The sequence below is a fragment of the Magallana gigas genome, chromosome 2 (assembly GCF_963853765.1).
Source record: "Magallana gigas chromosome 2, xbMagGiga1.1, whole genome shotgun sequence".
Classification (NCBI taxonomy): Eukaryota; Metazoa; Mollusca; class Bivalvia; order Ostreida; family Ostreidae; genus Magallana; species Magallana gigas.
In genome coordinates this window covers 50,172,046-50,398,476 of record NC_088854.1, presented here as the reverse complement: position 1 = coordinate 50,398,476, position 226,431 = coordinate 50,172,046, and the positions used below count along the sequence as shown (strand labels likewise).

The window sequence follows — 226,431 nt, the reverse complement described above, 5'->3', positions numbered from 1 at the left end:
AAGTGTATGTGATATGCTGTAAATAATTTGTAATGACTAAACTTTCAGTTCTGCTTTTGTTATAAAAATGTGTTGTGATTGAAAGCCTGTATATAAAACGTGTTTTGAAAAAGAAAGAAAGAAAATGTTTTAGGAAAACTATCTGTCGAACACAGTTTATGTAATCGTTTCAAACATTCTTTAAAAAATGAGATGTTTAATGGCGAGTTAAATTTTCAGAGGGTAGCAAGCATTGTTACATGTACTCATGAATCATGTGAGGAATTGTGTTTTTGGGAGTTGATTTTAATAAACTCTCCTAGGCAGTTACACTAGCATACCGAAACTGAAACTGTGTTTGCACCTAAGCACAAATCATCGCCGCTGACAAGACTTAGTTCTTGAAAATAATGAAGTATTTTTTTAAAGGAAACTTTTTTTATAAATACCTTGGAAATATAGTCAGATTTTAAATGGTAGGAACAATTTGAAGTTTTTTTAGTCCTGTGTATTCCTACGCCAGAGTTCAATATATAGTCTCGTTCAACCATCGGCTGTCTCCTTACATCTCCGGCAAGTCAGTCTATATTTAGAGGTCGCATCATCAAGCTATCATGTGACCTGGTATCTCTTACTTGTCGGAGATTAACGGAGACAGCCAAGCATCTGGTTGAACGAGACTAGAGTTCATTATTGGTTGGATCCATACAATTTTTGAAATATTTGGAATACCAAAACATAGTTTGATGAAATCAATTCTATTTTAAAGTATTACACAACATGATTCATTAGAGGTTTTTCAAAATTCTAGTCGGAACAGTCAGAGAATTCATATTATAAAAATGTGCATAATTCAAATGCAGATTATAAACTACTTGCCAAGCAAACTAGCATATCGTTGATTTTAAAATAATTAATATTCGATAAAATCAACTCTCGTCAGTACATCAGTACTTTGATTTAAAAACCGAACCCGCCTACAAAACACGTAACCTTTTCTCTAAGATAACTTCTTTATTTAAAAATATTTCTAAATTTTTGAAAACTATGTGCAAGTTTAGAATTGTTGCGTGATGACAAAATTTACTACTACACCAAAAAACGTGCGACTTACTTGCGAGGAACTTTTCGTGTAAACCGTTAAGCGTTTCGTGTGATTGTGAAGCGTTTCGTGTAAACCGTTTAGCGTTTCGGGCAAAGCGTGTAAATCGTTTTGGTCAAAGCGTGCGAGAACCGCGTGAAACATTTATCAGATTTCATTCGGAACTCACTGACACTTCAATTCACTTTCAATTGATGAAAGGGAATATATCCAAGATATCTTCATTGAACAATTTTCACTCATAAAATTTCACAGGAACGAAAACAATTTTTTTACGGAGATTTATAATGGGAAATGTTTACATCTTTTCTCCGTTCGGAAGTACTCGGGATACCTCGCGCAATATTTAAACGTTATCATCCGGGCTTATTAATGGCTGATGCAATGCAAAATCCCCGTAGACTTTCAATATTGGGATGTGTATTGAAACCTGAAGCGATAGAGGGGGCGTTTCAACACATATAATCTGGACATTTTTCATATAAGTGGACGAACGTAGTTTTAGCACAAAGGTATTTACTATTATTGAAATATCAAGCAAAAAGTGGTGGAAGAAAAAACTCGGGACATAGTATATCTTATAAATTTATGAAACTTTGAAGTGTTTTGAAATTCTTTAACCAGGGAACAACGATGTCTATATATAGATCAGTAATAGGATAAGGTAATGTCAAACATCGAAGACTGTACGAATATTTAAGAAACTGTTTTTATTACAAGTGTTACCGTTAATAATTAAATCAAAGTTTGCCGAATCTTCCTGGAATTAAACAAAGGTTGTAAATTTACTTTGTATAAAATCTTTCTTCATGGTTACTCAGTGTGAAACATTCTTTACCTTAGACGTTTTACTTTTCCACTAAGCATCCGCCTTCGTTGCCTTTCCTTTACACTACATCTAAATTCATCATGTTCATAAGTGATTACTCGTTCGCATTTTAAAATATTTAATGTCCGTATTCTCGGACTCCATGCTAGGAAATTTAGTTGAATATAAGCTACGTTATTCTTATCCATGTGCATGTTGTCGACGGCGCGCGGCCAAAGAAATTTTCACAATCGTTCTTTAAAAAGCTTTAAAGTTATACAATATAGGATACACATGTAATTTTTATATGCAGACCTTAATTAATTTGTTTGCAAGTTTATAACTAATGATTATTCCTTTATCAGCACCACTTATAATTTACTCAACTCTCTCTCTCTCTCTCTTTTCTTTCTCTCATCCAAGTCACGAGCGGCAATGTCTTAACTCCGCCCAGCTACGATCTGATTGGACAAAGGTCAGTGAAAACATTAGGTAGAAACTTTTCTGGAGTAAACCCCTATTAAACGCTTCAATGTACTTCGCTGTAACTTAAACGATCATGTTTTGATAAGCATATATTTTTTTTTATTTATTCACATCGATAACTCTTACTGAGACCATTCGACTTTGTACAAGCAGCACACATATAACCTCGGACATCGGGTGTCTCCTGCACCTGGCTGAACCTGTCAATCAACCTCTGTGTATTTGTTTTCATTGGATGGTCAAGCGTCTCTTTCTTTATCAATAGCCAATCGAAAATTAATGACTTCAAGGTAATCGGAATCAGTATTTGATGAAGCATACAATTCAAATGACAAAATTTTTATTAATTATCTGAAAATTATTTAAACCACTGTTAATGGAAAACAAAGAGTCTTAGAAGTAATTAACACACAGGGATTTGCCTACAATGTACAAAGTCATGCAATTACTAGTAATTATTATGGGAATCTTTACGCATGGTACTTAATTCGAACAGATTATAATAATCTATACACTGTACGCCGTTACACATGTACGAAGCGCCGGTAATATATACGAATATTGAGTCAAAAATTTAAATCATTTTTATTTCTTGTTCTTTTCAATACAATGTGAAATTACTTTCAGAAAAAAATTCCGAAATACTAATTACAACTTTCTTTTTTGTGTAATCATTTGAATTTTTTCTGGTTTCATGTATATATGTGTACAGAACATACTTATTTACGCGCGAATGACACGACTTAGGAAAAAAATAATCGGTTGTTCGTAGAACATTTTTATCTTACGAATGTGACTAATTTAATTTTAAATATTTTTCAACATTATCAATGTAAATAATATCAGGTGTATTTACTGTTTGTGTTTTTACATCGTAATCTCTGAAACCAATAAAAATACTAATGTTAGCAGAAAAATCAAATCCCGCCGAATACTGAAATACCGATTTCAGTTAGCAATCCACAGGCACTTGTTTCTGAGAAATATTTTTACCCTATAGTATAATAATAACACAAGGTATCTAACTCCGAATGAGGTAAACCACCCCCTCCCGTGTGTTGCAGTCGTTTTCGCTTTTATACGAAATGCAATGCAAAAGTGTTTAGTACCATTTTCTTCTACAATAAATTATCTAAACAACCATATATAGCATGCTTACTTTTGTTGTATTCTAATGTGCATAATCTGCGTCAAAACACGATAGACTTCAATTGAACCGTAGGCACTGACATGATAGTATTGCAGAGAATAGTGATTCGGATTCTGATTGGCTAGGAGTCTGTTTCTAAAATAACACAGGAAAACTGAACGAGTTATTTATAACCTCGAAGGAAAAACATGGGTGCCAAACATGCACTCAGATTTAAAAAAACCTCTTAGGTATTATACAGAAATATAAGCATTGTATGCTAAAGGTTTTTTTTTTTAGTAAAATCAGAACCAAGTGACTGATTTTTTAAATTGCAAAATACACACAGCCCATTGTAAACTATGTAACGTTAACTATATATTGAAAAAAAATGTTTTTGTATTTTTCTTTATATGTGTAAGCTGTCTATTATATAGTTATTCATTTAATTCATAGTTAATTGTTGTATTTAATTCATACCATGAACAAAATCCTTCTTTACGCTCCATTGCAAAATTCACTGTGTTTTCAAATTCTACCGCCTGAAATGTTTTCAAAATCCACAATCCGGTGATTATCTTCTTTTTTCTTTCAACGCAATGAAAATTCCCGAGGTATTCCGAAAACCTTGGAATTCACCAGTAGCTAAAAATAGCAGCTAGCCAGTAGCTGATCATCAATTCATATTTAATTAACGAAACGTTTATTTTGCAATATTTTATTTGATTTAAACATCATTAGTTTTTTGCAAATTTTAGACGCTGAAAATGTTTTTTAAATCACGTTATTTTATTATTTTTATTCTCTGCGATACCATCATGTCAGTGCCTACGGTTCAATTGAAGTCTGTCATGTTTTGACGCAGATTATGCACATTAGAATACAACAAAAGTAAGCATGCTATATATGGTTGTTTAGATAATTTATTGTAGAAGAAAATGGTACTAAACACTTTTGCATTGCATTTCGTATAAAAGCGAAAACGACTGCAACACACGGGAGGGGGTGGTTTACCTCATTCGGAGTTAGATACCTTGTGTTATTATTATACTATAGGGTAAAAATATTTCTCAGAAACAAGTGCCTGTGTAGCAATCATACGGATTTTATTTTTGGTATTGACTATTGAGTTACGGTAACTTTTTTTCTGGATGATTTTATTATTTATTATTTATGTAAAAGCACCATTCCAACAGTTACTCAATTATATAACAATTGAAGACCTGGGGCTATATATGTTCCGAGCTGTGTGCGCTGAAGCGACACAAGATTCTCGGTCGCATGTGGCGATTGAATTTACACAGACTGACCGAATAAACAAACGGGTGGGAATATGAAACAAAATGTTACACATGAGAAGAAGCCACCAAAAATGATTTTCGATAGATCTTGATATCGTTTTGACAATTAAAAAAGTCCAGCGCGAGCTCCTGTCAGCGGGGCGGGAGGGGGCAGCAATGAGTTCGCTTCTACAAAGAAACGAACGACCATGTAGAAAAACTACAGAGGTGATTAATATGTGACCGATAGAATCTAATCTAAAGTTGTTTAAAATTGATGTGAATTTTTTTTAAAAAAATCATCGAATGCCTCAATTCAGGACATTTTTTATCGTGCTAGCACCTACTGCAAACATGTTACATGGAACTTTGATTATAATTTGATTTTTAAACTACCTGTTTATCTTTTCATCTTAAACGAATATAATAGTTGAAAAAATAATAAAATATAGTTGTGTCCGTGCAAAATATGAAACATGAACGCGCGATAAGGTACATGTAGAAGAACACGAACCGACCCCGGATTACTTGGCGCCGGTTCTCCTCAGCCATGTGCGAGGGATGATCATCATTTAAAGGTTTACTATTTGTGTGTGTGTGGGGGGGGGGGGTTGATTCAAAACATTATTTGTGCAGTTTCTAAAATATTTTACATAAACAAACTAACCATTAATTTATGTCTTAAATGTACGATGTTTACGATTTGGAGTAATATCGCTCATTAATATTCATTTACACTCAATTGCTCAATTGAATAAATATAAGATGGACAAACTTTTATAGGATTAAATTAAAACAGTTCCTGTTTTTACGGCTATATTAACTCAAGCACATTCATATGCATGTAAGTGTGCGTCGCAGTGTGAGAATCTTGTGTATTAAAACCCGCTTAATAACAGCTAGGTAGTGCAGCCGTGGCTGATCTCATCGGCCGTTGGCGAAGGATATATTACGTAAAGGTATATGTACAACGCACAGACAGGCACAGTTCAGAACCCAGGAAGATTTGAAAAGTTTGCAGTATAATGAACATACTCTATCAAATAAAAGTTATTTATTTTAAACTTAAAACCCACAATTGATCTGTGTCTATTATTGCTTTAGATTGAGAGTGACATTGCTTTTATTAATTAACCGAACGATTTCTTAATTGACACCCAATCGTTTAATCCATAAAAAAATTATGTGTAATCAAAACGAAACCAATTATCGAGTTCGCGGCTAAATAAACTCATACATGTATATGAGAGACAACAGCTCTCGTGTATTAGATAACCGCTGACCGCTACAGCCGCGAGCATGGTGACCGATTTTCTCGGCCGCGGGCGAGGGAGAGCTTACGTAATGGTACACACACACACAGCTCTGATTCAAGGTAGATTTTAAATACATGGAGTTAATAAATAAAATGTAATGCATATAGTTTTTTAATTCCATATTTTGTGGTTAAATAGAAAAGAAAAAGAATGTTTTGTTTTCCAATTGCCGTTTTTAATGATTGTGCACTATAATAACTTAACAACAATGACTTAAACTCCTTAAAAAAGCATGTACTCCAACAAAAACAAATTTCTTATAAATTAATGCCTCCTGTGTAAACCAGCATACTTTCTGCGGCAACTTTATGCCAGTTGTACGCACAAAGACTTTCGTTAACTTGTCTAATGAAAACAGGTACATGTCAACATGTTAAGCTTTTTACACTCATACTACACAAATCACTTACAAAATAATATTGTTACGACCTTTATGAGATCCTAACAAACAACTTTTCCAGCGACATCTATATCAAAATCCTAACCGTTTTTGAGTTATTAAGCAAAAACTTTTAGGGGCTATTGGCCCTTAATTTAAGGGGCCAGCCCTTTTTTATTGGTGTCAAATGAAAGCCCTTGATATTCTGCACAACTTTTATTCTACATGTCTTAACAAAATATTTTTCGTTAAAAAGATATAAAGGAAAATATGTCTAAATTTTTGCACTTTTTGGAATCCTGTTTTTTGACCCCCTATCTTTTCCTAAATAAGGAACGTAATCCAAAAACAAAAACCGATGTATACAACTTCAATGTCTTTGTTATTCAAATTCGTTGGATTCCCATTCCCTGCTCTTATAGTTTCGGAGCCTTTGTCTGGAAACCAAAGGCCCTAAAAAAATTTAAAAGGGGAATAACTCGTTAACGGAAAGGGAATTCTAACTTCTATGAATTGAAGAAGATAGTGTTTTGTAAAGTCCATTAGCCCTGAAAATTTGAGCAAAAACCGTTCAGAAATGAGCACGATATGAAGCCTCAAAGTTCGCGTCTAGGAAGAAAAAAAAGAAGAAGAAAAACTAGAGCAGAGCTCGTGGCAAAGCCACGAGTAGGTCTTCCGTTGTTGCTGCGGGTTGAAAATATGTGTGATATGGTGTCAAACGATTATAATGACTAAACTTTCAGTTCTGCTTTTGTTATAAAAATGTGTTGTGATTGAAAGCCTGTATATAAGACGTGTTTTGAAAAAGAAAGGAAGAAAATGTTTTAGGAAAACTATTTGTCGAACACAGTTTGTGTAATCGTTTCAAAAGTTCTTTAAAAAATGAGATGTTTAATGGCGAGTTAAATTTTCAAAGGCTAGCAAGCATTGTTATAAACAGTATGTACTCATGATTCATATCAGGAATTGTATTTTTTTAAACCGAACCTGCCTACAAAACACGTAACCTTTTCTATTGGATAACTTCTTTATTTAAATCTTTCTAAATTTTTGAAGACTATGTGCAAGTTGTAGAATTATTACGTGCTGACAAAATTTAGTAATTAGTCAAGATTGATGGCTTCCCTGAACTTTTCTACAGGGAAATGTGTGTCGTCCGATATTATTTAATGATACGAGTAGACTTGGACATTCAAAATAATATATAATCAGCTAAAGAAAAAGATCAGCGGGAGAATTTATGCAAAAGCGAGCATCTAAATTTTACACCAGATGGTGCTGTTTCATAGAGACACCGCTATGTAACGTGAATTAAATAACCTTATTAACAGAAATGAATATTACTTTTCTCGACAATGTAATAATATGCAAAATCTTTATTTTTATGTCAGTGGGTTGACTAAATAAATTGAAAAAAAAACTTCAATTGCGCTTGCGTAAATTGGAATTCTGGGAAGGAATTAGACAGTCCGTGTAAGAGAAATTCGAAGAAGTTATGAAACTGGTCAGTTTCTAGATCAAACTGCGCATTGATGTATTAAAGGACTATCATGGGTATCGTCTGTACCCGCGGTCCGGAATCTGTATATGCAGTCATACATTGTATGTACATCGATACACCTTTACCTCCCCACCTTCAGCCATACAAATTAGGGTGCAACTTTCATATACACATGCATAGTATTATAGTTCTGGAAACTATTTATCTTGTATTTTAATATATTGGGTATTCATTGTTCAGCTAAAATTAGTATTCCACTGGCTGTAGCTAACCTTGTAAGTAAGTTAAGTTGCATTACAACCTCATAATACACAACTTCAATTAAAAGTTGTTTTTTTAAAATCAATTTTCATACAATTAGCAATAAATAAAATCCCCAATAACTCACATCTATCTCACTTAAGTGTAACTTTGAGAAGCGCATATATATCTGGGAGGCAGATATGTCGCTATATTATAGTCTGCAAGTCAAGTGAATTATCATGGTCTTTAAAAGAAATAAGAAATCTGTCGACACTTGCAGTACTTTGATGATTTCTATGGCGATCGACTGCATTGCATAATGTAGTCGTACTTCCCAAGAACAAAATTTCCTTTGACTTCAAACTTTTGATTATAATACATGATGAATTATTCTGTTCATAACTATAGAAGTTTAGCGTGTTTAACAGGTTAATTTATTAGCCACATTCTCAGGTTACGATTTTACATCTTCAATGTGAAGATGATTGACTTCGAATAATAGTCTTTTTGTTTATAAAAGCACCCTTCCAACTGTTACTCAATTACATATGTTCTGAGAATCTTCGGTCGCACGTGGGGATTGAATTAACACAGACTGACCGAATTAACAAACGGGTGGGAAAATGAAACACGTTGAGGAGAAAATGTTACACATAAGAAAAAGTCACCAAAAATGATTTTCGACAGTTCTGGGGATCTTTTCGGCAATTTAAAAAAAAATCCAGCGCGAGCACTTGTCAGCGGGGCGGGAGGAGGGGGGACGCAGCAATGAGTTCGCTTCCACACTGAAACGAGCAACCATGTAGAAAAGACTACAGAGCGATTAATATGTGACCGATAGAACCCAATCTTAAGTTGTTTAAAACTCATGTGAATATTCTTAAAATAATCATCAAATGCCTCAATTCTGGACAATTCAGGACATTATTTTATCGTGCTAGCACCTACCGCAAACATGTAACATGGAACTTTGATTATAATTTGATTTGATTTTTAAACTACCTTGTACGCTATCGTATAATTAAATCAATGCTTAATCAACTGTACAAGTAAAATAAATTTATCTTTTCATCTTAAACCTATATAATAGTTGAAAACACAATAAAATATAGTTCTGTCCGTACAAAATATGAAACATGAACGCGTGATAAGGTACGTATAGAAGAACACGAGCCGACCGCGGATCACTTGTGCACTCGCGCTGGATCTCCTCGGCCATGTGCGAGGGATGATCATCATTTAATATTTGTGGGGGGGGGGGGGGGGTTAAATTTTTTTAGATATACAAACCAACCATTAATTTATGTCTGACGATGTTTCCGATTTGGAGTAATATCGTTCATTAATATTCACTTACACTCAAATTTTTAATAAGATAAATACTGGATGGACAAACTTTTATAACATAAATTTAAAACAGTTATTGTATTTACGGCTATATAAACTCTAACACGTTCATATTCATCTAAGTGTGCGTCGCGGTGTGCGAAACTTGTGTATTAGATAACCGCTAACCGCTAGGTAGTGCAGCCGTGGCTGATCTCCTCGACCGTGGATGAAGGATAGTTTACGTAAAGTTACAACGCACAGACACGCACAGCTCAGAACCCAGGAAGATTTGAAAATTTGCAGTATAATGACCATATTCTATCAAATAGAAGTTCTTTATTCTAAACTTGAAACCCACAATTGATCTATGTCTGATATTGCTTTAGATTGAAAATGACATAGCTTTTATTAATTAACTGAACGATTTCTGAAATGACACCTAATCGTTTAGTCCATAAGCTTTTATGTGTAATCAAAACTAAAACAATTCTTGAGTTTGCGGCTAAATAAACTCATATTTGAGAGACGCAACTCTCGTGTATTAAATAACCGCTGACCGCTAGCTAGGTAGCCCAGCCGCGACCATGGTTACCGATTTTCTCGGCCGCGGGCGAGGGAGAGTTTCGTTAACTTGGCCAAATTGCCGCGGGTACTGGTCAACACGTATTACTTTTTACCCTCATATTATGCAATATCCGAACACAAAAACAGTTTTATGAGATCAATAAAGTCACAAACAACATTTTTTGCAGCGACGCCCATATCGAAAAATTTACCGTTTTAGAGTTATGAGGCAAATACTTTTAAGGGATCTAGACCCCTCATTTTAGGGGCTAGCCCCTTTTTTATGGTATCAAATGAAAGCTCTTAATATTCTGCACAACTTTTGTTCTATATGTGACTAGAAAAAAATTACAATTAAAAAGTTATTGAGCAAAGATATAAGCAAAATTTAACATTTTTTGAAACATAAATTTCGATCTAATTTTTTAAGAAGTAAACGTGGGTTAATCAAACATGTAAAACTAGGAGGACAACGTTCAAGATGTCTACATTAAAGATTTGTAAATTAAAACTACTTGCTACGGATCAACTCGGAGCCTTTGCAGGTACACGAGGCCCACTAAAAAAATATTCAAAGGGGAATAACTCAAAACCGGAAGTAGCGATTTCACAATCTTTTGTGCTATAGTAAGCTATTGTCATTTCCAATAAACCCTGAAAATTTGAATAAAATCTAACGACAAACAAGCGAGATATTACAGTTTAAAGAAACGTCTAGAAGAAAAAGAAGAAGAAAAACTAGATACGATCTCGTTACGAGTAACGAGTAGGTCTTCCTTGCGATTTCTGTTTTTAATCATACCATGAATAATCGATATAATTTTAGAATTACCCCCCCCCCCCCCGCACACACACACACACACTTTCAGATAATGTATACAAATCCCTAATTACGTAATAAATGGGTGTTGCAATGAGTTTTCCAGATAGATATTGCTACAATTAACAACTTTGCTTTTATAATGCATTACGAAATCTTAATCGTTTTTATGTAATTTGTAATATACTTTACGAGTTTCTTGCCCCCCCCCCCAAAAAAGGGGGCCAGCCCCTTTTTCTTGATTTCTTTGAAAAGGTCTTAAGAATACTAACAATTTTTGTTCTTACACCCATCTAAAATTGTTGATCATTTTTGAGATACAAATGTATGAATATTTTAGGGGCCAGCCCTCTAGATCCTTAATGGGGACAGGAATTCGTGTTTTGATAAGTGGAATCGATTTATATCATAAATTTAAACATTTTCTCTTCTATCATGTCTAACAAAAAATGTCTACTTCTCTAGTTATATTGCGTCAAAGTTTAAGTACTTTGGCCCCTAAAAATCCCTTATTACGTAATAAATGGGCGTGGCAATAATTTTTTCTAATAGATATTGGTACGATCAACAACTTTGCTTCTATATTGCATTACAAAATCTTTATCGTTTTTAAGTTATTTGTAATAGAGTTTAAGAGTGCCTTGGCCCCTTAATAAAGGGGCCAGCCCCTTTTTATTGATTTTGTTGGAAAGAACTTTTGATTCTCTACCACTTTTGTTATATATGTCTAAACAAAATATCAACTGATAAAAAGATATAAATCAAAACGTGTGAAAAATTTGAATGAAAATTCGTGCCCAATTTTCGTGCCCAGGCGAGCTCCAAGAAATGGCGCAACAGGCATTAAACAACTACATGCTGCACAACTTCAAACTATAGTCTACCTATCCTGAAAATTTCATATTCAAATCTCTTATGGTTTCCGAGTTTATAGCTGCACAAAATGGGTCGTCAAAAATTACAAAATGGCCAACAATTCGGTACCGGAAGTGACTACGAAAAAATTAAGAAAAATGTATGAAGTTTAGATCACGCCCAACAATCTGTGAAAAAATGGTTGAGATCGGTCGAATAGATTTCGAGAAATCTCGTGCACAAAATTTGGAAAAAAAAAATAATAATAACTAGATACGATCTCGTTACGAGTAACGAGTAGGTCTTCCTTGCGATTTCTGTTTTAAATCATACCATGAATAATCGATACAATTTCAGAATTATCCCCCCCCCCCCACACTTTCAGATAATATATACAAATCCATTATTACGTAATAAATGGGTGTGGCAATGAGTTTTCCAGATAGATATTGCTACAATCAACAACTTTGCTTTTATAATGCATTACGAAATCTTAATCGTTTTTATGTAATTTGTAATAGACTTTACGAGTTTCTTGCCCCCCCCCCAAAAAAAAGGGGGCCAGCCCCTTTTTCTTGATTTCTTTGAAAAGGTCTTAAGAATACTAACAATTTTTGTTCTTACACCCATCTAAAATTGTTGATCATTTTTGAGATACAAATGTATGAATATTTTAGAGGCCTGCCCTCTAGATCCTTAATGGGGACAGAAATTCGTGTTTTGATATGTGGAATCGATTTAAATAATTAATTCAAACATTTTCTCTTCTATGATGTCTAACAAAATATGTATACTTCTCTAGTTATATTGCGTCAAAGTTTAAGTTCTTTGGCCCTTAAAAATCCCTAATTACGTAATAAATGGGCGTGGCAATTTTTTTTCTAATAGATATTGGTACGATTAACAACTTTGCTTCTATAATGCATTACAAAATCTTTATCGTTTTTAAGGTATTTGTAATAGAGTTTAAGAGTGCCCTGGCCCCTAATTTAAGGGGCCAGCCCCTTTTTCTTGATTTCTTTGAAAACGTCTTAAGAATACTGACAAGTTTTGTTCTTACACCTATTTAAAATTGTTGATCATTTTTGAGATACAAATGTTTGAATATTTTAGGGGCCAGCCCTCTAGATCCTTAATGGGGACAGAAATTCGTGTTTTGATAAATGGAATCGATTTAAATCATTAATTCAAACATTTTTTTTTTATGATGTCTAACAAAATATTTCTACTTCTCTAGTTATATTGCGTCAAAGTTTAAGTACTTTGGCCCCTAAAAATCCCTAATTACGTAATAAATGGGCATGGTAATAATTTTTTCTAATAGATATTTGTACGATCAACAACTTTGCTTCTATAAAGCATTACAAAATCTTTATCGTTTTGAAGTTATTTGTAATAGAGTTTAAGAGTTCCCTGGCCCCTGATTAAAGGGGCCAGCCCCTTTTTCTTGATTCCTTTGAAAACGTCTTAAGAATACTGACAAGTTTTGTTCTTACACCTATTTAAAATTGTTGATCATTTTTGAGATACAAATGTTTGAATATTTTAGGGGCCAGCCCTCTAGATCCTTAATGGGGACAGAAATTCGTGTTTTGATAAATGGAATCGATTTAAATCAATAATTCAAACATTTTTTCTTCTATAATGTCTGACAAAATATTTCTACTTCTCTAGTTATATTGCGTCAAAGTTTAAGTATTTTGGCCCCTAAAAATCCCTAATTACGTAATAAATGGGCGTGGCAATAATTTTTTTCTAATAGATATTGGTACGATCAACAACTTTGCTCATATAATACATTACAAAATCTTTATCGTTTTTAAGTTATTTGTAATAGAGTTTACGAGTGTTTTGGCCCCTAAATAAAGGGGCCAGCCCCTTTTTCTTGATTTTGTTGGAAAGAACTTTTGATTCTCTACCTCTTTTGTGATATATGTCTTAACAAAATATCAACTGATAAAAAGATATAAATCAAAACGTGTGAAAATTTTGAATTAAAATTCGTACCCAATTTTCGTGCCCAGGCGAGCTCCAAGAAATGGCGCAACAGGCATTAAACAACTACATGCTGCACAACTGCAAACTATCGTCTAACTTTTCATGAAAATTTGATATTCATATTTCTTATGGTTTCCGAGTTTATAGCTGCACAAAATGGGTCGTCAAAAATTACAAAATGGCCGACAATTCGGTACCGGAAGTGACTACGAAAAAATTAAGAAAAATGTATTAAGTTTAGATCACGCCCTAACATCTGTGAAAAAATGGTTGAGATCGGTCGAATAGATTCGGAGAAATCGCGTGCACAAAATTTGGAAAAAAATAATAATAATAATAAATAATAATAAGAAACAGTACGAAAACAATAAGGTCTTCCGTTGGAAACGGAAGACCTTAATAACTAGATACGATCTCGTTACGAGTAACGAGTAGGTCTTCCTTGCAATTTCTGTTTTTAATCATACCATGAATAATCGATATCATTTTAGAATTACCCCCCCCCCCCCCACACACACACACACACACACACACACACTTTCAGATAATGTATACAAATCCCTAATTACGTAATAAATGGGTGTTGCAATGAGTTTTCCAGATAGATATTGCTACAATTAACAACTTTGCTTTTATAATGCATTACGAAATCTTAATCGTTTTTATGTAATTTGTAATAGACTTTACGAGTTTCTTGCCCCCCCCCCCCCAAAAAAAGGGGGCAAGCCCCTTTTTCTTGATTTCTTTGAAAAGGTCTTAAAAATACTAACAATTTTTGTTCTTACACCCATCTAAAATTGTTGATCATTTTTGAGATACAAATGTATGAATATTTTAGGGGCCAGCCCTCTTGATCCTTAATGGGGACAGGAATTCGTGTTTTGATAAGTGGAATCGATTTAAATCATAAATTCAAACATTTTTTCTTCTATCATGTCTAACAAAAAATGTCTACTTCTCTAGTTATATTGCGTCAAAGTTTAAGTACTTTGGCCCCTAAAAATCCCTAATTACGTAATAAATGGGCGTGGCAATAATTTTTTCTAATAGATATTGGTACGATCAACAACTTTGCTTCTATATTGCATTACAAAATCTTTATCGTTTTTAAGTTATTTGTAATAGAGTTTAAGAGTGCCTTTGCCCCTAAATAAAGGGGCCAGCCCCTTTTTATTGATTTTGTTGGAAAGAACTTTTGATTCTCTACCACTTTTGTTATATATGTCTTAACAAAATATCAACTGATAAAAAGATATAAATCAAAACGTGTGAAAATTTTGACTGAAAATTCGTGCCCAATTTTCGTGCCCAGGCGAGCTCCAAGAAATGTCGCAACAGGCATTAAACAACTACATGCTGCACAACTTCAAACTATAGTCTACCTATCCTGAAAATTTCATATTCATATCTCTTATGGTTTCCGAGTTTATAGCTGCACAAAATGGGTCGTCAAAAATTACAAAATGGCCGACAATTCGGTACCGGAAGTGACTACGAAAAAATTAAGAAAAATGTATGAAGTTTAGATCACGCCCAACCATCTGTGAAAAAATGGTTGAGATCGGTCGAATAGATTTCGAGAAATCGCGTGCACAAAATTTGGAAAAAAAAAATAATAATAATAAGAAACAGTACGAAAACAATAAGGTCTTCCGCTGGAAACGGAAGACCTTAATAAGAAACAGTACGAAAACAATAAGGTCTTCCGCTGGAAACGGAAGACCTTAATAACTAGAGCAAAGCTCGTTGCAAAGCAACGAGTGGGTCTTCCGTTAATGTAGGAAGTAAAGCTGGAAGTTCCTGTAAGAAGCAGAGCTCTTAAACCAATAACAAGAGTAACGATAATAAAAAATGAAAAAATCAAATTATTCCTATTCCTATAACAAAATCCGAAAGATTTTAAGCACGAATTAACAAAATCCTTTCTGATTTCAAGAACGACTTAACAAAAAAATCCGAATGTGTTCAAGTACGACTTAACAATTATTTTTGGTACGAGTTAATTTTACTTTGAACATAACGCTATTTTCTTAACCAAAAACGTGGAATCAGAAATTCCGGAAAACTAAATTTTTAAATCCCAATATTATTGTAATGCATCGTCCGATTGTAAAACGGATTTCAGTTTAAAATTAAGCATAAAAAACTTCTTTGTTGCTTTATGATTAATATCAAATTATTGGTGAGAAAAGAGTTATTATAAAAAGACTTAATAGCCCTTCTGGCCCCTAATTTGAGGGGTCAGCCCCTTTTTCTTGATATCAAATAAAAGGTCTCGCTAATTTAAACATATTTTGTTCTACAAGTGTTCACAAACGGTAAAACGTTATCGAGATATCTAAACAACTGTGTTTTAGGGGCCGACCCTTTAACCCCTTATCGGGGCCACTAACAACAACATTTTTGGTATCATTTTGTTAAGAACATTATTTTGAACAACTTTTGTTCTACATTGCTTTTCAAAATATTTCTCCTTTTTCAGATATTAATGATCTAATTTTTCAACTTCTGGCCCCTTGAAACCCCTAATTACGTAACATATGACTTAGGTATGGTACTGTATAGATAAACAGCTCTAAAATGAACATTTTTGCTTCTATAAATAATAACAAAATATTTTTCAGTAAAGTGTTATTATAAAAATTTTTTAGAGCCCCCTTGGCCCCTGATATGAGGGACCAGCCCCTTTTTCTCGATATCAAATTAAAGGTCTTGCAAATATAAACATATTTTGTTCAACAAGTGTTTAGGAATTTTTAATCTTTCTCAAGATATCTGTATAAATGTGTTTTAGGGGCCGACCCTTAAACTCCTTACCGGGGCCAACAACAACAAAATTTTAGTTTTCGTATTGTTAAGAACATTATTATAAACAACTTTTGTTCTACAGTGCTATTCAAAATATTTCTCCTATTTCTGATATTAATGATCAAATTTTTCAACTTCTGGCCCCTTGAAACCCCTAATTACGTAACATATGACTAAGGTATTGTACTGAATAGATAAACAGCTGTACATTGAACATTTTTGCTTCTATAATTAATGACAAAATATTGTTCAGTAAAGAGTTATTGTAAGAAGACTTTAGAGCCATCTTGGCCCCTAATTTGAGGGACCAGCCCCTTTTTCTTGATATCAAATTAATGGTCTTGCAAAATTAAACAATTTTTGCGTTACATGTTTTAACAAAATATTTATACATCAAAAGATATTACAGAAAATGTGCGAAAATTTCGTGAAAAAATTTGGTGCTAATTTTCAGGTTCAGGCGAGCTTCGAGGCCTTGAGCAATTTTCATAATTGGAAGCATGGGGGTACATCTACAGGCATTCATCTACAATCCCTGAAAATTTCAGGCTTCTATCTTGATTAGTTTTGGAGGAGATGCGTGGACAAAATGACCCTTAAAAATTTACAAAATCGTCAATATCTGAAACCGGAAGTGACGTCATCATTTGAAAATTTAATAATATGTAGCACCGATCATGCTTTATCAGTCCTGAAAATTTTGTGCAATTCGGTTGAATAGTTTTTGAGAAATAGCGCTCTAAAAAAGTCAGAAAAAGAAAAAAAAGAATAATAAAGAAAAAGAAACCGTAGAATAACAAGAGGGTCTTCCGTTGGAAACGGAAGACCCTAATAATGAAGAATTTCCAACAGAATCAGTACAAGGTCTTCCGTTGGAAACGGAAGACCTTAATAAGAATAATCTTAACCCGCACAATAATAGAAAGGTCTTCCGTTGGAAACGGAAGACCTTAAATATGCGGCAAAATATCTTGGGACAGACTATAATATATATGATATTTTTGGCCATAAATGATCATTTCCTACATCTTTATATATAGAGCTCTTCGTCTGTAAAGGAGATTAAAATTGCCTAAAAATGGCTACATCATCCAGCCCTCTTAATCATGATATTTTATTTTTTGCAGAAATATATATTTCTGAAGGATTCCCGATCACCAATAAAAAAATCTCTAATCAACGGATGGTTTAATCTTAAATCGTGATGTTGGTGCACGAGGAAGTGAGGAAACTCCTGTTTCGGATCAAAATTTCATTTCAACAAAAATCACGGCCGCAATAAGACACACTTTTGATATGAGTAATGACAATAAATCGACTCATGACATTTTATCATATAAGTAAATTCACGTGATGTTCAGGCACCTTGACTTTCAGAGGCATCTTTTCATCTTTTGCATAAACTCAGAAATGTCTTTTCATTTCGTTAACTCAAGGAGATACAAGATCTGACAAAGTCTTATTTTATTGTAATTCAAGAAAGAGTGTTTATAAAGATACACGTATATTCTGTATTTGTAAAGACAAATCGGTATCTCAAGACCCGCGAATAAATATTAAAAAATGTTTTACTACTGAATAGTGAATAAACAGTAAAATGATTTCCCACTCAACAAACATGTCATGTTTTCAAATTAGCAATAGTCGATGTTTTCATTGTTAAAAAATTCAATAGTAAATTTAGTACCAGATATCATTGGTATCAATTATTCAAGAATGGTGTAGACCTATTACATAATCAGATAAAGATTCTGAACGGGAATAATACCTCCAGTACATGTATTAGTTATTAACTTAGAGATGTAGTATAATATTTTACTGATTTTCAAAATCGTTATTGGATTTTAAAGAGACAATTCATATAACCCTCAACCATAAGTGGATTTTTCTAATTTTGTATCGTTGAAATCGTGATCTAAAATGAAAACTCATGTCATCCCTAAATTATAACCTTAGACATGCATCGAAAACCAAATCCCAATCAAGACCATTCAACTATAGGTATTCACCTTTTTCACAATCATTGAATTGTTGTAAATATATTAATCTATGATGATTTACATCATACGTTTCTTCTTTACGTAAAATTGAGTGTCTTTTAACTGAAGCTATATGAACTGCAATCTTCGAACATCAAATTAGAATTCACCAGTGAAATGTCCAAAATAATGATGGTTCATAAAATGACGGTCATATTTTTGTGGGAAAAGAAATATAGAGGCTCTAAAGCACAATTACTACTGTATTAGAGGCTCTAAAGCACAATTACTACGGTATTAGTTTGCTACTGGTATACTAGTTAGTAAAAACCTTTCTTTTCACTATAATCTTAACCAATACATGTAGTAAATGTAATAGTTAAACACATAAAGAACTTTCATTATCATGAGCACGTTAAGGGAGTAAAATAAAATCTTGGTAAATTATAGCTCATATAATATATAAATTTATACTACACGCAAAATTCTTCTCAGTGCATTTTGTGTATATTTACAAAATTATCTGCCCTTTTGACCTCTCTCTCTCTCTCTCTCTCTCTCTCTCTCTCTCTCTCTCTCTCTCTCTCTCTCTCTCTCTCAAATGTTACGCTGTTACATATGCCATATTTCTTACTTATAAGCAAGAAGATGGACAGTGTCACACTAGTTTCAGGAGTTACTAGCGAATATATTTGAAGATAAATATCCTATAATAATTGTTTTATTCCGATAACAATTACTTTATGCGTATTTATTTAATTCCCAGTGTCCTCGCTTTAGGTAAGGTCAATAAAATTAAAAGATTAAACATATTTCGTATGTGTGTTTTGTTGTTTGAGGCCTTTAATTTACAGATAAGATATTAGTAATGAATTTGGAATCCAAATTGGATCAATAATAAAGATAAACTGCAACCACACAAAATCATATTGTGAACATTAACAATAGAAACAGCAAGAAAGGTCACATGATACCGACTGCCGTGTAACTATCTTACAGATAGTAAGATACTAGCTGATCCGAGTAATTGATCGTGTGTTCTATTCTTTCTTCCTTCTACAAATATCCTCGATTCAAATCACCCATGGCATGTATTCATTAAAAATCGGTGTCTTTTTGGGGAGATCGTTATTTCTCTGACAAGCATTTACACGGTCGTCTGCGTTTCCTCCAAGCTGTTTAAATCGATCTTCTGCTGCCGGACAGGGCAGAAGGAATGGGGGATCGACAACAGTCCACCGCGGAGGAGATCTTCAAGGAAGGGAGACTCTACCTGGATAAAAATCGGGAGAACTGGGAACTAGTGGAACAGAAGATACTGAGTTTGGATGCAGACACCTGCTACAGGGAACACGGGTGGGAGGACATTAAAACAAGATGCAACGGAAGTGAATTGGGGGACAGCCCTCGGGCGACAAGAACATCGAGCATTCAGTCTCTGACCGAAAAATCTAGGAATTCTCCCCGGACTTTCTTCCAGGCCAATGACACCTCGGACTTGCGTTTGTCCGTGGAAGGGAAACCCCTGTATGTGTCCCGTATCTTGTTGTCCATCGTCTCACCAGTTCTAAAGGACATGTTTGACAAACGTTCAAAGGAACAAGCCATTATAGAGATTCCGTTACCGGGCCAGACGTACTCGGATATTCTGGAGTTTTTAGAATGTATCTATCCTGACAGCTTAAAGCCAATATCAGGTACAAAAATAAATTCTATTTGCATAGTTGTCAAGATCGGCATACCGAATTGGTCTACATTTTTTTGCAGTTTACATTGTTCAGATTGGCATCAACTCCAATATTTTATTTTGCTTTTAATACAAAAAGTCCAGTATTGTACAGACTTCAGTTAACCTTAGGCACCGGTTCTCCCGATCAGACAATATCTCTTTGTAATTTTCTATTTGTAAATTTTAGTATTGACGTTCGGGTTTCTTTCCGCAGCCAATGAATGCATACATACAATGCAGAGAACTTGCGCCAATACAATTTTTATTTATTCGGCATTTTAATCTTTTAAGTATTTATCTAATACTCCATTAAAAGATCCATGTGGTAGAATTGTGTGACTCTTTAAAACAGCCTAAACAATCCCGTTCTGGATCTAATGGTCGTTAATTGACAAGGGCTTTTAAATAAGATGTTGTTTTGTCTAGCGATTAATGGATCGTATTGTTAGCGGCATGGGGAATCATCCTTGTTTTATAATATTGCATAAGCTAAATGTACTATCTATCAAATCTATCAAATGGTGTTAAGAGTTTAAATGGACAATTAACTGTTAAACTATAACTTTCTAAATAAAACATCTTCGTCGTATAACAGGTGGTATACAGTTGTACTAGTATAAGAACGTAGGGTGGGGGAGATGGAAGGGGTGGGATGGTCACAAATCCCCGGTATACAAGGATACATGCAGTTTGTAACTATAGAGTGGTCTTTTTTTTTTTTAGATGAAAACGTCCATGCAATGCTTCGTTTGGCGGATGAATTCAAAGTGAAGACCCTTCGTGAGCGGTGTGTTGCATTTTTGAAACTACAACTCGAAAACAATTGTTCTAGCGACAGAATCATTGAGATTCTCACAACGTCCATCAACTACGATTTGGAGGAACTTCAGCAGCTTTCTACAGACATGGCCTGTCGCGCCTCTTCCGAGGAACTGGAGAATGTGCCAGGATTCTCAGACTTATGCGATGACATTACTTCCGATATTTTCAAAAAGAGGCTAAAACTGTTTGAAGAGGCGGGCAGAAAAATCAGAAAGCGTTTAAAGGAGGCAGAGACTCACTGTAGTCTGTACCATAAGAACGAGAGGTGGGGTGACAATCTGTGTAACAAGTGTCTGGCGGGGGTGGGCAAGGTGTCGGCTTATGAGATAGAGAAGTTGTTTTAATAGTTTTGTGATATATTTTCATGTTTAATGTGAACAGCGAATAAACTAAGTATAGCAGAGAAATAGTATATTAAGGCTGAGAAAGGACTACCTTACATGTATTCAAGCTTCTTGTGCCAGTACTATCTCTTTGGTGAAGTTACAAGTACCATTATTTTTTAATTTACCACATGGCAATAAATACAGAAATACTGTCATTTTGTAATCATCGTATAACATGATATATATACGACTGATAACTTGTAAACGTACACGCAACTCACAAAAACATACGTAATGCACACAAACTCAATATTTTTACATACACGTGACGCAAATTCTCTGTGATTTCCACATACACGATACGCAAAAAAATCCGTTTCCTTTCACATGTAACGCACAAAAATCCATTTTCCTTTTACATCTGTTTCGAACAAAACTTTTTCATATCGTTCCTATGAATTACAAAAACCCCAAAAAGCTCTTGTTTTTCCTCAATTAGCAAGTAACACGTATAAATAACTGAAGTAATAAGTTTCTTTAAATCTTGTTATTAAAATGTTGATTTTACTTTGGCCTAGATGTAAATTCTTTGTTATAATCATAAATGATGAATGTGTTTGTGTTAAAGGTTTCTACAATTCAAGGCGTTTCTAAAGTAAGCAAATTCAAATGTCACTGGTGAAAAAGAATAAAAAGAGTTTGTTTTATTACGATTATCTTCCAACACATTGGTTACCATGACAACCACATCTAAAAGCTTGGTTACTGCAAGCAGCGGATCCAACGGGCTCACAAATACCTGAAAATAAATGACAAACGATTTGAGTTACTAAACTATAGTTTTATTGATATGAGTTTCAAGTAATATATACCGTACGTTGAATTTTCGTGGCCGCTAACAATAATTGTTATATAGGGACAACTTATCATTAATAAAATGTATAAGGTTTATCAAAGAAAACAAATCTACCAGCAACGCATAATTCTAACAATAAGTTGTGGCATATCTATCCTTGAATTATTGCGCGTAATAGATTATATAAAGATATCTTTAGCTTCATTAAAACATTATTTGGTTTTTGATTCTTTTACATAAAATTCCATTAATGAACTGATGCTTTCTATCAGCAATTGAATTGAATAATGATACCATCATATCTGTTTACTGAAAATGAATAGACAATAAATACGCATACAATGTATCTGTGCCAGAAATGGTATTCGATTATTTATATGTTTTAAAATAACAAATAATAATGCACTCAATTACCATCATGTGAGAATAATTTATCTGTTTTGAAATAATTTCGAAAGTTATGTGATAAAGACCGTTAAAAAGGTTTGGGCAAATTTATTTCTATTGGAGGAGAAACCCGACACGGTGATGGCATCACATACTGAACGTAATTCATGCTCTACATGCTTCACATACCCGGATGTCCGGAAGCGCTTCCTGCCGGCCTGTCCCCGACGTTCCAGATACAGGCGGGGTCACCTAGCTCCTCACCGTTGGTCTTTCCGTCGCCATCAGAGTCTGTCTTACAGAGGGTCTCAGTCCATATGTGGGCAGCCGCTGCGAAATCCTGCAATTGTATCAAGCATTGTGTTCACAATTCAATAACAGTCCCTATTGACATTTTGCTTGTACGTACATGTATATCTTTAACTCCTGTTAATCAACAAATATAACCTGGTTTAAAATTTTTTATCATTCTGCATTAATTTCATGAAAATAATAGTAATCAGGCAACCATTTTTTAAAATTTTTTTTTTTAGGTTTTCTATTTATTTAGTTACCTTTAACTTTCACCTTACATTTCTTTTCTTAAAAGCAACAATTCGTTCTTACTTTTCCAAATTGGTTTTTGGCTATCGTATGATGGTAGGGATCATAATGGCCCACTGCCTGCCAAGTATCGGCTCCACATGGGTTGGGGACTGAGTACCCATTGGGCATCAAGTCCCTGTAGCCTGGGTGAGCAACAGCGAGGGCCACAAGAGCGAGGACTAGCGGTACTATCATGGTGACGACCTATCAAAGACTAAGTCCAAATTAGTGGGCTGGTATTGGAGATATTTTATAAAGTGGTCACAACCTTCAGCTTTCATTGCGTCAAAGTGAGAACCCGTTTATCATCCCAGGAAGGATTAAGTTTGTGTGTGACGGCGCACCATGGCCCGGATTCGACACAGTATCGTGTAAGAAATTGGTACAGTACTTGTATACCTGTTTAAATTTCACGACTTTGTCGTCATGCCCAAGTCCTAGCTGTTACAGGCTGTTCCCACGAATTGAAAGACAGGCACAGGTACACTGTACAATATCGGAAAACCTCTTGTGATTAGCCAATCATTTTTGTAATGTTAATTCTATCCGTCTCATTTTGAAAAAAACCCCCATGATATTCATAATTGGATACATTTGTAGGGACTACAGATCTGCAGCTAGATAACTTTACTAATGTACGAAATCAATGAAAATAGATAAATAGCACGCACTGAGTTCATTACTTGAAAGAAAAAGGTAGTTTTGTCTCAACTACAGAAATATTAAAAGCAAAATTTGATTTATATTGCTTTCATATAGGCATCAGTTAAGCAACCGTTAAAAATAAAGACACTTTTTAAAAATCAGAACACAAAATATGGCATCCAAAACAGAGGTTAAAACTTGTCTTATTATCTCAGACTAACGATAGCCTATGAACGATTGACTTTTATTTTTTTAGATCAAATAATACTTCATTCCTTCCGCACGACGTTAACGCTTCCGAACACGATCTCATTCTCTTCCATTTTTTTTTTATCTCATTTGCTGAATGCATATGAATTGCAGTGTACATGTTTTTTAATCTTTCCATGCATTCACCAACAACCAATGAATGAAACATTATTAGAGTTTGGTCTCATTGAGCTCAATTGATAAAAAACATTCACGTTGACCATGATTCCTTGTTTGTTTATTTGTTTGTATATTATATAACTATGAAATAAAAAATAAACCAGTAATGACATGGCTTTGAGTCTGCAGATCATTATTCAGCAATCTAGAGATGTAAAGCAAATATGTGAAATTTTACATGTACTAGTAAATAGAAATTATGATTTTTATTTTGAAATTTCCGAAAATAAACCTTTGAAGTAAAATGACGTTTAGTGTTTGATGACAACGTAACGCATAATTATTACGTCGGCATACCAAACACTTACTGTATACTACTATAGGCCCTTGTCTCCAAAAATAAACACAGATTTGCCATTTTGGGTATTGTTCGACAAGATGTCCAAGAAAAAACATAGTCCAGCAAAATTGCAGTAAACAGGTGTCAAGTTTTATTCTGCCCGAGGAATTACTTGTATCAGAAGGCCCTTGCATAGAGTCGTTGTCAACTTATTTATTTTGTCTTTCAGTCTATATTGTGCTAAAAAGGACTTTCGAACGCGAAGTATCCTTTAGTTCTATATGAAAATTATTCAAAATATGTCGTTTAATTTAGACCAATGTGTGGGGATCATGATGAAATAAATAGTTTTAGAATCGATATAATAATACTAAAAAACATATACTAATAAATGATATAATAAAAACGTTTAACAAATTTACCGAAATATCAAAATTTATATTCCGCGTTCATTAACAACTATTAGTTTTTTTTTTGTAATTTAAAAAACTATTGGCAAAAGCAGTCTATGATTGTTGGCAAGGAAATAAACATTTTTACTTTTTTGTTGGTTTCTTTTAATTTTTCTAAAATGCATTGTTGGATTGTTTACATTATCACCGTTTTTATCTCGTGCTTTGGGCTTCTCTTTCCCTTGTCACGTGCTACACGTGAGCAAGCGTGCAGCCGACATAGAAGCCGACGCAATATCATTGTTTAACATAAAAATCGCCAGAAAATATCTACCACACAAAAACACCAGCTCTGAATTTGATAAAACGATTGACCTCCGTTTTGTATATGGCAACCCTCTAAATCTTTCGTACATAATCAGTGGTTATATACTATTTTTACGATCTGGCACGGAGGAGCGCACTGGATACTCTAGCCTTACTCAGTTGGCATCTGGTAGCGATTTATTTAAACCGTTAAAGCATCATTTCCGAAAACATTTGAGAGAGTGGGAGCTTTTGTGCTTTGTGTTGCGTGTAGTGGTTGCAGTTAAAAAGATTGACAACGGAGGCGCTTTTGAATATTATGCTGCGTCGGTCTGGCGTATACATCGTGAACGAGCCTCAACTTCCAGACGACACGGCTGAAGAAGAGGAGGATAGTAAGACAGGGGGGAAATCAAACGACGAGAAGAAGCTCACAATGGAGGAGGAAGGCAACGCTAAGAACGGAGAGGAGATGGCCGGGAACACGGACACACTGCCGATAGATACCTCCACCCCAATCCCCGAAACCAAACCCAAGAAACAAAAGCAGAGAGTTCCATCCGTGTACAGGTAAAAAAAAATTACCTTTGTGTATTTTTTTCCTATACTTAGAATAGTATTTATTTTATCATGCATGCATTTGATTAAACTTGAATTAGATGAAGTTCAAAGCGTTTTGGCATTAGCATGTAAGGATATTACAAAAATATAATTACTATCTGAGATTTTTGAAAAATGCATTTTAAAATTGGTAAGAATTTGTTTCATGCTATAAAATGTTATCTTCGGAATTCCTATAAGACATGTGTTGGTTAATCTATGCGTTGATCGACATCCGCCGACAAATTCACTCAATGAGTGAAGTTAGGATCTAGAAAACTTTTTGGATGAACGATCACTAAAATCGCACTGACCCGCATCCAGGCAGAAGCGAAGCTGCAAAAAGGTGATAACAAGAAACTAAATTTCTCCAGCGTTATCGGCAAAGATGACTCCTGAGCAGATGTAAATCAACGCTTAACCTTTAATTAACATTCATCAATTAGGGATACATGTCTTTAATATGTATCGTGGGGCGCCTTGCAATGAGATATTTATACTTAATGGCGAAAGAAACTGAAACTGTTTTATGGTAAACCGCGTATGATGATTCAATATTTGTTTAAATGAAACTCCTGAATCTAATTTATATACTCCTACGATAGGAGATCCGTGTAGCTGTCTGCACTTTCACAGATAATTCTCGATATTTCATGTGAAACCAATTTCACTATCCGTGATAACGTTGAACGTTTCCTCCCTAAATCGCATCTAACCTGGAAAACACTAAGTCATACATACAAATCAGAGCAATTACTTTTTTTGCTAAAAAACAGATGCTTACTGTATATCTAATCGTACATATAGATATAAAAACATGCTTATGTAAGCCTGGGATCCGACAACAGATATTCTGGTACAGGAGCTGAGTTGTGTTGTCGCTAACCTCTGACGACCATTTTGCATCATTTGGTAACATTATCGTTTTTGCTAATGATGCATACCAGCGCTCATCTTAACCCGTTCTCAATGTCATCAGCCGGATGATGCGGCGGAAAACCCAAACGTTGCGTTGCCGTTTAAAAAGCAGATCTACGCAAACCTCATCAAACAACTTTATTTGGAATCTTTAATTTTATATAAATGCTTTTTGTATAATTTTGATATATTATATACTTCGCTTTTGTATGCTTTTAAGATAATATCATACTTATTTAAAAAAAAATAATAATATTTTTCTCTCTCCTCATTTCAACAACAAAGTAAACGTAACCCCATAGCTTTATTACATAAAATCTTTTTAAAACAAATTTTAGCTGCCATGGTAACTGATTCATTTGCTCTTATAGCTATTGATGGCTGTAGGGCTAAATTCGTGGCTAATGACTGATAATCTATCAACGAACTACACTGAAGATAAGGAAATATTATCTCTGTAAGTTACGATTGAACATTTCGTGTGTACATCGTGATGGGTTCTACAGCGGTCGCTGTTTTGCCAGGCCTCGGCGCACAGCGAGACACTTCCTTTGAAGCTTAACAGATGATTAAAAAGTCAAAAATATCAAGCCCGGACCAAATATTTAATCAGTTTAAAAAAAAGATGCGAACTAGTGCGTGATTGTTCGTGTAGAGGGATACTGGGCCCTGTGTTTCTTGCACGTTGTTATCTTGGCTACTTCCGATCCCAGTGATAATGATAAATTTAGCTTCATTTAGAGGAATTATCAATCATACTTTGGCATTTTTAATGTTTAGTTTATTGCGTACTATTTTAATGTTCTGCTGACATAAAATTTAAGATAAGGTTTATGATTTACTTATGAAATTAATAAGAGTTTATGCGTAATATTCTTGTCGGGACCGAAAATATTATATATGTATTAATTATACATTTAGGTATAAACTATATTTATACATAAATGTGTGTACAAAAAGGCATATTTTATGTTTGCATGAGCTCCATGTACCAGAAAAGACTTATCTTGCATCTATATTCAAATAAAATATCAGCAAAACGTCGTCTGGATGCTAAGTGCATGACAAACATTTAGCAAGAACAGTTTGGGAGGGTCGGTAAAATGGTGTTCCTTTATATCAGGACACGCCAGAATTCTAATCGTAAACTCAGTGAGCATGGAACTCTAAACTTTGGCAAATGGTCGCCAAAAATAAATCTAATTAAAATATTGATTTTCTTCCCCCAAAATTAAAAGGTTTTGAATTTTCTATCTAGGTCTGCCCTTGTGAAGTTGGTCTGCGGTATTTACGCCCTGATCATTGTGGTGCTCGGCGTGGTGTTTGCGGTGGCGACCTCACTGACAGCGATAGAGAGGGTGCACAGATACTACCTCGAGGTAGGTCTCGGGGAACATTACAGCAAGTCAGAGAAAGATAAGGAAGCCTCGCATGAAAGGCAGCCTTCAGATACAATCGTAAACATCAGATTAACTGCAGCGAGTGATCAAACATAAAAATTCCTCTTTGTATTGAATAGTGTTTTAATTGCTTTGATATTTTCATTTTCATCTCTTTTTTTTTTTTGCGGATGTCAGTTTTTGAGGTTGATCAATCGAGATGTTGATTGCTAACAGTGCTTCTTTGTACCACAAAATTACAAGAAGCTGCTAATTCTGTAAAACATTTAATATATTCACACTTAGATGTAATAATTGGAAAGGAGTTATTTAGGCACGACCTAGTTATATTTTTGATGCAGTTTTGTCAAAGTGAAAAGATCATTTGATTCGATCCACCAACAGTATTTAATTTCCACACGATTCATATTCATTTTCTTTTACAATAGCAAAGGATCAAATCAGGTCATTACGAGGCTTATGAAATTAGATGCATGTAAATATTTGGAGCATCTCTCAAAGAAATTTTCAACATCCTATTTACAGGTGTTCTTGGTTTACCTGTACGCCACGTCACTTGCGATACTCCTCTACTTCTTACTATGCCTCCTCCACGGAATCAAAGTCAAAAATAATTTTTATGAAAACAACTTCCGGGTTTCTATCAGAAATGATGGAAGCGTCAACAAGTCTCCCACTGCCTCACCACTTCCGGTTAGAGCTACAGCTGATGACAAGACGCCTTTGGACCAGCAAAAGGAGTCGAATGCTGAGCAGATTTCTCTGACCGCCATCAGCTACCAGAGTAACCTAGAGCTCCCACCCCCAGGAGGCGTGGCCCATGTTGGGGAGGGGATCAACTTTTACCTTCGCCTTGGAGCTCTTGGTATCTAGACGTCCTTTAACTCTTTTATTAATTGCAGTCTTGAATGTTTAAAGCGTTGCATTATTTCAAAAACATATACGTTTGGTTTTATTTATAAATGAAATAATTCTTGTCTTTTTTCAGCTTTTGCATTCGGAAGCGTTACTCTAGACGGACTTCATATCGCTACCTACTTTGAGACTATTACGACAGAAACGTGTGAAAGCGAGATTTTCATTCTGGTCTACGTCATGCATCTTCTGTTCACATTTGTGCAGACTTTCTTCATTTTCAAGAACCACAAGGTAACACTTTGCTGATAATACAGACACAAATCTATAGATAACTTGTATTTTAGTTGTGCTTTGAAATAATACACGTCAAAGTTTCAGATCTAGAGAATTCAATCTTTGGTTTATATTTTACAGCTTGTTATAAATAAACAGAAACCTTTTGTGCGTTTCGGAATGATGCATCTGATGGCAACCAATATCTGTGTGCTCATTGTAACGGCAGTGATGGAAACCAATGAAGATTACCGACTGCAAAGTTATATTGTCAACAATGTGACTCTCGAAGGTGAAATAAAAAACCCAGATTATAGAAATATTCAAGCTTCGTGAAATTGGTTAAAATTGTTGTACATAGTAAAAAGAACTGTAAACACTTTTAAATCAAAAGCAAAGAACCTTATAACCTGTCATAATAAGATAATAATCCGAATTTGCAAATAGATCTTATTTTATTTTTCAAAGGAACTAAGAGCTGCTATGAGGAGGTCACTCTGGCGAGGTCGGCTTCGCCTTACTTATTCCCTTGCACCATCATCTACAGCATCATCGGGGCAGGCATCATTTATCGTCTGTATCAGTACATTGGGGTCCGCATCAAGCAGAGGTGGCCAAGCCACACTTCCTTCACAAGTTCGGCTCCCACGGGTGCTTCCGCTATCGACTGCGACAAAGCTAACAAAGGCCTCTTCCTTGGTCTGCTTGTCGCCGTCTTCACGCTTATTGCTATCGCCACATTTTTTGTCTTTGAGAGTCGGCTTCAGGACATGTTCACGGCTGTGAAGGTTCTGTTCACCACGGAAATCGTTCTCATGATCATCACCGGCCTCGGCATAGCCTGGGGGTACATCCGCCTGTCCAAACTCAAGTTCATAACGTCACAGTTCCTGTCCGTGGACTCGGTTCTGCTGCTCGTCGCACTTGCAGGTTCCTACATTTACCTGTGCTTCAAGCTTATTGCTGTCTCAACCTCTCTGCAAGGAAATGTTGCAGGGATCCTGTCACTCATCACCACCATCTTCTCCATTTGCCAAATTACCGAACAAACAGTGTTTATACTGGATGGCTTGTGCAGATGTGCCGAAAATGACAATCAAATGATGCAAAAGCCAGGAAGGGCTGTAGTCACGTTCCTTCTCGTCTGCAATCTCGCTCTCTGGGTCGTAAGCATGTTTGAAGTGAAGAAAACGAGGGTTGTTCGATTACACGAAGAATTTTACGGAATTCTTGCTTGGAATATTATTACACATCTTTGTGTTCCCCTAATTATTTTCTTCCGTTTTCATTCAGCAATCTGTCTGTCGAAAATGTGGTACAATGCATACCAGAAAGAGAAAACTACTTAAATGAAAAGCAGACCAATGGTTTTTACACAGGAGGGCAGCAATTGCAAACAATGCAAATTCCACAAATAGGGGTACAGGTTTAACAGTGGATACTGTACAATAAGACAAGATTAAACAAGCAGGGAAACTTTCATTTTAATGGTGAAAATGGAGTCGCTCTCGAATACACGCACTTAGATTCATTTGACAAGTTTGAAAAAAAAAAGCATTAAACTGTGAGAATGACAGAATGTCACGGAGTTCGATGTCATTGGAATTGACTCTTGGGAGGACACTACATGGACCATTATGAGAATCGTATATATAATTCATAGAGTACACGATGTGACCTTAATTAGACGATAGCCGTATATTTATCATAGTGTACATAGCTCTGCATGATGACATAGCATACCGTAGACAGATAATGTAAAGCACATTACACCAATTGTACAAATTACCCCAACTCGGCGCGCCGATTGTTGCCTGCAAATATAAACATACAAGCAGTTGGAATCCACAATATACTCGGTTTGAGATAATGGCGCATAATTACAGTCTCATCAAATGATGACGAACCCATTTTCTACTTTTTTGTACTTTATTTATACTGTATTGTATCATATACAGAATAAAATATCCATAAACCAGATTTTTAAAGATGTTTTTTCGTGGTAAAATTTTGCACCGATTAGCGATGTCTTCTGAAGAATGTTTGGAATCGGATTGGCAGACAAAAAGTCTGCGATAAACGTGTTTCTGGTCACTTCATGAACTGGCTTCTGCTTTTTCCTTAACCTTTTTTATGGCATTAAATTCTGACACTTAACATCTATAAAACATTATTCCTAACATTTTAAGATGGCTGATTCTTAGTTCCCAGAACTTTCTCCAATTTCTATGGGTTTTTTCCAAGAAAAAAGCAATGTTTTGGGCGTCGGCTTTTTCGACCCAAGTACAGGTCTTGGTTATCATAAGTGTACTTTAGAGGACACTTTTATAAAAATTTAATTTAACTTCAACTGACATTAGATTTCCTCACCCGACAAACGATTCAAGGAAACACATCACCAAGGATCTTACATTTTACCATTGAAGTTTCTATCCAAAGATTTTTTGATAACAAACTAGGTCTAAAAAGACGACCCCAACAGCTGCACGACTGTACTACGGAGTTTATCTACACACCGCCAGCTTATCAAAGTGGATATTATTTTTTTTATCCACCTTGTAATCTGTTGCATACATCCTCGCTGTTCCGTTACATCGTTAGCTCATTCTCGCTACCTTGGGAGATGTTCGTAGAAGAAGTAATGCCAGCATAAAACATGGTGCATTGTCAGTAATCCCCCCCCCCCAGATTCTGTTCATAAAGCCAGGCACTTAAGTGATTTTTTAACAATCATAATCTAAATAGAATATAATATGAATAAACATAAAAGGCCACCATTGGATGTCTGTTATTTAGAGGGTCTCAACTGTAACCACGTTGGTAATGTACATTAGTACAATTCATTTACTTGTCTACGGTTTTCATAAATAGCTTTCAAATATCTGCTCATATAATTGATTTTATAATCCATTGTCTTAAAAACAGCTTTCATCTTCATAATGCATTTAAATTGAGACTAGGATTTCATTTTGATCAGGGAAGGAAACAATACACAAGACATTAGAATTAACAAAAATATATTTAATATGAAAAACATGGAGCCCAAAATGCCCCAACCCCCCTCCCTGGAATTTTTTTTTGATCAAAGTTCAACCCTTGTTATCTGTGGCCCTTTCTTCCTTTCCTTTTTCTTCTTCTTTGTTTTGATTTCTTTTTTCTCCCCATGTCTCTGTTTTTGCTGTGAAGAAAAAAATATCAAGGCATATCACTGGAGGAGTCATAAAGCATTATATCATGCAATGGCATCGACTATTTTGTTTGCTACAGAAGTAATGAATACTCCATGCCTTCCTCATAAGCCTTCTACCTGTTTGAGTTGGCTCTCCAGTGTAAAGGGGTTGGTGTAGTTTTCTTCTCTCTCTATCAGTTTGACCTCTTGTGCCATCTGCAAAGAAGATATCAGAGTGTTGTTATCAAAACTAAGAATAACCTACTTTCATAGAATTCATTCAGCACTATCTAGCAGAATGTCTAATTAAAGGAAGTCTTATAATTACTAAATCAACATATGTTTCAGATCTTCGGAAGTTATTAGGAATGCTGCTGACACTAATTTTCACAAACAGCTCTAAGAGAATAGTTTGTGCAAATTGTGTGGGTACAGTGAGTTAGCATCAAAACACAAAACAATTCACGTAATTACCATACACAAGATGGAGTAATTTGGCTTTGCTTTTCTTCAAATAAATTCAAAGCTCTTCTATCAAAAATGGCATCTTTAAAACAAAATGTACAAAATTTGACAGTCAAACAGATAATAATAAAGCATACCAAATGGAGAAGCCTTCCATTTTTCTCATCAAACACTCCTGACTCTTTGCAGAACCAGTAGCACCATCCAAGGAGTAACTGCCAGTCTTTATTTTTATCGTATATAGAATGAACAATGTCTGGAAGGCGAAGAACCAAGTCTCCAAACATGGCCGTATTTTCAAACACTTTTGAGAGACCTAGACATAAAAGAATCAAAGGCTCAAAAGTTAGAACTTCAACTGTTTGTTTTTTGCAATATAAATATTTAGTGATATGTGACCTAGAACTTTGACCTCTTGGAAGCAATGTGCAACAAAACCAAGTCAGTTCACTGCAAACTGCAAAGTTTGAACGGATGAATGATTGTGCCTTCCATGATCATAAAACTGCCATGGGTCAATGATCTACGCTCAACCCTATTCTCTGACTACACATATGGATTCAGCATTTTACCCAGATGCATTTGTTACAAACAGAATATAAACACACAGACTAAATGATATATGGTGATGCCATACTTCTGCAGATGCTCAACCCCCGTGAAGGTGAACAAGTCGCATATGCGACTTGTACTACCGGTAGTTTTTTATTTACAGCTGCAATAAAGGTAATATGGATCTACTTTGTTTTTTGCAGCTTGGTCACCATCACATGTCAAAACTTCATGGGAAACAGCATGTTATTTAAGCCAACTTGCTCCTGTGGGTCTATATACACACATATAAAGCTTTAGAGTTTCTTTTCTATCATTGTGTTTATGTGATAAACTCCTACGTTCCAAAACACCACATTCCAGGCATAGTTCAAGGTGGCACAAGTAAACAACTTTCTACAAGTTTATATGAACAATGATCATTAGACTACTATTGTATTTATCATTATAATATACATCTTAAATCCAAAACTGTCTTCCCTCCGATTTAAGATTTAAGAAGCAAAATATTGCAGGCTTAAATATTTTAATTTTAAAATAACAGTTATGATTTCTACGGTATTGTTGATATAAGGTGCAGAACTGTGGCTACTACAGAATGTGGATGGACCCCCTTGGCTACTACATCCTGAGGCAAATATTATCCTATAAACATTAAGAATCATGCTGTGGCATGTCAAAACCCCAAAACATGACATGTACAGCAGCCCATAATGCATGTACATGTGTATCTATAAAAACAATTCAATACACAAGTAAAGTTTCGAGGGAAAAATTGATGTATGCCAAACAACTCCGAGTGTGGCCTTGGAAAACAGCTTTCTATTATAACTAGAAAATAAAAAAAATACTGGTACCCAAAATTCATCAAAGCCAATCAAAACAACAAAAATACTGACTAAACCTGGATAGATTAGCAGAAAAAACTGGGATTTTTTTATTAAAAGGGGTGAACTTCACTCTAGCACTACATATATTAATACAGAAGGATGCAATAATTGATTTGACATTTCCTTTAACCTCTTCCCTGCAAATCAGTATAGCTTAGTCAGGGCTTAGTTTGGAATAAACCACTAAGCTTTATAAGCTCTAGGTTGTAACTATAAGATTCAAAGGGCTTGCTAAGATCATAAAAAATGTACAAAATAGATTCATACTTATTATCAAGTTTAGAATGTTTTGTGATGGTCAGACCAGTTAAAATACTGGCGCCAGATAACTCAGTCGGTAGAGACATGACTAGAGATTCAGGGGGCCCCGGTTCGAATTCAGGTGTGGTCTGTCATTATTTCTCCCATCCCATTACTTTTGGTGTTGTGCCAACCCTAAAACTGACAAGTTAACTTCTGCCTGGGGAAGAACCAGGCATGATCTTTGAGGGCGAAGATCATTTACAGGGGGGGGGGGGGGGGGGGAGGAATGTGATGGTCAGACCAGTTCAAATACCGGCGCCAGATAGCTCAGTTGGTATAGCACCTAGCACCTGACCAGAGATTCAGGGGGCCCTGGTTCAAATCCCAGTCTGGTCCATGATTTATTCTCCCATTCCATTACAGTTTAATATTTTCTTATGTGTTAAATGCATTCTATATTCTAATATTTACACTCCTGTTTACTTTATCGTACATATTGTTATGCAACTTTTAGTATAGATGTGCATATTAAAGACTTCATTCTTTTAGTTTTAAAAGTTTCTTTATCTAACAAAATCACAAAACAATCAACTCTTAACTTTAAAAAACCAGAGAGGGAGAGAGAGAGAGAGAGAGAAGGAGAGAGAGAGAGAGAGAGAGAGAGGGATAATAAAACGTGTAATATAAGGACATCTTTTAACAGTTTTACCCACGTTGTCAGGACAGTGAAGTAATAGTGAGGACAAAAGGATGTCCTCACTATTACGGTGTGTTTTTTGGCTGCCTCTTTTTGTCAAATGCATAAGCGCAAAATTTTATTTTTTTGAGGACAAAAATTATGAGGACGTCCTTACATTTTCGTATCACACTCTCATCACCGTGTAAGTGAATCAGTTTTTGATTTGGGACGCCTTTGATTCATAGTTCGAATTTCCTCGAAATTCTATAATTTTTATGGGGTCGACGCAAAGTACAAACGCAACTAGCAACAACAGGATGAATTTTACAGTAAACATATTTGTTCATGATAAACGATGACTTTATTACTGTTTATAAATATATATTGATAAATGTATATTTAAAATATACACGATTTTTCAATGACCGTGCATAGCCACATATAGGTAGGCCTTTTACATGGGAAATCGTTAACAACTGATTAACGTACAGTAACATGTATTCAACATAATGGAATGTAACAATATTAATATGAAGAATTTAATTGCACCCAGTTACAATATCTATCTAAGTGTATATTAAAAGCTTCTTAAGACGCCAGTTCAAGTGTTGGATCAACAGTTCGAAATTCCTCGAAAGTAAGATATTAAATCACTTTCCTTTTCGTAAACTTTGGAAATAAGGGCGTTTTTGTTTTTAAATAAATGGATAATAACAGTTTATATGGTGAAATATGTATCGTTTCTCAAATAAACCAAATAAATACCGATGTTATAATTATTATGACTATATTTCCATTCATGATTCAATTAAGATATGGGTACAAGCAAATATTTTGAATATATCAGGTATAACACTGTTCTACTGTCAAGCAGTACGTCCTTTTGAAAACACTTTAATAAATCAATAAAATTTTATTTTGTATTTTTCTTATATTCTATATATCGTCTAAAAATAAATTATGTGGGTGCGTTCATTTTCTGCTGTTGGTAAACAAATGTTGCTGTTGGTAAAATTGACTACAATTGGCACGTTATTGGTACCAAGATAAGATATTAAGATAATTTTATTTCCAAATTCTGGGCATACAAAGGTACATGTAATAAAAAAAATACAACAAAGCCTACACACTAACAAAAAGAGAGAAGGTTTCTAAATGATAGTTTATATTTATGTCACAGGTGGTGAAAAGTCTCAACCGGGACTCGAAACCAGGGCCTCTGGCGTACCGTGCCAGCGCTCTTACCACTGAGCTATTGAGACCCGATATATTGACTGACAGCCACACACATGTGAACCCGGTGACATACTCCCCTTCTTGGTAGAAATTCGTCCTCGAATTTACGAGTAGAACTCTACGAGTTAAGGAAATGTTGTGAAACATGTTCCGAGAGAGTGACCGTGGGATTTTGTACGTTGGGCGCCAAATGTCGCAGGTGGTGAAAAGTCAAGTCTCAACCGGGACTCGAAACCAGGGCCTCTGGCGTACCGTGCCAGCGCTCTTACCACTGAGCTATTGAGACCCGATATATTGACTGACAGCCACACACATGTGAACCCGGTGACATACTCCCCTTCTTGGTAGAAATTCGTCCTCGAATTTACGAGTAGAACTCTACGAGTTAAGGAAGGAAATGTTGTGAAACATGTTCCGAGAGAGTGACCGTGGGATTTTGTACGTTGGGCGCCAAATGTCGCAGGTGGTGAAAAGTCAAGTCTCAACCGGGACTCGAAACCAGGGCCTCTGGCGTACCGTGCCAGCGCTCTTACCACTGAGCTATTGAGACCCGATATATTGACTGACAGCCACACACATGTGAACCCGGTGACATACTCCCCTTCTTGGTAGAAATTCGTCCTCGAATTTACGAGTAGAACTCTACGAGTTAAGGAAATGTCGTGAAACATGTTCCGAGAGAGTGACCGTGGGATTTTGTACGTTGGGCGCCAAATGTCGCAGGTGGTGAAAAGTCAAGTCTCAACCGGGACTCGAACCAAGGGTCTCGGGCGTACCGTGCCAGCGCTCTAACCACTGAGCTATTGAGATCCGATATATTGTCTGACAGTCACACACCTGTGAACCCGGTGACATTTACATAAAAGATGAGTCTATTACAGTCTCAATTGAACACGAGGCTTTTCTCAATTGAAAACAACTATAAATGTAGCTTGCAAAAATTTCAATAACATTATCACATTCATTAGACATTAGCCAGATAAACTTGTCTTTATTACATAGATTTTAAAATTTTCACATAAGCTATCCAAGGATTCTATAAAAGGTCTCCTTATTTTATTTGGTGCCAATGTTTTTGCCAATGGTATATTTTCTTGCAGACGATCAGAGATGAGTTCGACAAAGTGTCCGCTCTCGTTAGCACTCTTCAAAATTCCTTATACCCGCAACACAAATTTTGGCGAGCGGTCGCGAGCGCTCGCTTTGTTGAACTCACCTTAGAGTTTTACATTTTTTTTTATACAGAAGTAACTATCTAAATGCGAACCACGCCAGAATTAGTGTGGGAAGTATGGGTAAGTGGCGCCACAACTCATTATATTGACATGGCGGCTAATATCAAGACATATTAGGGCAGTAAAAAGATGTTTGTTGTTTGACCTGTTCACAAACACCCCTGCGAATGTTATTGTCATTTAAATTTAGAGCACGTGGTTTTATTTGAACCTTACAGTTTCGCAGTAAAAATCGTGCCTATAACCTGGAATCTAGGTACCTGTAGTCAAATATAAAATCTAAACGTTTATTGATTTTAAACTTTATGTTCATTGATTGGAGGATAAAATGAGTTTAGAAATAAATTTCATAATAGAAAATATACGGTTTTTCTGCTGTTGCAACATTAACATGCTTAGTAGCGATCCCTTCTAAGGATTTATTTTCGATCCGCGCCTGATCTAGCAATAGCATCAATAGTGAAACAGACTATACTATTTTATGCAGAATGTTCCTTGAAAATTACTCGATATACTAAGTTTTTATACAAAACAAACTCACATTAATTTTTAAAAAATCCATGGTATTAAACATAAAAAGCATCAAACAAGGCTATGATTTTTTTAAGCAACCTAATGTTTATAATTTAAACCACGTGCAGAGTGGTTGAACACGAACGATAACTCTGTTCTGAAAATCATCGTTTAGTTTAAATAACCGCTATAGATGATGAAATAAGACATATATCTTAAATATTTTCATTTTTAACATAAATTAAAATAGGATGTGATATGAAAAACGACCAGTATTTATGTATTTTGAGAATATTATCCAAACACTTATACTTCCGCTCGAAATTTCACAGGAACTGAACAAATCTCGGGGGTGTCTCGTGAACTTTCATTCGAGCACCTCTGGATTTATTACATACTTAGCAACGATAAATAAAACATTCCGAAAACATTCGCAGTTATCAATTTTACCAACGTTTCCATTGGACCCCATATATAACATCTGTAACATAGTAAAATATCTGTTTAAACTTTAAAAGTTATGTTTTTAATGGTATTTACTTCTAATATAAAAAATAGTGTGTGTTGATAAAAGTTTTACTTAGATTATTAATTACGAGAGTTTGTTAAGGGTATTTATCAAGTATTTTGTAATTTTATTGAATTAATATTTTCCCGCCAAATGTTTGGTGAGCGATTGGCCAATTTATCATGTGACATGACTGACCGGATAGACTGGTTTGACTCTGAGGGTGTTGGTAAAATCATATAGCATTCATATGCCAAAAGTGGTCATGGTTTATTAGTACAATTGGTATCATTGTTCAACTGCATCAATGGGTAGTTGGTACCACTGGTAGAACTATGAACGCACCTATATGTCTAAATCCATTGACCAATGAAAAGACGTCTAATACATTGACCAATGAATTGAGACTTTTTTGGCGGTAAGATCATGCACACAGCCGGACAGTGTAGGCCTAGATGCTAGCCAAAGGTAAGTACGCACAGTTTCTTGAATATTAATATATAACTATTTGTATTACCTGCTTGGTATTTCACAATGATTGATACATTTGAATGTGTTAAAAGGACAAAGAAGAGAACGAATGGTGGTCTGCGCCGATAAATTATTGGAACCCTTAAAGCTGAACACCGCGTGTGAATTGCCCCTGTCCGATGAAATTATAAAATTTTACGCACTTTTTTTCAAGTCAGAAGACATACTAACATCAAATGCATTATTTACAAAATTAAACAAAGTATGCACTTGGTGCATAAAATTTTACGACCACGAAAGGAATAGGCCTACTACAGTATCCTTGTGTGCCAAATTTATTTACAGGCCTCTGAATTTCTATCAATAAGCCGTTACAGCGAATTACAGAATACCAGTAGAGTTTTCAATAGCTTGTTGGATTGCTCAATAGCATCCCTGCAAATATGTTCGGAATATTTTCTTTATCGTTGCTTAGTATGGAATAAATCCAGAGGTGCTCGAATGAACAGCTGATGAAAGTTCACCAGACTTCCCTGAGATTTAATTATATCATATACCTAGTAGTGTATCAGCCCTGATACACGTGTTTTGGACTAGGTGAGACAGCAACCGGAAGCCAGGGCTGTATCGCCCTCGGGGCTGATATTTCTCTGTCTCAGCCCGTCGTTAAGGGGGTGTATTGCCCTCAAATTTAAAATCGCTAATTTCCAAATATCTCTTCTTTAAATTAAGACTAGTTTGTAAAATAACGATAGAATAACAAATAACTAATACAAAGCATCACCTTACACGTCTGAATATTTTTATTTATTGCAGAAAATTGAAAAATAATAATTCAAAAAGAGCGCCAAAGAGTGATATGTATCCAAGTAAGGGGAGGTAACCTACACAACGGTTGTGTATTTAGAACAATAGCAGGCTTTATTTAATATCAATCAACATTTTAAAAATTATGGAGGATATAGAGAAGGGTGGAACGAGACTTAATCTAAGAAAACCGGAGATTAGACTGTAAGAATTAAGTGGTTAAAGTAATGGACGCGCTTATGAAAGTTTTCAAACAACTTGCTATAACAGTATGGATTTTTAAGAATGGAATCTGACAGAAAACTTACGAAATTCCAGTGAAATAATATTTGACTCATTGCGAAGATGCGTAGGATGGAAGTTTCTCTCTCGATAATTTTGAATTCTAGAAGATAGTGCTTCATTTCAGACGACAGACACCCTTCTACTGTATTTCAAATGACGATTGTTTGTCAACAAAGTCCGACAACTCTTACAGTTCTTAACACATATAAAAAGGAACAAGTTTTGTAAATCCGAAAAAAATCTATAGCTTCTTCATGATGAATTATATTCCTTATTTGGAATTTGAATTTGAATAAAAGTCTTTGATTTTAGATATATGATATAAACAACATCACACTGTTGTTTTGATCTTGTCCCTCGTATCAGCCCTCGGATGGTATCGGCCAGCGCCCTTCGGGCTTGGGCCGATACCAACCGCTCGGGCTGATACCAGGGCCGAGATCAAAACAACAGTGTGATATTCTATATGTACAGTTCCTGTGAAATTTTGAGCGGAAGTATAAGTGTTCAGATAATATTCTCAAAATACGTAAGTTCTGGTCATTTTTCATATCATATTTTAGTCCAGTGATTGGGAAGGACCTGTGCCATGCACCATAGTTGTATTTAAGAAAAAAATGGCGCATTAAATCAATTACTCTAAGCGCCGAAGTGTGCATTCAAATTTCTCTCATTGGTAATAAAAGTTTTAGCGATGTCCGCTAGAAATTTACTATGTAAGACTTACCTAATCGTCTTTAAATACATTTGTTTTAAAACATCAAATTTCATTGGTCGTGTTTGGTAAAACAGAAATAAACAACCAACAAAACGTTTCCACTCATTTATGCATGGTCTTAATTAAAGCTGAACACCGCTCGTAAATAGGCACCGTCACACAGATACCTGGTATATAAACCCTTCGATTTCGTTACACCGGATTGCACACCTGAACCTCGTGGCCGACATGTAGTTTTCCTTTCGTGGTGTGTTCTTTAGATTTTATGCATTTTTTTCTTTTCTGTTCGTAAATAATGCATTGACCAATTTATTTGATGTTAGTATTCTCCTGGCTTCAAAAAGATAAGTAAAATTTGATAATTTCATCGCAACCGAGTAACATAGGGTCGGAGCATAAAAAGTAGGGTCGGTCGGGAAACCGGAAACACACATATTTTTTTTTTGGCCTTATAGAAGTCTTTTTGAATAGGTGATATCTGGTGAATTTAATATTCATAAAGTGACAGTGAAATGGGAAAATATGATAAATTGGTTTTTGATGCTAATTGTTCCCAAACAGAAAAAATAGCCTACGGGATCATATCAATGGCTTGTGTGTAAATCATGGTTTTGAGATGATTTCGGTATAGGAAAATTTCACATGCAAATGAGCAAATGGATCATGATTCTCGGGTGATCTGTAAAACTTAACAAATTGCAAGAAAACCATGGTCCTGGTATGATCTGTTGTAACTAACAACCCATATCAAAACCATGGTCCTGGTATGATCTGTTGTAACTTTTAAACAACTCGTATCAAAACCATGATCCTTATATGACCTGTTAAATGACAATTGAATAATAATTTCTTAAAGAAAAAAATGACCACTTAATTTATAATTTGCAACAGACAATTATATACTTTTAATATTTGAAATACATTGTCAATTACCAAATATAAAAGATAGTATACATATATGTCACATGAACTGTATCGTTAAGCCAATATAATCTGAATTAGAACACAGGATCAAAGTCTTCCATGATTTAGATGATAATTATACTGTTATTTCAAACTCTTCTAGCAATTATTACATGAATTGTACAAATTGAAATATTACGTATGCATTTCAAAACCTAGCTGCCCAGGTCTGTAGCTCCCGGTCTGAACTAATGTACATGTACATCCATGCATTAGTTGCTTGCTTCACTCAATAAATCACTTGATAGTGTATATTGTAAATTAGTAGTCTTTATAAAATTTTATTTACCTTAAGTGAATAAGAATATATTCCCCCAAAAAACTTCCATAAATTCACTTTATAAATATGCCAAGATAGAGCAAGATGCCCAACAATAACAAATTTTCCTGACATGTACATCACATTTAGGCTCCAAGATGAACATTCAAAATTTGCAACTCAACTTCCTGTTATGCAGAAATCTTAATTCTTAGTGGTCAGTTTATCTTGCAATTAACGAATCATTTCAAACGCATCCTCTGTTGCCTTCTAAGATAATAGGACATACCAGAATCACAAGAAAATCATAGCAGACTCAAAACCAAGAAACAAACCACGTCAGGATCATACTTTCTTATTTGTCACCTATGATTTGGGTATGATTTATTTAATGGATCATGTCTAAATCATAGAACAAAATCATGAATTTGTGAGTTTGATACGATTTTTAAGTGATTTTAATATGATTTCTCAAGAAAAGTTTTTGTTTGGGTTAATATCTTTTATCCTAAACATAAGTTTTACTTTGAACAAACTAAAGAAATAAAGATTATAAATTTGTATTTCCCAGTATTTCCCAGTTTAGTGGAAAACAGTAGTATTTACCGGGACGGGAAATACCGGTATTTACCACCGGTAATTCCCAGCACTGGTATTTCCCGGCCAACCCTGCACGTAGTTGAAAATATAAACATTGGGTTGCTTAATAAAATCATAGCTATTGATGCTTGTGGTGTGCAATTCCATGCTTTTGAAAAAAAAAGAATAGGTGTCTGCTTTGTATAAAAACTTAGTATATCGAGCCATTTTCAAGGAACATTCTGTATAAAATGGTATAGTCTATTTTACTATTGATGCTATTACTAAGTCAGGCGCGGATCGAAAATTTATCCTAAGGGGGATCGCTACTAAACATGTTAATTGTTGCAACAGCAGAAAAAACCTATTTGTTCTATTGTCACATTTATTTCTCGAACTCATTTTATCCATCAATTTATGAACATAAAGTTTAAAATCAATAAACGTCTGGATTTTGTATTTGAACACAAGTACCTATACATTCTATAAAATACACTATAAACACGAGGCACGATTTTAACTGCGAAACTGAAAGGGTCAAATAACACTACGTGGTCTAAAATTTAAATGACAATAACATTCGAAGGGGTGAATAGGGTATTCACTATTCAATTCGTCAGCAAAGTATCACATCAGGGCTGCGTTCAAGATCATAGCAGCTAGCCTAGCCGCTAGGTCGTAGATATGTAGGTCTATTGAAAGGACTGCAAAGTTAGCCACTAGGACTCAGATTTGAAGTTAGAAATAATAAACTAAAGACTATATACATCGTCATAATTCGTTAATTTCAAGTGGAAATGTACATGTTAAAATTCATTAAAGCTAAAAGGATGAACAAATGATCACTAAATAAATAGATTTCTTGTTTGTTTCAAAGTGGTAAATAAGGTGGCCATCTTGAATTTGATGCTTAGCCTAAAATAGTTAGGCTACGAATATCGTTCAACTACATAGCCCTACGTAGCAGCTACGATCTTGAACGCAGCTGTGGTCTGAAATTAGGTCTTGTGGTTATTCAGGTGTATATTGTAAATTTTTATTCAACCCATTCATATTGAACAAAGAAAGACTCTAGAACACTCTCTCCTATTGTTAGTTACTCTATTCATTTAAACAATGAAATGCTTTCTTTGGTGATTCATTCAGGATATGAAGGTAGCGAATTTAAGATGGGGCAAAATTGTTTGCAAGTGTTGAAGGGCGAAAAATACATGGGGCAAAAATAACACTGTATACAGTAATTGGTTTAGACGGAAACTTGAAATGATTTCTAACATTTATTGAAATACTAATTAAAGCACAATGCTTCTTTTTTTTTTAGAGTTCTTGAAATTATTTATCTGAAATTGGGAAAATATTAGGAAACTTTTGTTTTCAGAACTTCCAGAGGCAGTCCAATCTGTTGTTTACTGTGCTGTCCAGTGTATGGAGCCACAACGCCAGCCCCCACCTGGCTCAGCTCCTGTTACGTCTGGATTATAACTACTATTTCTCAGTGGCCGGGGGACAACTGGGCAGGTAAGGGCGATCCCAGACAGACAGAGAGAGAGAGAGAGAAAGGCAGAATTGAGTGTTTTTTTTATGGAGGCTGTGTGGTAAACAATTTACCCATCAGATCTAGTACCTTGCATTATTAGTCCCCTACCGGTTTTCACCGGAGGGGACTATAGCTTTCCTCTGCGTCTGCCTGTCCGTCCAACCGTCCATCTGTCTGTCCTACTACAGTTTTCCACACTTTTTCTATATGCGTTTGAGTAATAATATGAAATTTGCTGAACAGCTTCAAAATGTCAAACTACAGATCAAGTTTACACTTTTGTAGCATCTGGTTGACATTTTTTCAAGAAATTTTTCCAATTTTTTAATGTTCAGGTTCGATATTCTGCATAACAGAAATTTCCACAAACCGGTAGGGGACGTGTATTGCTTATGCAATACTCTCAGAATGCTTGTTTCATATAATTTGTTTAGCTCTAAACTTATAACATATATATATGATTGGGAGTGGGGCCGAATTTTGGCCCCAAATCAGGCCCCCAAAAAACACTGCTGGCATATGGTAACTATTTATTTGAAGGTTTTGATATGATATATATACTATCAGATACTTATAGTGTACATTGTACTGTTTTTATATTCATTAAATTATAGATCAAAATTTTGGTTGATAACTGGCAGTCAGTGGCAAAAAAATTGCATAAAAACTAAAAAATTATCCAGTGCCTGGGAAGGACAAACAACTGGTTGGGCCAATGGCCCCATGCTTCATAAAATGTTGAGGCCATTTTGAAATTTATGGGGCCCGAGAAAAAATACAATTGGGTGGGCCATTTTTTAAATTAACTGTCATGCATAACTGGAAATATTATCAGATTACGATAATACAGTCATCACATGCATCTTTGACATTAAAATTTATGTAATTAAATCCAAAATAAAAATGTGTTTGGATGTTTGTCACTGGACAGAGATAATATGCTTTTTTCAAAGAATTCCTCTTTTTTGGAAAAACATCACTATAATCCAGGTTTTCTTCTTTGTTTAACCGAACTCTAAGAAGCCAATCAGATATTTTGGGTACCAAAGAATTTCTCTGCTTGGTTAAGAACGCATTTTACTATATGATTGCGTGGCGCGCCGCTTTGCGCAGCACACCATGTGTGCATTGCGCCATTATTCGGCGGTATGCGCATATGGCACGTGGCGCGGCCCCTTCCCAGGCCCTGATTATCATTTCCATGCATAATTTTTTATCAAAAGGATAAGTTTTCATTCTTTTTAGCTCACCTGAGCTGAAAGCTCAAGTGAGCTATTCTGATCACATTTTGTCTGTCGTCCATCTGTCTGTAAACTTACATAGGAATATACAGAGTAAATCTTTAAAAATCTTCTTCTCATGAACCATTAAACCAGGAAAGCTGAAACTTGTCTGGAGGCATCCTCAGGTAGTGTAGATCCAAAGTTGTGAAAATCATGACCCCTGGGGGTAGGGTGGGGCCACAATGGGGGGTCGAAGTTTAACATATGAATATATAGAGTAAATCTTTAAAAATCTTCTTCTCAGAAACTAATCAGCCAGGAAAGCTGAAACTTGTGTGAAGGCATCCTCAGGTAGTGTAGATACAAAGTTGCGAAAATCATGATCCCCGGGGGTAGGGTGGGGCTACAATGGGGGGGGTCAAAATTTTACATAGGAATATACAGAGTAAATCTTTAAAAATCTTCTTCTCAGAAACTAATCAGCCAGGAAAGCTGAAACTTGTGTGGAAGCATCGTCAGGTAGTGTAGATACAAAGTTGTGAAAATCATGACCCCTGGGGGTAGGGTGGGGCCACAATGGGGGGTCGAAGTTTAACATATGAATATATAGAGTAAATCTTTAAAAATCTTCTTCTCAGAAACTAATCAGCCAGGAAAGCTGAAACTTGTATGAAAGCATCCTCAGGTAGTGTAGATTCAAAGTTGTGAAAATTATGATCCCCAGGGGTAGGGTGGGGCCACAATGGGGAGTCAAAGTTTAACAAAGGAATATATAGGGTAAATCTTTAAAAATCTTCTTTTAAGAAACTAATCAGCCAAATGATTCTTTTTAATTGTTAAGACTTTGGCCCCAGGACAATTCTTTGGCCTCACAAGAATGTTCAGAGTTTGATGTAGGTTTATATCCCATATATAAACTATTGTTAAGGATCTTTTTGAGAACTGCAATACTCAACATGTTGTATGACTATAAAATCATCCTGTTAGAAAAGGGACTAATGATTATAAACATAAGAAAATCCAGGGGAAAATGGATTTTATTTATACAGGATCTACATGTATTGTAAATTGTCCAGATAGTTTGTATTATGATTCCATTGAGCTGATTTTATCATACCTATTGTTCCTCAGGTGAGCGATGTGGCCCATGGGCCTCTTGTTTAGCTCACCTTAGCTGAATTTATGATCACTTTTCAGGGGTGTCACTCCCCTCAAATTTGAACCGTATATCAGACCCATTAGCAATGGCAAAATGCCACAGATTTTCCCAATTTTAGGATAAAAATTCCCAAATGCATTAATTATTTACAACTCGCAAGATTTGAGCTAGCTGTTTGCTACTTGGTCAGTACATTTGCCGTAATTGATTAAAGTTTGCTTAATTATATCTCCAATGATCACAAATGATCATGTAATGGGGAAGACACTGATGATTATTTTTATAAAAATAAAAGCTTCTCACAGTTGGACTTAACCCCTGTGATGAATAACAAGCCCAACTACTGCTAGCAGAGTTTTGGGTCAGTTATATAGCACGGCATTATGAGTGATGCATTTAAAAGTGCTCAGAAATTTATAAACAATGCCCGTGGTTATAAATTATTGTGATAATAGTAGCATTGGTTGATATCTTGTAATAAATAATAATAAGCCTTCCAAGTAAATGCTTAGATTATCATGAAATAATTTAAAACTTGTTAACAGCTGTAATTATGTCACAGGGTTTTACTAATACCCGTAAATATGCAAGATCTCAGTAACATGCACAGAATTTTGCTTATAAGATGTTCAAAAATTTAATATATGAAATAAAGTATAAAAATTTCACATGATATAGATTTGGTTTTCTTTTCCAAATTTGATTTTAACCTTTTTAGCTCACCTGAACCGAAGGTTCAAGTGAGCTTTTCTGATCACCTGTTGTCCGTCGTCTGTCTGTCCGTCCGTCTGTAAACTTTTCACATTTTTTACTTCATCTCTAGAACCACTGAGCCAAATTTAACCAAACTTGGTACAAAGCATCCTTATGGGAAGGGGATTCTAAATTGTTAAAATAAAGGGTACAACCCTATTTAAAAGGGAGATAATTGCGAAACTGCGAAAATTGGGTGGGTGTCTTAAAAAATCTTCTTCTTAAGAACCACTGCACCAGATATGCCAATATTTACACAAAAGCTTGTATATATGGTGAAGATTCTAAATTGTAAAAATTGCGATCCCCGTGTCAATACTGGGGTCACAAGAGGGGTTCAAAGTTGATTAAAAAAGAGAAATTTAACATAGAAATACATGGGGGGAAATGTTTTTAAAAATGTATTCTCAAGGACTGCAGTGCTAAAATTAGTGAGATTTCTATACAAGTACCCTAAGATAGTGTAGATTCTAAATTGTGAAAACCATGATCCCAGGACTAATACTACGTACGGCTCCAAAATATGTTCAAAGTTTAACATAGACTTATATAATGGGAAAATGTTTTTAAACTCTTCTTTTTAAGAATTACAATGATACAGTTTATGAGATTACTATGCAATCATTCTAAGATAGTGCAGATTCTAAATTGTTTAAATCATCTTTATTAAAAGAAGTATTCAAAAAAAAAGAAAAAAGAAATTTCCATGATAAGTTTATCATAGTTAAATTATCTGGAAATACATGTGTATGTTTATCGACTAGTTTTTGTTATTTTGGAATTTCGATCCCGACATCAATTACTCACATATTGGGATCCAAGTGATCGGGATCAAAGATCATAAATTCAAACAACTTCAAAAAGGTGTGGATCTTAGTTTTTACGAAGTTTTGATTCACAAACACACAGTTAGGAAAGATAAAGGAACAAAAGATAAAAAATGGTTATGGAAAAAAAAGTAGGAATCATTGATAGACTTTATCAACTATATATAGACTTTCCATGTTTTTTTAGTTTAGTCTATAAGACAGATGATCGATGAGAATGCAAAATCTAACATGCCTAATGTCCTCATCACACCTGCAATATTTTTATTTGATGAATCGATAAAGAAGCTTTTAATGATTGAAATACAAAACAGATGCCAATATCATATTTTAATTATTTGACGAAGATTTTTCAATTTTTTCAGTGAAATGGGATTTTCTTTTACAGCAAATGGGTATTTTAGAGCTTAAAATTCAGTCTCATTTGATGTGTAAAATAACTATGAATAAAAACATGCCAAAGATAAAATTGTTTCTTCTTTTTATGTATTGTTTAATATATGGCAAAATCTTGAAATATATGAGTTTTACAATATTTATTCAGAGTGCACTTCATAATAAACCCTTTCGAAATAAAATGATACAAGGACTATTGTTCAGGTGAGCAATTTGTGGCCCATGGGCCTCTTGTTTTATTTACTACAGGTAACTCTCGATAGCTCGAAGTCCATGGGACCGAGGAAAAACTTCGATGTTTCAAGAATTCGAGTTTTCAAGAGTTCGGAATTTTCCAGGTTGACCGACGGGTTTTAAAATTAGTCTTACCGGATGCTATGATTCAGCCATTTATTTAGTGCTAACCTTTCGCACGTGCTTAAACAACGTTTTCTTTTCAGTAAAATATACAGAAATGAATGTTTTTTCTTAAAACTGAATAAAACAACTATTAAATAAATTCATAATAATTATTTATTTTATGCATCATATTAAGACCAGATTGCTCAGTACTACTGTACTGCGAGACGATCGACATGTCATAAATGTGATAACTGAGTACCACCAATTGTTCCCACTGTACGGGTCCATCACCAGCTGTAAGAACTTGTTCAGCAATAATCATTATAATGACAATGATGCCGCTTAACATAATTTTTACAGTTTTATAATTTTAAAATTTGACTATGGCTCAATATCATCGTTTCGTCTCAATTAATTTCTCATTTTCATTGCGTCTTCAAATTATCGTAAAACGGTTGGTGTTGATTATAGATTAGGTATCGGTATGGGTAATCATCAAACAATTATCACATTGCAGGACAAGTGTCGCCTAAATAAACAACCCGTGACACGGGTCCCGCGTCTAACGCCTGGAGCAATTTAAATGACCAAGTAGGTGTTAATTATAGGTATAGCGCTTAGAGATACATGGTGACTTCGAGGTATCGAGAGTAAAAAACTATAGATTATGAATAACATTGAAAATTGTTTGTATTTTTCAAAAATCTTCTTCTCAAAAACCATTTGGCAAGAAAAGCTGAAACTTGTATGGAAGCATCCTCAGGTAGTGTAGATTCAAAGTGTTCAAATCATGATCCTTAAGGGTACGGTAGGGCCACAACGGGGCGAGGGTCAAATTTTTACATAGGAATATATAGAGAAAAATCTTCTACTCAAAAACTGATTTGCAAGAAAAGCTGTTATCCATGTGGAAGCATCCTCGGGTAGATTCAAGTTTGTTGAAATCATGATTCCTAGGGATACGTTGGAGCCACAATGGGGCGAGGGTCAAATTTTTACATAGGGATGTATTATTATATATATGTATATATGTTATCAATAAAGTTAGTTTTGTATTTAATAACATTTAACAGATAATTTAAATTTTGTTGCAGACAACATGACACGGAAAAGGAAGAACAAGGCATCTGGTATGTTTTGAACTTGGATAGAAAAGATTAACTTGAAATAAGCATTGTATATTTTAATAAAGACTGAAAGGCATGTATAGCAAATCTCGCTTGAAAGTATTCACTACGGCTGATATAGCATTGACGACACTTTCTAATGGGTGTGTATTACAATAGCGATTTGCAACAAAGCTAGATTCTGATTGGCGCATTTTTATAGACCTGCTCATTAGGCCCAAGTATCATGATACACTTATGCAATACACCATGTATCACAATACAGCTGCTAATAAATAAAAGTCACAGGGGCCAAGCCCGTTATAATATTAATTTCAATGTAACCATAAATAAAGGGGTCGAACTCTGACCCAGATAAAAAACTACCAGCTCGCTTCAAAAGCCTAATAAATCAATTAATTTTTAAAACACTCGCAATATGCATGTATTTTTCAGAAAAGTGTCTGATATACACTTATGCCGAATTTCAAGTTGATGGGTCTTAAAATAGCGGAGATATACATCATTATTCTCTCGAAGTCGTCAGTTTATTTTTACTCGGACCTTTACCGGTCCAGGGCTCACAATGGGATTTTGACTATGACAACAGCAGTGTTGCAAAAAGTCGAGAAACATTTGCACTAATCTTTTAAAATCTCACATCAAGCGTATGCTACTTATACCTTAAATTCCGATAAAATTCCTTAAATACTCTCCAAACTGAACTTTTATTCTGCAGCCACATCAACTTCTGACCAGACCGGCCATTGTGATATCTAATGTTAAACTCAGTTTCATTGGTTAATATTCCTGATGGTCCAATCAGAATCGGTCTTTCTTGAAGACGTCAAAATGGCTGGCCCTGTCAGAAGTCAATGTGGTTGCAGAATAAAAGTTCAGTATGGAGTGTATTTAAGGAATTTTATCGGAGTTTTTGTATGTAAGTAGCTTGCGTTTTTTTCTTAACACTTTTTGTGCACACGATATCTCAGAAATGGCTTGACCGATTTGCACGAAATTTTCATATTTTACTAACTATGTTCTGAACCTTATCGGAAATAATTTTGGTTGATGACATCATTTCCCTTCTGGAGATATTGGCATTTTTAGGATTTTAAGGGGTTGGTTTGTCCAAGAGTGTTCTCATAAACTACAAATAATATTGATTTCAAAATTTCAGGGATGATAGACAAAAGATCGTTTATCTGAACAAAAGCATTCCTGTTTGCCTAGCACAAGAAACGCCGGAGCTTGGTAGGGCTCGAAAATTGAGATTAAAAAAGCGTAATTTTGCTTGGTTTTCTTAGTTTATCTCTTTTCTCGCAAATATTTTGTTAAAACATGTAGAAGAAAAAAATAAGATTTTAATTTCCAAAATCTTATGTTTGAAATCAAGAGAAAGTGGCTTGCCCCTCAAATTAGGGACCTAGAACCCTTGAAAGTTTTCACTTTGTAACTCAAAAGTTGTTAAGATTTCGATATGGCTGTTGCTGCAAAAGTTGTTCATTATGATCTTATTAATGTTGTAACAGTAACATTTTGTTCGGATATTGCATCATATGAGTGTAAAAAGCTATACTTGTTACCATGTTATTGTGTTCTATTTGGCAAATAAGCGGGATATTTGTGCGTATAACTGACATAAAGGGTACCAGTTTACATACGGAAAGTGTCTAAACATTTTAGTTATTTTCTAGTGAGACACATTATGGATAAAAAAACTGCTTCTATGCAATGCATTTGAGTCGCATTTAAAATCTAGCTGGATTCGGAGCTGTGTATGTGAACAATTACATATCCGATCCCTTGTCCACAGCCAAGGAAATAGGTCGTGGCTGCACTAGTGAGCTATCTGCTGTTATCCAATACACAAGATTTGCATCTTGCTGTAGTGCACACATGGGTTTATTTATGTTGCTGCGAACACAAAAATTGCGATTTTAAGAATTTAAATAGTAAATAATACAAAAAAAAAAGATTATACCTTTACCTAATACATTAGACAGTGTACCAGCTTACATACGGAAAGTTTTTAAACAGTTTAATTCTTTTCTAGGAAAAAACATGGATAAAAGAACCGCTTCTATGCAATGCATTTGAGTCCCATTTAAAATATAGCTGTATTCCGAACTGTGTATGTAAACAATTATACGTATCCAATCCCTTGCCCGCGGCCAAGGAAATTGGTAGCAGCTTGACACGCAAGCGGTCTACCGTTATCCAATACACAAGATTTGACCATTTTTTGTAATGCACACATGGGCTTCTTTATGTAACTGCAAACAAAAATAATTCCAATTTTAATAACAATATTACAGAGTAAATGAAGAAAAATTATACCTTTACTTACAACGTAATGCTGTTTTGGTCTCGTAATTTAAAAAAAAAATAGATAATATGACTGTCATTGAAAAAAAGCGTTCTTTATGATCGAAAAAAAGCGTTCTTTGTGATCTTGTTTATGTCATAAAATAGTGTTATTGTTGGAAAATAGAATCAGTTATCAAACTTCAAGCATTTTAAACCCTCCACGTTGAAAGTACATTTACATAACATGGGCCGAGGATATGCCGCGCTAGTGGACAGCTGATTCACTATATATAGTCTGGGACACATGCTTCTTGTGTTTAGTTCAAACATGGAGTTTCCATCTGCATTTCTTGCTTTAAAGAAGTTAATTCGGTATGTATTATAATTATTTTTTTAGAAACTACCTTTTTTTTTCTAAATATAGTCAAAATATGTATGGTGATGATTGTGAAGGTGTAACAATGCACAGTTAAATCATATGCAGAAGTGGTCTATACATGTATGTTAAGTTGATAATCTACAAATCTACATGCGCAGGTCAAGATTTCCCTCTTGGAATTTGCAAAGTTATGAAATTCATAAAGGAAAGTCAGGGAAACTTAACCCTTAGGCTGCTACGCACGACTATTGTCGCGCCGAAATTTGAGGTCCGCCACTGCTACGCGCGACTATTGTTGTTTTTCCGAGAGCGAGTTATCTAAGGTTTCCCCAAGCCTCGCTTTGAACAAAAACACGATGGCTATTGTTAGGAATGAAATTTGATTGGTCAATTGATGTTTTCGGAAGGTTTCTAGAGTATTCCAGAGTTTAAAATAAAGGCTATAGAGCGGTAAACTTCCGAGAAATGTTTTGAATTTGTAGCCAAAATGGCGAACGTAGAATGAAGCGACGAGACAAAAGTTTTGAACTTTTTCCACCGTTATAGCAAAGACGTAAAACTTTTGATGGAATTAATCCTGCTGTACATAACTTAAAAGATGTTGAATTATTGATTTATGTGTCTTTGATGGACTTTGTGCCAAGAAATGACCAAGAATTTGATGCCGATCTCGAGGTAGGCTGGTCGCGTGTTGATCCACCGCCATGGAATATCCCATTCACCAGAGAGGAAAAATTAAACGCTAAAATGGAGGATTACGAACCTTTATCGTTTCTAAATTATTTTTTAATGATATGTTTATGGAAATTCTTGTTTAATTGATCAACTTCTTTACCGAGAGACGTGTGCAGTCCGAGAATGTGAATCAGACCAACATTAAAAAACATTGATAAAGTGTTTGATGTATTTCTTTATTTTTCAGTTATTTTGACCTATTAATTGTTTACCCGATGTTTTAAAAATGATATGAATAAACATGAATCTCAGAATGTATGTCTTATTGATATACTAAGGAACTTTTACAGTCATTTGGGCTCTAAATTATGACAATTGAAGAATGCAACAATAAAAGGCATTGATTTTAATTGATTTTCACATTTGAACGTACCTAGATTGATAAATACAAGTTAAATGAGCATTGCATTGAAATCTTCAACATTTTCTCTTGCATTTAAATATAACTTTGGTAACTGTAGCATAAATAGTTGCTGAGATATATTATTTTAAAACTCGATGGTCAATTACCATTAATTGTGATTAATTAATTCAGCAGTGGCGGCCATCTTGGCGAAAATTAATGCAGCAGCCTAAGGGTTAAGAGAGTTGGCATCCCCCTCTCCCTGATGATATCTAAAACTACCCAGTAAAACAAAACCGTACCACTATAAATAGAATCTTTCAACCGGATTCTAAAACTTCTGATTTGCACATGAACTATGCAATAAATGACAAGTAAATTACATCTGATGTTCTCAGAATGAAAATGTCTTGTGTGTCCTCACAAAAGTTTTTGAAATGCTAAAAGTGACAATTTTAAGTGAACTGTCCCCAGAATAGCAGTATCTCATGTCCTCAGAATGACAGTATCTGTTTGATTTGTAATGATCAGTGACAAGAAAAATGTATTACGTATGTCCCCAGAGTAACAGTATCTTGTGTCCTCACAATGTCCTCACAATGACAGTATCTTTCTAATTGCCAAGTAAACCATGTGACAGGAAGTATCTTTGAACACCATGTATAGCCTGTAGTCTGGGACACATGCTTCTTGTGTTTAGTTCAAACATGGAGTTTCCATCTGCATTTCTTGCTTTCTACGATGATTTTGATTTCTCCATGGCTTGTTCTTTTTGTTCAGACTTTGACCTCGATGTTCTTGAATTGTACATTAATGGAGTTAATTTTTTGGCTTTTTTTGAAATAGAAGAATTTACAGCATGCTGGTTTTTTTGCCAAATACAGGATATTGAAGTTAATAAGTATGTCTGCTTCTTTTAAAGAAGTTAATTCGGTATGTATTATAATTATTTTCTTAGATACAACAATTTTTTTAGCTCACCTGAGCTGAAAGCTCAAGTGAGCTATTCTGATCACATTTTGTTTGTTGTCCGTCTGTCTGTCCGTCTGTCCATCTGTCTGTAAACTTTTCACATTTTCAACATCTTCTCCAAAACCACTGGGCCAATTTCAACCAAACTTGGCACAAAGCATCCTTAGCTTAAGGGGATTTAAAGTTGTGAAAATTAACATCCATGCCCTTTTGCAAAGGGAGATAATTAGGAATTTATGAAAATTTTCGAGAAATTTTCAAAAATCTCCTTCTCAGGAAAGCTGAAACTTGTGTGAAAGCATCCTAATGGTAGTGTAGATTCAAAGTTGTGAAAATCATGACCCCTGGGGGTAGGGTGGGGCCACAATGGGGGGGGGGGGGACGAAGTTTTACATAAGAATATACAGAGTAAATCTTTTAAAATCTTCTTCTAAAAAATTATTCAGCCAGGAAAGCTGAAACTTGTGTGGAAGCATCCTCAGGTAGTGTAGATTTAAAGTTGTGCAAATCATGACCCCTGGGGGTAGGGTGGGGCCACAATGGGGGGGGGGGTCAAAGTTTAACATAGGAATATTTAGAATAAATATTTAAAAATCTTCTTCTCAGAAACTAATCAGCCAGGAAAGCTGAAACTTGTGTAGAAGCATCCTCCAGTTGTCTTAAGGTGGCTCTGTACACCCCCAGTTTATTCAAATTTTCAATAGAAGACCACAAAACATATACTTATCAAATATTAAAATGATGATATGAATACTATAGGTATTTTTAAAGAATTTTTTAATGTTTTTTTCGTGTTTTTGTAAAATAATTTTAAAAACTTAACTATAAACAAATTGAGAGAAAAATTTTTTTTGTCAGATGATGGATATTTCCTTCGGACACCTAAATGAAATATAAAACTTCTTAACATTAAAAAATGTTGTTATTGCAATTTTTTTTTAGTATTTCCCAAAAACAATATTTTTCACATTTTCTTAACTCTGTTGACAAATCATCTGAAAAAGCTGCTTGATGTTATAAGAAAATGTATTTTAATAAATATTACATAAATAAATTGAATGAAAATAATTGCAAATAAACACAAAAAATATTTTAAATTTAAGTTGGTGTGAAATTTCCTCAGGTAAGAGTTATCCTACTCAAGTCACAAGGCCCAAACACCTTGGGGCCTTTTCATTTCTGAGTTAAAGAAAGTGTCCTAAATATGATGTTGGAATAAATTATGCATACATATTTCATTATATGCCTATATAAGTGAATATATTCGCTTTAATGCAAAACTAAGTCAGATAATTAAAGGGGCCCAATTCACTAATAGGATTTATGTATCCCAACTAGAGAGCAATTCATAGCCACCCTCCTATCCCCTTAAGGTGGCAAGGAACGTCTGTCGATATCAATGTGGATTAAAGTATATTATAATTGAAATACTTTCACCGGTGTAGAATTTTCTTTCACAGTATTCAACAAAAAAATATGTTTAATAAAATTTTGGAAAGTTAAAAATGTTATTGACCTCAACGGGATTCGAACTCATGACCTCTAGATTTGTAGTGAACACACTACCCCACTGCGCTACGCTGTAAGTTGTCGGTGATGGAATAGAAACTACTATTTTAAAAATTATACTTGATTTTATTGTTTATTTCAATAAATAATACGACGCAACGTGAAGGTGTCACATACCATATTACTTGTTAAGTAATGAATTTTCCAATCAAATTAAATCTATTCAGATAACAAATTTTCAAAAGAGTCTAGAGAGGTCCCCATACAATTTGCCTCAGTTCAAATCAGCCAGTACCGGAATTGCATTCTTCCAGATTTCCTTTTTTGCGTACCACCTCATCAAAAAGTGGTGTTTAGAGCCACCTTAGTTCAAAGTTGTGAAAATTATGATCCCCAGGGGTAGGGTGGGGCCACAATGGGGGGGGGGTCAAAGTTTAACAAAGGAATATATAGAGTAAATCTTGAAAAATCTTAAAAATCTTCTTCTCAGAAACTAATCGGCCAGATGATTCTTTATAATTGTTAAGACTGGCCCCAAGACAATTCTTTTGCCTCACAAGAGTTTGATGTAGGTATATATCCCATATATAAACTATTGTTAAGGATCTTTTTGAGAACTGCAATACTCAACATATGATTTGACTATAACATCATCCTGTTAGAAAAGGGACTAATGATTATAAACATAAGAATATCCAGGGGGGAAAATGGATTTTATTTATACAGGATCTACATGTATTATTGTACATTGTCCAGATAAATTGTATTATGACTCCATTAAGCTAATTTTATCATACCTATTGTTCCTCAGGTGAGCGATGTGGCCCATGGGCCTCTTGTTTTTTAAATAAAGTCAAAATATGTATGGTGATGATTGTGAAGGTGTAACAATGCACAGTTAAATCATATGCAGAAGTGGTCTATACATGTATGTTAAGTTGATAATCTACAAATCTACATGCGCAGGTCAAGATTTCCCTCTTGGAATTTGCAAAGTTATGAAATTCATAAAGGAAAGTCAGGGAAACTTATGAGAGCTGGCATCCCCCTCTCCCTGATGATATCTAAAACTACCCAGTAAAACAAAACCGTACCACTATAAATAGAATCTTTCAACCGGATTCTAAAACTTCTGATTTGCACATGAACTATGCAATAAATGACAAGTAAATTACATCTGATGTTCTCAGAATAAAAATGTCTTGTGTGTCCTCACAAAAGTTTTTGAAATGCTAAAAGTGACAATTTTAAGTGAACTGTCCCCAGAATAGCAGTATCTCATGTCCTCAGAATGACAGTATCTGTTTGATTGTATTACATATGTCCCCAGAGTAACAGTATCTTGTGTCCTCACAATGTCCTCACAATGACAGTATCTTTCTAATTGCCAAGTAAACCATGTGACAGGAAGTATCTTTGAACACCATGAATGTAGTACCAGCAGGTTTTTTGATAATTCTTTTTGACTCTGAATTTAGTCGTTTATTTTCTTACTGCAGTTTAATGCAATACAATTTTGTATGGAGTATATTTGGAAATGTGTACATGATGATGTTTTTCGACTTTGAGCAGCTTGCTGATGCTTCATTATATTGCCAAAATAACCTGATTTTAAGTTTTTTATATGAAGTTGGGTTTATTATCTGAATTACATGTAGTTCATTCCTTTAATTGGTAAGTACATATTTTCACTTGGCCTTTGTACTGTATTTGTTAGCTCTTGTCTGCAAAAGGAGAAGTCTTAGTATGGTTATGGAAGTCTTGATATACATGTGTATGATACACATTAATTAAAAATGTTGTTTTAACAGCAAACCTTATTACAGTTATAGTTAAACAAAGAATTAAATACATACAGGCAACATTTTAACAAAAAGTGTCAATTCACACGATTATGTCCATGTTTAAGGCAGGTCTTTCATCATATTAGGTAAACATTGTATGATCATTCTAAGTATTTTTAACCGGGAAAAATCCAATTATTAAAATGGTGAAAAAGGCTGGTGGGCGGGAGGGCGGCTGCCAAAAAGGTACCTCTATTGTACAGATAATTCCTCCTACAGTTTTCAAGATAGGTACTTGTTCTTTTGCAGATCAATTGTACATATATAAGAGGTATGCATACTGATAGAATTATGATTTCTGATAATTAATGAAAAAAATACCAGCTGTTGAACTTAGTCATTTTCTCGCAGAATATTGCATATAGGGTACCCCTATTGTACGGACACCTCCTACAGTTTTCAAGATAGGAAATTGTTGTTTTGCAGATCAATTGCACATATATAAGAGGTGTGCATTAGGGCTGGGACGATACTGTACTGAGCCGATTCGGTACATATCACGATACATGAGATGCGATACGATACATATCACGATACATTGCAATTAAATGAAAACATGAATAAACGTTTAAAATTTATTCAACCTGCCGATGTATTACCGCATGTCCAAAGTTATTTTGTTATATTCATAATGAGCGTTGCACAATTTACAAATTACTTAAGTCTCGCGTACACTAGTTTTTCATAAACAAGTACTCCAAAAGTTTTCCACACTCCATATTTAGCTTCCTAACAGTTTTGACAACTTTACGAGGTTTTCCGCCATCTTTGTACTTTCATATTAGGCGCGCAGACTAAAAATAGCCGATATATGAAGCTCGGATATTTTTGAAAAATAAAAAAAGTTCGCTTAGGTATCGTTGTATTAATGGTAAATGTATCGATCCAAATATCGTCAAAATAAATACCGCGATGCACCGGTGCATCGGTGGATCGTCCCATCGCTAGTGTGCATATTGCAAGAATTTTGATTTTTGGTAATATATGAAAAAAATATCAGCTGTTGAACTTCATCTTCTTGCAGAATATTGCATATAGGGTTCCCCTATTGTACGGATAACTCCTCCTACAGTTTTCAAGATAGAAAGTTGTTGATTTGCAGATCAGTTGTACATATATCAGAGATGTGCATATTGCAAGAATTTTGATTTTTGATAATTTATGAAAAAATACCAGCTTTGGAACTTAGTCATATTCTTGCAGAATATTGCATATTGGGTACCCTCATTGTACGAATAACTCCTCCTACAGTTTTCAAGATAGGAAGTTGTTCTTTTGCAGATCAAATGTACATATGTTAGAGGTGTGCATATTGATAGGATTTTAATTTCTGATAATTTTTGAAAAAAAATACCAGCTGTTGAACTTAGTCATATTCTTGTAGAATATTACATATTGGGTACTCCAATTTTCTGGATGCTGTAGGTAGAGTTTATCAATTCAGGGTTGACATAGATATGGATACAGTTCACATTAAAGAAAACCCGGTTTGCTGTCACATATACAGCTTTTCACTTGTTGGGGAAAAATATACTGATAAGCAGTATAGAAGAAAATTTTTTCATAATGATGTACAGAACAATATTAAACCATTAAAATCTCGTTAAACGACCCAAATTCCATTTAGAAATTAAACAAATAGTTTTATTGATCAAAATATTCTTGCTCAGGTTCAAATGTAGAATGAGTTACGTTACTGAATGCACAGCGCCGTTGACGATTCAGTTGGTGTATGAGCTCATTAATCAATAGAAGAGGTTGATAATGGAATCGAAATTAAAGTTCCCAAACGCAATGTGCCATTTTTGAAAAGTTGTGAATTTTATTTTGACAATCTTTCACCTTAATATTACCAAACTTCATGCTCAAGCCAAAGTTAAAATCGGGACGGGTTATATACAGATGTTTTACAAATTGAATACGTGTTTCATTGGCTTCCAGTCTACTTGCAGTATGACTGCTGTTCGTCTCTAAAGGAATTTTGTACAAAGAAAATAAAAACAAGTCTCAATTTGCCTTCTCGTTCGTTGGCTCTTTAGTTGATTAAACTCAATTTCAATTTTAAACAATGCATTGTAAGCAAAATCTATAATAGATTATACATTTTGGAAGACTTATACATCATATAATATAAACAATCTTATTGATTGAAGAACCAAGTTAAATGTTAGTGTTCATGTTTTCCGGCCTAGTTGGAATCGGGCTTGGGGTGAATTACATTGTAAAATAATGCATTACATTACCATTACTTCATGAATTATAGCATTAAATTACCATTACCATTACTTGATTTTCTTGAAGTAATGCATTACCATTACATGAGTAAAGTAATGCATTACCATTACTTTGTGAAAAGTCAATAAGTTTTAAAAAAGTAATTTAAAAGCTAAATAAAGTGTTTTTGTAAATATTTCATAAATAAAACATGCTTAAAATATTTACAGGTTCATGTTCACAATCAGGTTCAAATTTAATGACTTATACAAGATTGCTGTTGCACTTGTAGTTCTCAAAGTAAGGTTTGTCCCGTAACATTTACACGCTAATGGGGGAGTTGACAATCTTTGTTATTTATGTCTCTGATTTTCGAAGTATGATTTTTAATGAAAGGAACGGTTGTAATTTGTGTAGGTAATGCACGAGTTTACACAAAAAAGTAGTAAGTGGCGAACGGATTTATTTTTACCTATTAATTTTGCATGAATCGCAAATGAAGAAAATCGTGTCGGATAAGTCAGTCTTAAAAATCAAAATGGCGACCATGACAAGTCTTTTTATTGTCAAAGTTCTTGGAATCTTATTGTAAAATAAATATTTCTAACGTCAGGTGCTGTGTTTGTTATTGGTATACAAATGTTTACTTTGTAAATTCAGCAGTTTTAGAGTTTTCTGGGTTTTCACAAAAATTTTATTACAGATACCGTCCGACTTATGGATTTTCTCTTGGATCACAAAATTAAATAAATCTAATGATTGAAATTATCTACTTTAAAATAATTGTTTGATTTTCCCGGTTAGTAGTAATTTTTAAAAATTTTCCTTCGGGTCTTATTATACATAATATATTACATTGTGTCATTTTTAAGGCGTCGAGTTAATGCTCGGCAGCCCTCTAGCGATTGTCTGGATTGGCAATCGTCCAAAAATTCATGCTCTGCACCGCCTTTTAATTCCGCACCAGAAATAAGTTCCTTAAAGAATTAAACGTATTACAAGATTATTATTCCATTTATTCAACTGCATTGTGTACAAAAAATCCAATTTTGCCTCCCTGGTTATTGACAACTCATTGCATAAGTATAAATTTGCCTAATCAAGAATGGCGGATTAATACAATAAGGTGTAAACATTCACTAAATTATCGCTTATAAATTAATTGGAGACCGTGCCCGATAGAAATAACATTTGATATGTAAATTTATTTGTTATCGGGCACGGCCTCCAAAATGAATGTAAGCGATAAACATATACAGTGATTTTGTAGCAATAAATAAACACGATAATCGGTTTTGTCGAGCATTTTAAATAGCACGTGTTGTGGATTTGTTTGTAAACAACCATACCATAGGTAATCTTTTTTCAAACGGGAATAAAAGTATGTTTTATTATTTTAATAAGGGACACACTGTAAATGTATTCAAATTATGAACCTTGAAAATTGTTCAAAGACTGTTTAAAGCAGAAAGAAAATATTATTTATTTTTGAACTTTGAAATTTCTTTGATTTTTGTAACCATGATGAGTTATTGTATTATAAATGCATCACAACCTATTTTATAAGGAAATATACTGATTTTTGTTTATAAAGCACACGAAACATTATTCATTTACTTTTTTTATTCTAATATGTATTATTTGATATACGACTATTAGTTCTAAAATTCAAATTATTGATATCATTTTATAAATCTATATAAAAGAAAATGTCAGCTCGACGCCTTTGTGGCCGTTCCGGCCTTTGATTCTACAATTATAAAGGCTGGGATTGAGTAAAATTTAGACAAAGTATCAGACAATTGCAAAAAAGCCGAATTAACATAGATTGTAACAACTAATTCAAACTAATAAATTTTGGAGGCTTATTTGAGGAAATCCAGGACAATTACAAATTCAAACTTTCAAGACTTTCAGTACTCTCAGTACTTTGATTCTCATTTGGGGTTGGCCAACCACTTTTCTGGAGGTTCAAAAGGTCGTGGGGTCTAACATTGAATCTAAGGGGAAAAATTAAAAACAATATATAGGGTTTATTAGATCTGACCCCTGGGGTCATCCCCACCCCCTAGGAATTGGAAATGACCATATATCTCAGAAACTGTTTGAATCCTTACCCCTATTAAAACCATATGTATTCTTGTGTCATGTGTTAAGAGGCATGAACAAGTATGTAGGTCATGGGCCCTGACCCCCCTCAAACAAAAAGTGCCCAAATATCTTAAAAACGGTGAAGAACCTCATCCCTAAACCATATATATTCTTGTTCCATGTGTTAAGGCGCCTCAAATAGTATGTAGGTCATGGGTCCCGGAGGTGGTCCTGACCCCCTCAACAGGAAGTGCCCGAATATCTTGAAAACCGTCGCCCCACCCCTTAACCATATATATTGATTTCTTGATCCTTGTGTTAAGGGGAATCACATGGTATGTAGGTCCTGGGCCCTGGGGGTGGTCCTGACCCCCCTCAAACAGAAGTGCACAAATAACTTGAAAACAGTTAAGATCACCACCCCTTAACCATATATATTCTTGTTCCCTGAGTCATGTTGGTTCACATGATGTGTAGTGAAGGACCCCTGGGGAACATCATGAAAATACAGAAACTCCCATTGATGGCTTTTTTTGTTTGGGAGACTTTATAATCGCCCCAATTATAATTACATCTTGTTTAAAATGTGACAATATTTAAGTCAACCAGATTCTTCAATCCAGTGATGAGTTGCAAAACATGATGGTCTACAATGTGTCTATGATTCAACACACGCAGTGGTTTTTGTATGTTCTATACACTGTCACATTATATTTAATTGCTTGCCAGAAAAGTTGTACAAAGTCTTATATTTTAGTTGATATCATTAATTACTAATCAGAAACCCTTACTACATTGGTAGTACATCAAAATCTATGCTGTGAATTATATGTGAAAAAAGACCATGCACGATGCTACCGCTTTTCAGTTCAAAATCTACGTATTTCTTGTCACTGGAGGTTAACATGTATGCATATGTAAATAGCCATGGTAATGAAAATGCACAAATATACAAATGCAGAAGCACAAGCTATGTAGCATATAGTATTTTGTATGATAAGCATTCTGATTAGTGTCCCTGAAAAAAATATCAATGCGCATTCTACCAATATTATTACAAACCTGGGATATCATGTGAAAAACGATACTCACTGCTTCTAATTCAATAGGACGTACCTCTCTTTTGAACATTGACAATGAGGTATTTAAAGAGGTTGATATAAGGCCTTGTATGCATTAGTTTTTAAATGTGAGCACAGAAATGAAAGATCAGACATAATTGTCCATAATTATTTCATAGACTTTGAAAAATCATTCAAAATGAATTTCCAAAGGACAATATATAAATAGTGCCTGTTTGGGAGGGTAACAGTTGAAATTGACACCCCGAGAAAACCATTGTCAACCGACGTGAAGCGGAGATTGACAATGGTTTTCGAGGGGTGTCAATTTTAACTGTTATCCTCCCAAACAGGCACTATATATTTTGTTATACTGAATGTCTTAATTTTTAAGAAAATTCTACTGCTTTTTTATAGGAATAACGTAAATTCTACAGCAAACCGTACGCGCATAATTTTCGCGCATGTAACAATTTTTAATGTTACCCATTGCTTAGTGCGTTGCTAATGCTGAGGGTAATAGAAAGGATTATGAACTGCGTCTTAACCAATCAGATTTCAGTATTTAACATGAAAGTATAACAATTCAAATTGGTATATATTTTCAATACCCTTTTTATACACTGAAACTTGCAGTAGCTTTGCAACTCATTTACCTGATTGGTTTGTTGATAAAAGTAAACAAATGGCTAATTAAGTATGCAAATTTAGGCCAACGTCACAATATCTAGTGGTCTTGACCTGTTTAACTGTTACATCAAATAGTGTCTTCACTCAACGCATCGCTATATCGGCCAAAGTGTTTACTTTTAAGAAAGATTTGTGTTAAGTAATAATTATATTTGTTCAAATATATAGGGAAATCCTTGAAGAAAGTGAAAAAGGTTGAATTTAAAGAACAGGTAAGACTACTTAATTTATGATAATAAATATTTTCATTTAAGATTTAGGGGGGGGGGGGATTAAAATAATAATATGGACTACCTTCAAAAACGTTTTTCACCTACATTTTACATCCTAAGATTTCGGAATGTTTATCAAATATTCAAAAACTAAGTTATCCACTAAAAAGTATAATCAATTCCTAATTGTTTCATATTAAAAAAAAAATTTATAGTCAAATAAATATTTTTAAACAGAGTTGTCGAAAACCATTGGCCCTGTTGGCAAGGCCGGTTAAAATTTGTCTGGACCGATAACTTTGGAAATCGTCGATCCAAATGACTGATTGAAAAAATTTGGACATGATGTCAATTTTATCAGTCGGGATCTGAATTTATTTACATAGCAAAAATTGTAAGCTCTGTAACTCGCTTATAACTCAACGAATGAAACACAAATTTTGTTTGCCTATTAAAAATGCCATACTGAAGCATAGTAAACAGCAAGTCGAAAAATGATTTTTGACCAAAATCGTGACCATGCTCCTTTAAAGAGGAATAAAGAACATTATAATTAAAATGCTTTCATCTGTTTAGAATTTTCAAATTTTACATTATTTACCCCAAAAAAGGTGTGAAACCTGTGACTAAAACACAGCTTGGGGGCAGGTAGTGTACACCGTTACACTTCATTGCATTAACTGTGTTTAGCATCACAACTACTCTGCATAATGGCAAGTCACTATTTAATTAATGGAAAAGAACACACATATTTTCTGTGTGATATTTTGTTTTTTCATTGATAGCGATAACGGGGGAATTAAATTTACACTAAGTAAAATTCCGTAACGAATACGGAAGAGACCAATTAGCTACAAAACACAGATATATTTTTAAAAATTGCTTAAAATATATATGTTAAGCAAACTTACTAACTTTTAACTTTCTACATGGATATTCTGAAAGTATATACTTATTATGATGACTTCCTCAATCAGCGGTCATACTTTCACTAAAGTAATCATCGATTGAAAATCAACTTATTCCCCAGATTGGCTAGTCTAAGGATTTTTCCTGAATTTTGTGTGAAAATGAGCAATTCAGCCTATGCCCCACATTGACATATGCCCAGAAAAATACAGTAAATGCAACAAAATGAAGAGACTAGATGTTGTTCAAGAAAAACATTTAGAATTATTTTAACAGGAGCTTTGACTTTGGGTAGTTGTGTCGAACGGCAATGTGATGGCCTTTCTATTTCATTGTTGGCCATCCAGCCATGGCTCTTTGAAATCAACAAGATTTGTTTGGCTTTTGAGCAAACGCTACCAATAGGTGTATATTTCACTTGAAACCATCGCCATTTTTAACTTGTTTTGACGCAAGAAAAAGATACTTGCGTCTTACTGAAAGTCCAGGGTTCTATAGGCAGGCTTTTTCTGATGTTCCACCCCCTTCTTTTTTCCTTCAGCTGTAGACAAAAATTCTCTGAATTCGCTTGTTTGATAATTTCTAATGTATTTCTTTGGAACATAAAAGCTACTGTAGTCAATTAAAAGAACAGTTGTGCACCTACCTGCCAATACCTGTCTTAGCTGTTAAAATACATGTATTGTTAACATTTCAACTTTGCCATGTTGGAGTAATTATTCAATTATTTTTTTCTTAAAAAGGAATATGCAGTCATGTATATCTTTTACTTTTCTTCAAGGATGTCGTTTGGGCTAGTATGAAACATCACCCAGTTTTGTGGCCATCTGTTGTCCAAAAAATCGATGGAAGTGAAGTGACTGTGTATACGAAGTCTCACGATGCATTGTAAGTAACAGAAATTATGTAAAAAATTATTGGCAATGTGTAATGTAAGACAATAAGTTGAAATAAATCTCCAAGTTTTGTTTGGGAGACTTAATAAAAATGATCTGTTAATTAATAAGAATCATAATAAATTTAAACATTTTCAGATTATTTAAAAGTTATCAAAAATTGCTGAGGATCAGACTGTTAAATAGTTCAAATAGTGGTATCCGGTTTCTTGCAAGTGAACAGTATGATTTTTAGGTCACCAAGACGAAGCTGGGGGAAGCTTATGCTATACCCTCAGCGGTGTTCAGACCTGGACAAAAGTTCTTAAAGCATCTCAGTATTTAAGTTATTACTTGTCCTATCTTCACAAAGGTGCAAGGGTTGTGCATCTGGGCGTACTTATAGACTTAACAGACTTGGATGCTTTAAGTTTCAAATGCTGTAGGAGGTTAAAGTTATCTGAGCAGGTGCCCTTTGATGACCATATCTAAATTATCACTGGTCTGTAACCTTTACCTAACTTGCATGGATACTTAAGCAATCAAGAGGATTTTATGCTAGGTCTGAGCTATTAGTTATGTTACATTTACACTTGACAGGCTTGAATGCTGAATCTGAGCCATAAGTTTCAGATGGTGGAGGAGAATAAGGTTTTTGGAGCAGATGAGCTTTGATGGCCATGTCTTGGTTATTCCTGGTCATAACTTCACCAAACTTGATGGATAAATGGTGCATGGTTTAATACATATGGTTACTTTTTGTTTTGTGCAGTACGTTGCAAACTAACTTAGACATGGGGTTCCAATTTGTTGAAACAACAAATTTACCACAGTGTTGTTGAGCAACCACTTTGTCATTCATACTACTTTTCCCTTTAAGAGTGCATTGGCCAGGTTGGGACCAATCTCCCAAATGGGATATAATAGCCCGTTTGGGATATAATAGCCCAAATGGGATATAAATTTAAAGTGCAAAAAATAATTGGTTCCAACCTGTTGGCAAGAATTTGTCCGGCACCAAAAGGCACCTGTACAGGGGGCATCGGAATTGGTACACAAACTGGCCGTTGATGGATCTGAATCTTAATCATCAAATTCATGGTATTGGGCTTAACAGACAAAATATCTGCAATTCAGAAGAAGATATTGCTCATCATAAGACCTAAACTTGTCAAAATGAGGTCTGTCTATCAGGGTGACATTTTGGAATTTTCACTGGTCCTCGTTACAAAGACAATGTGATTGTCTGGTATTATCATCTTACCAGAACATTTAGAACAGTCCTTTAACTCTTTTTCCATTTTTCCAACACGATAAACGCATCCAAAAATGCCAAATTTAAAATTTATTTGCACTCTGAGAAAAACCGCATGTCAAAAATGGTGTTAGGAGAAAACTGAAGAGTTTTAGTTAAAGGGAGATAACTGGAGGGAATACAGTGTTGACTCTAAAAATATATCAATGGATTATGGAGTACTAGAGGGAAATTGCAAATGGATTTTACTTCCAAAAATTCAAATCTGAGCCATAGATTTCTGATGCTGAAGGTGGTTAAAGTTTTTAGAGCAGGTGTCCTTAAATGGCCATTTCTAAGTTACTATAAGTTCTGTCTTTAATTTACTTGAAAAGATGATGCATCTTTTGAAACTATTGCACTCGACTAGCTTTATTGCTAAACCTGACTGAGCTATAGGTTTTGGATGCTTGAAGAGCTTACAGTTTTTGAAGCTTTTGAAATTTTAGAAGCAGGTGTCATTTGTTGGTCACATCTAAGTTAATATTTGTTTTATATTTACCAATTTGAAACTTAAATGGATGATTTATCTTGTGAAACTGATGCACTCCAAATTAGGCTTGGATGCTCCATCTGAGCCATAGATTCCAAATGCTGGAGGAGGTTAAGGTTTTTGAGCTCATCCACACATAAAGATACATGGTTATTCTTGCTTATTGCCATTGTTGATTTAAACTATGTAAATAAATCACAGAGCTAGCTTTAGAAAAGGAGATTGACTTTGATTATCCAGATGCTAATTAGGCAGGTTTAAGATTTTACAACAACTTAATTTGTGTAAGTGTTTAGAGCTGCATGGTTACAGATTAATGGTAATGCTAAGGAAATTAGCTTAATTTCTAGTGCTGAAACGAATACCATAAATCAGTATTCGAATATTCGTGAGTGCTATTCGATTCGTATTCAAATATTCGTAGACGTCAAAGACAATGTATTAAGCATATATGATAGTTTGTATTACTAAGTGGGTGTATGTGTAGACTGCTTAAACATGTCAGTTCGAAGTTGACACTTAATGCATGAGCTGATGAGTATCCATTGAATTGGGTGCGCATTTAGTTTTTAAGCAAATAATAATATACTGATTTTTAAAACATTTCCATCAACTACAATCAAAAGATTTATTACTTCTTTAATAATATACTGCAGTCCTGACTTCTGGATGAGACCGATACGTAACTTCGTAAGTCAGTCCAAATATTTCCGCCATGTTTGATATAGTATTAAACAGAAAACTGATAACGCTCATAACTCCGGAAATGTTCTGTTTATTTTAAAAAAAAAACCAAATTATATCGACTGAGGTATCTTTTAAAAAAAGCTTTCGATGTACCTTTCGATATTAACTCTCCGTAGCTCACACTCGTTCAAACAGTTAAGCATTTTTTTTTTCTTCAGCGTCTGACATGAATTGAAAAATCCAGAATGTTTGTCTCCGTTCGATGTAAACCCTGCTTTTACTTTCAAGGTAAACACGCATGGCGGAAGAGTCTATTACTGGGTTAAGTAATAGACTCTACCAAGCATGGCAGTCATAGATGGCTTTATATTTACTTTCTTTCCGAGTAAAATGAAATAACACGATGCTGCATAGTTTACAGTGCTTGATATGGGTGTTTAACATGTGATCGAATATTCGAATGCTAAATATACATTCGAATATTAGAAATGTACTATTCATTCGCGAATATTCAAACATTCGTTTCAGCACTATTAATTTCCATATGATAATCAAGGATGTGGACTTCCTTTTGTGTATTATGTTTATATTAAAGCTCCATATAGTGACATGCAGGGATATTCTCTAAAGCTGTAACACAGACAGTACTAGTTAAAGGGGAAAAATGATTTCTTTATTTAAAATTATCTTTGTAAATGATTTCAGCATTTCTGTAAATTCATTGAATGTGAAAGCTTTTCCTGACGATATTGATGCTTTGAGACAGATATCAACTGGTAAATTTTCAAATATTTTAGTGTTTATCATTAAACCCTGCCAGAATAAATGACCTTCTTTATTACAACATTTATTAAAAGAATGGTGTTTGTTCCATCTCCAATTAAAGCTTACCCCTATCCCACCCTCTACCAAAAAAGACAATCTTTTAAGAATCTATGGCAGGATGTGATGGTAACATAAACCTGTTTATTTTGTTATGATCAAGATATGATCCACTTACAAGTTACATTTTCTCAGATAGAGAAGTAAAATATTAAATATCAGTACCGTATTTTTCGAAAATTAGGTCGATACTTTTTTCCCTTGCACGTGGACCTTGCCCTTTTCATCGCTTTGCCCTATTTATGTGTGGTTTTTTTTTTTTAGCTCACCTGAGCTGAAAGCTCAAGTGAGCTTTTCTGATCAATATTTGTTCGTTGTCTGTCGTCGTTGGTGCAGGCGGTGTTGTCGTTGTTGTAAATTTAACTTTTCACATTTTCATCTTCTTCTCCAGAACCACTGGGCAGATTTCAACCAAACTTGGCACAAAGCATTACTGGGTGAAGGGGATTCAAGTTTGTTCAAATGAAGGGCCACACCCTCTTTAAAGGGGAGATAATTTAGAATTATTATTATTACACGCTGTCATGCATTTTGATCGTGTGCTTGCGATAAGCAGGAAATCGATTTCGCTTGGTAAAAGTAAAATGAGTACTGTACAAAGGGTATTTACGGGCCGGGGAAAATATCATCGGATAGAAATAAAAAATCGTTTTGTTTTTATAATAGAATACATGTGCAAGTTTTTTTTCTGTAGATTCAAAATAAAACTATCGATGAAATCTAAACCAGGTGTCTCTGAAATCAGTCTGGGTAGGGCCTACTTTGTTTAAACACAGTCAAACTCTCGGCACATGCTACTCATGCCCACAGGCTTCGATAAGATCAGAGGTTGACCCATGTGTATATACACAGTAAAATGTCACACAGAGGTGTTAACGATTATAATAATTATGTACACATTGTTTAAGTCATACGGTAGGATATATCCAAAAATCTTGAGCAATAATTACACTGATGATAGATGGACAGTAACATTAGCGGATGAAATGAAATATCTCTGATGAGCTAATTCATATGTTACTTTAGACTCAATCAACAACAAAGACACAAGGTTGCATGTGCTACCGTATTCATGCCTCCAGGCTAGGTTACTATCCCCTGGTTAACACCAGTTTGTACACATGGCAGGAAAGTGATAAACAAATGATCTTAAATTAATCCAGCCGTACTGAATAAATTGGTTTAAAAATGTTGATGCAATTTCAGACATTTTGTTAGGATGTATTTAAGAAATGCATTTTATTTCAGTTTTGTTTAAAATTGTAAAATAAGATTAATGGGTACTATATGATATTATAATACCTTTATGTTAAATACTAAAATCTCATTGGTTTAGACGCGGTTGATTATCGGTCTATTACCCTCAGCGTTAGCAACATAATTAGCAACAGGTAACACAACAAATTGTTACATGCGTGTAAACTATGCGCGTACAGTTCGCTAAATAATTCACGTCATTCATATATACAAGAAGTTAACTTTTCTTAAGAAATAAGACATTCAGTACAATAAAACAAATGGTGCCTGTTTAGGTGGGTAAAAGTTGAAATTGACACCGCTCGAAAACCATTGTCAACATTTGCTTCGCGTCGGTTGACAATAGTTTTCTCGGGGTGTCAATTTCAACTCTTGCCCTCCTAAACAAGCACCATTTATTTAATGTTATAGGTTTAAACCATTTATTCATTCAAACAAGCGGTAATTTTTCGACCAATTCTTCGAAGTCAACCTCTTTGTCCTTTTTTTTTTTTTGGCTAAAAACGGGCTCCTTCGCCCTGTAAACTGGATTGACCTAATTTTGGAAAAAAAACGGTAATTGTGTTGTTAGCTTTCTTCTTCTTCAGAACCACTGAACCAATTTCAACCAAACTTTGCACAAAACATCATTGGGTGAAGGGGATTCCTATTTGTAAAAAGAAAGCCTTATCCTCTTAAAAGGGAGATATTTTAAAAATTATTGAAAAGGACTATGTGCAGTATGGTCAAATATCTGCCACCAATTTCAACCAATTTTTAAATAGTATCGTATAAAAATAAAATCTTCACAAATCATTGTATGGAGGATGCCTATAACTTTAATCTTGATTTTAGTCATCATAGCTCATTCACTATTTATCTATGACGTCACCTAAATGACCTATTTCCCGCAAATTTGCAAACAAATGAAAATATTCTCATTTTTGCTCTATATTTTGCATTCGGAAGTATAGAGCGCAGGTCTGCTCAAGTGCGATTTTAACATATTTTCTTCTTCAGATAGTTATACACATTGTACTAAAAAATGGGGCTTGAGCAATCCTGCGCTCGATGTTTCCCAGTCGAAAAACCATCGGAAAACACCCATATTTTGCTACAAAACATCAATTTATCAAAATAATACAATCTTCATGACGTCATTTCTACATTATGACGTCACTGTGGTGATAACCTTTTACACCTTTATTTCCAATATGATTTTAACTATCTTTCACCTTATTTTTAAAGCTCTTTCTAAAACTTTGATTTTGGGGGGCAAAAAATGCATAAAACCGCACATAGTCCTTTCTTGGTATTTTTCAAAAATCTTCTTCTCAAAATCATTTGGTCAGAAAAGCTGTTACTTGTGTGGAAGCATCATCGGGTAATGTATAGATTCAAGCTTATTCAAATCAAGATCCCCAGCGGTAGGGTAGGGCCACAATGGTAGGGGAGGGTTAAATTTTTTTATTGGAATAAAAGAAAAAAAATCTTCAAATCTCATCTTTAAAAAAAATTTGCCTAGAAAAGCTTTTAATTAGCTTTTGTGAAAGCATCCAGTCAGATTGTGTAAATTATGAGTTTCAAGTTATTAAAATCATGATCTTCAGGTTGGGGTTAGGCCTTATGTGTGCTTGTGTTTGTTTGTTTTTTTTTTGTTTTTTTTGGGGGGGGGGGGGGTTGTGGTTGTTGGTTTATTGAAACATGAACAATTGTTATACCCCCACTCCGAAGGAGGGGGGTATACTGTTTTACCCTTGTGTGTCTGTCCGTCTGTCTGTCCGTCCGTAACAAAAATTTCTGTCGCATTTATCTCAGCAACTATTTATCGCAGATGCTTGAAATTTTTACACAGTGTTTGTTAAGGCATGCCATATGGTGGGATGTATTTTTGTACCAATCGAACGTCAACTTCCTGTTAAATGACGACTTTGCTTATTTTTTAACCAAAATTTTCAAACAAATTTTCGTCAAAGATTTCTCAGCAACTATTTATCACAGATGCTTGAAATTTTTACACAATATTTGTATAGGCATGCCATATAGTGGGATATATTTTTGTACCAATCAGACGTCAACTTCCTGTTAAATGACGACTTTCTTTATTTTTAGCAGAAATTTTCAAACTAATTTTTGTCAAAGAATTCTCAGCAACTGTTTATTGCAGATGCTTGAAATGTTTACACACTATTTGTTTAGGCATTCCATATTGTGGGATATATTTCTGTACCAATCGGATGCCAGCTTTCTGGTAAATGTCAACTTTGCTTATTTTGCATATTCACATCAGAGTGGGGGTATCACTAGTGAGCATTGGCTCACAGATATCTTGTTTATTATCTTCTTGAAAACTGCAATACTTAATTTGTGATATGACTATGAAATTACCCTGTTATAACAAAAGGGGCTCATTGTTCAGCATAAGAATATCTGGAGAAAAAACTCATTATCATTTTATACAGGATCTATTTTAATTGCTACTTTGTCTAGATATTTTGTATATGACTCCATAAATCTGGTTTCATTATGGCAATTGTTGCTCGGGTAAAATTAGTCATGTGACCCATAATTTGTGTCAATATAAAGATGTTTTCAGCTAATTATTACCTTGTACAACTTGTTGCAGAGGATCGAGGTATACTAAAAGGAGTACTATAAGGAGTAACATAGCTGAGGTTTATGAATCTATTTTTAAAAATCTTAAGTGATTTAAAAGCACCCTTCCAAAAAAATTTGTTATGATACTGTCAAAATAATTATTGTGAAAACAGCAGAAATGCTAAATACCAAGCAAATGTATGCTTATACTAAGAAAGCTTTTAATCTTTAATCAATCTCTTGAAAATGATGTACCTTCACTTTTATGATTAAAGGTTTGCTCACAAAGAGAAAACTGTTTAAACAGTTGAAGTGTTTTGAAGAAGATTTTAAATGGGCCTATGGTAAGGATACCGCTTATATTTTTGAGAAAATGGTTTCATATATGTAATATTTCAATCTAAATTTCTTCCAATTTTAAAAACTGTATACCCATTTTTGATTCATAATTGCAAAAAACTGAATGATAATATCATTGAAACATTGTTATATAGAAATAATTATAGTCACCTCATGGCATTTAAAATATCTGTAGTAAACATTATCAAATTTTTCAAGATATGTAGCTGTATTTTTACACTTTATAGTATTTTTCAATTATTTAGCTTCACATACAGCTATCTGAAGGTTGTTCATGAGTTAATTGTATCCAAATCTTGTGCAGTAACTTTCTTACTTTGCTTATTTTTAGGGAGAGGGGACACTGCTCTGGTCATTGATAAGCCAACATACCATGACAAGGATTTACAAAAGGTTAGATTGCAATTACTAGCTGTTATAGATCAGGATATCAGATTGGATGTTCAAGATATTACTCCTCTGTTCTTTCTAAATATCAGATATAAACAGTCCTATACAATTTTCTCAACACTTTATGCTTTTTAAGGTCTTCCGTTTTTATGGCGTCGAGCAAAGCTCGAAAGCCATCTAGGGATCGTACTTCCGGAAGTTACATTTTTAGGAGCCAAACAACTCAAATGAGTGCAAAGTTTTCTTATGTGTTTGAAGGAAAATAGATGACCTACTTCAATTTCGAGCAGAACTGTACGTCAACAAAACAAGTTTGCAGATTCGAAATGGTTGCCGTCTTTAAAAATGTTCACATTTTATTGAAAACAATATGTCTAGGTTTCAGCGGATGAGTACACTGGCACCGAGACACATGCGATAGCTGGGCTTACATACTCAATTTGGTTATGAAATGTACTAGCCTGCAAAATAGATTATTTTGTATCCATATCGAAAATTGACAATGCACAAGATCAAACAAAACTTCATAATCGAGCGATAAGTACATCTACAACCAAAAGTTATTTTAAACCAACTAGTGAACTACTTTCACTTTGTAAACAACGTGAATGGGTGCTTTCTTTTATCTACCCCTGATCTTTTCGGCCCGTGTCATTTGGACCCTTGTGAATTTTAGATGAAATTGATAATAAGAAACAGAGTGGTTATAAGCAGTATGCAATATATAGAATTAAACACAATAATAATTTTAATATTTATTTCCAAATAAATAGAGAAAAAAAATCTAAAAAAATTTTAACTCCTAAGATATTTCTATAAACTTAAATTTTCAATTGAAATTCAAAACTTTTTAAGAATTAAGTGAGCAAATTTGTAATGAATTGTAATTTCATTAGTTATGTGATAAATAACATTTTCTATTTTTTTTTTTTAAAGTTGACTAATGTATTTTTTTTTTAAATTTTTTTTTTATTTCGATAATTTATGAAAAAAATACCAGCTTTTGAATTTATCATTTTTTGGCAAAATATTGCATATAGCGTACCCTCATTGTACGGATAACTCCTCTTACAGTTTTCAAGATAAGAAGTTGTTCTTTTGCAGATCAATTATACATATATCAGAGGTGTGCATATTGCTAGGATTTTGATTACTGATAATTTGTGAAAAAAATACCAGCTTTTGAAGTTAGTCAATTTTTAGCAAAATATTGCATATAGGGTAACCTCATTATACAGATAACTATTCCTACAGTTTTATAGATAAAAAGTTGTTCTTTTGCAGATTAATTGTACATGTATCAGAGGTGTGCATATTTCTAGGATTTTTATTTCTGATTATTTATGAAAAAAATACCAGCTTTTGAACTAAGTCTTTTTTTATTGCAAAATATTGCATATGGGGTACTTTATTTCACTGGATATGGGTTGACATGGATTATGGATACAGTTCGCATATAAAAAGAAAACCCGGTTAGCTGTCACATTGACAGCTTTTCACTTGTTTAAAAAATTATTTAGGTTTTTACTCTTCAAATTAACTTTAACTCGACGCCATTGTGGCCCTTCAGGCCTTTGATTATTATTACTGTTCTAATAAAGTAAATAAAAACTGCCTCAATTATAAAATTGTCAAATGGATTTCATTTAGTTGGTGGAGGGGGAGGATATGAGCAACATCATTATTTTTATAACCTTAACTCTTAAAAGGATAGAGAGCGAGAAAAAGAAAAAAGATATATTGGATCTCCAAAAAACAGAGAAATGAAGATTATTGATGACAATATTATTCATGGATGGGAAGTGGAACAGGAGGAAAGGAATAGAGATGATGATGACAAGAGTCCAGCATCCCCCACAAGAGAGCCGGCATCAGCAGATGGGTTCCACCTGGCACCTCTCACAGGTCCCCATTCTCATACAGAAAGTGATGGTCCCCAAACTTTCAATGAACATGGGCAAGGTTCTCCAGAACGTAACGGAAATGCTGTAGCTAGTGGTAAGCATTGCATGAATGAAATACATGTATTTTAGCTGGGTTTTCCTGTGGTAATGTCTGGTAATGGAAATGGTGAGAAAAGCAAGTGGCTGCCTAAAAAATACCCTATTGTACCTTTAACAGCTCCTACAGTTTTGAAGACTGGAAGTTTTGTTTTTTAGGTTGATTGTGCATATATCAGAAATCTGTATATAACTTGGAATTTGGTTTTTAAGAATGAATGCAAAAAATACCAACTTGTGAAATTAGTCATTTTCTGCATAACATTGTATACAGGGTACCCCATTTTTCTGGTTAGGTAGTGTTTATCAAAAGAAGGTTGACAAATGGATTATGGACTGCTCATGCAAAAGAAAATTTGGTTTACTGTCAGTCACATTGACAACTTTTCTCTTATGTTAAAGATAACAGAGGGGAAGTGGAACTGGAGGAAGTGAGGAGAGATGAGGACAAGAGTCCAGCATCCCCCACAAGAGAGCCGGCATCAGCAGATGGGTTCCACCTGGCATCTCTCGCAGGTCCCCATTCTTTTACAGAAAGCGATGGTCCCCGGATTTCCAATGACTATTGGGAAGTTTTCCCACAGCTTGACGGAAATGCCTTCATCAGATGTAAGCATTGCATTAATGATAATCACTAATTTAAACCGGAAGAATTTTTTAATGGAAATGATGAAAGTATGAAGCAGCTGCTGAAAATTGTACAGATAACTCCTGGTAAAGTTTTCAAGATTGGAAGTTTTTGATTTACAGGTTGATAGCACATTGATCACAGATGTGCATAGTACTTGAATTTTGATTTGTAATTATTGATGCAGAAAATACCAACTGTTGAAGTTAGTCATTTTTTGGCATTATATTATGTATAGGGTACCACATTTTTCTGGTAAAGTAGTGTTTATCAATTCAGGGTTGACAAATAGGCTATGGATTGTTTATGCAAAAGAAAATTTGGTTTACTGTCAGTCACATTCACAACTGTTCTCTTATGTTAAAGATAACAGAGGGGAAGTGGAACTGGAGGAAGTGAGGAGAGATGAGGACAAGAGTCCAGCATCCCCCACAAGAGAGCCGGCATCAGCAGATGGGTTCCACCTGGCATCTCTCGCAGGTCCCCATTCTCATACAGAAAGTGATGGTCCCCAAACTTTAAATGAACATGGGAGAGCTTCTCCAGAACTTGACGGAAATGCTGTAGCTAGTGGTAAGCATTGCATGAATGAAATACATGTATTTTAGCTGGGTTTTCCTGTGGTAATGTCTGGTAATGGAAATGGTGAGAAAAGCAAGTGGCTGCCTAAAAAATACCCTATTGTACCTTTAACAGCTCCTACAGTTTTGAAGACTGGAAGTTTTGTTTTACAGGTTGATTGTGCATATATCAGAAATCTGTATATAACTTGGAATTTGGTTTTCAAGAATGAATGCAAAAAATACCAACTTGTGAAATTAGTCATTTTCTGCATAACATTGTATACAGGGTACCCCATTTTTCTGGTTAGGTAGTGTTTATCAAAAGAAGGTTGACAAATGGATTATGGACTGCTCATGCAAAAGAAAATTTGGTTTACTGTCAATCACATTGACAACTTTTCTCTTATGTTAAAGATAACAGAGGGGAAGTGGAACTGGAGGAAGTGAGGAGAGATGAGGACAAGAGTCCAGCATCCCCCACAAGAGAGCCGGCATCAGCAGATGGGTTCCACCTGGCATCTCTCGCAGGTCCCCATTCTTTTACAGAAAGCGATGGTCCCCGGATTTCCAATGACTATTGGGAAGTTTTCCCACAGCTTGACGGAAATGCCTTCATCAGATGTAAGCATTGCATTAATGATAATCACTAATTTAAACCGGAAGAATTTTTTAATGGAAATGATGAAAGTATGAAGCAGCTGCTGAAAATTGTACAGATAACTCCTGGTAAAGTTTTCAAGATTGGAAGTTTTTGATTTACAGGTTGATAGCACATTGATCACAGATGTGCATAGTACTTGAATTTTGATTTGTAATTATTGATGCAGAAAATACCAACTGTTGAAGTTAGTCATTTTTTGGCATTATATTATGTATAGGGTACCACATTTTTCTGGTAAAGTAGTGTTTATCAATTCAGGGTTGACAAATAGGCTATGGATTGTTTATGCAAAAGAAAATTTGGTTTACTGTCAGTCACATTCACAACTGTTCTCTTATGTTAAAGATAACAGAGGGGAAGTGGAACTGGAGGAAGTGAGGAGAGATGAGGACAAGAGTCCAGCATCCCCCACAAGAGAGCCGGCATCAGCAGATGGGTTCCACCTGGCATCTCTCGCAGGTCCCCATTCTCATACAGAAAGTGATGGTCCCCAAACTTTAAATGAACATGGGAGAGCTTCTCCAGAACTTGACGGAAATGCTGTAGCTAGTGGTAAGCATTGCATGAATGAAATACATGTATTTTAGCTGGGTTTTCCTGTGGTAATGTCTGGTAATGGAAATGGTGAGAAAAGCAAGTGGCTGCCTAAAAAATACCCTATTGTACCTTTAACAGCTCCTACAGTTTTGAAGACTGGAAGTTTTGTTTTACAGGTTGATTGTGCATATATCAGAAATCTGTATATAACTTGGAATTTGGTTTTCAAGAATGAATGCAAAAAATACCAACTTGTGAAATTAGTCATTTTCTGCATAATATTGCATACAGGGTAGCCCATTTTTCTGGTTAGGTAGTGTTTATCAAAAGAAGGTTGACAAATGGATTATGGACTGCTCATGCAAAATAAAATTTGGTTTACTGTCAGTCACATTCACAACTGTTCTCTCATGTTAAAGATAACAGAGGGGAAGTGGAACTGGAGGAAGTGAGGAGAGATGAGGACAAGAGTCCAGCATCCCCCACAAGAGAGCCGGCATCAGCAGATGGGTTCCACCTGGCATCTCTCGCAGGTCCCCATTCTTTTACAGAAAGCGATGGTCCCCGGATTTCCAATGACTATTGGGAAGCTTTCCCACAGCTTGACGGAAATGCCTTCATCAGATGTAAGCATTGCATTAATGATAATCACTAATTTAAACCGGAAGAATTTTTTAATGGAAATGATGAAAGTATGAAGTAGCTGCTGAAAAGATACCCCTATTGTACAGATAACTCCTGGTAAAGTTTTCAAGATTGGAAGTTTTTGATTTACAGGTTGATAGCACATTGATCACAGATGTGCATAGTACTTGAATTTTGATTTGTAATTATTGATGCAGAAAATACCAACTGTTGAAGTTAGTCATTTTTTGGCATTATATTATGTATAGGGTACCACATTTTTCTGGTAAAGTAGTGTTTATCAATTCGGGGTTGACAAATAGGCTATGGATTGTTAATGCAAAAGAAAATCTGGTTTACTGTCAGTCACATTGACAACTTTTCTCTCATGTTAAAGATAACAGAGGGGAAGTGGAACTGGAGGAAGTGAGGAGAGATGAGGACAAGAGTCCAGCATCCCCCACAAGAGAGCCGGCATCAGCAGATGGGTTCCACCTGGCATCTCTCGCAGGTCCCCATTCTCATACAGAAAGTGATGGTCCCCAAACTTTCAATGAACATGGGCAAGGTTCTCCAGAATTTGACGGAAATGCTGTAGCTAGTGGTAAGCATTGCATGAATGAAATACATGTATTTTAACTGGGTTTTCCTGTGGTAATGTCTGGTAATGGAATTGGTGAGAAAAGCAAGTGGCTGCCTAAAAAATACCCTATTGTACCTTTAACAGCTCCTACAGTTTTGAAGACTGGAAGTTTTGTTTTACAGGTTGATTGTGCATATATCAGAAATCTGTATATAACTTGGAATTTGGTTTTTAAGAATGAATGCAAAAAATACCAACTTGTGAAATTAGTCATTTTCTGCATAATATTGCATACAGGGTAGCCCATTTTACTGGTTAGGTAATGTTTATCAAAAGAAAGTTGACAAATGGATTATGGACTGCTCATGCAAAAGAAAATTTGGTTTACTGTCAATCACATTGACAACTTTTCTCTTATGTTAAAGATAACAGAGGGGAAGTGGAACTGGAGGAAGTGAGGAGAGATGAGGACAAGAGTCCAGCATCCCCCACAAGAGAGCCGGCATCAGCAGATGGGTTCCACCTGGCATCTCTCGCAGGTCCCCATTCTTTTACAGGAAGTGGTGGTCCCCAAACTTTTAATGACTATTGGGAAGCTTTCCCACAGCTTGACGGAAATGCCTTAGTCAGATGTAAGCATTGCATTAATAATAATCATGAATTTAAACCGGAAGAATTTTTTAATGGAAATGATGAAAGTATGAGGCAGCTGCTGAAAAGATACCCCTATTGTACAGATAACTCCTGGTAAAGTTTTCAAGATTGGAAGTTTTTGATTTACAGGTTGATAGCACATTGATCACAGATGTGCAGAGTACTTGAATTTTGATTTGTAATTATTGATGCCAGAAATACCAACTGTTGAAGTCAGTCATTTTTTGGCATTATATTATGTATAGGGTATCACATTTTTCTGGTAAAGTAGTGTTTATCAATTCAGGGTTGACAAATAGGCTATTGATTGTTTATGCAAAAGAAAATCTGGTTTACTGTCAGTCACATTGACAACTTTTCTCTCAAGTTAAAGATAACAGAGGGGAAGTGGAACTGGAGGAAGTGAGGAGAGATGAGGACAAGAGTCCAGCATCCCCCACAAGAGAGCCGGCATCACCAGATGGGTTCCACCTGGCACCTCTCGCAGGTCCCCATTCTCATACAGGAAGTGATGGTCCCCAAACTTTCAATGAACGTGGGCAAGGTTCTCCAGAATTTGACGGAAATGCCGTAGCTTGTGGTAAGCATTGCATGAATGAAATACATGTATTTTAACTGGGTTTTCCTGTGGTAATGTCTGGTAATGGAATTGGTGAGAAAAGCAAGTGGCTGCCTAAAAATACCCTATTGTACCTTTAACAGCTCCTACAGTTTTGAAGACTGGAAGTTTTGTTTTACAGGTTGATTGTGCATATATCAGAAATCTGTTTATAACTTGGAATTTGGTTTTTAAGAATGAATGCAAAAAATACCAACTTGTGAAATTAGTCATTTTCTGCATAATATTGCATACAGGGTAGCCCATTTTACTGGTTAGGTAGTGTTTATCAAAAGAAAGTTGACAAATGGATTATGGACTGCTCATGCAAAAGAAAATTTGGTTTACTGTCAGTCACATTGACAACTTTTCTCTTATGTTAAAGATAACAGAGGGGAAGTGGAACTGGAGGAAGTGAGGAGAGATGAGGACAAGAGTCCAGCATCCCCCACAAGAGAGCCGGCATCAGCAGATGGGTTCCACCTGGCATCTCTCGCAGGTCCCCATTCTCATACAGAAAGTGATGGTCCCCAAACTTTAAATGAACATGGGAGAGCTTCTCCAGAACTTGACGGAAATGCTGTAGCTAGTGGTAAGCATTGCATGAATGAAATACATGTATTTTAGCTGGGTTTTCCTGTGGTAATGTCTGGTAATGGAAATGGTGAGAAAAGCAAGTGGCTGCCTAAAAAATACCCTATTGTACCTTTAACAGCTCCTACAGTTTTGAAGACTGGAAGTTTTGTTTTACAGGTTGATTGTGCATATATCAGAAATCTGTATATAACTTGGAATTTGGTTTTCAAGAATGAATGCAAAAAATACCAACTTGTGAAATTAGTCATTTTCTGCATAATATTGCATACAGGGTAGCCCATTTTTCTGGTTAGGTAGTGTTTATCAAAAGAAGGTTGACAAATGGATTATGGACTGCTCATGCAAAATAAAATTTGGTTTACTGTCAGTCACATTCACAACTGTTCTCTCATGTTAAAGATAACAGAGGGGAAGTGGAACTGGAGGAAGTGAGGAGAGATGAGGACAAGAGTCCAGCATCCCCCACAAGAGAGCCGGCATCAGCAGATGGGTTCCACCTGGCATCTCTCGCAGGTCCCCATTCTTTTACAGAAAGCGATGGTCCCCGGATTTCCAATGACTATTGGGAAGTTTTCCCACAGCTTGACGGAAATGCCTTCATCAGATGTAAGCATTGCATTAATGATAATTACTAATTTAAACCGGAAGAATTTTTTAATGGAAATGATGAAAGTATGAAGTAGCTGCTGAAAAGATACCCCTATTGTACAGATAACTCCTGGTAAAGTTTTCAAGATTGGAAGTTTTTGATTTACAGGTTGATAGCACATTTACCACAGATATGCATATTACTTGAATTTTGATTTTTAATTATTGATGCAGAAAATACCAATTGTTGAAGTAAAGTCATTTTTTGGCATTATATTATGTATAGGGTACCACATTTTTCTGGTAAAGTAGTGTTTATCAATTCGGGGTTGACAAATAGGCTATGGATTGTTAATGCAAAAGAAAATCTGGTTTACTGTCAGTCACATTGACAACTTTTCTCTCATGTTAAAGATAACAGAGGGGAAGTGGAACTGGAGGAAGTGAGGAGAGATGAGGACAAGAGTCCAGCATCCCCCACAAGAGAGCCGGCATCAGCAGATGGGTTCCACCTGGCATCTCTCGCAGGTCCCCATTCTCATACAGAAAGTGATGGTCCCCAAACTTTCAATGAACATGGGCAAGGTTCTCCAGAATTTGACGGAAATGCTGTAGCTAGTGGTAAGCATTGCATGAATGAAATACATGTATTTTAACTGGGTTTTCCTGTGGTAATGTCTGGTAATGGAATTGGTGAGAAAAGCAAGTGGCTGCCTAAAAAATACCCTATTGTACCTTTAACAGCTCCTACAGTTTTGAAGACTGGAAGTTTTGTTTTACAGGTTGATTGTGCATATATCAGAAATCTGTATATAACTTGGAATTTGGTTTTTAAGAATGAATGCAAAAAATACCAACTTGTGAAATTAGTCATTTTCTGCATAATATTGCATACAGGGTAGCCCATTTTACTGGTTAGGTAATGTTTATCAAAAGAAAGTTGACAAATGGATTATGGACTGCTCATGCAAAAGAAAATTTGGTTTACTGTCAATCACATTGACAACTTTTCTCTTATGTTAAAGATAACAGAGGGGAAGTGGAACTGGAGGAAGTGAGGAGAGATGAGGACAAGAGTCCAGCATCCCCCACAAGAGAGCCGGCATCAGCAGATGGGTTCCACCTGGCATCTCTCGCAGGTCCCCATTCTTTTACAGGAAGTGGTGGTCCCCAAACTTTTAATGACTATTGGGAAGCTTTCCCACAGCTTGACGGAAATGCCTTAGTCAGATGTAAGCATTGCATTAATAATAATCATGAATTTAAACCGGAAGAATTTTTTAATGGAAATGATGAAAGTATGAGGCAGCTGCTGAAAAGATACCCCTATTGTACAGATAACTCCTGGTAAAGTTTTCAAGATTGGAAGTTTTTGATTTACAGGTTGATAGCACATTGATCACAGATGTGCAGAGTACTTGAATTTTGATTTGTAATTATTGATGCCAGAAATACCAACTGTTGAAGTCAGTCATTTTTTGGCATTATATTATGTATAGGGTATCACATTTTTCTGGTAAAGTAGTGTTTATCAATTCAGGGTTGACAAATAGGCTATTGATTGTTTATGCAAAAGAAAATCTGGTTTACTGTCAGTCACATTGACAACTTTTCTCTCATGTTAAAGATAACAGAGGGGAAGTGGAACTGGAGGAAGTGAGGAGAGATGAGGACAAGAGTCCAGCATCCCCCACAAGAGAGCCGGCATCACCAGATGGGTTCCACCTGGCACCTCTCGCAGGTCCCCATTCTCATACAGGAAGTGATGGTCCCCAAACTTTCAATGAACGTGGGCAAGGTTCTCCAGAATTTGACGGAAATGCCGTAGCTTGTGGTAAGCATTGCATGAATGAAATACATGTATTTTAACTGGGTTTTCCTGTGGTAATGTCTGGTAATGGAATTGGTGAGAAAAGCAAGTGGCTGCCTAAAAATACCCTATTGTACCTTTAACAGCTCCTACAGTTTTGAAGACTGGAAGTTTTGTTTTACAGGTTGATTGTGCATATATCAGAAATCTGTTTATAACTTGGAATTTGGTTTTTAAGAATGAATGCAAAAAATACCAACTTGTGAAATTAGTCATTTTCTGCATAATATTGCATACAGGGTAGCCCATTTTACTGGTTAGGTAGTGTTTATCAAAAGAAAGTTGACAAATGGATTATGGACTGCTCATGCAAAAGAAAATTTGGTTTACTGTCAGTCACATTGACAACTTTTCTCTTATGTTAAAGATAACAGAGGGGAAGTGGAACTGGAGGAAGTGAGGAGAGATGAGGACAAGAGTCCAGCATCCCCCACAAGAGAGCCGGCATCAGCAGATGGGTTCCACCTGGCATCTCTCGCAGGTCCCCATTCTTTTACAGAAAGCGATGGTCCCCGGATTTCCAATGACTATTGGGAAGTTTTCCCACAGCTTGACGGAAATGCCTTCATCAGATGTAAGCATTGCATTAATGATAATCACTAATTTAAACCAGAAGAATTTTTTAATGGAAATGATGAAAGTATGAAGTAGCTGCTGAAAAGATACCCCTATTGTACAGATAACTCCTGGTAAAGTTTTCAAGATTGGAAGTTTTTGATTTACAGGTTGATAGCACATTTACCACAGATATGCATATTACTTGAATTTTGATTTTTAATTATTGATGCAGAAAATACCAATTGTTGAAGTAAAGTCATTTTTTGGCATTATATTATGTATAGGGTACCACATTTTTCTGGTAAAGTAGTGTTTATCAATTCAGGGTTGACAAATAGGCTATTGATTGTTTATGCAAAAGAAAATCTGGTTTACTGTCAGTCACATTGACAACTTTTCTCTCATGTTAAAGATAACAGAGGGGAAGTGGAACTGGAGGAAGTGAGGAGAGATGAGGACAAGAGTCCAGCATCCCCCACAAGAGAGCCGGCATCACCAGATGGGTTCCACCTGGCACCTCTCACAGGTCCCCATTCTCATACAGAAAGTGATGGTCCCCAAACTTTAAATGAACATGGGAGAGCTTCTCCAGAACTTGACGAAAATGCTGTAGCTAGTGGTAAGCATTGTATGAAAGAAATACATGTATTTTAGCTGGGTTTTCCTGTGGTAATGTCTGGTAATGGAAATGGTGAGAAAAGCAAGTGGCTGCCTAAAAAATACCCTATTGTACCTTTAACAGCTCCTACAGTTTTGAAGACTGGAAGTTTTGTTTTACAGGTTGATTGTGCATATATCAGAAATCTGTTTATAACTTGGAATTTGGTTTTTAAGAATGAATGCAAAAAATACCAACTTGTGAAATTAGTCATTTTCTGCATAATATTGCATACAGGATAGCCCATTTTTCTGGTTAGGTAGTGTTTATCAAAAGAAGGTTGACAAATGGATTATGGACTGCTCATGCAAAAGAAAATTTGGTTTACTGTCAGTCACAACTTTTCTCTTATGTTAAAGATAACAGAGGGGAAGTGGAACTGGAGGAAGTGAGGAGAGATGAGGACAAGAGTCCAGCATCCCCCACAAGAGAGCCGGCATCAGCAGATGGGTTCCACCTGGCACCTCTCGCAGGTCCCCATTCTTTTACGGAAATTGATGGTCCCCGGATTTCCAATGACTATTGGGAAGCTTTCCCACAGCTTGACGGAAATGCCTTAGTCAGATGTAAGCATTGCATTAATGATAATCACTAATTTTAACCGGAAGAATTTTTTAATGGAAATGATGAAAGTATGAGGCAGCTGCTGAAAATTGTACAGATAACTCCTGGTAAAGTTTTCAAGATTGGAAGTTTTTGATTTACAGGTTGATAGCACATTGATCACAGATGTGCATAGTACTTGAATTTTGATTTGTAATTATTGATGCAGAAAATACCAACTATTGAAGTTAGTCATTTTTTGGCATTATATTATGTATAGGGTACCACATTTTTCTGGTAAAGTAGTGTTTATCAATTCGGGGTTGACAAATAGGCTATGGATTGTTAATGCAAAAGAAAATCTGGTTTACTGTCAGTCACATTGACAACTTTTCTCTCATGTTAAAGATAACAGAGGGGAAGTGGAACTGGAGGAAGTGAGGAGAGATGAGGACAAGAGTCCAGCATCCCCCACAAGAGAGCCGGCATCAGCAGATGGGTTCCACCTGGCATCTCTCGCAGGTCCCCATTCTCATACAGAAAGTGATGGTCCCCAAACTTTCAATGAACATGGGCAAGGTTCTCCAGAATTTGACGGAAATGCTGTAGCTAGTGGTAAGCATTGCATGAATGAAATACATGTATTTTAACTGGGTTTTCCTGTGGTAATGTCTGGTAATGGAATTGGTGAGAAAAGCAAGTGGCTGCCTAAAAAATACCCTATTGTACCTTTAACAGCTCCTACAGTTTTGAAGACTGGAAGTTTTGTTTTACAGGTTGATTGTGCATATATCAGAAATCTGTATATAACTTGGAATTTGGTTTTTAAGAATGAATGCAAAAAATACCAACTTGTGAAATTAGTCATTTTCTGCATAATATTGCATACAGGGTAGCCCATTTTACTGGTTAGGTAATGTTTATCAAAAGAAAGTTGACAAATGGATTATGGACTGCTCATGCAAAAGAAAATTTGGTTTACTGTCAATCACATTGACAACTTTTCTCTTATGTTAAAGATAACAGAGGGGAAGTGGAACTGGAGGAAGTGAGGAGAGATGAGGACAAGAGTCCAGCATCCCCCACAAGAGAGCCGGCATCAGCAGATGGGTTCCACCTGGCATCTCTCGCAGGTCCCCATTCTTTTACAGGAAGTGGTGGTCCCCAAACTTTTAATGACTATTGGGAAGCTTTCCCACAGCTTGACGGAAATGCCTTAGTCAGATGTAAGCATTGCATTAATAATAATCATGAATTTAAACCGGAAGAATTTTTTAATGGAAATGATGAAAGTATGAGGCAGCTGCTGAAAAGATACCCCTATTGTACAGATAACTCCTGGTAAAGTTTTCAAGATTGGAAGTTTTTGATTTACAGGTTGATAGCACATTGATCACAGATGTGCAGAGTACTTGAATTTTGATTTGTAATTATTGATGCCAGAAATACCAACTGTTGAAGTCAGTCATTTTTTGGCATTATATTATGTATAGGGTATCACATTTTTCTGGTAAAGTAGTGTTTATCAATTCAGGGTTGACAAATAGGCTATTGATTGTTTATGCAAAAGAAAATCTGGTTTACTGTCAGTCACATTGACAACTTTTCTCTCATGTTAAAGATAACAGAGGGGAAGTGGAACTGGAGGAAGTGAGGAGAGATGAGGACAAGAGTCCAGCATCCCCCACAAGAGAGCCGGCATCACCAGATGGGTTCCACCTGGCACCTCTCGCAGGTCCCCATTCTCATACAGGAAGTGATGGTCCCCAAACTTTCAATGAACGTGGGCAAGGTTCTCCAGAATTTGACGGAAATGCCGTAGCTTGTGGTAAGCATTGCATGAATGAAATACATGTATTTTAACTGGGTTTTCCTGTGGTAATGTCTGGTAATGGAATTGGTGAGAAAAGCAAGTGGCTGCCTAAAAATACCCTATTGTACCTTTAACAGCTCCTACAGTTTTGAAGACTGGAAGTTTTGTTTTACAGGTTGATTGTGCATATATCAGAAATCTGTTTATAACTTGGAATTTGGTTTTTAAGAATGAATGCAAAAAATACCAACTTGTGAAATTAGTCATTTTCTGCATAATATTGCATACAGGGTAGCCCATTTTACTGGTTAGGTAGTGTTTATCAAAAGAAAGTTGACAAATGGATTATGGACTGCTCATGCAAAAGAAAATTTGGTTTACTGTCAGTCACATTGACAACTTTTCTCTTATGTTAAAGATAACAGAGGGGAAGTGGAACTGGAGGAAGTGAGGAGAGATGAGGACAAGAGTCCAGCATCCCCCACAAGAGAGCCGGCATCAGCAGATGGGTTCCACCTGGCATCTCTCGCAGGTCCCCATTCTTTTACAGGAAGTGGTGGTCCCCAAACTTTGAATGACTATTGGGAAGCTTTCCCACAGCTTGACGGAAATGCCTTAGTCAGATGTAAGCATTGCATTAATAATAATCATGAATTTAAACCGGAAGAATTTTTTAATGGAAATGATGAAAGTATGAGGCAGCTGCTGAAAAGATACCCCTATTGTACAGATAACTCCTGGTAAAGTTTTCAAGATTGGAAGTTTTTGATTTACAGGTTGATAGCACATTGATCACAGATGTGCATATTACTTGAATTTTGATTTGTAGTTATTGATGCCAAAAATACTAACTGTTGAAGTTAGTCATTTTTAGCTCACCTGAGCTGAAAGCTCAAGTGAGCTATTCTGATCACATTTTGTCTGTCGTCCGTCTGTCTTTCCGTCCGTCTGTCTGTCTGTCTGTAAACTTTTCACATTTTCAACATCTTCTCAAGAACTACTGGGCCATTTTCAACCAAACTTGGCACAAATCATCCTTAGGCAACGGGGATTCAAAGTTGTAAAAATTAAGGGCCACACTCGTTTTCAAGGGGAGATAGTTAGAAATTAATGAAAAATTTCAAGAAATTTTCAAAAATCTTCTTCTCAAGAACCAGAAAGCCAGGAAAGCTGAAACTTGTGTTGAAGCATCCTCAGGTAGTGTAAATTCAAAGTTGTGAAATTCATGACCCCTGGATGTAGGATGGGGCCACAATGGGGGGTCGAAGTTTTACTTAGGAATATAGAGAGTAAATCTTTAAAAATCTTCTTCTCAGAAACTAATCGGCCAGGAAAGCTGAAACTTGTGTAGAAGCATCCTCAGGTAGTGTAGATTCAAAGTTGTGAAATTCATGACTCCTGGATGTAGGGTGGGGCGACAATGGGGGGTCTAAGTTTTACATAGGAATATATACAGTGAATCTTTAAAAATCTTCTTCTCAGAAATTAATCAGCCAGGAAAGCTGAAACTTGTGTGGAAGCATCATCAGGTAGTGTAGATTCAAAGTTGTGAAAATCATGGCCCCCGGGGGTAGGGTGGGGCCACAATGGGGGGGTCGAAGTTTTACATAGGAATATATACAGTAAATCTTTAAAAATCTTCTCAGAAATTAATCAGCCAGGAAAGCTGAAACTTGTGTGGAAGCATCCTCAGGTAGTGTAGATTCAAAGTTGTGAAATTCATGACCCCTGGATGTAGGGTGGGGCCACAATGGGGGGGGGGTCTAAGTTTAACATAGGAATATATAGAGTAAATCTTTTAAAATCTTGTTCTCAGAAACTAATCAGCCAGGAAAGCTGAAACCTGTTTGGAAGCATCCTCAGGTAGTGTAGATTCATAGTTGTGAATTTCATGACCCCCGGGGGTAGGTTGGGGCCACTATTGGGGGTCGAAGTTTTACATAGGAATATATAGAGTATCTTCTTCTCACTCGACAGAAAATAATCAGCCAGGAAAGCTGAAACTTGTGTGGAAGCATCCTCAGGTAGTGTAGATTCAAAGTTGTGAAATTCATGACCCCTGGATGTAGGATGGGGCCACAATGGGGGGGTCGAAGTTTTACATAGGAATATATAGAGTAAATCTTTAAAAATCTTCTTCTCAGAAACTAATCAGCCAGGAAAGCTGAAACTTGTGTGGAAGCATCGTAGTGTAGATTCAAAGTTGTGAAATTCATTACCTCTTGGCATACGTTGGGGCCACAATGGGGGGTCGAAGTTTTACATAGGATTATATAGAGTAAATCTTTAAAAATCTTCTTCTCAGAAACTAATCAGCCAAATGATTCTTTATAATTGTTAAGACTTTGGCTCCAGGACAATTCTTTGGCCTCACAAGAAGGTTCAGAGTTTGATCTAGCTTTATATTCCATGTATAAACATTTGTTAAGGAGCTTTTTGAGAACTACAATACTCAACATGCGATATGACTATAAAATCATCCTGTTAGAAAAGGGACTAATGATTATAAACATAAGAATATCCAGGGGAAAAATGGATTTTATTTATACAGGATCTACGTGTATTATTGTACATTGTCCAGATTGTTTGTATTATGAGTCCATTAAGCTGATTTTATCATACCTATTGTTCCTCAGGTGAGCGATGTGGCCCATGCGCCTCTTGTTTGGCATTATATTATGTATAGGGTACCACATTTTTTGGTTAAGTAGTGTTTATCAATTCAGGGTTACAAATAGGCTATTGATTGTTAATGCAAAAGAAAATCTGGTTTACTGTCAGTCACATTGACAACTTTTCTCTCATGTTAAAGATAACAGAGGGGAAGTGGAACTGGAGGAAGTGAGGAGAGATGAGGACAAGAGTCCAGCATCCCCCACAAGAGAGCCGGCATCACCAGATGGGTTCCACCTGGCACCTCTCGCAGGTCCCCATTCTCATACAGGAAGTGATGGTCCCCAAACTTTCAATGAACGTGGGCAAGGTTCTCCAGAATTTGACGGAAATGCTGTAGCTTGTGGTAAGCATTGCATGAATGAAATACATGTATTTTAACTGGGTTTTCCTGTGGTAATGTCTGGTAATGGAATTGGTGAGAAAAGCAAGTGGCTGCCTAAAAATACCCTATTGTACCTTTAACAGCTCCTACAGTTTTGAAGACTGGAAGTTTTGTTTTACAGGTTGATTGTGCATATATCAGAAATCTGTTTATAACTTGGAATTTGGTTTTTAAGAATGAATGCAAAAAATACCAACTTGTGAAATTAGTCATTTTCTGCATAATATTGCATACAGGGTAGCCCATTTTACTGGTTAGGTAGTGTTTATCAAAAGAAAGTTGACAAATGGATTATGGACTGCTCATGCAAAAGAAAATTTGGTTTACTGTCAGTCACATTGACAACTTTTCTCTTATGTTAAAGATAACAGAGGGGAAGTGGAACTGGAGGAAGTGAGGAGAGATGAGGACAAGAGTCCAGCATCCCCCACAAGAGAGCCAGCATCAGCAGATGGGTTCCACCTGGCATCTCTCGCAGGTCCCCATTCTTTTACAGGAAGTGGTGGTCCCCAAACTTTCAATGACTATTGGGAAGCTTTCCCAGAGCTTGACGGAAATGCTGTAGCCAGTGGTAAGGATTTCATTAATGATAATCATGAATTTAAACCAGGTTTTCCAGAGATAGAATCTTTTGAAGGAAATGATGAAAGTTGCAAGCAGTTACCAAAGATATTCCTGTTGTACAGATAACAACTCTACAGTTTTCAAGATGGAAAGTTTTCGTTTTATGCATTGATAGCACATTTATCACAGATGTGCTTATTACTTGGATTTTGATTTTAATCATTGATTCAAATAATACCAACTGTTGAATTTATTCTTTTTTTGGCATTTTATTACATATAAGGTACCACATTTTTTAGCTCAGCTGAGCTGAAAGCTCAGGTGAGCTATTCTGATCACAGTTAGTCTGTCGTCCGTCCGTCTGTCCGTAAACTTTTCACATATTCAACATCTTCTCAAGAACTACTGGGCCATTTTCAACCAAACTTGGCACAAATCATCCTTAGGCAAAGGGGATTCAAAGTTGTAAAATTTAAGGGCCACACTCGTTTTCAAAGGGAGATAGCTAGAAATTAATGAAAAATTTCAAGAAATTTTCAAAAATCTTCTTCTCAAGAACCAGAAAGCCAGGAAAGCTGAAACTTGTGTTGAAGCATCCTCAGGTAGTGTAAATTCAAAGTTGTGAAATTCATGAACCCCGGGGGGTAGGGTGGGGCCACAATGGGGGGTCGAAGTTTTACATAGGAATATAGAGAGTAAATCTTTAAAAATCTTCTTCTCAGAAACTAATCGGCCAGGAAAGCTGAAATTTGTGTGGAAGCATCCTCAGGTAGTGTAGATTCAAAGTTGTGAAGTTCATGATCCCTGGGGGTGGGGTGGGGCCACAATGGGGGATCGAATTTTTACATAGGAATATATAGAGTAAATCTTTAAAAATTCTTCTTCTCAGAAACTAAGCAGCCAGGAAAGCTGAAACTTGTGTGGAAGCATCATCAGGTAGTGTAGATTCAAAGTTGTGAAAATCATGGCCCCCGAGGGTAGGGTGGGGCCACAATGGGGGCGTCGAAGTTTTACATAGGAATATATAAGTAAATCTTTAAAAATCTTCTTCTCAGAAACTAATCAGCCAGGAAAACTGAAACTTGTGTGGAAGCATCCTCAGGTAGTGCAGATTCAAAGTTGTGAAAATCATGATCCCTGGGGGTAGGGTGGGGCACAATGGAGGGTCGAAGTTTTACATAGGAATATATAGAGTAAATCTTTAAAATTCTTCTTCTCAGAAACTAATCAGCCAGGAAAGCTGAAACTTGTGTGGAAGTATCCTCAGGTAGTGTTGATTCAAAGTTGTGAAAACATGATCCCTGGGGGTAGGGTGAGGCCACATTTGGGGGGGGGGGTCTTAAAGTTTTACATAGGAATATATAGAGTAAATCTTTTAAAATCTTCTTCTCAGAAACTAATCAGCCAGATGATTCTTTGTAATTGTTAAGACTTTGGCTCCAGGACAATTCTTCGGCCTCGCAAGAAGGTTCAGAGTTTGATCTAGCTTAATATCCCAGATATAAACAATTGTAAAGGATCTTTTTGAGGACTGCAATACTCAACATGTTGTATGACTATCAAATCATCCTGTTAGAAAAGGGACTAATGATTATAAACTTAAGAATATCCAGGGGTAAAAATGGATTTGATTTATACAGGATCTACATGTATAATTGTACATTGTCCAGATTGTTTGTATTATGACTCCATTAAGCTTATTTTATCATACCTATTGTTCCTCAGGTGAGCGATGTGGCCCATGGGTCTCTTGTTTGGTAAAGTAGTGTTTATCAATTCAGGGTTAAGAAATGGACTGTGGATACTGTTCATGCAAAAGATCTGGTTTACTGTCAATCACATTCACAACTTATTTTTTAAGATAAAAGATGGGAATTGGAACAGGAGGAAGTGAGGAGAGATGAGGACAAGAGTCCAGCATCCCCCACAAGAGAGCCGGCATCAGGAGATGAGTTTCACCTGACATCTCTCACAGGTCGCCATTCTCATACAGAAAGTGATGGTCCCCAAACTTTTAATGACTTTTGGGAAGCTTTCCCAGAGCTTGAAGGAAATGCTGTAGCCTGTGGTAAGGATTGCATAAATGATAATCGTGTATTTTTGCTGGGTTTTCCAGAGGAAGTGTCTAGTAATGAAAATGGTGAGAATATCAAGTGGTTGCCAAAGAAATACTTTATTGTACAGATAGCAGCTCAACAGTTATCAAGATTGGAAGTTTTTGTTTTACAGGGTGATAGCACATTGATCACAGATGTTCATATTTGTTAGATTTTGATTTTAATCGTCGATGAAAATGATAACAACTGTTGAAGATAGTTATTTTATGAATAATATTGCATCTAGGTTGCCCCATTTTTAGCTCACTGAGACGAAGTCAAGGGGAGCTTATGCTATACCCTCGGCGTCGGCGTCCGGACCTGGTTAAAGTTTTTTTTGCAGGTCCTGTATCTAAGTTATTACTTGTCCTATCTTTCTCAGACTTGCATGGATGTTGCATCTGGACCTTCTTATCGACTTGTAGGACTATGATGTTGAATATGGGTCCTAAATTTCAGGTGCTGGAGGAGGTTAAGGTTTTTGGAGCAGGTTAAAGTTTTTGTTGCAGGTGCCCTTTGATAGTAATATCTAAGTAACTGCTGCTCCTGACTTCCCCAAATTTGCATGGATGGTGTGTCTTATGATACTGATGCACCAGACAGGCTTGAATACTGAAATTGAGCTATGGGTTTCGGATGCATGAGGAGGTTAAGGTTTTTAGAGCTGGTTAATGTTTTTGTTGCAGGTGCCCTCTGATGATTATATCTTAGCCACTACTGGTCTTAATGGGACTTGGAGACGATTTGACCTAAATTTTCAAATTTTATTTTTCCATTTTCAATGTTTATCGTGATAAATATAAAGGTTTATAATGCAATGTCAAAATTTGAATGTCAAATATCAAGTTATAAGCAAGATACAGAGTTCTTAATTCTTTGATTTTTAAACAAAGCACGAATAATGTCATTTTTGGGAGTTGATTTTAATCAACTCTCCTATGCACTTTCTTTTGCAATCCGAAAGTGAAACAGTGTTTGGACCTAAGCACAAATCAATACTGCTGACAACTCTTAGTTCTTGAAAATAATCGATAAATTTGATGCAGTGTATTCTGAAGCATTGTTTTTTGAGAAAACTTATTTATTAATACCATGAAAATAGTAAAATTTTAAATGGTACAAATAGTTTCGATATTTTTCGAAGTTGTATGTATTCATACGCTAGACTTCAATGTACTAGTCTCATTCAACCAGATGCTCGGCTGTCTCCGTTAATATCCGACAGAACAGAGAGTCTCTCTTGCTTGTCGGAGATATACTGAGACAGTCGTGCATTTGGTTGAACAAAACTAGAGTTCAATCTTCCCTAAATCCATACAATTTCTCAGAAATATTTCGATTACTGATACTACTTGCCACGCAAAATCACATCTCGCTGATTTTAAAATAAATGATAATCGATAAAATCAACTCCCGTCAGTACTTCTGTACTTTGATTTACATCTGTGTTGTATTGGTGTAAGTTTCAATCAAATGTATCTCTCTTTTGTTGATAATAGTATTTATGAAGATATTGAATTAGTTTAAATTGTTTTTTACATGTAATTTTGTCTAAGAAATGGTAATTCTCTACATTATATTTTTTTGTAAACAACTATAAGACTCGTGCTTTGTTACATAACAATCAATTCTTACTTCTGTATCTTGCTTGTAACTTGACTTTAACATTCAGTATTTTGGTCAATTATTTAAAATGCACCAGTAAACCATTTTATTCATAAAAAATAAAAATAAATTTTTGATCTCAAATCGTGTCCAAGTCCATTTAACTTCACCAAACTTCTTATGATACTGATGCTCGAGTCAGGCTTGAATGCTGAATCTGAGCATTAGGTTTCAAATGCTGGAGGAGGTTAAGGTTTTTAAAGCTGGTTAAAGTTTTTGGAGTTTGTGCCCTCTGATGATTATATCTTGGTTACTACTTGTCCTAACTTCATCAATCTGGCACGGATGGTGCGTCTTATGATACTGATGCACCTGACAGGCTTGAATGCTGAATCTGAGCCATAGGTTTCAGATGCTGGTTGAGGTTAAGGTTTAAAGAGTTGGTTAAAGTTTTTGTAAACAGGTGCCCTCTGATGATGATATCTTAGTTATTACTTGTCCTAACTTCATCAAACTTGCATGGATGGTGCGTCTAATGATACTGATGCACCTGACAGACTTGCATTGAATTCTGAAATTTGGAACAGGTCACATGTTCTATAGATAATAGCTTGCATAGTTGATTTAACTATATTATAAAATTAATGAAATGCAGAGGTAGCTTCAGATGCAGAGCCTGATCTCCATTACCAAGGATGCTAAAAAAATCTCCTACCTCACTCAAACCAGCTTGATATATAGATGTGTTTATTGTTAAACGATATAACATGATTCTTATGATAAAGTATTGTATGATATGATATACTATTGTTTAATATGATACAGTATATTATGATACAATATTGTATAATATATTATATATTATTTTTTTTATTATATTATCACATGATATTGCAATATAGAATATTGTATCATATTATACAATATTTATATTTTATAATATTGTATCATACGATATTGTATAATATGATATTGGTTTCTATAGTATAGTATTATATCACATTAAATTGTATTATATGATATTGTTATATTATATAATGTTGTGTTTTACTAGACTATGGACTGTTCATGCAAAAGAAAACCTGTGATGATCCCCAAACTTTCAATGACTCTTGGCAGGCTTTTCCAGAGCTAAACGGACCTGCATTAGCTAGAGGTAAGCATTGCATATATGAAAAAGTGTTTTAACCAAGTTTTCCAGAGGAAAAATCTTTTAATGGAAATGATGAAAGTATGAACAGCTGCTAAAAAGATACCCCTATTCTACGAATTACTTCTGGTAAAGTTTTCAAGATTGGAAGTTTTTGATTTACAGGCTGATAGCTCATTTATCACAGATGTGCATATTACTTGAATTTGATTTGTAATTATTGATGCCAAAAACACCAACTGTTGAAGTTAGTCATTTTTTGGCATTATATTATGTATAGGGTACCACATTTTTCTGGTAAAGTAGTGTTTATCAATTCGGGGTTGACAAATAGGCTATGGATTGTTTATGCAAAAGAAAATCTGGTTTACTGTCAGTCACATTGACAACTTTTCTCTTATTTTAAAGATAACAGAGGGGAAGTGGAACTGGAGGAAGTGAGGAGAGATGAGGACAAGAGTCCAGCATCCCCCACAAGAGAGCCGGCATCACCAGATGGGTTCCACCTGGCACCTCTCACAGGTCCCCATTCTCATACAGAAAGTGATGGTCCCCAAACTTTCAATGAACATGGGCAAGCTTCTCCAGAACTTGACGGAAATGCTGTAGCTAGTGGTAAGCATTGCATGAAAGAAATACATGTATTTTAGCTGGGTTTTCCTGTGGTAATGTCTGGTAATGGAAATGGTGAGAAAAGCAAGTGGCTGCCTAAAAAATACCCTATTGTACCTTTAACAGCTCCTACAGTTTTGAAGACTGGAAGTTTTGTTTTACAGGTTGATTGTGCATATATCAGAAATCTGTTTATAACTTGGAATATGGTTTTCAAGAATGAATGCAAAAAATACCAACTTGTGAAATTAGTCATTTTCTGCATAATATTGCATACAGGGTAGCCCATTTTACTGGTTAGGTAGTGTTTATCAAAAGAAGGTTGACAAATGGATTATGGACTGCTCATGCAAAAGAAAATTTGGTTTACTGTCAATCACATTGATAACTTTTCTCTTATGTTAAAGATAACAGAGGGGAAGTGGAACTGGAGGAAGTGAAGAGAGATGAGGATAAGAGTCCAGCATCCCCCACAAGAGAGCCGGCCTCAGCAGATGGGTTCCACCTGGCATCTCTCGCAGGTCCCCATTCTTTTACAGAAAGCGATGGTCCCCGGATTTCCAATGACTATTGGGAAGCTTTCCCAAAGCTTGACGGAAATGCCTTCATCAGATGTAAGCATTGCATTAATAATAATCATGAATTTAAACCGGAAGAATTTTTTAATGAAAATGATGAAAGTATGAGGCAGCTGCTGAAAAGATACCCCTATTGTACAGATAACTCCTGGTAAAGTTTTCAAGATTGGAAGTTTTTGATTTACAGGTTGATAGCACATTGATCACAGATGTGCAAAGTACTTGAATTTTGATTTGTAATTATTGATGCCAAAAATACCAACTGTTGAAGTTAGTCATTTTTTGGTATTATATTATGTATAGGGTACCACATTTTTCTGGTAAAGTAGTGTTTATCAATTCAGGGTTGACAAATAGGCTATTGATTGTTAATGCAAAAGAAAATCTGGTTTACTGTCAGTCACATTGACAACTTTTCTCTCATGTTAAAGATAACAGAGGGGAAGTGGAACTGGAGGAAGTGAGGAGAGATGAGGACAAGAGTCCAGCATCCCCCACAAGAGAGCCGGCATCAGCAGATGGGTTCCACCTGGCATCTCTCGCAGGTCCCCATTCTCATACAGAAAGTGATGGTCCCCAAACTTTCAATGAACTTGGGCAAGCTTCTCCAGAACTTGACGGAAATGCTGTAGCTAGTGGTAAGCATTGCATGAAAGAAATACATGTATTTTAGCTGGGTTTTCCTGTGGTAATGTCTGGTAATGGAATTGGTGAGAAAAGCAAGTGGCTGCCTAAAAAATACCCTATTGTACCTTTAACAGCTCCTACAGTTTTGAAGACTGGAAGTTTTGTTTTACAGGTTGATTGTGCATATATCAGAAATCTGTTTATAACTTGGAATATGGTTTTCAAGAATGAATGCAAAAAATACCAACTTGTGAAATTAGTCATTTTCTGCATAATATTGCATACAGGGTAGCCCATTTTTCTGGTTAGGTAGTGTTTATCAAAAGAAGGTTGACAAATGGATTATGGACTGCTCATGCAAAAGAAAATTTGGTTTACTGTCAATGACATTGATAACTTTTCTCTTATGTTAAAGATAACAGAGGGGAAGTGGAATTGGAGGAAGTGAGGAGAGATGAGGACAAGAGTCCAGCATCCCCCACAAGAGAGCCGGCATCACCAGATGGGTTCCACCTGGCACCTCTCACAGGTCCCCATTCTCATACAGAAAGTGATGGTCCCCAAACTTTCAATGAACATGGGCAAGCTTCTCCAGAACTTGACGGAAATGCTGTAGCTACTGGTAAGCATTGCATAAATGATAATCGTGTATTTTTGCTGGGTTTTCCAGAGGAATGATGGAAATGGTGAAAATAAGGCGAACGTTTTTTTATTCGTTGGATTACGGATCCGCCGACCGAATTTTTTTGACTTTTAGAAAAAAAATAAAATGCACTTTTCCAAATTTTTTTTTACTGACCGACATAAAATAAAAGAAATACAAAAAATAAAATAAAATGACTGGTGAAAAATATCAATAAAAACCACATAAATTGGTTTCATTCACGACAAAAATACCGTAACTTTTACACTTTCAGTTACTTCTATATCACACACGTGCCATGTTGTCTAATGGTGGTCTGTGTTTTATCATTTAAATGGCATACTTTCACATATCTGTCATTTGCAAAAATTACATTAAACTGTCGTTTAAGACCTTGAAACAGTGTTGTCCCACACATACTGTAGGGCAAGTCAGGCCTCTCGATTCTCTTTAATTGGGGCCGATATTCGGCCCCATTCCCAACGTGAAAAAGGTATCTTTTTTCCCAAAATTGAGTGTGTTTTCTCAATTTGAGATTGCCTAAAATAAATAATGTACCTTAAAAGAAAACCATACTTATTCTTAATATTTATCATGTTTATTCAGCAGTCATAAAAACACTGTGAAGATGTGCAACACTACCGCGTTGTAAACTGTTTCTTGTGATCGGTAACTTAACCAGAATTTCCTCAGATAGAGACAGTGTAATTTTAATAAAAACGATGTTTATTACTTTAAATCATGATATTACAGTTAGTTGATAAGCTGTTAATAATTTATAATTCTGCAATAAATGCTAAAATTATTATAAAAAGGTTTGTCTAGGCAGATCCTCTACAAAACGGTAGTAAGTGGGTCAGAGGGTTGGACTAATACCCCAAATACACAGAAGAACAGAGACTGATTTTATAAATATTATCATTAAGCTTACACAATCAAAAAACATTTATTTGTAAAAGGTATAAAAAATAGATAAAATTTTACATTAAAACAATAAGATAATTATTTTTTAAATAAAAAAAAAAATCATTTTTTCTTTGCATTTGACATATAGTAATTACACAAAAACCTTTTTGGAAATTTTAAATCTTCATTAACAAATTTGTAATACACACTGTGAATAAACTTTTTTTTCTTCTCATTATCATACACACATGTTCCCAGTTTTAAAAATAATTAAAAAAAAAAATATTAATTTTTATAAAAATCCAATTAATTAGTTTTTTGTTCAGGAGACTGTACATAAAGCAAGGAAAAAAATTCCCAATTTCTATCAAAACGTCGCATTTTTCCCAATCCTTGTGGCCCCAGCCCCAGTACCAAAAAACGGGTGTGAGAGGCCTGTAAAGTGGTGTCAGAAGTTATTGAAAGTGAAAGAACCCACGTATCATGTTTGCCAGTTTTTTTTTCGTTTTTTTTTCGACCTACCGACCCAATTTTTTTAATAAAAAATCCGTAATCCAATTAAAAAAAAAATTTTCGCCTAACAGGCGGTGCGAAAAAATTACCTGTTATACAGATAACAACTCCCTCAGTTTTTATGCCCCCGTCAGAAAAAGAGAGGGGCATATAGTGTTACCCTGTTCCGTCATTCCGTCCCTCTGTCATTCACTTTCCGATCATTATCTCGACATATGTTGCACCATTCAACCAAATTCAAATTTAATATATGGATGTATCATATGAATTTACAGGTTGAGTTTGAATTTGGTTTGGGTACAATGATTTTTGACAGAGCTATGCCTCTTGATCTTTGAAAAAAATGGAAAATTCACTTTCCAATCATTATCTTTAAAACCGTTGCACACATTCAACTCAATTTTGATGTATGGATGTATAGTTATAAATTATAAATTTAATGTCCCCTGAAGTAGGGTTCTGGTTCTAGGGCGGGGCCAAAATAGTTATATAGTTTAAATGCATTTATTTGTTTAAAACAAATGGTATTTTTGGGAGTTGATTTTAATCAATTCTCCTATGCAGTTACTCAGGAAAACCGAAAGTGAAACAGTGTTTGGACCTAAGCGCAAATCAACACCGCTAACAACGTTTAGTTCTAATCAATAAATTCGATGTAATGAGTTCTTAAGCATTGTTTTTCAGGGAAATTAATTGATAGATACCTTGTAAATAGTCAGATTTTAAATGGTACGAACAGTTTAGATATTTTTTGAAGTCGTACATTTTATGAGAGGGGGAGGGTATATATACGTCTTATTTTATTCTGCTCAGGAATTCCAGTGTAAGAAATGAGTAAATTCATATATTTAGAAAAGATAAAGAATGGAGCTGTCTATCAGAGTTAAGATATCGTGTAAGCATTGCAAAGAGTTTTTGGAGAAGGGTTGTAACAGTTAATGGAGTTCTCTTCCTGTACTTGTTTATGTTTAGTAATTAGGGCTTAGTTCTGCAGGCGCCCTATAGTGATCAGTCTGTCCATCCATTTCCATCCATCTCTCTGTCCAAGATTGCTTGTCCAGAGCATATCTTCTCTTCCCTTGCCCCAATCTCGCTCATGCTTCACCCACTGAGTGCTTTTTGGTAAAGGTGTGCAGTGACCTTGAATCATTTCTAGGTCTAAGGTTAAGGTGAAGCAGAATTATAAATAAAATTCTTGTCTGGAGCATATCTTCTCTCCCCTTGATCCAGTCTAGCTCATACTTCACTGACAGAGTGTCTATTGTCAAAGGGTGTGCAGTGACTTTGAATGAAGTTTTTTTTTTTTTAAGACATGAGGTTATCCCTGTTTAATGCAGATACAAGGTTACTATTTAGAGTTTTTGGACATTCAGGAATTATCTTGAATTTTTAAAAATACAGTTGTTACTTATAATGTCATAGCGGGGCCCTTCCTGACTGGTCAGTTTTCTAGTTGAATTTATTTTAGGATGCAAACATATACATTTTCTCTCCATTCTTAAAATTTTTTTGTGAACAAAACTTGACTTATTGCTATCCGAAAGTCAGATAACTGTGAAAGTCTGTTACAGTCATTATATACATATTTTACTACCGATGACATCAGTTGATGTGTTATAAGTACTAAATATTAAGTTCCTGTGTTTTCATTTTAGTTAAACTATCAGTCAAAATGCCTGATAAACTGAAGCTATTGATCCCTATCAAGATTTGTTTTCCCTCGTACTGTAATGTCACATTTTCATTGGATTAAACATGGCACGTGATTGCCTCATATATCTCTATGTAGGTTCTTTGAGGATTAATATTTGGCAATATGACCGTCATTGGCCACCACCTCACCTACTCATCTCGATATTTCATATTATTTAACACAGAAATTGTGTTCAGTAAGTCATTAAAATATTTAGAGTAGTGGCCCTTTGGAATTATTTTTAAATTAGAGTAGTTGCCCTTTGAATGTTGTGTCTGGAGCAGAACAAAATGGCAGCGTCTAAATTTGCTCAAATCTCTGCAGAGGTTTAAAATTGAATAGCAACAAAACATTGTAAGTAATATGGGTGAAGCGAAGATTTTTAAAGCATATTTGAAAGGTGGTATTGATAGTTTTGAAGATTTTAAATGAATTTAATTGGACGAGATGTAAGGCATCTTGTACATGGCTTTGAGTAGATCGCTACTCTTTGTAAATGAATATGTCGCTTGATAGTCCTCGGGAAAACAAAGCACTTATGAGGTTAGTTACTGACTCACTACGGCAATGGGTTGATCATTTTCATAGACGGCTGGGCTTTGCCTCGCCATCTATGAGATTGATCAACCCAATATATTTCCGTAGTGAGTCAGTAACTAGCCTAATAAGTAATAATAGATTTTGTTTCAGCAGTTTCTTGGACTGCGATTATCTTTGTCTGAGATTCTTACCAATTTGACTTATACTGGCTGAGCCGCCTTGATGTCAAATTTGGAGAAAAATTGTTATTGATTTCTAAGGGGACATTTTATCAATTGAAGCAGTCAATTTGGCTGGTAGCTGGTTCATAGGGAAAAGACTATAACCTATTTTTTATTTCACAGATTCAAGACTATATATTTCTGGAAGTGACAGTGACTGTAGTGATATCTTTCCCATGTTGAATGTAGACAAAGTTACTGAAGAGGAGATAATTTCAAGTTCAGTGCAGGAAGTAGGATTCAATAGAAAAGGAAAACATGATTACCAGAAGTTGCATGCATGTTTATATTGTGGGAAAAGGGATTTGAAGATAAGTAGACACCTTCTAACACACCATCAAGATGAATCCGATGTTGCAAAACTTCCAGCAGTATCAAAGAATAGAAATTCTACCTCTCAAAGACGCAGGGAAAAAGAACTTGATTCCTTGAGAAACATGGGTGATTTTTTATATAATGTAGAACAGTTGCAGAAAAAGAAAGGTTTACCTCTGATAGTAGCAAGAAGACCAGTAGGTGGAAAACACACACAGTCAGATTACCTGCCATGCAAGTTTTGTTTACGGTTTTACTTAAAAGGAGAGCTCTGGAGGCACTGCAAAACCTGTCCTTTTATGGGAGAGCCACTGAGCAACTTCTACAAAGATATGGATGACATCAGAGGAGTAGAACAATTTAGAAAAGCTGGCCAACTTCTCCTAGAAGGTGCTGTTGGGCGAAAAAGCTTAAGTGAAAAGGAAAAGAGGGACTTCTATCATTTTATTGCAAATGCTCTCACAGATGATGAAGTTGGCAAAGAAGTCTTGAAGGATAACAGCCTTCTGGAGTTGGGAGCTACTTTGTTCGAAAAATTAGGCAAACAACGTGCCTCAGAAGTTAGGTACAGGTTGCGCCTTCTTGCAAGACTTAAAAGAAAACTAAGGGACCGGAATGCTTCGCATGGATTAGATATGAGCTCATACATTAAACCCGAGAACTACGATATGTTTTTAGAATCTACAAAGGACTTAGTTGGCGTTTGTGACGAAAGAAGTTTGAATGGAGTGAAAATGTTCAAGAAACCAGAAATGGGGAAAAAAATTGGACATTTAATAAGGCGTATGGCCAATTTCAAGATTGGTAAAGCAATCAGAGAGAGAGATACCATATCAAGACAGGAGGCTACAGATTTCCTCACATTACACGAGGTCGAATGGACAGAAAAAATTTCTAGTATTGCGCACCAAACTACCAAAGAAAAGCGTTTCAACAAAAAAGACATGCTTCCGGTAACCGAAGATTTGATAAGCCTCCAAAAATTCCTGGACACAAAGTTGAGGGAGTATACAGCACTTCTAAATACAGAGAAAACCATGTCAAATTGGCGAAATTTCGCGAAAATTTTACTGTGTAAAGTGCAGTCTTTCAATTTCCGAAGGGGAAATGAAGCGTCAAAGATGTTACTAGCAAAGTTCCTGGAAAGAGCCAACTGGAGGCAGTGTAATAGTGAGATAGTCAACACACTGCAGACACTTGAGCAAGAAATTGCTAAACGGTATATTAAGTATAATATTTTTGAAAATATATTTCAAATGCTCCATTTTATGAAACTATGATGAAGAAGAATCTGCTGATGTTAGCATTGACATTTTTATTTTTCAGCATGGATCTAGTAGAAGTTATTGGGAAGCGAAATAGAAAAGTCCCAATTCTCCTAACACCTGCCATAAGAAAAGGGATTGATCTATTGGTGGCGACTAGAGAGGAAGTTGGCATTTCTTTGAACAATCCTTATGTCTTTGCAAAGGTACTTAGATTTAAATAACTATTAGGTCACTTTTATTCTGGGGAACTGAAAAGCAATAGTGCAAGAGACATCTAAAATATGTTTTACAGTGTGACAGTTGACCTAAATTGTGAAATTTGTGGCCCCTGGGTTAGGGGTTCGGGCTCTAGGGTGGGGCCAATATGGCCATAAAGTAAAATGTATTAAATCTTAGAAAATCCTCTTGATGAGCAGAACAGTAAAAATCGACAACTAATGTGGCAGTAGTCGGAGATAAAAGGGAAATAATAGGTATTTATGAATTCATGTCAGCTTTAATCATTAAAATTAATGTAATTAAAAAGTTATGTGATTGAAAGAGTTGTACAAGTATTTTTATTATTCAAAAAAGAATAGCCAAAACAGTTTTTGAACTTTCTAAATATGCAATTATGCTTACATAATATATTCGTTGTCAACACAATCTGTTTGTGGTTTACAACTTTTAAAACAATATGTTAATATAAAGTTTACTAACTTTTTGTCAGTGGTACATGTATAATGTATGTACATGTAATCTAAAAACATAATCACATGTATATCATTGTTATATTTTAAACCAAAGTTGTCCGATCCAAGCTGTCTGCCTGATGCAATGTTAAACTTTTTCTATTTGATGCAATGTTAAACTTTTCCTATTTTGCTGCCTTGGCATCAGTTAGTCAACCTGTGTTCTTGGTTACCCTGTTCTAGAACGTTTTTTCTATCAAAACTTGAATTGAACATCCAAGAAAGGAATTGGCTTATTTTATTTATTTAACATTTGTCAAATATTATCAGTGTCATTCTATAAATAAGTTCCTGGTATATATATGGACTCTTACGTAATTATTCATTATCATTTCAATGCAAGTATATATTTTGATGCAAACTCCCACTGACTTAGATCCCCCGAAGCGTGTCTGTCCAATGCCTTACTCTCATTTTTGCTATTTTGAGATTGTTTATCGAAGATTAAATACTTAAAATGTTAGATTCAATTATAGCTTACGGACATCAACTCACGTGTTGTTTGCAAAATGTCTTAATTTATAAGTATAGATTTCTCCAACCACTGAGGTTTTTCTTGGATATATATATAATCACACAGTATTGATAATCACAAGGAAATGCACAGTTCCAAAGTGTGTGTGTGTGTGTGTGTCATCCATCTTGAGGTGAACATACATAAGATATTTATTTTTACCTAAAGATAGTTGTTGTAATCAAGAAAGTGCTAGTGAAATAGAAACTTTGTATCTGCATTTTCTTTTATATGTATATATATATATATATGTGTTCCATGTTGATTAAGGGGGAAGAAAGTTTCATACGAGGAGCTGATGCATTGAACTATGTCATAGATCAAGTAGAACTTAAACATCCAGAATACATCAAGTTTCCAAAAATGAGAAAATATTTGGCCACTGTTGTACAAGTAAGAAGTTTTTTTTATATTTTATCTTGAGTAAAACTTACCATTTAAAAAATATTCAAAAGTTATTCATTAGTTCTCTTCAATCTGTTGTTTTGACAGAAAAATCACTCAGGAATTGGGATGGGTGTGTAAATTAGGTTTTAACAAATTTTGAATTCTCTCTCGTACCGTATTTTTCGGGGCATAGGCCGGTATTTTTTTCTTCTGATGAGCGAGCCCCGGGATCGGCTTATCGTAGACTCAAAGTTGAAAAAATTAAACAGTAAAATATAAAATCCACTGTTTTTATCCATTGTACTGTTGTAGCAGTTTATTATGAGGGTTGGTTTTTTTTCATCCGTTTGAACTATTGTTCAATAGTTGTCCCGTTGATAATTTTTGTAATGACATCTTGAGTAATAAAATGTACAGTACTGTACGTGGTATTTCTTTACAACCCCAATCAAAAGAATTTTTTTCCCACGTTCATGTATGAACCCTGGAAACTATTATTGCATAGTAAAAAAGAAAACAAAACCGGGTAGAATGTAATATGATGGAATTTTTATGAATTTTTCATGTCTGCGTTCGTGGTCTTGGGTGTAGCTTTGTGTTTTTAGCTCACCTGAGCCAAAGGCTCAAGTGAGCTTTTCTGATCACAATTTGTTTGTTGTCTGTCGTTGTCGGCGTCGTCGTTAACTTTTCACATTTTCATCTTCTTCTCAAGAACCACTGGGCAGATTTCAACCAAATTTGGCACAAAGCACCACTAGGAGAAGGGGATTCAAGTTTGTTCAAATGAAGGGCCACGCCCTCTTTAAAGGGGAGATAATTGATAATTATTGAAAATTTGTTGGTATTTTTCAAAAATCTTCTCATAAACTATTAGGCCAGAAAAGCTCAAATTAAAATGGGAGCATCCACAGGTAATGTATATTCAAATTTGTTTAAATCATGGTCCCCAGGGGTAGGGTGGGGCCACAATTGGGGTATCAAGTTTTACATAGGAATATATAGTGAAAATCTTTTTCTCAAATACTATTGGGCCAGAAAAGCTCAAATTTGAATGGAGGCATCCTCAGGTAGTGTAGATTCAAAGTTGTTCAAATCATGGTCCCCGGGGGTAGGGTGGGGCCACAATTGGGGGATCAAGTTTTACATAGGAATATATAGAGAAAATCTATAAAAATCTTCTTCTCAAAAACTATTAGGTCAGAAAAGCTCATATTATAATGGAATCATCTTCAGGTAGTGTAGATTCAAGCTTATTCAAATCATAGTCCCTGGGGGTAGGGTGGGGCTTCAATGGGGGAATCAAGTTTTACATAGGAATATATAGAGAAAATCTTCTTCTCAAAAACTATTAGGCCAGGAAAGCTCAAATTTGAATGGAAGCATCCTCAGGTAGTGTAGATTCAAGTTTGTTCAAATCATGGTCCCTGGGGGTAGGATGGAGCCACAATTGGGGGATCAAGTTTTTTTACATAGGAATATATAGAGAAAATCTTTAAAAATCTTCTTCTCAAAAACTATTTAACCAAGAAAGCTCAAATTGGCGGGTAACCATCCTTAGATAATGTAGATTCAAGTTTGTTCAAATCATGGTCCCTGGGGGTAGGGCGGAGCCACAATGGGGGATACATTTTTATACATAGAGAAAATCTCTAAAAAATCTTCTTCTCAAAACTATTAGGCCAGGAAAGCCAAAATCTGAGTGGAAGGATTTCCAAATCGTATAGAATCAAGTTTGTTAAAATAATTGTCCAGTGGTATGGTGAGGCCACAGTGGGGGATGAATTTTTACAAAGGAATATATAGAGAAAATCTTTAAAAATCTTCTTTTTAAAGACCATTTGGCTAGAAAAGCTCTAACTTGTGTAGAGGCATCATTGGGTAGTGTAAAATCAAAATCACAGTCCCTAGTGGTAGGGCGGGGCCGTGATGGCGGTTTGAATTTTTACATAGGAATATAGAGAAAATCTTTAAAAATATTCTGGGAAAGGTTTTCGGTCCAAAACTCAGTACTTAGTGTGAAAGCACAGGTTATGCAGATATAAGTTTGATGAAACTATGATACCCTAGAGAAAAGTCGGGCAACAAAATGTGGGGGGGGGGGGGGGGGGGGGGGGTATATAGAAATAGAGAAAAATCATCTTACAGGTACAACAACAAAAGGGGCTTGGTATTTACCAAAAGAAAGAGGTGGATAAAAATTGGCAGATTTTCAATTTTTTTTGCAAGATCTACTGTACTTAGTTGTCAAGATATTTTGATACTGTAATGCTAATTTGATCAGAATTAAGGCAATTGATGCTCAGGTGAGCAATGTGGCCCCTGGGCCTCTTGTTACAATTAATTTTCTGTTGGATGAAATAATGGTATTCTGGTGTCGTGTGTATATGCAAGGGTGTGAAACCCGTGACTAAAACACAGCCTGGGGGCACGTACTGTACACCGTTGCACCTCATTGCATTAACTGTGTTTTTAACATTACAACTTCTCTGCATAACGGCAAGTCACTGTGTAATTAAATAATGGTAAGAACACAAATTAAATATTTTATGGTAGGTATTTCGTTTTCTCATTCATAGCGATTATGGGGGATAACTCTATTTGAATATGAAACCATGTGTTGAGCTAATGGACGCCATACCCCGTATTTACAAGTAGCTTTCATGTAAAATTACGATAGGTAATGATACACCGACGAATACGGAAGAGACCAAACAGCCACAAAACACTGATATATTTTTTTTAAATTGCTTGAAATATATATGTTCAGCAAATTTAATAACTTTAATTACCCTTTTGACTTTCTACATCGATATTCTGAAAGTATATTCTTAATTTGTTGACTTCCTTCATCAGCGGTCATGCTTTCACTATAGTAATCATCAATTGAAAATCGGCTTATCCCCCAATTCGGCTAGTCTAAGGATTTTTCTTGAATTTTGTCTAAAAATGAGCAATTCGGCCTATGCCTCACTTTGACATATGCCCCAAAAAATACGGTAGGTTATGACCAAGGTTAAGGTCACAATTTTAAACCCACCTGAGCCAAAGGTTTAAGGTAGCTTTTCTGATTAAAATTTGTCCATTGTCTGTTGTTATTGTCATCATTGTAAACTTTTCACATTTTAATCTTCTTCTCAAGAACCACTGGGCCAATATCAATTAATATTGGCAGAGAGTATTTCTGGGTATAGGGGATTCAAGTTTGTTCAAATGAAGGGCCACACCCTCTTCCAAGTGGAGATAACTAAGAAATAGTGAAAATTGGGTGGGTGTATTTAGTGGGCTAGAAAAGAATTTCTTGACATAATGTAGATTCAAGTTGTTTCAAATCGTGACCCCCCTGGTGTAGGTAGGGTTAGACCACAATAGGGGATCGAAGTTTTACATAGAGAAAGATATTTATTTGTGTCTGTGAGCGATGTGGCACATTTTTTAGATTGCCAGTAAATGCTTTAATATGGGTATGCTGGGACAAATATTTTAGCATTTCTCGAGTTTATTTAGTTTAAATATAATTTAATATCGCTGAAGAAAATATGTAGGTTTATACATGTATATGATTCATTTTGAAAAACAAATTGTGCTCTTTATTTGTTATAGTGCATGTTTCTTACGTTTAATTGTTTACAATTTCTATTTACTAACCATATTTGAGTGTTGAGCTTCGAATTATAAGCAAGATACAGAGATTTGCTCACAAGTCTATGTTTGTACACAGATCTGAGGTCATTCTTTTTTCCATTTTAAATGCTGAATTGGAAATACCAAGTTACAAATCTTAAACTGAATGTAATAAACTCATGTGAACAAATTATGACTCAAACCTAGCAGAATTGTGAGTTCTGTATCTTGCTTATAATTCTACGATTGACGCTGAAATTTTGGTTGATCATTAGAAATGTCTCACTAAATGTTAAATACTTGTACAAAAAAATTAAAGGATGTTATGCTGTATATAACTACTCTCTGGGGCCCCCTCTTATACAATGAATAATGTGAAATCTACATTAAAGGGGGGGGGGGCAAAAATACAGGGCATTGGAAGTTAACAGTGTACCCCTACTATATGTTTAGTTTTATATCTTGTGTAGGATTTTCTTATTCTGGGTAAAAATAGTATTCATAAAGAAATAATGTCAAAGATTATGTGTATGCAAAAATAAGTGTAAAATTTGAATACTTTACAATATTTATTTTTTTGTTATTCTACCGAGGGGCCATATGGCACAATATTTTTTAAACGCCCATTGTTACTCAGGTTAGTGATGTGGCCCCATGGGCCTCTTGTTTTATAAACAATTTTATATTGCATGGTTCTTAATTAGATTAACAACTTTTTACATATAATATTGAAAGAAAGCTGTAATTTTTAAAGTAGTGGTATATTAAAGGTGTTTTCAAAATCTTATCAACCTTCATTTGCTGCTTTATGAATGCAGGTGTTTGGACTTAAAGAAGTGGAACTTAACGAAGTGGCAAGACATATGGGCCATGAGCTTAGTGTGCACAGAGAGTATTACAGGTTGCAAGATGATGTCATTGAGCTTGCCAAGGTCTCAAAGTTATTGTTAGCTGTGGAAAAAGGTGTAGCTCACAAATTTGCCGGTTTATCATTTGACGATATTGAATTTGATGGTAAGATGTTTCAATTGAGATATATTTTAGTGAATAATCAGTAGGGTTGAGCAACAGAAAAAATCATGAAAATCTTTACTTGGAGTTACAAATGAAGATTACCATAGTGTATGACATATACAAAAAATATGCCAACCCTCCCCCTCTCTTTAATCTTAATCATTCTGCATGTGTTGAATAAAGATAAAAGTAAATTTTAATAAGTGTTAAAATTTAAAGTGTAACGTGTAATACAAAAGTGAATACTGTTGGTTGCTTATGGGGGATGGGAAAAGGCCTCATATATGGGCAGATCTACATGTATAGTCCCTGTTGAAAATTCTAATTTAATTCACGATTTACAGTTGGGATCACTTGTGCGTTTGAAATGTGTATTGATTTGAGAGACCTTCCAGAATGAGAAATGAAACGAAAAAGTTCAAGTGCAAGACGGCTATAGATATTATTAAACTTGGCATGATTTTCTTTCCCTTTACGAGTTCTTTATGAAATCTGATGCTCATTTGCTGTGTACGATGGCCGATATGGGCCTGACAAAAAGTAACCACGAGTTGTGTTTGATTTGCCCGCAATTCCTGAAATGCTGGCAAAAAGTAACCAAGAGTTATATTTGATTTGCCCGCAATTCTTAGGTGCCCGCAAATCTCAAATGTGGGCAAATCTTACTTATTGTTCAATTAAAATACCATATTAATAGGATATAGAGGTCAAAAAGTCTCGTTACCTTAATTGACAAAAGGGTTTGACAAAAAACATGGCAGTTTTACTTGCAACGTGCATTATTAATGACATTAAACAGAACACAAGAGCAAATTAAAAAAAAAAAAAGACAGCATCCTAACATCCAGACATGTCTTAAACTCATTAGAACCCGACACTCTTAATGAAGCATTTGGTCAATTGCTTATATATCATAACTAATTGAGAGTGTTTCAGCGGTATTAATAGCGCATGTCATTTCAAATTTGTAATAAGGCCCGCCTGCCTCGTCAGGAGTTCACCTTATACATTAATCAATTCATCTCTTTGAACTTCATTTGGTTTTAATTTGGATCTAATGATTAGATTTCCTATATTTTTGTGTTTACTGTATGTAACCATAGGAGGTTTTGCATACTTCGTCATGTTGTATGCTATCCCAGTATTTCATAAGTCGTGTCCTTAATCCTTTTATACAAATTTGGTCACCAAAACATTAGATACAGCCTTTTTATTGTTTTCTTCTTTTATTTTTTGAGACGATTCATTCTATTAGTATCTTGCATAATTATAAGGTTCAATTTCTGATTGTTTTTAACCTCTTTTTTCGAGACGAGATTTAAAGTCGTTAAAAATTCTTTGTAATACAGCTTGATCACTAGTATTTCTCAGATGTCTGGTACATTCTCCTTTATTTAGGCACTCGAAAACTGATGAGCTACAAGCACTTTGTCTGTGCAGGTATTGGAAGCTGTTCTTAGGTTTGAAATATGAGCAAATGTCTTATCGCTGGCTATCTGAGAATCTTGTTTTCTTGTATATGGTCGTGTCTAAGAAATTGACACTGGTGTGAGATAATTCATAAGTAAATCTCAGATATTTATGACAAGCGTTCCCTATGTCAAAAAATTCTTTAAACTCATCCGGGCTTCCATTAAATAGAATAAAGGTGTCATCTCTATATTTGCCGTGATGAATATGTTTTGAAAGGCCCTGAACAATGTCGGCGCGCAATTCCCCCCTTACTTCTCCTCATACTTTGCTTCTCTTCAACCCTTTCGACCAATTACCGGGTAAGATAACTTGACTTTTGTGACCTTAATATCTTCTGGTATTTTAATTAAACATTAAATATAAGATTTGCCCACATTTAAGATTTGCATTTAAAATGTTGTCTTAACTGTCCTGCGAAACTCAGATGACCTATTGCTATATGTTTTCGTCCGCCGTTGTGCGACGTACTGCGTTAACAATTTTACATTTTGAACTTCTGCTTAAAAACAACAAGGCTAATTGTTACCATTTTTGGTGTGAGGCATCTCAATGGTAAGAGGAATTTAAATTGTGAAATTTGTGGCTCTACCACCCCAGGGGCACCACAAGTAGGGCCATATATGCAGAAAAAAGCCAAATTTTCAAAAATCTTCTTCTCTACTCCCATACATGTGAGGAAAAAACTGGTTGCATGGTTATGATTTCCATGAAGCCCTCCACCAAAATTGTGAAATTCATGGCCCCTGGTTCAGGGGTTCTGGCTCTAGGGTGGGGCCAATGTGGCCATATAGTGAAAAAATATTAAATCTTAGAAAATCTTCTTCTCTAATCCCATATATATTTGTTAAAAACTAAATGCATGATTATGATGTCCATGAAGCCCTCTACCAAAATTGTGAAATTCATGACCCCTGTGTCTGGAGTTCAGGCTCTAGGGTGGGGCCAATATGGCCATATAGTAAAAATGTATTAAGTCTTTAAAAATCTTCTTCTTTACTCCCAAACATGTGCGCAGAAAACTGAATGCATGGTTATGATGTCCACTAACTCCTCTACCTATATTGTGAATTTCATGGCCCCTGAGTCAGGGGTTCAGGACATTGGGGTGGACAATATGGCAATATAGTGTTAATTCATATAATGTTTTTAAAATCTTTTTCATCTGTATGAAAAACTGACTTCATAATTATGTTTACCATGAAGTCAACGACTGAAATTTTAAATTTCATGTCCTCTGGGGTATGGGTTTTGACTCCAGGGCAGGGCCAAAATGGATGTATAGGTGTTAATGCATATAATGTTTAAAAATTATCTTCTTTACTCCCCTGAAAGGAAAACTGAATTCATGATTTTGTAGACCAAATCTTTAAGTTTTTTGCTAAAATTATAGGTTTCATAGTTCTTTTTGAAAGATTTCAGGCAGGGAGGTGGTCACCATTACAAAGAGGTATAGTGCCTTTTCCCATTATTTCGCCTACACCTATGTTTGGACTGAAAGTACCTGTTACTAAAAATAGTTTCAGGTACCTAGGTGTCGCAATATGATTTTCGAAACCTGGATACACTGTACTGATTTTATAATGGTGTCTGTAACAACTGATTTGTTATAAATTCTGGAAACTCTGTGTATAGCAGTAGTTGATATTCCTATACCGTGACAAGTTCAAGCAAAATGCAATGAATCTAATTGTAAATGAGTACATGTAGAGTGTTAATGACAAGATCTGTTTATATTAGTTATGCTCATCCTCAGATTAAATTAAACAAGATAATTTTAAAAAAAGAAACCCAGAAAATTAGATAAGTGTAACTTAATCTCTCTGTTCTGTTCATGTTTCAATTTAAGTGGAAAAAAATCACTACTTAATGGATTTGATCCAGCGACCACAAAATCAAAAAGACCTCCGCGTTACCACTAGGCCACGCATCTAACATTTTCAGCAGATGCATTTTCAATATATATGGCTATATACATGATTGTATTAGAAAAGACACAATAATAGAAATATTTGTCTAATTTTCAGTATAAAAACCACGTTAAACCAAAATTAATTCAATATAAACGTGCACTACAATACCTGTAGGACATAATTTTAATCGGATGTCTTTGGTTTAGAGTGGTTCAAATAGTCAAATATATTATTTTTAAAAAAATATTGTCGGATAGAAAAAAAACCCAATTTGTTTTCATAATAGAATACATGAACAAGTTTTTTTCTGTATATTCAACATAAAACTTTCGATGAAATTTTAGCCAGGTCTCTGAAATCAGTCTGGGTAGCGCTTACTTTGTTATGCCCCCCTTCAAAGAAGGGAGGGCATATTGCTTTGCTGCTGTCTGTCGGTCCACCAATAGTTTCCGTTCATTTTCTTCGCAGAGGATGAACATATTGAAATAAAATTTGGTATATAGGTTTATCATGATAATATCTAGGTCAAGTTCTATATTGGGTACGATCGAGCAATTTTTGACAGAGTAATGGCCCTTGGACTTAGAAAAATTCTAGTTTTTTGCAGTTTCCGCTCATTTTCTTCGCAGAGGATGAACATATTGAAATGAAATTTTGTATACAAGTATATCATGATAATATTTAGGTCAAGTTCGATATTGGGTACAATTGAGCGATTTTCGACAGAGTTATGGCCCTTGGACGTAGAAAAATTCTAGGTTTTTGCGGTTTCCGCTCATTTTCTTTGCAGAGGATAAACATATTGAAATGAAATTTGGTATACATGTTTATCATGATAATATCTAGGTCAAGTTCAATATTGGGTACGATCGAGCAATTTTCGACAGAATTATGCCTCTTGGACATAGAAAAATTCCAGTTATTTGCAGTTTCTGCTCATTTTCTTCACAGAGGGTGCACATATGGATATGAAATTTAATATACAGATTTATCTAAATATCTAGGTCAAGTTTGATTTTGGGTATGATAGAGCAATTTCGACAGAGTTATGGCCCTTGAACTTAGAAAAATATCAGTTTTTTGCAGTTTAAGTTTATTTTCTTTGTGGATGTTTCCAAGGGAGGGGGGCATAAATGTTTTACGAACATCTCTTGTTTATACACAGTTGAACTCTCAGCACGTGCTACTGATGCCCGCAGGCTTCAATAAGATCAGAAGTTGACTCGTGTGTATATACACAGTAAAAAGTCACACAGAGACACAGGGTGGCATATGCTACCGTAGTCATTCCTCCAGGCTAGGTTACTATCCCTCGGTTAACACCAGTTTGTACACATGGCAGGGAAGTAATAAAACACGATCTTAAATTAAAACCGGCCGTACTGAATTAATTGGTTTGAAAATTTTGATGCAATTTCAGACATTTTCTTACGATGTTTTCAAGAAATACATTTTTTTTCCTTTTGTTTAAAACTGTGAAATAAGATTAAAGGCTACTATGTGATAACGTAATTGGTTTAAACCATTTATTCATTAGAACTATCGGTAATTTTGTGACCAATTCTTCGAAGTCGACCTATTTATACTTATTTTTATTTTTTGGCTAAAAACGGCCTCCTTCGCCCAATAAACCGTATTGACCTAATTTTCGAAATATACGGTAACTACTTTCCTATATATCCATAACAAAACCTGAATATTTTAATGATGTCTTGGAAGATAATTAAGACTCTTCTAGCATGGATATTGATTTATTTGCGTTTCTTTGAATGTATTTAAACTAAATATTGTATAATATTAAAAATGTCTAATATTTGCAAAAGTCCTATATTTGAGGCCAAATCGTATATTAAGTGCGCTATATCTCTTTATGATTTTTTTACTCCAGAATGAAACCCAAATAAATGAATATATGAGACTCCTTGACAAGTCTGTGTATGGGTTATATGCTACTCAGGTGAATGTTAAGGCCTATTGACCTCTTGTTAGAACACTGTATATATAACTGGAAAGAAACCGTTGTTTAAGCAAGTGTGTAAGGTTACCAATAAATAGATTGATTTATCACAACATCCAGAAAGACTAATTTTAAAACCCGTCAGTCAACCGGAAAAATTTGTACTCTTGAAAACTCGAACTCTTGGTCCCTCAAAGATTTTCCTCAGTCCCATCGACTTCGAGCCATCAAGAGTCACCTGTATATAACATTTGAAGGAAAAATTACAATTTTAAAATAAAAACCATACTTTAAGGCTGAGAATCAGACAACTTTAAATCTTTGATAATATTGATAAATATCATTTTTGACTCAAATTATTTGAATCAGTTGTTAAAATATGTGTACCAAATTTGGTTTATGATATGATGTTAAATAAAAAAGATATGATACATTTTTAGTCTACCAACTTTTTGAATGAGGCAAAAAAATTACTACACACATAATTAGCATTCTTTTATATGAAGCCTTATATTTTTATAAAGGAAAATCATTCTGTTAGAAGTCATTTCATATGACCTTTAATGTTTTCAAGTCATCTCAAATTGTGAGAATTGGCTGACAAAATTTTACATAGTTAGTTTTTTTTAGAGATTTAAATTCAGAGACACGAATAAGTATTCTGCGATTTTTCATCAAAAGTGCATGTGTGACCACTCAGTACTGTATGATTGACTGATCATTCTTTTTCCTTTTATGCAGCATTACCAGGTGTGCAAGATGAAGAAGGCATTACAGGAATTGATGATGATGGTGACTTTGAAAGTGAGTTGTATCTTAAAGCTGACATGAATTCATAAATACGCATTACTTCCCTTTTATCTCTGACTACTGCCGTATTAGTTGGTGATTTCTATTGTTCTGCTCATTGCTACATACCCCTTATTATAGTTATATAAGGCCGAGAGCACTGTTCATGCCTCAAGGCATTCAGGTATTTTATACACCCGAACACGTTACCTTGGACAAAAAGACGTGTAAAAACGTGTTTTGAACAAAAATAATATGACAACCACTGCACTAGCAAGGAATATCCAATGAATGACGAATCAAGACAGACTGAAATCCAGGCAAATTTTAAAATCCTCGATAATTGTAGACTGTTTTCCTGTGTACATGTATGTTATAACATCGCACATGCGCAAACCACACACTGTGGCAGATCAAGCAATGCCAGTGTTCGCACATCTTCACTAGCCAAGGGTTTTCGGTCAACTTTGCTCCTTATAAACCCTTGGCGGATTTCATTATGAAAACTCGGTGATGTGGTGGCGCTATCTAGCGAGCAACTTGAGTTGCGCCCCTTGTATATTTACATTTTAATCGAATTAAACAATGGGTTATATACACACTAGGCATTAATACAACTTGAAAACATGTTGACTACCGAATATCGGAACATAATTAACGATACTATTAAATACAAATTAAGTTATAACCTAGGGAAAACACGAAATGTTTTATTCATAGTGTTTTGTAAGGACCTGTACCGAGAGTGAAAAAAGTTGCCGATTTATATGAAAGCTTTCATGCCATAAAACCAGGTATCGTTATCGTGAATATTGTGGACCAAAGAAATTAAATAAAACGGAGCTCATTTAACCTTTAAAAGCAATAACCATAAGCAGGAAAGTATATACTAACAGGATAGACAACTTCTACATACGCCATGTTTACTTCCAATGCTATCACATGAGCCTTGACAAGTTTGTAGAACTATGTTCAATCCCAGTAAAATATACAGGTTTTTAAAGTGATCTGGCCCCGAGGTTATAAAACTTTTTCCATACTCGTACTCCAACTTGTACTCCGTACTCCGAGTATGTGCTCCACTGAGTACGGCTCTAAAAACCGAGGTTATAAAAGTTTTGGAGTACGTTCTCTGCTGAGTACTATTTGGAGTATGCTCCAAAAGCCGATCGATGAAAATTTACGTCTCTGGAGAAAGACAGAGAACAGTAATTCATGTAAATAGTCCTGGCATGTAGGCAAACTGTACATGTATTCAGATTAATTATTTATCAACAAAATGTACATGTAACACATTATTTACATGTACATATTACCTTCTTCATCTGCAAGCATGGAGATGTGTCTGCATCTATAACTTATGAATTTTTTAGCAACAAAGACGATAAATCCAGTGTAATTGGTAAAATTATCAACAAATCGTGTTTGTCAAATCTCTCTCTCTCTCTCTCTCTCTCTCTCTCATGAGACTCAGATAGTGATTCATGCATGTGATGAATAAGCATAATTATATTGTAAGGAACGATATGAATATGAAAGAAAGAAGTAAGAATTTACACGGATATGAAGAGAGTATTTCAACATAGAATTTAGTTCGATATATCTTTAGTTTTCCTGGCTTTTTAACGATTTTGATATTTTGAATGTCAGGAAAAGGTCAGAAACGACGCCAATACAAAACTGGAAAGTCACTGGCCCCAAGTGGATATCTTTTAAGATATTTAGTGAACAGTTCCTGTATTAGGAAAAACAGGAAGAGTTTAATTCAAAAATAGAAACATATACTTGGGAAAATCACAAAAATACTGAGAAGATCCATTTATTTTCACACTCAGAAAGTATACACTAAAGAAATTATAGGGGTATTCCAATTTAATTGCAACATACTATACTTGCCTTAATTCTTGTGAGAAAAAAACATCTAATATCTTGAAGGGGTGGGTTGGGGTTGGGGTTGGAATTGCATCAATGAACATATGCCAAAAGCCAAGGACACACGTAAAGTTTCTCATTTCAATATTTTTGGGAATGTGCACGAGAGTTTAGGAAAATTCACTTATTGAAATATTTTTGAAATTTCCACTATGAGGACCACGATAAACCGAAACAACGTGTTCAAGGAAACTGTGTACTAAAGTTGCTGTACCCTTTTTGTGGGGTTTTATTGATGGTTCAAGTTTTTCTCACTTAATCAAGGCTTGAAAATGTGTGTTTAGAATTTACATATACACGTACTGTGTCATTTTTAATCTTAAGTAACGTCATTTGATATTTTTGAGCAAGCCTTTTCCTATTCATCTTTAAAATTCGAAATACATGTGTTAATTTTAATGCATTTGACATTCATTTTCATTCTTTATTTCTTTAAGCTTGCAGCTCATCAGATTTTACAAATTAAACATATTATAGTACAGAAGTGGGTATTTTACAGGAGACCCTATTACATTGTACATGCATAAATATGAAAAATTGACATAAGGCAAAAAAAAATCAAAAAGAACAACATCTAACCTTAATTACATACCATTTTTTTATATCGTTTCTTAATTTCATACTATAATAAATGTATTTGCCGAGGTTACACATATCTTTAAAATTTTCGTTATTAAACAATTGCAACAGCTTGAACATCGATGGTTTCTCATAAAAATACTTTTTGATGTATTTTTGACGGTATTCAATATATAATGGACACACTGAAATAAAATGGAATTCATCTTCAACATAATTTTTACATGAAAAGCAGTTCCTTTGGGCTCTGTGTGTATTATTGTACCTTCCAGTTTCGATAGCTAAACGATGAGAGGACAATCTTAATTTTGATATACACTGTTGAAATTTTACAGGAATTGACTTTCTAAGGTAATATTGAAGATAAAATCCATCCACTAAATATTTATAAAAATGACATTTCTGCGAATTTTCTATTTTACCAAAAATATCTTGTTTAGCCAGGTCTGCGATTCGTTGATTTATGACTTTTAGAGTTAGTGAATCAATTGTTTGTTTATTCCAAACTTCATTGAACCCAATTTCATTTAAAATTTTTATTTACATCAGAAGCCCAATTTTTATGTCCATGTAATTTGCAGTTAATGTACATTTCTTCGTAACACTTTTGTATAATACAATTATTACTACATAACACATCCTTCCAAAATTTAAAATTGAACAAAACCTTTTTGTAATAAGAGGTATTCTACCTAACTCTGCATACACAGCAGCATTAAATGAAGACCTTTTCACACCCAGGGTTTGCTTACAAAAATCAAGGTGCAGTTTTTCAACATTGTTACCTTTATGAGAGCCCCAAATTTCTGAAGCATAATTAATAATGCCACCAACATAACAATCAAAAAGCGATAATAATGTTTCATGATGAAGTATTATGCCTCTAATATTTTTCCTAAATGCAAACATTGCCTTTCTACCCCGGTCAGATAATTGCTTTTCAGCTTTTGTAAATTTAGTATTGTGCTGGAATATTATTCCCAAATAAGTAAATTGTTCCACAATTTCTAATACGTCATTACCAATACACCATTTTTCATTACACTTGATTTTGCCCTTATTTCTAAAAACTACAATTTTTGATTTTTCAACATTTATACACAAGTTCCAAGTTTTGCAATAGTGTGACAGTTCATTTAAAAGTAGTTGTAGACCTTCAACAGATTCAGAGAAAAGTACCATGTCATCTGCATACATTAGTAGAAACAGATTTAATGATAATAATTCGTGCGGTATGCATTCAGATTTTCAAAAATTCATTTCAAAATCATTTACATATAGATTAAACAAAATTGGAGATAACACTTCATCTTGCATAAGACCTAAATATTTGGTTACTTTAGATAAAAAAGAAATAACTATATGAATTATCTAGATAGTTACTTGCTAATGAAATAAAATAATTTAAGAGATGAAAAATTAAGGGCTGGGTGCGACCTCCTTTACTCCGCCACTGATTTACCGCTTATTCTATAAAATGTTTCCCTTTCCAAGTTTTGTGGCATGCAACATAAATGATAATTGATTAATAAGTAATAGAAAGTTTTAGACTTTTATGCATCCCCCATCCTTTGTTAATGTTTAGAACTAACCTATATTTTCACTGTAATCAAAGAAGGGACCCAGCAAGTACATCTGATTGAAATTGATTAATAACGATACATGTACATTGATTTCTTTGTTTTAAATGATGGGGTGTATGGGTAGTATTTGACTAAAAACAGAATTCTTATAAAGTCGAGCTATTCAACGGTAGTATTTTGTACGTAGATTGACATGTATATGTACATTATTTAATGAAGCAAACTATCTAAAAGTTATTTTGATAATCTTGGTTGCAGTTCGCCCTTACTCTTAAATTCACCTCCATTATATCTATTCTTGATATGTCATTAATGGTAAAAACTTTCCATTTTAATTCATATACATGTGAATATGATTAAATTATAGCGTATAATACAGCAATGTTACAATATGAACAATATTATATGTTTGCACTGCATTTTATTTAGATTAAATGTCTTGAGTACGACTTTGAGAAAGCTTCATAGCTTACTCAGAAAATGGCGTTTTGTACTCAACCGGAGTACGAGTATGAGTATGAAAAAGTTTATTACCTTGAGTACGAGTACGGTTTGGAGCACGGAGTACGATTTGGAGTACGAGATCGTACTCAAGAAAGTTTTATAACCTGGGGGCCTGGTTTGACCATCGTTTGGGAGGCACTGTACTCGAGAATGTTTGGGAGGCACTGTACTCGAGAACTTGTGTCTCAACTAAAAAAAAAAGTGCTGATATATTTTTTCTTTTCTGTACTAGGCAGGTGCATGGGTTTGCTTATATTTCTATTCTTGGGGTGACGGTAGATAATTTGATGAATTATGTAATGTTTTTCAATGTAAATTTTCCTTGCCCAACCTGCAAGAGTTATCCAAGAAATGAAAGAGTTATATTTCTATAAGCTGTATTAAAGTTTTGGCATATGGTAGAAATGTAGTAACTAGTATGGAAGTGTTTGTAAATAAAGAACCAACTACCACCTGATTAGACAAGTTTTACTGTACTATGAAGTGAAGGAATTTATGTTAAAGCATATTTCATCAATTCAGCCCTCTTAACCTTAAATTTTCATGTTAATCTACTTGAAAGATGATGAAACTAGTGCTGCACAGCCAATGGGGCTTTTGGTTGCAAATCAGGCAAGCTTGTCCAGTTCCATACCACAGTCCGGTCCAGGTATAAATGAATGATGGAGAAATAAAATTACAGATATATTTAATTAGAATTTGCTGTCCTTGCACATGTTTTCAAACAATTTTACAACTATTTAAATAGTGAACATTGCATGCTGAATTTCGTTTCATTAATTCTTGACAGATGAAGAAAGAGATAATGATGAAACTATTGCTGCACAGCCTATGGGGCTTTTGGTTGCAAATCAGGCAAGCTTGTCCAGTCCCATACCACAGTCCGGTCCAGGTATAAATGGATGATGGAGAAATAAAATTACAGATATATTTAATTAGAATTTGCTGTCCTTGCACATGTTTTCAAACAATTTTACAACTATTTAAATAGTGAACATTGCTTGCTGAATTTCGTTTCATTAACTCTTGACAGATGAAGAAAGAGATAATGATAAACTGAAGTCAAATACAGATTCAAATCCTGTTCAAGGTAGCTTTTTCGCATATTACCTTGCTTTCAAAACAAAGTGCTTGAGAAAAAAATATTTAGAGTGTGTATAACATTCAAGAACTTTTTTGCACAATGACAATTTTCATTGCATTTAATGTGGTTGATAAATTATGGAATCACTTTTAGAGGTTTATGAAATACTACAACAATAATTGCCTGTTTTTCTCTTTGTACGTACTTTCACTTAGTTTTCTCCCTGTTGATTGCTTTAAATCTGAAGAATATTTTAAGTTCACCTAATCGAAAGGCTCAAGTGAGCTTTTCTGACCAAAATTTGTCCAGAATCCGTCTATACTTTAATGGAATTTAAACCGATTTTAATCAACATAAATGTGGATAGATGACCCACTATACTTTAAAAATGTCATTTTGAATTGAACTTTTTAGAAAAAATAATACAAGTCCTTAAATTCGTGGCCAACGTCTCCTAAAGCATTTACACAACACACTTTGTTGTGAATAAAATGGCTCAGTGGTTAGAGCAACAGACATTAGGTAACTTTATAGAACATAAGGTTTTAGGTTGTAGGTTCGATACCACCAAAACTTTAGGATTTATAATTTTTTTCTTATCATTTTTTGAAAAATTTCAAACTGAATATGGTTAGAAATTACCCTTTTGTAAACTTGTATTATAACATATCAAATATATTTAATAATTGAAAAATATGTCAAATTTGAAGTTTTATTTTACGGCTAAACCAAATGGGCAGTTGTACCATCTTATTCCCCCATCTTCTTTTTGATAGTTTTTCGAACACAAGTATATGAAAACGACGCCTTTTAAACAGTTTCCATATTCCTAACACATTATTATTATGAGAATAAAAGCATTATTGTTGTTCTTAAAAAAATATTGCAGCAGAAAAACATCTTTTTTTGTAGACATTTGTTGTCTTTTAATAAAGATGAAAATAATGGGTGGGCCTTGAGTGGTACAATAGATCGACATGCCTGCCAATACATTGATTTGAATTAAAGCTCTTTAAAATATGTGACAACATTTTTTAGGTTAAGTTTATTCTTCAGTCAAGTGAGTATGGATATGAAACGTCATACGAAATGAATTCATGCCTGGTAAATGACAATCGTTTATATAATGGAGAAGGCCAATTAAATTTTTCAATGTTTTTAATTTGAGGAGTGCATTTATTCTAGTGCATTGAGGTACATTTTTCTTCTTTCACATATAGGATTTTTAAAAATAAAATACAATAACTAGTAAGTAGTGGAGGGAGATAATGTACCTTTGTGCTCTCATGTATTTAAGTATTTTTATGAAGTGATGGGGGAAGGGGAGGGAGGCTAAAATAAAGGGAACTGGAAGTTAACCGTGAACACCAACTGAAAATTTAGTTATTTATATTGTATATAATCTTATTTTTGGTAAAAATGGTATTCCATAAAGGTAAATATGTCAAAGATTAAGTATATGCTAAAATAAGTGAAAAATTCGGATATTCAGAATTAAGAATTTTTTCTTTCCTTTGTCGAATTTGAGTCGGATAGAGATTTCTAATTTTATGAATAGTACTTACTGTTTATGATAAATAAGGCAGGTAAATGAAGGTAGATTTGCATAGGAGCATCATGGAAAAATAAAACGCTGATGATTTTGTTGCAAAATGGCATGTTGGAGAGATGATAATGCAATTGCTTTCAAAAGTATCTGCATGTGAATTAATTTCTTCTAAGGCTCTAGTCGATATGACAGCCGAAGGTATTGATATTGGTGTTTTTGGGATTTAGATCTTGTAAAGGTAAGAAACAAACTTTGTGTAGTAATGAGGAGTTAAAGAATGTTTAAGGCATAATTTCCCAAATTACTGAAAATGGAGCTACTCAAAAATTTAGAAGAAAATTTAGTTACATGTTTGTTCCAAAATAATGCATTTTCCTCCACAGTATTTTATGAAGTGAGGTTATGCTCGGCTTAGCAATGCCTTTGTTTTATACTGTTCCTCTAGTTACCGGATAATCTTTACGGCAAAGAGTTCACAATTATCTGAACATGGGTGACACAAAATAGTTCTATTCGAATGTTGCAAAGTTAACTGTTTGTTGTTTATAATAAATATCTTTAACTCTTTACCCCTTAATGCCACCTTTTGACGCATAGGCCATATCCTTAACACTCTACCCTGGGCTACCCTTAGACTGTTTTCAGATGAACTGAAAACAGCTGGTGTGTGTTTTTGAATAGACTTATTACAGGTCTTAGCAAATCAAACACATAGAAAATTATATATCAATGGATTTGTAATAAATTAAAATTTTAATATTCATTGAAAAAAAATTTTTTTAAGTCACTAATAAAGCAATACAGGTGCTAACAGGTATATGAAAATAAAACTGAGTGTTCTACATTAAAGCTTTATTAAGAATAATTTCACAACAGATACTTGATAAACATATTTAAAACTGTATATATTACAAATAATTATTTAATAATTTTTATAGAAAGATTCCATTATCATCATGGAATTCGTTTTTTGATAGTAAACAATTAAATGTACCTGTGGCTGACTTTTCAATTCATGTCTATCATTTTCAGACTTATATTTACGGTTTTTTTTTCAATAAACATGTTAAATGGTGTAAGAGGATTTGATAAATCTAGCATGTTAACTAAATAAGTGTGTTGACTTTTTAAAAAAATACAAATTTACCGGTATATTCGTGTATTTAGGGGTTGCAGGTAATGCACACCTTGTGTTCCGTTTTCTGTAACTACACAGATTTTTCCACAAAATTTTGCATGAATTTGACATCTGGCTTTCATCTTTCAATCTCACTACCAATAAATCTAGAAAATTCTGCCTCTATACTTGATTATAAACAAAAAGTGAAAACATGTGCGATGTCCGCATCGTAGTCCGCCATCTTTGTTTATTGTAGTAATGCATCACGCCACCATACACAGGTAAATCACGTGATATCTTTATTTAGAATGAGTGAACAACCATCCGTATACATGGCCAGGTGTACACCAGTCAATGTTTATAATAAACAACAGGTGTTGAGGGGTCTAATTAAGAGCTGTGTATAGGGTGCGTCAAAAGTCGTCATTAAGGATATGGCCAGGGTCGTCAAAACGCGTCATTAAGGGTTAAAGGATAGACACCTCTAAGGGGAAAAGAGTTAAGGAAGATTATATTTTTACGTATGTTAATTATCACTTACGTTATTGTAACCAATATGAATAAATTTTGTTTACCCCCCCCCCCCCCCCCCCCCCCCCCCCCCCCCCCCCCCAATGCATCACAGTGCCGCCATGCTTCCCGCTATGCATACTTACAATTATTATAAGCAAAAAATCTTTTTCCAATTAAAATCATAACAGTGATAAGTAAATGTAAATTTGTCGTTATTCCATTCAATCTTCATAAAAACGTTTGCACTCGCAGAGAGCGTCGCTATCTTCAATCGACATCGATCTTAGCAAGGAGGCACATAAGGTTAACGGTGAAAGGACTGAACTTATGGTTGAGATATTTTGAAACTGTGTTAATAAATCGGTAATAAATGCATAAATAGAGGAGTACTACTTGTTTTAATATAATGTGCCTTCTTCGACACCTCCGCCATTATCGAATGTTAGGGATATACCAAGATCTAGAAATAGCACAATGTTCCATCGATGGAATTAGCTTGGTTGTGCTATGATTGAATTGTTTATTTGCCGTAAAAATTTTGGAAACTTGAGCAAATGTACTCAAATTAGAACAATTAATACAGTTAAGCCTGATTGCAAGTCATACACAGAAGCGATGTCACATAACTATTATATAGAGTCATCGTAGGCCTATGCCTCTGAAAATGATTGTGTGCACATGTCATGTGAAGAGACTTACTGCAAAGTTATAGTGCAGTAATTAATTTTAAATTAATTTGGTGTCTAAACAAGTTTGCTGTGCTGTAATTGCATAGTTCTGCCTGTTTATCCATGCATCAAAAATTTTCTAGGGAAAACACTAAAAAGAAGAGAAGAAAACTCTAACATAATGACATTTTTGCGCCTGTTCTTAGTAAGTTCTTCGTGCGTAGGAATACAAGGTATACTGATATTTAAGAGCATGTTGGTTTTAAGTGTTTTTGTGTCTTATATCGCTGAATAAATTTACTGTTAATGTACTTCAGTCGTTGGATAAAAGAAAGAACAAATTCTCATATTGGAGTTTGAGTCTGACATCATCATAAATTTTTCAGGCAGTCCATGATTTTCCTTTAAGCAATGATGGTTCAACCAATTGATAAAAGAGGCGTCTAGATTTCAATCCTATCTGTTTTGGTCACTAAGGTTCGACCAATCAATAAACAAGGCATGTTGATATCTGTCCTGTTAGTCTCTATAGAGCTATGAATTAACTAAAGTTTCCTTAAGAAATACAGGGAATCATACTCGATACATGTAAATATAGTCATATCAAACCTGTAAGCCATTATGGCCCTTCAGGCCTTTGATTGATTCCTAATGGTTAGTTGCTAGCTGATTAGTTATGACCAATGTTACTCAGGTGAGTGGTGTAGCCCCAGGGCCTCTTGTTGGTATGTTAATAATTGTGAGGACAGTGTCCTCATAAAAAAACAATAAAGTCATGTGATGAGATTGATCATGCATTATGGGTAAAATTAAATGTGGAGAATTGTTTAAGAGCATGGAAATCCCAATTGGCTTTGCATACTTCATTGATGATTTTGATTTTAGTGAAGCATTGTCCCTCTGTAATGATTTTGGTTTAGATGTCTTAGATTCTACTATTTACGGAAAGAATAGTATCCAATTTTTTACTCAGATGCTTGAAGACAAGACGAACCCCCCACTGCTGTATCCTGTAAGAGTTAGTTTATGTTACTTCACTAAAAGATGTTGACTTTTATCTGATCAGTTACCTAGGTTGTCTTCGAAAAAGTTGTTTGACATGGTATAATAGTTGACTTAACAAGTAAATGACCAGTTGAAAGATATAAATGTTTGATTTTATAATTATTACTTATAAGATGTTAATTTATTAGCTTCCTCAATGGAATTTCTCAGAGTAAGCACAAGTCTTTAAAGTGGCATTACAGCTCATTTTGTGCATAACACATGCAGACAGGGCCAGGCTGTTAAATAATCTTATTTTAGTTTGAATGGAAAACTTTTAGGAGCTCTAGATTTTCCTGAGCCTTCCAGATTGTGATTTGGCTTTTCCAAGTCTGTTGTTAATGTCCTCATCAGCTCCTCCTTTTGTTGTTATAATGCCCACTAGGTAGGTAAATGTTTCCACATCTAGGTATTTTTCGTCAATCTTGACTGCTTCCCATACATCTGTGTTGTTTCTCATTACCTTGGTCTTAGACTCTTTATTAATTCTGAGGCCAGCTTGTCTTGCAATTTCATTAAGTTTTTGTGTCTTTTGTTGGATGTCATGGGATTTGCTGAAAGTAAGGCAATGTCGTACTAAATCTTCATGTTTTCGAGTGAAGTACCATCTTATTCCTGTTGGTTCTGTTTCTGTAATTCTTGTCATTATGAAATCTATAACTAGCAGGAAAAGAAACCAAGACATATTTGTGCAGCCCTGTTTCACTCCTGTTCTTACTCCAGACCAATCAGTTTCTTCACCATCTTCAAATACTGCACATTGGAATGTTTCATATAGTAGCTTCACTATCCTGACCAGTTTGTCTGGGATGCCATAAAATTTCATGATTGACCAAAGGCTTTCTCTATGAATGGAATCAAACGCTTTCTCAAAATCAACTAAATTATAACAGTGTAGAATTCCACTCTGTACATCGCTCTATTATGTTGCGGAGAGTGATTAATTGTTCTGTTGTACTTCTTCCTCTTCTAAAACCAGCTTGATCTTCACATCATTCAAAATCATGTCGATTTTTTAATGTAAATTCTGAATTCAGGAACATCTTTGACACGTAGTTGCAATCTTATTAATGCAGTATAAAGATTTAAACTTTTAAAACGAGCACAACTTCTATTCTTTTATTTTACAGTGTTTAAAAAAACGAAATGACCAGGGCTGCGTTCAAGATCGTAGCTGCTCCGTAGGGCTACGTAGTTGAACGATAAGCTAGCCTAGCCGCTAGGTAGATATTCGTAGCCTAAATATTTAATGCTAAGCATAAAATTCAAGATGGCCACCTTAGTTACCACTTTGTAACAATCATGAAATTTATTTACTTATTGATATTTTGTTCATCTTTTAAGTTATAATGAATTTTAGCATGCATATTTCCACTTGAAATTAACAAATTATGTTGATGTAATTAGTCTTTAGTTGAATATTTTCAACTTAAAATCTGAGACCTAGCGATCCATTCAAGAAACCTTGATATCTACGACCTAGCGGCTAGGCTAGCTGCTACGATCTTGAATGCAGCCCAGGATGAGGAAAATGAGCTGTGGTGTCTTTTTAATAATCCTGCATGTTGTTATTGAAAATAAAAATATTTAATAAAGACATTTTGAACTATTGTGTGTACAAAATGGTTTACAAATGAGCTGGATCAGTGGGATTTCAACATTGTTCAAAGACTTATAGACTCCATCCATTGAATTAGTGCTACCAATGGAAGAATTATCTGTTCATTACAATAGAAATTAAACTAAAAAGTGAAACTAGATCAGCAAAGTGAAAAAGAGATATTTTTTTTCTTGATAGGTGATCACAACATTAGGCCAGCATTTTAAAATTGTTCTTTTATATAATGCTTTATTTCTGTGATATTAATTGATAAAAACAGTCAAATATATTGCACAGACAACCCATACAAATTTGCACACATCACTCGTACCAAGTTTTTTTGTAAGTTTACTCTCTATGTTGATACATAAAAAAAGAACCTCTAGGCTACTTTTGCTAATTTGTATAGAAATAAAGAGAGAAAAAAAACATGAATAAAAACATCTGATTTCTAAAAAAAAAATATATTTCTAATAAATTTCCATTTTGAAAAAAGAGCATCAAAATTATTAACCGTAGATTTTTTTTCAGATATAAATTAAACACTGAAATCATTTACTTGACCTTAATATCTAAATTTGTATTTAAAAAAACTATAAAGTTAAAATTTGTATTTTTTTAATTGCATAACCTTGATCCTCTTTAAAAGCTTCTTCATATCTTATCATGATTGATACACACCTCTGTAAGTGTCTCAAAATTCTTCGTAGTAGATTGTGTTGCAGAACCCAATTATAAGATAGACTCAAGCAGGACAGGGCAAGATACAGTTTTTAAATGTGAAGACATTTTACAAGATGTATAAGAGAGAGAAAGTTGTTAGGACAGAGAGAGAAAGTTGTTAGGACAGAGAGAGAAAGTTGTTAGGACATATTACAGGAAGTCTGTCTTGAGCATGTGCAGATAAATAATTATGCCTTTAATGTGAAGAATGGAAGGACCCATTGTTATTGAACTGACTCTTTTGAGTTGTATGCTGCTGGTTTTGGTCCACATACTACTTTTGCTGCTCATAGTAACAAGAAGATGGACAAGACTTTTTGCAAGATGGGATAGTAGGATGAATGAATAAATGCACAAGGTTTCATTTTTGGTTTGAAAAATATAGTGTATTAATTGATTTTCATTATAAGGGTGTTGTCCAAAATGAGAGTGAGTTTTTTAAAGAAGATAAAGGGTTTACATAAATTCTAGTATGCAGTACGTTGTTCAACTTGATGTGTGTGCACTGTAGAGGAAATGTATCAATTCACACTTAAGTACTGATAAATTATTAAAAATTGTATAAACAATATTTTTGCAGGGATTAAGGATTTGATTGCAAGAAGAAGAAGAGAAGGTAAGCTACCTACCAGAATTTTAAAATTCAATTTTTGACTTGATGAAAATATAGGGCCGGTGGGTTGGTGGCTATAAAGGGTACCCCAATAGTTGATCAATTTTTTTTAAGGATTATGTTTACTCACAGGCGAAAAAATACCACTAATAGGAACGAAAGACTAATTATAGTACATTGTACCAGGTACCCCTACTATTGTGGTGCTATTTTTCACTTTCAAAAAACTAGGTCAATGACCTACTTTTTATGCTAGTGACCTGAATGTTTATTGAAAAAATTTGTAAAATTGTCCACCCTTTCCAAGGTTTTCTTTATTTTGTAATTATTAGAAATAATAAAAGAATTTGTTGGTTGGAAAATGGTGAAATACGAATAGCTTTACTAATTTCATATATTTTCAATAGTCTTTTTTAGCTCCTATTTTAAATTCAATTTAGTCTGAATTTCTTTATCAATTTTCAAAATTCCCTGCCCATTTTTTATCGAGTTTTACAAAAAAAAAAAAACTAACTAATTGGAGCTACAAACCATTGATTGCCTAAAACTGTTCTGTTGATATTAAAATTATATGAGGTAAATGATCATTTTTTTTGGAGATATTATATCTGAAATTCATTTTATGTATTTTGAAAAATTTTCCCATCTTATGTCAGCCAGTGATATAAAATCATACTTGAGATAAGTAAAGGATATAAGCCTCAAACTGTCCATTCTGTGGGAGAAAGAACTGATCAAGGTCTGTAGGGCGGAGATTAGTTATTTCTCTCGCAGAATGGACAGTTTGAGGCTGATATCCAACTTAAATCATTATCTTCTTTGTTTTAAGAATGGACAGTATCAGGTAAACCTGTTGACATTGCTGATAAATATATATATTATTTTACTTTGAACAATAAAACCTGCCTTGCATAGAACTTTGTGTTGTTCACTTAATGGACAGTTTCAGGTATGTGGAAGGGGTTTATATAAAGCAGTGAATATTCCTATTCCTTCACTCCTCTACTAATTTTTAAGCAACACTGTACGCGTCTCCAGTGGGGAAAGCATTTCTTATTTAACAACATTTTAGGATGTAAAAGAGGTACTGCATATATTGACACTGTTCAATGTGATATTCTTGATATTGGAGGGGGGGGGGAATGATGTGCCAAATTTTGATATGACTTACAAAATCATTTGATGAAATTATGAAGCCAAACAAAACAAAAGAATGCATTAACTGGCAAAAACTTTTCCAGGGGTATGGAGGAGGTTGACGGTCAAGGTTTAGTTTTATGAACTTTTTTCTGGGAGAATGTAGTCCAGATGATCAAGAATCAACTTTTGTGAAGAATATGATTTTCATGTAGGAGGCATGTAGTGCAGTGAAATTTGTCTCAGTCTACGTTCTGATCATATATGATGTGATTTGTGGTTACAAGTAATTAATGTGATAAAGTGAATTAGTTCTGATTCATGCCTCTGAAAAATGGAGTAGATGTATATCATACTGGATAATATTTACTAGTTTTTAGCTCACCTGAGCTGAAAGCTCAAGTGAGCTATTCTGATCACTTTTTGTCCGTCGTCCGTCCGTCCGTCCGTCTGTCCGTCCGTCCGTCTGTCCGTCTGTCTGTCCGTCTGTAAACTTTTTACATTTTGAACTTCTTCTCTAAAACCGCTTATCCAATTTCAACCAAATTTGGCACAAAGCATCCTTATGGGAGGGCGAATATAAATTGCAGAAATAAAAGTCCGATCTGTATTCAAAGCGGAGAAAACCTTGAAACTGTAGAAAAAGGGGGGTGCATTTTAAAAAATCTTCTTCTCAAGAACTACTGATTCCAATTCAACGTAGTTTAGCATAAATTATCCTTATGGGAAGGAAAATATAAATTGCAAAAATTAAGGTCTAATTCTGTTTCAAATCTGAGTTATTACGAAAATAATAATAAAGGAAAGGCGTGTTTCAATCAGTTTAATAGCTTCGGATTCGGCATCCGGTAAAATGGGTAGACAAGACTTGGCCTGGGCAAAACAAAAGATTGGCAGTTATTAATTTGCCAATCTCATTAAAATTTCAGGATATTTGATGGACCAGTATATTTATATTTGCTGTAAATATTGCTGCAAAATAATGCGTATTTGGAATTGACGATTGCCGATCTGCCCCGGCTTTTATTTTGCCACGGCCCGGGTTTGCGTACCCATTTTACCAAGACTCGTATTCCATACATCTAAAACGAGGTTCTTTGTTTAAAGCAGCCATGACATTATACGAAAAAGGGTCGATCTGACTATGATGAATTTGCTTGTTGTGTAACAGTTCGCGAATGAAGGGAAATTTTTGAAACATGCAAAATATATTGGTGCCGATTTTGTGAAGTAAATTGAGGCTAAATATTTCAATGCGTTGACAGTTTTCACACATGACGTTGGTGTTAGCTTGTTCTGATTTTCGTTTCGTTTTCATTATTTATGCTTTGTAACCTGGGAACTATCGTCTGTGTTTCGTGATTTTTACGTATCAAATCAAACAGAGACTTCGGTAAATCAAACAGTTAACTGTTTACCTGCGCAAATTAAGCAAAATCTGATGTATCAAAAAAGTACTGAAATACAATTCATTCTATCGGTAATTCGGCATTATATTTTGCGTAATGGTATATTAATGCAATAGGTTTTGTTGAGATGCTCGGCATTTTCTCGAGTTTATTCAGTTTAAATAGAGTTTGATATCGCTGTCGGAAATATGTAGGTATATACATGTACATGTATATATATGATTCATTTCGAAAAAATAAATTGTGTTCTTTATTTGTTATAGTGCATGTTTCTTGTGTTTTAATTGTTTACAATTTCTATTTACTAACCATATTTGAGTGTTAAGCTTCGAATTATAAGCAAGATACAGAGATTTGCTCACGATTCTATGTTTGTACACAGATCTTAAAAACTAAAGATTAAAAAACTAAAAAAAATTTCAATATTTATTAAGAAAATTTTCAAAGTCTCTTCTTCCAGAAACCAACTTTAACAACTTATTGTATTGTAAACTTAACCTTTTTTAGCTCACCTGAGCCAAAGTCTTCTCAAAAACTATTAGGCCAGGAAAGCTCAAATTTGAGTGGAAGCATCCTCAGATAGTGTAGATTCAAGTTTGTTCAAATCATGGTCCCCGGGGGTAGGGTGGGGCCACAATAGGGGGATCATGTTTTACATAAGAATATATAGAGAAAATCTTTAAAAATCTTCTCAAAAACTATTAGGCCAGAAAAGCTCAAATTGAAATGGAAGCATCCTCAGGTAGTGTAGATTCAAGTTTGTTCAAATCATGATCCCCGGGGGTAGGGTGGGGCCACAATTGGGAGATCAAGTTTTACATAGGAATATATTGAGAAAATCTTTTAAAAATCTTCTTCTCAAAAATATTTGGCCAAGAAATCTCAAATTGGCATGTAACCATCCTTAGGAAGTGTAGATTCAAGTTTGTTCAAATCATGGTCCCTGGGGGTAGGGCGGGGTCACAATGGGGGATGAATTTTTATAGATAGAGAAAATCTTTAAAAGTCTTATTCTCAAAATTATTAGGCCAGGAAAGCCCAAATTTGAGTGGAAGCATCCCCAGATCATATAGATTCAAGTTTGTTTAAATAATAGTCCAGGGGTAGGGTGAGGCCACAATGGGGGATGAATTTTTACTTAGGAATATATAGAGAAAATCTTTAAAAATCTTCTTTTTAAAGAATTTTGGCCAGAAAGGGTTTAAACTTGTGTAGAGGCATCCTCGGGTAGTGTAAATTCAAGTTTGCAAAATCACAGTCCCTAGTGGTAGGGCGGGACCGTGATGGCGGTTTGAATTTTTACATAGGAATATAAAGAGAAAATCTTTAAAACTATTCTGGGAAAGTATTCGGTTCAAAACTCAGTACTTAGTGTGAAAGCAAAGGTTATGCAGATTTAAGTCTAATGAAACCATGATTCCCTAGAGAAAAATGGGGCCATGAAATGGGGGGGGGGGTATATAGGAATAGAGACAAATCTTCTTACAGGTACAACAACAAAAGGGGCTTGGTATTTACCAAAAAATAAGAGGTTGATAAAAATTGGCAGATTTTCAATTTTTTTAGCAAGATCTACTGTACTCAGTTGTCAAGAAATTTTGATACTGTAATGCTAATTTGATCAGAATTAAGGCAATTGTTGCTCAGGTGAGCGATGTGGCCCCTGGGCCTCTTGTTAGTGTTTCTTCGCTGTATCATGCTAGTACCTGTCTCATTCTTAAGGTGTTAAACACTAAATTTGTTTTTTAATTTACAAATGTGATGCCTTTATTCTTGTTTCAAACTTACCTGTAGCCGTCCAATAAGTTTATATTTTAACTAATCTCTGTCCATTATTTTTAAGAATGGACAGTTTTCTATCCATTATTTTAGGAATGGACACTTACAGGTTACTTGTTGGATTGTTTTTAAATTTACAGTCATTGGACAAAAGTATTCGTCGGTGACGTCAAAATGGCGGCGATTTGTTTACATTAACTACTCAATAAAAACTACTCTCCTGATTTTAATATTTGTTGTCTTACCTTAGTATTTTGTGAGATTGCCCTTCATTTTAATAACTTCTAGAAGACGGGTTGGACGAACATATTCTACCGATAGGTTTTGCCAGAATCGTGTCACTTCCGCGATCAGCTGGTCTTTAGACTAGATAGTGTTTCTTGTAGATTGCAGGTGTCTTTTAAGTTTCAACCAAATATTCTCAATAATATTGATATCGGGAGACTGAGCTGGCCATGATGTAGTGTTTATATTATTTTCTTCCATATATGCACTGAGTAATCTGGATCTATGAACGGGGGCATTGTCATCTTTAAACACATAATTTCCATGAGGAAAATGTCGAACAATAACGGGCCACAAATTGTTTTTTAATATATCAATTTATTTTTCGGAGTTGATATTACCATTTACACTGGTCAATGTTCCAACACCATCGTAACAAATACAACCCCAGATCATAACAGACAGTTTGCTCTTCGATGGCGCGCACACGAGATGGGGGTTGTCAACTTCATCGGTCTTTCGCCAGATATATACACGGTTGTTATTACCTCAGGGGCTGACAAATACATTTTTTAGGCACTTGCCCTCGGGCAAGTAGCTAGGCAAAATTTACTTGCCCTACCTCAATATCTACTAGCCCTACCAACTTCTTTATTGTGATTAAAAATAAACAATAAACATACTGTATGATGTTTTTGCCCTTTATTTTAAATTTTCCCACTTTTAATACTCTTTATGAAATATATATGGTGTTGATTTAATATCTCTTCCTCTTGGTCTTCTCGAGAATGTGAAAAAATCAACACTTTTCATATTGATAGTTAACTGGATTTGTTGTAAAGGTAAAAACAAACATTTTATTAACAGTTTTGGGTGTTTTGTTATTTTCTTTCACCTTAGGTGAATGTCCAAAATAATTGGTGACAAGTGCACACGCGTTCACAACCGTAGTTTCAATAAGGCCACAGAGGTGTTAAAAATAAAGATGAAATGAATCTTTAGTGAGTTGTTTAATTTAATCTAATTACTAGTATATCTAATCATTTTAGGCCTGATATTTTAATTTTCAAAAAGATTTCGGCTATGATTACGATTAGCAAGTGATAACAAGCACATATCTATTTTTAGCATCATTCATGGCGGCGTACATGGAGACGGTGAACACACCTCAAAGAAGTTACACATAGAATAAACAGCTCAAATTTACGTTTAAAAATTGCCATTTTATAAGTATTTATCTATCGGCAGATTATAATCAAAACAGTTTTTGCAGTTGAAGGCTCTAACAAAGATTGGATTAGTTTTTAACCATTACGATAAACAAACACAAGAACAATACGTAGTACTAAGAGTTTTATTGAATGATGATGACCCGTACTGCACTTGAAAAAAAAAAACCCATGTGAAAATCCTATCGTGGTGTATAATTTAAGCAAAAAAAGTGCGTATCATATTCGGCAAGATACGGTACTTTCATTTTCAGTACATATGCGAAAGTTTAAAAAGTCACTTGCCCACGGGCAAGTCCCTACCAAATTTTTACTCGCCCGATCGGAAAAATCACTTGCCCCGGACGTCGGGCAATCGGATTTGTCAGCCCCTGTACCTATTACTACCAGACATTCATCACTGAATATCCAGTTCTTCCAGTGATCATCAACAGTACAGTTTTTTCTTTCTCTGCACCACGAGACGCATTTTTTCCTGTTACATACTCTGACGATCATCTTCTTTTTCTGCACCCGTCTATTGTATCCCATTTTAAATAATTTTCTCCTGACAGTCTTTGAACAAAATGTAGAATCCTTTGCATTATTTATTTCACTTGTTATATCATCCAGTGTCCCTCTCCTGTTACTTTTCATGATTCTTTTCATCGCGCACGGAGAACTTCGGCTTCCGCCCAGATCGATGCCTGTTTTCCACACTTCCATGAACTTCAAATTTTTTAATAATACTAACAATAGTAGTCCTAGGTATTCCCAACAACCTCCCAATTTCTGCCTTATTCTTCTCTGTTTTGTAAGCTTCTATAACTTTCATTCTTACAGCCACCGGAATTTCCTCTAACTTACGAGGGGGCATTTTCCCAAGCTTTGTTTATAGAATATTTTGACAGCCGACAAAAATTGTAAACTCTGACGTAATCTATGGGAAGAAATTCCGAACCTGACGTGCTTTCTATAAATAGCACGATACAAAAATAGCCGCGACGAATTTACAACATCAAAGGCATTTTGACGCCAGCGACGAATACTTTTGTCCAATGACTGTAGAAGTATTTTATTTAGCATAAAAGCCAAAAATAACAAAGGATTACGTAACAAAAATGTTTTAATACAAACATAAAACATGTAAGATTATGAGAAAAAAACACATAGAAACTCAACTTTTGCAGTTACATTGCTAAAGAAAGTTTTTAAGAGAAAATAAAATGAAACTAAGATGCTGTCATTAGACAGTAATAACCGCACCAAGTGTTTGCCCCTAAATAACACTGTTTTGTACCAGTTTGTAATTAAAAATGAAGGCCACATGCAAGCTCCGGTAATACATTTAAAAATTATAATTTTCATAACTGAAGGATGAGATCCCTTCCCATATAATAATACACATGAGCAGCACTTTATGTGCAATTTGGGGTAGAACTGTTTGCAGTGAATTTTCAGTTAATCAATAATCTTAACATTACATGTCATAGAAAGTATAATGGTCTATATAATTATTACAAACAAAATTAAAAATTAAATTATGCCCCCTCCCTGTGGCGGTTGCCGTTTTTAGATTTGCTTCTATGTGCCTACATGTACATCATCGTGTGCACATATTTAGAGAAGGGGTGGGAATGAGAGGTCCAGACCTCCCCCCCCCCCCCCCCCCCATGAAAATTCATTTATATCAGTAGTAAAATTACCAAAAATACACCTTGGACCCCAAGCTCTTGCAGACATGTAACCGCTCTAACCCATTGCGCTTCAATGTTAGGTTACATTATTTGGGGGTAAATATTTAATTGATATTTATACTTTATTATTTCAATAGGAAGTATCATTCACAATATGCAGATGTCCTGCACCACCTTAAAGCTGTTATTTACCTAATAAAATAGTGCAAGGGGTTTTGAAGAATAGGTCATAAATATACATGCATGTTACAAACAACTGATTTTTGTCTGAAGTTACGTACACAACACAGGTCTGCATGTCTCATTAGCGAGTACTAGTTTCACCCAGCTCTTCGATTTGATGGGTTTCATTTTACATGGTGTACACTTTGTCAGACTTACACTATTGAGTTTAACCCATATTGACCCTGTATAAACAATTTCGTATTAAATTTGTGTATTACATGTAAGTAAGTGTAGAGACTTATCATTTTCATATGAGTTATAATAGGAAGGAAGGAGTATTTCTTAATGTATTATAATATATATTTGAGTTTGTTTGGGGGTGGGGGTTCCATGTCATATTTGACAATTTTTTAATGTAATTTAAAAAGAAGACAAAGCCATACTACAGTCATGAACATGAATAGTATAGAACAAAACACAAACTAATACAATTATATATACATAGGAAGTATAACAAAACATAGATGATTGATCTATATCTGGGATCAAAAGGGTTTGGGGCCTAACATTGAACCTTGTAGGAAGAATCGTAGAATCTTTTGTAAATGGTAACTTGAAAACCAACAAAGATAATAATGTAGGGTTTTCATAATCATATAATGACTGTTACTGGCAATATATAGGGTTTATTAGATCTGACCCCTGGGGTCATTCCCACCCCCCAAGAATTTGAAATTACCATATATCTCAGAAACTGTTATAATCATGACCTCTAAACCATATATATTCATGTTTCTGATGTCAAGGGGCATCAAATGTGATGTAGGTCATGGGCCCTGTGGTTGGTCCTGACCCCCTCGAAAAACAAGTCCCTTAATATTTTCAAAACAGTTGAGATCCCCCACCCTTAAACCATATATATTCTTGATCCTTAAAGGGCATCAAAGGTATGTAGGTAATGGGCCTCGGGGTTAAATTTAATTTTTCAGAACCGTAATGCACATCTATGGAACAGTCCCTATCAAATCCCAAGATATAATGTGTCTATCCATTAAATCGTAAGAGGAGTTCTAGCATCTTCTTTTTTTTTTTTGAGTGATAAACGTCAATTTTCTGCTAATTTTTTACTCCCTGGATGAAATTTAAATTTTTAAAACCTTACTGCACATCTATAGAACAGTCCCTATCATATCCCAAGATATGATGTGCCTATCCATTAAATCATAAGAGGAGCTTTTGGATCTATGTTTTTTTTAAGTGATAAACATCAATTTTCTGCTACTATTTAAATCCCTGGATAAAATTTAAATTTTTAAAACCTTATTGCACATATATAGGACAGCCCCAATTATATCCCAAGCGATAACATAGCTACTCCAAAAGTTGTAAGAGGAGTTCTGGGAACCATACTTTTTTGCAAAAAAACGTCATTTTTTGTTGCCCACTGATCCCCTTAATAAAAAAAAATTTTGGAACCTGATCACACTTCAATATGACACCCCCAATCATATTCTAGAAGGTCATTTGGCTACTGCCAAAAAAAAAATGACGTTTTTGAAACCAGTCTTTTTTAAAAATAAAAAAAAAAAACCGTCATTTTTCAACCATTAAATGACCCCCAGGATAAAATTGAAAATTCCGAAAAGTTTTTGCGCATCAAAATGATACCCTAAAACATATTCCAAGAGATGATTTGTCTACTGTTTAAAATGTAGGACGAGTTTGAGGAAGAAGGTTTTTTGTGAAAAAACGTCATTTTTTACCAATTATTTGACCCCCAGGACTAATAGAAAATTTTTGAAACCTTTTTACAAAACAACATGATACCCCAAATCAAACTCCAAGAGTTCAATTTGCTGGTTTATAAGATGTAAGAGCAGTTTGAGAAAGTAAAACGTGACAGACGGACGGACGGAACAGGGTAACAACTATATACCCGAACTTTCTTTAGAAAGTGCGGGTATAAAAATTGGTTTGAATTTCCTGTTTTTATATTAATCTACCTTTTTCGTAGCATATCTCCCTTGAATACACAAAACATATGTATCGATATGTGTTAATAACATTGCTATTTTGTGTTTTTAAAACAACTTTTTAGTTCAGGTATTGAACTTTGAAAAAATATTTTTTGAAATCTCAAACCCTGATCAGTTATAAACATAATCCTTAAGGGTGTTGTCCAAAATGAAAGTGAGTTTTTTAAAGAAGATAAAGGGTTTACATATATACTAGTTGTCAGATACTAAAGAAGAATGCTTGTGAAATGCCAGTGTGCAGTTGTTTAGCTTGATGTGTGTGCACTGTAGAGGAAATGTATCAATTCATATACATATAAATTATTTAAATTGTAAAAACGATATTTTTGTTTAAATTTAAAAACGATATTTTTGCAGGAAAGGATTTGATGGCAAGAAGAAGAGAAGGTAAGCTACCTACCAGAATTTTTAACTTATTTTTCGAAAGGAAAAATCCAGTTGTTAACCCTTAGGCTGCTATGCGCGACTATTGTCGCGCCGAAGTTTGTGGTCCACCACTGCTACGCGCGACTATTGTCGTTTTTCCGAGAGCGAGTTATCTAAGGTTTCCCCAAACCTCGTTTTGAACAAAAACACGATGGCTATTGTTAGGAATGAAATTTGATTGGTCAATTGATGTTTTCGGAAGGTTTCTAGAGTTTAAAATAAAGGCTGTAGAGCGGTAAACTTCCGAGAAATGTTTTGAATTTGTAGCCAAAATGGCGAACATAGAAAGAAGCGACGAGACGAAAGTTTTGAACTTTTTTCACAGTGATAGCAAAGACGTAAATACTTTTGATGGATTTAATCCTGCAGTACATAACTTAGAAGATGTTGAATTATTGATTTATGTGTCTTTGATGGACTTTGTGCTAAGAAATGACCAAGAATTTGATGCCGATCTCGAGGCAGACTGGTCGCGTGTTGATCCACCGCCATGGAATATCCCATTCACCAGAGAGGAAAAATTAAACGCTAAAATGGAGGATTACGAACCTTTATCGTTTCTTAATTATTTTTTAATGATATGATTATGGTAATTCTTGTTTAATTGATCAACATCTTTACCGAGAGACGTGTGCAGTCCGAGAATGTGAATCAGACCAACATTAAAAAACATTGATAAAGTGTTTGATGTATTTCTTTATTTTTCAGTTATTTTGACCTATTAATTGTTTACCCGATGTTCAAAAATGATATGAATAAAAATGAATCTAACAATGTATGACTTATTCATATACTAAGGAACTTTTACAGTCATTTGGGATCTAAAATATGACAATTGAAGAATGGAACAATAAAAGGCATTGATTTTAATTGATTTTCACATTTGAACGTACCTAGATTGATAAATACAAGTTAAATGAAGAAAATGAGCATTGCATTGAAATCTTCAACATTTTCTCTTGCATTTAAATATAAGTTTGGTAACTGTAGCATAAATAGTTGCTGAGATATATGATTTTAAAACTCGGTGGTCAATTACCATTAATTGTGATTAATTAATTCAGCAGTGGCGGCCATCTTGGCGAAAATTAATGCAGCAGCCTAAGGGTTAACATGATGTAATTGGAGGGCAAGCGGGTCGGTGCCAAAAGGGTATCCCTATTGTACAGAGAACTCCTCCTACAGTTTTTAAGATGGGAAGTTGTTGTTTTACAGATCAATTGTACATGTATCCGAGATGTGCATATTGGATTTTGATTTTTGATAATTTATGAAAAAATGTCAGCTGCTAAACTTAAATTTTTGCAACATATTACATATAGGTTCTAATACTCCCACACATCTGAGAAAAAAAACCTGGTTGCATGGTTATGATGTCCATGAAGCCTTCTACCATAATTATGAAATTCATGGCCCCTTATCTTGGTCAGGAGTTAGTCCTAGAGTGGGGCTAATATGGCCATATAGTAAAATGTATTAAATCTTAGAAAATCTTCTCTACTCCCATATACATTTGAGAAAAACTGCATGGTTATGATGTCTATGAAGTCCTCTAAAGTTAAATTTGACCATATATATCTAACATGTATTTTTATTTACCCTAATTGCTGTTTGTCATCCATTTATAACTTTAACTTCGTCTTTTAAAAACTACATGGTAAATTGTCACTTGACAATATTGAATTGATGTGTTCTATTTTAGGAAATCTACTTTACTTTCAATAATCCTTTTCTCTATTCCCACACATCTGTAAGAAAAACTGAATTCATAAATGTGTAGACCAGGACGCCTCTACCAAAATTGTAAATTTCGTTACCCCCTGGGAAGGGGTTTTGACTAAAGGGTAGGGCCAAAATGGTAATACAGTTTAAAAATAGTCCATATACATTAAAACAACCCACAACATAAGAACGTTAATTTTTACAATCCTATCCTATCAGGGCTCGACATTAACGCTTGTCCGGTACCAGTCAAAAAAATATACGGACAAGTGAATATTGCTGGCCACTTGTCCGACTGGACAAGTGCATTTTTATGTAAAGAAGTCTCCAACATTTAAAAAAGGAAAGAAAATTGTGTGATAAGTTTATCCGTTGTCTCGTTATAAGTTTATCGATTAGTTATTTTGAATTTCGATCCCGACATCAAGTTGCAATGCAATTGAGTTACTCTTGATCGGGATTGAAGTAATGATTTCAAACAACTTTCAACTTTGAACTGTAAAGGTGTGGATCTTAGTTCTTACAAAGTACCAAACACACATGTTATGAAAAAGAAAGGAAGAAAAGATCAAGGATTATGGAAAGAAATGTCATTTATTTTAGGTTTCATCATCATTGATAGACTATGATGGCTTTCCATGTTTAGTTAAAAAAACAGCTGAGAAATCAATATAGCAGTTACATGTTTTTATAAACCTGATGCTAAATTTAAAATGTCTTGTAAATTGCCATGACAAAGCTACAGCTGACAAATCATGTTTAATGTTATGTGGAACAAATACATTTATGAAAAACATTTGAAGTTTCCATTTGATAAGTCAGGTTATTAATTATAGCAAGAATAATCAATAAATGACTTTATTTTAGTAATACAGAACTGTAGTTTTCAAGTTGACAATATTTGATCTTTAATATTGAAAATTTTTCGGACAAGTGAAGTTAAAGTTCGGACAAGTAAATGTCTTGGTCACGGTCACTTGTCCAAATGGACAAGTAGGAAAAAAAGTTAATGTAGAGCCCTGCCTATCATGTATCAAACCTATCGTAACGTGCATGTACATACCATTCTTATCATGCATTATTTCATGTCAGGTTTATCTTTCAATTTATGATTTTTTTCCAATTTTCCTATTGTGTTATTTGTATTCTGCATTTTCATAGCAAGTAATTTTATTTTGAAGTTACAAGTGGTCATTCCTCTTTCTCTAAAGTAATTGTGAAAATCTGAGGTATTTACTAAATGGATGCTCTTATCATTTTTATGTTCATTGCAGTGAGTTATGAATTTGATGATGCTGATGTACCTGGTGATCCAGAATTTAAACCAAGTAATCACTTTTTAATATATTTACTTATTCAGATTTTATTACTAATTAGGGCCCCACTCTGGGGTCGCCCTATAGAAATTATAGCTTAAGGTCAAAGCAAAATTCTATGAAATGCTTTTCATCCCATTGTCCATTATTTAAGCGGGGCCCTTCGAGGTGATCATCATCTCAATTTGTCTAGCTAGGTTTGTTACTGACTGACAATGGAAAGATATTAGGTTGATCAATCTCACAGACGGCAAGGGGAAGCCGAGTTGTCTTTGAGTCATTGCATGATCAACCCATTATATATATCCGTAGTCAGTCAGTTACAAACCAATAAGTGTTGTTTTCCTAAGGACTATCAAATGAGACATTTTTTCCTCAATAAGCGATGATCTTTGAAAATCCATCTAAAGGTGGCCATCTCATCTAATTTAACACAGTTAAACATTAGTAAGTGGGTCAAAGGTTAGGACTAATACCCCAAATATATACAGAAGTACAGAGACTGATTTAATAAAGAAATATTTATCCCACATGTAGATTAAATTTTGCAAATAAGGCCTCAAAAAATTAATGATTTGTTTCTCAGGCACCGCCGCATCAGTAAAATCATCGCCGCATCAAACATTTTTAATTTTCTGGATTTTTCATATATCATTATCGGTTTTCTCTATTATGAAATCAATGTAAACAAACGCTCAGAACAAATGCTTTATTTGATAAATTTTTATATGGCAAATTCAACAAGTAAAATGCCATGAGAAGTCCCCTATTTCAGTTTAGACTTCTGTTATTACTGTGGAGGGGAAAGATGGGCCACAAAATGAAACAGGGGCACAAACCATTTGTCATGTTTGTTCATCTGCAAAAACTCAACCTTTGAAAAGGAAACATTTTAAACTAAAAATAACAAATTAAAACAAATGTTTAAACTTTGCCAATGTATTAGCTTGATGAATATCTGCTGATGAGTATGCAAATAAATCATATAATATGGGTTACCGTCATTGTAAATTTTATTTAAAAAACAAAACAAAACAAACAAAAAAACCTGCCTGCCTCATCAGCATTTCAAAATTTTGGCCCGAGAAACTAATGATTATTTTTTTTTGGCCTAAAATAGGTTTTTAGCTCAAGTGAGCTATTTTGCTCACATTTTGTCTGTCATCCGTCTGTCTGTAAACTTTACACATTTTCAACATTTTCTCAAGAACCATTGTGCCAATTTCAACCAAACTTGGCACAAAGCATCCTTAGCCTAAGGGGATTCAAAGTTGTGAAAATTAAGGACCACGCCCTTTTGCAAAGGGAGATAATAAGGAATTATTGAAAATTTTTAAAAAAAATTTTCTCACAAACCATAAGACTAAGAAAGCTGAGACTTGTGTTGAAGCATCCTCAAGTAGTGTAGATTCAAAGTTGTGAAAATCATGACCCTTGGGGGTAGGGTGGGGCCACATTTGGGGGTTGACTTTTTACATAGGAATATATTGAGTTATCTTTTATAAATCTTCTTCTCAGAAAGCAATCAGCTAGAAAAGCTGAACCTTGTGTGGAAGCATCCTTGGGTAGTGTAGATTCAAGGTTGTGAAAATCATGACTCATGAGGGTAGGATAGGGCCACAATAGGGGTTGAATTTTTACAGAAGAATATTATGAGTAAATCTTTAAAAATTTTAATCTTCTTCTCAGAAACTAATCAGCCAGATGATTCTTTATAATTGTTAAGACTTTGGCTCCAGGACAATTCTTTGGCCTCACAAGAAGGTTCAGAGTTTGATGTAGCTATATATCCTATATATAAACAATTGTTAAGGGTCTTTTTGAGAACTGCAATACTCAACATGTGATCTGACTATAAAATCATCCTGTTAGAAAAGGGACAAATGGTTATAAAAATAAGAATATTCATTTTATCATACCTATTGTTCCTCAGGTGAGCGATGTGACCCATGGGCCTTTTGTTGTTCAATGGCCGCCCATGAATTCGACAACTTACACGGAGAAAACCTTGTTCCACATAGAATTTATTTTTAGAAAAACCCAGCTCGCAAAGCGAGAAGACCCTTGCTGTCATGGGATCTCTTTGAGTGGATTTTGAGCACAAAAGTGAATTGATGATATGCAATATAATGCAAATAGTTCTTATTTCTTTGTCATTGAAATATACTGGTCCTTTGTCTCTATCCTACGATATTATGCATTGCCAGTGTGGCAGGAATTGCCAGTCTGACGTTGAAACGTCAACAGAACGTGTTGAATCAAAGTACTGAAAGTACTGACACGAGTCAATGATTCAGGAATCGGACATTTATTGACATTTTTTCGCTTTCAACTCAGAGAAGTTGAAATAAATCATGAATTGAGTATAGAAGTTTCTTATTATCACCTGGCTACAACATATCAAAGATTAAAAAAAATCATGAATTGCTAATGATAATTTTTAAAATAAATTGGATACATAAATTATAATATATAAATTAATATGATAAAGCTTGTCTCATTAAGGAGATGTCTGCAACAATGAGCCCTGTAATCTTTGGTCACCAATGTTTAATTTACTTACAAAAGACAGAATTAATTTTTTTTATGTATTACTAACGATGTAATAAAAACAAATAAATCAAAATATTGACAACAGGTCATTCAGAGCAAGTCGACTCTTAGGCCCTTCAGGCCTTTGATTTTTACTCCTTAGTTATTAAAAGTATGTTATTTTGCCACAGATATTTTTATTAACATCACAGAGTATGCAAATCATGGACAATTCTGTATAAATGTTGTAGTTTCATATTTTATTTCGTAGATCCTGAAAGTGATTCAGAAGAATCTGAAAATGATGATTTCTTCACCAAAAGTAAGTATTAGGAATTTATGAGCTATTGCCTGTACAATTTTGTACAGGCAAAATTGGGCTGGTTAAAAGGGCTGGAAAGGGGTCTGAGAAATCTTCAGAATTTTCCTCCGCATTTGTCTGGCAAAATGCATTTAAATTTTTCATGGCTTATACATTTGACAGTGGTGATTCAAGTTGGATAAAATTAAATCCCAAGATTTGCAATTTGTCATACCTTTAAACTTGCAGGTTAAAGCAGTTTTTCAAGCAATAGTTTCTTGAATCACTTAAGTTTAATTTCATGTACCGATATGTGGCAGTTCTTCCTGTTTTTTTATATGTTGTTTTTTTTTTGGGGGGGGGGGGGGGGGGTGTATGTATTTAACCAAAGGACTAAGCGCAGTATGGTCAAATATCTGCCCCCCAAGTTTTTCAACCAATTTTTATATAGTATCGTTTAAAAAACAAATCTTCAAAAATCATTGTATAGAGGATACCTATAACATTAATCTTGATTTTAATCATCATTGCTCATTCGCTGTTTATCTATGACGTCACCTAAATGACCTAATTCCCGCAAATTTGCAAACAAATGAATATATTCTCATGTTTTGCTTATATTTTGCATTCGAAATATAGAGCGCAGGTCTGCTGAAGTACGATTATAACATGTTTTTTCTTCAGATAGTTATACACATTATACTAAAAAATGGTACTTGAGCAAGCCTGCCCTCGATGTTTACCCTTTGAACAATCATCGGAAAACACCCATGTTTTGCTACAAAACATCAATTTATCAAAATAATGCAATCTTCATGACGTCATTATTACATTATGACGTCACTGTGGTGATAACCTTTTACACCTTTATATCCAATATGATTTTAACTATCTTTCACCTTATTTTTAAAAAATGCAGAATACCGCACATAGTCCTTTGAATTATGAAAAATATTACAAGCGAAAACGTATATTTTGCAGAAATTCCTTGTATCATAATGCATTTTTATGAAGTTTTAATCAAATCAGTCTAAGATTCATTGGTTGAAATACTCAAAGGTGTTTTTCTTTCTTCTGATTTTCAGGTGCAAAGAAGAACACAAGAAAAAAGAGAACAGTTTGGTCCACCAAAGAAAAATTTGCCATTGTAAAATACATCATTCCACATGTAAAAATGTCAAAAAAACCACCAACAAAGCAAATGATCCTGAAAGTTAAAAGTAAAACAGATGATCTGAATGAAAGGGAATGGAAAAGTATAAAATTCCAGGCCTGGGCCATGTTTCAACAAGAGAAAAAAAAAATGCTCTCGTAGCTTCAAAGCTTCAAAATGTACCTTAATGAAATCTTGTGAGCTCTGTCCTAAATATTTTTTCTTAAACATTTTTAGGTCACCTGAATTATTGCTATCCGTTTTCGTCCCTCGTTGTGCGACGTGCATTAACAATTTACATTTTTAGCTCACCGAGACGAAGTCAAGGGGAGCTTATGCTATACCCTCGGCGTCGGCCCCCTGACCTGGGTAAAATTTTTGTTACAGGTCCTGTATCTAAGTTATTACTTGTTTTATCTTCACTAAACTTTCATGGATGATGCATCTGGACCTACTTATGAACTTGTAAGGCTTGGATGCTGAATCTTGGTCCTAAAGTTCAGATGCTGGAGGAGTTTAAGGTTTTTAAAGCTGGTTAAAGTTTTTGTTGCAGGTGCCCTTTAAATAGCAATATCTAAATAACTGCTGGTCCTAACTTCACCAAACTTGCATGGATGGTGTCTTATGAGCCATAGGTTTCGGATGCTGGAAGAGGTAAAGGTTTTTAAAGCTGGATAAAGTGTTTGTTGCAGGTGCCCTCTGATGATTATATCTTAGCTACTACTGGTCCTAACTTCACCAAACTTGCATGGATGGTGCGTCTTTTGATACTGATGTTCGAGACAGGCTTGAATGCTGAATCTGAGCCATAGGTTTTGGATGCTGGATAAGGTTAAGTTTTTGGATCAGGTCACATGTTTTATAGATCATAGTACTATTTCAAACTTGCATAGTTGATTAAACTATAATATGAATGAATGGCAGAGGTAGTTTCAGGTGCAAAGAAGAACACAAGTAAAAAGAGAACAATTTGGTCCACCATAGAAAAATTTGCCATTGTAAAATACATCATTCCACATGTAAAAATGTCAAAAAAAAAAACCCACCAACAAAGCAAATGGTCCTGAAAGCTAAAAGTAAAACAGATGATCTGAATGAAAGGGAATGGAAAAGTATAACACAAGAAAAAAGAGAACAGTTTGGTCCACCAAAGAAAAATTTGCCATTGTAAAATACATCATTCCACATGTAAAAATGTCAAAAAAACCACCAACAAAGCAAATGGTCCTGAAAGTTAAAAGTAAAACAGATGATCTGAATGAAAGGGAATGGAAAAGTATAAAATTCCAGGCCTGGGCCATGTTTCAACAAGAGAAAAAAAAAATGCTCTCGTAGCTTCAAAGCTTCAAAATGTACCTTAATGAAATCTTGTGAGCTCTGTCCTAAATATTTTTTCTTAAACATTTTTAGGTCACCTGAATTATTGCTATCCGTTTTCGTCCCTCGTTGTGCGACGTGCATTAACAATTTACATTTTTAGCTCACCGAGACGAAGTCAAGGGGAGCTTATGCTATACCCTCGGCGTCGGCCCCCTGACCTGGGTAAAATTTTTGTTACAGGTCCTGTATCTAAGTTATTACTTGTTTTATCTTCACTAAACTTTCATGGATGATGCATCTGGACCTACTTATGAACTTGTAAGGCTTGGATGCTGAATCTTGGTCCTAAAGTTCAGATGCTGGAGGAGTTTAAGGTTTTTAAAGCTGGTTAAAGTTTTTGTTGCAGGTGCCCTTTAAATAGCAATATCTAAATAACTGCTGGTCCTAACTTCACCAAACTTGCATGGATGGTGTCTTATGAGCCATAGGTTTCGGATGCTGGAAGAGGTAAAGGTTTTTAAAGCTGGATAAAGTGTTTGTTGCAGGTGCCCTCTGATGATTATATCTTAGCTACTACTGGTCCTAACTTCACCAAACTTGCATGGATGGTGCGTCTTTTGATACTGATGTTCGAGACAGGCTTGAATGCTGAATCTGAGCCATAGATAAGGTTAAGTTTTTGGATCAGGTCACATGTTTTATAGATCATAGTACTATTTCAAACTTGCATAGTTGATTAAACTATAATATGAATGAATGGCAGAGGTAGTTTCAGGTGCAAAGAAGAACACAAGTAAAAAGAGAACAATTTGGTCCACCATAGAAAAATTTGCCATTGTAAAATACATCATTCCACATGTAAAAATGTCAAAAAAAAAAACCCACCAACAAAGCAAATGGTCCTGAAAGCTAAAAGTAAAACAGATGATCTGAATGAAAGGGAATGGAAAAGTATAACACAAGAAAAAAGAGAACAGTTTGGTCCACCAAAGAAAAATTTGCCATTGTAAAATACATCATTCCACATGTAAAAATATCAAAAAAACCACCAACAAAGCAAATGGTCCTGAAAGTTAAAAGTAAAACAGATGATCTGAATGAAAGGGAATGGAAAAGTATAAAATTCCAGGCCTGGGCCATGTTTCAACAAGAGAAAAAAAAAATGCTCTCGTAGCTTCAAAGCTTCAAAATGTACCTTTAGTTAATGAAATCTTGTGAGCTCTGTCCTAAATATTTTTTCTTAAACATTTTTAGGTCACCTGAATTATTGCTATCCGTTTTCGTCCCTCGTTGTGCGACGTGCATTAACAATTTACATTTTTAGCTCACCGAGACGAAGTCAAGGGGAGCTTATGCTATACCCTCGGCGTCGGCCCCCTGACCTGGGTAAAATTTTTGTTACAGGTCCTGTATCTAAGTTATTACTTGTTTTATCTTCACTAAACTTTCATGGATGATGCATCTGGACCTACTTATGAACTTGTAAGGCTTGGATGCTGAATCTTGGTCCTAAAGTTCAGATGCTGGAGGAGTTTAAGGTTTTTAAAGCTGGTTAAAGTTTTTGTTGCAGGTGCCCTTTAAATAGCAATATCTAAATAACTGCTGGTCCTAACTTCACCAAACTTGCATGGATGGTGTCTTATGAGCCATAGGTTTCGGATGCTGGAAGAGGTAAAGGTTTTTAAAGCTGGATAAAGTGTTTGTTGCAGGTGCCCTCTGATGATTATATCTTAGCTACTACTGGTCCTAACTTCACCAAACTTGCATGGATGGTGCGTCTTTTGATACTGATGTTCGAGACAGGCTTGAATGCTGAATCTGAGCCATAGGTTTTGGATGCTGGATAAGGTTAAGTTTTTGGATCAGGTCACATGTTTTATAGATCATAGTACTATTTCAAACTTGCATAGTTGATTAAACTATAATATGAATGAATGGCAGAGGTAGTTTCAGGTGCAAAGAAGAACACAAGTAAAAAGAGAACAATTTGGTCCACCATAGAAAAATTTGCCATTGTAAAATACATCATTCCACATGTAAAAATGTCAAAAAAAAAAACCCACCAACAAAGCAAATGGTCCTGAAAGCTAAAAGTAAAACAGATGATCTGAATGAAAGGGAATGGAAAAGTATAACACAAGAAAAAAGAGAACAGTTTGGTCCACCAAAGAAAAATTTGCCATTGTAAAATACATCATTCCACATGTAAAAATGTCAAAAAAACCACCAACAAAGCAAATGGTCCTGAAAGTTAAAAGTAAAACAGATGATCTGAATGAAAGGGAATGGAAAAGTATAAAATTCCAGGCCTGGGCCATGTTTCAACAAGAGAAAAAAAAAATGCTCTCGTAGCTTCAAAGCTTCAAAATGTACCTTTAGTTAATGAAATCTTGTGAGCTCTGTCCTAAATATTTTTTCTTAAACATTTTTAGGTCACCTGAATTATTGCTATCCGTTTTCGTCCCTCGTTGTGCGACGTGCATTAACAATTTACATTTTTAGCTCACCGAGACGAAGTCAAGGGGAGCTTATGCTATACCCTCGGCGTCGGCCCCCTGACCTGGGTAAAATTTTTGTTACAGGTCCTGTATCTAAGTTATTACTTGTTTTATCTTCACTAAACTTTCATGGATGATGCATCTGGACCTACTTATGAACTTGTAAGGCTTGGATGCTGAATCTTGGTCCTAAAGTTCAGATGCTGGAGGAGTTTAAGGTTTTTAAAGCTGGTTAAAGTTTTTGTTGCAGGTGCCCTTTAAATAGCAATATCTAAATAACTGCTGGTCCTAACTTCACCAAACTTGCATGGATGGTGTCTTATGAGCCATAGGTTTCGGATGCTGGAAGAGGTAAAGGTTTTTAAAGCTGGATAAAGTGTTTGTTGCAGGTGCCCTCTGATGATTATATCTTAGCTACTACTGGTCCTAACTTCACCAAACTTGCATGGATGGTGCGTCTTTTGATACTGATGTTCGAGACAGGCTTGAATGCTGAATCTGAGCCATAGGTTTTGGATGCTGGATAAGGTTAAGTTTTTGGATCAGGTCACATGTTTTATAGATCATAGTACTATTTCAAACTTGCATAGTTGATTAAACTATAATATGAATGAATGGCAGAGGTAGTTTCAGGTGCAAAGAAGAACACAAGTAAAAAGAGAACAATTTGGTCCACCAAAGAAAAATTTGCCATTGTAAAATACATCATTCCACATGTAAAAATGTCAAAAAAAAACCCACCAACAAAGCAAATGGTCCTGAAAGCTAAAAGTAAAACAGATGATCTGAATGAAAGGGAATGGAAAAGTATAACACAAGAAAAAAGAGAACAGTTTGGTCCACCAAAGAAAAATTTGCCATTGTAAAATACATCATTCCACATGTAAAAATGTCAAAAAAACCACCAACAAAGCAAATGGTCCTGAAAGTTAAAAGTAAAACAGATGATCTGAATGAAAGGGAATAGAAAAGTATAAAATTCCAGGCCTGGGCCATGTTTCAACAAGAGAAAAAAAAAATGCTCTCGTAGCTTCAAAGCTTCAAAATGTACCTTAATGAAATCTTGTGAGCTCTGTCATATATATTTTTTCTTAAACATTTTTAGGTCACCTGAATTAATGCAATCCGTTTTCGTCCCTCGTTGTGCGACGTGCGTTAACAATTTACATTTTTAGCTCACCGAGACGAAGTCAAGGGGAGCTTATGCTATACCCTCGGCGTCGGCCTCCTGACCTGGGTAAAATTTTTGTTACAGGTCCTGTATCTAAGTTATGACTTGTTTTATCTTCACTAAACTTTCATGGATGATGCATCTGGACCTACTTATGAACTTGTAAGGCTTGGGTGCTGAATCTTGGTCCTAAAGTTCAGATGCTGGAGGAGTTTAAGGTTTTTAAAGCTGGTTAAAGTTTTTGTTGCAGGTGCCCTTTAAATAGCAATATCTAAATAACTGCTGGTCCTAACTTCACCAAACTTGCATGGATGGTGTCTTATGAGCCATAGGTTTCGGATGCTGGAAGAGGTAAAGGTTTTTAAAGCTGGATAAAGTGTTTGTTGCAGGTGCCCTCTGATGATTATATCTTAGCTACTACTGGTCCTAACTTCACCAAACTTGCATGGATGGTGCGTCTTTTGATACTGATGTTCGAGACAGGCTTGAATGCTGAATCTGAGCCATAGGTTTTGGATGCTGGATAAGGTTAAGTTTTTGGATCAGGTCACATGTTTTATAGATCATAGTACTATTTCAAACTTGCATAGTTGATTAAACTATAATATGAATGAATGGCAGAGGTAGTTTCAGGTGCAAAGAAGAACACAAGTAAAAAGAGAACAATTTGGTCCACCAAAGAAAAATTTGCCATTGTAAAATACATCATTCCACATGTAAAAATGTCAAAAAAAAACCCACCAACAAAGCAAATGGTCCTGAAAGCTAAAAGTAAAACAGATGATCTGAATGAAAGGGAATGGAAAAGTATAAAAGTGTGGGCCATGTTATGCTACGCTTATGCTATACCCTCGGCGTTGTATTATATAATACTATATATAAATTGTAAGTATGATAGGATGCAATATTGTATTTTATATTATTGTATTGATAAACATTGTATCATATAATACCATATGAAATAAACAGATGATTATCATACAATTTTTTAACAGATGATATATGATATTGTGTCAAAACAGTATCCATGAATATCCAAGATCATAAAGCATGATTCTCATATAATATGATAAAGGTGATGCCTCATAAAGGTGATGCCTCATAAAGGTGATGCCTCGTCTCGGTGAGCTTAGTAATCTGTGATTACCTATGTTTAACTTCTTCTTAAAAACTACAAGGCTGATTGTTACCATTTTTGGTATGAGGTATCTATAGTAAAAGGAATCAAAATTGTAAAATTTATGGCTCTACCATGGTTTACCAGGAAGTCTTCTACTGAAATTTTAATTTTCATGTCCCCTGGAGTATGCGTTTTGACTCTAGGGCAGGGCCAAAATGGATGTGTAGGTGTTAATGCATATAATGTTAAAAAATTATCTTCTTTACTCCCACACACCTGAAAGGAAAACTGAATTCATGATTTTGTAGACCACATCAGTTTTTTGCCAAAATTATAGGTTTCATGGTTCTTTTTGAAAGATTTCAGGCAGGGAGGTGGTCGTCATTACAAATTTATAATTTTTCTACTCCAGAATGAAACCTTATTAATTGAATGCATATATGAGACTCCTCGTCAAGTTTATGTATGGGTTATATGCTACTCAGGTGACTGTTAAGGCCAATTAGCCTCTTGTTTAATGTGCAGTCATTATCAATATTCAGCGGTGAGGCAGGTCGGTACATCCTATTTATGGAGAATTTAATTCCCACATAGTGATTAATTAAATTATAGATAAATATTTTTTCCAGTTTAATTGAGGTCAATTCTAAATACAGTTCACTTTATTATATCATTTACCGAATGAAGTATGTGCATGAGAATTTTTCTCTAATTTTCATTGATTTTTTTCCCAAAGATGGGCATTTTCATTCTGAGATATTCCTGTGTGAAAGATCAAATGTTTGTTTAAAATTAATTCACGAACAAAAATGTATGTTCTTTGCAAAAATTGGAGTGGATCAAAAATTGTACAAGATTTTTTACATAACGAAAATATGTTTTGTATAAAGATGTGTCACACTCCACAGGTTTTTTGCTCATATTTATCCTTACAATTTTTGAATTGTACTATAATAGTATCTCTGTCAATTTTATTAACCTGACTTAAAAGAGCTATTGTTTTACTGAGTAAACAAAGTAACCCAGGTGGTCAATTGCGATATGGTTGGGTCTGTATTTGAGCAACGTCCGTTTACATTTATTAATCCAGTTTCCTAAACTAATGATAAAAGGTAAATTTCCGGTTGGTGACGTGCATCATGGCAGGTGGTGTCTATTTACTTTAAACAGACATATATATACTGTAATACATACATCAAATTTTGACAAATATTGTCAGGTTGGAGCTTGTAAGTTTTATTATATAGATACAATCATAATTACAGGTTTAGAATACCTGGCATACTTTTTTACTACTTACTCCATGTTTACTTAATTGTTTTAAAATATTGTGCTTATAAGTCGGCAAGTATGATATAAGATATGATAATTACAGGTTTAGTATACCTGACCAATTATTAGACTATAAACCAGTCTTACTACATGCGGTACATTAAATTTGGTGGATATGTGAGTTAAGAAATGTTATCTGTTTTTTGGAGTAACATGTCCTCTTTTTGTTTACTTTTTGTCTCCAAAAGCAGCATATTGCTGTTTTGTTTGGGATGAAAACCAGCAAGGAGCTTTTTTTTTTTTAGTATGGTATGAGGATTGTATGATTGAGTTATGTACATGTGTAACCTGTGTAATGTTGAAGTTGCTAGAGAATGTCTAAACTTAAATTAGTATCCCTCAATTGTAGAGGATTACAAGATTATTAAAAGAGGAAAGATGTTTTTAAGTATATTAGAGAAAGTAATGCATCTGTTTATTGTCTCTAAGACACACACTGTATGGCAGAAGATGAGAATGTTATTAATTCTCAATGGGGTTTTGATTTTTTGTGTAGCCCAGGTAAAACAGATTCCAGATGAACTTTCACCTAAAGGAAATAAACCCAGAGAATTTCTGAAGAACTGGAGACCAATTTCGCTATTAAATGTTACATACAAACTATTATCTACAGTATTAGCCAATCATCTAAAACCACTGTGAAATACACTAATTCATGAAAATCAAAAAGGTTTCTCGGCGAAAATACAAGGCTTCTCTATGATTTAATGCACTATTGTAATAAGAAATGTAAACCAGGATTAGTTTTATTGATAGACTTTGAAAAAGCCTTTGATTCAGTTTCATGGGATTTCATACTTGAGGTTCTTAGATTTTTCAATTTTGGAGATAACTTCATTAAATGGATTAAAATACTTTTTTGTGGTGCAAACATGTTTTTTTCTCAGATTTTTTTTCCAATAAAATGTGGGTGTAGACAAGGGGATCCAATTTCCCCATGTCCTTTTTTGCTATGTGCGGAAATAATGGGAATCGTGATAAAAAATAATACCTTAATTAAGAGAATAGTAGTTAATGATAATGAATTTAAGTTGCTGCAATATGCAGATGACATGGTACTTACTTTAGATAGCACACAGCATTCACTAAAATCTGCTTTATCACTTGTAGACCAGTTTGCAAAGTTTGGATAAATAGTACCTTAAATGTTGATAAAGACATTACAGTAATTGATGTTATTTTCGGTAGATATCGCATATTTCATAATATTTTTAATCTTGTTCTAATGATCAATAAAAGATACATATACAAAAAGAGATGTTGTAATCAAATACCATATTTTGAAGGTGCTAAAAATGAAGTCTTGTATTACAAAAAAGTTGAAAAATATATGTATGACAACGATGGTATTAGCTCCAACTTTGTCAAAAGATGGGGGATTTTTGCTCAACTTGAATAGTTTATGACATTATTTTTATTTGCCATCTAAGATACACTATACTGTTTCATTATTACTTCCATGTTTATAACATTTAATTATGAAGAACACACTACACGTGTATTGTATGAATGTATTACAGAGTGGGTGTTTATCTGTATACTTGTTTAAAAATGTCTCATGTGAAATGCTTAAGAGAATGATAAAACCAATTGATTTAATTCTATAATTCTAAGTTGTTTTCTCGTGTCTTTCTGTTTTGAATAATTTGCTTTTACATGTCTTTTTGTTTTAAATTTGCCTTTACCAATAAAGAGAAAATGGTGGAAATATACTGGTTTCTTTTTATGAATGTTATTGTAGTATACATAATAAAGTTCTGATACTATTTCAACAAATATGATATAACAAAAGGTGTTTTTAAAATTTTGGAAATTGATACTTTCTACTGCATTGCTGGACACATCAGATACAATACTTGAATTCCTGTACAACTGAAAAATATGTAGGTTTCCATGCATCAAAACTTCAACTATGTTAATTTTTTTTCTTGAGGTGATGTCAACGTTTTATCATAGTAGGTTTAGCTATATGGTAAGCCTTGTGTAATGAATAAATATTAAGGAAACCTTGAGATAAAGATGTCTGTAAAAGTACATTATAACAAAAAACGCATGTATATCCCCTTCTTAAAATTTTCAAATGAACAATTCTTGAAAAGGTAAAATTAAGAAAATTCCAATTAAGTGGTTTTGGAACTCGTGACTTGCTAATCCATAGCGAACATTAAATCATATTGTTCTACGATGTTGGGCAAGATTGAGAAAGATAAATTTAAATGAGTAAATATTTTGAGTGCAATGTGCATGCACCAAGAAAATATAAAATGATACTATCATAATGTGCCAGGACAGTATACACATATATTTGAAATCTGTCCATCCAATTCATAATCAGCATACATGCAGCGTGATAAATATATTGCGAGAAAGATTTAGATGTAAGGACAGTCCTTAGAAGTCAGAGATATAAATGGTAAAAAAAATCTCTTCAGTGTTAGGACATGTCCTTACTATTTTATCTCTTTTGTGATATAGATTTAAAGCTAAATGATTACAGTCCTGAAATCTTTTTTTTTATATATGTCTAATTACAAATCAATGAGAGAGTGTCGCTAAAGTACTCTCTGCGAAATGTCCTCATTAATTCGATGAAAAGCTAATGTCCCAACAAACACGTATGAATCGGCTAGAGAGAGAGAGAGAGAGAGAGAGAGAGAGAGAGAGAGGAGCATATGCCCTTGTTTTGTTGGGTGGCATAGAATGTTGGAACATTTTTATAGCTGTTTGAATGAAATATTCAGTTACTCAGTTGAATGGAATTTAAAATGGTGCTATGCTAACCTCAATCAATGATCTAAATTTAGCAATATATTTTTTTTTACAAATTACAATTTAAGAGATAATACAAATTTTTTTAAATTTTGCTCTCTACATGCATTGGGTTACCATATGCATCAATTATTCTGAAGATTTTCAAAACAAGTAATCTTATGTTGAACCTGTATATCATGCTCAACAATCTAAGGAAATTTCTAAATTTTGAATGTTATCTGAGCTAACATGCACAGAAGTTGTTTGACATTGTATGAGGTAAGCTTACAAGGTAAGAGAAAACTGTGTGGCTCCTTTAAGACTCAAGATAATAATCTACAACACAGTGTGAGCAGTTATCAAATACCAAGCTTTGTGATAAAAATTTTATTATCATTTTTTTTTCATTTACTGTACACGCAAATACATCCCTGATGTTAGGTTTTTTTAACCTAAGTAATGGGATGTGAACTTGTTAAGTTGTTATTGAGCAATACAAATGACTAGAATCTTTGAATCAATGGATAAAATAATCAAAATCATGTAATTGTGACAATCAATTTTCTATATTAAATTAAATCATCATTTCCTTTCAAAGTCACTTTCATTATCGATAAAACAATGAAATGCTCTCTTTATTAATAGTGATTCATGTGGGAATGAAGTATTTTAGCACTGCAGCTAGAAAAAATATATAATTATAACTTCTACAGCATATATATGTTATAAAAATATATAAACTGCAATATCCATAATACAATACAGTAAGATTCTAGTACAAGCTTACCATCCCTTATAGTGGTATTTTCAGGGAAAGGGTCTCCTGGTATATACCCCCACACAGTCAAATTCACTTTTGCTTCACTGATGACCTGCAAAACAAAGAAATTCATTTGAGACCTGGTCATAGTTCAAAGAACATAACTGGGTGGTACTTTAACTTCCTCATGTTTTTGAAAGGTTTTATTTCAAATTGTGAAAATTCTTGTTACTTTAAACAGTTTCTCCAGCGTCATCTTGACAAGTTGGTGTCGCTGTTTGTACTCTCCATAGTTCTGGATGGATTTGACCGCCTCTAGCTGTATTGCTCTGTGTTCTTGAAATAATTTTTTATCTGTGAATGGCTAAGGAAAGACAACCAGCTGAAGCATTATTCAAAAACCTTTAATTGCATGAGATCTTTGCCGACAGATATATGGGTTTGGCCAAAATTAAATCTATAGGACTGGATCAAGTGAACAATTGGTCTCTACCATTGGTTCTTGGAGATACTGAATGATAACAACCAGTCTAGAAAATTTAGTATCACCCTGTGTAAGAGGGATGTAGAGGGTTTGAAGGTAAGTCAGTAAAAGGAACTCCCAGAACTCTAAGAGTGGTAAAGTTGGTAAGGTTGAAAAAAAAAGGTTGGTAAGGTTGAAAAAAAAAAGGAATGTGTAGTGGGCTCATACAACATACCAGTAGTTCCGGAAAAAGAGAAGAGAGTGGCAGAGAGAAAGGAGACAACATCTAAATCCAGTTTTTGCATATTTTGCCTGTTCACCATTGAAGGTTGTTGTTGACAAATGCTGAAACAACTCAGTCTTATTATGGAACCATACTAGCATCCCACAGATGTTTGCAAGATTCTTTTTATTTATAAAATTCATTAGGTTTTTTAATATGACAAACTTGTTTGGCATGCTCCTACTCAAATGAATCTGATAATCAGTGCCGCAGGAAAGGAAACAAAAGGCCCCAAGACATCAACAGGAACAAGACTAGTACCTGCAAACAGAGGCTTCATAGATGATATTACCATCACTACAACAGCACATGTCCAGGCACATTGGGTACTTGATGCCCTTGATGAAACGATAAGCTGGGCTAAAATGAAGATCAAGCCCCAGAAGTCAAGAAGCCTAAATATAACGAAGGAGAAAGAGACAAAGAAGTTTGCACTAAAGATACAAGACGAGGAGATACCATCTATTGTGGACAAACCCATGAAGTGCCTAGGAAAATAGTTTGATTCTAGCCTGAAGGACTAGGGAAACATCAAGCAACTGGAAAGGAAAGTAATAGAGGGACTCCAGTCAAGATTATAGACAAGACTGTGTTGTAAGGGAAATTTAAAGTGTGGATGTACCAACATGGCCTGCTGCCCCATCTACTATGGCGTCTAACCCCCTTTGAAGTCTTGAGTACGACAGTGGAAGCATTGGAAAGGACGGTAAACAGATTTCTCCAAAAGCCTTGGACTGGATAGTGCTTTATCTAAACTCTAGCTGCCAATATCATCTTTGGTAGAAGAATTCAAAGTTGCTAAAGCCCTGTTAGTCCTCTCGTTACGAAATTTGAAGGATGAGAAGATCTTGAAAGCAGGGATATGTGGTCAGCCAGTGCCACAGTCCACCAGGCAGAAAGCAGGCTGAAGCATGCAGATATAGTTGGCTTAGTAGTAGAGGCGAGAAAAGGGCTAGGAAGCAGTCACAGATAAGCAACAACATGGAGAAATGTGGAATGGTTCAGGCAGAGATCCGCCAAATAGAAGAAGAGTTAAGAAAGGCAAGAGCAACAGAAATGGGAAGCCAAGGTGCATGAACAAGATGGACAACATCAGATGGGAAGCTGAATTTAGGAGAGATCTGGAGGATTAGGAACCACAGCACATCCAGTTCCTTTTAAGATCAGTGTATGATCTACTGCCATTGCCAACCAACATACACAAGTGGGGCCTAACAGAAAATATGAAATACGATCTATGTGGAAAGAGAGGTACTCTGGAACACATCTTATCATCATGTGATGTCTCTGAGACACAGGGCAGGTACAGATGGAGACATAACCAAATACTCAGAGAGCTAGCTGACATTATAGAGAAGGAATGGAAGAAGAAGAGAGGGCATAAGAGAGATGGTAAATATATCAACTTTGTGAAGGAATGCCATCCAACAAGAAACCCTCAGAACAGAAGTCCATCTTGGATTCAGCGACATCATGGGAAATGCAGGCAGACCTCAGTCGATGAGTGGTATTTCCAAACCAAACTCCGCCATGACATCGTATTATGGTCCCACAAAGGCAGAGAGATATTAATGGTGGAGCTTACGGTTCTATGGGAGGAGAGATGTGAGGAGGCCTACCAGAGGAAGAAATTAAAGTATAAAAATCTGGCAGATGACATCCCGACAAAGGGTGGAGTGTATGGGTTTTCTCAGTGGAGATTGGCTGAAGAGGATTCCCAGCCCAGTCTAAGTGGAAAGCAATGACAGTCCTGCGAATTAAGGGGAAAGAAAGAAAAGCAGGAACACAGAGACTGTCAACAACAGCAGAGAAGTCATCATGCTGATTATGGTGCTGAAGAGCAGTGCAGAGCTGGATGCCATCTACAGATGGGCAATGATTTAGCCAATCACTTCTGACTCTCTACCTCGAGGATGTTCCGGGATAGGAGTCGAAACGACCAACGACGAGTGGACCTGGCTGACGACGTCTGTAGATTAAGCAGTGGACCCACTGTTTAGGTATTAAATGAATATCATAAATTAAAAATATAATGAACACTTATCATCAATACTCATAAAATATGTTATGTCTTGTCCATTAATTAACATGAATCCTTAGTTCTTTGTTATACTGTGGAATCATTAGATTTCGTGGTGGCTCAATTTTCGTGGATTTCGTGGGTACCTCTCATCCACGAATTAACATCCTCCACGAATAATATATTAGGGTTATAAAGTCATATTTCATTTTGTAGGTATAAGAAAATACACGAAATTACGTCCCCACGAACCTATAGAATTTCAGGAATCCACGAAAATTGGCCCCCACGAAAATTGATGATTCCACAGTATTGGTATTCATTAAATAATAAGATACCTATATATAAAGTACTTAGAAATTTTTCTTGTCTATAGCTAATCTAAAACTATATTTGGTTACTAAACTAATGTGTGCACAAATCCTGTTATTAGAAGGATGTATTTGTTAGGTTAATAGATTGTACATGCATATTTTATGTTATTCATTGAGGTGACTTTGCAGGGTCTTCACTTAATGATTATAACCTCAAGAAAGAAATAAATATGAATATTTATGAACATGCATGACTACATGTACATGTACTATACACATGTATAAATAATCTCAGTAGAAAATTTGCTCGGCTTGATAATTAATGAACTGCAGCCTTCTCCGAATCTTGGGACAGCCCTGAATTCATGCAAAAGAGCAGTACGGCAGTTACCATGAAGGGGTCTATTGTATTTGCAATTCTTGCCCACTTCAATTTTACAAATTAAATTAAGAGTCACCGTCTTCAACATGCTCATTTAATTTATTTTTAATAAAACCAAGGGTTCATCATTACCCAGATAGCAAGTTTACGTTGGCCCAATGTTAGCTTATGGTTGTAAGGTTGGCTACATATCGCTGTTGGTAGAACGACGTTGGACCAACATTGGACCAACATTGTATTTATCACTGTTGGTGCATTGGCATCGTTCCAATATTGGGCCAACGTAGTTCATCCAACGTTGGAACATAAACATTGTGCCAACGTTGGGCCAATATCAAATTGATCTCGGTGGGCGCGAATACACTGCACCGATGTCGGGCCGACGGACTAAAATGTGTGAAATGTGTAAATATAACGAATACTATAAATATAAATGTATTCAAATTAATTTCAGATTTAGAATTTTAGTTGTTTATTTTTTTTTAAATGTACATGACTATATTATGTGTGTCTATCATAAAGCATTTTACTTGTCTACACTTTGAATGAAATGCAGTATCAATGCATAGTAACTTTTCTGCACTCGTGAATGAAACATTACCGCCAAAAGAACTGTGATGTCATTTTTGACAAATCCATCAGAGTAACTTGATCTTATGCTATCATCATGGCTGCCTGTATGAATAATGTAAGTATGCAGATGTTCTTTTACAGATTTTTATTATATATGAGTGATTAATTATACAATAATGTTCTCAATACTTTTAAATGAAAATTTGAAAGCAAATTAATGGCAATTTCCTTGTACTACAGACATCCTCCTGCTGATGTTCAAACTTGAGCTCGGTGACATGGCTGTCTCCTATATTATTTGTGAAGATGAATAGAACCATGCAGTTTATCGGCTCAAGTTAAGGAACATCTAAGGTAACTGAATTAAATATTATGATAATATTCAATATTTAGGGTAGGAATTAAAGGCACAATTTTTTATCAATGATGTGAAATGATCAGAATATGTCATGGCAAAATGATATAATTATCCTCAATGCAGCTTTATTAAATACTTCTCTTGTATGTTTGTATGATAAATCATCGGCATGATATGCTGATAATATTAGATCAGAAGCTGTGGGTCTTGCACGGATCTAAAGAAGGTCGGATATATCCAGACCCCCCGCGCCCATGGCCTCCTCCCCGGAAAATTCAAATTGACTTATTCACAGTAGCAAAGCCGTAATATTGCAAAGAAAAATCTGATACAAATATTAAAACTGTGCACAGTAAAATAGACCCCCTTCCCGCAAACAAATTTATTTGTTTTAAATTGTTTAATACTGCTGATTTTTTCTGCATTATTATTTTTATAATGTAAATGCAATTCTATTTATATCAATTTATTTTTTCTATTTTTATGATTATTTTTTTAATTTACAGCAGCATTTTACGAAAACGGGCTTTTGAAGTTATCAACGAGGTCAGAACCAGAGAACTAAACTGGAACTGAACTAAACATAGTGACCAAACGCATTTATTGTGTTTTGTTATTCATCTGATTGGGAAAGGGGATGAAAATAGGAGTAAAGAAAACAAATGAAGAAGATTGAAGGGATGTGGAAGTATATAGATCGACTATAAAAAACCATTTGAAAATTTGAATATTGATTATATTTCTGTGAGAAAACAATAAAGATTAGACTTACTGTCTTTGTGAGATTGTTTTATAAGGACAGTTTGGGGAATATTGGTTGGATTAAATTCTTGCCCCAACATTGGGCCAACATTAAAACCGTCAATCTACTGACAATGGGCCAAAGTCACGCCAGCGTGTTGGTGCAATGTTGCGCCGATGAGCAAAATTACATTGGGCCGATGTTATTTTCCGACATTGGACCCACATAAATGATAACATCGGGCCAACGCTGGGCCAATATAAGCTTGCTATCTGGGTACTTTGATCTCTTGTTGCGAAATAAAAGCACAAGAGAAATTACATTGAAAGCTAGTTTTCTAACAAAAATTAAAACCAGGGACGTATATACTAGTATCTGTTAAAACCAAGCACATAAAGCGCTTTCAGCTACTTCGAATGTTAATTTGCATGCTGTACATGTTTATCTGTATGGAAGAAATGATAATTTTTTAGTGTTCAAAGGATACACAATTCTAATGGAGATCTCTTTCCTTTATATGCATCTGGTGATTCTTCCTTGGTTCGAGTTACGGATGAAATCAATAAAATTAGGCCTATAAGCAGTGAAAATGTTCGAAATACAGCACAACGTAAACTAGCTTCATCCATCATGTTCACTTTGTTTTGGTTTGTATGTTCACACGTGTATCACTGTGTTTGGTGGGAAACCCCTTAATCGGAAGGCCTCTTGACTTGCTATTGATTTTAAAGATAGATATCTTATTCCGAATTCACCGGAAATAGAAATCTCCAATATGGCTGACGTGGAATCGGTTGATTTCCTAAAAAATCAAGAGGTGCAAAATTGTGTTTTGTCTTAAGTATTTTGGATTTGAAGTGTGTAGTGTCTAGTTTATATAGCTGTATAATTGTCAAATTAATGTATAAAAGTTGTGTTAAATTCACCTGCGGTTCTATAATGCTCGAATTTTCTCAGGTTCTATGGCCTTGGTATGACAAAATAACAACAATAATCATGTTTTTATGTCTCTGGTATGACAGCATACTTATCCAATCTGACTGCATCTTGAAAGAAACTATGCATTTTGATTTTGATTAAGGTCCTGAAATACAAATAACATTTTTTTTATTGATACTGATGTCTCTGATTACAGTACTGACTAAACTGGGTGTTTAGTATTAAAGCAAACTTATCCCTAAATCATTGTTTATTTGTGATTTAGGGTCTGAATGATGTTCCGCTGGAGGGGGAAATTCTGTCCCCTAATGCAGGTACAGAAGGTGAAGAACAGGAATTTAATACATTGGACGAACCAGTCAGAGAAACCATAGTTAGTATTCTAGATTTCCTCAATGGTCTGTCCTACTGAAGCCAGAGGTTACTCTCCCTGTCACTTATTGTAAAATTTCTTAATAAAATCACATGCATATCAACAGAGAACAGTTCAATTTGATGTAAGGCAAAAATTCCTAGATACCTTCTTTTTATGAGTTTCTTCTTTTTAACCGTGGAAATATTGATGCAATAAAAAAATTCTTTCAGTGAGTAATGATAGGAAATCTGACATCATTAAATCATGAAGTTCTCAGAGCACATCTTATCATTTTTAAACTTTATCAGTTATCTCATGTCATTTGCTATTAAAATCCCTGTAAGCTTTTTGTTTTTGGCCTCTATTGGAATTTTAACGGATAGACTGATAGAGATATTGTTTTTAAAACAGAAAATCATAGACTTTTTGCATTCCATTGAATGAATATAGTTTATGTAAGGACAGACTATAATTTATGTACAATTAAATTTAAAATTCATTGTAATCTGTTACCTTTAATACTATACAATTAATTTTTTTACCAGACATTATTTAGTGTGTTATTATTGATGGAATATTAACATTGTCTTTTTTAATTAAATTAACAGATGAGAGATTTAAAAGCAATAGGAATCAAATTCTGGCATGTACTGTATCCCAAACAAAGCAAAGCACTTTTAAAAGAATGTAAGTAGAAAATGTTGTCAATGCATGTAAATTAATTAGTTTCTCTTTTTGACCAAGTTCTAAGTTAAGGTGATGAAAACCACTGTTCCATTTTATTTCAGGGGATCTTTGGGGTCCATTAATTCTGTGTGTGTTCATGGCAATGTAAGTATTTCAGCAGCAGCAGCAGCAGCATTTAAACTTAATAACGGGTGATGCATCATTTCTAGAACTGGTTATTACTGGTAATGATTATTCCAATTACATGTAGATGCGAAACTAAAAGCATTTTGTTTTTCATGGCACTTACGTTTCCGTTTCTTGTTCTGTTAAAGTCTTCTATATTAATTATAATCAACAGCCACTAATTATCTTGCTCACCACATTTTTTTTTCTCGAACATCTGTCAATCATGAATTGGTAAACTGCACTTATCATTGGTTTTCCAATCTTTTGAACTTTTTATCATTGGTCACAAAATTTGTTTTATAGAATGTTACAAGGATCATCTCCAGACAGTAGCAATAGTAACAATAAAGACAAGGGTGATGGCGGGCCACAGTTTGCTGAAGTTTTTGTCATCTTTTGGGTGGGTGCTGTTGTTGTCACCCTCAACACAAAACTACTCGGAGGAAACATGTAAGTCTTAAATTACAAACTACATGTACAAACTGTCTACTGGGTTTCTTTGAGCATATTTGTCTTCCAAGTCTTCCAAAAAATAAAATCCTCTCCAAAACAATCCCTGCCTGTCTGCATGCAAACCTGCATTGCATAGTTAATTTTAATTTTCAAAAATATTTTGCTTCTTTATGTATGCAAAATGTTATGGTGGCTATAACTCAAGCTGCTTGGTCCAATTTTATATCAAATTTTGTAAATGCTTTTAAACGATGGTTAATGTTTTAGCGAGTCAAAAATAAACCAGGTTACATTTTGTTCACTAATATTTCTGAAGGTTGCCTTGTTTAATATCGTTGCATAACATGCGGGTTGAAAAAACCTTATCAATCAGGGGACGATATCAAACAGATCCTTTTTCTAAACATTCCCATGATGCAGTTTGCTTTATTTTTATTTTATCTACTTTGAATGTTTCTAACTTTGAAAGGAGACCGCGATTCTACTGGTGTAGATAGGCAAAAGTCTATAACTTTCTAACATAATTGGTTAATATGGAAAATTATTCGATACTTTAATACTGAAAAATTGAACCAAGCAGCTTTCATCAAGGTCCAAAAGAATCAGACTTTGATATTTCTGACAGCATCTGAAATACCATGGATATTTAAGTGATTTGGAAGTCCCAACTACTGTTTCTTTATTTACTGGTATATAACCCATTAATCTAACATTGTATGAAATCTAAAAAAAAATTCTTGTTCCTTTTAAGTTTGAAATAACAAGGTTTGACTGTAATTTGGTAATGATGGTTTTTGAATGTAAAATACCGGTACACAATGGACTAATTTATGTTTTCTTCTTGTTTGCAGCTCATTTTTTCAGAGTATCTGTGTACTGGGGTATTGTGTTTGTCCGTTAACGGTGGCTCTCATCGTGTGCCGAATTATTCTCATAGCCACCCAATCAACGCTTCTGTTCATCATCAGATTTGTGATTGTCATAGCAGCATTTGGATGGTCCACATTCGGTAAATATTACAATGAACAGTACATTGTGCTTTTATCATAAAATAATCCTATTCATTACTGTAAATTTGTTATATAGAATACATGTCCATGGCCAAATGAAATACCGGTACCTTTGCAGTCATAAATAATAAAACATGTATCTACAATAACTCTCAATAAAGTTTTAGCTGACACTTTGATACATTTCATTTCAGCTTCCACAGCCTTCCTAGCAGACAGCCAGCCATCACATCGAAAAGCACTAGCGATTTATCCTATATTCTTATTTTATTTTGTGATTAGTTGGTTAATTATTTCTCACACACATACATCTTAACACAAAGTCCAAAGAAATCCTGTTATATAATGATGCAGTGTAAATAATATTTATTATGAGATTGTGTTTTATTTATTGTGATATTTTTCATTGTAACCGTGTTTATAAAAGCAAACAAGAATTTTGTATTAAAATTATTATTTAATTCGTTTGTTTTCTTTATGGTAGTGTGGCATGTCATACTAGATTGCAAAGGCATAATTATTCTGAATGATATGGTGCACACTGATTTAACGATCTCCGATCCTTAACAATGTTCTATAACTCTAAATTATCTAGATTTTTTTTTATTTGTACCATATTAAATCTGCCTTTTATATTGACAAATTTAGATTTGTATTGTAGTGTCAATATTACGCTCTGTTACTCAGCGAACTGCTTGGCTGAGGTCTACTAGGTAAAGGGGTCGAGCCACAGATGCAGGGGTACAACAGTTTATTTTTTTTCTAATTTGATATTGACTTCTTTTAACCTATCATATCCATCATGGCCAAATTTGCAGTAACTTCATAAAATGCATGGATACCATGAATAGATTTTTTCACAATTTAATTTTATTTATAAAGTTTGAAGGATAAATAATTTTTCTATGATGAAAAAAATACTTTGAGGCTGAGGATCGGAGCACCTTAAAACAAAAGAATAGATTTTACCTTTAAAGTACTTTAAAACCAAATAACGGTTACCCAATGATTCAGAATAAGTCAAGTACATGTAATTCTTGCCTTGAATTAAATGGTTTTCATTTTACGCTTGGTATTGGATACTACAGCGCGATATATATAAATTTGTGCCTCTGTTGGATTGTTCTGTTCTTTCCTTAAACATTGAACTGTGTATCCATTACTCTTATATGCCATACATATAATATAGATTAAAAAACTGCTTGCTCTATAATTTATAATATGATTCCCCACTTATGTTATAACTGAACAACTTAAATGTAGAATTAAATCTTGCTGGGTTGGACAAAAATGCTGTCTGCTGAAGACAAAGAGCAATAGAAACAAAGTTGTAGAAGACCACATTGCATAAAAGTTGTTTTTTTTTAAATTTACTTTTATAAGATAGCCACTGAACCTGAAACTGCAAAACATAACGTAGAAAACTGCAAGTAAAATGTTTTGCTGACGTAATTAACGAGATGAAAAAACGCCTTTTAGTAAATTATAAAAGTTTTGTAAATGACATACCCAGCAATATATTTTACATAATTTTAAAGATACTGTACATGTTTTACTATTATACACAAAAGTATTCGGCATATTGGATCTAGTGAAGGATTCTTTGTGTAACTACATGCCGAACTTTGTGATTAAAACCATATATGAAAAAAAAACACGGTTAAATACGATATCATAGGACAAATGCTTATTTATTAAAATTATCTTCTTTGTATCATTATAAAGGCATGCAAAAAAGCAAAAAAAAAAAAAAATAAATAAAAAATAAATAATTTTAAATAATTAGCTTTATAGCATGAAAAAAGCATTTAATAGCAGATTTCCAACTACATGTATAAGTATAATCCTTGGGATTTTGCGACGAAAAAATGTTCGAAAGTTGTTACTTGAAACGTACCCAAACCTAAATAGCTCGGTTCTTTCAGGCAAACTTTATGCTTGAATCGCTGAACTTGAGGAACACTGAAATCGTTACGTTGTTAAAAAACATAGCTGAGAATGTATGTTTTAAAGTAATGCTGTATTTCATGTTGCATGGTCCTCAGTTTTTTTCAGTCCCTTATCCATCCTACATTGTATTACAGGCACTTTACCTACTTTCCGCACTCATATTATTTCATTACACAAAATATATCTTACTCAAATTAATGTAGTGGTTAAAATAATGTAATTTATTATTATTTTATTTGTTAAAGGGGGGGGGGGGGTATTTAAATCATTAGAAATAATACCGAACTTTTCCCCAACAAGAAGCTTGTAAAGTTTAGATTTTTAGTCTTTCCAAAAGTTTGACAGCGAGTGTTCTTCATTGCATAACACATTATTAAACACTTTTCCCTCCGATGCTTACTGCCTCCATCTCATCCGACATTAGACCATTGTCCGAGAGTAGCGAAAACTTTCGCGGATCCGCACTGCGAGTGTTGTACTTTGGGGATGTATCGTGCCACAACCTCTGCTCTACGTCACTCTCTGTCTCGTCTGCAGAAGAAACCATTAATCCTTCATAGTCACAGCCGGTTGCGGTATCCTCGTTTGTATAAGTAAAATGACCCGGTAATACAATGTGTTCGGAACCGTTCGAGGTCAATTGGAAACCCAGCATTCGTCTGGTGCATCGGTATTTCCTCCTTTTGTTAATGGCGATAACCTGTGAGATGCTGTCGAAGGACTGATTTGACAAAGCCCTTGGTCGTGGTTTTTCTGGGACTAATCGTGAGGCACTGTGATCAATTATTTGTAGGGACCTGTGCAGTTGCGACAGCGTTTTATCTGAATTCGGCGCTTTTTCGGCAATATGAGGAATCTCCTTGTTTTTCATTTTACGAAGACGGGTGAAAATGAAGTGGTAGAACATTGCAGTATCTTTAGGCAGATGGAACATGGTGATGTTGTCTTGATGTGGCATTATTTTCGACCATGGCATCTTTGCAATCATTTTGCACTTCTCTAAAAGATTAACAAAAATTATTTCTGAAGTTTTCTTTACAGCCAAGTCCTCGGATCGCTGCAAACATTTCAACATGGATTTTGATAGAATGATCACGAGCAATGTGTTACTTGGAACTTTGAATATTTCCTTTTTGTAGACATCATCAGGCTCAATAAACCTGCAGCTCACTTGTTGTTTACAGGTACTAGAGATATTTCTTTGTAAAACAATCACAGCTTTTTGGTGACATTTGTTTTCATTTGTAGCATACAAAATAACCTTTCTTTTATTCTTTGTTCGCGTTTTTTTGAAACGCCTGGCTACAAAAAAACGACATAGTGCGGTTTATGAATGCATACAATTTTCTTTTTTAAAAAGGGGCTAACAATTCTACATCGAATTGATTTGGCAAACAGTGCTGATCGAGTTACCAAATATTACAAAAAGCAAAATGTGATGTTACGACTCACGTACCTGAAACGGTTTTGAAAAAGATGGTCAGAGCAACAGTCGCAATCACTCCGAAGAAGGTCAAGACCATAACAGTGGTGACGGCGTACACCAGTGTCACCGGCACGAAACGCTCCGCTGTCTTCTCTGTTAACAACAAATAGATACATCAACTAGCACATAATCGTATCTATCCAACAACCTTCATTCCCATCAAAATCAAAATAATCAAACAAATAAAAAAGATTTAAAAAAAACAACACAAAACAAAGCAAAAACAAACAAACAAAATACTCAGAGCAAAACAAAACACACAAAAGCCCTCCCCCCCCACCCCAAAAAAATCTAACCCCCAAAAAACCCAAAACAAACCGAAAAACCCACAAAAAAGTAACTACTTTTATCAATTAAATACCACAAAACAAGCAATAACCATCGAAATAATAGTAAAAATTAGTATGAAGTAAATGACTAACTCTTTGATAATTTAAGAACTCGTAGAAATTCAATTTTGCATATCATCTTTTAAGACATTTGGACAAAAATTAAAACCATTTAATTAATACTTTACATGTTATTTGCCTAGCTTTACATACTCAACAAAAAAGTTAAGAGCCAGCTGTAGAAATTCATTAATGCATATAACATTTTGTAAATGGGGTTGATGCTAAAGATATAATGATACATTAAGGTGGTATGGGAGACCTCCATGTTGTGACGTTTTGTTTATAGAAATAAACAATAATTTGAAAATGAAGTGTAATTATATAGGTAGTGTCTTTCCCAAAATTGTCACCAACAGCGTAGCGCATTGGGTTAAGGTGGCTCACTACACCGTGAAATATTTTATCAAATCAGCAGAAAATTACTTTATAATGATAGATATCATAATGGATAAGAAGTATTTAAGTCTAATAGGCAAAAAAATGTGCAATTTTGGATGAAAATTACATTTTCAAAAATTTAATTCAGTTAACATGAACAAAAGCTCCAGGCGGATTCGAACTCATGATCTGCGGTTCAGAAGCCCAATACTTTAGCCACTGATCTATGACGATATAAAACCCCATCGAACGATATAAACGATATTATAAGGCAATAAGCAGCTAATGTTATACAAATCATTAATCGTGTTCCTTTTGGAGTTTGCCAATCTGTATACAGACAACCAATACATGTACAACAGGAATATAAATAATACCAAACTTTCAGAAACCGGAAATCCCTGTACACATGGTTATTTTCACCCCGTGTAATTTTCACCCTTCTACACTTACAAACAGTTTCGCTCCGTCTTGAATTCGCCTAGACACAGATGTAATCAAAGAGAGACAATTTGAAACACTGGAATTTACCCAGTCTTAAAATCGACAGCTGGCAACAAGGGCGAAAAGGCCGGGGAAAAAAACGGGGCGATTTTTTTTCTTGCATACAGTAAATTTAAATATTGATACGTCGTTCCAATAAACGTCATAATTGTGTTTGTTTTCCTCCATCATTTATCAATATCAAGTTTCCCTATTTGGTTAAGTAGTTTTACGACACATAATTATTTGACGCATAATCTTTAGTGTTATTTGTCCCATGTTTTTTTTTTTGTTTTTTGTTTTTTTGATTTTGTTTTTGTTCTTTTTTTATTTGAGGCAAACAAGACAGCGTGAGATGATCTTACCAGTTCTCCACTGGGAGGGGTGGATAAAGTCATCTGTTTTCCAGTCCTCATACTGTTTACACTGGTGGCTATTAACACAGTGACAAATGCCAGCGTTGCTAACCTTGATCTAATAAAAATTTAGAAATGTGTAATAGCATGTCGATTTTTAAAAGTTCTAAACAGTCGTAAAAGAACACAATTTTTTTTTTATATATACCTTTGCAAAGTATGACCCCGGATCGATATCAAGAAATATCGCAAAGTTCTGAAATTAGACATGTAATGAAAAGATAGAATATCAGAACTGTATTGTTTAAGAAGAGAAACTTTTTCCTAAATGTCATGGATAACTAAAGCTACGATCATATAATCCTAAAGATAATACCTGAGTAACTGTTTTCTTTTCGTATAATTTTCCGTCGCTTTTCCATAGCTCAACGTCGTAGTTGAACTTCTTACATGTTTGAACTTCAAACGAAATGTTCAAATAGGAAGCGACCCAATTGGTTATCAATAAAGATGAAACCCATTCTAAAAGAAACAGTAATATTTTCTACAATTGGTACCACCATCTACTAAAACGTGGATAATTAGAAACTCTTGGAAAGTTTTAAAAACACAATCATGGCTTTCAAACCACCACACAGAAATCGATTTACCCTTTTCTTTTTTAATTTTCCATAGTGGCTGGACATTGGGAAAGAGAGTACTAGTCGTTTGGAAGTAGGTCTTGAAGGTCCCCTGAAATTGTTCATAAATAATTCATGGAGTCCACTACACACCGTGAAATAATTTCCCCCCTTTTTCAAACATAATGCGTCAGTCCCAAAGGAGAACCGTTTAAATAATTCACTGCATTATTATCTGCTTTTTACTGTGGTTGACAATTTTTTAACCGGCATTTTCCCCAACAAAATTAATATTTATCGCCTTTTCCTGGCTTTTAATAGTAAATAAACATGCAAATCACATTTTTAGAGGTCTGTTAAAGGTTTAATCTTTAAACGAAATGTCCCGAGTTTAGTCAGCAACTTAAGGGTCCCAAACATGCAGTTGAACACAATCAAAGGAACTCGCTGCCTTACCCTGAAGGAGCTGTCCGATTTGACCAAAATGACCTTACAGAGAGAGGCTGACCATGACGGATCCTCGGGGTACAGCACTAGATATCCTCCCGTGCTCGAGTCGTCTGTTGAACAACATGAACAAAAAATTCAAAAATTTTAATAATCAAATATATGTATAAACACATCATATTTTTATAAGGTGTGCCTTATCATAATATGTACAGTGTACATATGACTATAAATTCTTTCTAACGTACAGGAGTGACTATTAGTATATTATTTTTTATGGGTAGGGATGTACGTCAGCGATAACTTACACGTGGCATTCCACGCGACTTCTCGTTTACGTTCGCTAAAACACTTCCGCTGAACATCCCTGACAGCTCGGTATGTTGGAGTGACGTAATGTCCAAAAACCACGTCCTTGTGGCACTCTGAGGATAGATGAATGTATCGATAAAATAACAATGTCTATCAGACAAAATTTATAGAAATGGAATAACAAGAATAAAATTCTTTAATTTAGTTAATTTTCAAACTAGTTTTGTCCTATGTACATGTGTAATGACAACTTCAAAGTAAAATGACAATAAAAGGCGGACAAAATATTAAATTGCTCCTTTGTTTAAAAATCAAAATAACTGATGGTTAAAAATAAAAATTTTAAATTTCTGCTAAACGGACATAAAATCCGTACAAAATAGATATTCCAGTTTTCCACTGACCAGGGGTATGAACATGTCCCCAATCATTACTTTCATTATGCAATTATTGAAAAGTCATTTATAAATCTTAATTGAAAAAAAATGTATATGTATTTTTAATCTCTCAACGACTTTTGTAGAAGTTTACGTCTCTTTTAGATTTCCTATAATCTTGCAACTAACATGCATTTGATATTTTAAGCCCCTTTAAGCCAGACCATAAACCTAGAATTTTATGTCAAATAAGCATTCAGTTATTGAGTTTTTAGAATAACTCTTTGGGACAATAATACACTTTTTTTACCTTCCCACATAGAATTGAAAACTCACCTTTTTCAGAAATATCAAGATCTTCGCACGAGATGTTGATTTTGGTATTCTAAAGGTAAACATAGTTAGTGCTGTGATACACTGAATTATACCATCTTGAAAAATTACAAATGGTTTTTGCAAATTGCTAGATAAGTAAAAGTAGTCGAGTTTTGCATACACTCTTACCTCAAAAACTGTAATGTTGACACATTTTGAATGATGCTTACAATAGCAGACGGTAACAAACCACAGTAGCAGACGACAGAAAATTGAACTACACGACATGTCTTTATCGTGGATTAATTCACGAGCTTGGCACGCGCCAATTTATATGGGTAGTGTTGCACTATGCCATTGATATAATATCACCATTTTGGGGTTTTAAACAGATTTACTACCATCCTGGACAAAGAATTTTAATTCTGCATTTTTTAAATTTTTGATTTGTCTTTTTCTTAGTTCTGAAAGAAAATTACAAATATTTAACCAATGACGGGTCGTTTTTTCATACATAGGTAATTACTAACTAATCAATGGTTTTATACTGAATCTCAACAAAAAATGTTTGTACTTACATATTTATATATCATACACACGCGTTTATGTTTTAGTATCAAAACGGTTTTTTTTTTACGATGACCATATTCATTACAGATTTAGATAGGATATTCTACAGTATAGAGCTTTAACACACATAGAAGGTCAATGTTCAATATATTGCAATATTTAGATAGAATGGTAAATACTAGTATGTCGAATCAATAACATTTACAAGGTTTGTATGGGACATTTTGCAAACTGAAGAGTTTGCATAAAAAAACAGATTGGGTACTAGTAATTTACCCACGTAAAACCAAATACATTCATTATGGTTCAGCCCCCTCACTTTTTCTCGCAGCAAACATTTGCACCTAAATTTACCTTGAAAAGATTGAAATATTGAGAAGTTGGAGTCATAGAAAAATTTGGTAGGTAAGAATTTTTCTTGGAACTATAGGTATACACCCCCCCCCCCCCCCCCCACGGATCACGGATTAGGAATTTGATGATTTGGGGAATCAGGTTTTTTTTCGCTTGTCAAGTTTCTAAGGCTTAGTCTAGCCCCCCCCCCCCCCCACACACACTTTCAATTTGCTTCCGACGCCACTGAATATAGAAATTCTTTCCGTTCTTTGAACAATTAAAAAGGCAGGCACAACTACTTGTTGAGAAGTCAGACGGTCTTTGTAATATGTATGATCAAAATGATATTGAGGACGAGTTCCATTTTATTTTGAAATGTCAATTTTATGGCGAATTAAGAAAGAAACATATCTTTATCATTCAAAAGTGTTTATAAACCAGTTAAGCCATTTACATAAGTAGAGTGGACTACTAGTATACGAAAGAACTCAATAATTTAGAAAATACCTATTACAAGCTTGATCGAAGATTAATAGAAGTTAATCATTGTAATGTGATGCCAAACTGCTGTACATGCTATCATATGATATTTTGTAGAACCATTTTAGCAATAGCTTGGACTTTGGGTAGTTGTGTCAAACGGAAATGTGACGTAGGCCTGTCTATTCCATAGTTGGCAACTCTGTCATGGCTGAAATTTACAAGATTTGTGTGTCTTTTGAGCTAAGACCACGCAATCGGTGTGTGTTTCGCTTGAAACCAGCGTCATTTTAAATTTTTTTTGACGCAAGAAATAAATAGTTACGTATATAACTGGAAGTCCAAGTCCTTGTTTAAATTGTTTTAAAACACACATTTTGATAATATTCATTGTGGTATATATAATCTGGGGTGGGGGGGGGGGGGGGTGGCTAGCATAGTATATAACTTCAATTTCAATCCTAATTCCCCTTTTTTTCCATATCAATTTTTTACATCCTCCAAAAAAGTGGGGGGGGGGGGGGGAACTCCATGACAATTCAATTTTTTATATGTAAATTTTAAAAAATTAGTTGCTGTGAGAAAAAGTGGGGGGGGGGGGGGCAGGCCCCCCTGCCCCCCCCCCCTCCTGATACTACGTGCCTGAAGAAAGCATTTGATTGTTTAAATAAATTGATTAAAATTCCAGGTATGAAAACATCCGGAATAAATAGGACAGTTATACTGCCTTGTCTGTTTACACCTAAAAATATAGTCTTTACTGAAAGTAATGACAAGTCGAAATTTCAAATAAATATATGCTCAGATTTATGTAGCCTACATGTTTATTTATTTCTCGATTTTGGTTTCCTGAATTAATGACTTTGTAGTCAAAAATATTTTGAAATCAGTTCATTTCAAAGAATCGGGTGTGATTAGACGTATCGAATTGGTTTCAATATTCAAAATGGTGAGGAATTTAAAAATTGATAATTTTATATAAAAAGCAATATATCTTTTTATGTTTTAAACAAAAATATGAGTTTGGTGGTGGGGTGATTACTACGGAAGCTCATTGTGGTCAGCTTAGAAGAAACAATAATTTCTTTTGCGTTAAACGCAATAACTACTGCGTTTTATCGCAATCTTTTGCTTAAACGCAAAAGATTGCGAATTAACGCAATAGCTTTTGCGTTTAAAAGTATTGCGTTTAAACTTAAAAGTATTGCGTTTAAACGCAAAAAATAATTTCGTCTAAACGCAAAGCAAATATTGCGATTAAACGCAAACATTTCTTCGATTAAACGCAATAATTTTGTGATTAATCGCAATAATCGTTGCGTTTAATCGCAAAAGGTATTGGGTTTAAACGCAATAGTTATTGCGTTTTATTGCAAAACTGTTTTTTGATTTGAACCTGACTTGTTTATTCAAACCAAAAAAAAGGTTACTTATGTTATGCCACAATCATCCGTCAATTTTCCATCAAACGTAATGTTAGACATTTCTCGCTTTTCTCGTCGTGCTCTCACCTCTATTTCTAATGGTTTTTATATTGTTTCTCATAAATCGAATCTTAAATATTCACTAAAATCAAATAGTCCGCACATACACTGCATGTATTACTGCCATCCAAAATGCTTTATCATATCATTGTCAAATGAAATGAAAATGTTTATACAATATGACGGACTGATTTGGCATTTATTGTAATTGTTATATCACTGATTTGAATTAGTGATATCACCTATTCAAAAAGTGATAGCATTTATTAGAATAGGTATTATCATCTATCAATAACCTATTTATCTTGTGAATTGAACAAGGGATATAACATATTTGAAAAAAAAAGAAGATACATGTATCACTCTTTGAGTTTGAATAGATGAATCACCTATTCAAATAGATGATTTTACTTTTTGAAAAGGTGATATCACCTATTCAATTTTGTAATAAAAGATTGCATTAAAACGCAATAAATATTGCGATGTAACGCAATATAAATTGATTTATTTACTGAACTGCATGGCCTCAATTATAGCTTCCGTAGATTACAATAAAGTGTTGAAAGATATTAATTTGCCTTGTCCTGTGTTTAAACTGGAAGCACCTTGCTATTAAATATATTTTTGTTTTTATTGTTATTTATATCAAATTAATATACTCATAAAATATGTTCAAAACAAAAATTAACTATTTTAATATTGGCATCAACCAAAACATCATTAGAGGTTCTTAACAAACATTTGACTAGAGAGAGCTAGATTCTTTTATAAGAGAATTACTAATTCAAAGACTAACTATAACAATAACTTAACTATAAGTATATGGGAACTAATAACAAAAAAAAAAAAAAAATAAAATCAAATAAAAATCAAATAGAGAATATCCTCAAATGAAATACCAGTTCAAATGATCCCAGCCAAAATTTGTACTCATTAAACATTCAGTAAAAGATACAGAAAACGGAAATACGAATCCGATACTGGCAATAGTTGCAATCATCCTCCAATCGTTTCACTCGGCAAATTTACAAGCTTTAATTATGTAATGCATTTAGTTGCCATCGAAAGGAATCAACTTGAAATGGATGGAACTTGTTGACTGCATAAATCTCCCGTACATACGCCTCCCTTCTGTTCTTGTTGATGACAAATCATGTGCCTTTTGCAAAGGTTAAAAACAAAAATGCCAGTTTTTTTTTTTTTTAATTTTGAAACAAACCTCATTGATTATTAGAACTACTGTGAAATACACATACGCTGGAATTGTAAGCTTTTTACAAAGAATATAAGAATGATACACTGTTCATTAAAATGAATTTTAAATCACTCTTAAATCTTGGATATCATATAAAATCATAAAATCCCGTATTTGTTGAAAAAGCTAATTTTGACGTGAAAAGTTGTGTTCGAGTTAGTGTGCATACATGTACATGCATATTATACTACAGAAAAAGGAAGCATTTAATTATGCTTTTTTGGCAATATCGATCTTTTTAAAACTGAAATACATGTATCTTTAACTCAGATATACATGTACACCTATATTGGTTTTAATAACTAGGCAAATCGTCCCGAATGCTAGGCCCTGTCCTAAAGCACCTGTGCATCGTTTGGTATTTTACATGTATTATGTCAAATTTCAAAGCAACGTAGCACCCATCCCTATCGACCAACCAAGCCAACTAGGCAATATTTGGCTTTGGGTGACAAGGCTTTTCCTGTTTTATGTCAACAAATTAAGTTTGAGGTAAACCGCAAACAGTTACCATTAGAGGGGTGGCCCGTAATATGCAGCTGTCTCGGTCTAGATATGATTCAAAAAGCTATCGGGTCGATTTACCTGGTAAAATAACACACCAAATTGGGGGGGGGGGGGGTAATAACAAACAGTTTCGAAGATATGTTTAATTAAAACTTGAGGATTTTGTAAGAGAACCACACACACACACACACACACACACTGAAACAATAAGATAAAAATCACCTTCATCTGAATTATATATAGAAATAATTTATGATTGAAAATGATTTTTGAAGCAAACATATATTTTCTTGTGCAGAGATATGGACAAACTATGTGTGAAACTACATGCATAGGCGTCGGAACCGGGGGGGGGGGGGCACTTTTTTTTGCAAATGTAGACCTAACCATTAAGCACATAGCAACATAGAGGGCTTAGCACCCCCCCCCCCCACTTTTTATCGCCGGAAATATAGTTGTTCCTAACCTTGAAAGATTGAGAAAGTTGGAGTAATAGGCCTACCCCCCCCCCCCCCCCCCCCCCCACGGATTAGGAATTTCATGATTTGGGGAAAAACGGTAGGTAAATTTATGTTTTGGAAGTATCGCATAGCACCCTAACTCCGTCACTACCCTAACTCCGTCACTTTCGGGAAACTCCTCGCCGTTTGAAATCAAGTGCGATTATGACGTCATTTTTTGCATGTCAAAAATCCTCAATCAAATGTCAACAGTTTACAACGTTTAAATTTAAGAATGTGTTCAAACATAACAAAATTACACCCTGTTCATTTTATGCAACAATAATTGCGTGAAATCAGCTGACACCTTTTTACGGGTGCACTAAAATAACGATATTTCTGACATGCGGGCCTATTTGATTATTTACTGTGGTCAGTCATTTTAAGAGAGGTCAAAATGAAACATTCACATGTAATTTATTTTTTATTACTGAAGGTTATTAATACATTTTTTTCAGTCCGCAATAGCCTTTATGCACTACATTGATGATAACGTCAAATCGCTCATGCCGTAATTTTTGCCTTATACAGGGTTACAGATTTAATACGGTGTGTCGGTAATTATAGAATATGCTACATTTATTAAAAATGTAATAAATAAATAATATAACCATTAATATATTCATTATTGATATGATATATTTGAAACATGTAAGGACAGAAATCAAACGACATCCATACATTCTGAAAAGGTCATTGTGATTGTTGTTACAAGGACCATTTTTTTTATTCTGGCGATCATTTCACTTTGATGAAATGATATACAATTTAAATTGCATACACCGATTTTACTTATTATAACTTGCCCTAGATACAAGTTGAGTTTAAACTAAATTGTTAATGTGTCTTCATTCCCTGGCGTATCATAGATCATGTGGGTGACGGAGTTAGGTTCATAAGTTATGATAGCACGTGTGATAAACGTCGTATTCAGAGGGCTTATTTGAATAATAATAAAAATATTTTTGTAAATAATTTTATAAATTATAACGTTTCATGTTATATTTAGTGATTGCAAATGATAAAAACCGCAAAAATAATTTGCAGAGAAACGCGGACTGTTTTCTGCATATGGTGACGGAGTTTGGGTACTCGGGGATATAGGTATATACCCCCCCCCCCTCCCCCCCGGATTAGGATTTCAATTTGCTTCCGACGCCAGTGACATGTCTTGAAGTCAAGTAGGCTTTTAATTTCAAGAATCAACTCTCTCTCAAACTACTATACGCATATCTGCAAGGTATGTATTTCAGAACTCGAAAACGGCGAAAATGAATTATTGATACATTTCTTACATGTACAGTGACGTGCAATAATTATATATTGCACATACACTCGCGGACAGAACCTTTGAACCCCCCCCCCCCCCCCCAACACACACACACACACTTCTATAGTTTTCCTCACTTCCGGGGAAACCGAAAGTGAAAATAGAGTGACTGAACATGAACATACAGTGAAACAAATTCCACATACTGGCAGTCAAAAGAGCTGGAGACGAATATGCCATTTTAAAAGCCTCAATATGTCGGGTCTTCGTCTTTCATTAAACAAAGAAAAGATAGTGAGTAAGGTAAACAGGCGCAAATTTCCCCTTACTCAGGGTACGCTGTTGTCTTTCAAATTGAATGAACGAACATTTGGCAGATCAGTGAATAAGAAATTCAGGGACAGATATTGTTCTATTTTTGATAACCTTCTATAATCTTACCATAACCTTTTTTTCTCTCCACACCAGCAGGCTGTAACACTTCACATCTATAATAGGCTATCTCTTGCTGTCCTTAGCTGCTGTGTATGTGGTTGTTCAGCTAGGCCAACCAGTTGCATTAGTTCCTTTGTTGTTCAACAGTCCTCTCTAGGTGGTCTTTGGTCTTCCTCTTGCGTGTTTGCCCACAAGCCACCACCCCAAGGGTATCTAGCAGTCGATCATCATATCCCTCTCATAGTATGTGCCCTAACGTTATATACAATATCATTCCATCTTTGTATTTCACAACTGATGATATCAAGTCCTGCTATTTCTGTTATTCAGCTTGCATTGTTTAAGTTTTAAATTGTTTTCATTTTATTCTTTATTTTCTTTCTAGGCACTTGTTCTGAAATAATCTAGATGTTTTATAATCAGTTATGGTTTTCTTCCAATATCTAGTTGATAACCTTCATTAAAAAAGCTGGACACCACTCATAATTAGGCACTGTCAAACAGACATATAAAACCTTCAATTTTGTTACACCCCATTGCACACCTGTAACTCGAGGACAAAGTGTAGTACATGTATTCCCTTCGTGGTCTCTGACTTTGTTTTTCTGTTTTTAAATAATGCATTAGCCTGTATATTTGATGTTAGTATTCTCCTGGAAAAGGTGCATAAAAATTTGATAATTTCAATGCAACTAAGTAATATGGTGACCTAAATGTAACCTGTACATCCACACAGGTGAGACCTCTACAGCAAAATATTTTAAACCGACAATAGGCTGCGGCTTATAAAAGGATTTTGGAGACAGTGTCGATGAAAGAAGTATGGAGGGCAATGCCTTTTAAAAAGATACAAAAATCTAAAAATGTTTCTTTATCTTTATCAGGCACGTAGCATCAGTTAATTGAATTAACATGGAGTTGGTCCCCCACCCCCTTTTCTGTGACCATGTAAAAATTGCATTGAAAATAAGGAAAAAGGAAATAAGTAGTGAAAGTGATGTGAAAAGTATACCTGCCCCCCTTACCTACTTACTTACTTATGCCTGCTACTCCTTCTGGGGCATAGACCACTGACAAGATTTCTCCAGGCCCCTCTAGTCTGTGCAATCCTTTCCACCTTTTTCCAGTTTTTTTGCCCATTCTTTTAATTAAATTTCCACCGCCAAATCTCTCTGCAAAGTGTTCTTTGGCCTGCCCCTTCTGCATCTTCCTTGGGGTTCCAGTATAGGGCTTGCCTTGATACAATGTGTCTTGTGTAGCATATTCCCTAGCCATCTCCTACTTCTCTTCATTATTTTTTCTTCAATCAAGGCTTTTATTGTTCTCTGTCACAAATCTAAGTTACTGATTTTGTTAGGCCATCTGATCTAGAAGATACAGATATGAGTTGATAAATGTCTGAATTGTTGTAGAGACAGTCATCCTCCATGTTTTTGAACCATATAGGTACCTGCCTTTACAGTCTAACTTGATTACAACATGTTGTAATTCCCTTTGCTTTCCAGATATTTTCAAGTCGCAGGAATGCTACTCTGGCCTATCCTATTCTAGCTTTTTATGTCAGCCTTTGTTCCTCACTGCTGGCCCTCTATACTACCAAGAAGGTGAAATTTTCTACCACCTCAATTTCCTTTCCTTCCATATTTAACATAGCATTTGATGGCGTGTTTGCTCCTAAGATCTTTGTCTTGGCAATGTTGATGTTTAGTCTTATCTGTGCTGATGTTTGTGCCACTGCGAAAATGTTCTCATGCATTTGGGCCTGGGTATGTGAGAGGAGTTGTGGTCTTGTGGATGATATTTACCAATTTGCTAGGTGATCTAAAATGTTGTAGAAGTTTTCAAATTGTTTCCCTGTGAACACTTTCAAAGGGTTTTTAAAGTCTATGAAATATACATATTTTACAAATTCAAAATATATTGTAATGAAAAGAGTTATGCCCCAGGCCTATTTCAAATGAAATGTTACATAAAAATTATTTACCCCCCTACCCCAACCCCAACCCCAATCTGGCTCATAATTCATCCACAGAGTGCCTTTGGGTGAAGTGTACAGTGACCTTGAACCAATTTTCTGGGACGAACCGAGGTCAAGGTCTTACAATAGCAGACTTACATGTAGTGCTTATCCCCACCATATATTCACCCCTGTTGGCCCAATCTGTTTTATACTTCACCCACAAAAAACTATTTGCAGTGATCTTGAACCATATTTCTAGATTTAAGGTCAAGGTCATATTGAAACTCTTTGGAAAATCCTTGTTTGGACCATATATTATTTGCCTTTGATCCTTTTTTGCTCATATTTCACATACCTGGTAATGAAACTATTTTTAGTCAATGGCTAAAGTGATACCAGATAGCTTTAAAATCCAGTTTTGGACCTTATTTTCTCTCCCTTCAACCTAATCTTACCCAGACTTTATGATAAGTTTTTCTGTAGGTAAGTGATGTACAGTTATCTTAAATTAGGTTTTTATGTGAAAAGCTAAAGATCATAGCAGACCTCTATGTAAAATACTTGTATAGAATTTGTTTTTATTTTTCTTCTTTGTTCTATCTGCCATATATATTGTGTGACTTTGCTTGACCTTAATGTGTGACTTCCAATTTTAGTTCTAGATCTTAGCACATCCTATATCATAAAGTCATCATATGAATGTAGCCTCTAAATTCTTTTCATCTTTTTGTTGTTTATTATGTGGGCCCTTTGAGATGGTCACCACCTCAATGCAATCTGATTAAAATCAGCTGTTCTGATATGCTAACACTCTCAAACACAGTAGTGTATCAGAACAGCTGATCTTAATCAGATTGCACCTAAATGATGTCTTATTTACTTTATACTCAGACCTGTGCAAAAATTCATGTTGTTTTCATTTTGCAATGCAAATATATCTTTAGGTCAGGCAATCAAGTCCTTTGGACTTTGTTTAATTTCTTCTAGCAATTGCAAATGAAGTATTGCCTATTATTTTATTAAAATATTATTAAATAACCAATATATTGAGATGCATGTTCATTGTATTTTACAGTAAATGGCAGACAAATTGCAAGGAGTGGAGAGTTCTGCCATCAGTATACTGAAACGAGCTGTGGAGCTGGACTCTAGCAAGCGGTATGATGAGGCCGTCACATGTTATCAGGAGGGACTGCAACTATTGCTGGAGGTGATGAAAGGTAAGACAATACTGCTTGAGGTGGTGAAAGGTAAGGCAATACTGCTGGAGGTGGTGAAAGATAAGGCAATACTGCTGGAGGTGGTGAAAGGTAAGGCAATACTGCTGGAGGTGGTGAAAGGTAAGGCAATACTGCTGGAGGTGGTGAAAGGTAAGGCAATACTGCTGGAGGTGGTAAAAGGTAAAGCAATACTGCTGGAGGTCATGAAAGTAAGGTAATACTGCTGGAGTCAATGAAAGATAAGGCAAAACAGTTGGATGTGGTAAAAGGCCAGGTTATAATGCTGGAGGTAGTGAAAGATAAGGTTATACTGCTTAAGGTGGTGAAAGTAAGGTAATACTGGGTGAGGTGGTGACAGGTAAGGTAATACTGCTGGAGGTGATGAGAGTAAGGCAATACTGCTGGAGGTGATGAAAGTTACAGTTTATACAGATAATAGGAGTAATCATTTCCTTTCATTACATTTGTCCTGTTTTTTGGGAGTTTAATCAACTCTCCTATGCAGTCACTCTGGCAAACCGAAAGTGAAACAGTGTTTGGACCTAAGCACAAATCATCACCGCTGACAAGATTTAGTTCTTGAAAATAATCCATAAATTCGATGTAATGTATCTTGAAGCATTGTGTTTTAAGAAATTTATTTATGAACACCTTGAAAATATTCAGATGTTAAATAGTACGAAAAATTTAGATATTTTTTGCAGTCGTTTGTATTCATACGCCAGAGTTCAATATAGTCTCATTCAAACCATCGGCTGTCTCCGTAAATCTCTGACAAGCAGAGAGTCATTCTATATTTAGAGGTCGCGTCATCAAGCTGTCACGTGACCTGGTGTACACGAGCATCTGGTTGAACGAGACTAAAGTTCATTATTGCTTGGATCCATACATTTTTGGAATATTTCGATTTCTTATACATAGTTTGATGGAATAAATTCTATCTTTAATTATTACACAACACAATTCATACGGGGTTTTCTCAAAATTCTTGTAGGAAAAGTCCAAGAATTCATATTATAAAAATATGCGTAACTCAAACACAGGTTATAAACTGCTTGCTAAGCAAAGTAACATTTCATTGATTTTAAAATGAATAAAAATCGATATAATCAACTCCCGTCAGTAATTCAGTATTTTGATTATTTTTTGTAAATGTAGGAATTACGATCATTCTTTAATCAAGAACTAGAAAATGTCTTTTTCACTGAGCCCCATATTAAAACATTTCAAAATATTTCACTTTGTTCTATTGAAGATTGCAGACAGTGAAATATCATGTAGTCTTTAGCTGGAGTACATTGACATGCTACAATTTTGTCCTGTGTATGTGCATGTGGAATAACATTCATCGTTGATTTGTGTTTATTTCAGGGGTGTCAGATGGGGCCAAAAAGGAGAAATTTCGACAGAAGATGCTAGAGTACATGGCAAGAGCAGAGGAACTGAAAAAGTTTGTCAGGGATGAGAAGACAGGTGCTTATATTTATTGAATTGAATTTACCATATTGTTGAATCTGTTTAGTTAGTGCCATAGTTCAGATGGAGCAGCAATACAATTCATTTGTTGATATCTTCATAAAGCCAATGATGCCTTCAATTATTTGAATACTGGTGATCAAGATATATTGATATATGGATTTAAAAGGTTTTATACTGTGATATTGAACCTTTTTCAATATACAACAATACGGAAATTATTTCTTCACAGATTTAGTGCAGGTATTTATGTTGAGTAATTAAACATTGAAGTCCACTACTTTATACAGGGAAATATTTGCCCCCATTTTCAACCCTTTCGCCCTCATTGTCAGCGGGTGAATTTAAGACTGGGCGAATTCTGATGTCTCCAAATATCTCTCTTTAAACACAACTGTGTCTGGGTGGATTCAAGATTGGGCAAAACAGCTTGCAAGTGTCGAAGGGCGAAAATTACATGGGGTGAAAATAACCTTATATACAGTATGATTCTGGATTAAGAGGTTGACAATATTATGGCTGGAAGCCTGGAATACATGTAAATATTATTGAACTTTCTTCTTAAATTCCTTGTTTAATTGGAAAAACGATTCATATAACTTGGATTGTCAAATTTTGACATTGCATCTATTATCATTAGAATACGAAAAAAATATATTTATCACATGTATATCATTTTGAACCCTTTCTCCAAGAAGATATTTAAACAAAAGGGTGCTTTCCCTTCAACTGGATGTAGAAAAGGAGGGGGTCCAATAATAAATATGTTTTCATTTTGATAATATTTTAAAAGTAATAAATATAAAATCAATATATGCATTATCAAGGAAAGAAAATGTACCTTGAAATATAGATTTCAAATTATGTTTTCTCTCAGCAACATGTATTTTGTTTAAATGTAGCTGGAAAACAGCATGAACAGATTCAGATTGAGAGCAATGCCACAGGTTACAGCTACGAGACACTGTTTTCCAGATTCCTCAACCAGTTTTTGACAGAAATTGAAGTGGAGGATCCATACATTCGGTCTCATCATCAGGTATGGTGAAATCATTAGAATTTGTGTTGGCTCAGGTTATGTTGATTTTTGTTGTTTTTTTTTTTTACCAACGAATTTAAATTCTCAGCAAATTAGGATACACTGTTTTAATTCATTAATCATTTTAGAAAATGCACGAAATTACATCCCAAAACTTGTGAAAAGTTGACAATCCATAAATATTGGACCCCAAAAATTAAATAGTTCTACAGTATCCATAAGTTCTCAATGGATAGAAGAAAATCTATTGGAGTAACTTTTGAAATAAGAGTTTTAATTTTTGTAGATATACAATTTCCTGAGATTTTGTGAATTGGTTGTGAAATCCAAAGCTCCAGTGAAAGAGATCCGGCTGTTAACTGGGAGTGATGAGGTTGGTGTTTATACATGCAAGGATTGTTTCATTACCTATTAAAAGTTTAAATGAATGTGTGGTTTATTTCATTCCAATTTTGGGCCCAGAAAAATAAAAATTTACAGGATATGAAAAAAGTCTTAAATGAACAATATAAACACAATTTGATGAACTACACTATTATGCAGATGCAGCTTACATGCAGGGGTTGTTTTATGACATTAGAGAGAACGGGAATGGGGTGGGATTAATGTGTTTACTAGATATCCAAAGAACTTCCCAGAAAGGATAGATTGACATTTATTTTAAGTTTAATCTTGTTGACTTTTGTGTTTTCAGAATCCTGAGCTCCAGTCTCAACAGCATGATAAGTTGGGACAGTTGTCAGAGAGCCTACAGAAGCACAATATAAAGCTGACCATCAAGTACTCGGACACTCTGCATGATCGAGAGATCAGGTGCGGTTTATATTCGGTGATACCGGTAATCATAAATTTATTAGGCATTAACTGCAAGTGACTGTGGAGTTTGCCTGTACTGGTTCATTAAGTAAATAATTCTGATAGTAAGAGTACCAGTAATATAAAAGTTAAATGCTGTTTAGATGATTTGTTAATGTTTTATGTATTTTATGCTCTGCCAGTTGGATGCCTTTTTTGCATTCTTGTTAAAGCCTTTCCTTAATATTCTCTTGCATTCTTATTCCTTAAACTGATACTGCACAAACAGAAAAGGATAAATTGGTACTACTAGTATATGTACACTTCCAAGACATTTAACATTGTATTTAAGAAACAAATATTTTTTAAAACATTTAATTGTTTGATATTGATGCTTTCATAAATACTAGTTGACAAAGCAACAGTTTTGGTCATTTCATTCTGATGAAGAAAATTTATTTGTTCACTTGAATCATTATCAAAGTTTTGGATAAAACCATCAGGGGTAAAATAAGATATATGGCATTCCTACTAGCCCTGGCTAGTGGGTTAACATTCAGCTTCCATCAGTGCTGGGTCCTATGTTAAAACCTCAGCAGAGACAAGATCTCAGTCACACTAAAGTAAATCACCACTATTAATACAGCTACTCTGTCATTCTACCATTGAAATTAAAGTTATAACTGTTCTGACTCGGCACTCTTTTGGGATTTTAAAGCAGTGTCATTCATTGTCAGTGTTTGTTATCACTGAGAAAAAGAGTATGACTATAGATTGCATTTTTTAATTTTCAGGTTTGACACTGGATGGGTGGTTAAAATCGGCAGGGGTTTAGACATATATAAAGCTGCAGAGAGCAAGTTCTCCATTGGATTTTGTGACTTTGACCTTCGACCGTGTCATCAGACTACCATAGACATTTTCAACAGGAAGTATATGAAAGACAGTGTTGACACAGCTGAGGATACGGTCTGACACCTGAGTGACTTCCCTTACATGCATCCATCCAACAGTATCATCAATCACTGCAGTTACCAATGCATACAGCAATTGTGTGGCCAGTCAAATATTATGATTGCCAAATAGCTACATCCAGTTGGCTACTTTTTTGTACTTAGCATAGAGATATTGTTTACAACACCTTGTGATCAAGGAAAAAACTTTCAAAGATATTCCTGCACATATGAAGCCCCTAAGTTTGAATGTTTCTGGCATTATATAATTATACTAGTGTGTTTAGCTCTAATCCGCCTAAGTAAATTGATGATGATAAATTGATATTATTACTTAACAGAATATTGAATACTATATTAGTATATAGTGTTATTTAGTATGCATAGTTCATTCATTAGTTATATATCTAAAGAGAGATAATTCAGTTTCCCCATTGTAGAATATTGCAGTTGACGTCTTTTTCCTCTTGATTTTATTTGAATGTATAAAGATCTAATTCTTAACAAGTACACATCTAGCATATGGACAATAAAGCCGATGAAACTATCAGCACGCCAGTTGTGGCTTTATATGTATACAAATGTATTGTTAGATTAAATGTGTTTATTAATTATTCTGATAGTTTTCATTTCAAAAGTATGTTGAATCCAGACATATATTGGATAGTTTTTAATGTTCACAAAGTAATTATTTCTTCAAAGCTCATATATTTATATTCTTTCTATTATTCCAATGTAAAATTAAGTAAAGGCAATTATAGGAATGCTACTCGCTATAACCTCGAGCCAAATGGATACCGTAATAAACAGTAAATGTATAATATATGAAATGATACAAATATCAATAATTATATTCCCAACTTTGTAGATATATATGCTTGTGTATTATTATTATTGTCTTTAATTTACCCGACTTTGGCAATATCAGTTCGTCATCTACCATGCTCTTTAATAAGCCTATCTGGTACACTGTTGTTAGCGGCGGCAGAACTTGCACCGCCAATTCTTAAGAGGACTCGATAGTCGTGGCCATTTTCAGACTGTATTTATCTCCTTAGAAGAAGAGATCTATATGAAATTATAGGAAAATACCAAAATTTAAAAGTTAGAATATATGGATATTTTTTTTGTGAAAAAATAGTTTATAGCTAAACAAATCATATCTTTAAAATTTTACGTAGATTTGATGGTGAATTTGTTTACCATCAAACCTCCATAAACTATGTAGACAAAATGATTTACAGTCCACCCCTATCTGAGACAAAACGTTTAGAAATATTTCCATCGCTCTCGTGTAAGAAAGAGGTCGATTTTGCGTGATTAACTTATACTTATTCTGAAATTTAAAATATCAGACGGAGCGAAAAAACATTTACATCCGAATTTAAATTCAAACCAGCAAAACTAATATATATTGTACCTGATTAACCAACTAATTGGACAAGTTGATGTACCTGTCTTTGATACAATGACGTTGTTACCCCTTCTATTAACATCGGTTTTTACCTGTCTAATATTCACTATGATATACGTGTCATGACATTTTAAATTTGACATTTTCAAATTGGTAATATCGCTGTAACGAAGAAAACCAGCAAAACAAAGTGTAATACATAGCACAAATTCTGACGTTGTATAAGTTCAAACAATCGACACAAAATTTTTCACAATTTCTTGCAAATGCACTACGGATATTGGTTCCTTTTTAATGGTTGGAATTCCTAGAATTCTTTTTGCGCCTTCCGCAATCATATGAAGCTATTTATCATCACATAGGTTTTCTACCAAATTTAAAAAAATGCACACAAAATACGGAAAAAGACACATATTGCTAAACAAAATCGCTTAAATAAATTGCAACTGAAGACAATGATGCTGGAAGATATGAACACCTATTTTTTATGCACCATTTCTTGGACTTTTTGAAATACACACCATACTTCTTATTCGTCAAGAATCAATTTTGTTATAGAGATAGATGATTTAGGCTTTAGGATACAAGCTGCTCAATCTGTGCAAACCAAGACAATGCGTACACCACTGGATTTGCACAGGTTGATAGCCCGGACGGTTACTCTTACATTTTTCAGAATATAAGAGGAATGACGTGTCTATTAACTAGAAGTGGTATGTTTAAGTTTGTTAAAAATTTTTTATTCCAATTCTCAGACCATGCTCCACTACACCTTTAAATATACAGATCAGGAGAGCAGTGCGAAAAACCCGGACAAGATGCCTCAAGTGGAAGTTAATGTGTGCACCACTTCCTGAGTGCAACTGTGAAAAAATTCATGAGGGTCGTCTAGCACTTGAGAAAAACCTGAACAAAATAACAAGCCACATATTCCCCTGTTCCTACATCGTTTCTGATCTGCTCGTGAGAAGCGGTGCGGATCGGAAACCCTTGGCTAGCGCAGATGCTGTTCCTACGACACAGCGGAAATTCTTGACTTATGTTTTAAACTCTTTAGCAATGATTTGCAAGAGGTTTTGATCCCACATCTAGAATTTAATGTCAGGTGTAACGACGAAAGGTGACCCCCGTAGAATATTGACCAAGGGTCATTATTCTACATAGAAAAATGACCCACTCAGTCGTAGAATACTTGGGTTACATCGTAGAAATTATGGCCTTGGTCATTTTTCTCCGTGTGGGTTGTAGAAAAATGACCCCGTAGAATATTGACTAAACTTTATTACATATTCTAGGTTTACTTGTTTCAGGTCCATTCTTTTTTCTTTGGGTGGATACAGGGATGGTGGTGATAGTGGGGGGGGGGGGGTAAATTGCCTGCTTGGTACTTAGATTTTTTATCGTAAAACCTTGTACGAATAACCAACTTGAGTTAGCTTTTCTAATCACTTGTCATTGCCTTTCATCATTATTTTAGTCTGTTTTTCAATTTTTCAAATAAAAAAAGATAAGATATATATTCCTTTAATTAAAGTACATTGTTCAATCATAACTGAATAGGAACGATATCAATCTAAATGAAAAAAACCCCCAAAACTCGTACAAATTATAAACAGAAATTGATACCAGTAAATGGGGGAATAGAAAATTATTCATCACGGTCCCTATCACAATGAGAAATTAAGGTGGAATAACACATCATTACAAAATGGCTGATCGCTGATCGAAACGACATTTCGTTTTATTAAAAGGATTTTATGGACTGAAAAATGTAACATAGTTCATAGTCAAGTGGATAACGTGTCGGACTATTGATCCGTACATCCCGAGTTCGAATCCCGCAGAGGCTTTTGTTGTTACTTACTGTAATAATTATTTTAGATATTCATTTTTTATCCCCAAACTGCAAATTTTTTGCTTATTTGACATTTGTACAGTTTTATCTATAATTATATCTTTCAATATCAATAAATTTCCTGTTAATTTGAGTGACTTTTTCCAGGTGTGTTATTCCACCTTAAAATTTATTAACCATTGGTCTGAAATAGGCACATCTCATCACATGCGTGAATTTAGAAAATTTTATCCGGGATTTGGGGGGAGTGAATATTTATGGGAAGGGGGGTCGATACCTATTATACATGTAGGTAAATTTAATAGATGACCTTAATAAGTTTGAATTTCCCATCCCTTAGATCCGCGATCGATTGCAAGCGTTATCTCATTTGGATATTTTTCACAATGAATTCTTTATTGTTACAACAGGTTTAAAAATAAGTATTTAAAAAAAATACAATGCTTGATTTTAAAACCATATAAACATCACAAATACCAAAACTTCGATTTTAGAATTGAACACAAGAAACAGAATACTTTACAATCGATTTTGCAAGAATTTAAAATCGATATCTGTCGCAATGAAATTGACATTAAGAATGTACTTGCAAACTTCGGTATATAACAGTGAAAACAAATTGTAAAGAAACAATGACACTAAAAAGGGTTTTGGCGTTGACTTTGACTTCATTTGAATATAAATCTAGTATTTAAAAACGACATATGAATCTAGTAAATAATACGGGCATATTCTTACATAACTTTAAACATTACTTGTATTTCCCATATAAGTGTCCCAGGCAATCATACTCATTTTTAGCAGTTTCTAAAAGAAGAAACAGCAGCTGCTTTTTGTCACCGTTCTCAAAAAAGTGATCTCTGTTTCAATAGAATTATCACATAAGACACTAAAAGCCATGTAGTTTGATGATTTATGTGTTATGCACTTAAATCAGTAAAATTCAATAAAACCATCAAATATGTAAATAAAATATGAAAATAAAATTTTTGGAACAGGCCAAATTTGATGCCAGGCCAAGATTTGGGACCAAGCCAAATTGAGACCAAAAGTCCTCATTCAAAAAAGAATTTGTTTTTGTTAATTTGTTTTCCAGCTTTTAATTACAAGAGCTGGTCACTTTGTTTATGGTTAAACCAACGCAGTCGAATTCCAAACCTCTCCTCCCAATGGCATGGTAACATTTTTAAGTTTACGAGTAAAATATTGAATTTATAAGGAGCCCCCTTCTTTGGAAGCAGATAAAAAATTATAGAAAAAAATTCCTAAATTGCCCTCCCCAACGCATTAGGATTTTGAAAACTGACGAAAAATGTTTTCCTTTTTTTCTTCTTTTCGCTTGTCCTGACTTTGGATTGGTCTGTCCTACTTCCTTTCAAATAAGATGCTACGTGCCTGTACTTACACAACTTTATTGGGCATATAATGGCGGCGATGCAGAGTTATCGGACATTTAGTGTAACGTTAGCGCAAAAAGTGATAAATCCAAAATTCCGAATTTACACGAGAGTCGCTGTCAAATATACAGCCCAACAAATGATGCAGACGAGGTAGATAAAGACACATTTTACGAACAGCTGCAGAGAGAAATAGAAAAGGTTCCAAAACATGACATTCTAATAATGTTTGGCGATGCATATGCAAAAGTTGGAACTGAAAATGAAGAATGGTAAAGGGTCATAGGACAAGAAGGGATAGGCACAATGAATGAAAATGTGTTAATAGTAGCAGATATGTGTGCTTTAAACAACCTTGTCATATGCGGAACTCTCTTCAAACACCTTGACATACATAAACTCACATGTGAATCTCCTAACGGTAGAGATAGAAACCAAACGACCATGTAATGGTAAATAGCAGATACAGCAGATCACTATGCGATGTCAGGGTTATGCGTGGCGCAGATGTCAACTCAGACCAGAATCTAGTGATAACGAAAGTAAAGCTGAAACTCTGCAGAAATACAAAACCATCAGCAAAAATCAGGAAGATGTACGACTTCATCAGACTAAAAGATCACAAAGTATGCAGAGGATTCCAACTTGAAATCAGAAACAGGTTCCACAACTATTAGGTGAAGAAAATGATACCAGTAAATACTGGACACAGGTGAAAGAGATATATTACGAAACAGCGGAAAAAATCTTGGACCTGAAGACAAAGAAACATAAAGATTGGCTTAATATCGAAACATACAAAGCCATAGATGAAAGAAGAAAACTAAAAGAAGAAATCGGAAGATCAAACTAAAAAAGAATAAGAGAAATTAAGAGAGAGGAATATAGAGCAAAGGACAAAGAAGTCAATCAGAGCAAGAACTGATAAAAGAAAAAAAACTTGGAGGAGGTAGCTTGCAAGGCTGAAAATACAGCAAAGTCAAACCACCTCAGAGAAGTTTACCAGCTGACTAAACAGCTTTGCGGAAAGAAAAGGAGCAGGACAAGTGGCATAAGATCGAAAGCTGGCAAACTACTCATTGAGGAGGGAGAGATAATAGAGAGATGGCAAGAACATTTTAAGGAAGTACTCAATGTTCCAACAAAGGTAGCAGAACTCCCAGAAGGATGTACTGACCAGGCTAACACGGACATAGATATTGATACATCACCGATAAGAGAAGAGGAAGTTAAAAGAGCAATCCTAAAAATTAAAAACGGAAAAAGCCCCGGAATATATAACACCAACACAGAACTGTTAAAAGAAATGTAGAACCAACAGCACCAAACCTAACGGTATTATTCAACAGAATCATTGATGAACAGGAGATACTATCAGACTGGAAAAGATCACTCATCGTCAAAATACCAAAGAAAAGGAATCTCACTATATATGACAATTATAGAGTAACATCACTACTATCTGTTCCTTCGAAAGTTTTTTGTTGAGTAGTGATAGACAGAATTAGAGATGGGATAAAGGACAAATTAAGGCCAGAACAAGCTAAATATAGGAGAGGAAAGGGAACATCAGAACAGGTTTTCATCATACTCCCAAACATACTAGAACAGTCCATAGAATGGCAAGCACCTTTATACACAAGCTTTATAGACTTCAAGAAAGCCTTTGACAGCATGATAAGGGATGCATTTTGGAATATATCCAAGCATTATGGAATACCTGATATATATGTTAACATCATCAGAAAAATGTATGATGGAAGTACTACCTGTGTCATTGAAAACGGAAAAAAAACAACTGACTGGTCCAAAGTTCAGACCGGAATGAGGCAGGGATGTGTCATGACTGGGTTCCTATTCATCATTGTGGTCGATTGGATAATGAGAAACACCAACAAATGGGGTATACGCTGGAAATTCATGTCCACACTAGAAGATCTTGCTTATGCCGACGACCTGTCGCTGATATCCAGAAACTATAGCTACATACAAGAGAAAACCACCAGACTGAAAGATGTCGCAAGATATAGAGGACTAAATTAATGTTAATATTAATAAAACAAAAAGCATGAGGATAAATGGAAAAAGAAAGATGCCATCAGCCTAAACAGCTAAGAAGTTGAGGAGGTGCGAACATTCCTTTACCTCCTAGCCACAATAGACAAGACCGGAGGGACAGAAGCAGATGTACAGAAAAAACTATGGCTAGCCAGAAGTGCCTTTTCATCCGTGAGGAAATCAGCCCAATATAGCACTAAGACCAAGCTGAGAATATTTAACATCTCTGTATTACTGTATTACCCTGAAGTCTGAAGAACCACCGGAAAAGATGAGGAGAAGCTTCAATTTGGGTGGAACAGTTGGAGAGAGGCTTGTTGTCAGCGACTGACGTAAGTGGCGTCTTTTGTTGCACGTCTTCATGCGTCCTCCGCGGCACGGAGAGGAAAAATAAGTAGGTATAATAATGGGGCCTATTTAGCAAAGCGAGCATAATTCAAAAAGGAAGCGCATGCGAGCACATCATAATGCTTATACTTCGGGGGGGGGGGGGCACGGCACAACTAAAAAGGCTTAGCGAAGGGGCTCAATAAGGAAAGCTAGAGGCGCATACTTAGTTCTGTCTAATTGTGATCGGCTTCGGCCGATCACTATTGTGTCCATATGAGGCATCCGGCAAATGCTTCCACGTGCGCACACATTCCGCTTGAGTAAGTAGTTCTTATAAAAACTTGAAGTCTGGTTTAGTAGTTATATAACATTTTACTCAGTTTTATTTTAATTCATTTACCTTAAGAGATGCAAACATACAAAAAAATACAGTTCGACCTGTTAATTCAAGAATGCACATTTTGTCTCGCGCGTAAGAATTTCGATCGAAAGATTCATTCAGTAATGCAGTTGACCTCGATGAACTGACCTCAATCATAAGAAGATGCTCCATGAACTGACCTAGATCTATTGATGTTGCATAATAGAAGCTAGGAAGACGGCGTGATTTATAAACAAGGTTACGTTATAATGCGACCTCAATAGCAAGTTATAATGGCATTCAATGTTTTTCAGTCGCATTAAATTATTTTAATACAACTAATTCTTTCTATACGGGTTAATGCTCTTTGAAGAGCCCTACTCAGTATTCTGAAGAAGAAGAAGAAGCAATCTCTCACCAGAGGGCGTATTACGCTGCGCTACAACAGTCTGATCAAGCAACCTTGGAACAATATTTTCATCTATTCTGAACTCTAGATTATTAAAATGGTCTTGTGAAAATCATGTTATATCCGATGCTCAACAGATGCTATTTTTAACCTATACTCATTATAAATTCATTCAAAACTTGGAATCCGTAGTAAACTGCTGTAAGGTATCAAATCTATGTATGCTAATACCATGGCATCAGTACTAGTTAATGGTTTCATTACAGAAAACTTTGAGGAAATAAAGGTTTGATGCAAGGTAGCGTTCTTTCACTTATTCTGTTCTATCTTTATGTCAAGGATTTTGAAAATGAATTCTTGTGTAGAGACACTATCATAAAGGAAATTGAAGGTTTAATGTTTGTACTTCTATTTGCAGACTTTATGGTTATTTTATCAGAATCTGTAGATGGTTTACAAAAATGTTAGATATTTTATATGAAAACACTACTAAATGGCATCTTACGGTTAATTTAGAAACTAAAATTGTTGTTTTCAGAAATGGTGGTAAATTACTTAAACAATAAAATAAAAAATAAAAAAAAATGCAAATTTTTTCTTCAATGATCGCTACTTTCATATCCCAAATGAATCATCAAAGAAAGCATCTTATTGTTAATATTTACATCTTTCTTTTAAGTAATTAATAAATTGATTATGAAAAGTTAGTGAAATTCACTAAACTACTGTTAATGTAGTACATTAGCTAAAAAACCCCAGCCAAATCGTCTCCTGTGAGACTTTGAGTCTGACATCATCATGATTATTTCGTGCAGTCCGTGATTTTTCTTAGGTGGCTGTAGGCTTTGACTTATCGAGAAACAGGGCGGGTCACTTTGAGTCCTGTCACTTTCTTGTCAGTTTCAGCCTGTAGATTTCGACCAATCGATAAACGGGGTGTGTATATTTCAGTCTGGCTGTATCTATAGAGCTATGAATTAACTATAAGTTTCCGTAAGAAATAAAGGGAATAATAGATGTAAATATACACAAATGAACACTAGTCATACAACAGACAGTTACTAGATGTTTTCGATAGCTTTACTTACGTTGGTGTCATATTTAAGTACAATTGTAAATTCCTAGAAACTGAAAAAAGTTGACAGAACAAGGGCAAAGTGTCTCTATACCATGCTTTCCAGAACAAAATATTTGTAATTGAATAATGAAACAATGATGGCTTTGTTCGAAACACATGTAAAAAGTATTTAATGTTATAGTTATGAAGTTTGGGGATCACACAGGGCTAATGATATTGACAATTATTTTTTTTTTGAAGTTGTGTAAGCGTTTCTTAGGAGTGAAATCAAATTGTAATAATATGGTTTACATTTAATTGAAATGTCTCTCATTTAGGTCAGTAAGAATTATTAGAATGATAAAGTACTGGATTAAACTACTTGGAACCATAAACTGTATATTGAAACCCTGTTATGTAAATTTTACCAAAGACTGCAAAGCCAAAAGGTCATGCTCCAATTTGGCAGTGTTTATTAATATTCAGAATTGTATAGCATTGGTGAATTATGGGAACACCAGGGATACCTTGTGTTCCCATAAACATTTTCCAATTATAAAGAAAAGAATAATAGATGTTTGCTATCAAGAATTGTTTACTGTTATTAATTATTCTCCAAAATGTTATATTTTTTCACATTTTACAGATATTTTTCCATGCAGTCTTTTTTACTCAAACCTATATCTCAAAAATTTAATAGACTAGGAGCTAAGAGCTTCATACTATCCGAGATCAAATCCTATGTCACTTATCGTAAACTGAAAGGCTTGGATGGCAGAAGATGGCCGACCTGCCTAAGGATAGAATACAGCACGCTTCATCGTTCTCTTATGTCAGAGAGGGACAGAGAGACTGTGAATCAGAAAATATGAGCTTATGATATTTACTTGCCTTTTTTAACGAACAGTTCGTTCGCAGGCCATTGAGGAGTCGCATGTCCACCTCTTCCTTTATTAATGCGCTGCGTAGGTTCATGGCTTTGAGAGGCCCGTCTTTTAATTAAGATCGAATCGTTGGACTAATTTTACAGGAGCAGTGATTGAACTTAACATTTCAGAAAATTGATGCATAAAATGATCTTTGGAATCGCGTAACACGAGACTATCGATAGTCGCTAATATGTCCCTGGTTGTAAATAAACACATATAAAGTACATGTATCGTACTATAGAAAGTAAGTTTAAAACAGAATTTAAAGATATTAAAGTAAAAAAGCGTCCATATATCATACTGCTCGGACAACGACTGTGAAACTTTTTTTCATCACAATACATTATATTATATGAACGAGACCCTAAGAGTTTACTGTGTATGGCCTAAATTCAAGAAGTGGAACTAAAATCGATAAGCTTTTTGTAAAGATAGAATCCAATACCGGTGTTATATAGTGCCTTTTCCCCCTAGCTATCTTTCCCCCCGGAAAAATGGCTATATAGCAGTTCTTCCCCCCGGAAAAATGGCTATATAGCAGTTTTTCCCCCACGGAAAGCTGACTATTTAGTGGGCTTTCCCCCTTTTTATAGCCAGATTACCCCCATGGAAAACCTACTATATAGTGGATTTTCCCCCATTTTTACTTTCCGGCCATGTTTATTGCGGACCATTCGTGACACTAATTTGCAATAACTGATATGATATTAATTTCTCACAAAAAAAGGATAATTATGGCATTTATTAATACATAGAATAAAATACATGGTTTTTCAACCCCAAATATGAACTAAGGTGGCAGGGGACAGTTTTTTTGATACAATTCATTGTAGCCAAGGGATGCATGTCTTCGGAACTCTGTAACTAGAATTTCCTCAGTTCCCATTCAGCACAAATACCTTTAATTCACTCTTTATAAGGCCAATCACCAATTTCTGAAGAAAATCATTAGTCAAAACCTGTAAAATTCTCTACATACTGGTTTTTATGAGATTTTGACCCTTTCATATTTTGCTAAATTTTCATGATTTTTCAGCTTTTTAGACCTCCCCCAGCTAATTCCCTGCAGAGGGTTGACCTTCTGTACCACGTGCATGTTGCACTATCACATGTCAGAAACTTACCGGTGTATAGTTTACGATGTCCCATCCACCTACTTTTCGTGTTATTTTACCTCCCGTCTGTAACTTGCAATTTCACTGTGTAAAGTCAGCACAACAGTCATAGCCGCAAGTTTCGCATTTTACTTCTGATTCTCATGTACCTAACATAAGGGGCCTACATATTGCATATCAATTTCAACAACAGACACCCCTCTAACTAATGATAATCATTAAAAATCATTTCATGAATTTTAGCAACACTCATAAGCCTTCAAGTACAGCAACTCTCAATTTTACAAAAATATTGACGGGTACTTTATTCGAAACTGTCCCTTGCTACCTAAGGCATGCGCCTTCATAACATGCATGTGTCATCATCGTTTATTTCACCTGTTCTCACCCCTTTTTGGAACACCTTTTACACGGATTTCGGAATACCTCGAGTCTTTTTCATCTAATCGATGCTTATGTACAGTTTTGACTTCGACGTTATGAGCACGTGAGAACACATTTGAGTAAAAATACGCCGGTTTGGAAACTTAATTTTCCAATGTATTACCATCAATGTATAAGCTTCTCCCAGGGAACTAACTGACCAATCTTGACTTAATTTTGTAGAGGAATGGAATAAAAAGTGGAAATGTATTACTCCCTTCGTCCAAAAGGCTATCAATTTTAAATTAATACCGTTAGAATTGACGATCTTATAAACAATTAAATATTTCTTCTTCTAAATACCAAACGGTAGACAGGATGCAATGATATGATGAGAAACTGAAATGTTTTAGTTTTACTTTGAATGATGGGGTTCTAAATCATGGTTAAGGGGTATTTTAATTATGTATTAAGAGCATGTGTAAAGTTAGTGTTTACCATTTCGTTTTAAAGTTACGCATATTCATATCTTTAAGCACATTTCTACGAAACGCTAGAACATTTTAAAAAACAATGAAATGACTTCACAACCAGAACAATGTCGGTATCTTTGCTGGTTACTTTGGAAAATATGAAATGGAGCCTGAACTAACTTTATGTTTATATTGTCTCGCTATTTGCTAATTTTTCCACTTTTAAGTTTGCAACGTGATTTATAAATATACAATTTTGAAAACGATGCTATATAAATCAAGATATACGATTCAATTACCTAAAAAATTTATACTATTTGTTTCATATTTTTGCAATAACAAGGGTAATTAAAAAAAAACAAAAACAAAAACAAAAAAACAACCAACACATATATTGTGATGAGCTGACTTTTTTAAAAATATAAGCTTGTTCTTCTAATCAAAGTCGTATATGCGCTTAGGTTGGTTATTTATTTTTGATTTTCGGTTTCTCCTTTTATGAATAAAAGTTGATTGATTTATTTATCTATTTATTTATTATTTCATTAGTCATCTTACGAATTGATTAAATGTTTTGAAGAATAATGAATTTTATCCGCGTACCTTTTTAAAAAAATTTGTTTGTAAATTAAAAAAAAAGCAGCAGAATAAAACGTAATTTTCAATCATTTTGATAAAGAAATATATGAGTGATTGTGTATTTTTAAATGATGTTTTTACTTTTAAATAAAATATGTTCATGTGATCATCTATAGTTTTTGAGATATGGGGCCCTTAAAAAATACATATTCTTTATAATTGGATTTCAAACATCGGGCTCGAAAACAACAAAGGCTCCTTAAATTTTCGGTGTCATCTACTAGTGGTATACCTCTATCACTGTGAAAATATAGTTAATTGGTCATATCTATAATTTGAGATTCGGGTCCCCACTTATAAAACACTATTCAATCATTATAATGGGTTTTAATCATCGGGCCCTAAAACATCAAGGGCCCCTACCCCGAGAGCTGAAATTTTCAGAGTCATCTTCAAGTGGTAAACCACTGCCACTATAAAAATATGGTGATATAGTCATCTCTAGTTTATGAGACATTGGACCCTAAAGAATATGCACTATCATTATTATAATAGGATTTTAAAAATCGGGCTCTGAAACATCGGAAACAAAATTTCTCTAAAACAGAGGTTTAGCCTGGATGAAATTTTCACAAACAGACAAACAGTCTGATAAATTTATCAAGACATTCTTAAAACATTCTCGTTTAATACAATTTCAGAACACAGAATTATGCATATAAGTGTATAACTTGTAAAACTTTTTTCAATAAATTACCTAAATTAAGTTCTATGTGTAATTCCATTACACACATGTTCAACCCTCAGCATTGTCTATAAAAATGATAAATCGGCTAAACGAAACTTAACCTGTACAGATGAATGCAGATATACATTTATGCAACCTTGAAGTGTAGAAACATTGATTTTAATCCTCACTGGATTTCCATAAATATTTTTTATAAAATCTGAACCAAAAACGTGAGGGAGAAACCCTACTATGGGGTAAAAGCTACTATATAGTAGCTTTTCCCCCCGGGGGGAAAGGCTACTATATAGTAGGTTTTCCGTGGGGAAAAGCTACTATGGGGGAACAACTGCTATACAACACCGGTCCTATAGATAAGTTTTTTTGGTTATATACATGTACCAGTTATTCTTTGTGTTTCATTGTGTTTCATACATCATGTCTTGTATGCCTAGTCTGTGTTTGTATGGTCATACTTGTTTTTGCGTCTTTAATACAAGTTTATTCGTAATTTGGTGTCTGTGTCCCGAAAGATTTCCGCTGTGTTACATATTAGCTCGTGTGTCATTTGTAGTGTCCTGGAGGATTGCAAAAAAAGACAAAAACCAAAAACACAAAAACAAAACCCCAAAACAAAAACAACCACCTGTCTCTGCCTCTCCACATCTCTCCACCGTAATATATTGATACTGGACACCCAAAATGCTTTTGAAAGAGTTTGCACAGGCGCACTGGTAGAGAAGTCCTGTTACAATGACCAAAATTACGGAAACTTTCAATTAAACCGGATCGGTGGAAATTGTAAATCATAGGTATACAAAAACTTTGTTTACAAACCCAGATAGATAGATATTATAGCAATATACTGAAAAGAAATCCAGTTAAGCACTGGGTAACTCATAAGCTTTTTTAAAAGTCCAATTAGATATATACACGTTTAATATCTAGAATAATTTCGCATGGAAGAAAGCTGAACAGTTCAAGTTCATTATAGAGAAAGCAATCAAATTTTAAGGGACACTAAGTATTGTAAAAACAAAAGTCTTGGCCCAAAGACCGTATAGTTGCGTCATCAGGTGGATCCTCCTTCCATGGTTGTTTCGGCGCTGTCAACTTTAACCTCCAGAGGTGCGCCGACTGATAATCAAGACCCAGCCAGGAACCACTAAGCTATCCACTTTCTGTCCACACTACAATACACTATCAATGCTAACTCACTAAAAAAGGTGATAGTGTTGCACTTTCCATTGATATTCTCGCCTCATCTCTATCCATATAGATGTTACTTTGCATCTCTGCCAAGACTTCCAATAATTTGCCTCTCTCAAGCGATCCCTATATGGATTGCCCTACAAATCCACGGCATTCAACATGATATCAGCTTGCATCTGCCTATCGCTTGGGGTACCCATTAGTCATCTTCCTTCCACTCCTTCAACATGGTTTTGCTCACCCGAAATTGACAACTTTGTTTATCGTCTGAGGTTTCTACTTTGATTTTTTCAAACACGTCTGCAAGCACGAATAGAACCTTGTCATGTCTCCACCTGTATCTTCTATCTTTTAGAGTTAATGAACATGAAGTCAGAATGTGTTCCAGGTTGCCATGTCTACCACAAAAATTGCAGTTTGGGTCATTCCTTATGGTCCATGTTGCCAACTTGGTTAACTTTTTCGGGCTCCTTTTCAATTAAGCCATCTTTCATGCTTCTTCATGCCAAATGCATTCACCATTCTTGTTTGCCCTACCATTTTGCAAGCCCTTTCTGCACCAGTTGCCTCTTCTTTGCTTCTTTTGCCGTGTCCCATCTGGGCGATAGTATTATTTCAGTATTACTTATATTCATTACCTGTCTATTGCCTCACTTCCCACAATATATCCGTGTCTCAGGCGAGACTCTGCCTCTTCCCCTTTATGCCGATCTAAATATTCATTATTCATATGCCTTTATACCTCGACATCATGTCATGCAACGCAAAAAAATGCCTGACCTTGGTGACGTTGAATTCCTTGACGATTGAGGTCAACGGTAATTGCAACTTCTGTCGTACAAACCAATGCTGCCGAATCTTCACAAAACCGCGAGTCATCGTTTAATCGTCCATGATCGCTCTGAAATTGTATAACGCCTACTTTCATCCTTGGACACTGCCGTGTGAAGTGTAGTGACCTTAACTGTAGCATATCAGAGTAGCAGTTGAACAGCATCTGTACCCTGTCTGTATACGATATCGCTGTATTGTTAGTTGGAATAGCTTAGTACATGTAGGCATGGAACCGTAAGCATTGGCTAGATCCAACCATATGACAGCATTACTTAATCCTCCCGTATGATTACTGTTGAAACATTTGTATGCTTTACAAACTCTGAGACCCTCCTGGCACTCCTCCTTTCTGCACAGCTATGTCTATGAACCTATTGAACAGCATACAGGTTGTCATCATCTACAAGAGTGAGGTGGTACTGAACTGTTTGAGTAACTTTAAACTTTCCTCTTTTTGCAACGAAACACCCCTCGGCTTGATGCCATCTATAAGCTACAGTCATCCGATTCGTAAAAATCAAAATGGCCCCCTAATATAAACAAAACCAGTTTTGTATTTAACAATAAAAATTATGATCCGCCTTATGAATGGGAAATCCTCGAGTTACATAAACTATATTAGATGCGTTCAGGGTTCAACAGATTGTTACCATTGGCATGTTAGGCCACCAACGGATGGAAATGGTTGCAATCGGTAGCAATTGGTTACCAACGTGTACCATCGGTGTACTTTCGATTTTTAACGAAGTCACCAAATCTACCAGCAACTTAGAGCTTAGGCAAGTTTGGTGCGTGACGTCATCAGAAGAGTTCAACATGGCGGGACTGGAGAAATCACTGGGCTTCGGGGAAGATCTTTTTCCGATTGTTATTGATATAGACGACAGAAAACAAAAATTTTTTTGTCAAACAATCGGCAGCAGCATTCATTTCTGAGAGTATGTTTTTAAAAAGTATTTTTACTTTCCAATTTAGCTACGGCGCGGTGTTCATGTTGAGGCCAATAACGTTATATGGCTTGATTTAATCCGAGATTCCTCTGATTCTAACTCCTGAAAATGGGGATTAGAATAGTAGGAATCTCTGATTAGGGTAGATCTGGACTATGGGTTATGAACGCTTTTAACTCCATAAATGATATGACTGTAGTTATTTCTGTTGAGATATGCACATTTGCATGTTTGTTGACAGACTTCAGAACTATAACATAGGTCCACGAATTTTTACACATATATTAATCTTATGTTTTAAATTATTAATAAAAAAACCTTGATATGTTATTGATTTGAAATATCAATTTGATATAATTTATAATAAAGGTGTAACTTTGGTTACATATATATATATATACCTTATTGTATGTTGATTAAAATAAGCAATATATGATTAAATAATTTAAGCTATTTAATTATTTCTCCCATATTTTACTGTCATTTCTACAAATATATGTATGCTAATCTTCTGTCTAGAAACTAGATATGAAAAAACTTTGGTCTCTTTTCCTTGTAGATAATTATTAGGAAAGGCTGGTTGTATTAGATTGTTTTAAAAAACATCAATTCCAGGTTTGTTTGGAGTGAACTTTATATTACCATGAATTTTCATTTCTTATTGACAGATTATGAGGATTTCAAGAAAGCCATTCCAAATTATTTCTACCATAAAAAAGAAAGTGCATCCCTTATGGAATATCTCAGTAACGTGGAAAGTTTGACCAAAGAGTACCTAGACAAAAGGTCTGCAGGTCCCAGTACCAGCAATGAGCCCATGCCTAACAGCAACACTAGCAAGGATGATGGATGTTCATCCAGCAGCCCCAAAACCAGAATCAATGTTTACGATGATACCCCATGCTTCGGGAATGACTGCAGTGAGGACAACATTGACACAGAAAAGAAGGGAAGACTAGAATGAGGTATCTACGTGTCCAGAAAACTTCTTTCCATCTACAAGGAGAATGCAGACACATTGCAGACAACCAGAAACAAAAAGAAAGTATAGGATGAGATAGCTGCAGCCCTCCCTCAAGAGACCTCCAGAAATATTAACATTACAGGGGAGCAAGCAAGAGAGAGATTTCATACTTTGAAAAGAGGATACAGAAAAAATGTTTTGGAATCAAATAAGTCTGGAAACCAGAGGCCACGACCTTTCTTCCTTGAAAAAGAAATGGAAGAAATTCTTGCCAAAGACCCAAAATTTGCTCCAGTAGCAGTTAGAGGCTTTCTTACTAAAACTGGCACTCTAGATTCAGATGAGGAAGAGGATGACGAATCACAGGTTAACACAACTCCGCCCCCAGAAAAAAGGAGGAAGAAGAACAAAACAGAGGAATTGCGCAAAATCTTAGAAGAAAGGGATGACAAGTTTTTGAATACTCCCCGGGAAATGCAGGAATCGCAAAATGCTGTATTGAATAAAATAATTGAAAAGCTATCTTACGCTATCTTAAACTGTCACTTTGGTAAGATGCATGTACGAGTTATTTGCAATGCCCTTTATTATTTTTTCTGCATCAAGGAAAGCTTTTCTAATATCATGTTATACACTCTAAAGTGTCAACCAGTCATGGTATTCCAATCGTTTTTATGCTTATTTGTTATGTCTATGTTTAGATACACGTGTTTGAATCAGTTATAAGTATGGCGGACTATTATGGTCATATCCTTTTGTAGTAATGAGTAGTATTATGCAACACTGAATTTAAGTAATTATGAGTTAGTATTTTGTTAGTGTAAAAGCTAATATGCTTTATAGTAAGTCTTCTTTAAGACTGTATATCATTATTTTGTGTGTAATAAGCGTCTATGCTAAGTGTGACATTCAAGACTGTATAGCCTGTAAGTAAAGTATGGTGCGTATTGGTGTAAAAGCCACAGTTGCTTTTGTCATGTACTTATGTGTTTGTGTACTATGTTGGCGCAGGTCCCCTTTTCCAGCCATTGTGTAAACCACTTTCATCGATGGTGGTGCTCATTGCCGAATATTGGTGAAGTCTTGTGTAGACTAAGTGGCCAGTGGAGAACATTGTCCATTGGAGGACCTTACCAGTCCATTCTTGTTTAGGCCAAGTGGCAATAAACTACAGTGGAGGACCTTACCACTTCCCATACTAGGACAACTACTTTCAATATGTATCGATTCAAACTATATTAAATATGTAAAAACAATGTAAAAATATCGTCTTATTCTTTGTCTTAAAGTAAATATAAATTTTAATTAATTCCGCTCGAAAATCTGTGACAATCATCATCAAACAGATCAAAATTTTACTCATTCATTTTGATGCAAATATTGTGTAAAACGCAAGCTGAAAGAATGGATTTGACAATCAAGTTCATGTCACAAGAATCAAACCTGAGCAGACGTCTAAATCTGACCTTCAAAAGCCCAAAACTTCTCTCAATAACTTGTCTAGTCTTGCTGTGACATACATTAAAGAGACGTTGGCCTCTTGTTAAGTTACCAAAGTCTCTAAATGGTGTCACAAGCCAGCCTAGCAGTGGAAAAGCTGAATCGCCAAGTAAATAGAACCCTGGGGGAAACAGATCATCCGACTTGACAAACAATTCTGATGACCTAAGTACAGACGCATCGTGGGTGCTGCCTGGATTGCCCGTCCAAACATATGTGAATTGCAAATTTGCATCACATGTAGCTAAAAGTACCACTGAATGAAACTTTTTCCTATTATAATACGCATTAGGATTTTCTCTGGGAGCCTTAATAGGAATGTGCGATCCATCAACTGCCCCAAGTACATTAAAGCTGACATGAATTCATAAATACGCATTACTTCCCTTTTATCTCCGACTACCGCCATATTAGTTGTCGATTTCTATTGTTCTGCTCATCGCTTCACACCCCCTATATAAGGCCGTGAGCCCTCGTCATGCTTCACCGCATTCAGGAATTTCATACACCCGAACACGTTACCTTGGACGAAAAGACTTGTAAAAACGCGTTTTGAACAAAAATAATATGTCAACCACTTCACTGGCAAGATATATCCAATAAACGACGAAACAAGACAGGCGCAGATACTTAAGAAATTCCTCGATAATTGTAGACCGTTTTCCTGTGTATGTTATAACATCGCACATGCGCAAACCACACATTGTGGCAGATAGAGCAATGTCATTATCGCATGGATTTTATAAACGGGGAGTTTTTGTAGGAACGGAGAGAAACGTTGTTACTTTCTTGGATTTACTATCATTTAGCAACTGTGTTGGATGTAGTGTCGCCATGGTTTTCAAAAAGATGCAGACGTTATGCACTACATGTGTATGTATGAACGACACACGTGTTCGATGTGCATGCGAAGTAAGGCAGCACTGTCTGTGCAAAATAATACAGATACCTTGGACATCCTTTCAAAGAATAAATAAATTTTGTATTTAATTGATTGTTGTTTTCTTTATTCTTTATTACTACATTTTACTACATGTACGATGTGTAGTTCATGCATTTAGAAGTCCGTGCAATGTGAATGCCTCGATTGGAAAGCAACCGACCGTAACTTTCTCAACCGGTATATATACCCCAGTGGCAGTAGAGGAGCGATCGAAACTAATATGGCGACCAAATGCTTTTATGAATTCATGTCAGCTTTAAGGAATCCCGAGATCTCTCCAAATGCATCACTTGTCTCCTGGGGCCCGTTTCTCAAAAAGGCCTACGTCCAGGCGTAAGCTTAGTCCGGACTAAATCAAGGACTAAACCTCAAAACCAGACTAAGTTGCGTTTCACAAAAAGGCGAAAACTTAGTCGGGACTAAATTCGGGTTTAAAGCTACGCCTGTAATGGGTAGGCGTAAGTCCTTAGTCTGTGCACAAAAATGGCGAGTGTTTTGTTTCTAAGGCAAAATGTACGGAGAATTTTATTTGTTGGTTTGTTTTATGTGTTATTAAAGAAAACATTCACATTTATTTAAATATTGGTACATGTACGTATAACTTTAGAAAATACCTTTTGTTTCTATTTCTAAATAAATTAAGATTAAATCAATTTGATAAATAATGGGCTCACCTCATTAAACGTATGTAATATACATTACTACTCGTAATGACCTAAAGTGTGAAGAATGGGTATACCCCGATAAATGATATAAACACAATAATTAAAAAGATGCTTTATTTCTAAATTAAACATGTATTCCCCAACAAGATAGATGTATATAAGTACGAATATATTATTGATTTTTTTAATCAATACTCAGTAAGCATGTACTAGAATTTAATGTTTCTAATCAAATTTGAACCAGTGAAACGAAACTGATTTCAAAATTATGAATAGGAGCAACTCAAAACGTTTACATTTGTAATTTGTCCTTGTGTGTGGTTGTTTGTTCTTTACATATACATGTATTACTGAAAACTTTACAACACGTATGCATTCTCATTTTCATTTTTTTACTCCTAGTATCTTTACAAAACCGTTTGAAAGCTACATGTATTTTGGAATGTTTATGAACTTGCATATATTTAGATACAATCAATTTTTGTTTGTTAAAATATTACTTATAAATATGTTTTAGAAGCGTGCAGAGTGTGCATCAATTTTAGATCTGTTGACAAGCGTTTGTCAAGGTTATCGAAAATTATAAAATTTTACATGCACACCTTGAATTTTTGGAAATCAAATCCATTAATCTTATTAATTCTAGGATGAAATGATCAATTGCGTTCATATTTAACATCGATCGTAATTCTATTAAAATAGGTATGGGGCACATGTACTATCAATGATCTTCGTGCATATTCATATGCATTGTTTATTTGTACTCATATAATTGAATGGATCTTTAATTACTTGAATTCATGATAGTTTTGTTTCATCATATTTAAAATGTACGTATATCAAGGGATTTTTTTTTAATTTCGAAGTTGTCTTATCCGGAAGGGGGTAGGGGATTTTTCGATGCCTTTTCCATTAAACTTGTAAAAACCTTTTATCTATAAAACTTTCCTTAAATAGGAAGGGTGTTCTTAGATAACTGCTTTTATATCTTTATTTTAATCAAGATACTGTATACAGGGTTTTTTTTTTGGTCCCGTGTAATTTCCGTCCTTCTACACTTGCAAACAGTTTCACTCTGTCGTGACTTCGCCCAGTCACAGCTGTTACTTAAGTTACTTAATATTAGATATTGAAAATCAACATAAATTCGCCCGCTGACAACGAGGGTGAAATGATTGAAAATTAAACAGGGCGAATTATTCCCTGTTTATGGTGTATATTACTTTCAATCTCCCCCCCCCCCCCCCCCCGAAAAAAACCAAAACAAAACAATCGATCGATTAAACCAAAATACAGGAAAGGGAGATGGGGAGACCTCGGCCTCAAATGTTGATAATTCCTGTCTTGTTAATTGTTGACTATTAATATCTTTCGAAACTATTATCATTTGAATGGCAGAAAATCAAGAATCGTTTCCATGTCATTGACTACATTCTTTCAATATTGGAACAGAGGATGGACAAGGTTCATGTAATATTATTTATACAAAAGATATTTTCGATTTCAGTTGGTTGCTGTTGGTTACTCATTGTCATATTATTTTCTATAAATAATATAGTGAATTGATAAAAAAGAATCAAGCCTTATCCCAGCATCTGAAAATGCCTAAAGATCTACAGTGTCTATGAAGCATACTTCTTATTCTGCAGACGTATTGGGGCATATCCACTGTACATTGTCCCTGTATTCTATAAATATTTGAAGTTTACACTAACATTGAAGTTAATTTCTATGTATTGTTTCGTTCAATTAATATGTAAGATTGTGCCTCAATATCATCTACAATGCATTTAATTGTCACATATTTGGTTTCTGAAACCTCTTATATATGACGCTTTCATATCAACTGTTTTTCTCTAACATTTCATTTTTATTAATATAAAATGTCATGAACAGCTTGAACTATGCACATTCAGTGGTATAACATGCTTACTTTCGGGTACTACATGTACTATGAATTGGAAAATTGACCCACCACATATAATCATAGCCTCAAAGCAAAACAAAATACGATATGCGCATGCTTAGTACTCAGCGGAGATGTCGAAGTTCTTAAACATTTAAACCCTAACTTACGCATCTTTCAGAAACGCAACTTAGACCCGACTAAATATTGGCGTAACTTTGTTAGTCGGACTAACTTAGGCCCAAATTTACGCCTTTTTGAGAAACGGGCCCCAGGGGCTCGTTTCATAAAGAGGCCTAAATTCTGGGCCTAACTTTAGTCTAGTCCGAGGACTTACACCGAAACTTAGTTGGGCGTATTTTGCATTTCATAAAGCGGCGTAAATGGAGGCGTAAACTTTAGACTATAGCTTTAGCATAAGTCCTTGACATCGCAGCACTGCACATGCATACAATTGTTTCTAATACTCTGTTATGTATAGGTGTATGTAGCATGTGAAAATACGATCGATTTTAGAGGAACTAGCAATTGTAATAATTTTTATGTAAAAAATATTTAAAATTTGATTAATTCTTGGTTCACACAAGGAATAAAAATTTTAAATAAAATTCCTTATCCTTCAACAATTTACGGACAAAAAACACACAGGCACGTAGCAGCGGGGGGGGGGGGGGGGCGCAGGGGTCAGGGGGCCTGGTCTCCCCACTTTTTCTCGCAGCAAATAGTTTTCTTAAATTTACATATAAAAAATTTAATCATTATGGAGTTGCCCCCCCCCCCCCCCCCCCACTTTTTTGGGAGTATGTTAAATTCAAAATACATTTTTTTTGGCTTGTCAAGATTTTTTGGATGAGTCTGCCCCCCCCCCCCCCTTTCAAAAACGATGCAACCTGCCTGATACATAATTATACAAATAGATAAAACATTAAAGGGAAACCCCAAAAATCGTGAAGAGTATATGATTTTTTTTAAATACTAGCGCAAGAAGTATTATTTTGTGTCAAATACACATGTAAATCTTAAATGACTTATCCGTATAATACAAGTACATGTATAATGTTTATTTTAAAGCGGGCTTACTTGGTATTATTTTGGTTGAAGTACATGTCTTGTGTAATGTGCTCAATAGAATAATCAATATATCATTTTTTAGTAATTAGGTAGTCCAAAATATACAGTGTATGTTATTTAATTACTTTTATCATATTGAAAATTTTGAATTTACTGGGTGGATGTAAATATATAAGTTGTCATATTGATGTTTACATCCAATTTTCTGACCTTTGTCGCTCTTTGTCATTTCGCATTTCAATTGAAATGAATTTTAGAGGTTATAAAACAAAATAAATGGTTTTTGTTTTCAATCATTTCGCAATGTTATGTATTTTAGCGCAGTATAATGTATTTTATACATATACATGTATTATGATAGTTAAACTTTCTGTATCCAGTATTTAAAAATATTAATTTATATTTATCAAATCAGTCTGAGTTGCAGAGTTGTCTAAACTCTAATGTGTCATCATTCTTGTAGTTAATAACCATGTATCAATATCATATCTTCACTATAAAGAGAAAATCACAAATTAAGTTTATAATTGTGCATAAGTATCTGTGAGTTTAATCGGCTTCGATTTTCGGTATTACTTGCATCAATATTAATGCATCTACAGGTACTTACATCGTCGGTTATAAAAATATACTGTTCATATATAAATTACAAAAAATATTAGCTATTTTCTCGGGAAGCAATTTTAATGAAAGATTTTTAAAAGGTAAAGTTTTGACTAAATGTGACGTAAAGTTGTTCATGGTAAATGTTGTAAAAAAGAAAAAAAAATGGTTTAGAAAAAATATTATATAAGTTTATAAAATGCAACACGTAAAATTAAAATTAGGGCACGTTTTTTTTTTTTACATAAATTATGATCTCTCTCTCTCTCTCTCTCTCTCTCTCTCTCTCTCTCTCTCTCTTGCACATTTATTCAGGAGAAACCCCCGTGATCACATGTACATTTATTCCGGAGAAACTCTCGTGGCAATCAAATTAGATTAAAAGTATTAAAAGTATAAATCCTTCTTTCTCAGTATCTGAATGTGACAATACGTGTAACTTAAATCGCATTAGTGATAAAATACAATCGTCGTTTCATAATACATATGCTTACTTATGTTTACGTCCGAACTTACGCCTACCTATGAGTGGACGTAAAATTTTGGCTTAAGGTAATTATCCATACGTCACAAAACAACGTCTGACGTAATTCACGCGTTATTACGTCTTGTCCGCGCCCGATCTAATTGAGAGCTAGCGTTAAAAGGTGTAATTTAACGAGGCCGGGTCTAATTTGTTCTGAAATCAAGCTGACCTAGAAATTGATTCAAAACAAAGCTATTCAAAATACTGACAACTGCAATCAATTAGGCCTGTTAATCAGCGAAATGAAAACTTGACTGGGTTGTGTCGATTGCGTACTCGTTTTGAAAATATAGACCTCTTACTGTTTTCCTGCATAAACTTCAATGCATTATAAGGTTGAATTTAATCCAAATATTTGAACATTAATCCCCGAAAGTCCATAAACACCCAAAATGAAATCCTGACCGAGATCTATTCCAGTGCATAAGGGAGATAAATACACAAGGGGAAATAATTTGACCGATATCGTCTTTATCCTTTTCGCTTAGCAACGAGCATATATATATTTTCCACACAAAAAATGTTCTTTGAATTAAAACCATACGCTGAAGAAAAGTTATTTCATTTTAAGAACAGTCTTTAAACCAGTTAAAAAAAATGTTGAATAGAGGTTTGTCTTAAAAGCATATCAGGTAGTTAGCATTATCCACGCGTGTGACTGCAATTTCTATTTAACAATAATTTAATTCTGGTTGTAACGCGCCTTCTGATTGGCTAAAAAAATTATTTTATATCGTATAAAGAATGTTGCCTACGTCATAGTAAGACTAACGTCAAAAACGTATCAATACGCCTGACGTTACGTTTGAATTTTGTACCATTTTACCTCATTTTAAAGGTCAAATGACCGTTTTTATCTACAATGAAGAGTAAAAAAATTAAATTATAAGCAATGAATTCAATGTTTATTAGTTTTATACGATATAAAATGGTTTGAAACAGTTTACGCTTTTTTATAAACCGCTTCGCGGTTTATAAAGCGTAAACTGCCCCAAACCATTTTATATCGTATAAAACAAATAAATATTGAATTCATTCCTTAAATAAACTAAACATATTTTTTTAGAGTGATGAAATAATAAACCTTTGCACAATTTTATTTTTACGGATCTTTTTTCAAAATATATATTTTAATGTTTTTTACCAAAAATACGCCCATTGTGATCCTGAAAAGGCCGGTCCTTTGGGTAATTTTATTTCCATTTGATTAAGGACGTTAGGGGGTAAATAATATCAATATTTCAGAGAATTCTGTACGTAAATAAAATTACAAGAGCTTAAATTCGCTTTGAAAATTTAAATCATTTTATCTCATTTGTTAGTAGATTTATCTATATTTTAATAAATAAGCAAGTGAACAAAAAATTATTTGTTTTGAAATGATAATTCCTTCATTTTACATAGGATACAAGTCAAAAAATGATTTTGTGAAAGTAAAATTTCAGGCTTAGGCTTAGATTCATTATGTATGAAAAAAGCGCCGTTTTCCGCAATCGGTTCTATTTTTAGCCACGGCCATAGCTTTAATGATACCGATGAACCAGCCAACTGAGTAAAATTTGATTAGAACATATGCTCATATACATGTTTGAAAAATATGAAAAAAATCTGTACGCATTTTATTTATCAAGTGGGGTATGGACCTTTACCTTAACTTTAGTCGGACGTAAAGATGCGCCCTTTAATGAAACGCAAATATTCGAACTAGTCCCGTATTTACACTGGCGCAGCGCTAAGTCTGGACGTACGACCCTTTATGAAACGAGCCCCAGGGCTTTTGCACAACGAGGCCACTGTATAACGGATGGCATTATTTCGTCCACTAGAGTTCTCGCAACTCTCGAAATACTCAAGTGAAAGGAACTTTTTCCTACGTCAAACCTATCTGCCATTGACCGGAAACTCTCCTGGGGCCCGTTTCTCAAAAAGGCCTACGTCCAGGCGTAAGCTTAGTCCGGACTAAATCAGGGACTAAACCTCAAAACCAGACTAAGTTGCGTTTCACAAAAAGGCGAAAACTTAGTCGGGACTAAATTTGGGTTTAAATCTACGCCTGCTAATGGGTAGGAGTAAGTCCTTAGTCTGTGCACAAAAATGGCGAGTGTTTTGTTTTTAAGGCAAAATAAACAGAGAATTTTAATTTTTGGTTTGTTATACGTGTTATTAAGGTAAACATTCACCATTTATTGAAATATTTGTACATGTACGTATAACTTTAAAAAAATACCTATTGTTCGATAACTGTTCCTATTTTTAAATAGATTAAGATTAAATCAATTTCATAATTAATGGGCTTACCTTATTAAACACATATAATATACATTACTTCTCGTTAATGAAATCTATATTTTAAGTATGAAGAATTAAAGATGGGTATACCCCGATAGATGATATAAACACAATAATTAAAATGATGCTGTAATTTTAAATTAAACATGTATTCCCCAACAAGATAGATGTATACATAAGTATGAATAGATTATTGATTTTTAAATCAATACTCAGTAAGCATAGACTGGAATTTAATGATTCTAATCAAATTTGAACCTATGAAACGAAACTGATTTCAAAATATTGAGAATACTCCTTTGAATAGGAGCAATTCAAAACGCTTACAGTTGTAATTTGTCCTTGTGTGTTGTTGTATATTCTAAACCTACATGTATACTACTTACAACTTTACAACATGTATACATTCTCATTTTCATTTTTTTACTCCTAGTATCTTAACAAAACCATATGAAAGCTACATGTATTTTGATTGTTTATGAACTCGCATTTAGATACATGTACAATCAATTTTTGTTAAAATATTACTTAAAATATGTTTTAGAAGCGTGCAGAGTGTGTATCAATTGTAGATCTATTGACATGCGTTTGTCGAGGTTCTTGACGATTCTAAAATTTCACATGCACACCTTGAATTTTCGGAGCTCAAATTAATTCATTTATTTTATTAATTCTAGGATTAAGTGTTCAATTTCCTTCATATTAAACGTCGATTGTAATTCTTTTTAAATAGGTATGGTTTACATGTGCTATGGATGATCTTCGTGCATATGCATATGTGTTGTTTATTTGTACTCATTTAACTGAATTGGTATTTAATTACTTGAATTCATGATAGTTTTGTTTCATCATATTTTTAAAGATGTATGTATATCAAGGGATGTTTTTTTTTTATTTCGAAGTTGTCGACTTGCAATACAAAAGCGTTGTTTTAGCATTTTACAGCAGTGTGCATTATTTACAAATTTAACTAGCGTGCATTTGTCATAATTGTTTTAATCAAGATACTGTACACAGAGTTATTTTCGTCCCGTGTAATTTCCGCCCTTCTAACAGTTGCAAACAGTTTCGCTCTGTCATGAATTCGCCCAGTCACAGTTGTTACTTAAAAAAATTCACCCGCTGACAACGAGGGTGAAATGATTGGAAATTAAACGGGGGCGAATAATCCCCTGTATGCAGTATATATTACTTTCACTCCCCCCCGAAAAAAAACAAAAAAAACCAATCAATCAATTAAACCAAAAAACAGGAAAGGGAGTTGGGGAGACCCCGGCCACAAATGTTCATAATTTGTGTTTTGTTAATTGTTGACAATATCTTTCAAAACTATTATCTTTGAATCGCAGAAAATCAAGAATCCTTTCCATGTCACTGTCTACATTCTTTCATTATTGGAACAGAGGATGGAACTTTTTTTCCTTTTGTAGACATGGACAAGGTTCATGTAATGTTAGTTATACAGTAGATATTTTCTATTTCAGTTGGTTGCTGTTTATAACCTATGGACATATTATTTTCTATAAATAATATAGTGATAGGGTAAAAAAGAATCAAGCCTTATCCCAGCATCTGAAAGTGTCTAAATATCTACATGAAGCATACTTATCATTCTGCAGATGTATGCGGGTATATCTACTGTACCCTGTCCCTGTATTCTATAGATATTTGAAGTTTACACGAACATTGGAGTTAATTTCTATGTATTGTTTCGTTCAATTAATATGTACGATTGTGCCTCAACATCATCTACAATGCATATATTTGGTTTCTGAATCCTCTTACATATGCCTTTTTCATATCAACTGTTTTCTCTAAAATTTCATTATGTTAAGAAGTGTATAGGCATTTGTTCTACTTTCATAAATACACACTGTTATGAGCGACTTGAACTATGCACAGTGGTATAGAATAGCATGCGTACTTTCGGGACATGTATTATATATATGAATTGGAAAATTGATCCACCACATATAATCATAGCCTCAAAGCAAAACAAAATACGATATGCGCATGCTTAGTACTCAGCGGAGATGTCGAAGTTCTTAAACATTTAAACCCTAACTTACGCCTCTTTCAGAAACGCAACTTAGACCCGACTAAATATTGGCGTAAGTTCGTTAGTCGGACTAACTTAGGCCCAGATTTACGCCTTTTTGAGAAACGGGCCCCAGATTACCTATTGGTGGATGATTGAAAAAAGATGTAGATTGTACAAATGTTTGTTAAAGGCTCAAAGCAATATATTTAAATTTATCTTAGTAACAGAATGTAAATGATGATTATTACTTGCACTAATATAGCAATTTGAACACTTTCAGAAGCCACTTATGTACCATAGGAACATTAGAGTATCCTTAATAGGATCAACTTCTGGCCCATGCGGCTTGTTGTACTTTTCACAATTGCCTATTTGCGTCGATAAGCAATCAAAAGATTCTCTTGTCTGAAATGACTTCTAAATTCATCAGGCATATACCTTGGTATAATTTGGTCATAATAGTTTCTTATTCTTGTGATCTCCTCTCTTTGTTGTAGAAAAGTTTCTGCAAGCATGCTTGTGGTGCCAATATGGTTAATCATTGCGAGATAATTTTGACCACTTTGAGTTTGCAAAGATGTTAAAATGGCTGTAAGAATTAACCTATTTTTGTCATCCAATTTTCTTATTTCATTAGTTTAAAATAGTAACAATTGGTGACCAAATGTAACCAAGGGCTACCATTTGTTTTAATTTGACCAAATATCGTTCAAAGTTCTACAGGTAAAATTTGCTACAATTGGTAGCATTCGGTTACCATTGGCTACCATAGTTCACCGATGGCAACCAAATGCTGCCAGCGGTCGTTTCCAAATCCACCAATGGTACAACTCTGAACGCACCTAATAATTACGCGATACAATACGTCATTATTTGCGTAATATCAATTTTATCTGTATTTTAGGAAAACCTACGTAAACAAAGATGGGTCGAAAAGGGAAAGAGTTGACAAACGACCAGAAAATATCTCCAGGACTATTAATGCATACTGGAATAAGGTCATCTTAAGTAATGAATATAATGTTATATTAATGGTGAAGAGTTGGATAAAAGTACCTGCCTGATGCATTTGCCACTTTCAAAAAGTAATTTAACTTAAATGATATGCGGTGCATCACATATCACGGTATCGGGGCAATTTGTGTCGTCGACGGAATATCAATGCAGAAAAAGTAAAGTACCGGGAATATTTCCGTGTTGGATGTAAATGTGTTGCCTGTCATAATTACGACATTTCGCTGACGAAATGTCATTGTACATAGGGCTCGCATCAGCCAAGACTTTCGAAGAAATAATCAACTGAAGTCAACGAACTGGCCAGCCAACGGCCTTGGCCTCGATAGAATCGAAAATTGTGGTGGTGTTTAAAAAGAGAACTTCAAAAAAGAGCCGCAAACATTAATAACGTTCATGAAATAGCACTCTGAACATCTGGACAAATATACCCAATGATTACATTCAGAACTTGCAGAAATCCATCGCTAGACGAACTTTAAGAGAAACAAAACAAAATACTAAGGTGAGTGTTTTTATTGCCTTATTTCAATTCCAAGCGGAACCTACATTTCTCTCTTGCGGCGGCCATATTTTTTGGGGTGGGTGGGGGGGGGGGGCGGATGACTGTAACTGCCCCCTTCTCCACACGACTCCAAGATGTCTCCATAAACGTTGTGTTTGTCTCGGAGAGTTTTTGTAAACTCTGTCTGTGTATGGAATTCTGATTGGTCCTGATAATGATCATGCTCCTCTTGCCTACCTGATGACATTTTTGACTGATTCGTTGAACAAATGATCTTGTTTGTCTGGTTGAATCAGTTTCTCATACTCATTTAAATCCTCATCTCTCCTTGGATCGCTGTGCATATTTATTTTCAAATATTGTTCGACTTTCTCTCAGCTGTGAAAGTTATTGACCCTTTTCTGCCATGCCATATCGTTCAAGTTATTATTCCCCTTTGTAAAGAGAATAAAAGTACCTCCTCTTATCTTGGAGGTTTATATGTTCACTTTTAACATTTTCAACGTAAATTATGAAATGATAGCTTTTATTTCGATTCCATTTCAGAAGGCGACCTGAACAGAAAAATAAAACAAACTATTCTCTTATTTACCCGTTATCTCCCGTTGGAAGAAATCGTGACCCAGACTTCATCAAAGTATTTCTTGTGGTTATAATTTGCGCAATTGTTCTAGAGAAGATGGTACAACTGTAAAAAGTGAACGCCATGCAGACATGCATTTGCTATATCTTTAGGTTGATCAGGTTAGCCAATTGAACCATACTTCCCCATGATGGCCATATATAAGACACATGGAGCTGATAACTCAGATTTTTAAACAGGCTTTTTAAAAGAAATTCGCAATTCACAAAAAGGTTAGTTTGATAAATGTTTTTCATAGCGGTTTCTTTATTGTCAAAATCTAGCGTCGATATTTATTGAAATGCAGATTTATATCATCAAACAAATAAGAATATGATTTGGAGCTAGCGGAGTGGGTTTTAACGCATGGATTTATGGCATATTCGTTGAAACTTAGGTCAACAAAATTATCTTTATTTTCAGTTTGATTTTGTCTTTAAAATTCTCTGTCCCAATGGTTTATAACAAAAGACACGGTCCGCATCGCTCACCTGAGCACACTTCGAACAAAACAACTAGAGAAGCTTTGGTTTTTAACCTCTTTCTTTTTGATATCTTTATTTTGATTTCATAAAATAATTACATGTATGTCGTAATACGACCTTTTTAGCACGTGATAAATGTTTTAACATAGAACTATTTCTCATTCGCACCTTTAACAATATACGTGCACCAGCTGATCTCGTTTTGAAAAAGAAGAAAGATTGCAGATTCAGAAACCTTGAAAGTTTTTTTTTTTAATTTAAGTTTTGTTTTGTTTTTAATTTTTAGAAGTGCGTTTTGATTACTAAACTTCCTGGTGACGAACCCACGTCCGACTATATATTTGGGATAAAATGCTATAAAATTCTAAAGACATTATGTATAATCTTTAAAACTCGCTGCTAATTTTTATGCTCATCATGAAAGGAAAATCAATATTTTATGTCTTTAAGAATACCGAGTAATTTTTCTCAGAATCTATATCCTTTTTTTTTATTTGTACATTATCCGGTGCTTAAGCCAATTGTCACGTGAATGCGTAGTACATTATAATTACATATTTTTAATCTTTGTAATTGGTGTCCAATGCGAAAAGTAGCTTCAGTAAAGGGAATCGTGGTGTGATAAAATATGATGAAAACTTGTGGTTATAATTGAAAACAAAAGATTTAACTGATGATGGGATTTAATGTAACCAATGGTAAGTTTTTTTAAGTATCATATAGTGCCACTGATACTACTCAATCAGAATGAATTTGTTCTAAAATCCTTAAACATTTCATTATGATTAAAGTGTTCTCAATTAAGACGTAAATGTCATCAAACATAAAACTGTTTCATTAAAGCTAAAATGAAGAATATTTTCGATAGTTCTAGTAAAAGTTCTTGTTTTTAGGAACATTTTGACTGTTGAAATCAATTTGCCCCTAGATATAAAGTTTTTTATTTTTATTTATTCATTCTGTATTATTTTTTTTATCGGTGACCAAAAAATAAAAATATCCCTTGGTTCATTGTAAGCATAATAAAAAAAAAACCCGAACCTGCATTTCATTTTAATTATGCGAATATAAGATTAATACAAGAACATGCATATTGAGTTCAGAGAGACGTGTGGCTCAGGCGAGTGATGTGGTCCCGGAGCTATATCACATCCCAGGGCTCTATGATAGATATGCTTTGAAACATGAGACAAACGCAGAATAGGTCGTTTTTAATTGATACTTCCATAATATGAAATCTAACTATCATTCTTGTTCAAAATTTAACCCTAAATCCATTTACACACGTTAAATACACAGCTGTGTTTATCAATTATTTTCTGAGAAACCATGACACGTTTCGTGATTTCCTGAGACTTATATTTTTTGCTTGATTAATTTATTATCAGTATAAATAAATTTAGTTGCCTTTTGACAACAATAGAAAACTTTCAAAAATTGTCAAAATTAAAGAAGCTCATGGTCATCATTCATGTACCTTTTACATGTTTTTTTCATACAATTTTATATTTGTTGATCACATGTTTTCCAGAATTCAACAGCCAAAAGTTATCACATAGAACCATGCTTTCATGTTATAAGCAGCAAAAACAACATGTAAAGTAATTATTTATGGAACACAACCTATATTCTCTTAAAATTCAACAAGAGCATAAAGAAAGAGGAGTTCAATCTGCTCATGAACTTCAAACAAAATCTCAATATCTTTATTTCTAAAGATTTCTCAAAATAGAATTTTTTACGCGCAATGCATGTTTCAAAACACACAGAGTGATAGAAAAGGTCAATAAAATAGAATTTTTAATCAAAGTATCCCACGTAGAATCTGCATGATAGTCTCCTGAACATATATACTCCCGTGATATTGTTGTAATCAAGTTTTTTTTTTTTACAGCGGCAATTCTGTGTATATCACAATTAAGAAAAATGAAAAATATATACATGTACTGACATTTTTCTCCAAACAGGCAAAAGAAAGTAAACCGGGACCTTGTCGCATATCCGACTACCCCCTTTTTAAAAAATCTTTTTGACTCTGGCTTCTGTTCTTGATTGTTTTGTATTTCCTTTACTTTTTTTCTGGTTGTCTTTCCGATGAAACATGTAAAGCAATCTAAAGGCTGTAACACACACCAAACAATCTCTGATCTCAACTCGCTAGCCAAAGCAACAACGAAAAGTTCGTAGTCGGTCTATAAAATAAAAACCAGATACGTGAGAGGGTGGTACTACCTTAAGAAAAAACCTAACCAAAAAAAACAAGAACAAATCGAAACATAACCAAAAAAAACAAAACACAAAAAAACAATGAATTGTTGACGACAATTTTCATATTGTGTAAACAAGATCCGTCATTTGGATTCTCTATGGCTGTCTCAAAATAAACTAGTAAAGGTCAGTAAGCATGGCGGATAAATTCAAGATGTGACGTTGACATAAACGAACCAATTTTTCAGTAGATGAACAACTACTATATAATTATGCAATTTGTCTAATACATCACCATTTTCTTTCATTTAAGGAAAGTTATGCAAACAATTATCCCACTTTAATTTTTCTTAATGCTAAAATAGTTCTGAGATTTAATGATCCGCACAACGTTCTTGCAGCATTGTTCATCGTAATTAGTTTGTTTATTATCTGTATACCTTTAAGGACATTACTGTTGTTTTAACATTATTTAACCTTAAGAACCCATAGAGCTTACAAATATAGCTTTTTTAATGTTTATTAATTAAAATATGTTTACTTTGTTCATTGATAATTAGATATTATTCATCAATTCTTAAAAGACTTAAATTTGATTTCTATTTGATTATATTTAGTGGTAATTTCTATGTAAATGATTTTGTTCAACCTATTTGCAAATGTAATTGTAAATTCGAGTAATGACCTATTCTTTAAATATATTTCATGAATATCTGGTTAATTTTCAAACACTTTTATCTTAGGTATGAAAAAACCCCGACAACCCATTTGTACTTCGAGATAGACTGGGCCTCTTCTAATGTCAAACGAATAGATGATATCTTTGTAAACCTATAATATCCGGACTACTCAAGCTTATCATCAGCGGCCCTTCTTAGAGGTAGCAGTAACGGTTACGAAATTATTGTTTTTAGATTGGTTTGGCATCAGTCTGTTTTGGTAATTTCTTTTGAAAATCGGTTAATTGATTGTAGTATACAGTTTTACAATCCTTTTATATGCTTTCACAAGAGGCAACTTTCTCTATTTATTGTCATTAACCTATTTAACAATTTATATATCAAGTACATGTTATTTCACCTTTTCCAAAGAAGATGTGTAGATAAGGCGTTTAAAATGTCTATACACGGTCGGACAAGGTACTGAAAAAATAAAATATCAATAAATCTGATGTTGTTTTAAAAAATCATTTAAAACAATACACATGTAACATATCATTGATTTTAACCTATAAATATGTTCAATACTTGAAATATGTTGACTCAAATAGGAGTATACGTATCAAAACCTGCAAATACTGTCATGTTTTAGAACTTCAGGGAATTTTCCTTTATAGAGTGGGTCTGTCTCCATATTTTTCTCATAGTCTTAATAAGATCTAATGGAAAACAAGCCGATTTTAATCAACAAAAACGTGGAGAGATGACTCACTGTGCATTAAAAATATCATTTTGTATCCCATCAACTGAATGTTTGAAAAATAATACAAGTCTGAAAATTCGTGGCCAAAGTAACACATAGTTTTTAAACAGCCCATTTTGTTGTGTCTGAAATGGCTCAGTGGTTAGATTACCTGATATAAGCTAACCTTATATATCTAGGATTTTTATGTTATGGGTTCGATACCACCAAATTTTCAGGCAATATTTGTTTTTCTTATCTTTTGCTAAACATATTAAAAACTTAATATAGTTAGAAATTATGCTTTTGCAAACTTGTATTATAATATATTTGAATAGAATTAAATGGGAAAAAATAAATTCAAAATTGTATTTGACAACTAAACCGAATGGGCATTTGCGCCATCTTATTCCCCCATCTTCTTTGGTATCACCTATTTGAATCTGTGATAGTAATTCTTCAATCGGTATGTGATCCAAGTAGTGATATCAATATATGATATCACTTATTCGAAGATGTGATATCACATATAATTTTGAATTGTTGATACCGGGTAACACCTTTCCGACTAGTTGATATCACTCAATTGAATTTCTTACTACATAAAGTTATTTCATGTTGTTTGATTAATTCGAAAATGTAATATTACTTATTAAAGTAAATACTACCCATTCGCTTATGTTACACCTTCAATCCAAATTGAATAAATACAAGCAATATTACCAAATCGAAGAAGTAATTTCACTTATTCGAAAAAGGGATATCGCCTATCTGAGGTGATATCTCAAAATCTTACTGGATTTGTAATACATGTGTCACCCTTTTGAACGGTGAAAGATCTGTTCCATTAAAATTAATGATATCCATCACTTATTCGATAAGATGAAATCACAAAATCTTACTGAATATGGATAGGTGGTATAACCTTTTTGAATAGATGATGCCAAATCAAAAGATGAACAGGTAATATCGCTTATTTGAGTCGGTGATATCAGTTAACGAAAAGGTGATGCCACTTATTGAAATAGGTTATACAACTTTATATCTATAAATATCAAAACGCCTTCTCGTAGTTTTACTTCCACCGGGACTGATTGCTGTGAGGTGTAAATGCTGACCATTGCCTGGCCTCAAGACCGACACTTCATGGGCGATCTCTGCAGTTCCAGTAGGGTACTCGTCGTGAAGCACGAGGTCCAAACCGAAAGACCAACAACCTTTTATATCATAGGTCGGTCTCTGGATGTTTTGTCGAAAACCCAAGCCTAACAGCATCAGGTTATACTAAAAGGATTTGTCTACCCTGACGAGTAGCCAATTTTTTGGGCTATAAGTTTGAATACAAACTTTTCGCAATTTAATCTTTGTTTATGGATTTGAAGAGGTGTAACGCAAAACAAAGTTAGCCCCTGAGATAGCTGTGTTGCAACCACTATTGAAATAAAACCACTATTGAAATAAATTATTTCAATAGTGGTTGGAAATGTATTTCATTAGAAAAATCACCTTGCAACCACTATTGAAATAAATTATTTCAATAGTGGTTGGTGACGTATTTCATTAGAAAAATAACTTTGCAACCGCTATTGAAAAACAACTACTATTGAAGTAATGATTTCAATAGAAGTTGAGGAGTATTTCATTATAAGAACTACTTTACAGACATCATTAAAGTTCAACTACTATTAAATTTATTTTTTCAATCGCAGATTGAAATGAATTTCGTTTTAAATATAACTATGTAATCACTTTTGTAACACATTTTGAAAGAAAGAAGTTGTATATTATATTTGCAAACTATTTTGAAATGCAAGAAATCTGACGAATAATTTAAAATACAAAATTATGTTACAATTTTCACTGCTGTGCAGAAATAAATAACCAATTCCCGCAAATAAACATACATTATTTCAATAGTGGTTAGGTATGCATTTCATTACAACCACTATTGAAATACTTTATTTCAATGGTGGTTAGGTATGCATTTCATTACAACCACAGTTGAAATACTTTATTTCAATAGTGGTTAAGGATGCAGTTCATTACAACCATCTTTTTTGATTAGCAATTTGAACAGATGGCTTTTCTTCTTATTCGCACTACAGGTTTCAACTTTAAAAAAAACACACCCTTTCTGCCTTCCGTAGATCTTTATAAAAATTGCATTAAGCTGCCACCATATCAACTGTTATGACCGAAAGAGGATGTAATATTGAGTTCGGCATTTTCTTTCGCGTTCTTGCACGGTAGTGAAGAGTTAGGCATTTTATACAAGATGTTGGAAATAGCAATATGCATATTTTCTTCCTGGTAACGAAGAGGTGCTTGTAGTGTCTCTCTATTATTACATGTTTTGAATTAACAACTGCTACAGCATGACAAAAAAAATTAATGAGGACACTTTAAAAGAAACCAAATAAAAAGAAAAGGAAATATAAAATTACATGTATTAAGAATTTATGAATTTATTATGGACATGTAACATATCATGGATCGATATTACTGGAAGTATTCAGTGCATATATATTGCATGCATGAAATATAGTATGCCAACAGAAATCAAACCCAAAGCTTTTCGGCCCCCTTGTATATCTATGCAGATATATATAAAGTATACATAAGATATAAAAAGCAACTTAAAAATGTTCACTGAGATATGAACAAATCCTGTTTTAGCGTCACGAAAAAAACTTTAGTTATCCATCGTTTCTAATCCATTTCATTTCTATAATTTCGATCTTACTTTGATTTTTGCCCAAAATAACACAACGAATTAAAAATTTCATCACCTAAGATTTTTTAACAACTTTTGCAATTTTGTATGACAACCACTTGTTTGAAAAATACCCATATTTTGAGCGACCTGTGAGTAAATAAAAGATAGGAGTTAATTTAGTTTATTGCTTTTAAAACACGCTGTCTAAATTTCTACTGAAAGAGATTTATCTTTAAAACAATTACTTAAAATTAAACCAAAATGTAACCTTCACATATATGTTTAGCAGTTTACACATATTTAGTGTTCTTCAATGCAGTTTCAAGAGAATGATTTGAATATTTTAGGGAAATATGTATATTGGATTTGGACGCTGCATCAATTTAGAATATTATAACATAGTTAGGCATTTTATTTTTATTGTCTGTAAAGTTAGGCAATTCTGATCATATCATCTGTCTTTCTTCCGTCTATATACGGGTTATAAAAAGGGAACCAAAGATTACAGGGAGGTTTAGCCTTGCAAAAAATAAAGATCGGGCTCGATTTGAAGGT

The 226,431-nt window shown here is 34.6% G+C and overlaps 8 protein-coding genes, 2 long non-coding RNA genes and 1 other non-coding gene across 18 annotated transcripts; 7 read left to right on the top strand and 4 right to left on the bottom strand.

The window, feature by feature from the left end:
* Nucleotides 1-19,555: 19,555 nt before the first annotated feature.
* LOC105321970 (BTB and MATH domain-containing protein 38) lies at nt 19,556-21,662 on the top strand. The gene is made up of 2 exons (XM_011420465.4): nt 19,556-20,273; nt 21,029-21,662. The coding sequence occupies exons 1-2, from the start codon at nt 19,793-19,795 to the stop codon at nt 21,469-21,471; spliced, it is 924 nt and encodes a 307-aa protein (XP_011418767.3). The 5' UTR covers nt 19,556-19,792; the 3' UTR covers nt 21,472-21,662.
* Nucleotides 21,663-22,132: 470 nt separating this feature from the next.
* Nucleotides 22,133-23,476, bottom strand: LOC105321969 (temptin). The gene is made up of 3 exons (XM_011420464.4): nt 23,303-23,476; nt 22,886-23,036; nt 22,133-22,252 (listed from the first exon to the last, which is right to left on the bottom strand). The coding sequence occupies exons 1-3, from the start codon at nt 23,474-23,476 to the stop codon at nt 22,167-22,169; spliced, it is 411 nt and encodes a 136-aa protein (XP_011418766.3). The 3' UTR covers nt 22,133-22,166.
* A 1,858-nt stretch (nt 23,477-25,334) lies between these two features.
* On the top strand, nt 25,335-31,362 carry LOC105321967 (proton channel OtopLc). Its single transcript, XM_011420463.4, has 6 exons — nt 25,335-25,903; nt 28,110-28,230; nt 28,777-29,116; nt 29,240-29,400; nt 29,524-29,674; nt 29,851-31,362. The coding sequence occupies exons 1-6, from the start codon at nt 25,653-25,655 to the stop codon at nt 30,729-30,731; spliced, it is 1,905 nt and encodes a 634-aa protein (XP_011418765.3). The 5' UTR covers nt 25,335-25,652; the 3' UTR covers nt 30,732-31,362.
* A 1,025-nt stretch (nt 31,363-32,387) lies between these two features.
* LOC105321966 (coiled-coil domain-containing protein 134) lies at nt 32,388-163,978 on the bottom strand. Its single transcript, XM_011420462.4, has 6 exons — nt 163,834-163,978; nt 158,444-158,565; nt 158,239-158,323; nt 33,154-33,332; nt 32,690-32,767; nt 32,388-32,560 (listed from the first exon to the last, which is right to left on the bottom strand). Exons 1-6 carry the CDS (start codon nt 163,976-163,978, stop codon nt 32,465-32,467), a joined length of 705 nt encoding a protein of 234 aa, XP_011418764.3. The 3' UTR covers nt 32,388-32,464.
* Nucleotides 36,353-76,678, top strand: LOC136273104 (gamma-tubulin complex component 4-like). 3 transcript variants are annotated; one of them, XM_066077006.1, is made up of 8 exons: nt 36,353-37,911; nt 44,333-44,472; nt 50,286-50,321; nt 64,614-64,657; nt 66,348-66,454; nt 73,907-73,975; nt 74,323-74,384; nt 76,091-76,678. In XM_066077006.1, the coding sequence occupies exons 5-8, from the start codon at nt 66,448-66,450 to the stop codon at nt 76,412-76,414; spliced, it is 462 nt and encodes a 153-aa protein (XP_065933078.1). In that variant the 5' UTR covers nt 36,353-37,911; nt 44,333-44,472; nt 50,286-50,321; nt 64,614-64,657; nt 66,348-66,447; the 3' UTR covers nt 76,415-76,678. The 3 variants fall into 2 exon arrangements, with proteins under 3 accessions (XP_065933078.1, XP_065933079.1, XP_065933077.1); XM_066077005.1 differs by lacking the exon at nt 36,353-37,911 and adding an exon at nt 38,675-39,340.
* Nucleotides 36,570-36,642, bottom strand: Trnat-ggu (transfer RNA threonine (anticodon GGU)). Its single transcript has one exon. It is a non-coding gene; the product is annotated as a tRNA-Thr (tRNA).
* LOC136273102 (uncharacterized) lies at nt 146,075-156,412 on the top strand. The gene is made up of 2 exons (XR_010711279.1): nt 146,075-146,127; nt 147,192-156,412. It is a non-coding gene; the product is annotated as an uncharacterized lncRNA (long non-coding RNA).
* Nucleotides 163,979-164,018: 40 nt separating the features above from the next.
* Nucleotides 164,019-167,419, top strand: LOC105321965 (protein YIPF6). The gene is made up of 7 exons (XM_011420461.4): nt 164,019-164,163; nt 164,551-164,658; nt 165,249-165,327; nt 165,429-165,471; nt 165,799-165,945; nt 166,800-166,957; nt 167,153-167,419. The coding sequence occupies exons 1-7, from the start codon at nt 164,122-164,124 to the stop codon at nt 167,272-167,274; spliced, it is 699 nt and encodes a 232-aa protein (XP_011418763.3). The 5' UTR covers nt 164,019-164,121; the 3' UTR covers nt 167,275-167,419.
* Nucleotides 167,420-168,696: 1,277 nt separating this feature from the next.
* LOC105321974 (uncharacterized) lies at nt 168,697-181,057 on the bottom strand. 3 transcript variants are annotated; one of them, XM_066077000.1, is made up of 10 exons: nt 174,264-174,835; nt 174,096-174,144; nt 173,379-173,495; nt 173,080-173,183; nt 172,654-172,735; nt 172,380-172,525; nt 172,212-172,259; nt 172,013-172,121; nt 170,365-170,487; nt 168,697-169,907 (listed from the first exon to the last, which is right to left on the bottom strand). In XM_066077000.1, exons 1-10 carry the CDS (start codon nt 174,360-174,362, stop codon nt 169,282-169,284), a joined length of 1,503 nt encoding a protein of 500 aa, XP_065933072.1. In that variant the 5' UTR covers nt 174,363-174,835; the 3' UTR covers nt 168,697-169,281. The 3 variants fall into 3 exon arrangements, with proteins under 3 accessions (XP_065933072.1, XP_019920303.3, XP_034299612.2); XM_020064744.3 differs by having other exon boundaries at nt 168,699-170,210; nt 174,264-174,833; XM_034443721.2 differs by lacking the exon at nt 174,264-174,835 and adding an exon at nt 180,918-181,057 and having other exon boundaries at nt 168,700-170,210.
* LOC105321964 (MIT domain-containing protein 1) lies at nt 180,627-188,969 on the top strand. Of its 4 annotated transcripts, none has more exons than XM_066077002.1 (7): nt 180,627-180,770; nt 183,947-184,091; nt 185,463-185,564; nt 186,470-186,606; nt 186,893-186,979; nt 187,301-187,419; nt 188,196-188,969. In XM_066077002.1, exons 2-7 carry the CDS (start codon nt 183,950-183,952, stop codon nt 188,374-188,376), a joined length of 768 nt encoding a protein of 255 aa, XP_065933074.1. In that variant the 5' UTR covers nt 180,627-180,770; nt 183,947-183,949; the 3' UTR covers nt 188,377-188,969. The 4 variants fall into 4 exon arrangements, with proteins under 4 accessions (XP_065933074.1, XP_065933073.1, XP_065933075.1 ...); XM_066077001.1 differs by having other exon boundaries at nt 180,627-180,779; XM_066077003.1 differs by lacking the exon at nt 180,627-180,770 and adding an exon at nt 181,014-181,154.
* Nucleotides 188,970-217,877: 28,908 nt separating this feature from the next.
* Nucleotides 217,878-225,521, top strand: LOC105321962 (uncharacterized). The gene is made up of 3 exons (XR_010711278.1): nt 217,878-218,444; nt 218,991-219,299; nt 222,503-225,521. It is a non-coding gene; the product is annotated as an uncharacterized lncRNA (long non-coding RNA).
* Nucleotides 225,522-226,431: the final 910 nt, after the last annotated feature.

Excerpts from the sequence above, each read along its gene's own strand:
- LOC105321970 (XM_011420465.4), top strand. The coding sequence starts at position 19,793 with ATGGGGGATCGACAACAGTCCACCGCGGAGGAGATCTTCAAGGAAGGG. Across the intron at positions 20,274-21,028 it reads CAGCTTAAAGCCAATATCAG|ATGAAAACGTCCATGCAATG; the intron begins GTACAAAAATAA and ends TTTTTTTTTTAG.
- LOC105321974 (XM_020064744.3), bottom strand. The coding sequence starts at position 174,362 with ATGTCGTGTAGTTCAATTTTCTGTCGTCTGCTACTGTGGTTTGTTACC. Across the intron at positions 173,496-174,095 it reads TCTTGATATTTCTGAAAAAG|AGTGCCACAAGGACGTGGTT; the intron begins GTGAGTTTTCAA and ends ATCTATCCTCAG. Across the intron at positions 172,526-172,653 it reads GAAAATTAAAAAAGAAAAGG|AATGGGTTTCATCTTTATTG; the intron begins GTAAATCGATTT and ends TGTTTCTTTTAG.
- LOC105321969 (XM_011420464.4), bottom strand. The coding sequence starts at position 23,476 with ATGATAGTACCGCTAGTCCTCGCTCTTGTGGCCCTCGCTGTTGCTCAC. Across the intron at positions 23,037-23,302 it reads CCAAAAACCAATTTGGAAAA|GATTTCGCAGCGGCTGCCCA; the intron begins GTAAGAACGAAT and ends ATACAATTGCAG. Across the intron at positions 22,253-22,885 it reads AAGCGCTTCCGGACATCCGG|GTATTTGTGAGCCCGTTGGA; the intron begins GTATGTGAAGCA and ends ATTTATTTTCAG.
- LOC105321965 (XM_011420461.4), top strand. The coding sequence starts at position 164,122 with ATGGCTGACGTGGAATCGGTTGATTTCCTAAAAAATCAAGAG. Across the intron at positions 164,659-165,248 it reads AACCAGTCAGAGAAACCATA|ATGAGAGATTTAAAAGCAAT; the intron begins GTTAGTATTCTA and ends TTAAATTAACAG. Across the intron at positions 165,328-165,428 it reads CAAAGCACTTTTAAAAGAAT|GGGATCTTTGGGGTCCATTA; the intron begins GTAAGTAGAAAA and ends ATTTTATTTCAG.
- LOC105321966 (XM_011420462.4), bottom strand. The coding sequence starts at position 163,978 with ATGATGGATGAAGCTAGTTTACGTTGTGCTGTATTTCGAACATTTTCA. Across the intron at positions 32,768-33,153 it reads ATGGAAGGCTTCTCCATTTG|ATGGCACAAGAGGTCAAACT; the intron begins GTATGCTTTATT and ends TCTTCTTTGCAG. Across the intron at positions 32,561-32,689 it reads TGGAGAGCCAACTCAAACAG|CAAAAACAGAGACATGGGGA; the intron begins GTAGAAGGCTTA and ends TTTTCTTCACAG.
- LOC105321964 (XM_066077002.1), top strand. The coding sequence starts at position 183,950 with ATGGCAGACAAATTGCAAGGAGTGGAGAGTTCTGCCATCAGTATACTG. Across the intron at positions 185,565-186,469 it reads TGTCAGGGATGAGAAGACAG|CTGGAAAACAGCATGAACAG; the intron begins GTGCTTATATTT and ends GTTTAAATGTAG. Across the intron at positions 186,980-187,300 it reads TGTTAACTGGGAGTGATGAG|AATCCTGAGCTCCAGTCTCA; the intron begins GTTGGTGTTTAT and ends TTGTGTTTTCAG.
- LOC136273104 (XM_066077006.1), top strand. Across the intron at positions 73,976-74,322 it reads AGATTTTAAATGGGCCTATG|GGAGAGGGGACACTGCTCTG; the intron begins GTAAGGATACCG and ends GCTTATTTTTAG. Across the intron at positions 74,385-76,090 it reads ATGACAAGGATTTACAAAAG|GATAGAGAGCGAGAAAAAGA; the intron begins GTTAGATTGCAA and ends AACTCTTAAAAG.
- LOC105321967 (XM_011420463.4), top strand. The coding sequence starts at position 25,653 with ATGCTGCGTCGGTCTGGCGTATACATCGTGAACGAGCCTCAACTTCCA. Across the intron at positions 29,401-29,523 it reads TCATTTTCAAGAACCACAAG|CTTGTTATAAATAAACAGAA; the intron begins GTAACACTTTGC and ends TATATTTTACAG. Across the intron at positions 29,675-29,850 it reads CAACAATGTGACTCTCGAAG|GAACTAAGAGCTGCTATGAG; the intron begins GTGAAATAAAAA and ends TATTTTTCAAAG.